At 37.3% G+C, this 232,220-nt stretch overlaps 3 protein-coding genes and 1 pseudogene across 6 annotated transcripts; 1 reads left to right on the top strand and 3 right to left on the bottom strand.

Moving 5' to 3' along the window:
- Positions 1 to 3,297: 3,297 nt before the first annotated feature.
- Klb (klotho beta) lies at positions 3,298 to 35,698 on the bottom strand. Its single transcript, XM_046450724.2, has 5 exons — positions 34,843 to 35,698; positions 15,248 to 15,755; positions 12,968 to 13,236; positions 5,883 to 7,026; positions 3,298 to 5,098 (listed from the first exon to the last, which is right to left on the bottom strand). Exons 1-5 carry the CDS (start codon positions 35,665 to 35,667, stop codon positions 4,710 to 4,712), a joined length of 3,135 nt encoding a protein of 1,044 aa, XP_046306680.1. The 5' UTR covers positions 35,668 to 35,698; the 3' UTR covers positions 3,298 to 4,709.
- Positions 35,699 to 53,211: 17,513 nt separating this feature from the next.
- On the top strand, positions 53,212 to 163,915 carry Rfc1 (replication factor C subunit 1). 4 transcript variants are annotated; one of them, XR_009227133.1, is made up of 26 exons: positions 64,997 to 65,080; positions 69,293 to 69,421; positions 73,479 to 73,554; positions 76,055 to 76,177; positions 91,245 to 91,477; positions 92,164 to 92,241; positions 92,945 to 93,022; positions 94,367 to 94,454; positions 96,327 to 96,592; positions 99,053 to 99,160; positions 102,258 to 102,437; positions 104,829 to 104,933; positions 106,937 to 107,342; positions 108,861 to 108,970; positions 111,003 to 111,117; positions 112,598 to 112,695; positions 112,881 to 113,018; positions 113,131 to 113,226; positions 113,703 to 113,801; positions 115,395 to 115,549; positions 115,662 to 115,779; positions 117,938 to 118,083; positions 121,393 to 121,606; positions 122,932 to 123,123; positions 124,340 to 124,485; positions 163,781 to 163,915. XR_009227133.1 is itself a non-coding variant. In XM_046450607.2 (25 exons), exons 1-25 carry the CDS (start codon positions 53,446 to 53,448, stop codon positions 124,421 to 124,423), a joined length of 3,438 nt encoding a protein of 1,145 aa, XP_046306563.1. In that variant the 5' UTR covers positions 53,212 to 53,445; the 3' UTR covers positions 124,424 to 125,625. The 4 variants fall into 4 exon arrangements, 2 of the variants coding, with proteins under 2 accessions (XP_046306563.1, XP_058436669.1); XR_009227131.1 differs by lacking the exon at positions 163,781 to 163,915 and adding an exon at positions 139,508 to 140,490; XM_046450607.2 differs by lacking the exons at positions 64,997 to 65,080; positions 163,781 to 163,915 and adding an exon at positions 53,212 to 53,448 and having other exon boundaries at positions 124,340 to 125,625.
- LOC124109900 (hsc70-interacting protein-like) lies at positions 63,231 to 64,318 on the bottom strand (annotated as a pseudogene).
- Wdr19 (WD repeat domain 19) lies at positions 126,579 to 200,140 on the bottom strand. Its single transcript, XM_046450441.1, has 37 exons — positions 200,049 to 200,140; positions 197,434 to 197,525; positions 197,076 to 197,141; positions 194,564 to 194,689; positions 191,063 to 191,178; positions 187,912 to 188,027; positions 184,875 to 184,955; positions 183,509 to 183,621; positions 183,056 to 183,229; positions 179,832 to 179,902; positions 179,213 to 179,385; positions 179,007 to 179,121; positions 176,910 to 177,016; positions 175,907 to 176,029; positions 169,925 to 170,074; positions 166,826 to 166,973; positions 166,493 to 166,697; positions 163,766 to 163,925; positions 163,460 to 163,570; positions 160,783 to 160,892; positions 156,253 to 156,310; positions 154,592 to 154,732; positions 154,428 to 154,510; positions 153,703 to 153,786; positions 152,329 to 152,475; positions 151,875 to 151,999; positions 149,675 to 149,787; positions 148,111 to 148,179; positions 144,486 to 144,563; positions 142,644 to 142,740; positions 140,692 to 140,816; positions 137,916 to 137,997; positions 136,328 to 136,478; positions 134,606 to 134,729; positions 133,671 to 133,747; positions 132,923 to 133,047; positions 126,579 to 126,862 (listed from the first exon to the last, which is right to left on the bottom strand). Exons 1-36 carry the CDS (start codon positions 200,052 to 200,054, stop codon positions 132,939 to 132,941), a joined length of 4,026 nt encoding a protein of 1,341 aa, XP_046306397.1. The 5' UTR covers positions 200,055 to 200,140; the 3' UTR covers positions 126,579 to 126,862; positions 132,923 to 132,938.
- Between the last annotated feature and the right edge of the window lie 32,080 nt (positions 200,141 to 232,220).

Genomic DNA, 232,220 nt, shown 5'->3' with positions numbered 1-232,220 from the left:
CGAAATATGGCTGACCATATTACTGTTGTGCGCCAAGATTTCAATAATTTTGTCCTCTGCCTCAAGCCAGTATTTTGATTTTTTTGTTTTGTTTTGAGACAGGGTCTCATGAAGTTATTGAAGCTGGCCTCAAATTTGCAACCTTGCCTCAGTTGTTGAGATAGGCATGAGCCACCACACCTGTCTTCTTAGCCATCTACTAGTGTGTCCGAGACCTTTATTTTTACATACCAGAGTTCTTAACCACTGAGCCACACCCCCAGCACTTTTTATTTTTCTATATCTTCATTCCCTGTCAGAGTTTTTAAGTATTATGTAATAATATTTTACTAGACTTACATTTATTTATTTATTATAGCACCTTTTTTCCCCCTAATTTTTTTAATGGTGCATTATACTTGTGTGCATTGGTCAGTGTTAGTCCCTGGCCATACCAGACTTCCTTAAACCCAACATGGTGATCCCTTTAATCCCCTCTTAATCTGTTAAATTCCAACATCCCAAACTTTCAGAAAATTAATATCAAACCTTGAGTTCTTTTTACACACCATACATCCAACCCTGATATATACATATATTCACTACTTGGTATGTTCAGAGTCTATCAGAACTATTTAAATGAAGAGACTCAGTTGGAACCTCTCAATCTTAGACTTTTTTCGAGTGTACTGATGGTGTATGATTTCATGGAGGTAGTGTTAAGCTTGATTATAGAGTTAGGTTTTATAAGAAAAGGATGAAGTGTTAAGTCAAACATTTGAGGTAGGGTTACAGGCATTGAATGTTGGTTTCTGAGTGAAGTAACATAAATTGACAACTATTGAAGCTAAAAGGGCTTTGTTATACTATTACAGTATTTGAAAATGGTAGAAAATGAAACAACCTTGACTTTCACTTGGATTATTGGTTATTGGTTCTTCACACTCCCTCTGGTAGTGGGTCTTGTACTGAGGATTGAACCACATCTGCAGCCCTGTTTTGTATATTAGAGATAGGGTCTCACTGAGTTGCTCAGTGCATCCATCACCGTTGCTGAGACTGGCTTTGAACTTGCAATCCTTCCGAGCTACAGGGAAGGATGTTCTTTTTGAAACAGTATTGTTTTAAAGGGTTTTTTTTTTTTTTTTTTTTGGTACTGGGGTGTTTGAGCAATGAGCCACATCCCCACTCCTTTTTATTTTTAGACAGGGTTTGCTAAGTTGTTTAGGTTCTCAATAAGTTGCTAAAGCTGGGTTTGAACTTGTGATCTTGCCTTGGCCTCCTGAGCTACCTGGATTGCAGGTGTACACCACCACTCCTGAATTAAGCCTGTAAGTTTTTAAAACTTGCCTGCTTTCACACTTAGTTGAGTTTTTATACTTTTTATTACTATTTTTTGCAGTGCTGGAGATTGAACACTCCTTTGAGCATGCTAGACAAACATTCTGCCACTTAGCTGTATCCTCAAACCTTCAGTTCACTTTGTTGATTTTCAATGTCAAGCAAGTTTCCCTTTAAAAAGGGTTTTACAGCTGAAGTGTGGCAGTCCCCTTCAATGGCATAGTAAAACCTACCTTGATCACCCTATTTAAAAACATGGCATTAACTCATCCAGTCATCTTGCTCCTGTTGCACTTGATTCTGTCCGTAGCATTTATGAACATTTACAGTTTACCTTATTGAGTATTGATTGTATGCTTTCTTCTGTTAGAACACAACTCTTAGGGGGATGCAATCTTCTGCACTGCTTCATTTCATTGTTTGCTGAGTGGAAACTATTGGTGAAATTTTGAGGGGTGAGGGAGAAATTTCAAAGTGGCAGTATTATAGTAAGCTAGAGACATTAGGAATGAAATAGCAATATGTGGGTAGTTGCTGCTGTGCAAATAGATTCTTCCAGGATTGAACTGATGCTAGGTATGACCTGGTAACTTGGAGAGTAATTTCCACAAAACTAGGGTGTGGTGACAGTCAAACTCAACTTTTAGGCCAGGTGTTTACATCTTACTAATGGATACACATTCCCAGAGGTAACTTACCCAGTTGGGGCAGAGTAAATCAAAATCCACTCACCAGAATGTTAGCTAAATATATAGTAAGCATAAACCCAGTGAGGTGTTTTTGAGGTATAGGGACTTGGACCCCATCCTACTGTGTGGCAGGCAAGTGCTCTTTGAGATACGATCTAAGTTGCCCAGGGTGACCTTGAGTTTGCAATTCTTTGGCCTCAGCCTCTTGAGTTATCAGTGTGCCTCACTGTACCCAACTTAAATTGATTTTTTTTTAATAAACCTGACTATTTTAGTAAGCTTAGTAGATCATGAGCCATATTAAATATTTTTTTTAGTTGTAGATGGGCATAATATCTTTATTTTTATGTGGTGCTGGGGATAGAACCCAGGGTCTCAAGCATGCGAGGCAAGCGCTCTACCACTGAGCTACAACCCCAGCCCCATATTAAATATTTAACTAGGGTTTTTCATATGACAATGACTTAAATACTCCCAAAGTGGCAGTAAGGTAAGACTTAGGCTTTAAGCTAAGGAACTTGGCTATTTGGGGGAGTTTATGGCAAAGTAATTTGAAAAGGGAAACCATGTTTTTAAGAATATGTAATGTAAACATTGAAAAATAGGCCAGATGTGGTGTACATGCATGCCTGTAATCTCAACTATTAGGAAGGTTGAGGTAGAATCTGAAGTTAAAGGCCAACCTTGACAATTTAGTGAAACTCTGTCTCAAAATATAAGAAGGACTGGGGAAAAGAAAGTCTAATAAACTCAGAAATCATAAATAACAAGATACTTGAATCAGGGCACAAAATATTTGAAGACTAGAAAACAAAACCTGAAAATCTTTGTTATTCTGACCACATGTTTTTTTCAACACCTTGATGTTAAAAAGAGGTTGATGAGTTGATAATGAATTGTTCAATTGGCACCAAAGATTTTCACTGTGACTCTTGGGTCAGGGTGAGCCTATGTGGCATAAAAGGGGAGAAGCCAAGGGGGTTTTTTTTTTGAGGGGGTGGTGGCGATGGTGGTGATGGTGGTATGAGGCATGGAACCTAGGGCCTCAAGCTTGGAGCTTGCTAAGCAAGTGCTCTATCACTTAGCTGTAGCCCATCCTAAGTGATTCTTCTAAATGTCTTAACTTTTCTACATAGTCAACATGTTAGAACAATTGACCAATTATAATTATGCATAGTATTAGGCACAGTAAGATCTCAAAGGGAAAAAAAAATCTTGCAAAACATGCTTAAGACTAAGAAGGCTAGGAGAATGGGTATAATGGGAGAAAGAAGAGACAAAAGCAGTATTTTACCATTTGTATTTGACCAGCCACATAGCAAATTTATTGCCTATTCCTTCAGCATTTGCATGATCAATTTTCTCTTTACACCATCTTTGAAATAAATTGCTCTTCATGATCAGTTAGAATTCCAATTGTGTATATTTGACTTCTGACCACGCATTTTTTCAATACCTTGATGTTAAAAGAGGTTGATGGGTTGATAATGAATTCTGGATACAATGAAAACTACCTTTAATTTAGGATAATTTCCTAATCTAAAAAATTATAAGCATAAATTGGTGTACATTCAGGTTCATTAAAAAAAATACTCAGTTCAGATTTAAGAATTTACTTAATTCTAGCCTTACAAAGTGGTAAATAAAACAAAATAATTTTAACACATTTAGACTAGTAATACTCAACTCATCCAGAGTCACATTGCTAGGTCCAGAAAGGGCCACACTTTGTACTTTGCTGTATGCATGTAAAAAGCAGTGAAACTCTTTAGGGGGAAGAGCGGGTCTTATGGAATAATAATATGGTACTTTGCTATTGATAACCAATAAGTAAAATTTACATCTTTTTAGCTTTACTAAGTCTACCAAATCTTGTTTATCACTTCATGAAAATTGGGGAGAAGAAATGCTCAATTTATTTAAAGGTGAAATTTCTGTACTAGTCAGGTTGAGTGACTTCCTGTCTTCACAGACAGTTGGGTCCAGCTTTTAATCTTTATCCTGTGATCTTGCCATGATATCAGTTATGGAAGTTGAATTTTTCTAAAATTCACAAATCTAATAAGAGAGCTCACAAATTTAGATGTTTTAGAAATGCTTGATAATGTTTTTGAGAAAAACCTGTCTCACAAATTTAGATGTTTTTTAAATACTTGACAGGTTTTTTGAGAAAACAGATTGATGCACTTCAGAGTCTGCCATAACTGGCTATAGACAAGCACTGCTTACCTTGTTGAGATTTACTTTTCATTTGAGAACCACCCTGACTTAAAGGACAAAGCACCTTGTTAGAAGTGACAGAATGTCACCAACTATCCAGTTTAAAGAATAGTTTTAAATCTCTGCTATGGAGTCTGACAAACTTTCACTTTTTAAAAATAATTCTTTTAACCATGAGAAGATATTGATATTTAGAGAAGCTAGAGAATAATGATGGAAATGCTTCCTGAAGCAATTTAACAGGTAATCCTCATAGTTTACAGTCATTGAAGTCTTATTCTTCAGCTCCAAGAACTGAATTTGTTGATGTCAACACCTAAGGGAAAGCTCATTTAAACCTCACTGCAGAGACATCGATTGTCATCACCTTGATTACTGCTGTATCTCAAACTGTCTTCTTTCTTACACTATGCAGGAATACTGTAAGTTCCCAGTATATAGAACTGGAGTGAATTTTTTAAGCTGTGAAGACAGATCACTTTAGCTAAGGACTCTCTTGTGGCCTTGCTTTAATGGTATGTTTTGTAAGCTCTTTGCTTTCCAAAATTGTCTTCTCTTTCGCTGATGTAAAATAGTGATTGATAATAGTAGAACCAGGGTGGAGAAGAAGCAACAACCAAAGAATATCAGTGGTTTCTTCTGCAGGAGAAATGAGCAGGCAATGCACTCTGCTTTTTCTTGAGTCTGATTACACCTAGGACTACTGTTCTCTAAAGGGAAGCCACTGCTGCTGATCAGGTGATTGTAAAATTGTATGGAGGATTTAGCTCTGAAATCAGATGTGAAGAATCCGAATCTAGGTTTAGATTTTTCTTCAGTAAGTTTGAATGCATAATAGCCTTTGATTTTGACTTTATCAATAAGGTATGCTGAAAAATACCAGAAATGGAAATCATTAATTACAATGAAGTATCTTTGAATAAGAATTTAGTTTTCATTGAAACAAGCTAAACTTATATCCATAAAATAAAATGTCTTGATTCTCACTCATTAAAGGCTTTTATTAAACTTTTTTTACAATCTATGAAAATAATTAAGTTTTGAAAGATTTGAAGTAAAACTGATATATAAATCATCCAGAAATATTTTAAAAAGCAAATTTAAGAAGCAGAGCCATGAACACAATAGTTCTTATCACATTTATTCTAAGAATCACAAGCAGAAAAATCTTGCCTGTCTGTCCTCATTCTGAATCTCAGATATGCTCTTGGTGCTGCCCAGTAACCACACTGGGTTTTCCTAAGCATTCATTCTTTTCTTACTTTCTTGCTCCTATAATTCTATAAAGTCTTACTGTCCTAATCCTACAATTCTATTTTTTTGGGGGGTGGAGGATACTGGGGATTGAACTCAGGGGCACTCAACCACTGAGCCACATCCCCAGCCCTATTTTGTATTTTATTTAGAGACAGGGTCTCACTGGGTTGCTTAGCACCTTGCTGTTGCTGAGGCTGGCTTTGAACTCGCGATCCTCCTGCCTCAGCCTCCCAAATCCTGGGATTACAGGCGTGCGCCACAGTGCCCAGCTCTAATCCTACAATTCTAAACAAAGCCAACAAGGTCATTAATGAGCCTTCTCCCCTTGTTCTTTTGTTCCTGTCAGTTAACATGAACCTCACACCTTACTGTATCTAAGCTGGCCCCGAACCTCACCTTTCAGAGCCTCCTGAACGTACTTCTCCAAGTAGTACTTTCGGAGTTGATCATTTTCCAAAGACTGGTCGTCGATGCCATTAGCAGTGATGTAGATATCTACGTCTCCGTAGTTCTTCCGGATCCACCTGAGCAGCTTGCGCTCTCCCCAGGGCAGCACCGCCAGGCGAGTCGGGGAGCTCAGGCAGGTGATGTCTTGCAGGAACTGCACGTCCCTGTCCGAGTCGTAGCGGCTGCCGTTCTGCTGCTCGTGCATCACGTATCTAGTGGTGAAGTGGTTTAAGGCATAGAAGTCGGCGGCGCCCTTGACCAGCCTGCGCTCGTCCTCGGTGAAGTGAGGAAGCGCAGAGCTGGAGAGCCCTTGCCGATTCTTGGAGGCTATGTACTCCCTCATCGCGGTGGGGTAGTCCCCGGTCTTGAACAGAGGATCTGCGAACCAGGCAATCTCGAACTGGAGGAAGCGCTCCGCTGCCTTCCAGTGAGAGTCGACATAGGGGTTGGCTGGTTCCGCCCAGTCGGAATGCAAGGACAGCGACACCGTGCCACGCTGGGACAGCCTGTACTGCTGGTCATAGAGGTGCCAGACCAGGGCATGTGCGATCAGCAGATTGTGGGCTGCCCTGTAGGTGTCGTTACTAGTGCGGTTGTAGATGTCACTCAGCCGGTTAGGCTCGTTGATGGTGATCCAGAGCTTCACCAAGTCTCCCAGCTCCTGGAAGCACAGCCCTGCGTAGTCCTGGAAGGCCGTGGCTGTCGACGGGTTCAGCCAGCCCCCGCTGTGTAATAGGGGCGTGGGGAGGCCTAGATGGGAGTGGGTGGGGTGATACAACGTGACCATTGGGGAGATGTTGAGCTTCAGCCCCTCGCTGATCACACACCTGTAGTACCTCAGAACTTGTTGGTTGACCTCAGACAGGTTGCCAGTGGGAAGGACTGAGGCCCAGTCCAGAGCAAACCGGTAGTGGGTGACTTTCATTCTGGTCAACATCTCAAGTTGTTTTTTGATGCTGACAAAATCTGTGCATTGAGCGGGCCGCGTTTTCAGCTTTACTCCTTCCACTCGGTGCAACAGTCTGTTGCCAGTGGCATTCCACAAGTACAGGTGAGGGTCAGTAAACTGTGGGGAGGAAGCCATCGACTCGGGCTGTGGGAAAAGAAGCACATTCAAATAAAGCACATGCTGGCTAACTGAGGCTCTCAGCAATACACCCTTTAAGAGGAAGAAGGGCCTGATCTTATGGGGCCTCTCAGGACAAGAGAGAAAATACATTATGCATATGTCCTTCATAATGACCTCTGTGTTCCGGCTGTTCTCCTGGTGATGCAGAGAAAAGGCCTGATGAATTGATTATCTTCCCTTCCAGCCCTTGGCATCTCCAGGGAAACCAGGAAACATAGGGAAGGAACCATACCCAGGGTATGGCTTGGAAACAAATTGAGAAAAGACTGAGAAGCCATTTTCCAGCTCATTTCACCTAAAAATCCAGGTTATACAGTGGGGTCTCATGTGATTCTCTTCAAATGCATCAGGAAATTGGCTTGCTATCCTCAGTTAAAAGCAATTATGAAAGATGGATTCTAAACCCTGTCACAAATTGAAAACAAAGGTGTAAAGGAGTTCTCAGACCGCACTTGGATTTAGAGGGGACTGGTTGACAACAGCTCCAGTTCCTAAAAGAGACGGCAGGATGGGGGTAGGCAATGACTCCTTTCATTGGCTGAATGCACCTCTCAACTTTTTCTATTTGAAAAGTCCAAGTGATATTACCTTTGCTTCAGGTGTATCTCCCCCTACTCACGTGCCTGTCAAAATACAACTGTATCTCCCCCACCTGTAAATCTGTCAGAACACAGATTTATTCATCTAAAAGAAGAGGATTGAATTCTTTCTCTATGCAAAGAACTTGGATTATGAATGGAAAGAATACCCATAAAATAAAATACCCATAAAACTCCCCGGGTTGCTTCTTGGATCTGGTAGTGTCTCATTACAGTCTGTCCTAGTCTGTGCCTTTGAAACTTAGGCTTGGCAATTATATAGTGATGGAGCTGTCTCACCTGCCTCCCAGGTGTGCGGTGAGGAGTTGATGCCCTGCAAAAGGGCTCTGTCGACCCTAAAGCACTGTATAAATGTAAGGTAGTCATGACTTGGGTTTTGTTTTCCCTGGATGCAATAATTGTCTTGTAGACCTTTGAGTCTAAACTAAAACAAAGGACTTAAAAAAGGGATTTCTAAATTTAAGACTAAAAAGGGCAAATAAATGTTCTGTACTTATGTTAAAGTACTTTTTCTTTTCATGACTGAGTTTAAATGCACCAAGGAAAATGATAATTAGCCTTTGGTAAATATTTTCCCTCTAATTGTTTTCTCATGTGTCATCTTTCATAGTATAATTACAAAACCATATTACTGCCCACTTGCCATCTGCCAACCAGTTATCCAGAACATTAAACTAGAGAACATTGATCATGTGAGCATGAAGTTTAATCTGGATATAATTAATTATTTGAATGAAATCTTTCTAGCCTATATGGTCAGTTTCAGTGTGTAGAAAAGCTGACGACATTATGATATTAAAAAGGTATTCACAAAGACAAAGCCTATATGGTCAGTTTCAGTGTGTAGAAAAGCTGACGACATTATGATATTAAAAAGGTATTCACAAAGACAATCCTGCCATGTGGCAAGGCAAGATCAAATAAATATCTGTTACTTTTTTGTTTGTTTGTGGTACTGGGAATTGAACCCATGGATGCTTTACAACTGACCTATATTCCCAGTCCTTTTATTGTTTTATTTGGAGACAAGAGCTTGCTAAATTGCCTAAGCTAACCTTAAAGAGTCCTGCCTCAGACTCTCAAATCACTGGGATTACAGATGTACACCATTGCGACTGGTGGTTTTACTTTAAAAAGTAAAGTATCTTCAGAAAGTATTAGTTTTAGGCAGCAAGTGGGTTTGATTAGCCTGCAAAGAAATCTAGTTAAATATGATGAACCCTTAACCCAGCCCCAATTCCCAGATTTTGTTTTTAAAGTTGTGTTCCCCACTAAAAGGATCCTGGGCTCCTTGGAGAATTTTTTTCCAGGTCTGGGAGAGAAAAAGAATGAGGTGATGCTGGGGCATCTAGTGCTGGAAAACAAGGAAGTACTTAAAAACTGGAAGGTAAATGTCAAAAGATATATGAGCAGCTTGAAGGGGTCCTGGTGTGACAAGTTGTGCATAAAAATAAATAATGTTATAAAGATAATAATGAATTACAAAAAGTTGAACTTCAGAGAACCCAGCTAATAAGTGTAGAAGGAACAGTCTAATTCAAATTTCTCCATTTTGCTATCTATGAGAGGCAAGTTTCATGAATGAATTTTAAAATAGTTGTTTGAATTATTGTTCAGGAACAGGATATTCATATATTCTCTGGGTATCATCATCAGATCACTTTTTTTGGTGGGGTACCAGGAATTAAACCCAGGGGCACTTAACCACTGAACCACAACCCCTGACCCCCTTAATTTTTTTTTTTTTTTAAATTTCAAGATAGGGTCTCGAAATTTAGGGCCTTGCTAAGTTACTGAGGCTAGCTTTGAACTCACAATCCTCCTGCCTCAGCCTCCCAGGCCACTGGGATTACAGGAATGGGCCACTGCACCTGGCTTCATCTAATCACTTCTTAATTAAAAATAAAGGTACCATTTAATTAAGAGATCTGACAAGTGCCACCTTAACCAAGAAATCTGGTGACACTACTTCAACTGCATTGATATTTTCCATAATAAAACAAATTGACATCAGGTACCTCCTGATGGGATGCACTGATAGTGTACAATATCATCTATTTATCATTTTTCCAAAACTGGTAAATTCAGTCTAATAAAGAAATAATCAGAGAACTCCAAAGCATGAGACATTCTATAGTCAATTGGTCTGAATTTGTCAGAATTGCCAATACCATCAACTTTGAAGGAATTGTTCTGAATTAAAGAAGGCTAAAGATGAAAGATGTGGGCTCGGGATGTGGCTCAAGCGGTAGCGCGCTCGCCTGGCATGCGTGCGGCCCAGGTTCGATCCTCAGTACCACATACAAACAAAGATGTTGTGTCCGCTGATAACTAAAAAATAAATATTAAAAAAAATTCTCTCTCTCTCTCTCTTTAAAAAAAATAAAATAAAAAAATAAAGATGAAAGACGTGTGACCTTTCTTTGCATTCTTGATCCAAAAATAATTTTAAATCTATAAAGGACATTTTTGGAATATTTACAAAATTTGAATATAGATTGTATATAAGATGGATTGAATCAATGTTAAATGTTCTGGGCCTCTTGATGATGGAGTGATACAGGAGAATGTCCTTGTTTTGGGAGATACATGCCGAAATATTTTGGGGTGGAGCGTAATGATGTCTGCAATTTATCCATGGTTCATAGAAGAGAGGGGCTGAGATAAAGTAGATGTGACAATGTTAGACGGCCATGGTGGTGCACAACTATAATCTCAGAGGCTCAGGAGGCAGAAGCAGGAGGATCACAAGTTCAAGGCCCACCTCAGAAACTTAGTAAGGCCCTAAGCAACTTAACAAGACCCTATCTTAAAAAATAAAACAGGCTGGGGATGAGCACCTGGGTTCAATCCCTGGTACCAAAAAAAAAAAAAAAAAAAAGTGACAACATGAATAATTGGTCAGTCTTGAGGAAGAGAATATGTGTTTTTGTTGTACAAGTGTCAAATTTTTCAAAATAAAATGGTGAAGGAACAAAGGATACTAGAGACTAGAGGAAAGTAAGATGGGAATGTGTGGGGTTAGGTATAGTAATATTTTTGAACTGTTAATTTCATTTTGTTAGTCTTTCTGAAGACGATATCCAATTTTCTGCCCACATAGCATCTAGTCATATATCCTTTGGCTGATTTTTCAAAAACCAACATAATTTTCTTTGGCAAATCATTCATCCCCATTCTTAGTCCAAGTTGATGAACAGAAGCTGACTTTCCTGGGCTCTGAGGGGTGAGTACTCAGGATCAGTTCTTTCTCCTAAAACTAGGAGTAGGGCAGATATCACAGTGTCAATCACTGGGAAGCTGCTGGGTCTTCAGCTAAAGCAGGAACTTGAAGGTTGGATCTCCCATACAGGTGGGAGAAGTAGCTCTTATATCCCCTCAGGTCTTTACCTGCCGGGTCTGGAGTTGTGAAAAATATCAACCTACTGAAGTCATAGGGAAAAGATGGTCATAGGAAGGAAGAAGTAGGAACTGGATAAATAGGTGGTTTAAGAGGGGACACAAGCAGAAGATGAATCACTGTTTGTGTTACTTTTAGTAGCCACAGGGGTTGAGATTCATAGCCTGTGAATCTCAAAAATTACATATTTTTTTTGCACCAGGAAGTGAACCCGGGGATGTTTAACAACTGAGTCACATCCCTAGCCCTTTCTATTTTCTGTTTTGAAGCAGAGGCTCACGAAGTTACTTAAGGCCTCACTAAATTGCTGAGACTGGCCTGGAATTTATTATCCTCCTGTTTCAGCCTTCTAAATTCCTGGGATCACAGGTGTGCGCCACTATGCCTGTCAATAACCTGTGAACTTTGGTCACTTGTGGTTTGGACCCTTTTGTCTGGTCCCATTCCTGTACAACTCATTGTCTTTTCATACACTTCTAGAGTACAGGAAATTGTATGTTATTGTGAAGTTCTATAGCATAGTGTTCAGGAGACAGACCTGGGTAACCTGCGGACAAGTTATGTAACTTCCCTAAACCTCAGCTTTCTGGTCTGTAAAATGAGATTTTTAAGATTAAATAGAATGTGCATGCATGTAATAGTTACATGCTTGGCAAAAAGTATGGGCTTTAAAAATAGTTATTAGGAAAAATTAAAAAAAAATAAAAGTAGTTCTTAGGGATGGGGCTGTAGCTCAGTGGCAGAGCGCTTGCCTAGCATGTGTGAGGCACTGAGTTCAATCCTCAGCACCACCTAAAAATATAAAAAAATAAAATAAAGGCTTGCTGTCCATCTACAACTATAATAAATTTTTTTAAAAAAATAAAAATAGTTATTTGGGAAAGAGCATTGTGTATCTGAAGGCTTCCAGACTGTCTGATAATAGTTCTGCCACTACTTGTGTTGCCTTGGGAAAATTGATAGGTCTCACTTTCCTGGCCTGTAAAATAAAGAATTTGGAATGGAAAGTCTCTACACCCATACCTGGCTCTAAAAGGTGATCTCATTCACTCTCCTGATTCTAAGAGATGAGGACTTGCCACGTGCCTGGTGCTGCCCTACTAAAGCATACAGCAGACATCAACTAATTAAACATCTCTGCCCGGGCTGGGGATGTGGCTCAAGCGGTAGCGTGCTCGCCTGGCATGCGTGCGGCCCGGGTTCGATCCTCAGCACCACATACAAAGATGTTGTGTCTGCCGAAAACTAAAAAATAAAAAAAAAAAATTAAAAAAAAAAAATCTCTGCCCTCACGCACCTTGCATGGTAGAGGAGAAGACAAGTGATAAATAAGAAAAATGTATAAGGTTCATAGTAAGTTAGATGGTGAAGAGTTCTGTATAGAAATACAGAGCAGGGAAGAGATGTAATAGGGTGGATTTAGGGTTTTTGATTGCAGGGAAGTCTGATTGAGAAGGAGACATTTGAGCAAACATTGGAAAGAGGTGAATAATGAGATGTCGGGGGTGCTCCACGGGGTTATGGAGATCTCAGAAGGCAAATTACCCAGATCTACTATTTGCTTAAATAAAGGACTGCTAATGATTTGCTTTTGGCCAAACAAAAATATATAAAATTGTTTTTTCTCACAGAGAAATGGTCTTAAGTTCTGTCTGAACTATACACTTCCAGAGGGCAGCCTCTTGGTCACTTGGACTCCCTCACCAAGTAAACCTTCTGGCCCATGAAAATGTCTCAGCACTCATCTCCTTCTTCCTCTTTCTTCAACTCTGCTCCATTACCTCTAAATAACCATGGTATTTGACATTGCCTAATACCTATCTTCCTAGCTATCATTGAGTAAATGAAATAAAACATGGTGTCCTATCTTCTCCAGTTTATGGTTGATTTGGAGGTAGCCACTTACCTTAAGAACAGATTCAGTGATACCCCAGGAGAAGTCACAGGGAAACTGACCCTGCATATCTGGCGTGGACTCTTTCAAAATAAAACCATTTTCTTGTATGATCTGTTTATAGTAATGTGCTGAGGACTTGGGTTTTCTTTCTTTCTGTTTACTATTAAAATCCACATAAAATAATCCTCGCCGGGTGTTATAAGCATCATGCCACTCAAAACCATCCAAGAGAGACCAGGCAGTATAACCAAACACTTGAATATCATCAATCCTTATTGCTGCACAAAGAAAAAAAAAGCAGAGACATTCAGAAAGGTAAACACTCCAATTTACAATTTCACTAACAACATGGCAGGGGACAGTGTATTGTGAAACCAACCTTTCCCTTGATTTGCGGGCCAGTTATATCAAATAGAAAATGCATGTTCCTTCCTGAAACATGGCAGCTATTTTAATCTAGAATGGTACCCCTATTCACATCACCCCTCATAACTGAATGGCACAAAGGATCAAATGAAAAATATTACTGAGATTTAGTGTGGAGATCTGTGATGGGGGGCATGATAATTTCTACAACCCTCTGGGACTAATGCAGATGTCTGCTAGTGACCAAGAGTTTCTCTCACTTCAAATTTGGTTTTGTTCCCATTTGTGGACAGAGAAACTGTTCTCCAGGGACTGAAAAGTCAATTCTTAGAAGTAGCATAAGTCTGTGTAGATATAAGGAGGCAAAAGAGACAAAGTGATGTAAGAGAATGAGCTCTGACTGGGCCCAAGGGCAGGGTGCCCAGGGCCTTGCCCTGCTGTGTTCCTGGGAGGGTGTTATTGGGCAAGTTTCTTGGCCTCAGTTTCCTTATTTGCAAACAGAATATATTGGAAAGGATGATCTCTAAGGGCCTTTCTAGCTTTAAAACTCTGAATTAATAAATTGCAGGAATGGGTAAAAATAAATTGTGAATATCAACATAAGCAACAAAAACAACAAATTCCCATATTAGCCCTGATTTTCCCTCCCCCCCTCTTTGCTTCTTTCTTTCTACTTTCTGACAGTACCTGGGGATTGAACCCAGGGCTTCCCACATGCTAGGCAAGTGCTCTACCACTGAATTACATCCCCAGCCCACTCTGAATCATTTTCCTTAAAAGCTTTCATTTCTATTTTAGAAATGCCTCAGTTTCGCATTTTGGGGGTTTATCACTGACATTCTTTCCCTAAAAGGTGGAAAATCCATGGCAAAAGATTCCAAGAGGTAGAGTGGACACCTCTTCTGCCCAAGTGCGGAGAACTTGACCCAGGACCTGTGGGCAGTATCCTCTGCTCTGAGGTCCCTCTTGTGCATGTGGCTTGTGACTGGGTATAGCTCTTCCATGCTGTTCCTTCTTGCAATCTGGAACAGCAGAATTGGGGCAGTCTTGCTCTCCCTGAGGACCCTCCCTGAAGAAGCTGGGGTTTTCTTGTAGACTAGTGACTTCTAAAAAGAGCTACAGAGTTTTAGCAAGATCCACAGAGAATTCCTTTATTGGATGAAAGGAGCCCAATTCTGTAGGGAATAAAACCATCATAACCTGAGCTTGACTTTGGTTCCATTGTTTCAGTCACCTGAAGATGTCCTGCTTGAGTAATGGAAAAGGAATGAGGAGATATGTTGAGGTCAGAGGAAATCACTAGGATTAATAGAAATTTCTCAGTTTTGTCTTCAGACCTTTTATCATCCAGTCACATAATAAAAGAGTAAATGGATCATAATTTCAAGAAGTATCTTAGAATAAAGTACAACCTAATAGGGAACTTTAAACTTATCTCTTTTAGCATTGTATCATTTATAAAGAATAAAACATCATATTCCCAACAATTAAAGGTCAACATGTAGTCTGAAATTATTTTGACCTTAAACTTTTATTTAAGAAAGGACATAAAGTTGGGCATGGTGGTGCATGCCTGTAATCCTAGTGACTCAGGAGGCTGAGGCAGGAGGATCGAGAGTTCAAAGTCAGCCTCTGCAAAAGTGAGGTGTTAAGCAACTCAGTGAGACCCTTTCTCTAAATAAAATACAAAATAGGACTGGTATGTGGCTAAGTGGTCGAGTGCCCTTGAGTTCAATCCCTGATTTCCACCACCCCAGCACCCCGAAAAAAAAGAAAGGGCATGGGAATAATACTTAAAAGTTCTATCAACATTGTACAATATGAAATAAACCCACAACAACAATGATTACACATTCAAAGGGGACTTTAAATATCCTATAAGGATTCAACATTTTTAAAAATTTGAGCTAATGTGCAACCCACCTTGAAGAACCTGGTTGAGGAATTTCTTCATCATGTAGATGGCTGTGGTGTCTTCTGTCTTCACATAACTGTCCGTGAACCAACCGTTCTCCGTAATCAAGATTCGGGGGTTTCCATATTCCAGTTTAATCCAGTTCAGCACTTTTCTTAAATTGAGTGACAAATTTTGCCCCATTTTATCTATGGTGTTTGGGGGCTTGAAATTATTGGGTCCAAAGGAAAAGGCAAAGAAGTCAGCCGTGCCCCTTACCTCCTCCTTCTCTGCTTCTGAGAAAAGGGGTAGAATGGAGAGCGACTTCTTCATGGTATCTGGATAGTCGCCATTCCCATGAATAGGGGTGGCAAACCATCCGAGCACAGAAACCATGGATTCTTGGCACATGCTCACATCCATTGTGTTTTCTGACCTGTTTGGCTCAATCCAATGGGATCCCAATGTGATCGAAACATAGCCTTTCTGATGTGGGCGGAAATTTCTGTTGTAGTTATGCCAAACTTTTGAATGAGCCTAATAAGAAGAAAATATCATTGACCTTTATTGTCCTTACAAGGGTTGTAAAACGACTGATGATACAAGGTAAAATGGCTAATAGTAAAGCTCACCACCTAAGAAAATAGTTGTGAGGGCTGAATGAGTTTAACATATGTGAATGGCGTTAGAACAGTGTCTGGTACAGAGTAAACACTCTACAGGTCTCTGGTATTATTTCCATTATTATAAAAGGATGGCAAGGTATTGCAGAAAACCAATAGAAAGAGTGTGGGCTCTGGCAGCACACCTGGGCTTGAAGTTCATGCATACTGTGAGGCATGAAGCAAGTCACTTAACCTTTCTGAAATCTCTTACAGCCCAACTGTAGAATGAGACTGATAATATAGCATGAGATTAATAATACTAATATCCTTTGTAAGGTTGATGTCAGATTTAGAACTAATGCATGTATAAAATATGTGGCATAGGGCTGGGGTTGTGGCTCAGTGGTAGAGCACTTGCCTAGCACGTGTGAGGCCCTGGGTTCAATCCTTAGCACCACATAAAAATAAATAAAATTAAGGTATAAAAAAAATTTGTGGCATAGAATACAGCATATAGAAATACCACCAAAAGATGGATCTTATTATTACTGGTCCTCCTAGAGTTTACATTTCCAGGTGAGCTCTCTTGTAATAGAGCCTATTGATCAGTTTCAAGTCTATTTAATAGATACTAACTGGCACTTACTGAATGTGTGGCGTGCCCTGCCTTAAGAAGCTGAAATATGACATGGGAACTTGTTCTCAGGAAACTACTCATTGGGAAAATAAGACTGAAATATGATGAAGAGAAACATATAAAAATATATAAAATAAAACATTAAAAGAAAATTTAACCAAAAGCTAGAAGATATAGTTCAGCAAAGAGCCATGAGCTATGGCTGAAGGAGGAACAAATGTTAAGGACTCAAATTAAGGATTCCTGGCCCATTAAATGCCCAAAGCCACTTCTCTGTACTGGTCAACCATGGAATTGTCCTTTCTCTATACCATAATTACTGCTCTTCCCCTCAGAATTTGACTTGTTTGCCTCTTTTTTTTCAAATCTTTTTTTTTTTAGTTGTAGGTGGACACAGTTCCTTTATTTCCTTTATTTTATTGATTTATATGTGGTGCTGAGGCTGGAACCCAGGGCCTCATGTGTGCTAGGTGAGCGAGCACTGCACCTCTGAGCCGCAACTTCAGCCCCACTTTCTTGTCTCCTGATGTCTCTCCCCACATCTCTCAATTTCTTATCTATTTGACAAATGCAAACTCTTGTTTATTTATTTATTGTGGTACTGGGAATTGAATGCAGGGTCTCATACATGATAGGCAAGAAGAAGCTTTACACTGGGCTCTATCTCCAGCCCTTTTTATTTTATTTGGAGACATGGTCTCACTAAGTTGCCCAGGCTGGCCAGGAGCCAGTGTTCCTCCTGCCTCAGCCTACCAAGTAGCTGGGATTGCAGGTGTGCACTACAATACCTAGCCAAACCCTTATTATTTTTAACCTATGATGCCCTTTTAGTTTTGTTCCTTAGCTTTTCTTTTTCTCAAAGGTGATGTTTATATCAGGACAAACCATTTGAAACTGCCTTTTTGTAGGTCAAAAATAATAAATATGAGCAATGAATTCAAACTGGTTAGATCTTATGAGCTTGAAAATGTTCTATAAATCCTGTTAGGGTGGGGAAAGTTTGTGTTGATGTAAGGGGTGAGGATTCCAAAACTGGTGCCATCCTCCTTAATGCAAGGAAAGCTAATTTAAATCATTCCTTGGAAGATTTTCTACAGGTGTAGATGCCTTGAGGCATCTCTGATCTTACTAGATTTTCACTGGGAGATCCTGGAAACACCTAGAAATTTTTTCTTTTCTTTCTTTTTCTTTTTCTTTCTTTCTTTTTAAAAATTCTTTTAGTTGTATTCAATGCCTTTGTTTTTATTTATTTATTTTTATATGTGCTGAGGATCGAACCCAGGGCCTCAGCGCACTAGGCGAGCACCCTACCACTGAGTCACAACCACAGCCCTGGAAATCTTTAAGAACATTTTCTCTCAGAATAATTTAGACTCTAGCCTCTTGTCTTCCTCTGACCTGAGGTCAGAGCTTCTGGAAGGAATCACAGAGGAGCAGGGAACACGTGGCATACAGCCTTACATGGTCTTAGCCACTCTGTGGAATTTTCTGGGGCTAGAAACACTGAGGAAAATCTTGAAAAGTGTTTTCTTTCTTTTAAAATAGTTTTTAGTGGTGGATGGACACAATACCTTTATTTTATTTTTATGTGGTGCTGAGGATCGAACCCAGGGCTTCGCACATGCTAGGCGAGCGCTTTACTGCTGAGCTACAACCCCAGCCCCTTCTTTCTTTCTTTCTTTCCTTTTTATTTTGTTTCAAAATAAAAAGCGCATTACTAGGATTCAGGTGGGGGCAGGGGTGTTCTTTGCTTTATTCTCATTGTTCATTTCATCTCTCCGTAGCTTGAGTGCTTTCATCCATAGAGAACACAGTGACCAGCAGCTCTCTTCAGGGCTGTCATGTGCCTCTGATATGTACCCAGAAAAGCACCACACATGTGTAAACTAGCTGCCTTGCAAATAAGATACTACGGGATGCTAAAGAGAGGGTGAGGTACAATCAGCATCAATGTATTAACCTAGTCCTAATTGGAATCAGCACGCCTAATAGGGAAAAACAGGGCAGAAGAATTTATTCAAAAGAGATGTAATAGTTACCTACTTCAGAAATTATACGAAAGATGACCTAGGCTGTGATAAAAATCTTGGTTCCATAAGAATTTAAACGAAACACAGAGCAGCATAGAGAGCAACAGGCATATTATACCTCAGCAAGGCCTTTCCCACCTGTTTTCTGGATACCCATATGCATGTATTATCATACCCCAAGGTGACCTTCATGTTCCACTGTGTCTCTTTCACCATTGCTGCTATTTGCATAGGCTATCAAGGTATCTGAGGTTATCTTTACTCAGGGTTGAAGACAGCCTCTCCGTTCTCCGTCGAGAATGGGGGAGGTTCTCTCTGTGGTATATATGGTTATACCTTGGTCCTTTTGCCAAGTCACAAGGTAAAAATGTTTTGCTCCGAGATAGTGAATTTGACACAAATCTTGATGAAACAGGGATATCTACAGGTGTTATTTGAATTACACTCATAAAGGAGTTCTGTTGGAAAGACTAAAATAGGATTCGTAGAATGCAAACTGGGCCCAGCACCCTTGCACAGCGGCATGGACAGTTCCCCAAGGTTACCCACTATCTTGCACAAGGCCATCTACCTTTGGAATGATGAGTTAAGGGAGCTTCAGCCTTTGTTCTTTAGATTCCCTAGCTTAACAGGGAAGTGAGCTGTTTTTTCCTTTTGAGCCAGGTCTCAGGGGCCCATGTCATTGAGACAGTGAGGCGGGGTGGGAGGCTAATATCTCTTCTGGTTCCCTCCTCCAGTCTAACATGCCTGCTGCCTTTGATACCCCTGGAAGTACAGACTCAGATAAATTCTGTGGAAGATAGGAAACAAATAAGATAGCAGGCACAACTTAAGAAAGAGATGAGGAGAGGGTTAGAGGTCAGGAGAACATGAGGGGCATTGGTGGAAAGGATGGAGTGAGGACAAATGCACAAACTCAGCACATCATACATGGGCATTAAAGGAACTCTCAATCCTTTGCCAAAAGTTAAATTTTCCATATCTTTGCATGATTTTAGTCACGTTTCTTCATGTGAACTGTAAACTAGTCTGTTATTAAAAAGCTACTTACTAAAAGTATTAAATAAAATCTGTTAAAGAAAATTTATTTAAAAGCTCCAAAATCATAACAATGTTTTCATATTTCTGTGTTCCTGTTCAGCCTTTCCAAATACATTTCCCAGTTAAAATCACTTTAAACATTTCCCATTATTTTAGTTTCATAATTATCTTAATAGTATCACAATTCAACAGTTTGATAAAATATGATTTACTTGGGCATCTCTCTTTTAATAGAAATTAATTATTTTTTTTATGGTGCTGAGGATTTGAACCCAGAGCCTTGTGCATGCTAGGCAAGTACTCTACCAGAAGAACTGTATCCTCAGCCCAAAATTAACTTGTTTTTATTCATTCTTTTCTCCTGTGATAAATAATATGGTAATAACTAATTTTGTGCATATAGCTTTTAATTTATTTGAATTATTTCCTTTTGGTTATCCTAGGAATGGACTTTTTTTTTTTTTTTTGTCCTGGGGATTGAACACAGTGGAAGTTACCACTAAGCTATGTTGAGACAGGATCTTGCTAAACTGCTGAAGCTGGCCCAGAACTTGCAATCCTCCTGCCCCAGCTCCTGAGTCACTGGAATTATAGGCATGTGCCACCATGCGTAGCTGGACTATTTATTTATTTATTTATTACAAATACCTATTTTTCAGTTGTAGTTGGACACAATACCTTTATCTTATTTATTTATTTATTTATTTATTTATTTATTTATTATGTGGTGCTGAGGATCGAACTCAGGACCTTGCACGCAATAAGCGAGTGTGCTACTGCTGAGCCATAATCCCAGCCCAGGATTATTTAGTTTTTAAATTGTATTAAATTCCCAAATTGCTTTCCATACTTTTTTTTTCCCATTGGTTTCAGTGTTCTTTGACCATCTGTTGCAAAACACTGATAGCTTTATTTGTGAATAAATGGCCTTTGAGAATGACATAAAGGTGTTACTCACCTACATGGTCCTATAGGGGAAATGAATGACACTGGTCTGGCAAGTGGGAGACCTGAGCTCTAGTGCTGGTTCTGCTACTTATAAGCTTTATGATCTCAAACAAATCATTTCCCTCTCAGAGATCCCCGTTTCCTCCTTCATTATACGGAGCTAAAAATAAATACTCTAAAGAACTATTGTGAAGATCTAATGAGACCATAGAGGTGAAGACCCTATGAAAGTGTAAACGTGAAGTACTTTGAAATAGAAAGTTGAAAATAATTCAACTTGCTATGAAAAATCACAATGGAAATGTGATGGGGCATGAAGAGTCTCCTGCAGGTTACTCCTAAGCCCTTACCTTTCCCATTTTTGCGAGTAGACGTTTGTCCTTGTTTATCATTCGTAGTGGTTTGAGTTTCATTCGTTGTCCTTTTGGACTGGGATTAATCTCAATTTGATTCTGTTTTCATCTATTCAGCACTTCTTTATATGTGTGTGTGTGTGTGTGTGTGTGTGTCAAGTTTTATGCTAATTACAAATGTTCCTCTTCCAGATTATTTAACATTAATTTATCCTGAATTCCACACATATTTATTGACTGGTTAATGAAGGCAAACTTTAGTGTTCATTGCTAAAAACATATGTGACTATTATTGCCTTAAAGTACATCATTATGTAGCCATTATTTAGTTAAATTTTTTGACAATCTTAACTTCTCTTGGAAAATATATTTTACTTTCATTAATTTTAGGAGACAATTCAGTATTAACAAAAGTTACCACCTTTGGGCTAGGGATGTGGCTCAGTGACAGAGTGTTTGCCTAGAGTGCCTGAGGCCCTGGGTTTAGTCCCCAGCATCATAAATAAATAAATACAATTATTGCTACCTTTCATAAGAAGAATATTGTACCCATTCTATTCACCCCACCTCCTGCCCAAGCTCTGGTGATTGAACTCAGACACATTCTATAAGTAAGTTATATTCCCAGCACTCATTGCCTCTTTTTTTTGAGACAGGATCTCACTAGGTTGCCCAGGCTGCCCTCCAATTTGCAATCCTTCCTCAACCTACTGAGTAGCTGAGATTACAGGCTTGTGCCACAGTGCCAAGCCTGAAATAATATTTTAAGTAACATAAATGTTATTACACAGCTATAATAACATTTATGTTAGCTTCAGTAAAATTGAAGCTAAAATGGCCTGAGTTGCTGACTTGAAGCCTTTCCTCAGAATTTAAGAACAAAGAGTTAAAGACAGTCAATATAGAAGCCACCCTGGAAATTATAAATAATGTATTATTATAATAATAAAAAATAAGACCTACCATTTTCAGGGCCTGCAGCAAAGGCAGATTTATCATGACTAATGAAGCTAAGCTTCAGGGCCTTTCACTGACCCAGGTCCTTGGTGATATTCTATGTGGATTGGAAAACCAGGCTACAATTGGACGCATTTCTAGGTAAGAATTTCTGGTATTCCTGCAAGGACCTTAGGAAAAAAAGATATCTGACTTTTCAAGTCTGAAGTAATTTTTTTGAGATATTTTTCTCATTTATAAGTGTCAGGCCCACAAAACTTGGATCCACACCTGGCCTAGGACCTTTATTTTTTGTTAGTTAGTTTGTTTTGCAGTACTAGGGATTGAACCCAGGGATGCTCTACCACTACACTATCTTCAGTCCCTTTTAGTTTATGCTCAGGCTGGCCTCGAACTTGTGATCCTCCTGTCTTACCCTTCCCAGTTGCTGAATTACAGAACATGGGTCACCTAACTAAAATCTTAAGTATGGCAACTATCTATTTTATTCACAGTTGTACACAGGCATAGAATACTTGTTGAATGAATGCTCCTGGTGAATCAGCTATGACCTGTTGTTGATAATACAGCTTCTGCAAGAAAGGTCTTACACGTCCCATTTTAGAGAATAAACTGAGACTGAACAGTGATGGTGTCAGGACTTGAACCCAGGGCTCTAATCACTTTTCCCCACCCTCCTGCTTTCCGTATGTCTGCCAGTTCTAAATTTTGAAGCTGTTGGGGAAGGGCTATTTGACATGAACCACAACACATTGTTATAAATTTTTATTTTTTAAAATGTATTTGGCTATTAAAAGAACTAAATAGTCCCAGAAAGAAACTACAACACCCCACTCTTGCATGCTGAGAAGAAAATATATTTATATATTACTGGAAATCAAGACAATCATAAAGGTCATGGAGGACCTGCCAGCAAATTTGGGGTGTTTAGAAAACCATGTGGTTATCCAAGTGCCCAGCACAGCGTGTAACATGCCTCTTTCCTAGAATCAGCAAGGCTAACTGAATTCCTTTGGGATCACCCCTACATTGACTGCCTTTCCCTGAGGACGGTGATGTTTATACCACTGTAATTAGACTGGAAGGACAGAGATGCTCTGCCTACATAGCATTTTGGACAGTGCCAATTTCAAATAAGAGTGGAATGGTTCTTAAAGTCTTAAAGACTTTGATGATCAAATTGAATAATGATTGCATTAAGAGCCATCAAGTTTGCTGCTTCTTCTGCTTCTTCTGCTTCCTTTTTTTTTTTTTTTTTTTTTTTTTTTTGCGGAGGTGGAGATTTGGCAGAGGGTCTTAAGAACTCATAGCTTCAATGATGCCTTTCTCCTGCTTCACTCTGCTTCACTAGCTGGGGCATCCCCTCACTGTCTAATGGGGAGCTCATCAGCATTTTCTTCTGGTTCATTCTTTTCCTTTCAGAAAATTATATACAATCAGCAAAAAACAAGTTTGTTTGCAGTGCTGTGGATTAAACCCAGGAGGGCTTCTCATATGCTAAGCAAGCCCTCTACCACTCAATTATATCCCAGATCCTATCTGGCTATTGTTTCAGAGTAACCTGTTTTCAGTTTTTGTCCATTTGCTTAAATTCAAGCCTACAAATATTTATTCAATAAACATAAGGTACTGCAGTAGACATTTAGAAAAAAAGATTAATAAGACAGGCTTTGTCTTCAGATGGGCTGTTACATCTAATAGGATAAAGACCCACAGAAATAATAGAATAAAAGCAATATACTTCTACATTTTGATTAGCCAGAAATGATAACTAAAGTGAAATGATCAAATTTTATTTAAAAAATGACAATATGTATGTGTTTATGTAATCATAGACAAAAATTTGAACAGGTTATTAGCAGTGGGGTATGCAGTTAAAGAGTAAGGAAAACAGGGGACCTTTCATTTTTAGTGAAAAATGATATATCTTAATATCTTTCTGTATTATTTGTTTTCTAATAAAAATGCATTATTTTTATAATTTAGAAAAGTTGAGAGAAGTGATTGAAACAGTTTGTCAGTGAATATTTCTTCTTTTGATACTGGGTATTGAACCCAGAGATGCTCTACCACTGAGCTACACCCCCAGCCCCTTAGCGCCCCCACCCCTTTTTTATTTTGAGACAGTTTTTTTGCTAAGTTACCCAAACAGGTCTCAAACTTGCAATTCTCCTCTCTTAGCCTCTCTAGTTGCTGGGATTTCAAGCATGTGCCACTATGCCTGGCTCTGTCAGTAAATTCAGTTGCTTTTTATGCTCATACTCTTCGGTTCCCCCAAATTCTCAAAATCTCAAAGAAAAAAAAATAGGAACATAAAAATAAAATTCAGTTATTCCATTTTTGTATTAAGAATATATTTTAGGGGCTGGGGTTGTGGCTCAAGCTGTAGAGAGCTCGCCTAGCACGTGCAAGGCCCTGGATTCAATCCTTAGCACCATATAAAAATAAATAAACAAAATAAAGGTATTGTGTCCAACTATAACTAAAAAATAAATATTAAAAAAAAGAATATATTTCAGGGCCTGGGGATATAGCTCAGTTGGTAGAGTGCTTGCCTTGCATGCACAAGGCCCTGGGTTTGATTCCCAGCACCGCCCCCCCCCCCCAAAAAAAAAAGAACATATTTTACCCCATAATAATTTGTTGATGTTCAAAATAAGATAGAAGGAGGCCATTATCTTGAAAGAAGAATCAATAACAGTAACCCCTTGCCCTTTATTTAAGACTTAGTCACATAATCTCTGAACAAGATAAGACACTAGAAAACCAAGCAGCAAAGTCTCTTAACTACTAAAAGATACCAGCTTTCATCAATCTCTGAGTTTTTCCAAAACATCTTTTAAGTAACATCAATAGCTCACCCAAAGACTACTTTACTTACTTCTGTGATTCACTCTACAATAAGTTAGAGGGTTCTGGTCTATTTTCAACATCTCTGCTGCTTTATAGTAACAGAATTGTTGTTAATGTTCAGCTATTGTAATACTATCTTTTTCTGTTGACATAGAATATTTTTATAGACTATTTTCTAATGTTGAGTTTTCTCAACCAGACTTTATATTTGCAATTAAATGACTTATTTCATGTTACAAAGTAATGTCAGTTTTCCCTCAATTCATTGCTTCATTGTATCCAGATCATTTCCATTACTTACTATATTTTTTTGATCTTCTGTTGGGCCTAATTTTCCATGTATGAGAGTATTTATATCAAATCAAGCTGTTTAAATAGAATTAAAATATTATTCTAAAAGCATTTATAATTACATTTATTTAAACTCTTGTTAATCATTCACTAAAGTATAACTTTTTCTACTTAATGGTTAGAAAAGTAAATATTGCTCTCTTGAAGGCTTTCTAATACCAATTTTGGCCTGCAAATTGTTTTTTTACATGACTTATAACTAAAAAAAAAGATAATTAGATTGTAGAAACTGTTTTGGGCAATTCTCCATGCACAGTTTTTTTTACTTATTCAAATTTGATTAAAATTGTCTATATGAGTACTAATTTTAACTTGTCTGGTCGTATTTGTTGTATTTTGTTAGAGACATCTTGGGTCCTAATGGAGATGGTTGGGATTATAATATAGGAATTCTGCATTAGTTAATTAAATGAAATGTGTTAACTCATTTATTTAAACTCTAAATGATATTGTTGAGGGCACACTTATGTGATTTAATATCACTTTATGGGATGCTGAAGTTTCAAGCAAATAAAAATTAAAATCACATGAACAGGCTGGAGGTATAACTCTATGGTAGAGTGCGTTTCTAGCGTGGGAGGTCCTGGGTTCTGTCCCCAGCACCTCACACACGTACAATTAGGATGGAATGTCAAAAGCTATCTGTAATAATTGTCTCAATCCTTCCTTTTAAGAACCAAGATCATATGGTGTTCTTTCATCTTCTCTCCTCTTTTTTCTCCTTTTGATATAGGAAGGGAAAGTAGTGGAAGATAGAAAGTAAATAAAGTTTTTTGTTTTTGTTTTTTGTCTTCATTTTTCTGTCATTGGCTAGTTTTTTTTTTTCTTTTAGCTATAAAACTTAGAAAAAGTTAATTTTGTTATGTTATTCTCTTTCTGTTTTTCTTTTGGTACCAGGGATTGAACCTAGGTGCTCTTTACCACTGAGTCACATCCCCAGCCCCATATAAATAAATAAACATTATATATTATAATTTTATTTATTTTCTTTAGAAACAGGGTTTCACTGAGTTGCTTAGAGACTGGCTTTGAACCTGAGATCCTTCTGTCTCAGCCTCCTGCCTCAGCCTCCCGTGCCACTGGGATTATAGGTGGGTGCCTGTAATGTGTGCCTGTGATGTAATAATGCCTGGTATATTATTCTCTTTCAACCCAACTCTAACAAGGGAGTTTTTAAAAATCCTTCTTTTTTCTTCTTTAATACTGGGGATTGAACTCAGGGCACACTATCACTTGGCTATACTCCCAGTCCGTACATACATATATTTGGATATAAGTCTTGCTAAGTTGTAAAGGCTGAACTCAAATATGCAATCTTGACTCAGTGTTCAGAGTAGCTGGTATTATAGGCATGCAGTACCATGCCCTGGTAAAAATTCCTTGTTTTTGTTTTATTGAACCTAGGAGCACTTATCCACTTAACCACATCCCCAGCCCTTTTAAATTATTTTTTAAAAATTTGAGACAGAGTTTTACTAAGTTAGCTAGGGCCTTGCCATTAAGGTTGGTTTGAAATTGCAATCCTCCTGCCTCAACCTCTGAGTTGCTGGGATTATAGGCATGTGCTACCATGCCTGGCCCTGGGGTCTTCTTAAATATCAATTTAAGAAAGCAGCTGCAGGCTGGGGATGTGGCTCAAGCGGTAGCGCGCTCGCCTGGCACGCGTGCGGCCCAGGTTCGATCCTCAGCACCACATACCAACAAAGATGTTGTGTCTGCCGAGTACTAAAAATAAATAAATAAATAAATATTTAAAAAAAAAGAAAGCAGTTGCAAAGCTGGAGTTGTGGCTCAGTGGTAGAGCATTTGTTTAGCAAGTGTGAGGCATTGCATTTGATTCTCAGCACCACATTAAAAAAAATAAAGATATTTTGACAATCTACAACTAAAAATATTTTTTAGAAAAGAAAGTTGCATTAACATGTTGACAAAGAAGGCTTGGCTAGTAATCATACAAATACAGAACCTTTAAGAGAACTATGTAAAGATGGTTGTTTTATTTTTCATTATCTTTAAATATAAAACGATATTTTTACTTTTTTTTTTTTTTGGTACCAGGGATTGAACCCAGGGATGTTTAACCACTGAACACATCTCCAGCCCATTTTTTTTTTTTTTTTTTTTTTTACATTTTATTTAGAGACAGACTCTCTCTAAATTGCTGAAGTCTGGCTTTAAATTCGAGATCCTTCTGCCCACAGCCTCCTGAGTGGCTGGGATTTCAGGTGTGTGCCATTGGTCCCGGCTTTACTTTTTACTTTTTTTATGGAAATTGTCATAATACACGAAAATAGAAAGAACATAATGAAACCTCATAAATACACCATACAGCTTTAACAGTTATCCAAATTCTGCTCATTGTTCCAAGATTGTTTTCAACGTAAATATTCTCACAGGTTGGAGATATAGCTCAGTGGTAGAGTGCTTGCCTAGAATGTGCAAAGCCCTGAGTTTAATCCCTAACACACAATTTTTTTTTTTTTAGAAACAAATGCACATAATTGATTTGTGTGTGTTGAAAAGACTATATGTTTATGCCTCTGCATGTGTACACATATGGAATTCATTTCTGGCCCATTGCAGGTTTAAATCCTTTCTGGGACAAGGTAGATCTCCCCTCAAATTGAAAACAATCAATTTATATAACAAATACCTGATGCATGTCCAGCATTGTGTGTTTGAGGAATGCCAAGAAATGTTAAAAGAGAGTTCCTCAGGAAGGTGGGAAAACAGGGAGGAAATACAATCTTATTTTTCTGGTGATGGGGATTAAACCCAGGGCCTCAAGCGTGCTAAGCATGCTTGAGCTGAGCTTCACCCCCTTCCAAAGAATACCAATCTAATCCGTGGTGCAGGAACAGCTTGGTGAGGCCTTGACCTAAGGTAGGGTTTCCCAATATTGTTTTTTGTCTTAAGAGCTTCCTTGAACATATTAAGCAATCTCTTGAATCCCTGAGGAATGTTGAAAATAATTTCATCATTTGCGTGTGGTATACAAAAAAGCATTGACATATATTGTTTATAGCCTATTTTATTGAAGACTGTATAGTTTATTTTCAAGTTTAAAGTATTAATTATGAATAGTTAAAGTGCTAGTAATACATAAACATATATTGGCATTTTCTTAGTTAAAAATAATGCTCATTATTTAAATTCTCCTACTTATGTAAGAAAAAGCATTTTATGACATTTTTAAATGACATACTGTGTTTGGATTTGGTACTAAGTGTACACTAAAGTGCTGAGTAAAACTTACACAATTCAGTGTTTTTGTTTGTTTGTTTTTTGGTGGGGTAAGGGATTGAACCAAGGGCCTTGTGCATACAGAGCAAGCACTCTACCAACTGAGCTATATCCCCAGCCTTCAGTGGTGTTTTCTTTTCTTTCTTTTTTTAATCTATTTTTTAATTATAGGTGGACACAATATCTTTATTATATTTTATTTTTTATGTGGTGCCAAGGATCAAACCCAGTGCCTCATACATACTAGACGAGCGCTCTATCTCTGAGCCACAACCCCAGCCCCACCCTCAGTGGTGTTTTCTAAGCCTATTACACCTACTGTTTTTTATATAGTAGATGACATTAGGTGGAGCAAAGTTGAGGAATTAGTATTTAAATGTTATGTATTATTTGGGGGTATTAAAAATATTGGTCCTCCATTTATTGTAGGATATAAATTTTTCCTTCAGAATATTTTTTTCTTTGAGGTACTAGAAACTGAACTCTATCACTGAGCTACATTCCCAGCTCTTTTTATTTTACTTTGAGATGATCTTACTAAATTACCCAGGAAGGTCTTGAATCTGTGATCCTCCTGCCTTAGCCTCCCGAGTCTCTGGTATTATAGGTGTCCAAACTTTTTTTTTTTTTTTTTTTTTTTGGTACCAGGGATTGAACCCAGGAGGACTTAACTACTGAGCCACATATCCAGCCCTTTTTTAAAATATTTTATTTAGAGACAGGGTCTTGCTAAATTGCTGAGGCTGGCTTTGAACTCTTGATCCTCCTGTCTCAGCCTCTTTAGCTGCTGGGATTACAAGTATGCACCACCATACCCAGTCAAAAATAGAATTTAAGGGATGGGGATATAGTTCACTGTACAGTGCTTGCCTAGCATGTGTGAGGCCCTGGGTTCAATCCCCAGCACCAAACACTTAGGAAAAAAAAAAAGACTAAAAGAAAATTTTAAATAAAAGCATTTTAGTAAATAAAATAGTACATGTGATATTTGAATATGTGAACAAACGAAAAACCAGAAAAAGGTTCAACATTAAGTGATACCCCCCAAAAACAAAAACCAAAAAAACAACAACAACAACAAAAACCCAGAAACTTTGTAAAACATTGTATGGCATCGAAAATGAGTAAAAATTTATTATATAGCATTTTATTTAAATTCTTGAAATTTGTTTAAAAGAATAGAACAAGATTTTTTTAAAGTTAGTATAATGTTTTGTTCATAAATAACTAACAGGCTGGCATAGTGGTGCACTCCTGTAATCCCAGCAATTTGTAAGGCTGAGACAGGAGGATAGAAAGTTCAAAGCCAGCCTCAGCAACTTAGCGAAGCCTTAAGCAACTCAGGGAGACTCCTAAATAAAATACAGAAAGAAAGAAAGAAAGAAAGAAAGAAAGAAAGAAAGAAAGAAAGGAAAGAAAGGGCTGTGGCTCAGTGGTTAGTTGCCCCTGGGTTCAATCTCCCATATAAATAAATAAATAAACAAACAAACAAATAAATAAATAAATGTATGTTAATGTGAAAGATGATGAGGCAGGAGGATCGCGAGTTCAAACCCAGCTTCAGCAACTTAGCGAGGCCCTAAGCAACTCAGTGAGACTCTGTCTCTAATAAAATATAAAAAAGGCCTGGGGATGTGGTTTGGTGGTTAAGAGCCCCTGGGTTCAATCCCTGGTGCCCGCCCCCCCCCAAAAAAAAAAGAAGAAGAAATGGTTTGAGGCAGCTCTCTCAAGTATTTCACAAATAATACCAAGCCAGTAGGGGTAGTAAACCCAGTAGGTGAAAAACCTGGAAGCAGGAATGTGAATGGGAGGAATGGGAGAGTGGGGATGGGGATGAGGTAGGTAGAGGCCAGGGCTGCTGCTAAACATCCTACAACGCAAGGGACAGTCCACTACAATGAAGAATTATCAGGTCCAAATGTCAACAGTGCTGAGGCTGAGAAACTCTTGCACTGTATCTATCTATGAAAGATGACATGTTAGCTGGATGTTCTGGTGTAGGCCTACAGTCCCAGATGCTGAGGCAGCTGAGGCAGGAGGATCACTTGAGCCCATGAGTTTGAGAGACCAGCCTAGACAACTTGGCAAGACACAATCTCAAAAAAGAAAAAAAGAAAAAGATTAAATTCATGAAATGTTCAAACTGTCATGGAGGCTGACAGTATTTAGTAGAGTAATGAACTGAATGACTTATTGTCTCATGAACAAATTCATTTATCCAAACTTCTGTGAATGATTACTCAGAAGCTCTCAAGTATTCCATTTTAAGAGGAAAATCTACAAATTTAAATTACTATATGAATTTATTGATTTAAAAATAGAATGGAAGCAGACATCATTACTGTCATTACTAATGTGAACCCTTGGGGCTTTGCTGAGAGCCAAGAGCCTGGTCCTAATGGGCCAAATCTGTTTATGGAATTGAAAAACCTGAACTTAAGAGAGAGAAATCCTTCCTCTACAAAGGAAAAACTGACATCAAACCACAAGAAGAACTGGATGTAAGAGATGGAGATAAAGCCCACTCTGAGGGTATCCTGGTTACTGAGTCTATTCATCCCTGTAGTCTGGTAACTGAGTCAGGAAATTACCCTTTTTTGCTAAAGCCAACTTGAATTAGATCTGTCACCTGCAACCAACAGTGTCTAATACATCACTTGATTAATGTAGGCATATTAATATATTCTTAATATACTTTAAGAATTAGCAATAATGTGATGAAATATGAAGATTGAACTTGACATTTTTTTTAATTACAAAGTTTAAGGTAGAAATCCTAAGTCATGCATTCAACCAACATCTATACCCTAATGTATATTAAATATCCTGTGTTAGGTGCTGGGAACATAAAGACAAAATAAAACCAAAACCCCCAAATAACCAAAAAAACAAAACAAAACAAAACAAAACAAAACAACAACACCATGTTTCCCCTTTCAAGGAACTCTCACTTGAGTTGGGAGGACAGAAGGGTTCCATGTGGACAGAAAGGTTCCATGTGGTGTGAATGCTACACAGAAGCAAGGACATCTTGTGGGAGTACACAGGAGGGGTGCTTAACTCTGATGGGTAGGGAATAGCCTAGAGGTGGTAACTGTCTAATAAAATGAGTCTTTTTTTATGGTATGGGGGATTGAACCCAGGGTTATGTGCATGTGAGGCAAGCACTCTACCAACTGAGCTATACCCCCAGCCCTAAAGTGAGTCTTAAAGGCCACCAGGTGGGTGAAGCAGGGACTAAGAAGGGCAGTTTAGCCAGAGAGAGCATGCTCCAAGAGGCTGGGTGCAAAGGAACAGTAAGGTAAATTTGGTATCTTGGCAGCAGGGAATTAGGATGAAATGTGAGGTGCAAGGGGTGGCATTGGCAGTGGGATGAGACAGTGGCCAGAAAGGAGACTGAAGGGGAGGCTGGGGGTTGTGTCTTGACGGCCTTGGTGAAAAATTGAGACTTTACCCTGGAATCTTTGGGGAGCCACTAATGAATTTCATGCAGGTCGTCAACATTGTGTGTATTAGAAACAGCACTCTCTAAGGGGGGATAATAATAGTTATCTGGCAAGGTGGCCACAGAGATTATAGGTATTTAAAGTGGTGATTACTGTGCTCAAAGATAGTCAAGTCAAAACATGCACCCTCATTCTGTTCTGGACAGTGTTAAAACCTCAAGAGCAGAGCATCCATTAGTAGGTGGGATTATTGAAAATTTTTACCAGAGGTTTAGACTTGCTCCAAGATAATCACCAGATCTGTAATAATGTGACATCTAAATTCCAAGTCAGTCTTGGACCTGACAGACCATTCAGGTTCCCTCCAAATCAGGACATTTTTTTTTTTTAAAGAGAGAGTGAGAGAGATAGAGGTAGAGAGAGAGAGAATTTTTTAATATTTATTTTTTAGTATTTGGCGGACACAACATCTTTGTTTGTATGTGGTGCTGAGGATCGAACCCGGGCTGCACGCATGCCAGGTGAGCGCGCCACCGCTTGAGCCACATCCCAGCCCCCAAATCAGGACATTTTAAATGAAGATGGAGTCTTCAATATCATTCTACAACTAAAGGGTCTCCAATAGTCACTCTGAAGTTTTTTCATTAGCTGAGAATGGGGGAATAAAGTAGTCTATAACTAACTACCTATGAATTGAGTTTTACTTGAGGCTTATTTAACTCAATGTTTTTGGACTAAAAACAAATGCTAAAGAATGCTTCTTCTGGGTCAAAAGAGGAAAAGTTAAGGAAAAATTACTTCATTGCAACGTAAAATATCAAATGAATCTATTCTATGTTAAAGCAAGGACAGAGAGGGGACAAGTGGGGACAAGTGGCACCCAGGCTGCCAAACCATTGCAAGATTTCTTTCTGGAATGATAGGTCACTGGGTTATGTGGAGAATTTCACTTTGTGACCGATTTCAAGGGACCACTTACAACATTTACTTAGTCTAGTTATTTAGAAATTTTAAGGAGATAAAAGAAATTATTTGGGAAGCAATTATTTAAAAATGAATCCTTCAGTTTAAAAATAATGAAATTTATGTCCCTATCAGAAAATACTAATTTTGCATTGAAGGCAGAGCTTATCTAAAATTAGATGAAAATGGAAAGCATATGGAAAATACAGTATTTTATTAGTTAAGGGTGAAAGTAATATCCATTTGTAAGTTAATGCTTTTTTCCTCTTTATTTTTACCAGATTGTCAGTTTTTAAGGCTTTAATCACTAGAACATGTTTTTTCATGAAAATCATAATTATTAACACTTTTCCAGGTAACTGAAACTTATCAACAATTTAAAATATTTTTTCTTATACGAAGTTTAAATAAACCTATGCCTGGTATGTGTTTATATAGGAAACTTTAAAAAGAATATAGTTTCCTTGGGTTGGGATTGTTAGAGGGGAAGAAAGGGGCTAACACTTTTATTTTATATCTTTTGGTACAATCTAATATTTTTAAGTTTACATGAGCATGAATTGTCTTAATAATTAAAAGAGCCAGGGTTGAAGTTGTAGCTCAGTGGTAGAGCACTTGCCTAGCATGTGTAAGGCACCGGGTTCGATTCTCAATACTGGACATAAATAAAATAAAGGTTCATTGACAACTAAAAATGATTTAAAAAATAATTAAAAGAGTTCGATTAAAAATGTTTTAAAACATGTGTATCTTAGTTATTAAATAGCTATATAAATTTTCTCCTATTTAATTTCTTACATTTTGAAGTCACAGTATACCCACACATTAATAATATGTTCTATATCAATTCTATTAAAATATATGCAAATGACCTTGAAATGATCATACAATCCATTTCCTACAAGGGCTGATGTAATCAAAACCATAGCATTATTGTCTATATATATATATATATATATATATATATATATCCAGAAGATCCAATAAAAGAAAGTTTAGCCTGAAGTAGTTTTATGTTCCTGAATAATTTTTTAAAAAATTTCTACATGTTTAACATTTGCTCCTTCAAAGTACATCCCCTAGCACAGTATAAAATCCAATTAATAATTTATTTTCCCATTTTTAAAATGTAAAAGGGATTGAATAATTTATTTTTTCAAGTAAACTCTTTGACTCAAAAGTTAAATCTAATTCTATATGTTAGTCTCCAAGTGAGGCTAAAACTCTTGAAAATTTCTGAAAGATTACTTTAAAAAAGACTTTTAATAAGGATGATGTTTTAATTATGTCATCAATTATGAACCTCATCTTCACAAGAGCTGCATTTTTTTCCCTGTAACCTTGGGCAAATTATTTAATCTACCTAAGCTTAAGTTTCCTCACCTTTAAAATGGGAACAATTATAGGACCTAGTTCATAAGGTTGTTATGAGGATCAAACATGTCAATGCATGTAAAGTACTTAATGTAGTCTGTAGGACATAACAATCAATATCTATTAGCTCTTATTTTGTTATATTTTACTATTGTTTTAATAAGTTTAACATTTCCCAAGATAAGCTCTAGCTTTTGAAATACACCACTTTAACATACTTGGTAGAACACATTCTTCCCAGTTTTTATATTAGCAGTTTAATTTTAACTTCCAGTACAATTAATCTCATCTTTTCTGTCATACAACACAAAACTAAGTGTGAAGTACATTTATTTCAGTTTCTGTATTTAGTACTATTCATTAGCTAACATTTATGTATCTCACTATAGCTAAGTACCACTAAGAATAGCAATGCTAACAACAAATGCCTGTTTGAAAGGGTCATCCTTTAACATAATTCTGAAATGAATGACATGTCAGAAAATGGTTCCAACAATTAAATGTGCAAAATACTGGTTTCCCACAGAAAGAAAGTAAACTCACATTCTCACATTCTAATGCATAATTGTAAATTTTAAAACAGTCTCAGTTTCCTCTTGGAAGAGACTAATTAGATTAATGCATTAATAATAGCTTAGGCAAATAAAACACACCCCATTTTAAAATAAAATTTGAAGATAGAACTTGTGAATGAGCCTAAAAGTACTTGAGCTGATTTCAATCAAGAGGATCATTTAAATAGAGATAAATTTCCTAGTGTTTCTTTTTAACTTCTGCTGCCTATATATTCTGAAGATATAACAAGAAGTCAGCTGTACAGTACCTTGATCAGGTTGTGTCCCACTGTGTAGACAGCTGCTAAATTTCCCTTCTCTCCAGGAGCATGCAGACCTGTGTTATATCCATGCCAAGCAACTAGATATGGGTTGTGAATTGTAATCCAGTATTTGACACGGTCCCCAAACGTCTGGAAACAGTATGTGGCATAGTCATTGAAGATATCAACCATAGATTCATTCTTCCATCCCCCATATTTTTCTTGCAACGCCAAAGGCAAATCCCAATGGTACAAAGTCACTACAGGTTTAATGTTTCTAAGTACTAGAGCGTCCAGAAGAGTATTATAATATTGCAGACCTTTTGCGTTGGCAACTGCTGCTATTCCATCGGGGAAAAGCCTCGGCCAGGAAATTGAAAACTGATAAAAAGAAACTCCTATAAAATCCAGAGCCGATAAGTCTTTTTCCAGAAAAATGTAACTGTCACTGGAACCATTCGTGCTGTTGACATTTTTAAGGTGTGTATGGATGAAATGATCCCATACAGAGGGTCCTTTTCCATCCTTCTTCCAACTCCCTTCCACTTGAAATGCTCCAGTCCCAACACCCCAAAAAAAGTTTTTAGGGAAAGTGTCATAGAGAAACAGCTGACTTGCATTTACAGGACTAAAATTAGGATTTTTAGACCATATAGCTCTTCCGTCTCCAGAGAGGCCAGTAACAGCTTGTAGCAGAATAAATGCTGACAGGATGACAGATCTTTGCAGCGCACCGTTGGACATTGTTTTCCTATAGCGTATGTGTCTTTCATCGGCTCTGAAGAAAATCCATTCATTCCCTGGAGACCCTGCTGCACAGCCTGGCTTCATTTGCCACTAACTGTTGGTCTGTCTTATCAACGCGTTAGCAAAAGCCTGTGATTGTAAAGCTCTGTCAATGATTAGCTTGAACTGTGAGACTCAGGATGGGTCCTGGAGAGCCACGTAACTTGAGGGAGGTGGCCCTATTGCAGTCACCCACATGTTTCGTCCTCTCATGTTATGGGAAAAATTAGACGAAAATGCATGGGTGACAACAGTTTGGATGTGTAACTCAAACATATGTGAACAGTGAATAAAGAATGGCATTTTCTGTGTAGCCTTTCACATTGACGCAAATCTTTTGAACATTATTGAATAAGTATATACCTTGGCTATTTTTAGAGTTTTTGAATGGTAATTTTATTATTTCATATTTCAGGAAAAACCATCTTATATACAAGTCAATAGCATTTCTGTATACCAATAATAAATAAGACATAAGACATTATACTTCCATAAAAATCATAAACACAACTAAGAATAATCTGAATAAATATTACCAACTGTATTAACAGATTTGAAAGAAGATTTGAATGGAGAAATATAGCACTTTCTAGATGAAACATGAATACTTTCCAATTTAATTTACAAATTTAGTGTACTTTTCACCAAAATCCCTTAATTTCAAATTTAGTTCAGTTAGATTATTGAGAAAGGTTACTTGAAGAATAAATAGGTAGAATTACAAAAAGTAAAGAAGAAAACCTGAAAGAGAAATAGTGAGGTCATAACTGCTTTCAGACCACAACAATTTAAACAGCATGATTCTGGAACAAGAATAAACAGAAAGAAGTATTGTACAGAGGGCTGGGGCTGTAGTTCAGTCCTCTCCTGTTATGGGAAAAGTTAGACGAAAATGCATGGGTGACAACTGTTTGGACGTGTAACTCAAACACAGTACTTGTCTCACACACATGAGGCACTGCGTTTGATTCTCAGCACCATATAAAAATAAATAAATAAAAATAAAGATATTGCGCCCATCTACAACTACAAAAATATTGTTAAAAATTGTCCAGAATTTCTAGCTTTCAAATAACCTTTAAAATTTTTTAATGTTTTAAATATTTTAATGTTTTAAATATTTGAAATATTATGTATTAATGAGGCATAGTGGTTAATAGTTCAAGCCAGGCCACCTAGTTTAAATATCGAAACTTTCTGTACTGCAATTTCCTCTTATGTAATAATAATAATAATAATAACTCATGGATTATTATGAAGTTTAAATGAATTAATACATCTAAGGCACTTAGAGAATGACACATACTAAGTGCTCAATAAATATATTCTATCTGAAAGGGAAAATTTCAGAGAAGTGATGCTCAGATTTAGCATAGAAGACACTTCTTTTCTGGCTCATTTTGAACTTTGTTCCTTATAAGACTACACACAGTATAAGAAATAACTTTAATAAGTTGTACACATCCAACTCACTGATATCCCTGTACATTGGTGTGTGCGCTCTGTGTACAATTGGTTTCTTCCTTTATCCAGCTCATGTCTATTTTTTAACACCCAGTTACCTCTTCCGGAAAGCTTTTCTGACTCCGAAATGCAATTAGATTTAGGTGAATCTCCTCTATGTTTCCATGGCAGCCTATGTTTTTTTCTATTATGGCATTTATCACCCAATAAATCACACAGTATACCACACAGTACATTTATCTGTGTCCTCTGTTGGACTACAGACTTCCTCCCCCTCCCTTTTTCTTTAAAAATCAAAACAGGAGCAGAGTGTGGTGGCATGTGTCTGTGGTCCCAGCTATTCCAGAGGCTGAGGCGGGAGGATCAAGTCCAGCCTGGGCAATGCAGGAAGAACCTCACCTCAAAAGCAAAACCTGGGCTGGGATTGTGGCTCAGTGGTAGAGCGCTCACCTAGCCCTGGGTTCGATCCTCGGCACCACATAAAAATAATAAATGAATGGAATAAAGATATTGTGTCCAACTACAACTAAAAAAATAAATATTAAAAAAAAAAAGCAAAACCCAAGGGGCTGGGGCTGTAGCTCAGTGATAGAGCATTTGCTCCTCACATGTGAGGCACTGGGTTCAATCCTCAGCACCACATAAAATAAATAAATAAATAAATAAGATTTCACTCTTCCCTCCAAAATACTTAAAAAAAGAAGAAGAAGAAAAAGAAAGAAAGAGTGAAAGAAACAAAATGGATCATAATTGTTTTGTTTCCTATTAAATATTTGGGACTTACCACTGTACTTGACATACAGTAATCACCAAAGTATACATTGAATAAATGAATATATCATAGTATATACTACCTGTACCTGTCTATCATTGCATTTATCACCTAATACTGGAGTTGTTTGTCTCCTCCACTAGACTGTAAGATTTACTTTTAATTTTTTTTTTCAGTACTGGGGTTTGAATCCAAGGGTATGCTGAGCCCTTTTTATCCTATTTTATTATTATTACTTTTTTGCAGTCCTGGGGATTGACCCAGTGCCTCCTGTATGTTAGGCAAACACTTTGCCACTGAGCTACATCCCCAACTCCCCTTTTGTTTTTTTTATTTTTGAGGCAGGGTCTCACTAAATTGCCAAGGTTGACTTCGTTCTTGTGATCCTCCTGCCTCAACCTCTCAAGTTGCTGGGATTACAGGTGTGCACCCCTGCACTTAGCTTTTTTTTCTTTAATGTATATATATTTTTAGTTGTAGTTGGACACAATACCTTTATTTATTAATTTATTTTTATGTGGTGCTGAGGATCAAACCCAGCGCCTTGCACACTGTGCTAGGCAAACGCTCTACTGCTGAGACATAAAACCAGCCCCTGCACCTAGCTTTTATCTAAATTCCTATCATTGCTTATCAGAATAAATGCTTATAATTGCCTGTTGAATAAATGGAGTCAGTACAATTACCATTCATGAAAATAAAAAATGTAATAATTTATTTATTTTTTAGAGAGAGAGAGAATTTTAATATTTATTTTTTAGTTTTGGGCGGATACAACATCTTTGTTTGTATGTGGTGCTGAGGATCGAACCCGGGCCGCACGCATGCCAGGCGAGCGTGCTACCGCTTGAGCCACATCCCCAGCCCTAAATGTAATAATTTAGACCCTCACATATATTTAATTAAAAACTATATAGCCACAAAAATTAGTAACAAATTAGTAAATTAGTAGTTAAATTTTGAATTATGTATATTTTGCCAAAAGAACAAAACAGAAGTAAACATTAAATTATATATACAGTTTATATACAACTATACAATGATATTTACAGAAAAATAATATGTAGGGCTGGGGATATGGCTCAAGTAGTAGTGCACTTGCCTGGCATGTGTGAGGCACTGGGTTCGATCCTCAGCACCACATAAAAATAAAATAAAGATATTGTGTCCACCTAAAAGCTAAAAAATAAATAAATAAATATTAAAAAAATAATATGTAAATCATGTAACTATAATTAAAATATACAACAAAATTTAAATTTAAAACCAGAAATTACAAATAAGAAACTGGGAAAATATTAAGGTAAATCTAGAAGGAAAATGGCCAAAGGGAGGGAAATTGTCACCAGAGGAGGGTCCAAGTCAGTCCCCAAGAGGGGGATCTCAGCTCTGGATGACAAGGTCCTTGGCATATGTGTCAGAAAAGAATTTTAGCACATGTCACATATTGAGGCACAGACAGATTATTTAGGAAAGCAAGGAAGCACTCAAAGGGGAAGAGAGAGTGTGGGCTGCTTTTGAGAGTGAGAAGCAACCTTTTGGTCTGGGTTATTAATATTTATAGAGAGACAGAAGCTAGGGGCTGGACTAGGGGTGAAATCAGGTTGGGGTTATACAATTTCCCGCCAGTTTTCCTTGTGCTTGTGTATTGCCCTTGAATCATGCTACTTTCTGCAGGTGGGGATGTGGACACCAGGACACAGCTGAGTTGCTCCCAAGTTGCTTGTTTTGTATTCTAATGGTTTATGGGCACTTATCTTTTAAGACTCAGTATATCTTCTTTCCTCTGTATCTTGCAAATTCCTACAGCAAAATGGTCATAATTTCTGCAAATCAAGAAGAAAAAATAAATATCTAACAAATAGTCATATAACATGGATCCAATCACACAAAAATGAATGTAACTATATAATTAATGAAAAAATATTTAAGTCATGGGTAATTAAAAGTACATATAAGGCTGGGGATGTGGCTCAGTGGTAGAGTGCTTGCGTAGCATGTGCGAGGTCCTGGGTTCGGTCTCCAGCACTGTAGAAAACAAACAAAAATTAGAAAGAGAAAAATATCAGGACAATAAATTGAATAATCAGTATTACTATAATGATATAATAAGAGCAGGAGCCAACAAGGAATTTTTTAAAAATACCCATTTTATTTCCATATTGTGTTTGGATGACAAACTATGGGTTATAGTAATTTCCCTCCTTTTGTATATTTAATTTTACTTTTTACACCCCCCCCTTTTTGGTACTGGGAATTGAACCCTGGGGTGCTTTACTACTGAGTTATATCCCAGTCCTTTTTATTTTTAATTTTTTACTTTTAATAAGAAAATAAACATAAAAAGCAACAAGTCAATATTAGATATACAAGTTTCTTGATGAGAAAGTAGATACTTTCTCACTAAGATTAGGAGTAAGGCAAGGATTTCTATTATTATCACTACTATTCAACATTATACTGGAAATCCTGGCTGAGGCAATATGACAGGAAAAGGAAATAAAACATACAGATTGGGGTGTTCGCAGTTGCCCCTGCGTGGCCTCTATCTTGCCAAGCTCCTGCCGAAGAAAAAGTGGAGTTAAGTAAGAAGGCCTTTCTACCATGGCTTGTACAAAGCCGAATGCCAGCAAACACGGTTGCTAAAGCACTCAGGAAACAACTGGCTGCAAAAGCCGCTTGCAAGAGTGCCCCCTCTACTGGAGGGGTGAAGAACCCTCATTGTTACAGGCCTGGTACTGTGGCACTCCGTGAAATTAGACGGTATTAGAAGTCCATTGAACTTCTGATGCGCAAACTTCCCTTCCAACATCTGGTGCTAGAAATTACTCAGGACTTCAAAACAGAGATGCACTTCCAGAGCGCAGCTATTGGTGCTTTGCAGGAGGCAAGTTAGGCCTATCTGGTTGGCCTTTTTGAAGACACCAGCCTGTGTGCTATCTATGCCAAACGTGTAACAATTATGCCCAAAAACATCCAACTAGCAGGCTGCATACATGGAAAACGTGCTTAAGAATTCACTATCATGTGAAACATTTCATTCTCAAAAAAAAATTTTTTTTTCTTTTTTCCTGTTATTGGTAGTTTTGACGGTTACGTATTTTTTTTTCCAAAAGGTATGTAAGTATATGATTGTGAGTTGAAAACTAGGGTACAGAAATCAGGTATTGGCCATTTTCCCATTTTCATTTGTGTGTGAATTTTTAATATAAATGCAGGCACATAGAGCATTAATGCAAGTCAAAGTGTTTCAGTGAATGAGTTTCAGCAGCTCAATTTCATAACAATTATAAATGAAACTGTTAAATTTTTCTGGATAATGTTAGCATTTGGATTTTTGCAAAAAAGTATGTTTCTTATTGAGGGCAACTAAATTGTGTTTGTAGCATTTTTTTTTTTTTTTGCAATATTAGGGATTGAACCCAGGGCCTTGTGCGTGAAAGGCAGGCACTCTACCTACTGAGCTATATCCCCAGCACCTGTTTGTAGCATTTTTATCATACAGTGGATTCCATCCACTCACTATACTTTCCTGGGTTGTCCTACATGCTTTTTAAATGTTTGTCTTCTGTGCTATTCCTGTAAGTTTGCTACTAAAATACATTAAACTACAACACACACACACACACACACACACAAAACAAACAAACATATAGACTAAGAGGCAAAAGTAAAATTGTTCACAACTGATAATAATTGTCTATGAAAAAGTCTCCCCAAATCAAAAAGTTGTGGCATCAATAAGCAACTATAACAAGGTTTCGAGATACAAGGTTTATATACAAAAGTCAATTGCTTTCTTATATATGAATAATGAATAATTAAACTTTGAGATTAAAAAGACAATGCCTGTTACGTTAATCTATTATCATTTCCCTATCATTGTTCAGCTATGAATGTATCTTAGTAAAAATAAAACAAGAAATATCTAGGTATAAATCCAACAAAATATGAACAAGATCTCTATGAGAAAAACTACAAAATTCTGATGAAAGACATTAAAAAAAATCTAAGTAAATGGAGAGATATTCCAGGTACATGAATAGGAAAAATAAACATTATAAAGATTTTTTTCTGTAACATGATCTGCAGATTCAATATAATTGTAATAAAAATTTCAGTTATTAATCATCAGCATCCATCTTTGAAACTTTTTTTCTTATCCCAAACTGACATTTTATACAATCTGTCCTTAAATTCTTGGGCTTAAGCCATTTTCCTGCCTCAGCCTCCTAAATAGCTGGGACTAGAGGTGCATGCAACTGCACCTGCTCATTCCTTTTTATGACTAAATAAAATTCCATTGTAGTTATGCACTGCATTTTATTTATCCATTCATTCACTAATGAATATTTGGATTGCTTTTACCTGTTGACTGTAATGAATAATGCTGTCATTGACATGAGTGTACAAATATTTGTTTGAGTCCTTGCTTTCAATTTCTTGGAGATGTTGTTGAGTGATAGAGTGCTTGCCTTGCATGCTTAGGTCCTGGGTTCCATCCTGGTGCTACAAAGGGAGAAAAAACACTGATCTCAAATCTTGGGTTATATACTTGGGTTATATAGACCATGGGTTAATTCTGTTTAATGTTTTGAGAAACTGCCTTATGTTTTCCATGTTCTCATATCAGAGCCACCTCTTGAATTAAAAAAAAAAAAATATATATATATATATATATATATAGTCGCTGCCTCCAGAGACTGAATCAGTAGATTTGACACCTGATGTACTTCTTGTTTGGAATTCATATTTTAAAAAATATACAAAGTAAAAAGTTATTAAGAGGTAACTTTAAGAGTGAAAATAAAACAATGTGAAACAAAAAGTTGAAGTCCCCCTTGTGAACATTTGGTGTATATCCTTAAACACACACACACACACACACACACACAATTTATTTCTGTTTATTTTTTGGGAGGGGTACCAGGGATTGAACTCAGGGGCACTTGACCACTGAGCCACATCCGCATCCCTTTTTTGTATTTTATTTAGAGACAGGGTCTCACTGAGTTGCTTAGTGTCTCACTTTTGCTAGGGCTAGCTTTGAACTGGAGATCCTCAGCTCCTAAGCCACTGAGACTACAGGCATGCACCACCGTGTGGAACTCACAGTTTATTTTTTAAAAACATAAAACACCTTACACAGTGTTCCACAACATGCCTTTTTCTTTTAATAATTTATTTTGAAGAATTTGCATATTGATAAAATAGGTCTAATTTCATCTTTTTCAAAAGATGCATAATATATTTATCATTTCTTTGTATTGAGACCATTCAAAATTTTTTCTTCTACTTATTTGAAAATCTATGACAAATTATTGTTAATTATGTTAATTGTTATAGTTACCCTACTGTACTATATAATACTAAAATTTAGCACAGACACATCTATTTTATTTAACCATTGAGTTTCCATTTTCTTCTATTACAATTTAGCAATTAGCATTGTTGAACTTATTATTTTGCCCATATGAGAGGTATGAGAGACTGATGAGATTAGAATTTCTGGATTAAAGTGTGTGTGCATTTTCTATGTTCATGGATATTTCCTGTCTGCCCTGCAAAGAGGCAGTATCAATTTAAGTTCCTACCATTAGTGCAGGAAAGGTAGTTCCCCTACATTTCTTGATATTGGGTTTTATGAGTTCTTCTAATTTTTGTCAACATGGTGAGGGAAAGATGGCATTTCATTTTTATATTCATATGGATTTTCTCTGTTAAGTGAGTTTGGATTTCTTTTCATACTTTTATTTCTTCTTCTGTGAGTTGCCTTATAATCTCTGTTATCTATTTTGTTCTTTTTGATGACTTTTTCTAATGAATTAGAAGGAGTTTTCTACCAATCATCTATCTATCTACATTAAACCTCTTGTTTGATACATAAGATTCAGAGAGGTTATACAGATTATTTCTTTTATGCCTTTAGTGAGAACAGAAGCATTGGAGAGTTTTCAGCAGAAAGAGTGACATGATTTAATTCACATTTTAAAAGTATCATTCTGGATGCCATTGTCAAGGTACATTGTGGGGAACAAAAGCAAAATCGGGGTGATGAATAGAGAGAAAATAACTGGATAACAGGTGGTGGTAGCTTGGACCAATATGGTAGCAGAGGAGATGGTAAAAATTGTTGGATTATGTTTTTTTCTTTATTTAAATTAAATTTTAATTGACACATAGTAATTATATATATTTATGGAATACAAGTATAAAAACATATATTTTGATACATGTATACAATGTGTAAGGATCAAATCAGGGAATTAGTATAATTCTCACCTCAAACATTTGTCATTTCTTTGTATTGAGACCACTCAAAATTCTTTCTTCTAGCTATTTTAAAATATATGACAAATTATTGTTAATTATGGTTACCCTACTGTACTATATAATACTAAAACTTATGTCTCCTAACTATATTTTTGTACACAATAACCAAACTTTCTCTCTCCCATTTCCCCATCTTTCCCAGCATCTTGTTACCACTACTGTACTCTCTACTTCTGTGACTTATTTATCTTCCATGTGTAAGTGAAAACATGCAGTACTTGTTTTCTGTTCCTGGTTTATTTCACTTACGATAATTTAATTTAGAAACAGGGTCTCACTGAGTTGCTTAGTACCTCACTGGTGCTGAGGCTGGCTTTGAAATCTCCATCCTCCTGAATCAGCCTCTCAAACTGCTGGGATTACAGGTGTGCACTCCTGCACCTGGCCCATTGGCAGATCTTGCCTGTAATAATTATTACTGTGGTGATTTCCTAATAATGATTTTTTATTTTCTTCCTCATTTCTACATATAACAATTGAAATCATTCTGTGAAGAAAAGCATTCTTCGGCTGGGGATATAGCTTAATTGGTAGAGTGCTTGCCTCACATATATAAGGCCCTGGGTTCAATCCCCAACACCACCACACCAAAAAAAAAAAAAAAAAAAAAAAAGACCATCCTCTTCATTGCTTTTTACTTATTCTATTATTTATTTCATCACGAATTCACATTGATTTCACATTGATTTTATTTTATGGGTTTTGGTACAAACACATCTACACACACAAACACACACACATACAATAATTATCATTAGTTATTTTGTTTTTCAAATTGTTCTAGTTTTGTTTATAAGGGCTCCTCTAGTTAGGTTACTGTGTCCTTTTCACATACCCCCATCCCTTTTTTGATCACTTCTTTATTTTCTAGCACTACAAGATGTTCCAGCTGCACTTGTATTTTTCCTTTTCAAGCCATGGAATCAACTGCTTCTTCAGGTTCCTTTTATTGGACAATGGTATTTAGAAACCAGTGTCTGTATTTTAGGTGTGTGCTCATTGCTAATGGGATATCATTGCTCCTAGAATCTTGAGGTGGACAGAGGTAAGGAACATATGTATTAATCCATGCATGCAACACATCTATATTTAGTTCCATATCTATTTTTGAGATGTGGTTTGCAATATTGCCCTGGCTGCCCTCAAACTCCTGGAATCAAGGGCTACTCTTGCCTCAGCCTCTGGAGTATTTGGAATTAGTCTCTGTTGATAATATTTAAAAATTTTTATGAGAGCATTAAAGAGGTGACATAGGCTGGGCATGGTGGCACACACCTGTATTCATTGGCTCAGGAGGCTGAGGCAGGAGGATTGAGAGCTCAAAGCCAGCCTTAGGATTTTAGTGAGGCCCTAAGCAAATTAGGGAAATGCTGTCTGAAAATAAAAAATTTTAAAAAAGGGCTAGAGATATGTCTCAGTGGTTAAATGCCCCGGCGTTCAATCCATATTAAAAAAAAAAAAAGTGACATAGTAAGGAATTATGAGATCAAAACTGAAATAAATATGGAAACTCAGAGAAGTCAATGAGCATGGAAATAAAGTACACAGATTTAAAAATAGTAATGTCTATATCTTTGTGAAGTAGATAGCAATGACATAGTTAGCATTTGACAGAGAAATTGTTTTAGTGTATTATATTTAGAGTTAAGAATAGGTTGGGGGGCTGGGGATGTGGCTCAAGTGGTAGCACGCTCGCCTGGCATGTGTGCGGCCTGGGTTCGAACCTCAGCACCACATACAGACAAAGATGTTGTGTTTGCCGAAAACTAAAAAATAAATATTAAAAAATTCTCTCTCTCTCTCTCTAAAAAAAAAGAATAGGTTGGGAATATAGCTCAGTAACAGAGTGCTTACTTAGCATGTGCAAGACCCTGGGTTTTATCCCCATCCTACCACCCCACAAGTATATTGCTTTCTTGTTTGATGATTTCTATTTATAATTACCTCTCCACCTATAATTTTGTTTTTGAAGCTTGAGACTCCAATGGAAATATTAATAGCAATAAACATAAACCTATAAAGTAGGAAGTGTATATGTGGGGAAACTACAACAACGTCTAAATAAAAGATATGTCTAAAAAACATTTCTTTAAATTGAAAACTGTGAATTCACTTCTTCATTTTAGACAATTTTAATAACTATTCTTGGTACTTAAAACATATTAGTAGAAGAAAGAAAATAGGTGAAATGCAAATGTAATAGTGAGTTTCAACATATAGTATTTCTAAAATTTGCAAATTACACTTTGAAGCTAAAAAAACATTAAAAAATGTGTAGGGAATCCCAGGTACTACTGATTTTATACTGTATTTACTTTATCAATTACAATACTTACCATCATTCCAGAACTAATGATAAATAAAGGCATCAAATCAGGTCTAATACTTAAAAAATGTAGAGCCCAAAGCAATTCACCTCATTTATCCTAAACAAAATTAGCTTTTCTCATAGCCACCAGTAGTTTAAATGGATATTAAAAGTATTATTTATATGTTCTTTGTCTTAGTGAACCAGACTTATATCTGAGTGAGATTTTTGTCATGTATTTCATGGAAGATGTGAATCTATTAGAATTCCCTTTGCCATGCTTTTATTTCAATCTGTATTCATTTGCAAAAAAAAAAAATCAAACTTCTGATGTACATTACTCTATATAAACAGTTATAATCATATTTATTTCTATTTAAACCTCATGTCAAGGGCTGGGGATGTGGCTCAAGCGGTAGCGCGCTCGGCTGGTGTGCGTGCGGCCCGGGTTGGATCCTCAGCACCACATACAAACAAAGATGTTGTGTCCGCCGAAAACTAAAAAATAAATATTAAATAAATAAATAAACTTCATGTCAAGAAAGATGACCTGTGAGATTTTCATTAAAGTTCAAAAATTATTTTTAATGTAAACATTGCTGAAATATGAATATTCTGGCCATAATTTATCATAAAATTTCAGATTCTTTTTTTTTTTGAGAAGATAGGGCTCACTATGTTGTACAGAGTGGTCTTAAACTCCTGGGCTCCATGGATCTTCCTGTCTCAGTCTCCCTACTGCTGGGACTATATCTTGCACCACTGTACCCAGTTGAATTTCAGGTTTTAAGGGTCTAAGGGTAAAGAATATCAAGGTCTGTGGTCATTCTTGCTATGGTAAGTTCTCAGAAAAGTGATGTTAGTTTCTTTTATTTTCTGTGCCTCACATTTTTTTTTAAACAACAAGGATTGTAAAATTATTCTGACCTGTAGAACTTGGAGAAAAAGATTATCCTAATCATCAAACCTACCATCACTACAAAGTACTTTCAAAGTATTTGGAATTCAAAGACTATTGATCTCTCCATATGCACCCTTAAAATTGCCAGTGAATATCATAGGAAATGAGTCCACCATTTCAGATGCATTATATATGTAATCAAACGTGTAGATCAATAGTAAAGTTATATGTCTTTTTAAAATGTATTCTTTTAAATGTAAATGTTCTTAAGTGAAGACACTTGGTAGAAATTTTCTGTTATTTGTAGGATATAAAAATCATCCAGCAAGTTTATATAAACCTAGATTACTCAAACATAATGATATTAAAAAGATTAATAGGGCATCATCAAAGAATTAAGATAACTGACAGTGCCCAATTTCCTAAATTAGAATATGTACACTTTAATGGTGACAGATTATGACTTAATGATTATGTTCCTAAATGAATTACAAGGTCAACATCACTGGTGTGGATCTGCAGCTACCAGAAAGAAAGGACAAGCTGCCTAATGGACTGTTTTCTATAAGGAAAATGTTCCAATAAGTCCGGACAAAGCAGGACATGCTAATGTTTATCCAGGGGGCAGAAGGTCACTTTTGTTGTTGCACAGTGAAAATTCAATTGATTTCTGTTGATTTTTAAAAGTCTAGTGAAAGACAATGTGACTATTGTGCTTCTGAAAATGATTTAAAAGTAACTCTAAGAAAGGAGTTAATCCTACCACTTAGATAAGTTAACTGAGACAAAGGTGTTGACATGGAGAATTTATTTTGACCATTGCACTTGTTTTCCACTTCCTCACAATAGTAGTTAGACCATAAAAGAGGACCAAAATCCAGATCATGCACTTTCTTTTTATTTTTGGTACCAGGGGTTGAATTTAGGGGCACTCGACCACTGAGCCACATCCCCAGCCATTATTTGTATTTTATTTAGTGACAGGGTCTCACTGAGTTGCTTAGGGCCTCGCTGTTACTGAGGCTGGTTTATGAACTCAGATCTTCCTGCCTCAGCCTCCGGAGCCACTGGGATTACAGGCGGGCTCCAGCGTACTGGGCATACACTTTCTTAGTTGAACAAATTTTTTTGTCATTTCAGGAGGACAGTGATTTCTCTCTCTGTGTATGTTAAGAAAAGAGAGTCAATTATTACAAGAACAGTTCAACTATTCAAAAGTTTAGAAGCATACAAATAAAGACGCTGATGTCCATATTCTAACCTTTGGGACAAAGCTTTTCATGGATGTAAGCAATATTTCCACCAGGGATATATTTCTAAAAGGGTGGGGGAGGAATAGATCTGTCACAAAATTGGCTGTGTTGATAAAGTTAAAATTTTTCCTGAAGCCCTTTCTTTGGAGGATTAAGACAAGGCCAGTGAGTACTATGTAATCAGATCTAATATATAATTTCTCCCTTAAAGTGTCTTTTCTGTGTTAGGTCTAAAATCATTATTAAAAGAAAAAACATTTCAAGAAATGGTTTAAGTTTTGGGATAGAGGGCCTTAATTTTAGAAACTTCAGTGCTAATCCAATTGCTGTAGTATCTTTTAGCAAATTGACTCTACAAATGAATAATCCATCCTATTTATTCATTAGCTTGTTTGAGAAATATTTATACTAATAAGAGCTTAACAGATGACTAAAGAACACAAGGAAAACATTTTGGTCAAAACACTTAAGAAAACATGCAAAGAATCTTTAGCTAATGTTTAACATTAGCAATAAGTGACTTTTCTGTGCCTCTCTGGAAAACCATATAAAAATCAGCAGCCCTGGCCTGTTGTATTTTTTGTGAATCTTCAATTTCCTGGAGATGCATAATTGAAGTCTTTCTGTTAATACTAAGACATGAAAGCAGTTATGATCTATTATAGTTTTATTTTCATTGCCAGTGAAAAGTCACGTAGAAATGCAAGGTGCACCCAGGTTGATCTTTGGTTAGTCTTTTGCTTGGAACAAATTCAAACTAGACACTATTATGAAACAGTGCCAAATAAAGGTTAAAATCCAGATGCCACTATTTATGTAGAAACAAACTTAATAAGAGACTCAGCTGCTCCTTTATTGACAAGTGAAAAAAAAAATTTTAGAAATATTTTTAGCACTCTTAAAGATTTCTTTGCCATGGGAAATAAGTGGGTATCATATTTTACCATAAAACACATAGTAATCATTTTTTTTTTCTTTTTGGGTATAAAATACAAAGTATCAGAATGACTCAATCATAGTAATTTCTTGGTTTAAAATGTTGTAAAACTGCCAGCTCTGGAAGCTGTGGCAGGAGGATTGCGAGTGCAAAGCTAGCTTCAGCAACTTAGCATGGCCCTAACAACCTGGCTGAGACCTTGTTTCAACATAATATATAAAAAAGGGCTGAGGATGTAGCTCAGTAGTTAACCCCTTCCCCACTTTAGTCTCTGATGGGCGCGCGTGTGCGCGCGCACACACACACACACACAAGCAAATCTTGTAAAATATTCTCATTACATTTAGAATAAAATTAAACTTCCTTGCTGGGGTATATGGCTCATGGGAATCTCTCCGTTCCCTTCAGCCCAACCTAATCTCTTATTCCCACTTAACTGGTCCCTAGTCATAAAACTTGTTGTTCCTTGAATATTTTAACTTATTCCCATATCAGGGGCTTTATATTTGCTGTTGCCTTCTTAATACTTATGTCTCAGATCAGTATCTCCTTAGGGGCTTTTGATCACTTATTTACAATACTTTCACATTCTTCTCCCCACTTTTCCTCTATCTCATTATGCTGCTTTATTTTCTTTACAGTACATAGCCTTATCTGAAAGCATATCATTATTTTGTCTCCATATTTTAATCTTTTCTTTTAAAAACATAAATTTTAGGGAAGTTGAGGTTGTCTTATTGACTCAGGTATCCAGTTTGCACATAAAAAGTGCTCACACTTAGTAGATGCTCAAAAAATATTTGTTGAATGAATGCACCAATAAGAATTACTGCAGTGAAAAAAAAACATTCATTTGTCCATGAGTGCTTTTTTAAAAATTGCATTTTGGGTCTTTAAAAATATTTCTAAAAATAATTTCTATTCCAGTTATCCAGTACTTTATCAACAAATCACCCTAATGCTGAAGACCTTAAAAGAGTAATCATTTTATCACCTGTGAGACAGGAAATTTGAATGAGCCTTGACTAGGGGATTTTTCTGCTCTATGAGCTGCTGACTGGGGTTACTCAGCAGAATTCCAGCAGTTGTTGGCATGGTGAGTCCAAGATGGCTTCCTTCACAGGTGTAGTACCTGGTGGAAATGGCTTGAGGTTGGGCTCAGCTGCACCCTTCCTACTTTACTTGGCAGCTCAGGGCTCCAAGAGGGCAAGGTAAGAACTCTACATTTTCTTAAGGCTTAGTTCTGGAACTGGTTAAGGTCATTTCCACTTTGTTCTTTGGTTAAATCAATCATAGGCCAGTTCTGGTTCAAAAGAGAAGTATAATTTTTAATCTGACACAGTTCTGAGGGTATTTTCAAGGAAACATTCCTAGGAAAATGATCTAACAAATTTACAAAGTATCTTTCAGAAGTGACAATGAACATTTGTAAATTGGATTAGATCTAGAAATTATAGGCAAAAAATTTATGTGTTGTATATGCTATGTATATTTTTCTAGCAAGTTGGTTCATAGATTTTTTTTAATTGATTTCTCAAAGGATCTAATGACATTGGCCTCCTCCTTAATCAAGTTTTTCCCTAAGCAACATTGTGCAGGAGATGTCTATTTCAGGAACTTTCTCTTTTTATAACACCTAGCATCATGTAACAATGATGGTAATAATTGCTGACTTAAAAAACAATTATTACCTACTTTTGTTTCAGAAACAGTTCTGTAACACTTTACAAAGTGGTTCTATTACCTTATTTTACGGATGACGAACTCAGGCACAATAACTTGTCTATGATCACATAACTAGCATATAGTGAGGCTGAGAACCTAGCATACTAGCATAGGAGGGACTCAAGCAGTGAGACTTTGTTCATTGGTGACAGTTGACCTGTTTATAAATTGGGAATAGTAGAAGCTATAGGGGAAAAATGAACTAATTGAGGCTGGTCCACAGCTGCAAACTTGGCACATTTTAAAATAGGTGCTTAATATATACTAGCTCTTCTATTCCAGGGGAATTTGCTAACTTTCATTGCAGAGACATTGGTGTCATAAAGTGCAAGACCCAACAAGGGGTGGGTTGAAAAAGATTTGAAAACCTGGGGCCTAAGCAGAGATATTGCTCACCCCACTAAACACTCTGATGGTCTCCCTTTTTCTCTCAAAATTGTATGTAAATGTTGCATTCTGTTCCACAACTCAATACTTATCTGTGAATATAAAACTGGCTTCTGTCAAAGCTCTCCCATCATGACTCTTTTTTTTTTTTTCCCATCATAAGTTTAATTAGTTTTAAAGATTGCCATCCCATGCATTATAAGTGCTGGCACTATTAAACAGTGATGCCACTCTTTTTTTTTTTTAGTTACTTTATTTATTTTTGCATTACAATTCTTCATTCAGTGATGCCACTCTTGATGTGTACCCGATGCTATATAAAACAATAACAACCATTTATACAAATATGTAAACAAACTCACTTTCTATTCTTTTCCCCCATGAAACCAATATAGCTATTCCATTTTTCTCCATATCCTTTCATCTTAGTTAATACTTTATTGGGCTTATAATTCTTTTGTTTATTGTGTCTCGTTTTTCTGTTTCAAAATATATACAAAAATTTAATTTTACCTTTGGCCATAAGGCTCTATAATTGGCTCTTCTATGGGGATGCACCTTGGTGTGCCCTGGCTTCATACACACCACTGCTCTTGGTGGGATTCAGCAGAGCAGGAGCAGTGCAGGTTTGGAATTAAAGGAAATTCCAAATTAGGTGTAGATTTTTTCCTCTGGTAGCTTTGGAACAAATTTAGACCCATTAACATGTTTGAGTTTCTTATTTTTCATTTATAAAATGGGGTGAGTTGTGGTGACCAGATGATTTCACAAAATGCTTTTTGAAGTATACAATATTAAAGTTGTCTTTTAGCCTGGTGGTCTTCAAACTGTGGGTGTTCTCTTATTAATAGGCAAACAAACAAAAACTCCAATTCAGTGGACCAAACATTAAAATAATAACAACAACAAAATATCAGATGTTGCTTGCTTCGGAGTAAGTTCCCCCACCCCAAACCCTGGTACTGGGGATTGAACCCAGGGCTGCTCAACCACTGAATTCCAGCCTCAGTTCTTTTAATTCGAGACGGTCTGAATTGGCGAATTTCTGTCATTTGGCTCAGGATTAGAAGTGTGGCTACTGCCCTCAGGCTAAGGCAGATATTTACACACCCAAGGTGTTTCTTTATTTTTTGGTTCTGGGGATTAAACCTCGAGGGGCTTCACCACCGAGCCTAGTTCCCAGCCCTTTTTGAGGCTGGGTCTCACTAAGTTGCTTAGGGCCTCGCTGTGATGTAAATTGCTGAGGCCGGCCCGAACTTGTGATCCTCCAGCCTCAGGCTCGGGAGTGCTGGGACTGGAGGCGTGGGCCGCCCGGCCGGCCCACTGTTTCTTTCTACCGGTGATAGTACAAACTTTTGGAAGACTGTAGAGCAGCGCACCTTCCAGAGGTGTCACTGGGAGGAACCTGGGTACTCGGGACTGAGAGCAAATCCATCCTGTATCGCCCATCTGGGCGCCTCGGCCAAGAAATCGCGGACGGGAACCCACGCGCTGACCACGACCCGATGACCCTTCTCCAGGGCAGGCCCGGCCAGCCCCGGGAGCCACCTGGACGGCGTCGCACCTCCCGCGTCGGGGCGGGGTCAAGAGGAAGCGCGCGCTCTTGACGTCATTGCCGGGCGCCGGTGCCTCCGCTTCTGCCACTTCGCGGGAGAAGTTGTTGGCGCCAATGGATCCCGAGTCCCGATAACGGATTCCCCAGCCCGCCGGCCTTCCAGCCTGCTCCTTAGTCCTGGGGCTGCGATGGTGAGCCCCGGGGGGAGGCCGTGCAGCTCGGGGGCCTGGGAGCCTTTGCAGGCCGGGGGCGGATGGAGTGCTCCTGGGTGCGGCGTGGGGGAGGACGGCGGTGGGTGCTCGGCGGGGGAGCCCAGGCACCCGCGGGGCCGCACTCCCTGCTCTGGCTGCAGACTTCCCTGGGAATGCGGGCTGCGGCGCTCTCCGTCGCCCGATGCGCGGGGATTTGGGTGCTACGCGGCACTTTCACTCTTTTTTCAACTCTGGGGGAAGGGAAGAAGGAAGAGTGGTGATGATTTGGGGACGGAGCGTTAAAGTTAATTTCCTGTTTACTGTTGCTCCAAAACTCCGTTTAAGTGCTTCCTGGAGCGCTGATTTCAAGATGTGGGTCAGGAGGAAGAATGCAACAAACTTTCCTTTCTTAAGAGTAAATTGCCTGAGGCCTTCAAGTTTCATGATGAGCAGCTCCCCGCAACTCTCTTCTCAGTCTTTTTGAGTCTCAATGGCTATAAGGGGAAGACGGTTCATTTTGTTTGAATGTTCATAGGAGTTAAACGGATAGCACAGTTTACCAGGAAAAAAACAAAAACGCAAAGAGTAGAAACAAATGTACTGTATTTGACAGCTGTCATCCCTTATCACCTGATGTTAAAACAGTGATCTTAAACCCCCCCAAACTTAAGTGCATAATTCTGTATAAAGCATTTCAAACGAATTGAGAGTACAATAGCAGCCGGCAAGAGACATTCATCATGGTATGGCAGTGTATACAAATATGTGCTTGAAATATTTCTAAAGGGTAAATTAAGCTGTTCTATTAAGACAGAAGATACTTACCAATCATATGTAATTTTTAAAGTCATTCTTAACCTTGTCAGAATGCCAGGATTCTGAGGAAAAAAGTTTCATGCCAAATTGGGAAACTTTGCAGCCCTTTGTGTTTTTTCTCAAAAAAGGATATAATAATGATGATAATAGCCACCCTGAACCAACCATCATCTTCAGGTCAATATGTGAGCTGTTTTGCTTTTAAATACTTTTTTTTTTTTAAAAAAATATTTTTTTAGACATTGATGAACCATTATTTTATTCATTTATTTATATGTGGTGCTGAGAATTGAACCCAGTGCTTCGCAAATGCTAGGCAAGTACTCTACCACTGAGCCACAATCCCAGCCCTTAAATACTTTCTTTTCATATTGACCCATAGCAGTTCAGTTTTACAGATGGTAAAGAGACTTTTTAAACAATTTGTCATACAACTATGGTTGAACTAGAATTAGAACCTAGGTGTTTCTGGCTACTGCATTTTACTACCTCCCTAAAATGATTATCATTACACTTTGGATTTGGGGAATCATGGTAGGGTGGAAAATTGATGAGATTTGAAGTCTTGAAGGTGAAAATGAGATGTTGTTTTAGTTTAGTAGTTTATAGTTATATGGTCTTGAGCCAGTTAAGTGGCTTAACTTTAGTCTCTATTTCTTTATCTGTTTAAAAAAAAAAAGGTGTGGGGGGGATAATAGCTATCCCTCCAATTTTTTTTAGGATTAAACAAGATAATATATATATATATATATATCTTCCATTTTGGAGCATGGTATGTAGTAGGTAATATACAACTGCTTAATTTCCAATAACTTGTTTCTTTCAGAAGGGACTCTGAAAAAAATACATAAGATTTTAAGGGAAATTGTAGATGCTTCTGATGTCAATTACAATGAACCAACAGCTTGTATGGTTAATTTCTGATCATTTAGGTACTTTTAAATTTGGTTCTTTCTTTCTTTAGAACTTCTGTTCTTGATGCAGTTGAAAAACAAACCTTTTTGTAGAAAAGAAATGATCAAGTTGGTCAATTTTACTGTTTGCTAATGGGAAAAGGTTCTAGAAAGTAGTAAGAATTTTGTATTTTGGCTTTTGACTTAGCTCTCCAGCCTCTAGTACAAAAAAGTCTAGCAAAACCCTAGGCTAAAATTCTATTCCACAATTTTTTTTTTTTATGCATCTGTGTACAAGTTATATTATAGGACAGTAGTTCTTAAATTCTATTTGAGTCAGTTCCCTTTGGTAAATGTGAATGGCATGCAACTTTTCTGCCCAGAGAAATACACATAGGCCTGTAACATATCATCTTAGCTTATTCACAGACAAAAGGTAATCTGGGAGCTCCATTTCCCCCCCAGATATTTTCCAATCAGAAGTTACTAATAAAGGAATAAAATACTGTGTCCACATAATGGAATACTGTTCAGCCACTAGAAAAATAAGAAAATTATATACCCTGATATAAAATAATCTCCAAGATATAAATTCCTCTGGAAAGAAACACAAGGAATTAACTGGTAAGATTAATTGTTGTCAGAGATGGGAAGTATGTGTCTGAAAGATATATGTTTTGAACCATGTGAATATAAAAGGAATAGAAATGAAGTCTCAAAGGAATAAGAAATGAGTCATGTAAACAATTTGAATTGCTATGAGAGTTAATAGTTTGCTCAAAATGTGAATAAAACCCAAGAGATGCTACTTTTAAGAAATCAGCATATAGGTTGACATGGCAACACACACCTGTAATCCCAGTGACTCAGGAGGCTGAGGCAGGAGGGTTGTAAATTGGAGGCCAGACTCAGGCAGGCAGTTTAATGAGACTTTCAAAATAAAAGTTTAAAAAAAGGGCTGGAGATGTAGCTCAGTGGTAGAGTGACCCTGGATTCAATTCTCCAGTACTGGGTGGGCGGAGTGGGGAATCAGCATATGTCATTAATTGGTTGGCATAATTAAAAATATACATAAGGTTGAATTAAACACATCAAACTTAAGGGGCAGCATTTTTGAAGGACTGTCAGGTCACTTTAAATACATTGTAATCTCAGCTGCTTTGTCATTGTTTGCTGTGTGAAATTCTTGCTTCCCTGGACAGTGTTGTGATCCCATTGTAATGTAATTTTGTCATATATCCTAGTACTTGGTCTATGAGGCCCCTACCTGTCCCTCTGATTTTACGTCTCAGTTTTGGGTGGTATGAAGTATAGAGGTCAAAGTTTATTCTTGGGCATGTGGATATTTAGTTGTTCTGGCACCATCTTTTGAAAGGGCTATTCATTTCCCATTGAATTATCTTGGCACAGTTGGCAAAAATCAGTTGACTCTAAATGTGATTTAGATTTGTTGGATTCTTAAATTCTATTTCTTTGGTCTCTGTCTATTCTAATGTTGCAGTGCACTATCTTTCTTAATGTGGCTTTTTGATAATTTTTGAAATCTTTTGGAAGTAAGAGTCCTCCAACTTTTTTTTTTTTCCTCCAAGATTGTTTTGGCTATTCCAGTCTCTTAAATTTCCATATGCATTTTAGAATAAGCAGAGTAGCTAGGATTTCGATAAGAAATGTGTTGAAACTGTAGATCAATTTGGGGAATATTGCCATCTTAAATATATTGTCTTCTGATCTATGAACATGTAATGTCTTCCTATTTGTTTAGATCTTTGATTTTTTTCAAATAACATTTTGAATTTTACACTTTTTCTTTTTTGTTTTTGGCAGTGGGGTGGTGGGTACTGGGGATTGAACCCAGGGGTGCTTTACTACTGAGCTATATCCCCAGCCTTTTTGATTTTCTTATTTCGAGACAGGGTCTTGATAAGTTGCTTAGGGCCTTGCCTAATTACTGAACCTGGCCTCAAACTTGCAGTCTTTTTGCCTCAGCCTCCCAGGTTGCTGGAATATAGGTGTTTGCCACTATGCCTGGCTTACACTTCTTTTTGTTAAATATATTCCTATAATTTATTATTTTTGGTGATATTTTAAATGAATTTTTTTTTTCCTTTTTAGAGATTTGGCCTCATATTGAGGGCCTCATAGGTACTAGGCAAGTGCTGTACCACCAAGCTATACTCCCAGCCTTTGGAGTTGTTCATTTCAGTTTTGGATTGTTCATTTGCAAGAGTATAGAAATATGGTTGAGGGCTGGTGATATGGCTCAAGTGGTAGCGCGCTCGCCTGGCATCTGTGAGGCACTGGGTTCCATCCTCAGCACCGCATAAAAATAAAATAAAGATATTGTGTCCACCTAAAGCTAAAAAAAAAAAAAAATTAAAAAAAAATAAATATGGTTGGGGCTGGGGATGTGGCTCAAGCGGTAGTGTGCTTGCCTGGCATGCGTGCAGCCCGGGTTCGATCCTCAGAACCACATACAAACAAAGATGTTGTGTCTGCCGAAAACTAAAAAATAAATAAATAAATAAATATGGTTGAATTTTGTATATTGATCTTGTATTCTTGTTGAACTCATTTATTCTGATAGTTTTATAAAGGATTTCTTATGATTTTCTATGTGAGTGTGTTGGTTAGCTTTCCATCACTGTGACAAAATACCTGAGATAAACAACTTCCAAGGAGGAAACATTTATTTTGGTTCATGATTTTAGAGGCTTCAGTCCACAGTTGGCTGGCTCCATTGCTTTTGGGCCCATGGCAGGGCAGAACATCATGGTGCCTGGGGTACATGGTGGAACAAAGCTGCTTACCTCCTGACCACAGGAAACAAGGAAAGGGGAGAAATTGGAGTCCCAGTATCCTTTAAGGGCATATCCCCAAAGACTTACCATTCTCCCATTAGGCCCCCCTCCTAGAATTTCCACTACCTCCCAGTAGTGCCACAGACTGGCAACCAAGCCTTTAACTCAGGAAATTCTGGGGGACACTCTGGATATAAACTTGAGAAACTTAAGATGAAAAACAGTCCTCTTTGCAGAAAATAAATGGCGAAGGACTGGGGCTGTAGCCCAGTGGCAGAGCACTTGCCTAGCATGTATGAGACACTGGGTTTGATCATCAGCACCACATAAAAATAAACAAATAAAATAAAGCATGCTGTCCATCTACAACTACAAAAAAAAAAAAGAAAAAGAAATGATCAAGTTGGTCAGTTTTACTGTTAATGGGAAAAGGTTCTAAAAAGTAGTAGGAATTTTGCATCCTCCGGTATTTAGTTAAGCCCTCCAATGTCCATTACAAAAATATCTAGTGGGGCTGGGGTTGTAGCTCAGTGGTAGAGCACTTGCTTAGCATGTGTGAGGCCTTGGGTTTGATTCTCAGCACCACATATAAATAAAGATAAAAGTCCATTGCCAACTAAAAACAAATTAAAAAATATATCTAGCAAAAACCTAGACTAAAATTCCATTCCATAATTTTCTTTTGAAACAGCTGTGCACAAGTTATATTATAGGATGGTAGTTTGTAACTTCTCTTTGGCTCACAGTTCCCTTTGATAAATGTGAATTGTATGCAAATTTTTGCCCAGAGAAATGTACATAGTTCCATAACTCATTGATTAGCTGATCCACAGGCAAATATTATTTTTTGTGTGTGGTACCGGGGATCAAACCTAGCACCTCAAGTGTGCTATGCAAGTGCTCTTCCACTGAGCCATGCCCCGAACCCCAATGTGTAAGACTTATTTTTTTAGTCTGTGAAAAGAGAGTCTTGTCCAATCTAGGTATCTTTTATTTTGTTTTCTTGCCTATTTGTGTTTGTGTGTGTTTTGCTGTACTAGGGATTAAACCCAGGTCTCACACATGCTTGGCAAGGGCTGTACCATTGAGCCATACCTCCAGCCCTTAATTTATTTTGAGATAGTGTCTCATTAAATTGACCAGGCTAATCTAACCTTGTGATCCTTTTGCCTCAGCCTCCCATGTAGCTGGGATTATAGGTGAGCAACACCATACCTGGCATTTGCCAAATTCTTTTCTTTACTAGAACTGCCACAATGTTAAATACAAATGGTCTTAGGGGGATCTTAGGGGGAAAGCTTTCTTCGAGCTTACTTTTTGCTTCCAAAGATCTTAATAAAATTTAAAATACTTTAAAATTGTTAAACTATCTCAAATTTTATTTGCTATGCTGTCACCAGCTACTTCAGTGTATATTTTATTCAGAAATATAGTTTTGCATTTTAGTGATTAGTTCAAGATAAGAGATTTTTATATTTAGAGATTTGGTAATGTATGTTCATAATCAATTTCTGCTGTTTCTGCTTGTGAATCTGGTTGGCTATTTAAAAATATTAAACAGAAATATTTATATTTCATCAATACTGTCAAAATAGAGAAGTGAGACCAACATACAGTATTTTGGAAATCACTCTGCAGAGCACTGTGATACTTATTTTGCATAAAATACTATACTCTAGAAGATAAATGACCACAGTGACATAATTTGTTTCTGTTCACATTTTCATAAGCAAGTATTACTTGCATGTTGGTTGAGCCCATTAGCAGTAATTAGAGTTCCTTTGGTTACACCTCAAAGTAAATATATATCAGCTTTTGTACTCTGACATTCTAAAGCTTAAAGGTCATTGTGGTACTACTCATTTCTGTGGGTTTAGGAGGGTTTGTTGCAAAAACATTTTTTTAATCTCTATTTTTTTTAGTTGTCAATAGACCTCTATTTTTTTATTTATATGTGGTGCTGAGAATCGAACCCAGGTCCTCACAACATGCTAGGCAAGTGGTCTACCACTGAGCCACAACCCCAGCCCTCTATTAATAGTTTTGAAATCAACCAACCAAGGAGGAAACATCTTGATATGGGTTGAAGACATACTAAATGCCTTATTTATTTGTGTGTGTGTGTGTGTGTGTGTGTTTGAGTTTGACAAAGTCAGATATTTTGTTTTAGCCTATGTATATTCAGATTGTATTTGGGCTGCCTGATATGCAATACTTCTCTCTAATAGTGTTGTAGATTGTTAGTTATACCTTAAATGAGAAAAATGCAAGTAGCCTTTGCTTATATTTAAGTACATCTTAAATTTCAAACCTTTTTTTGGGAGAGGGGCGTTACTGGAGATTAAACTCAGGGGCACTCGACAACTGAGACACATCCCCAGCCCTATTTTATATTTTATTTAGAGACAGGATCTCACTGAGTTGCTTAGTGCCTGGCTATTGCTGAGGTTGGCTTTGGACTCAAGATCCTCGTGCCTCAACCTCTTGAGCTGCTGAGATTACGGATGCACCACAGCGCCTGGCCTTTTATTAGAGAATGTCTTGGTGTTCTCAATTTTCTCACCTTTTTTTTTTTTTTTTTTAGTTGTAGATGGACACAATACATAAGGGTTTGTTAAATAAGTAAATAAATGAATTTCTGAATCAGGGCAGTGGCAATAGGAATGGAAGGGAGAATACAGCAGTATTTGGGAGCAAGATTAGGTTAGAGGAGTAGGTGGAGAGTCAGAATGAGGAGGAAAGACAATGCGCTTGTACCTTCTTGGGTGAACAGAAGTACAGTGTGTGGAGATGGGAGATCAAAGGACAGAAGCAAATGCCAGAAGAAGATGGTCATTATGAGTTGGAGGCCCCTTTGCGCATTTGGACAGAAGTGTATGGAGCTCAAAGGAGGTTTGGAGTGGAGGGCAAGATTGGAAGGTGTGTATTTTAAGTTGTATGGAGGTTAAGTGGGTACCTGTTAGCTCACACAATATGAGTGTGGGTTCAAAGTTGTTAACTTGGATTTCGTGATAGGATTTGGGAAAATCCCCAGAACTGCATTCCATATTTAACAAAACAAAACAAAACAAAACTAAAAAAAACCTCACAAATGTATGATATGTCAAGGCCATTGTACTGTGTAACTAATTAAAACAAATAAAAAACCCCCTCAGAGCTGGGTATGGAACCCAGGGAATCCCACATACAAGGCAAGTGATGGACCTCTAAGCTATACCCCTAACCCTCCATACAGAGTTTTCTGTGCATGTTTGTTTTTGTGTATTTTTGGGGAATGTATTCATACCTTTCACCAGATTTATGAAAGTGCAAACACTGCTGGTATTGTTAGTGAAAAAACCATTCATTTTTTTTTTCCTTGACGTGTGCTTTGGCATATTTTAACAAGTGGGTACCTCTGTCAGTGGCTTACAAGCTCTGCAAGGGGATGGACCACAAGGATAGGGAACTATTGTATAGAGTGGTACATGATGCATTTTCTGAAATGTTTGATGAGTGAATAAGTACAGATAAACTTTGTATCTCCAATAAAAAAAAAACTAGAAGGTAAAACTTGTTGGTATGAAGACATTTTCTCTAGTCCTTTCTACATGACTTTATATGTAAGCTATCAAAACATTTCATTACAACGAATAAGGTAACCTAGAGAACTACATTGTTGTGCTATATTATGTTGTAGGTCTCTTTTGGGTTTGATCTGAATTGTGCTCATTCAAGTAGTTAATATTTGTTTTTTTGGATCAGAACTCAATTCTAAAAAGTTGACTTATACAATGTTAGCCCTGGTGGAAATGTTAAACTTATGAAATAAACCATTAGATCAGGCACAGCCGTCTCAAATGCTTCAGTTATCCTAGTTATGCAAGTTTGAAAGGGGACCTTAGTTTTTAAACCTGAATTATATAATTATTTCAAATTCTGTTGAATTTTGCCAGTGTTGGTTTATATTTTTGGGTCAGATACCTGAAAACTTTTGCTCTATATTATTTAATTGAGAGAGTAGTCTTAAGTTTCTATGATATTGAATGTGACTTCAGTCTTTCCTGTCCTCTTGCACACACCTAAAAATGGAAGTGAATGTTTTCATTGTCATGGAAGGAGCCTACCAGATGGTCAGTAGATTCTAGGCTGTGTTGGGAGAATGGTTTCTAGTCCCCATTTCTCTTCCTGTACTGTGCTTTATGGCATCTGTTTTTTATTTCCTATGCTCAGCTTTGTTTTCTAAAGCCAGAAAGATGAGAGCAGAAAGTAGAATTAAGTTCCATGAGAACAAATTTTTGCTTGTTATGTTTATACCAAGCCCTAAGAATAGTTAGTTCTTGGACTCAATAAGGTTTTTTTTTTTTTCTTTTGGTACTGGGGATTGAAACAAGGGTTGCTTAACCACTGAGCTACTTCCCAGCCTTTTTTTTTTTTTTTTTTCTTGGTATTTTGAGACAGGGTCTCTCTAAGTTACTTAGGGCCTTGCTAAGTTGCTGAGGCTGCCCTTGAACTTAGAAGCCTCCTGCCTCAGCCTCCCATGTCCACTGGGATTCAGTAGTATTTCTTATTGAATGAATAGATGAGTAGTGAATAAAGGAAACTGACTCAGGACCTTGCAAGTCTTCCTGTTTAGAACCTGTTAATGTTCAAAGGTTTCTCAAATAACGCTTCTGTTTCTCATGGTGTCTTCCTCAGGGAAGTTCTTGAGGCAGGTGCCACACTTTGATGTATCAGTAACATCAATTTTGTATGTAGTGATATTTCTGATTTTTTAAAAAAGTAACTTGTTTGGCTAAAACAAATTTTGAAGAAGAGGAAGTACCCTATTAAAATGAAAGTGTTTTTTTTTTTTTTTTCCTTAGCCACAGTATTGTTTTAAGACAGGAGAGTAACATAAAGATCAAATATAGAAAGTTAACTTTAATAATTCAGCTCACAAATAATGCACAGTTTTAACTTCTTAAAATTAATACCGAAATATGAACTCCAATTAAAGATTTTTTTGATACAAATTTATTTTTAAATTTAGGAATTGATGCACCCTTTTACTTTGTTTTAAATACAACGTTTAAAAAGTATTTGTAATTTCTAGTAGGAAAACATGACCTGAGTGAGTACCCCCTGGCAAACCACTATTGAAAGCTTCAGCTGCCTTTGGTGCAGAGCTGTGGGATTAGCTTCACAACACTCAGCTGTCCTGAGGTGAGACATCAGAGGTTCACTGTTCTGTTACTGTGGCATCCATTAGGTGATCTAGATTGCTTTTCCTTCAGGAAGGGCTGTCAGGAGGGCATTATGCTTTACCTCCAAATTTGGCTCACAGTTTACTGCTGAATGGGTTGCTCAGGTATTTTGACATGTTTGCCAGATTCTGGGCCACATTCTGGAAGTCCTCCATAACACCAGGCTTCTGCATAGCTGCAAGAACCTTTGTGTCACTAAGAATTTCACTGAACCCAGGCATTCCTCCCATTCCAGGCATTCCTGCAGGAAAATTACCGGGCATTCCTCCAGGAAAGCAACCTGGAAAAGAGCCATTCTGAGCTTTTGATTGTCAGCTGGCTTCTTTGTGCTCTTCTCAAGCCTTCTTAACCCTTTCTAGGCTTTCACTGATCTCTCATCTTCCTGCTTTTACTTGTACTTTCTCTGTGTTCTGCAAGTTTCCAGGCCCTCCCTTGAACTTCTTTCAGCATTCGCTCTAGCATTCTAATTGAGACACAGGCAAGGCAAGATCATAGGCTGCTACTTCCCAGTGTCCCAGAAGAATATGTACTTTCCCTTGCCTCTTGGAAGACTGAGCTGAATCAGGATGTATTGGAATGGCTCTGTCACAGTTCCAGATGGCAGCATTTGGCTGTTCTAATTTGAAAATGCTGGCTCTCTTAGTATACAGAATGGCCACCAGGAGATTTGGCATGATGGCATCAGTGAACAGGTCAATGGCTATGCTTAGTCCACCATCATTTAGGGCTGCAGTGGCAGCCCCTTTCTCCTCTCTTGCCTGGCCTCTCATCACCTCCGTTATTGCTACATTTCCATCTCCCATTTCTTGAGGTTGTTTGTGTCTGGTTCAGTTGCACCTTCGCTGTAAATTTTTAGATTACTTCCCTCAATAATTTGCCTGCCTCTTTTTCTTTGCCTTCTTTCTACTTTTTCTTCCTCCATATTTTCTTCTGATTTAGATTTATGAGTAGCAGGTGACCCTGTAACTGCCACACCCTCCCCATTTCCTCAGGAAGTGTACTTTGTATTTCCTCTGCATGCAGAATGCTTCTGTCCTGCCCACACATTTTTCAGGAAGACCTGAAACTCACTCACTCGGTGAGGATTGAACCCAGTGCTCTGTACTGTATTTAGGTCTTTATGTACTAATGTACCCATTTGTCATCAGTACTGGATGTGCATGGTTGGAGGTGGGAGGCAGAGGGCCTCCGCTGCCGCTGCCCAGGCTGCAGCCCCATATTTCAAAACAAATCTAAGCCACACACAGTTAATCCCAGTGATTCTGGTGACTGAGGCAGGAGGATCACATTCAAGGTTAGCCTCTCCAATTTAGAGAGACACTGTCTCAAAAAAAAAAAAAAGGTCGAGGGGGATGTAGCTTGGTGGTAGAGTGCTTGCCTAGCATGTGTGAGACTCTGGGTTCAGTCCTCAGTACTGCAAAAACAAAAAGAAATTACCACAATTTCATTTTACATAATCCAGAGCCTTTTTTTCTGATCCCAGGTTTGAAGGTGAGTGGTTTTAGGAATAACCATTTATGTAGTCATTGAAAATTAATCAAACATCTATTTAATCTGGTGTACTGACCCTGTACTTGAGATATGGTAGTAAGATAGACAAGCTTGCTGTATGGAACTAACAAATGTCTTTAAACTTAACTTTCTATGAGCATCAGTTGTTAAGCCTCAGTTCAGGTGTTGCTTCTTCAGTCCTGTATTAAGTGCTCCCCGTGCTTTCATAGCCTTGTGGTTAGCTTTTTATTTTTATGTGGTGCTGAGGATTGAACCCAGTGCTCTGTACTGTATTAAGCCTTTATGTACTAATGTACCCATTTGTCTTCCAGGAAGCTTCATGAAGGCATTTTTTCTCATAAAGGAGCACTCAACTTTGCATCCTAAGTCCCTGGCACAGAGCCTACCTGTAAGCTTAAAAGGATCAAGTGTATCAAAAATAGTAGGAGGAGGCTGGGGTTGTGGCTCAGTGGTAGAGTGCACTGGGTTCAATCCTCACCGAGTGTGTGAGGCACTGGGTTTGATTCTCAGCACCACATAAAATAAATTAAAAAAAAAAAAGTCCATTGACAGCTAAAAAATATTTTTAAAAAATGGTAGGAGGGGAAAGTGCACGTAGCTAATTGGTGCCTACATCTGCATTTGCATAGTCCCTTGAGTTATAGGAACACTCTGAGGAGGCAGCCATGGTCAAGTTGAAAACTAGGATAGAGATTTGGAGTGAGAGGACCAGTTTCCATTCCGGAGGTTTTTGGTGTGCCACTGCTAATCCTCATAGGGGTCCGTGAGGCAGGTGGCATCATGAGGAGACGAAAAAGGACAGAGAAATGAAGTAACTCATGCCACGAGTCTCATAGTAAGTGGAAAACTTGTTTGTCGGACTTAATTATTCATTCCATTCATTTATAAAGTGGGAATGTATTTTAATTTTATTTGCACTATTCACCACACAGAATTATCAAAAGACATAAATCTGTGTCCAGTTGCTGTAAGTCAAATATGAAAACTAAGCATTTTACTTAGTTTTTCTGTTAAAATTTGTTATTTAACTTTTATGTGATCTTTGCCTGAATCTTTTGCCTGGCTTGAATTGACCTGTTTGTTCAAAGAAAGAATAGTTAATAACTGCTCTTTTTTGGTTTCTGCTCCCCAGAAATGGTCAAAGAAAAACTATATTCTGGGACAAGTGGTATGTGCACATTTAAAGTTTTACTTCCGGGCTGGGGATGTGGCTCAAGCGGTAGCGTGCTCGCCTGGCATGCGTGCGGCCCGGGTTCGATCCTTAGCACCACATACAAACAAAGATGTTGTGTCCGCCGAAAACTAAAATAAATAAAAAAAAATAAAATAAAATAAAGTTTTACTTCCCTAGTAGCTGGGGCTACAGGCATGCTACATCCTGGCTACATTTAAGATTTTGATAAGTGGTGCTGGGGTTGTAGCCCAGTGGTAGAGTACTTGCCTAGCACATGTGAGGCACTGGGTTCAATCCTAAACACAACATAAAAATAAATAAAACAAAAATATTGTGTCTGTCTGTAACTAAAAATATTAAAAAAAAAAAGATTTTGATAAGTATTGCTGAATTATCTTCCAGGAAGGTTATGCCAGTTTTTACTTCTCTCAGCGTTGTGAGCATCTGTTTCCCCACATCCTTGATGAATTTCAGCATTATCAGTCTTTTAAAGCTTAGAGGAAACCAATCAAATTTTAATTTATCTGTTTATTATTTGTGAAGTTGAGCGTCTTCTGTGTGTTGGTTGTTTGCATTTCATTTTTAACTTGTCTATTACTAGCTTTTATTGTTACATTGGCTTATCTTCTGTTGATTTGTAGGAACTCATTTATGTATTACATATATTTACAAATGTTGTAGACAGTTTTTGGTTGCCTCTATTTTAACTTTTTGGCATCTTTTTTGATTTTTATCTAGTCAGACCTTATGATGTTTATAGCTTTGGTTTTCTGCTTAGAAGGCTTTCCCCTTGCCAAGATTATAAAAGTAAATTTTAAAATTTGTTCCCTTTTCTTCCTTTTTACTCAAATATTCTGGCAGGCAAAGGAAGTGTTGAGAGCCATTCTTTGATAATATGATTAGATACTAGGATTTATCTGCATTGCATGAAATCTTTGAAGATGTAGAGTATTAGAAAGGAAATGTTAATTGGAAGGGTAAGGTAAAGTCACACTATATAAATTAATTAGCCTAATTGCTGACCTTTGCTTCTTGCATGTTTGTGTTCTACAGCTGCTCACACTGGAAAGAGTCCTAAGAAGTTGTTTATGACAATTCTTTTCTAAAAGTTTAGGTTTTTAGTACATATTGAGTGAGATCAGGATGCATTTATTTCTTTTATGCTTCAGAGTATAGGGATGTGGGGGGAGGGAGTGGGTAGAATTAGGGAAAAGGTAAGGAAAGAATGGAAAGAATTAGGAAGGAAAGGGTGTGACAGTGTTAAGAATGGCAGTAGAGATAAAATCAGAGTGTTCAGAGTTACTGATAGTTTTATTCTCTGAATTATATTTTGTTTTCTTTGGAGTTTTAAGCATTTGTGGCCCAAAACCGGGTTGTACATGGATGTTAAAAAGACCTACTATTCAAAACTTAGTACACTGATGGTTCAAGTTTTGGTATTTCCATGATGCAACTCTTTGTGTGTTTAAATAATCATCACTATTTTAGTGAAGAATCACTGTGTAATTTCAAAAAGTGAAACTGATGTGAAACCCATTTCCTTCAGAAGCTATAAAGTAGTCAGCCTTAATCTTGATTCTTTGCAAGTTATAAGGAAGGCTGTCTTTTTTAAAAATATTTTTTAGTTGTTGATAGATCTTTACTTTTATTTATTTTTACGTGGTGCTGAGAATCGAACCCAGTGCCTCACATGTACCAGGCAAGTGAGCTGCCACTGAGCCCCAGCCCCAAGGCTCTTTTTCTATTCTTTGCTTTAGTACCTCACAAGATGTTTCAGTGTTAGAGATGAGGTATCCATTCTATAAGCAGTGTTTTTGGTTTTTTTTTTAAGATTCAGACTTAATTAATGGATTTATAACTTTTCTATATTAGGAGATTTACAAAAGAGGGTTTAAAATCAGGGAAGTCTTTAATCTTTCTCTCATCTCTTATGTTAACATGCCTCTGTGCCTCATTTGTCTGCTTTGTTTATTGGCTTAGACCAAAGCTGTTTGTGTCTTGAAAAAAACACTTTGAGGTTTTTGATATCATATGAGTATGACAGTTATTGCTTAGATCCAGCAAATAATTGCCATCTTTTCTTATAAAAGTACTTTTGTAGTCATTTCTCTCAAAGAATAAAGAGAGAAGTTGGAGGGATAAAAAAGTTAAAAATTATGAACATGAAGGATAGGAAAATGGTACAGCTGTTTTTTTTTTTTTCTTCATTTTTTTGTAGTTGTAGATTGACAGAATGCCTTTATTTTATTTGTTTATTTTTATGTGGTGTTAAGGATTGAACCCAGTGCCTTACACATGCTGGGCAAGCGCTCTACCACTGAGCCTCAGCCCCAGCCCCTACAGCTGGTTCTTGAACTTAGTTCTTTGGAATTTAAGATTTCGAATTCTTATTATTTTGTGATCCTTACACCCTTGCCTGTAAACATATTTATAAATGGAGATGTTTCGGTGTTGTGAAGGGATAGTAGTTCAGCAATGAAGCTTTTTGCTGAGTCACATTGTGTTAGATTCATAATTAATTCTCATAAAGCACAGCTTGATTAGTTCCACTTTGTGTATGAGAAAACAGACAAGTTAAAGCAACTTGTTCAAGGTCACACAGATAGAAAACTCTAGATCATAGAGTCCCACCAAGTTTTTTTTTATTCTCATGTCTATTTCCTCTATACAATTGTTTCTTCAAGACCAGATTCTAGAAAGTTAGGGAAAATGCATGCAAAGTAAGAGAAAAGTTAGTAATTTTAATTATAAATTGTAAAGTTGCATTGGATTGGTGTGAATTCTAAAGATGAATATGGAGTAGAGTAAGAAGAACATATTGTAATGAGCACCCCAAGTTTTTCTTCGGAAATTTGGGAAAATCATATAAAGAAAAAAGTAACTTCAAGCTTTCCTAGCAACTAAGAGAGATTAGGGTTGAAAGAGTTATACTTCTCTTAAACTGAAGAATACATTCCATGGATAAAGATCATATTCTTCAACTTTTTGTTTTCTCCCCAGCTATGCTGGGTTATGTTGTACATACATGATCAATAAATACCTGAGACTTTGCACATGCTAGGCAAGTACTCTACCACTGAGCCATATCCCAGCCTGGCAAATTTTTTTTTTTTTAAACTTTATTTTATTTGTTTATTTTTATGTGGTGCTTAGGATTGAACCCAGGGCCTCACATGTGCTAGGCGAGCGCTCTACCACTGAGCCACAACCTCAGCCCCTCCTCCTCCCCGCAAATTGTTTTTAATGCAGGTAATCTTATCAGGTAGCTTTTCTACATTAAAATGATGTCACTGCATGCATGGAACTATCTTGGTATGGAGAAATTACTTAGGGTAAACCAGTGTGTGAGTAAAGCTGTGCCATTTATTGTTGAACTTAGAATATTATATGATTACTATTTATTTATGAGTCTTTATTTTCTCTTAGGATATTCGGAAATTCTTTGGAGTTATACCAAGTGGAAAAAAACTTGTAAGTGAAACAGTAAAGAAGAATGAGAAAACAAAGTCTGTTGAAGAAACTTTAAAAGGAAAGAAAGGAATAAAGGAAATCAAGGTCAGTTTTCCAAATGTAATTTTTTATTGTATGAAATGTTAAATAAACTGAGTTCCTAAACTTGATATACTGGGAGCCATGAGTAAATTAGATTTAATAGACAGATCATTTGGTCTGTGTAACATTTCATCTATGGTCATCTGAAATTGTGCCCTCATATGCAAAGTACATTCATTCCATCTCAGTAGCCACAAACAGTCTAAATTCATTCCAGCATTGTCTTAAAGTCCAAAGTCTCATCTAAATGTCATCTAAATCAGATATAGGTGAGATCTGAAGTATGATTCATCCTCTCTAACTGTGAATCTTTGAAACCAGATATCATGGTGAAACAGGCATAAGCTAGACCTTCCCATTCCAAAAGGGAGTCATCAGAAGGAAGAAAGGGATAGTGGGTGGTGTCAAGCAAGTCTAAAATATAGCAGGGCACATTAGATTTTTAAGGCTCAAGGATAATTTTTTTTGGTTTATGCCCTATCTTCCAGACCTACTAGGTGGTAGTTCTGTCTCCATAGCCCTAGGCAGCAGTCTTGCCTGTGTGGCTCTCCAGGACCTCTCACCTTCAAGGCTACAGATGGAGGATGTCTGGTCTGTTGAAACCAAGCGGCTTCAGGTTTCACACTGTTGAAACTGAAGAGGCAATTCTGATGACCTCTGAATTGCCTTTGCTGTTATTCTTCCTTTTTTCCCTGAAGAATATAACTATTATTCTGTCCTATAGAATCTAAGAAGTCCCACATCCTTCCTTTGTTCTGTCTCCATCCCCTTCAGTTCAAACTGGTAGTGTTTGTGCTTATGGAATCCCATAATCTCTTTAGTGCTAATTCAGATGTTTTGGGCATTCTCTTCAGAACATGCTTTCTCATTTTTTGCAGTATAAACAGGCTGAGAATTTTTCAAGTTTTAAGTTCTGGTTCCTTTTTGCTTAACAATCCCTTTTCAATTCATCTCTCTCTCCTCCATTTTACTATAAGCAATCAGCAGGACTCAAGCTACACCATCAACGTTTTGCTCTGAAATCTTCTCAGCTAAATATCTAATTTTCTTCTTTAGAAGTTCTGTCTTTCAAAATACAAGAACACAATTCAGCCAAGTTCTTTACTCTAGTTTTCAATAATTTCTTACTCTTTCCTTCCTTTTTTTTGTGTTGGGTATCAGATCTAAGGCCCTTGTGCATGCTAGGGAAACACTACCACTGAGCTAGATCCCAAGCCCTACATTCTTATTTTTATGAACATTCTGTTCATGATAATATACATATTCTCTGAGATGAAAGAAGTTTTTACTATAGCACTCATTTAACTCCTCTTTTTTTATGAGCCTTTACTGGAATTGACTTTAATGTCCATATTTCTGTTAACAGTTGTGGCAATCTAGGTTTCTTCTAGCTTGTATCTCAAAACCCTAGTAGCTCTTACCCATTACTCAGTTCTAAAGATGCTTCCATATTTTATGTATCTTATATTTATTTTATACTTTTATTTATTATATATATTTTATATATATATTTATTTGTATTTATAGCAGTATTCCATTTCTCAGTACTAAAATTTGTATTGGGGTCTCCAGAGAAACAGAACCAATAGGATATATATATATATCTCCTATGTATATATATGTGTTTGTGTGTACATATACGTATAAAGAAATTTATTACAAAGAATGGGTTCATGTGATTACAGAGGCTAAAAAGTTGCAGTTGGCAAGTTGGAGACTTGGAGAGCTAATGGTGTAGTTCTAGTCTCAAGTTTGAAGGCCTGAGAAACAGGAGAGCTAATAGTGTGGTTCTGGTCTGAAGCCTGACAAACTTAAGACCCAGGAAGGGTGACGTTCCAGTTATAGTCCAAAGGCAGGAAAAAACTGTTGTCCTAGCTGCGAGCAGTCTGGCATAAAGAATTCTTATTTAGCCTTTTGTTATTTTTAGGCCTCCACCTACTTGGTTGAAGTTCATCTACATGAGGGGCAGTGTTATGGTTTAGGTATGAAGTGTCCCCCAAAAGTTCATGGTGTGAGACAATGTAAGAATTTTCAGATATGAAATGATTAAGTATAAGAGGTCTGATCTAATCTGTGGTTAATCCACTGATGGATTAACTAGGCAATAACTGCAGGCAGGCAGAGTGTGGCTGGAAGAAGTAGGTCACTGGGTGTGTAACTCTCCCTGGTGAGCAGAGCTAACTCTTGTTTCCTGGTTCCCATGTCCTGAGCTACTTTCTTCTACCATGACCTTGTGCCATGATGTTCTGCATCACTTGTGACCAGAGCTATGGAATCAGCCAACCATAGATTGAGTCTCTGAAACTGGGAGCCAAAATATCTTTTCCTCCTTCAAATTGTTCTTGTCAGGTATTTTGGTCACAGTGATGAAAAGCCGACTGAACAGAGGGTATCTGCTTAACTTGGCCTATTATTGATTTATTCTATTTATTAAGCTCATCCAAAAGCACCCTCGCAGAAACACTTTGTTTCTGGCATACCTTGTGGTCCACTCAAGTTTGTATATAATCAGTCATTATAGGTCATATTTGTTTCTTTCTTTGTATGTCTAGTTATTTTGGATTTGTCATGGAGATTGTGAATGATATGGTGTAGGAACTTTGGATTCTGTTATATTATTCCAAAGAATGTTGATTCTTTTGGTTTATTAGGCAGTTGACTTGACTGAATTTAAGCTCTAAATTCTTGCCTCCCCTGTGACAGGCAGCTGCAGAAATCTTTATTCAATTCGTTTAACTTTAGCTAAGTGATTGGAGGTGTTCCAGAAAGGATAGGAGAAAACCAGAAATTGGGGCAAAGTTTATAATAGGCAGAATTTGGAATTCCTTTTCTGTAGTTCTTTCCTTTGGGAGAAAAACATCTTTGACTTTTGAATTATTGTAGTTGCTATTAACTCTGTTCTCTGATTTAATGATATAGATTGAATTATAATGGTTCATTTGTTCCATTTTCCAGCAAACTAGTTGATTTTATGTTTTTGAAGTTTCATTATGAATAGAAATAGCATATATTTTTACCTTTTAATTGTTTACAGGTTTTTTTTTTTTTTTTTGCTGCCTGCTTTCTTGATGCTTTTTTGGAAAATTTTAATGTTAGAAATGTGATGTTTAATTACAAAATATGAATAATGCCTTTTGCCTTGGTTTTATTTTTCCAACAGGCATTGGATAGTAGTGGGTTTCTAGTTTAGATTTTATTTCTAGTTTAGATTTTATTTTAGTTTAGGTTTCATTTTTTTAGGAAGTAATGCCTTATATAATGTTAAGATAATTTTCTGTTACTATAATAAAATAGCTAGGATAGTCAACTTACAAAGAGAAAAGGTTTATTTTGCTCACAGTTTTGGAGGTTCTAGTCCATGTTTGATTTATCCCATTGCTTTAGTATGGTGGTGAGGTAGTACATCATGGTGTGAGCATGTAACAGAGCAAAGTTATTCACTTCATGGCCAAGGGGCAAAAGAGAAAGAGAAAGGGTTCAGTGTTTCACAATCCCCTTTTGGGGACAGCTCCACCCCACCCCATCTGCCTCATAACTTAAAAAGTTTCACTGCCTCCCAATAGTGCTATACTACCCTGGCAACCAAGCCTTTAGCACATGGGTCTTTGGGGGGCACTCAAGATTCAAACTGTAGCACCTTGTCTTTTAATATCTGACATTCTTTTATTCTTTGTTACGCATTTTTGTTATTGAAAGAGGGGCCCAATAATAATATAGCTTTTTCTGTAATTCTTTACATCCTGATATAGTTATTGTGTGGCTTTTTCTTTAGTCTAGTAAGAGCATTATTAACATTTTGGGCTAGAAACGCTGTTGTGGAAGACTGTTCTGTGAATGGTAGGATGTTCAGTAGCATCTCTGGTTTACTTATTAGATGTCCCATAACCCTCCTCCCCCTCAGTTGTGATAAATAATAATGTCTCCCAACATTGACATATGTCTCCTTGGGAACAAAATTGCTCTTGAGAACCATTAAGCCCAAGACTAATCAGGGGGGAAAAATAAAGGGATGTTATATGATAGGCTTCTTTGTGTTCTAATTATATTATGATGTTTTTAGGTAAATAGCTCTTGTAAAGAGGATGCCTCCAAACAGAAGCAACCAAACAAGAAAAAGAGGATTATCTATGATTCAGGTAATAGTTCTTCTAAGGACCTTTAAAGTTTAAAAATTATTTTGTATTTCTTAGAACAGTGTTTTACAAACTGATGTTCTGAGGCACTTAGTTCTCTATGATGTTTATAAGTACTGTGAGAATAGGGCTGTACGTGCAAGTAAATTTTTTTTGGGGGGTACCTGGTATTGAACCCAGGGGTACTTTACCATTGAGCTATATCCCCAGTTCTTTTTATTTTTTATTTTGAGACAGGGTCTCGTTAAGTTGCTGGGCTGACAATGAATTTGCAATCCTGCTTCAGCCTTCTGAGTTGCTGGGATTACAGGTGTGTGCCACTGTGTCTGGCTATTAAATCAATTTTTAGGGGCTGGGGATATAGCTCAGTTGGTAGAGTGCTTGCCTCATATGCACAAGGCTCTGGGTTCAATCCTTAGCACTATTCCCCCCCCCCCAAAAAATTTTTTTTAATTAAGTAATTTTTTTTTTTTTTTGAGATGGAGGTCTTGCTATGTTGCCCAGCTGGTTTTGAACCTCCTGCCTCACTCCCAAGTGCTGGGATTATAGGCAGGTAACACTGTGCCCCTCTAAAACAATTTTATTCGATTGCAGAATTTATCAGAACATGAATGTTATATCTAATATGCATCTATTCATACATGTGTGTATATATGTGTGTATATGTGTATATGTATGGTTGTGTTCTGTGGTGCTAGAATCAATTCCAGGATGTCATATATCCCCAGCCCTGAACCTAAATATATTAATGTATTATGGTTGTTTAGATGGGGATAGAACATGTAGCATGTCTCATATTTACTTTGATTATGGTGCATTCATTCATTCATTCATTCATTCATTCGCAGTACTGAGGATCAAACTCAGGACTTCATACATACTATCCAAGCACTATATCAGCTCTACTAGCTATATTCCCAGCCCATATTTTAAAAAATAATTATTTTTTCTTTGGGCTGGAGGTTCTTGAAAGTTGAATTTAAAAAGAGTGTCTTAAAATATTTTTATTTTTATTTATTTATTAATATTTATTTTTTAGTTTTAGGCGAACACAATATCTTTATTTTGTTTCTATGTGGTGCTGAGAATCGAACCCAGTGCCTCACGCATGCTAGGTGAGCACGCTACCACTTGAGCCACATCCCCAGCCCTTAGAATATTGTTTTTAAAACAGAGGTCTAAAGTTTATTTTTTGTGTTTGATTAAAAGATGTAATCATTTTTGCTTGCATTTAAAAAGGCCTTGAACTTGTGATACTAAGTCTCCTAGTAGCTTTATTTATCTTTTGAAATGGGATCTCACTGTGTTGCTCACTTTGCTCTCAAACTCCTGGGCTCAAATAATCAACCTGTCTCAGTCTCTTTGAGTAGCTGGGATTCCAGGTATGTGTCACTACACCCAGACTTTTTATCATGATTTTGACAGTGATAGAAATTGTATTGCCTCAGTTCTAAAAGTATTTAGTATTTATTATATGTCTTTTACTGCTCTGTTTTTTTTTGGTTTATGTGTATGTATGTGCGAACACGCTCTGGGGATTGAACCCAGGGCCTTGATGCTTGCAAGGCAAGCACTCTACCAACTGAGCTATATCCCCATCCCATATTGCTCTGTGTTGTAAGGAATTTATAGAAGTGTGTGTCTATTCTCTAGGAGTTTCCTTTGTTTGGAAAACTATTGCAATATAATTGTTTGATATAATTTAAGACAGTATGAGTCAGGACTTATAAATGCATGGTGCAGAGGAAGAGGAAGGACAGCTAGTTTATGAAACATTATGCTAAGTGCTCACACTTTGTCCTGATTTATAATATTTAAGTGTTCTGGGCAATTAGGCTGTGGTGGGCAGAATAATGGTCCCCAAAGATACCTAGAGCCTAATTCCTAGAACCTGTGAATATGTTAGGTTAAGTGACAGAAGGAAATAAAAGTTACAGAGGCTAATCGGATGACCTTCAAATAGGAAGATAATCCTGGATTGAGGTGGGCTTTGTGTGCACAAGAAGTAGGAAGGCAGAAGAAGAAATTTAGAGAGAGATTATGGAGGAAGTTCAGAGAATCAGAGATGGCAGAATGAGAAGGACTCTACTTGATATTGCTGGATCTGATGATGGAAGAAGTGGCTATGAGCCAAGAAATGTTGGCAGCCACTAGCAGCTGGAAAAGTCGGGGAAAGTGATTCCTTCCTGAGTGATCCAGCAAGGAACAGCCCTGTTGACACCTTGATTTTTTTTTTTTTTTTTTTTTTGACCAGTGAGATCCATTTCAGACTTGTAACCTCCAGAACCACGAAGATGATAAATTTATGTTGTTTTAAGTTATAAATTTTGTGGTGATTTGTAAGAGGAAACTAATATACAGGCTTATTGCTGGCTAAAACTAACGGGTGACAATTTACAAGAGAGATGTGCTCTGAAAAGGGCCTTGAGGAGTTGATTCACAATAACTACTTAAGAATGTTATAATACTTCTTTTCAAAGTTTTATTTTCTGTTCACCTACAGATTCAGAATCAGAGGAGACAGTGCAGGTAAAAAATGCCAAAAAGCAATCAGAAAAATTGCCATTGTCTTCTAAACCTAGTAAAATTTTGCGGAAGGATCCTGTTACATACATTTCAGAAACAGGTAAGGGTACTAAATACGTTCAGTTATTTGGAGCCATGCAGTGTTAGGCTCTTGAACTTTTCATTTATGTTAAATTGTATCTCCTTCATTTTGAATTGAATTTCCAGTGCCTTTTTTGTTTTGTTGAATCATATTTATTAGGGGAATGGTCATCTTTGGCATTTTCTGTGGGCTAAAGGGCCAATTAAAGGGGAATTTAAAAAAAATGCTTTATATTGAATCATATTTTGAAGATTTATCTTGAATTATATATTGAATTATTAATGGGTTATTTTAGAACTACTTTTTTATGTAAGTTTTTTTTTTTGATCTTGCATGCTAAAGTCATAATAATATGGTGATTACACAGATATGTGGGCTTTCACCCAGGAGCAATTCATCACTGAGCTACATCCCCATCCCTTTTTATTTTGAGGCAGAGTCTCACTAAGTTGCTTAGGGTCTAGCTAAATTGCTGAGGCTGGCCTTGAACTTGCAATCCTCTTGAGTCTTCTGAGCAGCTGGGATTGTTGGCATGCGCCACTATATCCTGTTCTGTTTTTTTTTTTTTTGTTTTTGTTTTTGTACCACTGAGCTACATCCCCAGAGTTTTTTTTATTATTTTATTATTTTTTTAGTTGTAGTTGGACACAATTAATTATATTTGGTGCTGAGGATGGAACCCAGGGCCTTGCACATACTAGGCAAATGCTCTACCACTGAGCTGCAACCCCAGCCCCACATTTTTTATTTTATTTATTTATTTATATATTTTTTTAATATTTATTTTTTAGATGTAGATGGACACAACACAATGCCTTTATTTTTATGTGGTGCTGAGGATCGAACCCAGGTCCCGCCTGTGCTAGGGGAGCGCTTGACCACTGAGCCACAGTCCCAGCCCCAACGTTTTTTATTTTTTAATTTGAGACTAGGTCTCACTGTTTCCAAGGCTGATTTTGAACTTAAAATCCTACTGAGTAACTGAGGTTTCAGGAATGTACCACTGTGTCTAGCCTTATTTATAATTTAGCACAGATGTGATTTGAATTCTCTTTCTCTGGTGACACTAAAGATTTTATCATTATTAAAAAAACAATGGGAGCTGAGGTTGTGGCTCAGCGGTAGAGCGCTTGCCTAGTGCATGTGTTCGATCCTTAGCACCACATAAAAATAAATAAATAAATAAACAAAGGTATTGTGTCCAACTACAACCATATATATATTTATAAAGGATGGTTTTTGTACTTAAATTTATTTGATCAGTTGTAAGAGTGATCAAAGAACAAAAGACATTTATAAATAATTGTGTACTAATCTTAAAGTTTCATGAAAAGTTGTTTATTTGTATGAGAATCTCTGAATTATATTTTCATGGTGGGGGGAGGCTTCAGATAAGTTAGTGGTAAAGTCATTTTGATTTAGTATTTTTAACTCCTAGAGGAGACCCTAACCAGAATAACATGGCATGATCTATATGTAAGAGCCAAGCCCAGTACCTGACACATTTACTGCTAGGCAGTCAAAAGGAAAAAAAAAACAAAAACAAAACCCTAAAAAAAAGCATACACGTGAACATTATATGAGGCATTTATTGATGAAATTGTTCAAATTGATCAAAGGCAGAATGTAAATGATGTGAACATATTTTTGAAACATTTTTAGCAAACTGATGTATTTCTTTGTTATGACAGAGGCACATTGGAACTTCTAACCTTCTCCTGTTGCTAAATTTGCTCAGACACATTGTATAAATGAGGTCTATTTTTTTAAGGCCCCCCTCCCCTTCTGATCTGGCCACCTTTGTGAAGTTTTGAGTGTGTGGGTGGGATAATGAAAACAAATGGCAGTAGGTTTGTTATGTAACTGAAGGTGGTGTGATCAGGCTTTGCAGTAGCACCCTGAAACAGCAGTGTGTAAACTGCCATGGCCTTCAACTGTGGATCAGACTAGTGTTATCTTGTGATTTTAAGTACACAAAAGGGGTCAGACAGTTTAAGGGTTGATCAGAGATTTTCTTTAACACAGGACTGTTTTTCAGTAGAGGAATTTTTGAATGTGTATACTGAAGAGATGTCTAGCATTTTATCTGAACTTTTTATGACCATTAGGTAATGTTTGTATCATTTTGTAAGTAAGCATTATCTGCTTGTTGTAGGGCAAAGTTTTGGGGTACATTGTACCCATCTAATGTGATGCTTATTATGCAGCTTTCTATTTTTTCCTTAGAACTGAAATATAGGAAAGAAACTAGCTCTATTCTTGCCTGCCTTTATCTTCTTGTACTTTTTTGGGGGGGACGGGGTGGAGGTTACTGGGGATTGAACTCAGGGGCACTCACCCATTGAGCTACGTCCCCAGCCCTACTTTTTTGTAATTTTTTTAGAGATAGGTCTCACTGAGTTGCCTAACATGTCTCTGCCATTGCTGAGGTTGGCTTTGAAGTTTTGATCTTCCAGTGTCAGCCTCTTGAGCTGCTGGGATTATAGGCCTGCGCCATTGCCACCTTGCCTGGCTTGTACTTTTTGTTCTTTGAAATGATAAGTGAATGAGATTGAGACTATTAAAAAGTCCACAGTAAATTAGCATAATACGATCAGACATACAATAAGGGTTTCAGAAAAGAAAAGTACAGTTCTTGAGCCTAACAAATTACCTGAAAATCCATGATCTTAAAACAATTCTTTATTTTTTCTTTAAGCTAGAACTAATTTTCAATACTAGATGTTAAACATATTCGTTTTACATTACTAGTTAAAGTTAAATGAAATGTTTGTGGTAATAAGAGCTTAAAAATACAAATTCTAGGGGCTGGGGATATGGCTCAAGTGGTAGCGCGCTCGCCTGGCATGCCTGTGGCCTGGGTTCGATCCTCAGCACCACATACAAACAAAGATGTTGTGTCCGCTGAAAATAAACATAAAATATTAAAAAAAAAAAAAAAAGCGAGACCTAACCAACTCAGTTAGGCCCTATTAAAAAAAAATACAAATTCTAATCTAAAATAACATGATTTATTTAGAGTTTGAAGCATCTTATAAAAAGGTATTATATAACATAATTTGGTTATAAAAATCTGTTAGTTCCAAAATATAGTTTTTGTTTACTATTCCATACTGTATCTTTTATTTTATGCTCATCTTTTTTATTCTCATTTAAAAAACTCAACCTTTGATGTTTTTCTTGTAGTATAGCATAGCCTTGGTTAAATATTTTTTTTTTCTTTTTTCTTTTTTGGTACTGAGGATTTAACCCAGGGGCTGTGTACCACTGAGCCACATTCCTGGCCCTTTTTATTTTTTATTTTGAGATAGGTCTCACTAAGTTGCTTAGGGTATCACTAAATTGCTGAGACAGACCTTGAATTTGTGATCCTCCTGTCTTAGCCTCCCAAGCTGCCGGTATTCCAGGGTGCATCACTGTGTTGGGCTACCTTGCTTAAATCTTTACCTATTTTATCTTGTCTTTGTTTCTAGATATGTAAAAGGGGGATGTTACTAGTACCTACATCAGTGAGTGGCGTTATATCAATTGATTAATACCTGAAAAGTTCTTAAAAATTGGGACTGACACATAGTAAATTCTGAATATGTTTTGACTCTATTCATAAACCTATGTCTACGTTTAAAGGCAGATTCTGCTTTTGTTTAGGTACTTAGTGCTTTCTGTTGATTATGCGATTATGTTTTAGAACTTTGGAAATGGTCTTTGACTCACTTTTGTTATAGATGTGCACTGTTCAATATGGCACCTACTAGTTACATGTGACTCTTGATCACTTGAAATGTGATTACTCTCAAATGTGTGTGTTGTGAGAGTAAAATACAGACATCGCACAGCAAAGGAAATAATCAGCAAAACGAAAAGCCAACTTAACTGATTGGAAAAAATGTTTGCAAGCCGCATATCTAAATAAGTGTTAAATATCTAAAATTTATAAAGAACTCATACATCTCAGTAGTAGAACAGCAAATAACCCAATTAAAAAAATGAGCAAAGGACCTTACTAGACATTTCTCCAAAGAATACTAAGAATGGTCAACTGATTATGAAGGTACTCAACAACATTAATCATTAAGGAAATGCAAAACCACTGTGAGATATCATTTCCTACCTGTTAACGTAGCTATTATCTAAAAGTTAAGAGATTAAAAAATGTAAGGAGTGTGTAGAAAAGGGAATACATTTACATTATTGGTAGGAATATAGATTGGTACAATTTTTATGGAAAACAGTTTGGGAATTGCTAAAGAAATTAAAAATATTACTACCAGTTAGCTCAGCAATCATTCTTCTGGACATATATCCAAAGGGAACGAAATCATCACCTTGTAAAGATATCTGCACTCCCACATTTGTTAAAGCATTATGCATGATAACCAAGACATGGAAACAAACAGATAAAGAAATTGTATATATGTATACAATGGAATATTCAGCCTTCTTTGCAAGAAGGTGATATGGGCATATGCCACTTGGAGGACATGTTAAGTGAAATAAACCATGTGCATAAAGAAAAATATTGCATGATTTCCCAGAGTGAATAAAACAGCAATTACCAAGAGGGTAGAGGGGGAAAACGGGGAGATACAGGTCAGAAGTTACAAAGTAGCAGATGTGTACTATGAACAAAGTCTAGAAATCTGATGCATAAAAGAGAACTCAGCTAATCAAATTGTATTTGGGATTACTGCTGAACGAGTAGATTTTTGTTGCTCTTACCACAAAAACAGACCAAAAAAAAAAAATGGCTAACTATGTGAGATGATAGATATGTTAATTTGCTTCACTGTAAAATCCATTTTACTGACTGTATGAATCACATAATTTTTGTATGCCTTAACTATACACAATAAAATTTATTTAAAAAAAGATTTCAAAGACTTCCTACAAAAAGGTAAACTATCTTACTGGCTTTTTAGTATTCATCCCATGTTGAAATGATAACAATTTGGATATATTTGATTAAGTAAAGTAAACCATTGGTAAAATTAACTTTACTTTTTGCTTTTTAAATGTGGCTATGAGACTATTTAAAATCACATATATGGCTTACATTTTATTTCTTTTACATAATTTTCTAAACAGTGCAAAACAGATTTAGGAATAATGTAGATTTCAAATATTTTTGTTTATATTATTATATAGCCTTTTAGACCATATTATTATACAGGCATTTAGGTTTACCATTAACTTGATGACAAATATTTTTGATCATCTCTTTGATTAAATCTGTCTCCTAGGATTTATTGATTTTTTTAAAGACTAATTTAATTACATTAATTTTCCATGTTATAGGAAAAGGAAAAAATTGCTTGTAAATCTTTTCATAGCTAACCATTGACTAGTAAAATGTTCTTCTGGGTTGGTAAAAACCCAAATACTTGTTGTACTGGGTAAATGTATTTACTTTCAGCTGTTTAATGAAGTGAGAGGCCTTGAGTTTTGTTTGGTAAAGATGACCTTTCAATATGCAGTTTCATTGGGCCACTGTTTGATCCAAAAAGGTGGGGGTTTTCCTCACTCAAGAATTGTTTATGACTGCTAATTTTATTGAGCTCATAATCCCAGAGGCAGTTAGTGTTCTTTATGTTATAATTATTCGGTGGGTGTTAAGTGAGGAAAAAAAAATTGGTGTTGTTTTGTTCTCTGGGTTACTGTGTAACACCAGTGACCTGCGATTTGGAAAAACAGAGCAGAAAATATTACTGGAGGTTCCTATAGTATTTTTTTGCTAATTTTCAGACATAGTTTTATGTATGAACAAATGGGTATAAATTCTGTGTATGATAGGGAGCCTTTTAGACATGTTTTCAGAGAAACCTAGATGTTTTGAGGCAGAAAGATTCCTTGGAGAAGAAACCAAGAACTGTATATTGTTTGATTATTGCTAAAGATTAATATTAATTTATACATTAAGATTCTGTATAAAAGAAACTGAGCTGAGAATTTTTGAGGATGGATGAAGTATTTAGTTTAACATGGTTTTAAATCAAATGAGTATATGTTCCATTTCCCTCATGTAACTCCTTTGCTTTACATAGCTATATTAAACACACTTGTACTTGTATGTATATATGCATATTTAGCTTGCTTTTTCATAATTTAATGTCTTAGTCTGCCCTTCCTCCCTTCCTCTTCTCCCTTTTCCTGTTCCTCCTGCCCCCTTCCTCAGTCTACCTCTTTCAATTTTAAAAGATCTCTGTCTCATTCTTTTAAACTTCTGCATAGAATTTGATAGTATGAGTTCAATTTTTCTTTCTCTTCCTTTTTTGGATATTGTATTGTTGATGTGAGCCTGTTTGTGCTTCATTACTTTATGAATTGGCAGTTCACAAAGAATATGACCACTTTAAAAGGAGTAGTGTTTCTTGAAGCTATGTAGCATTTTTAAGAGTGTAGCTTATCTACCTGTATTATGAGTAATAGCACAGGGTTTATTTTCATAAAGCTATGCTCTGGGCACAGTGTTTTTATTAGGGTCCTTCTGCCCCAACCATTTTCCTTTTCCTTTCAACTCCTATTTATCTTATAGGTCAAAACACTCCTGAAAAATTAAAAAAACAAAACAAAGCCATGGGCTGCTATTAAGTTAGCTTTTTCTTTTCCAGTTTTCAGTTTCTCCTTAATTTTTTTCTAGAATCAACTAACTGTATTACATTTTTATCTTCTTAGTTTCTGGGCTGATTTCAGGTTTTGTATCCTTATTGTGTTATCTGTTTTTTTAATTAAATTTCAATACTTAAATTTAAAAAAAAAATTTAAATATATTGCATATATTTTCAATTCTAAATAATAATGACAAATAATAATTATTTGTCAGTTACAAAGTGATGTTTGGATATATATACACACATAAATATATACATTGTGGAATGATCAATACATTTATTTAATAATATAATAATACATTTATTTAATAATATTAAATTATTACTAATTTATTTATTAAATAGTAATAAAATGTATACACTTTTAAATTTTAATAAAATGTATACACTGATGTATACACTGTATGCATAATTGTATTCTGGATTAAAGTACACTATTAAAGTCTATGGTGGAGCTGGGGCTGTGGCTCGGTGGTGGACTGCTCACCTAGCAAGTGCAAGGCCCTGTGTTCGATCCTCAGCACCACATAAAAATAAGTAAAATAAAGATATTGTATCCAACTACAAATAAAAAGTAAATATTTTTTAAAAAGTCTATTGGGGAGATAATACTTTTACATAATAGTTATGGGGGGAAAATTAACAGTGATAGAAATATCTTGGAAGGATTTTCAGGCATGAATGAGGTAACTTAAATTTTGGAAGTTCAGGAAATATTTCCTGGAGGAGAGGGAATTTGAGAAGTGTGAAAAGTTTTGGTAAGATTTGACATGGAAATTTAGTATTGTGTATGTATACTAGAAGGAATAATACATAGTTTATAAATTAGTAGTTCTATTTTATAGTTTTTTCCATTATACGTTTTGAGAGTCTAATTTAAAATTTTAGTTCATAAACTTTCACAGATTTATATCAGATTAGATTGTTACTTGTATTTTAACTACAGTTATCTTTTACATAGGAACCTATTATTTTATTTGAAGTTCGTGTCTCCAGACTAAAAGACAGGGGGAATTTTAAATACTATGTATGTCGATCTATAACTTTTTTCAAATCCTTTTTAATGCCTTCGTGGAATAAAATAGAATTTATTGTATAGCCCATTTTTCATATTTTTCTAATTTTATCTTTGAAACTACCTAATATTAAGGCTGATTGAGAAAACATGTTCTTAGAGAAGCAATTTTTAATCTAAGGTTGCACAAGTTTCACGGTGGAAGAATCTAGTAGATCTTTGAATGTCCCTCATCTACTTACATTTTTTCTGTAATCTGATTTCACATCTTCTGCATATATTGTTGTTGTTGTTCTGTGTGATGCTGGAGATTGAATCCAGGGTTTTGAGCGTGTTAGGTAAGCTTTCTACTACTGAGCTATGACCCAAAACCACCTCTATATATTTGATAGATTTATCTTTTAATTTCTTTCTTAATCATTGGCAAAATTATTAAGCTTGTTTTAAGGGACAGAATTTTTTTTTTTTTTTTTTTGTACTGTAGGTTAAACCCAGGGGTGCTTTACCACTGAGCCACATCCCCTGTCCTTGTATTTTTTATTTTGGGACAGGATCTTGCTAAGTTCTTAGGACCTTGCTAAGTTGCAATCCTCTTGTCTCAGCCTCCCCAGTTGCTGGGATTACAGGCATGTGCCACAGTGTCTGGCTGTCTTTATCAAATTAACATGCAGGTGATTTATACTTTGCTTTAATACTGAGCCCAGCACTATTCCCTTCCTCCTCTTGTGTGTGGGGAGTTGCATTGCAGAATCACTGCCTTAACTCTGGCCAGTAAGGGTTCCTTCTGTTGTTTGTTTCGAAGACTTTGAATTGTAAGACGTTTTGGGTCATGTACTTTGGCCAGATGTTCAGGTGTGCTCCCTCTTTTTACTTTTTCAGTGAGATCCAGTGGGCTTGATACCTGTGTGGTGGATAACGTCATATTTCAAGCTCTTACAATTTTTCTGTTATTATTCCTTAACTACCTTACAAGACTCCACAAATTATAAAAAGTATTTAAAAAGTATAATGGATTCCATTTGATTCTAAGAGGATTCATTGGTAATGAATCATGAGATCTGGTTTCTTGATTAAAGATGAACAGTCTCAGAAGTTTTATTACAGTGATATGTATAGAATGTTTCACCACATAAACAGACAAAGAAGTTATGTATAGTTTCTCTTCTACTTAATTAATGAATACTTACTGGTGGCTTGACAAATGTATGAACCTTTCTCTAGCTCCAAAACCAAAAGGACAATTTAGGGTTTTAACTCAAAGAAGTATTGAAAAGGAACTTCATAGAAACAGGCTTTAAATGTCTAGGTCCTCTTTTTAGTTTTTGAGTTGTTGCTGAGTAAATTATTGTTAATTTCTATAATGAGATCTCTCCATTAATTTGGTTTTGATGTGTTCCAGACCAAAGGAAAGAAAGTCAGAATTAGGATATTCAGAGATCCATTTGGAAAGGTCATATTCTCAGCAGTATGAATTCCAGATGAGATTTTTTTTCTTTTTGGTTTGTAAATAGATTTTCATATGGACCTGCACATTATTCTCTTTTTCTTTTATTTGTTATCTGTCTAAATAAATGAATGTATCTAATTCAGAGTGGCAAAGCAATCTTCTCTTCCAGGCAGTTCCTCTGCTGTGTGTTGGATAATGCTAGTTTACTTGGTTGTTGTTACCACATTTGAGTTTATGTTGTCTTTAATGAAAATAAATGGTGTTTTCATAAGGAAACAGATATCCTGGAGGGAAGTTTTAAGTGTTCAGTTGCCCATGATTTTCACCTAGTTCTCAGAAATTTGACTTAGATCTATTTATCATTATTTTATTATAAGTTTCTGGGAGATGAGAACATAGTTTGCCTTTGGCTTCTGACAAAGCAGAAACAAATTTAGGTTTGTTAGCAAATGGTAAATGTGAAAAAAGAGGAGTGTTTCATCTCTACACAATGTATTGGATTGTCAAATATTGATTTTATGTGAGGATGGTCACAGCAACACCTGTTAAATGACTGTGTCTCTGCAAGCAGCTGGTTGCATCTTTGGCCTCTTCTGCCTTTTTTCTCCATAATATATTTGTGTAACCCTGGAATACTGAGGTCTAAGGAGCTTTACAACAACCTTTTCAACAGTCATCGTGTGTGTAGACAGTAGGACTGCTCTTTCTTCAGATTTTCTGGTTTCATCAAAGCCACATGACAGGATCCTTCAGATATTAGTGACAGAGCGTACTCTAGTTGTGAAACCCTTATATTTGTCACAAATATCACTTTTCTTAGGATCATGAATTTCCTTTTGTTGTTAATCACTCCCACAACTGTAAGGAGTGTGGGAAAGAACACAAATCAGGAGACATTGAAGAAGTGTCAAAGCAAGAGAGTTGTCCTTGAGAATTGTCTCTTCTTTTCTCTTTTATAACTTCATTCCCCAGAATTCCTCCTACTTTCCAAGGGGTCTGGAGAGCTATTTATTTTGTGGGACTTGTATGTAATTTTTGCTTAATATAGTGAAAATATACTTGAAATTTCACTTCCATGATTTTTTCTTGGAGATCCATGTGTGATTTACTTTCTTATTGAAAAATTATGAAAATGTTTATAAAACTGTGTCTGTGTTAGGAATAGTACATTTTTTGGGACCTGTAGCTTGAAGACATTTGTTAAGTTTAAACCCATGTATTCAGAGAGTAGCTCTTTGCTTTTCAATCTTGTAAAGGTTACTAGCAGGGGAGGCTCATGAAGAAGCCCTCCTTTTAAACTGGTGTAAGACCTAGAATGTTAGGACTAATGTAAAAGAACTGATGCATTCTGCTTTTTTTTTTTTTTTAAAAAAACTGTTGTCATCAGTTTTTTGAACCTTGAAATTTTGGCTTGATCTTTAACAGCTGCATGAATCCATTGACTGGTTAGACCACAATTTATTTAAACCTTTCCCCAGTTTTGATTATTTTGATTGCCTACACTGTTCACGTTCCTAATAGTGTGCCTGGGGATCAAACCCAGGGCTTGTGCATGCTAGGCAAGTGCTCTACCCTTGGGCTACATTCGCATCCCTGATGAATATATTTGTAATATATATTTTTCCACACTTCTAATATCTCCAAGAATACTACACTAAAGGATATGAATTAATTTAAGGTTAAAGATATGTTCTTCCAAGTTACTTTCTAGAAGTCATACTAATTTACTAATTACATACTAATTTACATACTAATTTAATAACCAAAGTTTATATGGTTATTCAGAGTCACAAAATTATAGAGAAGTTTTTTTCCCCCCCTCCCAGTGCCGGGAGTTTGAAGCCAGGGCTCACTCATGTTAGGTGAGCACTTTAACCACTAGGTTACATCCTCAGCCCTGACATGGATATCTTTTTTAAAAATATTTTTAAAATTGTGGATGGACACAATACCTTTATTTTGTTTTATTTTCATGTGGTACTGAGTATAAACGAAGTTCCTCACCATATGCAAGGCAAGCACTCTACCACTGAGCCACAACCCCAGCCCCATGGATATCTTTATATCAATAAATATGGATCTACATTAAGATATTTTATTGCTGCATAGAATTCCATCACATGGTTGAACTTTTGAATAGATATTTAGGCTATTTGTTTTCCAATATTATAAACAATACTCATTCCTCTCTCAATCTCTACTGCCATTATTATGGTGAGGCCATTTTGCTTGCCTATCTTATATTAGTCCCCTAATTTCTTCATCTTTTCTTGCCCATAGTCTGTTCCCATAGTAGTTGACCTTACCCACTCAATTCTGGTGTTTTCTGTCATACTACTTATGAGCAAGTTGAAGTGTAGTTGAAATGGAATGTTAGTGTTTTGGGTTTTATTTTTTTGGTGGTACTGGAGATTGAACTCAGGAGCACTCTACCACTGGGCTATATCCCCAGCCTTTCTAAAAATTTTATTTTGAGACAGGGTCTTGCTAAATTGCTGAGGCTGGTTTAGAACATGCGATCCTACTGCCTCAGTCTCCCAAATAGCTGGGATTATAGGTGTGTGCCACTGTGCCCAGCTGTTCTTGGCGTATTTAATGTGGGTGTAAAGCTAGAATAGCCACTGTCATTTCATAGACAATTTAATTTTTGTTTCTTCTCCATTAAGGGACTCCCTCCTGCCTCCCCCCTCCCTCCTGTGGTTGTTGAACTTAAAGCAAATAAATATGAGCTGAGGATGTGGCTCAGTGGTAGAGTGCTTGCCTAGCATGCATGAAGCATATAAACATAATTAAACTTAAGATAAGATTAGAAGTCTTATCTTACATACACTGGTTATGCTTTTAATTTTGCAGGTATTGCTTAAGGTGATGTTTTGATTTTCTGTACTTGGAAGGTTCTAGTCTGCCTTCCCCTGCTCTTTTCCCCTTTTATTTTTCCTCCCACTCCCCTCCTTTTTCCTCCTGCCCTTTTTTTCTTCCTTTCTTTATTAAAGCCAGGATATAAGCGATGCTCTTCTTGGTTTAAATTTTTAAGGCTATTTTGCATATTTTTTTGGCTTGCTAAGTAGGATATAGTCACATACCGCATAACAGAATGTTTCAATGATAAAGAGCATATACAACAGGGGCCCCATAGATTATAATGGAGCTGAAAAATTCTTATTACCTGGTGACATTGCACCTGATTTAAGGTCATGGTGTACTGTGTTGTCCATGTTTGTGGTGATGGCGCTGTAAAGAAACCTAAAGCACTGCAAAGTCATACAGAACTATAGCACATACAATATGTATAGTACAGAATATACTTTAATAAATACCTGTGTTGCTGGTTTATATATTTAGTATATTTTTATTGTTTAGAATGTACTCGTTCCACTTTCAAAAATTAAAGTTTACTATCACATGTTTCAATAGCAGCATCCTGTTTAGCATGTCTTTTACTGTATCATTTTATCTTATGTTTTATTTAATCTTGTATGTTTTATTCATCATGGCTATACCATATATATGTACCATATGACTACGTGTGTAGTAGGCTGTATAATGTAGGTTTGTATAAGGATACCCTATGATGTTTGCACAACCAGTGCAATCAACTAATGATGCTTTTCCCAGAAAATATTTCTGTTATTAAGTGACATGTGACTGTAGAGAGTAATACGTTGTTTTGTGCTACTGATTGGTTATGCTCTAGCTTAACTGAGTGAAGGTGTGCATGTAAAATAGCTCTCAATCATAAAATATTTGAATTTTTATAATAATTCATTGTTATTTTAGAGAAAACGAAAGGTATTTTAGATTATATTCTCGGTGGTTATCAGACTTACTATGGGTGATTCACGAGGCTATTTACTTAAGTGGAATGGTGATAATATTGCCCAGCTTTTCTAAACCTCTGTGAATCAGACCCCTTTCCTTTACCTGGCAAATAGGCAGAGAATGAGAGAATAGATGAATGAGTGACTAACTTGTCTGCTGACTCTTGTTAACATGGTTGAACTGAAATTTAAGTATATCAAGCCCTGGATGTGCTTTAGAAAGGTTTATGGATAAATTTTTAAGCTCAAAGGTAGTTTGACTTCACTAAAGTTAAGCAAGTGTGCTTTAATTAGAATTGTTCTGTTTCAGGTAAGTTAAAAAAAATAAAAATAAACTAGCTTGGAGTAAACAAGATGGGGAATTTGTTAGGAGGCCTTTAACCTGTTTCGCGGAGTGCAGGAATAAACCCGACTGATCATGGGCCCCACTTGATCAGGTGCCCACGGCTGGCCTCGTTGGTCATAGCCAAGAATGTGAAGCCATCTAATAAACATATCTGTGCTCATTGGAGGCCCTTGAAGGGTTGGATGAGCCGTCAGTTAGTAGAGAAAATGAGCCTATAGTGAATGGTATGGGCATCCTCAGAGATCCCTTCTCTTGCTTTAAATAGTGGATTACTTGCTATATTTGTAACCAGGAACCTCTAAGTTACATGTTGTAAAGTTTATAATTTCAATTTAATATATTTATAGAAAGTAAGGCTAAATCTCCTCCCCTCTTGCCTTTTAACATAGCATTGATTACTTTTATTTTTTGGTGGGAACCAATTAGGAATAGCCCAACTCCTGGATCATATGGCCTTAACAAATATTGGTAGTCAAATGAGTGAGTCCTTGAGAGGAAGTAAGACCCACTCATGTGGTTTTGCATACTGAGTTTATAAAGGAAACCTTCCTGTTCCCTCGACCTAATCTTCATGGTCATCTTTTAGATTTTTTAAAAAAATTTCTTTTGTTAATAGACCAAATTGAAAAGCCTTTTCTTTTGTGAGTCACTGAACCAAATAAAAATTTGTTGAGGCCCCTTTGAAGTACATTTTTAGGGTTTCTAGCTATCTAAGCCTTATGAATATATAGAAATTCTTTTGTTGTGCTAGGGATGGAACCCATGGCCTTGTACATGCTAAGCAAGTGCTTGATCACTGAGCTATATACCCAGTCCTAAAAAGACATTTAAGACCAATTTTTAATGGGAATTTTTTAAAAAATATAAAATATAGCAAAATTTTAAAGTCTTAAATGAATGGTTAGATATTGATAAGATAGTACACCTTTAATATATAGCTAGAATTTGACAATTCCTTACCATGTCTGCAAACCCACTGTACACAGCATCTTGTCTGGAGCTACCATAGCTTCCTAAGTTATCTCCTTGCTTTCCTTTCAACCTTGTACAGTGTCTTCTCCAAAGGATGTGACTTAAGTTGGAATTCTCTGCTTAGAGTTGATTCTCATTTTATAGTAAAATCTGAAATTCTTTGTGTGACCTAGAAAGTCCTGCAGGATTTGACTTCTCTCTCTTTCACCTGGATTCTTGCAGCACATACCCTCTTATTGTGCTGCGGCCACATTGACCTCAAAGCACACTTACTTTAAGCTTTTGCACTTGTAGTTTTCGTTGTCTGAGCCTTCTTGCTGGTCGTATCTGTATTTTAGGGTTCTGTGAAAGTTCACTTATCAGAGAGACTTTCCCCGATTACTCTCTAAAAGAGCATCCTTCATCACTTTTCTTTTTTTTTAATTTAAAATGTTTTTCATTGGTGGGGAGTGAACCCAGGGCTTCACATGTGCTAGATAAGTACTCTACCATTGATCTACACCCCACTTCTGTTTCTTCTTCATAGCACATATAACTCAACAGTACATATTTGTTATCTGTTTTCGCTTGTAGACTTGAAGTTGCATGAGCGCAGGTTTTTTTTTTTTTTTTTTTTTTTTTTTAATTCTCTCTTGTATCATCAGTACCTGGCATATAATGGGTGCTCAGTAAATATTTGTGTAGTTGGGTTGGTGTATTACAGGCCTGGCAGTGGTAAATGCAGGGGGGTGACTGTTGAGTTCAGGAGATGGAAAGGAAAAAGAATTACTAGCATCCCAAAGCTTTTTTGTACTTTTTCTAAAGCTGGTAGAAGTAGTTGCCTTATATAATTTAGAAATTGATATTTATCAAAAAATATTTGGTTATATTCCATGTAAGATGAAGATGACGACTTTATGTGTAAGAAAGCAGCCTCTAAATCAAAAGAAAATGGAAGATCTACAAATAGTTATCTTGGAACATCAAACATGAAAAAGAATGAAGAAAACACTAAGACCAAGAATAAGCCTTTATCACCAATAAAACTTACACCAACCTCAGTGCTTGATTATTTTGGAACTGGAAGTGTCCAAAGATCGGATAAGAAGATGGTAGCAAGCAAAAGAAAACAAGTGAGTGTTCCACATGCAAGAAAGAATTTTCAGATGATAGCCATGTACTGATGTTAATAAGAGGAGAAATTAGGATGTTATAAATGGGTCAGCATGTTTTATTAATGAAGACAATTTTCCTGTGATTAGGATAAAATGTGTTGCCCTCATTTTAGAGGACAAAGAAATAAGATACTACGTAATTTTTCTTTATACTTCAAAACAGGAAAAAGGTATGAAGACTATTAGAAAAAGTTATAGTTCTTAGAATTTAAATTGTTTTCTCATAATACAAACTCATTTTACTTGTGACTTCAACCAGACAAAATTAGATAATAGATTTGTTCCCAAATGAAGTCATAAATACATCCCTTATGAATATGCTATATTTGACCTTCTCTACTGGAGTTAGATTCATCTTTTTCTGGCTGTATAGAAATTATAGCTTAGTCAAAGCAGCCTCCTGAGTTAAATTAACCTGCCCAGTAGTGTGTGTTTGTTGATTTCATATTAGTGCTTCCATGGGACAATGTGATCATTCTTATGTTGATTTGCCAGTAAAGTTGACATTTTGGCTGGTGTGGGTTACAACTATTACTGATATACTTATCTCATTGGTGTGTTTAATCAGCTATTATAGTCAAGAAAAAACACCTTATTTTTAACTTGTTTTATGCTGATACTGTTTAATTTTCTTTGAAATACAGCCTTCACAGAATACAAATGATTCCATATTAAACGATGAAGTCATCGCCAAGCAATTGCAACTTGATGAAGATGCAGAGGTATTGGCATTTTACTTAGGTATCATTAATAACTTGATGTTTTGATGTGCTGTAGCTAGGCAAGCAGTCAAGATAGTTCTAGTTTAGTTTTGAATTGAGCTTTATTGGAGATTATGTGTAAAGTAAGTTAAAATCTAACATATAAAACTCTAAATATCTATAAACTCTAAATATCTATGAGACCAAGGGATAATTTTACTTTAAGATTTACCCTTAGAATTTTTTTTTTTTTTGGCTGGAGAAGTACTGGGGATTGAATTCAAGGGCACTTGACCACTGAGCCACATCCCCAGCCCTTTTTTGTGTTTTATTTAGAGATAGGGTCTCATTGAGTTCTTTAGTGCCTTGTTTTTGCTGAGGCTGGCTTTGAATTCACGATCCTCCTGCCTCAGCCTCCCAAGTCACTGGGATTAAAGGCATATGCCCGGCTCTTAAGAGTTCTTTAGTGGGAAGCTCCTTTAATATATTTAAAATAACTTAATTTGCTCATATCTCCTGTTTTTACTATGAGCAATCTCATCCATTCCTGTGTTTGTAATTATTATTTATATGCTGATGACCCCTAAATCTGTCTCCAGTACAGAGTTCTCTTTTGACCTCCAAACACTTAGCACAGAGTAAATGCCTAATAAATGTTGAATGAATATAAGTGTTTCAAATACAAAAGAACACAAACATCTCAGTATGTTGATTGTTTTTACAGCTGGAGAGGCAATTGCATGAAGATGAAGAGTTCGCCAGAACATTAGCCATGTTGGATGAGGAACCCAAGACCAAAAAGGTGCATTATAATGGGCTGTTTGCATTCTGAATATACACTATAGATCAGTGTTTTGTATATTCTAGGCTCTGGAGATATAGCCATGAGTGACTTTTCCAGAAAGAAGTTAAATTTTTATAATTTATAAAAATGTTTTTGGAGAAATTCATTGGAAAATTTGTTTTTCCTAAAAGAAGAGTGCAAGAACACAAAAATCCAGAATCTTTACAGGGGGCTTTTATGTATTTGTTCAGGGAATAATGCTGATAGGACATAAATTTAGTAACTTTAATTTTAATCACTGTCTTTTCAGCAAGCATAATTTTGCTGTTTTTAAGCTGACTTTAAGATCTATATTAGGGCAATCTTAAAAAATAATCAGTATATTTTTGGCATCAAAAACTTTTTTTTTTTTTTTAAGTAAGAATCAGTGCTGTTGTCGTTGTTGACCTCAAACTCACAATCCCCCTGCCTTAACCTCTTCAGTGGCTGGGACTATTCATGATGTTTTCTTTCTTTCTTTTAAAAGCACTGGATCTTTAATAAATTAGCTTTATTTCTAATCAATCACATTTTGGTTTTATTTCTGATGAATCAGTATAATTGTCAGTACCAATATCTGACTGTTTGCCAGGCACAGAGGGCACACCTGTAATCTCAGTGGCTTGGGAGACTGAGGCAGAGGGACTGCAAGTTCAAAGCTAGCTTCAGCAACTTAGTGTGAGGTCTTAAGTAACTTATTTGAGACTCTGTTCCAAAATAAAAAAATAAAATAAAAGGACTGAGGGTGTGGCTCAGTGATTAAGTGATCCTGGGCTCAATCCCTGGTACAAAAAGAAAGAAAGGAAAGCCTTATACATAAAGGTATTCAAATTATAACAAATACTATATTATCCCATTTATAAAATGAAATTTTGAGGGAGCAGTGGAGATATTGGATATTTTTCTCTTTTGAGAAAGTGCTTTTTAATTTTTCTTTAAGCTTTAGTGTGTTTTCATTTTATTTTGGTTTACATTTTAGTTTTGAACTGCATAATACAGTTTGAGAGTTGAAATAAAAGAAGCAAACATAGGCTTCCATTTCCAGTTTGGCAGGTTGTTATGTAATGTAATAATGTTTTATAGATGTATTTTTACAATCTTTCATCTGTTTCCTTATCTTCATTTTATCTGTAAAATGAGGTTAGAAAACATGCTTCATTTGCTGTAGAAATGTTGTAATTAAGTAAATGACAGTTTACTGTAGTGTTTTCCTAGTTTGGAAGGTGACCCTTGAATTTAAAAGTAAAACTTTAATTCACAATGAATTTTGTGGTAATAATGTTCCTATATTTGTCACACTTGACACTTTTTAAATCTGTTTAGGCCCAAAAGAACACTGAAGAGGGAGAAACGTTTTCATCTGCCCAAGCCAATTTAAGTAAACCAGAAAAACATAAATATTCTCATAAAGGTAATACTAGTAGAAGAAAGTAAGAATGCTTATCTTTGTAGAAGAGAATTCTTAGAATTCTCTTAAACATTTTGATAATTGTATTAGGTAGACATTATTTCATGAAACTATTACAGATGCTCCTGGACTTATGGTGGGGTTACATCCCAATTAACTTAGAGTTGAAAATATCATAACTTGAAAATGCATTTAATACACCCCTTTTCCAAAAGTATAGCTCAGCAACACAGTACACTGTATTTTATAGCTGCTTCCTCTTGAGGAAGTATCTTATTGCATATTTCTAACTCAGGGAAAGCTCAAAATTCAAAATTTCAGGTACATTTTCTACTGAACGCATATTGCTTTTGCACAGAGTAAAGCTGAAAAATCAATTGAACCATCATAGGTCAGGGATCATCTGTATTTTGAGAGCTCTTTGGATACTAGCTGGTGGAGTATGCCTATCTGCTCTAAGACTGTTATGATAAATATGTTATGGCTCTTGGCTTCCTGTTAATTTCCAATATATTACATGTGGACTTCAGTATATGAAGACAACTAAATGCTTTGAGCTTTTCATGTTATAGTTTTAGAGTTGACTTACAATTGTCCAGGTCATCTGAAGGTCTTCTACTGATTGTTTTGGGGTTTATTCTTTAATGGCCTTGATATCAAACCAACTGCTAGTGTAATCATCTTTCTTTATTAGTGGAGGATTGGTTTCAGGACCCCTGAGGATACCAAAATCGTTGGATGCTGAAGTTCCTTATATATAATAGAATAGAATTTGCATATAACTTATGCACAGCCTCCTGTATACTTTAAATAATCTCTAGATTACTTAAAATACTTAACACAAGGGGAATGCTACATAATTATACAGTGTTTAGAGAATAATTACAAGAAAATATCTGTACACATTCTGTACAATTTTTTTTTAAAAATGCTTTTCTTAGTGTATTATAGTTATACATAATAGTTGGGTTCATTTTGATATAATCATACATTGCATGTAATTTAATTTGCTCCATTTCAGTCCCTTGGGCCACCTCTTGCCTCCTCCTTTCCCCCATTTCCCTCCTCTATTCTATTGGTCTTCCTCTTATTTATTAATGTATTTATTTTTAATTGGTGTTTCATAGATATTCATAAAGGTGGAATTCACTGTGGTATATTTATACATGCATATATCATAATATTGACACAATTTTTAAACGTTTTAAAATATGTCTAGTCCATCTGTGTTATTGACACAGTTTTTTAAAAAATATATTAATTTATTTATTTCTATGTAGTGCTGAGGATTGAACCCAGTGTCTCATGCATCCAAAGCAAGCGCTCTACCACTGAGCTACAATCACTTGACACAGTTTTAAAAAATATTTTTGATTCATGATTGGTTGAATGTATGAATGTGGGACCCCCAGATGTGGAGGACTTACTGCATAGATGATCTTAATCCTATGAGTAAATCTATTTATGAAGTATCTTTTGGTCTTCACACCTCCGAATTTTGAGCTTGCCAACCATAGAATTTTTATGTGGCATATTCTAGTCAGTAAGTTTCTCTGTGTAAATTTCAGAGCACATTTGTGGTGTGATGTTGTTTACAATATTATAGCCAGAAATGAGTAGTTTGTATTTAAAATGACAGACAAATCTCTTAATTTGAACTGGTTTTTTAAAGAAGCAATATGTAAATGTTTAATTTTTAAAAATAGATATGCCATATAAGCTAAGAAATGAAAATATTAATGTTTTGAAATCACTGTGTTATACTATGTACTACTAAGATCATTCAGTTGAAAAGAAAAAAACAAATAAACAAATGGAGTGTTGATATTGGGTGTTGTTTTCCAAAAAGAATAATCATAATCTTTTCTTAAACAGAACAATTTTCAAATGCAAGAAAGAGCTATAGTCCTAATAAGCCAACTAAGTGTGAAAACTCAAAAGAATCTCAGCAACATTCCAAGTCATCAGGAGAATCCTCTTCTCCAAAGGCCAGTTCTAAGTTGGCACTTATGAAAGCAAAAGAAGAGAGTTCCTATAAAGAAACAGAGCCTGTGGCCTCAAATAGAAAAGACAGTGCCAATGAGTTGAAAGGAGAGAAGAAAACTCCTAAGAAAACCAAAGGTTCTCCAGCTAAAAAAGAGGTATGAACTTTCTGAACAGTATGTATCTCGGCTAGCTGGACTCAGTGGTGCGCGCCTGTAATCCCAGCAATTTGGGAAGATGTAGCAGGAGGATCACAAGTTCGAGGGCAGCCTCAGCAATTTAGTGAGACCCTAATCAACTTAGCGAGACCCTCTCTCAAAATAAAAAAAAAAAGGTCTGAGTAATATAGCTCAGTGATAAAGTGCCTCTGGGTTAAATCCCCAGTACCAAAAAAAGTTTATTTTGGGGCTTTGTGGTTATCTGAGTTTGATTGCTTTCAGATTTTATTTTCAACTTCCAATCATTACAGATCTTTTAAGATACTATTTAAGGGCGGTGGTGAGTGTAACTCAGTGGTAGAGTGGGTGTGTAGCATGTGCCAGGCCCTGAGTTTGATCCCCGGAAGGTACTATTTTATTTTAAACTATTACATAATTATAGTTAAGTTAGCCAGTATTTATTGTTAATATGTATCAGGTATTTTGCTAATATGTTATATATGGTATCTCATAATATTTACAATAACCCTGTGAAATATTTTCTTTTATTATTCAAGTTGTAAAGGTGAGGAAATGGCTGAAAGAATTTAAGTAACTTTTATAAGATTAACCACATAGTTAAGTGGCAGAGAACTCAAGACAAAAATAGCAGTGCAACATAGTGGCTCCAAACATAGGCTCTGGAGCAAGTTTCCAATCCCAGCCCTACCACTGAGCAGAATTGTGACCTTGATCTGGTTGATTCCCCTCTCTATACTTCGAGATAATAAGAGTACCTAATGACTCAATCTGTAAAACCACTTAGACCGTGCCTGGGATATAGTAAGTGCTGTGTAAGTTGTAGCTAGTATAATTATAAGAATTTTTGTTTGTATTTGTCCTGAAGTTATTCCTTTTTTGTTCTCATATGATAGTGTTGAAGTACTGAAATCATTTCCAAAGGAAAAATGGTAAAATAATGAATGCTTTTCAAAAGTTTTTTTTATATATATATATATGGGAAGCTAATGTTCTTTTTTGAATCTCCAATTTGGAACACTTTAGATTCATAATGAGAAACCATTGTTCCTTCATGCTAGGCACTTATCATTAAAAGCAGAATACTGTCTATTTTAACTGCTCATCATCATTGCTTTTTAGTGCAAAACCATGAAATGGTGATGATTTTGAAATGCTTTTGTTTGTGGGTAGTGCTCATAAATACGCTTAAAGGAGCAATTAACTTTTTGGTCTCAGATTTTTCTTCACTAAATACTTATCTGGTAGATGAATGTTTTTCTTCAGGCACACTAAACATGTTTAGTTTACAGAGGATGTGTATTTTTATGAAATAAAAGGAAATTTTTAATGATATTATTACTTTTTTTTAAACTGTTACTCTTTATGAAAGTTTTCAAAGTTAGAAAGAACTCAGAACTTTTACTTAGTAGTTTTGAGAACATCAATGTTTAGTAAATTCAGTTGATCTCAAATAAATCTAACTTTGTAAATGGGTATGCTTCAAAGTTATTTTATAAGTTGTTTATATTTCAGATTTTTTCCCTAATGAATTATTGTTATAAATGAATAACATTCCCATGATGGTATGCATTGGACTCCCTTGTGAAACTTGTTAAAAATATGGTTTCCAGGGCATGTGGTGTGGGCAGCTATAGTTTAATAACCAATGTGTGGAGCCATTGTTAAAAAGTAGGGTTAGATTCTATATTGGCTTATTTAACTCATAACCAAATGAGCTTAACTATTTTATTAGTTATATCACTTATTTATATAGAAATGTTTTTTCTATTCTCAAAGGGATTTTGGATTGCTTATAAGTTAAAAATAATATAAAATAGGAAGTAGAAAAATCAATAAAGACCATCTAGTAGTGGTTCTTAAATCAGAACCTAGGACCCTCCCCTCCCCTCAGGTATACCTATCCTAGCCATTCCCCAGGATATTCTGAGCTATAATAAAATGGTAAGAGCTCTTGAGAGAGCTAGATAGGAGAGGTTAAACACAGAAGGGATAATGGTGGCACACAGAATTTTAGTGTTCTTTGAATTATCTAGGAATAAACAAGGCCGTAGGTAAACACGATATCTTCTTGGGTTAACAGATTTAATTGTAAAGGAATTTATCTTTCTGTAAATAATCATGGATTTAACATGGAATAGAATTTAAAATCCACATGAATTTCTAAAATAAAATAGTTTCCATTTCCTTACTTAGAACTGGCAACTTGGCTTATGCCCTGGATCTGCCCTGAGGTATGTGCCTTTAGAGAGAGTAGACTGTTTTGAGAAGGACCGATGCAAGGGTTTGTAAGTCAGGCATCCTGGAGTACTTACATAACTCAAATTGTTATTTTCAGGATAAAACACAGAAGTGTCTTTAATGTTTATTTCTAGGTATGTATTTTTAATTTTACATGAATTTTGCATGACTTTATTCAATTTCCTTTTCTGCTCCTCAAAGTCTGTAAGTCCAGAAGATTCTGAAAAGAAACGAACTAATTATCAAGCTTATCGAAGCTACTTAAATCGAGAAGGTCCCAAAGCTCTGGGCTCCAAAGAAATACCAAAGGTAAAAGTATTGAGCGAGTATGCCACCTCTGCCTTGTGGGTCCATGTGTGCATTCAGTATGCTTACAGTAGCAGAGTAATAATGAAAAATTAAAAATAGAAAACTAAGCCACAACTTTATGAATGAGTGATGTTTTTTCATATTATGAATCTCTGCCTGATACTTAAATTCCTTTAAATAACAAGTAGCCTGAGAAGGGCTAGGCTCTGAGAATACACTGGTGAGAAGACAAATGCCTTTGCCTTCATGCACTTATAGTTTAAGGGGAAAGATTAAATAGATTATTACTTATTTGTAATTATATGGCCATGATGGAAAAATCCAGGGTTCTCTTAATATAATAGAAGAAGTAGGACCTGGGTAGGACATGAAGAATACATGGCATTTATACATGGGGGCTTTAAGAATGAAGGGGATTCACAGGTGTCATGGGGTTGTGATGGCATGGTGATCTGGTCAGAGGGGCCAGCATGTGTGATGTGCTTGAAGGCAGAAGGATCTTGCATGGCATGTTTGAACAAGCAAAAGAAAACTGATACCGTTATAGCAAAGTGACCAAGGAATGAGAGGGACTATATCTTGTGGGGCACCATGTTTCAGGCTTCTGTGTAAGAAAAAGGTTGTAAGTGGGGACTGACTTGACCAGATTGCATATGTTAAATAGCACTGTGGCTGCTGAGTCTGGGGTGCTATGGCAAGGCAGGAATAGAAAGGGGAAGATCAGTTAGGAGCTGTGGTAGGAAATGATAGGCCTGTCTGAGGGAGCAGTGAAGGTAGACCTGAAGTGGTTTCAAGGGAAGAGGTAAATCTGCAGGACTTTGTGGTAATTGGAAGAGGGAACTGAGGAAGAGTGAGCATAAGGATGGTCTCCTGGTTATGAGCAACTAGGTGAACACTGGTGCTACTGGAGCAGAGCCAGTTTAGAAAGATGTGGATGAGTTCATTGCTGGTCATGCTGTTTTCAGTGTCTGTGCAGAGATGCTGAGTAGGCAAATATGTATGTAGCAATGGAGCTTAGAAGTCAAGACTGGATGTAAACTTGGGCATTATTCGTTTAGGTAATATTTGAAGGGATTAATATTATCTGAGAGTTGAACTGAACGGGAGGAGTAGGGGGCCTTGTCCCCAGTATCTTTGGGAAGTAGAGGGGGGTGAAAATCAAAAGGAGACAAAAAAGAAATAACCACTAACATAAGAGAGAAGTCTTTCAAGGGTGGTATTACAGAAGCAAAGGCAAGAGAGTACTTTTAAAATGATAAGGGTGGCTATTAAGTCTGTCATGTTAAGATTCTAAGAAAAATGAGATGGGAATTTGTCATTTCACCTAGTGACATGAATAGTGGTCCTTGGTGACCCTAGCTAGAGCAGCTTCATTGGATTGATTGAGGCAGTGCCTGATGAAAGTGGGCTAAGGAGTGAGTGTGGGAGACAAAATGGAGATAGCACATGTAGCTTTGTATACATAACGACAAATGGAGATTAGTAGTTCCCCTAATAAAGAGGGGCAGAGGATGGTACAGCTGTGGGGTGGCAAGGGGAAAGGGGTAAACCTGGAGGGGCTTGTGGATTGTACAGGAAGCTATAGAAAGATGTTAGTCTAGTGCCCAGGCATGTCACTGAAAGACTAAATAAGCCACTAATTGAGAGGACTTTTGGAAAACTGGTGTCCTTAGGTGACAGTGGGTTTCAGTGATGGAAAGACTGTGGAGGGAATGTTGGAAAAGAGATTGAGAAGAGGTTTGCTGCTCCTGGAGTAAGGCCTACAGAGGAGTCCTAGAATGGAAGGGCTGGGTAAGGAGGCTGGAAGTGCTGAGGTTGATAAGCAAAGAGACATTCAGAATCATTGTGGGGGATTGCTTAGGAAATAGCAGATGATTGGGGTTTGAGTTATAGGGGCTTCCATGTGGTCTGTTCCAGGGTTATTTTGAATCTGTCAAGAAGGAAGTACCTGTAGTATTGCATTGGCTCATTTCAATCCTAGAACTGTGGGCCTTGAAGGGACCTTGAGATTTTATTAGTCAAACTTTTTCTTTCTAGCCAAATTCATAGCTAATTTTTTTTTGTCTTTTAAAAAATAATTTTCACCTAGATGGGAAGGATTGATCTTGTGGTAGGGTAGTCTTTGAATTTTGTGTAGTTGCTTTTCAAGCCTGTTTTAAGTTTGTGTTGATCTCAGTTCTTTACTCAAAGAGTAATAGTAGCCTGGCATGTTGGCACATGCCTGTAATACCCATGGCTTGGGATGCTGAGGCAGGAGGATCACAAGTTCAGAGCCAGCCTCAGCAACTTAGCAAGGCTCTAAACAATTTAGTGAGACCTTGTCTTGAAATACAAAATAAAAAAAGGGGGTGGGGATGTGGCTCAGTGATTATGCACCCCTGGGTTCAATCCATGGTTAATAACAAAAAGATAAAACAGTAATAGTAATTTGGCGTGTCATGTGTGATTTTCATTTTGCTTGGTTGTATAATTTCATTAATATATTGTTAAAATAAAAGTCTATAACATATATAGACTTATATAGTTGCAAATATGATTATGTCTTCTCCATCCAGCTTCCTTTGGCCAAAATGCCTTAGATTATCAGTTATCTTTCCAATCAAGGAATAATATGATCTTGCCTTTAAGCTCCTGCCAATTGTTGGATTTACTGTCCTAGCATAGTCAGCAGAGAGAAGGGGAGGTTCCAACCTCATAAGATTTTCATAATTAACTTTCCCTTTTTAATAATAGCAAGAGTTTCTGTGGGTGGATTGCATTTGGTTGTTTGAAGTTATGCAAGTTGATTAACTAATTGAAATATAAAAGAACAAAATGGAAAATTGCATGAATGGGTAATTTTAATGAGTTTTGCTAAGAGAATTGTTTTTCTTGGAGCTCATTTAAAAAAAATTGAAAAACGTTAGCTACATAAGAATTTCTGAGGATTTAGTTTCAGGTTCTGCTTATTTGCTGTAAATTTCCAGCCAATTTTTCATGCCAAGGTTACTTATGATGTCAAATGAGAAAAATCAGCTTGCTGAATTTTTGATGCCAAATATTTCTTTGGAAAGCTACCATGTAATTTCTTCTCTGTGTGAACATTTTTGGTTTTTAGGGAGCTGAAAATTGCTTGGAAGGCCTTATATTTGTGATCACAGGAGTGCTGGAGTCCATTGAACGAGATGAAGCCAAATCTTTAATTGAACGTTATGGGGGAAAAGTAACAGGAAATGTCAGCAAGAAAACCAACTACCTTGTCATGGGTCGTGATAGTGGACAGTCCAAGAGTGATAAGGTGGGTCCTGCTGTGCCCCCCCGCAGTGTGGGAGCCTACTTCCTTGGCATGCTCTTGGTGTGACTGTGCGTACTAAGTAATGCCTTTATATAGAGAGTTAAATGAGGGAAAATATAGGAAAAGTAATTTCATTTGTTATTTCTTCTCTGTATAGGTGCTGTTGGCTTTGACTCCAGGCTCTTGGTTTTCCAATTGAAGGCATAGTTCCTGTTTATTTGATTTCCTTAGTGTCTTCTAGTTAATAATAATTTTTTTTTTTTTTTTTAAGATAGAGAAACAAATGCAGTTTTCTTTTTTCTCTAGCTCTAAGTTTTCCTGTATATGTCGTGATATACTCCATCCTAATTTTTTTTTTTTTTTTTTTTACTGGAATCTCTAAGGGAAGATTGAGGTCTGTTAGGTTGGATTGTGTTTAGCTCCAAGTAAAAGAGTATCCAACTCAACTTGTGATTCAGACAAACTGCTGCTTATTTTCCTCACCTGACAATAATCTCAGAGGTCAGCAGTTGGCTCAGTAGCTGGGCAATGTAGCCAGGGTAGTGCCACCTTCCATTGCCATCTTCCTTTAGTCCTCATGCCTGTCGCCTTATGATTGCAAGGTAGCTGCATTCAAAGCAGGACAAAGGACACAGGGGCAAGATGTCATAATAGCTGTGAGTGGCCTGACAGGCATCTTCCCAGAAACATCTCCTGTAGAGTTCCACCCAAGCGTCATTGGCAAGAGCTGGCACATGGACATTCAGAGCTCTAATGGAGGTTGGGGAGGAGCAGGAATTCTCTGATTGCCTTAGACCAGACATACTCCATCACTTGGAGATGGACACATTGCAGTTGTGCTAGCAGGGAAGAAGGTGGTGGAAGATGAGTATGAGTCAAACATAGGAGAGGGTGTGAAGAACTGGACCTAGATCCTGGTGGCTTTGCCCTTTTCTGGGAGGAAAGATAAAGCAGTTCACAAAAGTAGTAATGTTAGCTGGGTGTGATGGCCCACACCTGTAAACCCAACAATTTGGGAGGCTGAGGCAGGAGGATTCCAAGTTCTAAACCAGCCTTAGCAATTTAGTGAGAACCTGTCTCCCCCCACAAAAAAAAAAAAATAATAATAATGTGATACTTCAGCTGTTAGCATATCACTCTTAAGGAGTTTATCTATCATTTTCTACCCCCACCCCCCTTCTTTCTTTTTGGCACTGGGGATGGAATCCAGGGATGCTTAACCACTGAACCACATCCCCAGCTCTCTTTTTTTTTTAAAACTTTGTTTATTTAATTTATTTACGTGGTACTGAGAATCGAACCCAGTGCCTTACACATGCTAGGTAAGCGTTCTACCACTGAGCCACAATCCCAGTGCCCCCAGCTCTTTTTAAATGTTTTATTAGAGAGTTGCTAAGTACCTCACTAAATTCCTGAGATTGGCTTTGAACTCATGATCCTCCTGCTTCAGCCTCCAGGAGCTGCTGGGATTACAGCCATGAGCTACCATGCTTGGTATTTTCTTTCTTTCTTTTTAATAGTGCTTTTTCAGTGAATGTTTTTGCTTTTTAAAAATTCCATTGTTGCTGGGTATAGTGGCACATACCTGTAATCTCAATGGCACAGGAGGCTGAGGCAGGAGGATTACAAGTTTGAGGTCAGCCTCAACAATTTAGCATGACCTTAAGCAACTTAATGAGACCCTGCCTCAAAATAAAAATTAAAAAAGAATTGGGGATGTAACTCAGTACTCTTGGTTTAACCCCTAGTACCACCCCCTGAAAAAAAAATTTAATGTTACCTAATTTACAAATAGGCCCTGAAATCTCCCCCCCCCCCTTATAAAAATGAATGGTTAGGGTGCAGTTTTGATGATTCTCATTTTTTTTTAAAAATTTTATTCTAATTTGTTATATATGACAGCAGAATGTATTACAATTCATATTACACATATTACAATAGAGCACAATTTTTCATCTCTGGTTGTATACAGAGTATATTCACACCATTCATGGCTTCATACGTGTACTTAGGATAATGATGTCCATCTCATTCCACTGTCTTTTCTACCCCCTTGCCCCTTCCCTTCCCCTCCCACCCCTCTGTCCTATCTAGAGTTCGTTTAATCCTCCTATGCTCCTCCTCCCAACTCCACTATGAATCAGCCTCCTTATATCAGAGAAAACATTTGGCATTTGTTTTTTTGGGATTGGCTAACTTCACTTAGCAGTGATGATTTTCTTTTCTTTCTTTCTTTTTTTTCTTCTAATTTTTTTTTAGTTGTCAATGGACCTTTATTTTATTTATTGATCCATGTTGCTTAGAATCAAACCCAATGCCTCATACATGCTAGGCAAGCGCTCTGCCACTGAGCCACAACCCCAGCCCCTGATGATTCTCATTTTTAATCAACAGGCAGCAGCCTTGGGGACAAAAATTATTGATGAAGATGGACTGTTGAATTTGATTCGAACTATGCCAGGCAAGAAGTCTAAATATGAAATAGCAGTTGAAGCTGAGGTTTGTATAAATGAACTTGATTTATTTAAGTCAGAACGTAGAAACATTTCCTATTTCATGCAGACATATCTTATATGGATACAGGTTCATTGGCTAGAAGATTAACTGTTCTTTTACCACAAATGAACTTAACCTTATTTCCTTTTGATTTGGAGGACTCTCTTCAGGATGTCTTCCACGGTGTATTTCCTTGGCTTTCTCAAAATAATATGTAGAGAAAGAGAGGCAGAGAGAGGGCAGTGTATTACACGTATCGACTTGTTAAACTTTCCTCGTATCTCATATTCTTGTGTTGACTTTACAGCAGAAATTACTGCTTAGCAGTTCTTTAAAGGATATGTTCTGGGCATTAGCATGATTAGTGCTTAGTTTGAACTATTAGGGCTTTTTCTGTTGAGACACAAACTCAGCTTGTCTTGGTTTCAGCAAAAAAACAAAAAATGTAGTCAGTTAAGCTAAACTAAGAGCCGAGTGGGTCTTGAGTAGGAACTCAGGGTCCAGTGCTTTCAGAACCCTTTGATTTTCTGTCTCTGCTTCTTTTAGTGTTACCCTCATTCATTCCAGCATTATATAGCTGCTTTTCTCAAAGCAGGACATAGGAGTTCTAGCATCCTGAGATTAACAACTCTAGCACTGTCACCAATGTGGCAAGATGATCCACCCAGTTTATGACAGTTAGAAAAATCTGAGGGGATGATTTGTATTGTGTAACTGTAGTAAAGTTGTTAAAAACAGGAAGTTAACATTGTTTTGGAGAATCTTTCAGTTTTGGTTTCTTTGATGTTTTCCGTTAATTAGATTGAGTTTAATTGTTTTGGCAGGAGTTTCCCAGGAGTGGTATGATATGTACATGATTCCTAGTGCATGACATGTATATAATGCAGGCATGACTTGTTCAGTTAGTTGGTTGACATGGTGCCTGCCTGGTTCTGCACTAGTAGAAAAACTGTTTTCCCCTTTGTAATTGATAACTATCTGAGGTAGATACTTGAAGATGATGCTAAGTGTTCTATTTCTCCTTAAATATTTGTCCATGAGTTTTAGCAGGCATTGATGAAGACATTTAACTATTTTAGAAATTATGATATTATGTACATACCATAATTCACCCTTTTAAAGTGTGTAAGTCAAGTGTTTTTAGTATAGTCACACAAGTGTGCAAACTTCACCACTGCCTATTCCAGAACATTGTCATTACTCCAAAATGAGATCTGAAACTCAGTTGCAGTCACTCATCATACCCACCACTGCAGTTACTAATCTACTTTCTGTCTCTGTGGACTTGCCTATTCTGGACATTTCATGTAAACGGAATCATACAACATGTTGACCTTTTACTTAGCATAATGGTTTCAACGTTCACCTATGTTGTAGCATATATTAGTACTTTACTCCTTTTTATGGGTGAATAATGTTCTACTGTATGGATATGGATTACATTTGTTTATTTGGTTATCAGTTGATGGAAATTTAGTTGTTTCCATTTTTTGGCTATATTATATATGTCATTTAATATAATGTTGCTGTAAACATTTAAGTACAAATTTTTGTGGAGCATTAGCTTTTAACTAGTCAGGAAACTTCAAAAACAAAAAATCTTTTAAATCATTACTCTTTTTTCAAAGTGAAATTGGGTGGAGTTCTTATTACTTAACAGCATGTTCTTACTTTTAGTATGTTTGTTAATTTTTAAAAAAACATTTTTAGTTGTAGATGGGCACGGCACCTTTATTTTATTTACATATTTTTATGTGGTGCTGAGGATTGAATCCAGTGCCTTACACGTGCTAGGCAAGCACTCTACCACTGAGTCACGTTTGAAAGTTTGAAAAGTGGTGATTTCCACAAACCACAGGGTCCATCATTAAAAGACCAACCCAGATTGAGTAACTCAATAATCGAGTAACCTGGGTATCTCAGGTTGCTCTTGAGTACATTTTGCAGCATTGAAATTTTCTGTGTCTCATCAGGTTTCTTTTTCTCTAATTTTTCTGCTTTTTAAGATGAAGAAAGAAAAATCCAAATTGGAGAGAACACCCCAAAAAAATAATCAAGGAAAAAGAAAAAGTAGTCCAACCAAGAAGGAGTCAGAATCTAAAAGGAAGAAGCTAACTCCTAAAAGGGACAGTTCTGTAAAGGCAATAAGAAAGGAGACACAGGAAACAAACGTGCCTCGGAAAGGCCTGGACTTTAAGGAGCAGGTGGCCCAGGACACACAGGGTGACAGTAAGGCTAGGGATTTGGCTGACAGCGGTGAAAGCAAAGTGGAAAATTTGCTCTGGGTAGATAAATACAAGCCAACTTCACTCAAGACTATAATTGGACAGCAAGGTGACCAGAGTTGTGCCAATAAACTGCTACGCTGGCTCCGAAACTGGCACAAGAGTTCTCCTGAAGAGAAGAAACATGGTGATTTCACAACTTCACTCATTTTGTGTGTCTGTCAGCATATAATTGCTCAGTTGCACACATATGCAAAAGGTTAATGGTTGGTTCATTCATCTGTCAGCAAGCTATTGAGTCTTGCTCTAAGCCTAGGTGCTCTACTAGACCCTTGTGGTGCTGTTGTGAACAAAGCCCCTCAGGAGCTCACAGGTGGTAGGGGAGACATATGAACCAGCCATTAAAATGCATTGTGCCAAGTACTGTTAGAGGGGTAAGTACAGGGTGCTTCTGGGGTGGAAGTGTGGGGTCAGGGATGAAGATGTGTGCTCCCATCCTACAGGAATGGATGGCTATGCTAAGGCTTGGAATCCAAGTAGGAGATAGCCAGGTAAAGGGATGGGTGGATTTGGGGTGGGAAAGAGAGAAGAGTGCCCAGAGCCGTATGGTGAAAAGTGTGAATAAGTGGCTGAGGCATGCACACAAAGTAGGCAACCTAAAATCCCAGCAGTGTGTGATTTGCTTTTGGTAAGCTTGATAGACATGTACTTCAGTAGTTTCTATCCTTGTTTACCATGTAATTGTCATGAAAAATGAAAAGTCAAAATATATGTTTAATGTCTAAAGTATTTTTGGAACTGAAGTTTCAGATCATGATATTGGTAGTGTTTTCTTAAGTTTCAGCCATAGCCCTAGAAGACAGTTCATGAAAAATAAGAAAACAAACTTTAGGAGCAGTATAGCAAATCCCCAAAGTGGTAACTGACTGAGTCATTAATGTCTGCATGGCTGCCTGACATTGCAAGCAATGCCAGTTTACTTTATTCATAACCGTTAAATAATGTAATTCTAATGACATAGTTTAAGATTTAGTTAAATTTTTATTTTCTCTTCCTGAAACTGTATAAAACCTACCTTAAAAGGGGAACAAGTATTTTGTATGCCTGGAGAAGACTTTAAGACTACAAATGAACTGTAATCTCTTTTTCTATGTCCATGGATAGCAGGTGCAATCATTTCTCTGTTATTGAGTGTCCATTGGGTCTCTATATGTTCCAGCACCCATATAGTAAGGGTAGGAAGGAAATTCTAGCTTTGAGCTGTGCAAGATAGTTGTAGACTTAGCATCTTTAACTTGTTATTTCTCCTTGTGCTCCTATAACTGATTCTGGTTGTTAGCATTTATTGAGGCAGACCCGAGTCTGTGCTTAGCACTTTGATCCTCATACCACAGTATCAGCTACTTCACTGTTATTAATCTTGATTTTACAAAGCAGAAGATAGACATGGAGGGGTTCAGTCTTGACTCAAGTTCTCCCAGCTGGAGATGGGTGGAGTCAGGCCTGTGCTTTTGTAGAAAAGGAAACTCATAAAACTATTGTTTCATGTCAGAGTTTGAAAGCAAATTAGTTTTGTTCTACAAATTTAGAACTAACCTGGATGAATGCTTTCTGTGGATAGTTCACACATAACCTATTCCTGCCATTCCTGGAATCTCTGTTGGGTGACCCAGGTAACACTCTGAAACTTTTTTTTCTCTGGCAGCAAAGTTTGGTAAATTTGCCGGTAAAGACGATGGCTCTAGTTTTAAAGCAGCATTGCTCTCAGGCCCTCCTGGTGTTGGCAAAACCACCACAGCTTCTCTGGTGTGTCAGGTGGGTACACTGTCACTGTGGTTGGAAATAACCTCCTGTATCAGACAAATGCTAGTGTATAAGATGTGTGTATAAACATGCGGTGTGTATTTTTCTAAAATCCAACTTTTAAAATCTGTTTTGGTTCTGGTGATATTTGTTATTTTCATCCTTTTTGAGATAAATACACTAGTGCCCCTTATCTGTGGGTGATACGTCCCAAACCCCCAGATGGATGCCTAAAGCCACACAGATGGTACCATATTCTACATATACTGTTTTTCCCTATATGCCCTACAGCTTGCCACATAATACCATTGCCATGCAATCTGTCCTCCAAGTTTTATACCATGTTACCTTCTTTGCATCACTACTGTTGTTCTTTGGGCCATTATTAAGTAAAATAAGGGTTATTTGAACACAAGCACTGCCATACTGTTATACTTGATCTAATAAACAGGGCAGTTGCTAAGTGACTAATGGGCAGATAGTGTATACAGAATGGATATTCTGGACAAAGGGCTGACTCACGTCCTGGCAGGATAGAGCAAGACAGCCTGAGCATTCAACATGCTACTCAGAATGGATGCAATTTAAAACTTAAGAATTGTTTATTTCTGGAATTTTCCATTTCATATTTTCAGATTATGGTTGATTAACTGAAATCTCAAAAAGTAAAAAACTGTGGATAAGGGGGGAACTAATAAGTAAAATTTACCTTTGAGCCAGTCATTGTGCTGTTATTAAAGCACTTGGGTACATTATCTTAGATACAGGTTGAACATTCCTAATATGCAAATCTGAAATTGAAAATGCTCTGAAACTCCAAAACTTTTTGAGCATTGCTGAGACACCCAAAAAGTTACAGATTTTGGAAAATTTGTGGATTCCAGGTTCTCAGGTTAAGCATGTTCATCCAGTAAAATGTATGTTAATATTCCCAAATCTGAAAAACCCTGAAACCTGAAACAATTCTGGTCCCAAGCGTTTCAGACAAGGGGTACTCAACCTGTAATGTAAATAGCTGTTACAGACCCTGAAAGATACAAATAACTCATATACTTTTGTGACTATTCTGTGTATTCAGAATATGTCCTCTTATTAACCTCATGTGACAGGTAAAACACATGGGGGCACAATCTAAACCTGGGTGGTCTGACTCGGGTTCCTGCTCTTTATCACCACGTGATTCTGCCTAATTTCTTGTGTCTATTACTGCTAACTCTCTAGACAGTGAGAGGCACTAGACTAGAATATATCAGAGTTCTTGTGTTATCAGAGTAATAAGGGATTATAAATTTATTGCTGGGTTCCCAGTCCTTTGCCACATAAGCTGGTAACTTATTTTGGTCTTTGTTGTATGGATCAGAACATAAAATTTAAATATAAGTGCTTATATATTTTTCACTGTATTTTTTAAAAAAAGCAAAGCAATTTTTTTTCCCTGATATCTACATTTATGAGCACTATTTTTTCTCCCTTGGTATCATTCCTTTTTTGTTTATAATGAAGAATAAGGCATTTTTAAAGCTAATCAGTTTTGGAAAATGAATCAGAATAACTTGGATTTTCCTGATTAAAGAGGAAAATTGTATTTTGGGATAGTTTGGCAAAGAATGACTTAATTTCTAATTTTATAATTTATCCTAGGCAAGAATTACTTTTTGGTATTTTATAATAGATTAATTCTTTATCTGGTATTGAATTCTTGGGATTTTTATATTTAAAATTTTAGGGCTCTAAGAAGCAAACTTTATAAAATTGTTTGTTTAAATATATTCTTCCAGATTAGTGATTTAGTAGCTGAGGCCTTAAGATAGAACTTTCATGTGTTTATATATATAGGTGTGCTGTCTATATGTGATATTTTAAAAAATGACTAATATTTTGAGACATAGTTAAAATCATTGTCTTTTGTGATTATACTTTGTATTTTTACCCATGGTTCTTTATGTGATTTTTGCTTTCTTTTCTTAATGAACTTTTCCCTTTTGTTTGTGGGAAAGAAATTAATTTGCATTGTGATAGTAATGATGTCTGATATTTGGATTAGGAATTGGGATATAGCTACGTGGAACTAAATGCAAGTGACACTCGGAGTAAGAACAGTTTGAAGGCACTTGTTGCTGAATCACTGAATAACACCAGCATCAAAGGCTTTTATTCAAGTATGTGGCTTTTTGAACTGTTATTGTTATATAAGAAAAATAAGTTGATTTTACTGTTTTGTAACCAGTATTGCTGTGCAGCAGGCACCCTGCTGAATCTTGGGGCTAACAAGAAAGTAAGAAAGTCCTCTAGCATAACCCTTATAGCATAATGGTTACCCTGCTTTAGGCTTTGAGGTTTCTGAGACTATGGTAAAATTTTTGCATTTTCATATGATTTTAGGAGATTCACAGGAAAATAAATATAATTCCATGTGATGAATGAGGTAATAAGGCCTGCAGATGAGGAATGATTGTGTTTGGGGTTCTGGCTAAGCTAGCAAGCTGGGAAAGGATGGTATTTATTAGAAAGGCCTGAAGAAAGAGAGATCTATTTGGAGGTAGAAAATGTCATCTCAGGCAAAAATAGTAGAAGAGAAGAAAAAACACAGTGTGGAAGTGTTCACTGTGTTTTAGGCTGTGGCTGGTGGTTCTGAACAGCCAGAGTTCACGGGGAGAATTAAGATGCCAAATTAAGGACTCAACTAACTGTTGAGAGCCGGAGGTGTACTGCTGCTCACCTGCATTCTTGGTGTTTTCAGTGGCAGAAAATCTTTCTTTAATGAAGTTGCTCAGGAAATGTCACTCATGGCTGGTGGGAGAGTTGCCTGGCTGTGTTTCTCAGAGTTTAATTATACACACCTCTAACCAGAAAGTCTAGTTCCTGGTATTCAGTTATTACTATACTGGTTTATGGACTGTTAAATGACGTGTGTGCACACACATGAGGATATTAAGTGTAACTTATAGTAAAAGCTTGGGAGTATGTTAATATTTCATTGGTAGATAGTGAGTAAGTAAATTATGATGCCTTTGTTAAAATGGAATATTAAATAGTCTTGAGAAAAATGAAGTGTTCTAGTTGCGTGCGGTGACACACACCTGTATTCCCAGCTACTTGAGAGGCTGAGGCAGGAGGATCACAGGTTTGAAGCTAGCCACAGCAGTTTAGTGAAACCCCAAGCAACTATCTCAAAATAAAAAGGGTTGGGGATGTATTTCAGAGGTAAAGCCTCCCTGGGTTAATCCCCAGTGTCAACAAAGGAATTGTTCTGTATCTATAGACAAGGGAAAGCATCACCAAAAATATATTAAATGTACATTATTAACATGTATAGAATTTCTCTTAAAGGGTATTTAAGAAAAGTTGTGCTGCAATTGTGTACAATGAATCAAAATGCATTCTGTTGTCTTATATACCTAATTAGAATAAATAAATAAAATTTAAAAGACCCTAAAAAAGGCGGGAGTTGGGGGGGGATTCAAGAGACTATTGTTTGCCTCTGGGAAGGGAAACCCTACAGAAGGGGTGAAAGAATTTCCTTTTACTGCTTACTCTTAAAGCTTTTGAAGTTTAAAATGCGTTATATAATTATTTGTAAAGTAGCAGTTTTTGAACTTTGTTTTTCGTTTTTGTCCCATTCTATTGCGTCTCACCCAGGCTCTGGTGGAGCAGCCCCTTCCATAAGCATGAAACACGCGCTCATCATGGATGAAGTAGACGGCATGGCAGGCAGTGAAGACCGGGGCGGAGTGCAGGTAATGGAAGCATATACTTTTTCAGTTTTACTGCTGATTTTTAGATTTTTAGAAAATATTTATTATGCATTGATATTTATAATAATTAAAGCATATCGTTAGGGAGGTTTTTAAAACCTAAAATATATTGTGTGACATTTTTGTTGTTTAAATAATTATTTTTGTCTTGCAAATTTGTTTTTTAGGAATTAATTGGCCTGATAAAACATACTAAAATACCCATTATTTGTATGTGTAATGATAGAAATCATCCCAAGATTCGCTCTTTGGTTCATTATTGTTTTGATCTTCGTTTTCAAAGACCTCGGGTTGAACAGATAAAGGTATTAAGGTTCTTTTTTTTTTTTTTTTTTTAACCAAACTGTCTTGTTTATTTAAGCTAGATTATGAGTTATAAAAAATTATTAAAGATCCTTCCCTCCTTTTGATTTCCAGGGTGCTATGATGTCCATTGCATTTAAAGAGGGTTTAAAGATTCCCCCTCCTGCTATGAATGAAATAATTTTAGGAGCCAATCAAGATATCAGACAGGTAAATTAAATATATCTTATGGCAGTTGTTGATTCTTTTTCATTAATGCCTTCATTCTTTTTTGATTTGTTCTCTTTTTGATGTACATGAGAGTATTTTGACATATTGTACATGCATGGAGTATAACTTATTAGGATGCCATTCTTGGGGTCGTACATGATTTGGAGTTACCCTGGTCATGTATTCATAAATAAGGACAGGAAAGTTAAGTCCAGTTAATTCTGCTGTCTTCCCTAATCCTCCCCCTTCCTTCCGTTCCCCTTTGTCTAATTCAATGGACTTCTGTTCTTCCCCTCCCCACCCTCCCTTATTGTGGGCCAGTATCCACATATCAGAGAGAACATTTGGCCTTTGGTTGTTTGGGACTGACTGATCTCACTTAGCATGATATTCTGTAGTTCCATCCATCTGTCCTGCTGGGAGGGGAAGCAGCGGTCTTTTCCCATCTTTCATTGTCTAATTTATGATTCTTTCAGGTTTTGCACAATCTGAGTATGTGGTGTGCACGAAGCAAGGCGCTAACCTACGACCAGGCCAAGGCCGACTCTCATAGGGCCAAGAAGGATATCAAACTGGTAAAATACCTATCCATTTTGTAGTTTCTTCCCAAGCGCAGCACTTTTTGTTCATAGGTACTAGCTTAATAGAAGTGGTATTGAGTTATTGTGCAACCCATGGATATTTATAATAAGACACTGTGGCTAGAAGTATTTCTAATTCAAGTTCATTTTTTCCTCAAGGATCGTTAATGTTATGATAAATTTTAAGAAAGGGATAAGTTTTAACTTATACTCATGCTTCAACAGTTACAAAATAGCTTTCCTAGAGTCCCTTATGTATGGCGTTAATTTTTTTTTTGTACTAGGGATTGAACTTGGGTGCCCTACCACTGAGCTATATTCCCAGTCCCTTTTTCTCCCTTTTTTTTTTAAATCAATAGATTATAGTTCTACTTACTGATGGAATTTGTTGTTACATATTTGTACATGCACACAATATAACAATATAAATTTTAATTTGGCCAGATTCTCACTAAGTTTTTATTTTTAGGCAGATTATTACTGAGTTGCTAAGGCTGGCCTTGAGCTTATGATTGTCCTGCCTAAGGCTCCCATATTGATGGGATTACCAATGTGACCCACCTGGTAGCTTTCATGTTTTGAATGGTTTTGTACTATTTGGAATAATTTGTTTCAAATGGTTTAATTTAATCTCTATGAAACCAGAGGTCTGTATCAATTTCCTCTGTGCTTCATTTAACTAGTCAGAATTTATTATTATGTTAGAGCGTTGATTAAGTAATTTTTTTTCTTTCCACAATTTAAGTAATGGATTTAAAAAGAAATTAATATATTTTATTTTTTGATATAGTTTTAGGTTCACTGCAAAATTGAGTGGAAGGTGCAGATTTCTCCTATACCTGTACCACTCCCTCCCCAGTAGGCACAACCTTTCCCTCTGCTAGCCTCCCCTCCTGCCAGCCTTCCCTCCAGAGTGGCCCATTTGTAAATTGTAAAATTGGTGTACATTCTATGGTTTTTTGGTATGTGTCCACTATTGATGTGTCATGTAGGGTAGGTTCTCTGTCCAAAAAAATCCTGTTTCTTTATCCCTTTTCCCCACTTAAGCCCTGACAACCACTAAACTTTTTCCTGTCTTTGTAGTGTTGCCTTCTCCAGAATGTAATATAATTGGAATTACATAGTATGTAGACTTTTGAGGTTGACTTATTTCAGACAATAATATGCATATAAGGTTCCCTTTATGTCTTTTAATGACTTGATAGCTCTTTCTATTTTTTACTTGTTGAGTAATATTCCATTATGTGGATTACCATAGTTTGTTTATCCAGATGCTGAAGACATCTTGGTTGCTTCTAATTTTTGGCAATTATGAATAAAACAACTATAAAAATCTGTGTGCAGGTTTCTGTGTAGATGAAGTTTTTAGTTCATTTGGGTAGATAACCAAGGAGTATGACTGCTGATGGTAAAAGTTAGTTTAGTTTTGTAAGAATCAGACTATCTTTGAAAGTGTTTGTGACAATCCCACCAGCAACCAGTGAGAGTGCCTGTATCATTGTTGCTCTGTATCATTGCCAAACATTCGTTGTGTTCAGTGTTTTAGATTTTGAACATTCTAACAGGTGTGTCCTTTCTTCTTTTCAGGGCCCATTTGATGTTGCCCGGAAAGTGTTTGCAGTTGGAGAGGAGACTGCTCATATGTCACTTATGGACAAATCAGATCTCTTTTTTCATGACTATTCAATAGCACCCCTCTTTGTCCAGGAGAACTATGTGCATGTGAAGCCTGTAGCTGCAGGGTGAGCTTTCTGACTTCTGAGGGGTAGGACAGAGCTGCGAAGGCCACAGATTTGGGAGGGAGTGTCCTGGGGTGTAGATAGTGGTGTAATCCAGACTGGTTCTTTCCTGTAGGGGTGACATGAAAAAGCACTTGATGCTTTTGAGCCGAGCAGCAGACAGCATTTGTGATGGGGACTTAGTGGACAGTCAGATTCGGAGTAAGCAAAACTGGAGTCTTCTGCCCACACAGGTAGGTGTAGGGCTCTCCTTCAAGAGTGGACTTTGAAATTACATAGTATATAGACTTTTGAGGTTGACTTATTTCAGATAATAATATGCATATAAGGATTTTGCTTTAGCCAAAGAGAACAAAATAGTTTTGGGCTCCTACATTATTTAAGATACCAGGTGAATAATATGGCTTTTCTGGAAAAACTGTGATCTGTTATAGATGAAAACACTGTGATCACTATTGTCTGTTTACTAATCTGTCTTTATTTTTCAGTGTTTTTAAAAAATGTTTTTATCTAAATGTATGCTCGGAAAGAGGGAGGCTAGATATTGGTTATAACCAAAGATGTGAATAAAAAAATTTGTTTGCCCTGTTCTACCTTAAGAATTTATTTATTTTTTGTTATTTGTGGTCCTCCTAGAGGGTCACTAAGTAGCTCCTCCTCAAAGGAATGAGTCAGGTCAGGTCAGCAGTCATCTCTGATGCAGGAATTCCAATTTCCTTCTTTTTTGCTAACAAGGCAGCTTTATGTTGGGTACTGTATTTTAGTTGATATCTTTTTAAAAAAATATTTATTTTTTAGTTATAGGTGTATACAATACAATATGCTTTATTTTTATGTGGTGCTGAGGATCGAACCCAGGGCCTCACTCATGCTAGGCAAGCACTCTCCCTCTGAGCCACAACCCCAGCCCATAAGTTGATATCTTTAAGGGAAAGCAGAATTTGGCAGACATTTTTATTTAAGAGAGTTTTGTTTTTAGCATTAGTGGCCTGAGTGGTAAGCATGGGACTTTCAGAAGGCCTATTTTCTTTTAATTCTTCCCACACGTTGCTTGGAAATAGAAAACAAAGATTTTTTCTGGAGACACAGAATCTTTTATGTTTTAAAAGTGTCTACCCCCGCCTTAATAATTGTACCTTTGAGAATTTCTCTTAAATAATTTTAAACACAGAGAAATCTTTTTTTTTTTTTTTTAATACCTTTATTTTATTTTTATGTGTTGCTGAGGATTGAACACAGGGCCTCCTGCATGTGAGGTGAGTGCTGTACCACTGAGCTACAACCCCAGCCCAGGGAAATCTTAATGTATAAAAATATTCCCTAACTTTTTAGTTCTGATAGCAGAAACTTTGAGAAAATCTCCATGTCCAGTAATAAGAGGATTACTTTTGGTAATCCCTTGATGAAAAATTTTATACCCTTTATTATTTGTAGAGATTATCTAATATGAAAAAACATGAGAATATTACTAGAATGAAGCAGGATACAATGTTTATGTGGAGTATAATTCCAACCTTTAAAAAAGCAAAACCCTGACTCTAAAAGGTGTGTCAAGTTCCCTTTTTAATTTTGTCAAGTGCCACTCTAATCAATTCTCTAATTATTAGACTTTCCATATATTAATCTACCTGTGCTGTCAATTGCTTATGTAAAGATAATCCCATTCCACTTCAGCTAGTTCTGTGCTGTGCCATTGGCATCCATGAGGTAACGGGTACGTTGAGGTCATCTGGCTGAGGATACAAGCTTTCTCTGAGCTGTCACATGTTATGGAACAAGGTGTTGATTGCAATTCATTGTTTTCTCTAGAAGTTTCCTTCACCTACAGATCAGAGACAGGGAAAGGGCCTGGCAGCCCTGTAATTAGGTACACTGCTTCATTTTCTGTAGACTATGTTTTAGTCCATTTTCAGTTACTAGTAATGCAATACTACAGGCTGTGTAAGTTTTAAAGAGGAGAGGTCTAGTTAGCTCACATTTATGAAGGTTTAGGGGCCAGTATCTGGTGAGGCCTTCTTCCTGGTCGAGTCCCAAGGTGGCACAGGGCATCATGTGGCATGAGATGGAGAACATGCATGTCTCTGTGTGTGTGTGTGTGTGTGTGTGTGTGAGTGATCTCTCTTCCCTCACCAGCATTCAGTCATGGGGCTTCACCTTAATGACTCTAGTCCAGATCACTTTCCAGGGCCTCACCTCTAAGCAGTATACTTGCATTAAGTTTCTACCCTCTTAAAACCTCACAGTGGGGACTTAAAAACTAAGTCATGAAGGCTTGGTGGACACACTCAAATCCTATCTAAATCATAGCAGCCTTCTGGGAAGCCAACAACTGCTACCGAAGTGACATTGCACTGAATTCAATTCTGGACTGCAATTGATTTTTCCCCCCAGGCCATTTATGCCAGTGTTCTTCCTGGAGAGTTGATGAGGGGGTACATGACCCAGTTTCCCACCTTTCCGAGCTGGCTGGGCAAGCACTCATCCACCGGCAAACATGATCGTATTGTTCAGGAACTAGCATTGCATATGAGTCTCAGGTAAGCAGAATTACTCCATTTCTGACATTTTATGGTGAGGGTATTAGCCTTTATCCAGTAAGATAGCATGAGTGTAAAGATTTGAGCTTTAGTTTTGATTTTATTACTAACATTTAAAATGATCATGGATAAGTTCTTTATATTTTGTGGGCCCATACAAGATTTGCTTTACCACTTAGGAGGACATTTTGGACAATAAAGACAGATGGTAGATGTGTCATAACTTCAAAATACATTTTGAAAACTATATACATCTGAGGTAGTACTGCTGATATTGTGACTATGCCTGTTACTAGTAGGAATAGTGTCTCAGCTTCAGAATAATTAATTGGAAAAAATTGAACTATTCAGAGAAATGAACTAGTTTTTGCCTATTTTAGAAGTGACCGGACCTCATTTGAGATAGAAAACACAGTTTAGCATGTAACAGAAGGAGGCCACTCAGAATCTAAAAAAATGTGCACATAACAGATGTTAAGTAGACTTCAGGATTTATTTATCACCAGGGTTTTCAAGGTCCTGCATCACTCTGCCCTAGGGATGTCCTTTCTTGAGGCTCCCACCCTACTCCATATGGATTTAGAGCCTTTGACCTCTATGTTGTTTTGTGGCTGTTCCCTTCCCCACTCAGATGAACATTTGTCGGGGTAGGAATTGAGCTTACTCATCCAGCTCATAAGTGTTTCCTAGTGAATCACACATGGGACACTATCATCAAGGACATTTATGGTTAGGTTAAGACCTTCCCACTTAACCTTTTAATCCTGATCAAATCACTGAACCCTTAGAGGCCTCAGTTTCTTTCCATATTTTCAAAATGGAAGAGTGAGTTTTTTTTTATTCTTAACCTTTTTTGGGGTCCTAAGTGCCTTTGAGAATCTGAAAGCTTTGACCTTTATTCCCCCCACCCTCTCCCCAGAAAAATGCACAGATGCTCAAATAATACAATCATAGGGGAAGTACAGATTCCTGAAGTTAAGAATCCCTGATTTTAGGTACATAGATGTCATCTCTATACTTTTCTGGATTTAACATTCTCTGATTCTACTAGAAGATGACAATTCAACAGCTCAGGAGAGTTATTTTGAAAATGTTTCATGGTCTTGGGTTTTGTGGCTTAGGGACTCACTGTGCTTCTCTTCAGGCACTAGTGTCCTTAATTATAAAAGACTAAATCTACAGGAAATGGGTGAAATTGAAATTTGCCTGAGCAATAAGACAGTCACAAGGGCAAGTTTCTAGGTTTCTGACTGAGGAAGACCTCTACTACCTCTTGGGGTTCAGATATTATGTGAAGGCAGGAATAGGACCCTAATTTTTAAACAGTCATTTCTAATTCTATTTTGCGCTAGTCAGCTCTTTCATCACTGTAACAAATACCTGAGAAAATCAACTTAAGAGAGGAAAGATTTATTTAGGCATATGATTTCAAAGATTCCAGTACATGGTTGGCTGGCTCCAGGGCAGAAGCTGTTCACCTCATGGCTGTCGGGAAGGAGAGAGCATGTGAGAGAGAGACCAGGGAGATAAAACATTCCAGCTGGGCCCCATCTAGTAACATGTGGGTTCTGATACTAATGGTGTTAGAGGGCTTTTGTTCAAAGAACGCATACAGAGGCATCTAAGTTGAAAGGATTTAAGATGGTGACATTTGAAATACTGTTTTGTTCATGTATTTTCTGTTTTAAAGTAATGAAGCAGGTCTGGGGTTGTAGCTCAGTCATAGAGCGCTTGCCTCACCTCAGCACCACATAAAAATAAATAAATAAAGGTATTAATAGTGTGTCCATCTACAACTGAAAAAAAAAAGTGACAGCATTTGAGAGAAAAAGGAAAAGTCATTTCCTGATGATATCCCAGTTCTCAGCAAATCAGAATTGATTCCTTATCTTTCACTGGAGGGTGTGGATAACTTTTGGATTCTGCAGGATATTCTCTTCAGTTTTCTGAGGTTTGGGGAAAATCTCAGAAATACCGCTGTAGAACTGAAGATTTCAGAGTGTGTAAAGGAGGCATTCATGTATCATTTCAAATGCAATAATCAGAACAGAAGGTGTTAGGCACCCTCATGTGGAAAGTGGCTCTGAGGAAGTGATACACATAACAGTAAAATGTATTTTGATATATACATACATGGAGTATATATGTGGTTCACATATGAACATAGGAAAGTTATTTATGATTCACCCTATTGTCTTTCCTATTCTCATCTCCTCTCCCTTCCTTTCATTCCCCTTTGTCTAATCCACTAAACTTCTGTTCTTCCTCCCCCTTCTTATTGTAAGTTAGCACATGCATATCAGAGAACATTTGGCCTTTGTTTTTTATTTTATTAGTAGGTGATGGACCTTTATTTATTTATGTGTGGTGCTGAGGTCAAACTCAGTGCCTCACACGTGCTAGGCATGCGCTCTACCACTGAGCCACAACCCCAACTCTCTCTGCCTTTGTTTTTTGGGATTGGCTTGTTTCACTTAGCATGATAATCTCCAGATCATCCATTTACTTGCAAAAGTCATAATAAGTCATTCTTTTTTTATGGCTGAGTAATATTCCATCGTGTATATATACCACATTTTCTTTATCCATCTGTTGAAGGACATCTGGGTTGGTTCCATAGCTTAGCTATTGTGAATTGAGCTGCTATAAACATTGATGTGGCTATGCCACTGTAGTATGCTAATTTTGTCCTTTGTGTAATATATTTTGTCCTTTGGTTATATACTGAGGAATGGGGTAACTGGGTCAAATGGTGGTTCCATTCCAAGTTTTCTGAGGAATCTCCAGACTGCTTTCCAAAGTGGTTGACCAATTTGCAGTCCCACCAGCAATGTATGAGTGTACCTCTTTTCCCTACATTCTTGCCAACATTTATTTTTAGTTGTATTCTTAATAATTGTCATCTGACTAGAGTGAGATAGAATCTCAGATCTCACCACCTTTTACTGATACTTTTAGTATTTTGGAAGTTGAATGAGTAATCTCTGTGGCTATAATAAATATGTGCACAGAAAAACAGTGTTGTTTCCTGGATCTTAAGAGTAGGATAGAAATAGAACGTATGTTTGGTTTGTAGTCACTGCTCCAAGTGAGGAGAAACTGCCTTTGAGCACAGTGATATATGTCCATTTCCCTGGTGTGGAGCCCTGGGCCTTTCCTGCCAGTTGTTAAATAAATAGTAGGCATTCCCCCAGACAGTAGTAAACTTGGATGAAGCTCCACCTGATTGCCTCTTTTGATATGCACAATATGACTTGAATTGGTGATAGTTTGCCATCAACCACAATTGTGTCTTTTATTTGGTTTTAGAACTTACTCTAGCAAAAGGACTGTGAACATGGATTATCTGTCACACATAAGAGATGCACTTGTACAACCCTTGACTTCACAAGGGGTGGAAGGAATACAGGATGTTGTTGCACTTATGGACACATATTATCTGATGAAAGAAGACTTTGAGAATATCATGGAAATTAGCAGCTGGGGTGGCAAACCTAGTCCCTTTTCCAAGCTGGACCCCAAGGTAAATCATACAACCTCCTGGTTCTTCATCACTTTGTGATGACCAGGTTTGTCCTAGAAGTACTTCAGTGGTGTTTTTAGTGCTTTTTAAAAGACTTACTGTATATTCTCTTAAAATTTATTCTCTTTTATGGCCTATGCTTTCTAAAGATAGTATTTGTTTACCATAGTTAGAAAAAGACTTTTGGATTTAACTTTGCAATTTGTATTTTTATCTTAGCTTCATGCTGAACAGAAAAAAAGTCAAATCTGAGGAGCAAACATGAACATACTCCTAATAAGAGTGGAGGGAAGAAGTAAAAGTGAGGTGGTAGTAACGGGTCATAAAAAGAAGAGTGGCCAGGTGCAGTGGTGCACACCAGTAATCCCAGCGACTCAGGAGGCTGAGGCAGAAGCAAGTTCAAAGCCAGGCTCAGCAACTTAGCGAGGCCCTATGCAATTTATGAATATCCTGTCTCAAAATAAAAAGGACCGGGGATGTGGCTCAGTAGTAGAGTATCCCTGGGTTCAGTCCCTAGTACCCCAAAATAAAAAGAAGGTGGGTTTCCTGGTTGAGGATTGAATAATTTTTCCTTTTTCTTAGTCTCCCTAATTTGTGGATTCTGTATTTATTCTGGTTGGATAGTCTGCTATGTATAAACATAGCCCCTTCTTTTCTTTTTTTTTGGTACTGGGGAGTGAACCCAGGGGCACTTTAACCACTGAACCATATCCCTAGCTCTTTTTTTTTGTATCAGGAGGATGAAAAAGCTCAAGTGATATAACATGAATATGTAATATCTAGTTCTCTCTCTTGTTTATTTGATGCTGTTTTAGAAAACACACACTCTGTGGTTTGTTTTCTCTAGAATTTTGATCCAATTATTACTAAATTCATGGATTTATTCTGGAATTGTTTAGAAGCTTGAAGTTAAGGCTTTTTAAGTTACCAGTATTTGTAGTATTCTGCTGAAGGAAACTTCAGTGTTTTGTAGTAAAGGCCAACTTGAACCTTACAATGAGCCTTTTTTGATTTACTGATTCATAGACTAACTTTGCTTGATACTTAGTAGAAATGTGGAGAGTGTTCAATAGTTCAAATATGACTTAAAGTAATTTTTTGCCTAAAGTTCCCGATACTGATTAGGGCTCTATTAAGAATGTCATGAAAAATGTGGACCGTCTTCATGGAAAAATACATATATTTCCATCTACACACTCACATGAATATTTTGCCGATAATTTCCAGGGGCTTCCAATACCTCTGCAAGCATTTAGGCTTATGGAGTTTAAGGAATTGTTTGGCAATTAGATTTTTAATAGTCTCCCTCTGCTCCTTTTATGCAGGTGAAAGCAGCTTTCACAAGAGCTTACAATAAGGAAGCCCACCTCACCCCATATTCACTTCAGGTAATAAAGACATCTAGACCCAGCACGAGCTCAGCACTAGATTCTGAATACAATGAAGAATTACATGAAGATGACTCTCAGTCTGAGGAGAAAGACCAAGATGCTATAGAGACTGACGCTATGATCAAGGTAGTATTTGAGTAACAGATGGGAGAACTTCAAAAAAGATGTTCTTTTCTTTGTGTCACTTGCCTTGTAAATAATAGAGCCTATAGCAAGTGGCAGAGTAAGCTGAAAATGCTTCCAATGTTTTGTTTGTTGTGGCTTAGAGTGGTGAAGGGATAGATTTTATTTTTATAAATAGCTCCTTGTCATAGTGGAAGAGCCAAATGCTAAGAAAATAGGCCATTTATATGGATGGTCATATATTTTCTAAGGAAAAGTTGGATTTTTATGTATTTGGCCATTGGTATATGCTTTCTTATCTGTACACACACATTTTTGCCGCAGATGGAAACACATTTTTAACAAACGCATTTTGCCCTTCTGTTATGTGTTTTGCTGTAGTCATTGAATTGCCTGTAGAACTTTCTCAGAGCTAACTTGATCTTTCCTTGTCATTGGCTAGCAAAGAGTACAATTAGTCATGGTATCAGCTCAGTATTGACAGCTGACCAAGGCAAAGGAATCTAGTCTGTGTCCTCCTCTGTCCTTTGGTGTGTGTATGCTCCTTGCCTCTTATTTTTGTGTTGTATATGCAAAGTAGGAATAGTGATCTTTTCCATGGATCTTGTTCTGCCTTATTTAGACATAAGATGTAGTCTTCCTTTCTCCTCTTCCGCCTTTACAAAATGAGTGTGTTTAGATCTCAAGTCTGAAACTAAAAAGGAAATTCTTCATATAAGCGTTACCGTATTTGGCTGGTATGGTGGTGCATGCCTGTAATCCCAGTGACCTGGGAGGCGAGGCAGGAGGTTTATAAGTTCAAAGCCAGCCTCAGCAACTTAGTGAGGTGCTTTCACAAGGAAAAAAAAAAGGCTGGGGATGTGGCTCAGTGGTTAAGTGCCTCTGGGTTCAAATCTCTGGTACCAAAAACAAAAAACTAACAAAAAAACTTATCTGTAAATTAACTTTTGCTTATTTTGCTTTCCATGGGGAATGTATCTTAGTTTTAGATGGATAGCTTCAGTTTTTACTGCTGTCTTTGAAAAGTTTAACTAGCCTAGTTGTTGCTTAGAGGCAAGCTCATCAGAGGCAGCAGTAGTTCAAGATCTAGATGTTTGCAGCCTCTCTTCTTTTTAAATTCAGCTGCAGATAAAGATGAGATTTATTGTAGAGAGAAGCTTGTTTCATTTACTCATGAACACAGCTACTAACTATTTTGTGCATCTTTTCCCTCCAACAGAAAAAGACAAAATCTCCAAAGCCTTCAAAACCAGAAAAAGATAAGGAGTCCAAAAAAGGAAAAGGAAAAAGTTTGAAGAAATGAAACCATTTTTTCACCAACAGCCACTTTTTATCTACCCTCCTGACCAGTCCAGCTGGTCTAGAGTAAGCCTCGTTTTTTCCAGGGGAGCCATGTTTAGCATAATGGGATGACATGGTGGTCCCATTCCAAAGGCAGCACAGCTGGGATGTAACCGGTAGGCTCGTGCACACCTCTCATAGAGGTCTGTAGGACTATGTGGGTGCTCCACTGTCCCCTGCCAATCTAATTAGATTGTTGTACTTCAGATGACTGTGTATAATTAGAACCAGAAACTGCATGTGGGCTTTCGTGCCAGATTTTCATTAACAATGATAAATCTGAGAGCAGGGGTACGAAGGTGTCTTTTGTAGGTTTAAGAATTTATCCTAATGGCCTTTATAGGACCAATGCTGATTTTTTTTAAAGGTAGTTCTTATTATGTGGTGAAATTTTGTAAATAAATCAATACAAAACATTCACCACCTAGAACTGGGTATTCTTTGTACATTGTCAAGCATCTTACAGAGTATAAATTAGGAATAAAAATGTTCCACATGATACATGTACAAATTTTTCTCAAGATTGTCATCTTGTACAGCAAAATAGTATGTTGGTGTATTACTTTCCTTATTAGTTTGCAAATGAGTGGATTAAAGGCTCATTATATTCCGTACTAACCAGTTGTGTGAAACATGACTGGCAGTTGAAGAGCCAGAGCTGGAATTTCCAGCTTCCCTCCCTCCAGTGCTGACCACAGTCATGCACCTCTCTCATGGAGAGGCCCTCTTTGTTGCTAGTAGAGGGTAGGGCCATAGGATTGCCAGGCGTGCCCGCCCTTGTGCATCTCATTAGGTTCAAACCAGTAGGGCTCAGGCAGGGTTTCTTAGGCTTACTTTGGCTGTAGATGGGGTTCTGTCCTGTGATGGATCTGTTGGAACTTCAGGCTGTACCTAGAGATATGCTTGCCAGTGGCTCTGAAGGTTATGGATCTAACCTGGAATTTAGTTTTCTAGCTATTTTTTTGATCTTGTCAGAAATGCTCAGAGGTGTGTGCTGCCTCTGTGAGGTATATGCTAAAAGGAATATAAAATAAGGATAGTGGTAACTTGCCTTCAAGGACTGATAATCTTGTTTGGGAGATTGGACAAAGTTCTGGAGACTTTTGAAGTATCTTTCATGGAGATTAATTCATTATGAAAATAAAATTTTGCCTTAAGCCTTTACCCACTGAGCCATGCTCTTCTTTGTTAAAGCCAGACTTGAAACTTTTCAGTTTCAGTGAAAGTTATTTCTCTAGTAGGGTGAAGATGGTCTTCTCATGCATATTCTTCTTGCACTTCTATTCTTTTTGAATAGCAAGTCATGTCTGCCCAGTTATTTTGTACACTCTGGAAAGGGCCCCTTTGGAGCCAGAACAAATAGTGTACTTTACTGTTCATTATGAATGTTCTAAACATGTGTACAAGAACATCTATTTTAGAAATTATCAATGTGCTATTTAATATATGAGGATGACAGTATAGGTCTAAACCTTCTTTGCTGTCCTCATAAGTGGGGGATTATGTGTGGGTTTTATGTTAGTAAATTGTATTGAATCACTTTGGCCAAAGGCCTCTGGCTTGTCCTGCTGGCCATTAGGAGGGAAGGACAGGTGATAAAGCTGGAAGCATCATACAGGCAGGCTGCTTAGATGCTATAAAACATTATTGGCCCTGTGGGCCCTCGCCTCAGCTTAGGAGTGCCATAAATGTAAAACTGTGTGATTTATTCAGAGGTGACTCATTTCTGTTAGCTGTTTAGACTTTGGTGACATTGGCTAGGATGGCAAGGAAGCATATACTGAAGTTGCAGGAAAAGTATGGTCCCTTGCAGCCTATTTGTGTGGTGTACATGATACGAGGAAGGAACTGTCACACCGCCTTGGGAAAGATTCCAAGTAATGGGTGTTTTTAGGAGAAGTCAAACAATTTGTGACAAATTCCGTAGTGTGCAGAATGACAAAAATTTTACTGTTTTGATTCTGGGACTGATTCTGCTAAAAGCCTTGATTTGTATGAACATATTTCAAGATTTTTTACACTTAATATATATGTACTATCGAAACTTCACAATGTGCTTGAAAGCTACCTTCATCATCTCTTTTTCTGTCTTTAACTCCAAGAAAACAGTACAAATATCTAGTCAATAATTTTATTTTAAAGGAGATATTCAAAATATAAAAGTAATCAAAAACTAAGTATTTACAATTACGTTATAGGTTACTATTAAAATGTAAACTTTGAAGAGGAAATATACAAAGTATAATAAACAACACTATTATATGTCACTTTTGCCAAGTGCTGACCTGGAGAGGTCACCTCTGTTTCTTTTTTGTGTATCTATGAAGAATCATCTCTTAAGTCCATTGGGGTGGAAACAGTCTCCTGTGGAAAAATTACTATCTTCTCAGGAACACTGTATCTAGAAAAGACAAACACATGCCTTCAGAAGGGTTTCAGGTAATTACTAGCATTTAATAATCAAGCCACATTCTGCTTATTTCTGAACTATGGAACAAGAACACTACATTCAAGCTAGAAATTTCCAGTCTATAATCAGTATTGAGTTTCAATGCTGGCCTTGTGACTGACTAATGTGTGGCAAGCTTCTAAGCCTTTATTGTAAATTGAGAATGATGCTGATGACAGCCATACTGGGAAGAATGAGAAAATACAGAGTGAATCCTCAGCAAACTACAGAGAACATATATACTGTTCTTTTCTTCCTGAAATTAAACAGTTAAAGATTGCTTATCTAAAGGAACCAGTGAACAATGGCTTCAACCAATATTCATTGTTTAAAAGACAACAGTGACATTTTAAAAAGACAGTGCATGATCATAACTCACTGAAGACACTCACTGCCAGGAGCTGTGACTTAGCATGGTTTAAGGACTCAAAAGTTTTTATAAAGTATATTCAGTTTTAATGTAGGGACAGTGTTTGGAGAGATTCTGTGGAGGTTTATTAAAAACAGAAGTATGAGAGATGTAAATCAGCCGTCCTGTTGGTAACAATTATAAACCTGAGACAAAATATAATAAACAACTATTCAAAGGCCCTGGAGAACCACCAGAAACAGGCAGAACTTGGAAAGGTCAACTCTTGAATGCTGCTGGCTAAGTATCATATTTGCATGGCTTTTCACCTGAGGGTAAGTACACAAGGCATGGAATGGCTAGTACAAATTAGCTTGGAGTCAGAGAATAGATTCTGTGGATGCCAGAGCTACTGGAATCTGAGGGTCATATTCAAAAAATGGGGTTGCCTCAAAATCTGTAAACTCTACACAAATCCTTAAGTTTTATAGGTTTAAAATAGGTTCTCAAAAAGCTAGTGAAAAGCAATAGCTCAAGATCTGAAATAATTAAGTGGAGAGTTTAGCTGCTGGACGGAGTTTGGAATTTGAATTTAACTGCTGGTTAGAATAATAATCATCATTTTCTAAGAGCAAATAAAGAATCACAGAGTTCTAAAAAATATCTGTAATGTCCAACATACAGTATTACTGAATGGTGAGAAAAACACAACATGTGACAGGTAACTAGAAGAAAATAGAAGACAATCCTGAGGTTATACAGATGTTGAAATAACAGACTTTAAAACAGTTATTTTATATGTTCAAAGGCATTTATCATAAGGAATGACAGGTGTGGGAGTTCATAAAAATGGAAACTAAGAACAATCTAGAACTGAAAGTACAAAATTTGAAGTGCTTTTACCAATACAGTCAGTGAACTTGGATATAGATCGAAACAAATTGATAAGGTAGTCAAATACAGGTACAAGTGGAGTCCTAGAAAAAAAAGATAGAAAGGGATAGAAAAACTATTTGAAGAAATAATGGCCCAGGATTTCCAAATTGATGAAAAAATAAACATAACAGATCCAAGAAGCCTAGAAAATCTCAAGGTGAATAAAAACAAACACACTGGGCTGGGGTTGTGGCTCAGTGGTGGAGCACTCACTTAGCATGCGTGAGGCACTGGGTTTGATCCTTGGCACCACATAAAAGTAAACAGATAAAATAAAGGTATTAAAAAAAAGATATTGTGTTCAACTACAACTAAAAAAATTAAAAAAAAACAACACACCTAGTCAAATAGTCAAATTCTAAAAACAGAGAAGGTATTGAATGCAGCCACAGAGGAAAATGGTATACATAGGGAACAACGATGGACAAGTATCTTTTAAGTACTGTAAGAAATAAACAACAACAAAACCCCCCAAACCAGAATTCCTTATCAAGTGAAAATATCCTTCAAAATTGAAGGAAAGTAAAGACCGAGAAATAATCACTAACAAACCTGAACTTGAAAGAAGTGCTATAGGAAATTCTTTAGGCTGAAAGCAAATAATACCGTGTGGAAATCTAGATTCAGAAATGCAAGAATATCATGGAAGTGGAAAATAGGTCGGCAAGTATAAGGTTATATCCATACTTTTTCTTGTAATTTCTAAGATATGATAAAGGAAAATAATATCATGAGGTTTATAAGTGTGTATGTATCTCTCTCTATATATGTATATTTGTGACATAGGCTACTGACCAAGTAACAAGTTTTGCAAAGGTATATAGATAAAAAGGTCAACAGAGGAATCAAGTGAAATACTTAAAAAAAAAAAAAAAATTGGATTATGTGAATAGAAGGCAAGACAAAAATAATGAAACAGTATACCTGAATTCAACATAACACTTGAAAAAGAAATTAGAACAAAAAATTACAGACCAGTATCCTTCATAAACTTAGACACAATATTCTCAGTATAAGCAAAATAATCCAGAAGTACATAAAAAGGGAAATATATCATGATCAAGTGAATATTATCCCCTAAGTAAAAGTTGATTTTAACACTCAAAATCAATATAATTTATATTAATGGAATAAAGGGGGATAAACTTATCATCTTAGTTAATACAGAAAATTCATTTGACAAAATTCAAAACAGCCAACTAGGAATAAAAGGAAACTTTTTAAATTAAGATAGAAGACCTCTCTTTAAAATTTTTTTTTCAGTTGTCAATGGACCTTTATTTTTTATTTATTTATATGTAGTGCTGAGAATTGAACCCAGTGCCTCACACATGCTAGGCAAATGCTTTACCACTGAGCTACGACCCCAGCCCCATAGAAGGCCTCTCTTAAAAACCTTACAACTAATCACAATGGTGAAATACTGAAGGCTTTCTCCCAATACCCGCAATAAGACAAAGATGTTGATTTTACTACTTTCATACAACATTGTACTAGAGATCCTAGCTAATGCAATATGGGAAGAGAGAGAAATAAAAGTCATAAATATTAGAAAGGAAGAAAATTTTTTTTGTCTGTTGACATGCTTATTTACATAGACAATCTGAAGGACTATACACTATGACATAAAACATAAATTTAGAAAAAGCTGGGCATGGTGGCACACATGCCTGTAATCACACTATTTGGGAGGCTAATGCAGGGGTATTGCTAAATCAAGGCCAGCCTGGCCAATTTAGGTAAGACCTTGTTTCCAAATAAAAGGGCTGGGGTACAGTGGTAGAGGGCCCCAGGTTCAATCCCTAGTACTAGGGTAGGAGGCAGGCTGCAAGATGCAAGGTCAGGATACAAAAATCCACTGCATTTTTCCATACCAATGGAAAATAAAAAATTCCATATCAAAGTCCTTGTGAATAAATTTAATGAAAGACTCCTGTACCTAAAGTTACATTGTCAAAAGGAATTTCAAGATTTTGAAATAAATGTACATTAAAGATGTCAGTTCTCAAAATGGTCTACAGAATCAATGTAGTTTTGGCAGGCAGAATTCTAGAGTGACCCCCGAGATTCCCACCCTCAGTGTACACATCCTATCTTGGCTCTTAAGTGCGGGGAAGGTCTTGTGATTGTGGAAATAACAATGTTTGTCTATATTACATGAGGGATTCTGTAGGTGCAGTTAAGGTCCCCAGTCAGTTGACTGAATTAATCAATAGGACTTTAACTTAGGTGGCCTGACCTAATTAGGTAAGCCCTTTTAAGAGGGTTTAGACTTTCCCTGAAGGGAAGTTGTACATTGGAGAGATGTCCTTTGCTGGGCTTTGAAGCATAATTTCATGTGTCAGGAAACTACCTCTAAGTGCTTAGGGCTTCAGTTCTCCAATCATGTACAACAGAATTCTGCTAGTGGTGAACCTGGAAGAGGACTTGAAGCCCATGAGTTCCAGCCAACACTATGACTATAGTCTTGTGAGACCCTGAGCAGAAGGCCCAGCTAAAGCTATGCTTAGACACTGACTCACTGATAATAAGTGTATGTTGTTTTAGGATGCTGTATAGCAGCAACAACTAAAGGAAATCCTAATTTTAATTTGATAAGATGATTAAGATATTATAAAGATAAAAAGACCAAGAGTGGACAAAATAATCTTGGGAAAAAACAATAAAAGTTGGAGCATCCACAGTACTTCAAGACTTTAATATACCACTATAAACCTAAAATAATTGAAACAATGTAGTGTTAAAATTATGAACAAGTCCATCAGTCTAAAAACAGCCACAATTAAAACCTAACTGATTTTCAGTAAAAGCATCCAAGTAGTTCAATGAGGAAAGGAAAGACCTGCTAACAGATGGTATTAGAAGACTGAATCTGTGTCTACTTGGTGTGTGTGTTGGGGGGTGGGACAGCCCCTCCTCATTATAGACAAACATCCTCTCAAGATGAGTCACAGATCTAGAGTTTCTATAAGAAAACAGGAAAATGTGTTCCTAACTTCAATGAGCAATTAAAAATAAGGGTAGGACACAGAATAACTATGAAATTAAAGAACTGATAAACAAATTCATTAATATCTGCTATCCAAATGCCCATTCAGAAGCAGAAAGCCAGAGTGGGAGGAAATATTTTCAAACATGTTTGATGAACAATTTGTGACTAGAATAAATAATTTTGACAGTTCAAAAAGATAACAACCTCTATGATTATAGATGTCAATTTGTTTCACTATAGTAAAAAGTTAAAAGACAGATAACCCAGTGCTAGTGAAGATAGAAGAGTCTTCTCAATGAATATATGGGACAACTGGATTATCTACACGGAAAAGGAGGAGGATCCATACCACTTAATGGGTCAAAGATGACCTCAATGTAAGAGTAATGGTTATGAATTCCTAAAAGGAAACATAAGTGTAAATTTCATGACCTTGGATTAAATAATAGTTTTTTAGATATGACAGCAGTCAAAGAAAGAAATAAATTGGAATTCACAAAATAAACTTGTGACTCAGATATTAAAGAAGTGAAAACAAACAAACCATCCCAGGAGTAAAGTATTTGCAAATCATATCTGATAAAATGTATTTAGAATATATTCTAAAAGAACTTATAACTCAACAGCAAAATAAATGGGCGAAGGACCTGTATATCTTCAAAGAAATAAACAGGAAAAGAGATTCCACAACACTTGCCATTAAGGAAATGCAAATCAAGATCTTTACACCCAGCAGGATGATTGCAATCAAAGGGCAGATGGTAACAGGTATGAGTGAGCATGTGGAGAAACTATTCCCATCGCTGATGGGAATGGAAGATGGTGCATCCCCTGTGAAGAGTCTGGAGTATTGGAGAACAGCAGAAAGGTCAATGGGCTGCAGCATAGTGAGCAAGAGGAATAATCTGAGATGAGACAGGAGGAGGCTGGGGCCGGCTCACCACCTGTAGGCTCTTCTAAAGCCACTGATGGGTTTAGGAAGGGAACTAGATGCTGGAGGTGGACTGATGGGGGTGGGGTAAGGGTGTGATGAATCAAGGTCACCTCTCCAGTTCACATCCTGACCAGCTGAGTGGAGGGAGCTGCCACTGGCAGAGGTAGGGAAAGGTAGGGAAGACCTGGAGAGAACAGGTTGTGGTCAGAGACCTGGAGTTTCCTCCTAAGGTTAAGTTTGAGATTCTGTGTCAATTACAATAAAAGAATATTTTCTTTTAGTAAAAGAATCTCATAATTTTTAGTAGGGCTTTTGGCTTCCAATCTAGAGACTACATTTTCCTTCCTCCTTCTGCACTATGTAGCCATGTGAGTAAATCCTTGTCAATGGAGAACAGCACAAGTATGTGTAGCTTCCACTTGACAAAACTGAGACTTGGAAAGAAAAACAAATGGGATTTTTTTCAAATCTCTGGAAGCCAAAACTTTTTAGAGCATATTCTCCTGAATTATATCAGTAATATCCACTTTCATTAGGTGGCTCTAGTTTTAATGAACTGATCAGAAAGAATTCTATGTGACTTGATACAGCGAGTTCTAGTTGCTTTCCGTGATTCTCCTTGGCCAAATAACTTTTGTCACTGGCGACTACATTGCCTGCATTTTAGCATTAAAAAAATACATCAAAGGTTTCTTGTCCAATTATTCAGATCTAAAAATACATGATACACAAAAAGAAGTGAACGCCATTACCAAGTACCGGCTGTGTGTGCTCTGGAACATGAGAGAATGGTGTCTTTACCTGCATGTGCTGCCCACTATTCCATCTCTGTTCGCAGGTACTTGGTACAGTCTGAAATGTTCTTCAGCTGAGCAGAATCTAATCTTTCTGAACACATAGGACATGTGCTTTCATGGTTTAACATGCTGTTTTGGGGAGGGAAATTCAGAGTAAGATAGTTGTACAATATTCCTTTACCTTTGAGCAATTCTAGTGTAAAAAGCAGCTATTTTCTATCTTTACCTCATAACTCATGCAATTTAAGAATTAGAAATATTTATCAGGTGTGGTGGTGCACACCTGTAATCCCAGTGGCTTGGGAGGCTGAGGCAGGAGGATCATGAGTTCAAGGCCAGTCTCGCAAAAGCAAGGTGCTAAGCAACTCAGTAGGTGAAGTTTGAGATACTGTGTCGATCAATAATAATAAAAGATTATTCTTTTTCCTGAGCCACATCCCATCCCTAGTCCTTTTTATTTTTTATTTTGGAACAGATTCTCGATAAGGTGCTGAGGCTGGCTTTCAACTTGCAATCCTCCTGCCTCAGCCTCTACCTCAGTTTTCTGAGTCACTGGGATTACAGGTGGGCACCACCATGCCTATTGAAAGATCCTCTTAAAGATAATGGTCCATAGGTCATAGAAGTTTCTTTCAGGAAGACAATTTGGGTCTTTAGGAACATGAAACATAAGGAGACTTCAGAATAAAGAAGTGAAAAACAAAAGGCCTGTTTTTGTATAAAATTGTGACTGTGAAAGGATGCACACTTACGTCTTAAATTCTGAATATAGTGCAGGAAAGTCACAGTGTGGACACACTGTCCAGTCATTTTTCAACATGTGCCGGCCCTGGAAACAGTACATTTAAGAGTAAAATTCATCTTTGTTTTAAAAATCCCAGTATTAAATTATAACAATTACAATTAAAGCCAGGTCTCTAAATTATGAAATTATTGCTATTTCCTATAATTGCCTAGAAAGAGATGGTATCAGAAGTACTAAAGCTAAATTTTGCTTACCAGATTCATGTTTAAAGACAGAATAATCTTCATTTTTTTTTTTACATCATTACCTGAATTTATTTTCCTTTAAAACAGAGTTTACATTAGTCCAGTGATGAACAAATAATTTTTTGACAGTTGGTTGTAATAAAAACTACCAGTGGGCTGGGGATGAGGCTCAGTGGTTGAGCGCTTGCCTAGTACGTGTGAAGCAATGGGTTCAACCCTCAGCACCACATAAAATAAATAAATAAAATAAAGGCTAAAAAAACCCACAATTAAAACAACAACAACAACAACTCTAAACTACCGTTTATGAAATGCTGCAGCATGTCAGATGTTGTTGTAAGACCTTGTTAGGACATGTTATCTTTTCAGTCTAGTCGATCTCAGTAGGAAAGTCTTATTACAGATGCGTGTAGCAAGGTACAGGAAATGGCACCATGTTGTAGTCTAATAAGTGTCAAGAAAAACTCTGAGCCCACAGCTGCTGATCCTCATCTGCCCAGCTGCCCTGCAGTGCCTTCTGGCCAGTGCCCTAGCTTACATATGCTTTGAACATAACTTCCAACTTTGCTGACCATGAAATTGTATGCTAAGTGTGGCAGGAAATTGGAAGAATAGGATTATTTCAGAAATGAAGAAAATGCAGAAGTATATCAAGTATTCAAATGAAAAGGGAAACTATTATCATAAAGAAACTTACTGTTGCAATGCAATAGGGGATGTTGTTTTTACATCCAGGACAGAGGAGTTCACACTCTGGGAGAAGAAATTCACAGTATGGACACGGGGTCGTGGCCTCTTCTGTCTCAGATGTATCAGGTCTCCTGTGGAGGAACCATCACATGTCATTTACAAACACATTTCATAGAAGATGGATAGCAAAAAGCACACTTGGAAAGGACTGTGTAACTACCAGCTTCTTCATAGGCAGACTCAGAGATTGGAGATGCTTCTCAGCTCCCTGCCACTCTTGATCCCGCTGTAGGGAAGAGAGAGAACCCAGGATTGCCCAGGTTCAGGAGTTAAAGAGTTCACAGCACTTAAATGGCGGAAAACACAGGGAGGACTTGCTGTGTCTCTGTAGCAGTGAGCGTGATATTTTCCCTCTTTTCCTTTTTGTGTAGCTGAAGGGTTTTTTTAATGGCTTTCCAGCACTGTTCCAACAGAACTTGGTGACAATGGGAGAGTTCTAATTTTGTGCTGTCTAATACTATGGCCACGAGTCATATACTTGATATATGTGAGGAACTAAGTTTCAAAGTTTATTTCCATTTTAACTAATCTAAATTTAAAGAGCCATATGTGGCTAGTGGGTGCCATTTTAGACCACACAGCTGTGGACCACTCACTCATGTGTGGAGAATGACAATCGTCTCCTCAAAGCCAGAGCCTTGGCCAGCCTGCTCTACCTGTCCTCATCTTGCAGTTCTCCCCTTCCACGCTGGAAAGCGTACTGGGTCAGACTGATTTGGTGTGAAGCCATTAAACTTGTTAGCTTTTAAAAAAGGGTGTGTTCAGGTAGGCCCACCCAGTTTAAAAGTTCTTTGCCATGAGGATGGTCCCAGGGCCATCTGAAACTGAAGTGTTACCTGCTTCCATTTTCCTTGGCTGAGGCCTGGGTCACGTTTCCGATACAGCTGGGTCCCTGGTCATAACTGGGACTAATCGGTATCCTAAGTGTCATCACTACTCTGGACAAGTTGTTTAGAACTGCTGCATGATTGCAACTAATCTTTCCTTTTGTAGACGGTATTGCTACTTTTTCCTAGATTTCTGACCAGGCCACTAGCCTGCTTTCTGAAGCGAGGACATGCCTTATGTGCCTTTGGAAATGCACAGGATTTGGACTCGACTGGCAAAGGGCTGTTACAGAGTTTCTCACACTGAGAATGTCCACTAGTTTATTTATTCCCCTGGCAGATGCTCCTTGCTAGTAGCCATTCATTCTCTCCTTCCTTGGTAAGAGAACTTGTTTCCACTCAGCAATATGCTGTGTGGCAGAGCTAGCTAAAGAGGTGAACTGGGAGTCCTGAGGACGATGCCTTCCTGAATTGCCAGGCAAAAGCCCTTCCTTTAATTCTCTTACTTCTTCCCTCCTTGAATGGGAATGTGATGTCTGTAGGTGTGGCAGCTATCTTGCAACCAAGAGGAAGAAACTTCCGTCTTGCAGATAGCACAGCTGGATCTGTGCTTGGTGGTATCAGGACACAGTGGCACCAGCCCTAGACCATGAAGCCTTGTGCAAGAGTCACATAAATCCTGATTTGTTTCAAGACATTGTTGGGTTTTCTGTGCTTTGTAGCTGAATATAATCCCTTACCTGCTGTCTACTTTCTTATTGAGCCTGCGCATTAGCAGCTCCATTTTGAAAAATACCTCTGGGCAATGGGATTAGAGAGTAGAAATGGCTGTCTCTGCCTACCTGACCATTGCCTCGATCTTCTTTTTGTACTTGGCATCTATTTTGTTGCGGTACTCAGGCCTCATCAGCATAGCTGCAAAACTGAAAGCAGAGTTCTTCAGGCCTGCCCTGTGACACTCGATCACAGTAGACGTCAGGATGGGCACAATGTCTGCAATACAAATGCAACAGAGAAAGCACATGGCTCCTGTTCTCAGGGCACAGGCGTGACTCCATCCCTGGTTGCTAGAAAAACAGGATCACATTCACCCAAGCTTAGCTTTTTCTGCAAAGACCCACATGTGATATGTTTAATATGGAAAGGACACCACCGTGTAGTCAGGCTAACTGATGTCTTTCCCTTGATTAACTTGTTGCTCTGGGACACTGGGACCAACAACCCTTGAGGTGACACTGGGGTGAGGCTCCTTCCACACCTGAGATTTTTTTGCATCTGACAAGATTGCTGATAAATGGGTCTGGGAAGTTAATAACTTTATGCACTAATCTTTCTGCAGGCACCTAATTCTTCCTTTAGGACAGATAATCAGAATTACTGACTCAAAGAACATGACCTTTTAAAAATGACACACTACTAGTAGACAAACTGCTTCCTAGAAAGGCTACATCAGCTTCATTCCCACCAACATGCATGAGAGGGCTTGTTCTGTCCTACCCTTTGTCAAATGGTATTAAGTCCTTTTCTGTAACAAAAATACATTTAGAGAACGGGTTGGTGAGATTGTGACCCATAGGCCAGATCTGGCCCTCTGACTTTAGTATAACCCATGAAGTAAGAATGGTTTCTACATTTTAAATGGCTGAAAAGAGATCAAAAGAATAATATTTTGTGGCATGTTAAAATTTTATGAGGTTCCAAGATTTCTGTGTCTAAAAAATAGTTCTGTTGGAACCCAGCCCTGCTCACTCATATATGTATTGTTCATGCAAAAATGTCAGAGTTGAATAGTTGTGAGGGACAAAGGGCCCACAAAACCTGAAACATTTAACATGTGATCCTTTATGGGAAAAAAATAGGTAGATATCTGTCCTATTATGGTACAAAGTCTTATCCATTTAAGAATATTGTCATGTCATATCTTTTAGAATAACAGAACCTTTTTCAGAGACCATGTCCTACTGTGGTTGAGAACACAGAATCAAACTTTTTAACTGACAATGTGATCTTGGGCAGATGGATGTTATTTTTCACGTTCTTTGCCCCAGTTTGCTTATCTATAACATGTGGAGAATGATCCCCATGTGTGCAGAAGAGTAGCCACGTGTTCATGCTGGAGACTTTATCCTTAGACTAGACCTGCTTGAATGGTTGGCCCTTGACTTGTGTCTGGGAAATTGGATTTAGTGAGAGATCCCACCATTTCCAGAACTGATGAGTGGCTCCGTGTGCCTAAAAATCTTTGTACAAACAATGTGGTTTATGTGGATATTTGCTTCTTAGGAGGCTGGAAATTTTGGTACATGCCAGGCAGGGGTTACCTGTATACATAGTATATAAAACACTGGCTGGCAGCTGAGTCTGTGAGTATAGATCTCAAACTGCACTAGGGTGGACGGGTGGATAGTGAGCTCTTCACACAGTACTTACGTGATGGAAATTTGCTAATGTTGTTGGCCACCCGAATGAGCATTCGTGCCCCTTTCATGTGATCTCCATTTTTAACATGAATCTGAAATAAATGATACATTTTATTTTTACAGGCAGTCCCAAATCATGCTTTGTTCCCCTAAACAACAACAACATTATTATTATTATTATTGGTACTGGGGATTAAACTCAGGAGCCTCATCCCACTGAGCCACATCCCCAGCCCTGTTTATATTTTATTTAGAGACAGGGTCTTGCTGAGTTGCTTAGGGCCTCGCTAAGTTGCTGAGATTGGCTTTGAATTCACAATCCTCCTGCTTCGGTCTCCCGAGCCACTGGGATTACAGGAATGTGATGCGCCACCTCACCTGGCTCAAATAACTTCTTAATTGTGGGCCAAGATAGGGCCATCACGAGGTCCTTGCAGCCTTTCCTGGATGATACCACTGGCAATTTCTTCCTTACTGCCTCTCCTTCAAACGGCTGCTGCCTACCACGGTGGCCTTAGGTCTCACCTCTTCTATGCTCTGCATTTTACTCTGCCCTAGACCCTTGACATGAGTTCACATCCCTGGTCCATCTCTTACTGGACATTATTAATACCAACTTTGCCAAGTTGGTGTGAGGGGAAGGAAGGGAGGGAAGGAAGAAGGAATCTGTTAAAGGTAGAGGGTGTTGCTCATGGCGGGGGAAAGGGCAATGGCAGATGGAAGGTCTGAGGTGGAGGGGTGTGGGTAAGTTGAGGTAAAGCTGCAGAATTGGCAAAAGCCTGGCCAAAAAGCCATTGCAGTCACCCAGTGTGAGGTGAGGGGGCCCTTAGAGGTGGGAGAGTGGGGATGGAGAGAAGTATAGTAGTCCCCTTCACCCACGGCTTTGCTTTCTACAGTCTTAGTTACTTGTAATCTACCTTGGTCCAAAAATATGCACATTTGTCTACTCTTGAGTGACCACATTCACATAGTTAGAATATATTGCTATAAATGTTCTATTTTATTAGCTATTGTTGATCTCTTATCTGAAGCAGGGGAAGCCCTTCCTGCTTATTCTCCACCACCTTCCACTGACTCTGGGCCTCAACACTGCCCAGCCGAGCCACCGACACCTGAATGTCCTAGGCTGTCATTAAGCCACGCTCCCTATCCCAGCTCTGAGGAGAAAGCTGCACCAAAGCCAAGTCCACATTTCTCTTTAAATGTGTGTGGATGAATCTTTCTTCAGTCCTTTGTGTCAAAGATACTTGTGACATTTGTGCATCAATGTATTCTTCCTTGAGGGGGTTTGATAGTTTGGTTTAGATACTACAAGCAGTCAAAGACCTAGAAAGCCTTGGACATGCTTGGTGAGAGATTAGAGCTGAGGGGAAGAGTCACAAGGGTGCTCTCCAGCGAGAAGGGAGGAGAATGTCTGGATGGAATGGAAGGGATGGGTCAGCCCTGGGGGCCAGAGAAGAAAAGGACTCAAGCAGCATTCCATGGCGTATGGTGGTGGACAGCCTGGAGGAGGAATCCCTCCCTAGTTTTTGCACCTCAGCTCCAACTGTTTCTAGTCTCCCTCAACACCTAAGGTTCCATTTTGCTTATCTGTGCTCCCAGGACACTGGCGTCACCTCTCTCGTTGGCAGCTGAGGAAAACCTCCCTGTTTGCAGCCACTTTCTCTAGGAAAGAAGGATCCTGCTGCTCTGAAGGGAAGTGGACTCCCCGGGGGCTGCGTGTTGGAGTTCTAAATGCCTTTTCCTATCAATCAGCGCTGAGGACCCAGGTGTCTAATATGGTAGCCATTAGTCACATGTGGCATTTAAACTTTAAAATCACATGAAGCTAAAAATTGAGTTTAGCAGTTACACAAGTGCTCCACAGACAGGCTGTCAGCTTTTGTACTGGACAGCACAGGTATGGAACATTCTATCACCACAGGAAATTCTACTGGACAGTGCTGACATAGTAATCAGGGTTTAAATCGGTTTAAATTCAAGGTTACATGAGGTTCTGTGGACTGGCCAGAGAACCAATTTATTACTAATATGCAAGGTACTTTGACCTAAGTGAAAATTTGGGAAAATACAAGTTAGATTCTGTCTGTACCTTTACAGAGATATGAGTGTACATATGGACATACCCATGCAAACATACAACAGTGATTTATATGAATAAATACTTGAGATTTGCATGATCTATTTTGTTTCTATTGAAAATTGCTGATTAAAACCAATGTACAACTGGAAATAAATATGATCTAACTTGGTAAAACATTTGAAAATGTATGTACATGCATTTGAAGAAGCACAGAGGATATGTACAACATAATGTTAACACTTATATCTGAGTGACAGACTTCAAGCCTGAATGATTGTTTTCACCAAACTTTCTATAGTCTCAAAAATTTTTAATGCATATTATTTTTCTATGTAGCTGAAAATGAAACAATATTAAAAGCAGTGAAATTTTGTAAACTCTACTAATTTAGAATTAATAAACTAACAATTACTGGATAAATAAAAATGTTTTAAGTAAATTTGTTTTGTGGGCACAGCTAATATACCTATATGCTTCCAAATAAATACAATATAGAAAGACGCACACAGCAAAGCCTGCTCCTTTCTTCCCTCCCGTCTGCTGGGGCTTGGGTCCTCTCACGCCCTGCCACTTTAGCAAGCCAGTTCTACCAGTCTCTTCAGTATGTCTCTCATTATTCTGCAGTGAACAGCTAGGCATTCTTTCATTTCACACATAAGGCAGCGTATTGTAGCATTATTCTGGGTCATTCCAAGGGCCTCACCTTCACCAGTATATAACTGTGCAGGATCATGAGGTTGGTGGCCATCTCAGAGGGAATTTTGATCTTCTGGGATTTAAGTTCTGCGTACATGCTGAAGAGAACATCATGTGCATTCCGATAGTTTCCTTGAAAAAAGGCAGTAAAATGACATTACTGTAAAGGATGTCATCTGAGGACTTTTGTGGGCCCTCATTTTATAAGTGAAATTGCTAATCTTGTTTTTAGTAATATTTTAACCTTTTCTTCTACACAGTAACCTAGTACTGTTTCCTGTTCCATGTTACTAACATCCAGCCAGTCCCTCAGGAGAAGATGCCCTCCCAGATGATTCACTCTTCCTCAGGGCAACCACCTGACCCCAAAGTCCGCTGGGTCATTGAGTTCTGAGGCCTTCAGATTCCGTCCGGCTCCCTTCCTCGTGCCTGCCCTGAGTGCCTCTCATTTTCTTCCGGGCAGTAGTGTGCTAACCAGTGTTTCTCCTGAGCTTCATTCAGATGTCAGTGTCTTTCCAAAACTTCATGCCTACCCAGAAGCCTAACACCTCCAGGTCACACCCTTGCAAAAACCCTCCAGTGTAAATTCCCGAGCAGAGGACCTGAGCCCGGCAGATCTGCCCCCCACACCCAGGGTCATTGCCTTCTCCTGCTGCTGCCCACCTGGGGATGTGATAGCCTGGCTGCCCCTCTCCCAGCACATCCCCTTACTCCTCATCTCTCTCCTTTCCAACTCAGCTGGAGCCCTTGTTGCCACCCTCATTACCATCCTCCAATTGTCACCACCCTAGCCTTTGGGATGCCCTGGACCGCCTCTCCTAGTGTCTTTTCTATGATATTTCTCTTTTCTAGTCTAGCACTTGTCAGCCTGAATAACAACTCAGAATTCACTTTTTTTCTCCCATTGAATTGTGAACCCTCGAGGGCAGAACTGTGGCCCAGTTCTGTATCCCGAGCTCCTAGCACACATCTGACAGGTGTGAAGTTAACATAAGGTGAATAAAGTACTCTCTTAGTTTATTGCATATTTCCTAGAATTGTGTTCCATATATATAATATCTAAGATATATATATATATATATCTAATATCTAATATCTAAGAGAACTGGCTTGCAAAAACTAGTGAAGAATTGTGACTTATTCAATAACTATTTACAAAGCATATAAGGGAACCATAGAACATTCTGGAGTTTCCATAAGTAGTCCTGTAGATCACAAAGAACCAGGTGCATAGTAATACAGTATGATTATCTTCTACCATCTGATATCTCTTACACGGTTAAGGTCAAACACATGGAACTGAAAGGAAATGCCATTGTAGGAGGGGGCTGTGGGCTGGGAAGGTCAGAGGAGTCGTCCAGAGTCAGGAACTGTAAGATTGCAAAGGACGGCTGAACGAGTACCCCACAGGAGAAGGGTCAGTCCAGTTACTCTATGTCCCTCTGTGACAGCTATTATTTTATTTCTCTGAAACCTAGAAATGGCTACTTCCTACTTTCTTTCTTTTCTTTTTGGTGCCGGGGAATGAACTCAGGGCACTCAACCTCTGAGCCACATCCCCAGCCCTATTATGTATTTTATTTAGAGACAGGGTCTCACTGAGTTACTTAGCACCTTGCTAAATTGCTGAGGTTGGCTTTGAACTTGCAATTCTCTTTCGTCAGCCTCCTGAGCTGCTGGGATTACAGGCATGCACCACCGTGCCTGGCTATTTCCTTATTCTTTCGGATTCAAAGCAAGTCTAAATTAGAATCTGCCTACTTTTTTTTTCTGTCAGAAAAGGGCTTGGGGCTTGATTCTACCATCTATTTGGGTAGAAAAAGAACTGTTAGGGACTGGGGCTGGAGAGGCAGCTCAGTGCTAGAGTACTGGCCTAATATGTGTGAGGCCTGGGTTCAAATCCCAGCACTATAAAAAGCCCAAACCAAAACAAACAAAATGTACATGTGAGGCACTTACCAGCAGACTGCTCTTCTCTGGCAATTATTATGGCGGTCCGGGCAGCCTCTCGGTACTGTTTTAGAGCCATGTACAAGCGGAACAGGTATTTGGCGTCCTATCATACAAACCGTTAGAGAAACATCACTTTCTTCATTAGCTAAGGGGAAAAACACCTATGATTCTACACTTACAATCACATTCATCTGCCAGTAACTGAGAATTGATGCTGTTTTTAAAAACCCAATAAAGGAAAAAATAAAAAATAATTAGAAAAAAAAAAACGCAATAAAGGAATTTGTTCAGAGGTTAATATGTACCCAGTAGCCCTTTAAGTACTTAAGAAATATTAATTCTGTTAAGTCCTTTGGCCTACCCTAGGAGAAATGGTTATTATTCTAATTTCATAGATGAGAAATTGACACAATAGGAGACAGCCAGAGCCAGGGTTTGGACCATCATGGTCTGGATTCCAAGTCTCTGTTCCCAACCCTGCTTCACAGAGGATCTTTCATATATTTGGAGGGAAATGCATTCTTACACAATATACCAGTTTTCCAAGATTGAAAAAAAAATTTAAAACTCATATAAATTCTCTGTTTTATAAAAATTTTCTTTGGCCTTTGATCACTTTATTCCTATCCTAGTTTGAGACTTTTTCTTTTCTTCTTCTTCTTTTTTTTTTTTTGGTACCAGGGATTGAACCCAGGGGTGTTTAACCACTGAGCCATATCCCCAGCCTGCTTAGTTTTTATTTTAAGTCAGATATCACTAAGTTGCTTTGGGCCTCCCTATGTTGCTGAGGCTGGCTTTGAACTCATGATCCTCCTGCCTCAGCCTCACAGGCTGCTGGGATTACAGGCCTGTGCTTGAGAGCCTTTCATCATGTATTTGATGCTGCTTTCCAGGTTATTGGAATAAGTGGACATAGTGGGAGGTGGTTTGGATCAGACCAAGGACCTGTGTCCTTTGGCAAGTCAATTTAGCTTCTCTGGGTCTCAGTGGCTTAATCTGTAAAATAAAGGAAATGGACTCAGGCATCTACTTGCTCTCCAGCTGTGAGATGTACAGCCCTCTTTAAATCAGTGACTTGAGTGGTCAAGCAGCATTCCTTGACCATAAAAGCAAGAGGGAGAACCGGTTCCTGGCATTCTGAAAGGCTAGCAAGTCTGTTCTCACCAGGACAGGGAGAAGACCAGTTTCTGCAGGAACTCTCAGGGAGTATTTTGAAAAGATAATCTGTGCAATTAATTTCTACTTTAAAGTGAGTTGTTTTTATGCTTAATATGATTTTTGTTAATGTCCATAATTTAAAAAATTTGAACAAAGCACACTGATTTTTAGGGACCAGTGAAACAGCGATTGTTTTCATAATTCCCAGCTAAACTAAACTAAAACAAAAGTCAAGGTGCTGGGGACTGTTTTCTGGAGGGATGCAGCTATTTCCCAGGTGGACCGCTAACTTGAAAGAGTAAATATACATGCTGGGCGCGGTGGCTCACGCCTGTAATCCCAGCGGCTCGGGAGGCTGAAGCAGGAGGATTGCAAGTTCAAAGCCAGCCTCAGTAATGGCGAAGCACTAAGCAACTCAGTGAAACCCTGTCTCTAAATAAATATAAAATAGATCTGGGGATGTGGCTCAGTGGCTGAGCGCCCCTGGGTTCAATCCCTAATACCCACCCACCCACCCACCAAAAAAGAGTGAACATCCATAACATCCTTCAACACTTGGGTCTGTCTAGATGAGCTGCAGCTAATTTCAGAGACAAATTTTCAAGCCCGTGTTCCAAAGCCTTGATAGCTGATAGGTGAAAGCTGGGCCGAATGAAGACATGAGCACCCACAGAGCAGAGCCTCCCCTACCTTGGGCAGGCCGTCACTCTCCCCCATCAGGTGGTCGATCAGCTGACTGGTCAGCAGTTCATCTTTGGCTTGGCCAACCTGTTTCGTAAAGGAAAAAAACCCCAGCAAATCAGCACCTTAAACCTAGCAGGAGGGGAGAAAGACAATCATTTGCTGTGGATGTGGAATAAAAGAATACATGGAAGTATCTGTAGTAAAGTGCTGGAAACATAGACTCAGAGTCTTTAGTTGCCAATAAAAATCCATTCTTAGAAACTGTAACTTTACTCAGCTGATGTTTCTTTGTACAGAGAATATGCTTCTTAGGTTTCAATAAAAAAAATCTTAAGATCAGTGTAGCAACATCTGGCAAAAAGCATCGCATCTTGAGCACAAGACCTGGGCCTTTCACGGGTGCATCTCCCTAATCAAAACAATCTGAAATCTAAAACTTTTTGAGGGCCAACATGATGCCCAAAAGAGTTTTGGATTTTGGAGCACTTCAGATTTTAGTATGCTAATTAATCTATGCCGGCATTCCAAAATCCAAAAGACTGAAATCTAAAACACTTCTAGTTCTAAGCATTTTGGATAAGGGATAGTCAGCTTGCACAACATCACCCTACTGAGTGCCTGGCCCTTGCAGCGGCTCCCTGAGGACACCCCTGCAGGCGGGGCTCGGTGTCAAGGAGCAGCCACAGAGCCCAGAGGGGGTAGGCAGCTGGGAAACTTGGATGAGGTTCTGGTGGGGACCTTGGCTTACAGATCTCTTAGAAATCATCTCCACAAAGTTGAGAGTGAAATCACTGAAGTGGGGGGTATCGATCAGGAAAACAGTGTGCCATACTGGAAGGTATGATGATATATAATGGAGGGAGATCTCTTTTCCTTGTGTACATAAATGGAGGAAAGCCCACGTGGGGCTACAGTGCGAAAGAGGCCATCCACGAGTCAAGAAGGGAGCCCTCACACAGGAATAGGAAACTAGCCCCTTGATCTTGGGCTTCCCAGGCTCTAGAACTGTGGGGAATGGATTCGTTATTTAAGCACTCAGCCTACGGCAACCCAACTGGACTTAAGACATGAGCCTACTGATAACGATGAAATAGAAAGTACACGTACCATCTAAGAAGTCATTTTTCAAAATATGTCAGATCTATGTCTGATCAAGTATCTAAATTTAACTACTACTTAATAGGAAATACAGGGAAATTATGCCACAAAGATGTATCAGTTAAATCTAAATGTCAGAAATTCCTCAGGAAAAATGACCCATTTTCTTAACAACTGAATGGCAGGGGCCAGGAGGTGGGGTTAGGAGATAGAGCAAAAGAGCAGAGTGGGGAGGGAGATTAAAAGAGGCATAGGGTACATCTACCAAACGTAACACAAGGACTTTGTTGGAGACAGATGTGAACTAACCTGCTGTAAAAAAGCATTTATGTGAGAGTTGGGAAATTTGACCCCTAACTGGGCATTTGACATTATCAAGAAATCATTGTTGGAGCAATTGGGATCCTGATATAGTGCTGGTGAGAACATGAAGTGGTGCAGCTGCTTTGGGAAACAGCTGTGCAGTTCATCAAAAATGTTAAACAGTTTGCATGTGGCCAAGCAATTCCACTCCTATGTAATATATCCAAAAGAAAACACGTTCACACAAAAAATTGCACACAAGTGTTGACATAAGTATTATCCATAAAAGCTCAAAAGTGGAAGCAATCCAAATGTCCAACTGATAAACATATAAACAAAATGTGATACAGTCATACCATGGAATTTCATTAAGCCATAAGAAGGTATGGAGTCCTGATACATACGACAACCTGGATGAGTGTTAGACATTAAGCTAAATGGAAGACTACACCAAGGACCATATGTTGCATGCATGATTCCATTTGTAGGAAATGTCTAGAACAGGCAAATCCATAGAAATTTAAAATGGATTATAACATAGACTACATATAATAAGTAAGATAGTGTGGTAGTGGTGAAAAGATAACTAAAATAACAGAAGAAACTTACGAATCAAAAATCAAAAATAAAATCAATTATACATATTGGTCATTTCATCTATGACAAACACTCCATGGTAATTCAGTGGAGAAAGAATGACATTTTGATAAGTGGCACTAGGTCAATTGGATAACCATATGCAAAAGAAAGATTTTTGACCCCATCTCATGCCATACCCAAAAATGAATTCGGTAGGCATAGACCTAAATGAGAAAGCTAAAATGATCAGACTTGTACATAAAAGCACAGGGGAGATACCTTCATGACCATAGAATGGACAAAATTTCTTAAATAAACAAGCATTAACTACAAAAGATTCCCAATTGGACTTTATCAAGACATAAGAATTTTTGTTCATCAAGACACCATTAGAAAATAAAGATAAGCCACATCTTGAATGATTTATATTTGTGTGTGTGTGTGTGTGTGTGTAGTGAAAAGACTGATATGCAGGATATGTAATAAAATCCTACAAATCAGTAAGGATGAGTAGATACAATTCAAAATTGGAAAAAAGACAGAAGAATACTTCACAAGAGAGGATATTCAAATGGTCAATAAATATGAAAAGGTGTTCTATATCATAAGTCATTAGAAAAATGAATGAAAGCCATAATGAGATATCACTACACATCTATCCGAAGAGCTAAACTGAAATAGACCAATAAGTGTTGGTAAAGGAGTGACTAAAACATCTCACTAGAATGTAAATTGGTATGACCACCTTGAAAAAAAACTGCTTGGCAGTATCCACTATTGCTAAAAACATGTATACCCTATAACTGATAGTTTTCCTGGAGGCATACCTAATAAAACTGAGTGTTATGTCCACCAAAAGGTATGAACTGCTTAAGGCAGCAGCTTTATTTATAATAAGCCCAAGCTAGAGATAACCCAAATGCCCACTAACAGTGTAAGGGATAAATAAATTGTGACATAGTTATATAGTAGCCTACTACACAGCAGTGAATAAGAATGGCCCATTGCTACCTGCAACAGGAGACACATTCCCCTACATAACACTGATTCAAAGAAACTCAACACAAAAGGATACACATGCCTGTCTCCATTTGTATGAAGTTCATCACAGGTAAAACTATAAGGACAGGAGTCAGGATTGTTGCCCTGGGTGAGGGTGCTGACTGGGAGGTGACATGAGGGCGCCTTTTGTAGTAGAACTGAAGATCTGTGAGGATCACCCAGGTTGACATGTAGGAAAATATTGATCAAGTTGTACACACAGGCTCTGTGAACGTCACTGTTATGCAAACTGCAACTAAAGAAAACCCACAGGGTCTTTCTTTTTGTGATGCTGGGGAGCAAACTCAGGGCCTCAGACCCACTAGGCAAGCACTCTACCACTGAGCTACCTGACCAGCCCAGGTTCTTATCTTTTAGACAAAGATTTTTATCCAGAATGGAAGTGATGTGATGACGGTGATCTACTTTAAAATAATCCAAAGAAAGAAGGTGGAGCATGAATAAAATAGTACTGTCCATGTGTGGGCAGCTGTCGGGTGTGGGAGTTTGTTACACTGTTTGGTCTCCTTCTGCATATATTTGGAAATTTCTTCAAAGAGTTTTTAAAAACACTGGCATTCTTGAAGGTTTCATTGTAGAGTTTACTTACAGTTTCTATTGCCATTTCTATTGCCATATTATCTTCTGAGCTAGGGCATTTCAGGAAATGTTTCAGTGCCTAAAATGGGAAACGTACAGCTATTAAACGTTTTTAGACTGAGCTCACAATAGGAAAAACAACATTTCCACATACAAATTAATTAGTTTGTGAAAAAAATCTTCATCTCACCAGGGGCCTGCACAGCGCTGGATCTTAAATATAAAAATTTAAAAGAAATGGAAGGATCCAGTTAACCCTCTGAAGAATCTTATTCTGACTTTTGATGAAATGCAAATGCAAACTATGCCCTCTTGTAGGAGGAAGATCTAGTGACTTTCATTCATTCTTTCAACAAATATTTATTGATCACTTGTAACTGTATGTGGGGCTGTGGGAGATCGGTGTATAGCAGGAATGCTCTGGTGTGTGCGGTCCCGCTTCTTATGTTAGGCACCATCTAACTGGGGAGAGATCTGTGTGATGTGATAATAAAAGGAACCAATTATTTTAAGTCCCAATTGCCCAATTCCAGAACATCAGACCCATAAAGAAATTAAAAAGCTTAAAAGACAGGTGTGGCCAGTTGGTATTTTAAGTGCTCTGAGAAGCTAAGATGGTTTTGCGTGGGGACAGTCCAAAGGTGGCAGAGGTGGGAGAGGCCTGCAGGATGGTTGGGTGTGTGGTTGTTGGTGAAGGGACAGAGAGGAGCCAGAGGGAGAAGGGGGTTGGTAAAGGGCTGGCTGTGAGAACCTAGTGTGGTGCTTCCATGAAACAGCTGGAGCCAGATTGGGAGGCTCAGGCTGGCTGGTCAAATTCTGGAAATTCCTTTTGAGTGCCAGCTGAGGAGGTGGGCCTTTTTCTAAGAGGCAGAAACAGTAAACTGTGGCCTGTAGGCGAAATTCACACACGTGTTTTCTCTGGCCTGTGAGGTATTCTGCAAATATCTGGACCCAGATTTTAAGACTGGCAGACCCAGACTTCTGTTTCTCTTGAAGCATCATATGATCTGGTATACTGCTGGACTCAGACTCCTGAATGGCCCTGATGTGCTGGAGGTGGGCAGCGGCTGTCCCCTTCAGATAAGCTACGTGCCAGCCAGCCTTGACAGTCAACACTCAGCTTCACCCCCGAGCTGAACTCATGGTGTCTCTTGTTTGGACAGTTTCCCAGCCTGAGGCAAAGCAAGGTTTGGGGAGTAATGAAATGAAGGATGAGTTTCAGGCAGAGAAACTAAAAATAGGGAAAGTAGGAAACTATCAGAATAATCAGAAGAAAGATCATCTGGGCTCTGGGTTGATGGCAGTTAGAATGAAAGGGACAGATGTGAGAGATTTTAGGAAGAGGGTGACAGTTTGTGGAGAGAGACGATTTCAAGGTTGAGTGGTGCAGCTCAGTGGGTGGTAGAGCATGTGCTCAGTGTGCACAAGGCCCTGGGTACAAACCCCTGGGCCAAGGACAACCAAAAAGGTGGACAGATCCCAAATCTGGGTGTTTGGAAGCATATTAGCATTTTAAAACATCTCCCATAATCATTCCTGTGGAGTCCAGGAATGTGTTCTTGGCAAATACTAACTCGGGAATACTGGCCACATAGCAAGAAGAATTTTCCAGCCTGAAAATGTCTCTTTTCTCCTTCAAAGTACAAGGCGATGCTTTGGTAGTCTTCGTTAGTCGTGTCTTCGGAACCTACAACATAAGTTGGTTGAGTAAAATACGTGAGCAGAACTTGTTTACCTTTTATTGCTATGAAAAAAAAATTCTAAGAAGTGGTCTAAAAACTGGAGACTAAACCCCTTAGTGTCTGTTTTCATCAGAAGACATTCATCATCATCACCCTGGATATTAACTCTGCTCCATCTTTGTTTCACTCTAAACAGGACTTGGGAGAGAAAATGATGAATCCAGGTTATGATTCATTATTAGCCTTTGAGCTTTTTGTCATTCTTTGAGTCTTGAAATCTCAATTCCTAAGACAACAGGAACCACGATGACTATGACCACAATCTGCCTAGAGTTTCAGAGGCCGAGTCAACCCAACACAGACGTGACCCACCTCCCTTTCCCAGCACGGACTGGTTTGAACAACAGTCTGTGTGTGCCAGACAGCAGGGAAAGAGGGTATCCAAAATGGCCAATGAGGGTAGTTACCATTATTACTGTTCTTCTCTTACTGTTTTCTTTTGGTTTAGGGCTTTTAAATTTATTAAGCACAGAGGAAGAAGGGCTCCACAGCTCCACAGGTTCCAACTCATTACATACACTTACCCAGGGCAGCTCAGTGGGTAACAATAGCCCTACAAGTCCAGCCCAAGGCAGATACAGAGTTTCCAAGAGAAAGGTTGGACACTGAACCCTATGGGAGGATTCTCTCTCTCTCTCTCTCTCTCTCCCCATCTCTATCTATCTACATCTCTCTCTCTCTATCTATGAAAACTTAGATGATTTAGTGCAATGGTCACTTATAATGTTAGGACAAACATCCGTCAAGTGAAACACTGGCAGGTCTAAAGTTGCTTTTATCTCTACTTCTTTGTTCTCTTTAGCTTTTTATTTCCACCAATTATCTTAATGACTTCCCAACAAATGTTCTCTTAAAGATGGAGACAGAAAATTTTTCATGAGTTTTAACAATTTAGGGTCATTTTGTGAATTTTAAAAAAGAAAAAAACACAAAAAGACAAATATTTTCTGATTCCATTTTCATGAGGTACCACGAATAGTCAAATTCACAAAGTAGAAAGCGGTTACCAGGAGGGGAATGTGGGGGGGAGTACAATGGGTACAGAGTTTTAGAATGCGATGATGAAGTAGCTCCATAAATGGGTGGTAGTGACAGTTGCACTACAATGTGAATGTACTTAATGCTGGAAATCGAACCCAGGGCCTCACACCTGCAAGTGTGAAGGAAGACAGTGACAGTGACAGGGTGTGGAGAGAAACGATTTCAAGATTTCAAGGTTGAGCACTGTGGTGCAGCTCAGTGGGTGGTAAAGCATGTGCTCAGTGCTCACAAGGCAAGTGCCACTGAGCCACATCCCCAGCCCCAGAACCGAGCTTTTTAAATGGAAATTTTAGGTAAGGTCTATTTTACCACAATGAAAAAAGGCTAAAGAAAGACAACACAAATAAATTATATGGTTCATGATATAAAGGTCTAAAAATTATTTCAGTAATTTCTAAGAACAGTGGCAAGCATGCCAAAAAATATTACTTTTCATCAAAATAATCATATACACTCATATATCTTTCTTTCTTTCTTTTAAAGACAGGATTTCACTAAGTTGTTGAGGCTGTCCTTAAACTTGCAGTCCTCCTGCTTTAGTCTCCTGAGTAGTTGGGACTACAGGCCTTCAGTGCCTAGCTTTAGTAATCATATATTCTTTTTTCTTTTCTTTTCTTTTTTTTTACCATTGAGCCACATCCCCAGCCTTTTTTCATCTTTTGAGACAGGGTCGCACTCAGTTGCTTAGGGCCTCGATAAGTTGCTGAGGTTGGATTTGAACTTGAAATCCTCCTATCTTAGCCTCCTGAGCCTCTGGGATTATAGGAGTAGACCACCACACCTTGCAATAATCACATAGTCTTATAACTCAATCTCACCTTGAAGTTGTAGGAATCTTGAAATCTAGCAATAACATTCACGTGTGTGTCTACGTGGTACACATTTACGACAGTGTGGTTAGGCCTACACCATTCTGATAATTAGATGGTAAGAGTCAAAGTGTTTCTATGATAAAAGCTTTTAGAGAACATAGAGAAACAATGATATTTACCAATAATGTCTGCATAAATTTCCATTTTGTTGTGTTGCTGGGCCAGGGTGAAAGCTTCATTGTTACATTTGGACATGACAAGAAACTGGATGGCAGACCCATAGTCACCCAGCTGTAGAAAAAACCTAGAATAAAGTACTTCAATTAGCTTGACCCTCATATAAAATAAGTCTGTGCTTTACAAAATAAAATCGTTTTTAATCAGGAGAAATCACTTAAAAATAAAACTTTATTACATAAACTGCAGTCCTCATTATATGCTTATGATACTAGACAATCAAATGCTCATGCTGACCATTCACAAACAACCTTTGGATTTAAATACCTAGAGCTGATTTAAAAAATCAAAAAGAATAAATATTCTTTTCAAATTTAAGTATTTGACGAGTGGAGGCAGGGTCCTTCTTTTACAGTTAGTTTTTGGAAGTCCAAAAGTGTGAATGTGCTATGTTACCTGGCTACCATCTTGGCCCCGTCCAGAGACTGGGTCTCTCTGACGATGCTGACGGCCTTCTCCGGGTTGTTGAGGTGATCCAGATAGATGCGGATCACACTGTTCCACTGCTTGGCGTTCTCATAAGCCAGGACAGCTTCTTTGTATCTGTAAGAAATACTTGGTTGAGATAAACTTTCCCAACACTGTCAGTTTAGGAGGGAAATAACAATAAGTGTTTGGGTCACTTTCCTACTGTGTTGCAATCGTTGCTTGTTTTCCTTAAACATCCTTTTATTTCATCAGAAAAAAACAGCAGGAACTCTCCCACTAAAATATGTTCTTTGTAAGGGTTTGATAAACAGTAAAAGGCCAATATTGAATTGTATTTTCTCACTTGAATCAAAGTTATATAATTTCTTTATATGTTACTTTTTTTTCCTTTTTGAGTGAGAATATTATAATAGCAATAGAGGATTTTTTTATAAAACATAGATAACATAATAATTTTTCACAATTATATATGCCTAACAATGATATAAAGTCTTTGTGTGTTGACCTCTAGATGGCGCTCAGGACTTCTTTTCGGCTTGAACTAATTCTCCAACTCTTTCCATCTCAACAAGACTGTTAGTGTATCTCTCCATTTCCTAAGTTACTTTTCAAAAAGTGAAGGGTATCACTAACACTTAAAAGTCTCTTAGTTTAAACTTCCAAAGTGAAATCTACACTTCCATCAGTCATGTAAAGTAAGTGCATTTTCACAGTATGGTTATTAGTTTAGAATACATTTTCCAAATATGGTGGCATAGTTTTATTACTGTTCATGGGGTGAAACTTTTTCATGTTTACACACATGCGATTTCATAACTGTATTTCCTCCGAGACTTGCCTTCTTGTCTTGAGCCTCTTTTCCAATATTAGTGTTTTTGAGTTTCTTGTACTATTTTAAGCTGGAGAAGATCTTGGCGCATTTAATATTCATTATTCATTTCTAGCTTTTCATACTGTTTTATGGTTTAAACAGCACAGCCAGTCTTGTGTGTGGAATTCATGGTTCTTTACTTTTCTTTCCTTCTATATCTCTAAGTTATCCTCCTTAATAAAATGATGATCACTTAATTCCATTTTCATGCCTCATTAGGCCAAATTTCCACTTCCTCCATTTACCTTCAAATACAAAGATATCCCAGTCTATATCTGAATACATAAAAAAAGGCATGAGGTATGAGATGTAGAAAGATGTTGAAGACTGTCGTTTCAGACCAGCAAAGGTTATATATAAAGGATGTTTTCTATCTTTCTCTGCTTTGTCTTTCTTAGAGCATTGTAAATGTTAATGATGAATTTATCAAACTTCTTTAAGTTTGTATAAATTTAAGAAATTGTACAAACCTTCCGTCTGCTTCTTTAGCTTTGGCATACTGTAAGTGGATCTTAGGAGAAGAAACATGAGGCAGAAGCTCGCCAACCTTTGCCCTAGAGAAGTAGACACAAGGAATGATGTCAGCACTGTGCTCCCTCAAGTAGCAGCATACAAACAAATGCTAGATTTTAGGATTCAAAAAACAATTATCTGCTGGGCACAATGGCATATGCCTGTAATACCAGTGATTTGGGAGGCTGTGCAGGAGGCTGTGGCCTCGAAAAGTTTGAGGCCAGTCTGGGCTAACAAAAATGGCTGGGGATATAGTGCAGTGGAAGAGCACCCCTGCCCCTGGGCTCAATTCTTGGTGCCAAAAACAAAAACGAAAAAACAGTTATGATCTTTCAAAAATCTTGGCTGCAAAAGGAAAAAGTAAACTTAATTGCTTTGCCTCCTGATAGTCCCTATGTGGGAAGATAAAGGTTAGTTAATTAACTCTCTTGGGTTTTGTTTGTTTTTTTCCTTGTAATTTATCTGATTAGGGACATTCTCATACAAAAATCAGCAAAATGTGCTGTTCTTTGGGCAAAGGCTATTCATGTAAACTTAAATCTAAGTGGTAAAAACAAGATGGCAGGTGCAGTTGGGGTATGAACAGAATGTCAGGTAGGAAGACTGACAAGGAGACAAGTAGGGAAACCCCAACACATTAATTTCCAAACCTGCCTGGAAACGAACCATCACCAGCTCTTACCAGTTCTTACAGCGGATGTAAACAGAGGCTGCTTTGTCATAGTACTGGCCTTTTTCATACAGTTGAGCTGCTTCTGAAAATTGCTAAAATAATACAGGATCATTAAGGTACTAAATTTGTTACGTGTAAGAACCACATGAACATTTGTGCAGAGAAAGGACTACCTTCATATTTTCCAATATGGCTCCACAGTCTCTTTTAAGAACCCTGCTGGGGTGCTTGAGGGCTTGGTTAACCCCTCTGCGTATGTCTCCCATTCTTATGGACATCTGGGCCACTCCGGCCAGGCACACTTCATCGTGCTCCTGAAATGATGGAGCAAAGACTAACGAGTCAGATCCTATTTCATCTGAAGCAGATGTACAGTAGAACATTCTGTGAGGATGGGAATCTGTGTCTGCCCTGTCCAACATGGTAGCCAATAGTTACAAGTGCCTACTGGGCATTTGAAATATGGCTATGGCGAGTGTGAAAGAGGAACTGAATTTTCAATTTGTAGATTAGATAATTAATTTGAACAGTTACATGTAGCTAGTGGTTAATGTATTTGATAGAGCACATAAAGAATAAAGTAAAAAAATATAAAAAACCCAAGAGATAAATTAGTAAAGGATATGATCAAGTAATTAATAAAAAATATAACTGGCCAATAAATAAATAAAAACATGCTCAACTTCACTCAAATACACAAAAAATAAAATTATATGTATATGTGCTTATCAAATTGACTAAATGGTTCACTGATGTTGAGAATATGTTCATACATGAACAATATATGCATGAATTACTATAATTTCTTTTTGAGAGCAATTTAGCAATATCAAAAATTAAAAGCACATTTTATAGCCTAGAAATTTCACTTGTAAGAATATATCCTTCAGAAATACCATTTTTGGTAGCTAAAAAAATATGTACAGGGTGGGACAGTCATTGTAGTGTTTGCAGTATTTTTTAAAATAGGGAAAGAAAACCCTATTTAACATGGAGTAGATGAAATATTATGGTATATTCAAGAAAAGGAACATAAACTCTCTTAAAGGATAAACAGATTCATATATATTGACTTGGAAAGATCGGGAGCAAGCAAAATGCTACGTTACAGAGTGGACAACAGCTACCCTTTGCTGTTGAGGGAGTGATTTTATGTTTAGCAGAAACCCTGTATGACATACATATTTCTGAGCTCCATAAGATTCAGGATGTCAACATATGGAATCATTACAGAGTGTGGACGGAGGAGTGAATATTGGACTCTCACTTCTCACATTAACATCCTTGGGTGATTTTTAAAAATTGAGTATGATGAACTTGCATTCCTTTTGTAATAACTTAGATATAAATAGAAAAAAAAAAGATTCAATCTTTATAAGACCAACTAAATTAAAAAACACTAATTTTATTCCAAAATTGAGCTTCTTGAGTTGGTATCTACTCTGTGCAAAGCATTTTGCCTGTTCAGAGACTTTCCACGTCAATACATATGAATCTGTTTTAGTCCTCTAATGTTACATTGTTAGGATGTACTCTAATTTTTTCCATTCATTTTCTTATTGAATTATATTGGCCTATAAATGGGAAAGTTATATGCCACTTTTTAACTTCCAGTCTTAATTAGAAGCTTATATTTAGGCTGTAGTAGAAAATATTTCTTTTTAGATGGGTAAAAATATCGCCATCTTTAGTTTTTAAGAGTTTAAAAAGTGTTTAAAATAATTTAACTATGTTTTTGCAAATGTGCTAATGAACAGAAAAACAAGTCACCTACTAGATATTGAATAAGTACAATGTAAATAAGAGCAGGATAAAGATCTTTATTTGAGATTACCTTATTTTCACCTGTTATTCCTTTTTCATAATGACCCAAAGCATTTACATAATCACCCCTGAAAGAAAAATCAGAGTGAATTCAATTCATATTTATGTATCTTATTTAAATGTACAAAACTTAAAAGATAATCTCTGAGTTGCTTAAGTTCATGAAAGATGTGATAAACAACATAGATGCAAGCATTCTTTCAGAGCGCAGCCCATCATTATTTTGTCACTTTAAAAAATTAAAATGGATCACGCTGCACTATAAGGGACTTGCTAGGCATTTGTGGGAGGTACAGCAAATTTTATGAGCTACCTTTGGTTAATTATTTCCTTTAGGGCATGAAATGACAAATCATGTGACCGTAAAAACTAATGCTTTCTTCCAAAGACCCAATATTCATAAGAAGAATATGTATTGAGAGAATCTGGGTTACCATCAGTTTATTAAAGATAGACATGGAAGAACACCCTGGGTATTACAATATTGAGGGCGCTGGTTCTTACTTTAATAAAATGTATCATTCTTGATATAATTGTGTTAATCAGTTTTCCTTCATTATGACAAAATAGCTGAGAATAAGAAACCTGAGGAAAAGTTGATTTTGGCTCACAGTTCAGAGCAGTTCATGGTCCCTTGGACCCTTTACTTCGGGCCTGTGGTGAGGCAGAGTGTCATGGCAGGGGTGTGCAGCGGAGCTAAGCCTCTCACCTCACGGCAGCCAGGAAGCAAGTGAGGAGGACCTTGGGGCCCCAATATCCCCTTCGAGGGCACACTCCAGTGACCTCTCACTAGGCCTCACCTCCTAAGAGTTCCACCACCTCTCAACAGCACTACAGGCTGGTGACCAAGCCTTTACCACATGGCCTTTGGGGGACGTTTACGATCCTAACCATATCAATAATTAATATAGGCTCTGTTCCCATGACGAATACTAACATAGATCTGCATATCTAGAAGACAAATTTATTATATCAATTAATTTTCATTATTTAGGACGATGATTTGCTTAAGACCTTTTTGCTGAGACCCGTCTTCCTCTGAGAAACCATCTCTTTTTGTATACTCATCTCTGAAAATGGCATCGTTTGGGATCTATCTTAGCGCCACTTTATCAGATTAGGCAAGTTATTCAACCTGTCTAGGCCTCACTCAGTTTCCTCAACTATTGATACACAAGGGATGATTGAGAACTTTCTATTGGTCAGCCCAGGGCTTTGCAATATTCCTGAATAGAAATTTCTAATTTGGGTCCAACTATATCAACCCACCTAGGGACAAGAGAAATGACAGTTCCTTTTCGGGGAGCCTGCTCAATTAGTAGATGCTAAATTGAGATTCTGGAACTCTGATTTATGTTATATTAGTTACCTTGCTTTATTATTTTATTCTCACATGGATCTAGCTCATTAGTCTAATCTCACACTGGAGAGCTAAATCTCTTCCAGACTGAATAAATTTGGCCTTGCTCTGACCTAATCAATGTCTTGGATATAATAATGAAATAGACTGGGAACTGAGCACAGGCCTTGGGCTGTAGGCCTCAAAATCAGTAGTTGATACCTCATGATAGGACACACTTAGGAAAGTCATGATTTTATTTTATTTTATTTTTTTGGTACTGGGGATTGAACACATGGTTATTTAACCACTGAGTCACATCCTCAGCCTTTTTTAACGCTTTATTTTGAGACAGGATCTTTCTAAGTCCTTAGAGCCTTGCTAGATTGCTGAGGCTAGCCTTAAACTTGCTATCCTCCTGCCTCAGCCTCTCAAGTTGCTGGGATTCTAGGCATGCACCTTCATGCCACGGGGCAAGTCACTATTAACACAAGAGAAACTATTCTGATGGTTGGGGGCTGGAATGTATGAGACCAGGGTCAAAAGGTCTGCATATAAATTAGCAGTGAAGCCTTTGAGAATGTTAGATCCAGGGTCAACTGTCAAGCAGAAAGGATTAAAGCAACTGCCACGACCACCACTCAAAACAAGGAAGCTTAGGCTTTCAATTGACCTTAGCTCGTTTGAGTTTGCTCCAAGAGCATCAATTTCCTGAGGCTTCTGGAAACTTTCTGTTTGTTTTCTGTCAGGAAATGGTAGATCATTTTTTTTCTCTTCAGTGCAGAAGTTTTATACTCTAAGATACACTCTTAGGATGGAGATGGAGGGCCAAGGCACTTAGGGCCTTGTCTCTGATTCTAAGATTCTAATACAACTTGGTATATGGATTTTTGTGGGGCAGGGTGGTGCTGGGGATTGAACCCAGGGCCTTATACTTGATAAAGCACAGACTCTATCACTGAGCTACACCCCCAACCCCTGGAATAACTTAAGGACAGAAATGAGGCAAATTTAAATCAAGACTGACTCTGAAGAAATAACGCCTCCAAAAAGCTTTTTATTGGAGAAAAGAAAATTTAAAATTAGTTATCCTGAACAAAAATGAATACTTTTTGATAAAATAATTTCTACAACCAAAATTTGGAGGTCAATAGTCTCACAATCCAAAATCTGTATGAAAATAAAAGTGTAACTACATAACACTTTTGTAATAGTCAAATGTTAAAACATATTTTCTTTCTTTGTCAAAGACCAGTATTTTTCTACATTCTAATATTTTTGAAATTTGAATGTATCTTATAATATATGTCAGGAGAAATTACCCTGTTGTGATACTGTCATTGCACATACACATGCATGTGTGAACTGTGTGAACTTATATTTGCAAATACGTTATTCATTTATAGTCTTTGTAGCTATTTGTGTTGGTAGAAATAACCACAACTGAATGTTAACTTAAAACTAGATGCTGAGTGCCTCTACATGTACAGTTTTATACAGCACTGAAATAAAAATGTAGTGTCTATTGATTAAGAGTATGACAACTGGGCATGGTAGTACATACCTATCATCCCAACAACTCGGGAGGCTGAGGCAGGAGTTTCCTAAATTTGAGAACAGCTTCAGCAATTTAGCAAGACCATGTCTCAGAACAAAAAGGACTGGGGATGTTGCTCAATGGTAAAGCACCCCTGGGTTCAATCCCCAGTACCAAACAAACAAACAAAATTTAGGGCAAATAAGATGGGCTAACTATTAAGAGAATAAGAAAATTCTAAATTTCCCAGCATAGATCATGGAATTTCCAAAGGTAGGAGAGATTTGCAAAGCCTACTGATGTACCAAAAAGGTTTACTACTCAAGCACCGAGCATCACTCTGTGAAAAGCTTTTCTCTTGACTTTCAATACTATTTTTCATCCATATGCAATTCAATTTTAAAAAGAAAAATCTATAATTTTAAGCTAATAGAGATGCAGACTGCTATGGCACATGTTCATATATATTGAAACTTAATTGCCAATGTGATGGTATTGGGAGGTGATAAAGTCATCAGGACAAAGGTAGAAGGGAGAACTCTCTTTGATCTTGGACTTCCTGGCCTCCAGAACTGTGAGAAATAAATTTCCGTTCTTCATAAGTTACCCAGTCTCAGGTATCCTGTTATAGCTACACAAATGGACTAAGACATAGACTAAAATTCAGCATTTTTCATTCTGCCTTGAAATTACATTGCAAATCCTCAAAGTGTTAAAGGAGGTCAGGCTCCTGCACACAGGTTATGAAACAGTGTTATCACTCTCCATGCTGAAAAGGCTTAGACCCAAACTTAGATTTTGATGCTGAAAATCAAAGTGGATAAATGTATGGATAGGATATCATTAGTCAGCTAAAACTTTTTTTTTTTTTTTTTTGGTACCAGGGATTGAACCTTCAGTGTGTAATCTAAGCAACATCCCCAGCCCTGTTTTTTTTTTTTTTTTTTTTTTTAATCTTAGGACAGGGTCTCGCTAAGTTGCTAGGGCCTTGCTAAATTGCTGAGGCTGTTTTTGAACTTGCGATCCTCCTGCTTCATCCACTGGAGCCACTAGGATTACAACTGTGTGCCACCATGCACAGCTAAATGTTTTTTGAATATATGGTAAGCATCATTTTTTTCTCTCTAAAAAGCAATTATTAAGTCAAGGGAGAACCTTATAATTAAAGGCAGTTTAAAATGAAAATATGTAGAGGCTGGGGCTGTAGCTGATAAGTGCTTGCTTTGCATGTGTGAGGCATAGGGTTCGATCTTCAACACCACATAAAAATAAAGATGTTGTGCCCACCGAAAACTAAAAAATAAATATTAAAAAAATTCTCTCTCTTAAAAAAAATAAAAATAAAAAATTAAAAAATAAATAAAGATATGTGTGTCCATCTACAACTAAAAAATATTTAAAAAATGAAAATATGTAGCAATTAGCTACCTATGAAAACATAATGATGGCTAGGTGCAGTGGCACATGCCTATAATCCCAATGGCTTGGGAAGTTGAGGCAGGAAGATAGCAAGTTCGAAGCCAGCTTTAGCAATTTAGTGAGATCCTAAGCAAATTAGTAAGACCCTGTCTCAAAAAAAGAGAAAGGGCTGGGGATGTGGCTCAATGATTAAGTATCCCTGGTGCCCTCACCCCCATAAAAAAAACGTAACAAGGAGGACTTACGTGAATTCAAGCTGAATAGCATATTCTTTTGATATAAATGGTATTTGCTCTGGGGCCAAACGTTTTGCCAGTTGGAGAGCACTGTCCCAATGCTGTAAATCCCTTCTCATCTGTTAGGAAGAGACCTTGATTTCAAAAGAGCAAACTATTTTGCAAAGTTATAATATAGTGCCAGTTTTAATAAAAGTAATTTCAAAAAAAAGTTTTTTTTTTTTTTTTTTTTTTTAACAGTGAAACTTGGCATTTACAAGGATAACTAGTATTTTCTGCAGTCTCAATGGTGGTAACAGAGCCCTAAATTTAGCTATTACAGTGGTTTGTGGCCCTCCCCATACTCAATCCTACCTAAAAAAACCTTATTCCTTAGTATTTGGTTTTTCTCAGTAGGGGTAAATTAAAATTAATATTATATATATATATATATATATAAAATTATAATGCACTAGTTGAAAAATGATAATAGAAGGGAGATCAGTACATGGATTGGGGAGGGAGGAGGGGATAGAAATGGAAGGTACTGAGGAATGAGATTGATCAAATTATGCTATACATGTGTTTGAGTATGGCATAATGAATCCCACTATTATGTATGATCATAATGTACCAATAAAAATTAATGCAGTCAATTAAATTTAATTTTTCATCTTTGAGGGGCAATGACAAAAAAGTTGGGAAACACTTTACTATAGGAATTAATGTTATTTTATTAGATAATTTCAAGCTACATGGCAACAGAAATAACAGAAAACGTAAGTAAAATGTAAATTTTCTTCCTTCCTGGTTCCTTTTATCTTTTACCAGTGTCTGTGGTTCCTATGGTCAGTTACACAATTCCAAATACAAACTTATCATTACAGAATCTTTTAAAAAAGTTTGTTCCTCGCCCTATGTACACTTTATGAAGAATTAAGAATAGCTAACATTTTTCAAGTGTTATTCTTTGCCAGACACTGGTCTAGGGCATTAGCTTATTTTACTTTTCACTTCTACCCTTTCACAATCAACTTGTCATTTTAGAGATCCAGACTCTGAGTCAAAGAGAGACTAGTTTTGACACAGGCTACACGGCCAGTTCGTGACAGAGCCAGTAATAGGGCTCTGCCCCTGCCCTCTCCACTGGCTAACTTACCACTCAGAATGAAGTTAAAGAATAACAGACTGCAATTACCCCTCATTCTGAAGCCATCCCTCAAATCCTTTACAAAGCTAGGGGCACAGGTGTCCACAGGTAAATGCAAAAGAGCCAAGATGACGGCACTGCCTTTACTCACTGTAGTCACATTCTTACTTAAGTCAGTACCCATCCAAGCTTTGAAAATTTCTCAGGGTGTCCCCAGTTATCTCAAATAATAGGGTAATATAACCTTAGTTTTTTTTTTTTTTCTTAAAATGAATGAATTTAGTTTACTTATAATGAAAATTTGCTGTAAAAATAAAAATGAAACATCAATGTAAAGTGCAAATAAAAATTTAGGGCTGAGGATGTGGCTCAGTGGTAGAGTGCCTGCCAAGCATGTAGGAAGCCCTAGGATGGATCCCAGCATTGCATAAAAGAAAATGAAAATTTGCTGTAGAACAATATGAAAAAGAAAAGCTGTGAAATTAGTAACAAATATATTTTCAAAACTACCCCTTTTATATAGTTGTAGAAATGCTGCTTTGGGCTGGAAGAACATTAATAATTACAATAACTACTATTTTGTGTCTACTGATCCGTCACTGTGCTAAAAGATCTAATTCCCTTTGAAGATATTTTACAAGTATCCTGCGGGCTGGATATAGTTATCCTTACTCTAAAGAAGAGGGACCTGGGGCTGAAAAGGTTGAATAATTCATCCAAGGTCATACAGAGCTGGGATTTGAGCCCAGAAGTGTTCTTCTCTCGAGTCTGTGCTCTTGATCACTTTTCTATATTGTTATGTCTTCTTCCACTCTGCCCTTGAACTTGGTCCTTCATTCTATTCCAATTCCTCTCCTACAACTCTTGATACATAGGAGAATTTCATAAACAGATAAAAGATAAATGTGCCTTAGTTCTCCCAGGCAGAAAATAGAGAAAATAACAGTACCATCTTATAGGATTTTTGTGAGAGTTAAATGAGCTAATAAATGTCAAGTGCTTAGAAAACTGCCTGGCACCTGTGAGCATTCAAGAAATGGCAGCTATTTTTCTTTGCAAATATTTTTGTAAGTTATACAATCTGTTTTCTTGGGGCACATTTAGACTTTAAATTATTTAGTAATGTTATAATACCATGCCTTTTATGCTGCTCCCAAATGAAGAATGAAAATATTTTCAAGCTAATGGTACTTTGGGATTTTTTTTTTGGTGTGTGTGTGTGTGTGCTGGGGCTTGAACCCACAGGTGCTTTACCTCTTAGTCACATCCTCCAGCCCTTTTTGTTTTTTGAGACAGGGTCTCACTAAGTTGCTTAGGGCCTTGCTAAATTGCTTGAGGCTGGCCTCCAACTTGTGATATTCCTGTCTCAGCCTCCCGAGTTGCTGGGATTACAGGCATGCACCACTGTGCCTGGCTACTCAGGGATTCTTAAAAGCTTAAATGTTTACATTTTAGGAGGGGGAAGGCATATGGTGTCTGGAACTAAGAAGTTTTAACCAGAAAGAAGGGGAGACCTCCTTCTCTGCACATTCTTTCCCTCCTTATTTAAAGCCATACCTCTAGGGCAGCCACAGGACAGCTGGATGCAAGGTACAGGTCCTGAGCCAGGTTGAAGTCATTCATAAACATGGCAAGATGTCCTGCCAAAAGATTGTAGTCCTCTATTCCCTGCAAAGAAAAGCAGTTTTGATAAGAAGAAATACAGAGGTTTAACTCCATTTTTAAAAAGACTGTGCTCAGTAGGAAGTGGCAATGTTCTATTTGCTTGTTTATGAGTTAGGTAACATTAACTTAAGGAAATAAAATATTTGAAGAAATAACATTTAAATCTTAATCTGATAATTCTCATAAAATGCTGTATACCTTTATTTCTTCTAGGGACATCACTATGCCGACGTTTCCAATTGCCCGATAAACCCGGATTGCAAACTCCACTTCCATGTGATGCAGGCAAGCTTTGGCCAAATCATTCCAGGCAGCATGATCATTCAGAATCTTGCATATGTCCCAAGCATCAGAAAACCTGGGATTTGAGTATACACACTTAATTGGAGAGCGCCACTGCCACCTATTTGGCAATTTACAGATTACATATCATCTATTATCATGTGCTAAATAAACTTTGCAAAACATTTTTTTAACCTATAATTGTCACTTGTTAATGAAAAAATATATAAACTTTCTTTTTTTGTATGACAAATGTTTTCCCTTGCCTTTTTAAAAATTAATTTGAATCAACTCTCTGTAACCAGCCCTTCTGCCTCAATTAACTAAACTAATTCTTTTTTTTTTTTTTTGTACTTTTATTTCACACATAGATGAAAATTGTTTTTGTTTACACTTAAACCTAATAAAGTCCTATAAATTTAGAAGGGGAAAACGGGTCAGTAAACTGGCCAAAAGGATAAGCCCAATCTGCTTTTAGCTTTTGGTGTAAAGTCTGAGTGAAACAGGGTGACTTGGCAGTCTGCTCCTGTCTGGAATCTCTCTGGATGCTTCTGTGCTCCAAGAGTCAGCTGAGCAGCTGTGACTGAGACCCTGTGGCCCTTAAGCCTGAAATATTTACGATTTGGCCCATAGCAGAAAACGTTTGCTGATCTCTGGCTTAAAACATGAACACACATGCCAACTCAATTTCATAGAATCTTCCGCAGTGAAAACCTCACACGCACCCACCTACTCAGCCATCCACCTGCCCGCCTGTCCATTTTTCTGTCCAGCACACATTTATTGAGCACCTCTGTGCTATGTGCCAGGAACTGTGCTTAGAACCAAGATACAAGGTCAAACACACAGTCACTGCCCTTAGGGCAGCTATGACCCGGGAAGGAGAAAGAGACAGGCAAGTGAACAAATGAGCCCCACATGGTGCGACAGAGGGAACCAAGTGCTCTGGGTATGTGACTCTTTGTGCTGTTTGCACACATTCTATTATACCACCCCGACAACCTCACCCACTACAAATTGTTACTTCTCCTTTACTGATGAAGAAGTGAGCTTAGGCGCCTTAGGAGACTGGCTCAAGTCTCACAGCGGTGGTAAGTAGTGAAGTGTTCTGAAGCACTAGAGGCACTTCATCCTGGCCCTGAGGCACATGCCACAAAACCCCCAGCTGGGACTTCATGGTGGTGGGGAGTCAGGGAAGGCTTCCTGGAGGAGATGGCTGCCTGGTGGCTAAAGAATGACGAGTTTTGTCCTCCAGAGATGGGGGAAGGGCATTCCAGGAAGAAGCATGAAAAATAATTAATTTAAGCTGCCAGTGGAACAGAGAGGGAGCTGAGTGGGGCCAGTTGAAGCAGTTGTGGCTCGGATTAAATCAAGAGCTGAGTGTGCCATACTGGGATCCCTGAGGAATTTGGATTTTTTTTCCTAAAGACAATTGTAAGTCAACTGAATTTTTTTTTTTTTTTTTTTTTAATTTTACAGTTTAGTCAAGAGTCAGTCAGTCTCTCTCTTTCTCTCTCTCTCTTTTCATGCTTGGATTTGAACATGGGACCTTTGTGCATGTTAGGCAAGTGCTCTACCACTGAGCTACACAGCCATGCCCACTGAAAGATCTTGAACAGAGGAACGAGAGGATCCGATTCATATTTTTAAAACTGTGTGAAGGGGCTGGGGTGGTGGCTCAGTGGTAGAGCGCTTGCCTAGCATGCGTGAGGCACTGGGTTCGATTCTCAGCACCACATACAAATAAATAAAATAAAGGTCCATCAACAACTAAAAAAAGAAAAAAGAGAAGAAAACTGTATGAAAACAGGACAGATCTTCATGAGGCTATCTGGAAAGAGACCAGTTAGCAAGTGGTCATATTGTACATCGTTCCAAGTCAGTATCTGCATGAAGACATAGGAGAACGAGAGGAGAAGATGATCTTGAAGTCGAGGTGCTCGTGTGTGTGTGTGTGTGTGTGTGTGTGTGTGTGTGTGTATTGGACAAGTTGATCAAGACAGGGATGGGGGAAGAAGGACAGCTCGGTGTTAGGCAGGCAAGTCTGAGGAGCTTGTGGAGATCTGAAAGCAGTTGTAAACACAGGTTTAAGATGAAGACAGATTTTGACGTCAGCCTCACATGGACTGTATCGATGCTTTGGAAGTAAGAGATGATTTGCTCAGGAGAAACAGAGTGAGAAGACAATAAAGGAGCTCATGGGGATGCTAAAAACAGCACCACTTCAGAGATGGTTAGAAGAAACAGAACCACCAAAGAATTCACGGTGGTCCCAAGACATAAAAGAAAACAGCAGGAAAAGGAAATCTTGAAGCAAGGCAAAGTCAGACTTCGTTATGATAAAGTCGATATTGTCAAAATAATTCAGTTTATTAGAATTTCATAACACCTGGGCTACATAGATCCTTAGAAACTTTTTTATTCTGAAGGGTTTTTCTTGTAAACAATACTTTTAGCTATAACATCCGATAGTGGTACTTCCTTGGAATTTATATATATTTTTCTATTCATTATTTTATCTGAGCCTCATAACAGCCTTGTGAAGTAAGCCAGTAGTGTTATACATATCTACAGAATTGGGTTTGACCTTGAAAAATCACAAAAGCACGTGAGAAGCTCCAAGCCAAGTGTCTGCAACCCTACCTTTTGAGCATTAAAGTCTGGGCCAACATTTGTCTCAGTTCGTTAGGCGACTTGTCTTTTAAACTGTGGAGGAAGCCGTGGGTGCTGAGGAAGATGCTGTTGATTTTTCCACTCTCTGTCTGGCAGGTCAGCTCACCATTGTACAACAGCAGAGGTTTATGAGAGAAGGGAACTTTGGTGCTACCAGCCAAAATAACCTTGGATCCTATATCATAAAGCAGACCTCTTAATGACAAAAGTGAATACTTAGCACAAACATCAGAAAGGAAGGTTTTGATTTCTTTGCAATGGAAATTGATTTACCAATGAACGTACAAAAAAGTGATTCAGTACCTTGTATGGTGTCCTTATGAAAGACATAAGTGTATACTTTATCGTCATCATAAGCAATAAATAAGCCTTTATCCATCGGCCAGTTTTCCCAAAGAACACCTTTAATGGTTGGTGAGAAATCTGGAATCTCATAGGTAGCATCATTAACCTACAAAATAGGGTTTATAGAGTCACCCACGTCTGTGTTTAGATCATTATCATTTGCCTTGGCAGGAGCCTATCTACAGCCTTAACTGGCAGAGCTTCCCAACCCCCAACTAGACCCAAAGTTACTCCAACCACAGCAGGAAGGGAAGTTCCTCTTCCTAGTCCTATACCACAGCAGACTTGGAAAAACCCCAGCTATTTGGCAAATCAAGGGTTTGATCTAAACTATGGGGAATTTATAGGAAACTACAAGTCTAAAAACAATGGCTTCAGGTTAAGAATAACATGTAGAAGCTGCTCAAATGCAGAAGTTTACACCACAAACACACCTGTTTCCAGACGTGTGTGTGTGTGTGTGTATGTGCACGTGTGTGTTGTTGGTGACAGAACCCAGGGCCTCACCATGCTAGGCTATAACCCCAGGAACTTTTAAATAATAATGGGTAGTAAATAACACAGGTGTTAAGAAACAGAAGTTATTCATGCATGATTTGAAATTTACAAAAATTATACTGGGGATGCTTTATTTCAAAAATCTATAAATATAATACTATAATGACATAAACATTTAAAATCCACATAATTTCTGTGAAATTAAGCAGATAGGGTTACATACATCTTAAATGGAGAACCGTGTGTTCTTCCTAGTCCATCTTCTCTCAAAATGAGAATGATATTTATGATTCTTCCAAATAATAACTGATACTACAGAGCTGTGTTATATGATATGATAGCTGCTATTATAATATCTGTAATGGGCCCATTTAAAATCAGAAGCTCCAAATTGTTTTTCTTATCCATTTCCTACTAATCTGTGCAAGCATTTCCTGCCCCCAGCTTTCTACAGTCCATCATCTCATGCTGAGAATGGGAGATGAAACCACCCCCAAAGCCCTGGTGAAAATCAGAAAACTGGAACTACAATCTAACTCCGGCTAGCACAGCCTGGCTGAATCTATGTATGCATATTTCCTGGCTTTTTGTTCCTACCAATTGTGACATTTCTGTAGCACGAGGAAAGTAGATTAACTGTCTTCCTAGTTTGGGACAAACTGCAATTAATTCATTTTTCCTTTTTATATAGCTTTCTCTTTTCACTGATGTGGGCAGGCAACTAAACCCAGTTAGTCAGAACTCAAGTAGCCTCTAACCTGGGCCTAGATAACATATCCATCTAAAGCTATTGAGCACTCAAATGTGCCTAAACCAATCAACACATACTAGATCTCAAAGCAAAAAAGAAATGTAAAGCATCTCATTAATAATTTTATGTTTAGCTACATATTGAAATGATAATGTTAGGTTATATTAAATACATGAAAATTAAATTCATGTTTTGATCCCCTGCTTTGCAAAAAAAAAATTCCATTTAATTCTTTTTATCTTTTTAAAAAATCTGGCTAGTAGAAAATTAAAAATTCTCTATGTGGTTCACATTAAATTCCAATTTGACAGTACTACTAAAAGGTACTATATTATCTACTCATAATTATATACCTATATGTGTAAACTCATTTAATTGTAACATTATTCTCTCCAAGACAGGTACTGTAATTAGCCCCGCTTTTCAAATGAGGAAACTCAGGCACAGAATAATCAGCCCAAAGTTACACAGCTAATTAGTTGAAGAGCCAGGGTTTGAACCCCAGCCTGCTCCAGAGTCTATGCTTCTAACCTCTAGGTTATACTGAGGCTCAGTTTATATGGATGAGCACAGCAGATGGAGGATACAGGATTTTTTTTTTTTTTTTAAGTGTAGCCATTTGTGTAGCACCTATTATATACAAAAACCTACACACATCATCCCATTTAGTTGTCATCCAATGACCCCACAGAGTGTTAGAACCATCTCCATCTAGAAATACAGGGAAACTGGGAATCCAATTACTCAGCTCTTTCACATAAATGATCAAGGAAAAGAGAACTATGAAAGGAGAACGATAAATGGCATCCACTTATTTATGGTTGTTCTTACTCTCCACCGGTTCCCTAGCAGTCATCGCCAGGCACTGACCTGACCTCCTGATAGACACCCCACTGGTCCTGCCACCTCCAGATACCCTGTCAAAGCAGTGGGTGAACCCATGGGGACGGCGTGGGGGGAGGCAGCTCTGATTGGCACCTGGTAACCAGGGGAACCTGTGCCAGTTAAGTGGAGGGAACAGGATGTTCTCTTCATGTTTATATTATTCTTCCTCCTCTGTTATGGGACGGGAGGGGAATGAGTTGAGTGGGAAGTCCACAATGGGAATCTGGCATAAATAATCCAGGCTTCTTGTTATATTTTTCAAAGAAAGGAAAAGAAAAGGAAAGGAAAAGGAGAAGAGAAGAGAGGAGAGGAAAGGAAGAAAGGAAGGAGGGAGGGAGGAGGAATGAAATCTTCATACCAAGGAAGGTACGGTAGGGACGGAAAGCGCCTTCACTGGGCAGACACTAGGCAGAACAGACACCCGGGAGCCACATTAAGTTGAGTCCAGGAGCCGCTGCGGGGTGTGAGCCGGGACCCAGCATTCGGGAGACCATTAAGGGTGAGTCAAAAATAAATGAAAAGCCCCAGTATGGTAATGATCATAAAGCACATTTCCTCTTTCTAAATCTATTTTCAAAAACGTGAAGGATGTCCAAAAATAGGAGTAACTGACTTTTTGGATAGGTCCATCCATTTTTAAGAATCAACTAAGATGGGCAGAAAGGACAGGGTATAGCCTCTGCCTTCTGAGGCTTCCTGCACATCTAGAGAGAAAACTCATGTGCAGGAAGGTAGACTGTAATGATAATACCGTGCAGTAACAAGGTTAAAAGTTGAATGAAATGTAACAACGCGATAGGTGATAGCAAGTTGCATACTCTTTGATACTGTGTAGGAAAATTTTACATGAGCTCTACTTTAATAACACCTTTTTCTTATATTACATTTATTTAAACAAACATTTAAAAAATTTCTAGACTTACTGGGCAGTAAACAAATCCATCACTTTTTTCATCAATGAAAATTAATTTGGTCCCATTTGGGTCAGGAAAAATCTTTTTCACACCAACAGGATGTCGATAATCATTAACATATTGCCAGTCTTCAATATAAAAATATTGAATGACGCCAGTCTAAAAAAAAAAAAATCCAGTTATGGAAATATAAGGGGTGGTCAAGGAAATACTGACTTTCCATGTTCAAGTTAAATACACTTCCTAATTTTTAGAGCATTATTATTATTATTATTATTATTATTATTATTATTATTATTATTATTTTGTACCAGGGATTGAACTCAGGGGCACTCAATTACTGGGCCACATCCCCAGGCCTATTTTGTATTTTATTTAGAGATAGGGTCTTACTGAGTTGCTTAACACCTCGCTTTTTGCTAAGGCTGGCTTTGAACTCGGCAATTCTCCTGTCTCAGCCTCCCTAGCTGCTGGGACTACAAGTGTGTACCACCATGCCCGGCCTGCATCATTATTTTTGATGAAGGAGAGGCCTAACAATATTTAGTATGTATGCAGTGTACAGATCCCTAAAAATAAATGCAATGAGAATATACAAGTGACTCAATATTCTATTAATTCATATGCTTTTAATGACATGAAATAATTAATTCATAGTATTTCTTACTTGCTGAAATACCCTTGTTGCTGAAGAGAAACTTTCAGATTGTGTTTTCTCAAATATTTTTTCTGTTAATTAGTAAACTAGAAAATTAGTTTTAAGATAAAAACAAAACAAAAACCTTACCTGATACAATCAACTGTATTTCTATATATTAGCAATGAACTTGCACATCTCAAAATTGAAAACACAATAAAGGCTGAACATCCCTAATCTGAAAATCTGAAATTGAAATTTTCTGTGTGCCAACATGACACTCAGAAGTTTTCAGACATTGGAGTACTTAAGATTTCAGATTTTCAGGTTAGGGATGCTCAACTAGTGATATCTATGTAAATATCCCCAGTGAAACAAAACAAAACAAAACAAAACCCGAAACATTTCTTTCTGGTCTCAAACATTTTGGATAAGGGATAATCTACATTTATATATCTGGGTGTAAATGTAACAAAACATACATAGGATTTTCATGCTGAAAATTACAAAACACTAAATACAAAACGCTATATTCATAATGTATTAGAAGACCACCATAGTAGAAATGTTAATTTTCCTAACTATATACATTTAACATCATTCTAATAAAAATCTCAACAAAATTTCTTTGAAGATACAAATCATTCTAAAATTTATACGGAATGGCAAAGCAACTAGATGAGCTGAACCAAGTTAGAAAATGAAGAATAAAGTGGGAATTAGTTTGCCCAATTTCAAAGATTTTTTAAAAATGTACAGTTGTGATAATCAAGACTATGTGGTATAGGTGGAGGGACGCCACACAGGTCAATGGAATGGAGCAGAGGACCCAGAAAATAGACATGGATGTGCTCAACTGATTCTTATTCCTGTTTAAAAGGTGCTTACACTCATTTTTTTTTCTTTAGTAGCTTTATGAAAATGTAATTCACATACCATGAAATTCACCCTCTCAAAGTGTACAACTCTTGGCATGTTTACAGAGTTGTACAATACTTTAATCAACTTAAAACAATTCATCACCCAAAAAAGAAACCCCACTTCGAAGTCAATCTAGAAGCTCTTCAGTGGGTGAAAGGTTGAACATACTGGTGCAACCATACCTCGGAACACTACTTGGCAATAAAAAAGGCAAATGCTGCTACATACAACCTGGCTGAATCTCCTGAGAAGCACATGGAGTGAAAAATAACCAATCTGAAAAGGATAGATATTATATGATTTCTATGGAAATGGTAAAATTATAGAAATAGAGAACAGATTATTTGTTACCAGGGGTTAAGGAGGGGTGGGGTTAGGAGGAAAGTGAGTGTGGTCTAAAGCAGTAACAGAAGGGATCCCTGTGGTGACAGAATTGTTCTGACTGTACGGATCTCAACATGGTTGTGACACTGGACTATAATTGTACACTGGGGAACCTAGGTGAAGGGTACATAGGATCATAGGATCTCTTATTTCTGACAACTGCATTTAATTTTGCAAGGATCTCAAAAGAAAAAGTTTAATTGAAATAAAAATACATGATAACATCTTGGACTTCACTTAGGCCAAGACGGAGTGAGACACTGGATTTTCTTTTCTATCCAAAACAACCACTTGTATTTTTTTTTATACATATATAAACAAAGTGCATGAAACAACCATTCTCAAGATGCTGAAATTAGGCAACAAAGGACATTGATCTCTGAGAGAGGGGCAAAAGGCAAGTCCTATGACAACTCCAGCTATTGCTTTCAGAGAGATTTCAAATCATGGCAAGGGGGTTGGGGCTGCAGGTGGAGCATGCAGTTGTGGAGATGGAGGTGAGAGCACAGGGAGAAGAAAATAGTGGCTAGAGTTGACGGGATAGAGTCCAAGAAAGGACGAAGCTGCAAAGAGAAAGAGAAGTTGGAGATCTCTAGAGAGGGGTCCATCTTGACTCAGGTGGTACTGAGGCCAGGAAAGAACCATCCAAAAGAAACAAAGTGGTCCACACTCTAAAAACTTAAAATCCACAGGGGCCTTGGGTAGAGTACTCAGGAAAGCCATGCTGCAGGAATGGGAAATAATTGGCTGTAACTGAGCACTATTTCATACCTGCCAAAAACAAATGATAAGGGCTGGGGTTGTAGCTCAGTGGTAGAGTGCTTGCCTAGCATGTGTGAGGCACTGAACTGGGTTCGATTTTCAGCCCACATACAAATAAATAAAATAAAGGTCCGTTGACAACTAAAAATCTATTTTAAAAAATGATAAAAGCAAGACTCAAATGAGTCAAACTCTTTTAAAATAAATGAACCGTGCCCCACATCAAAGTTCAAGAATATTTAGGGGAATACAAATATATCCAGAACCCCAAAAGGTAAAATTACCAGACATACAGAAAAATATGACCCATAATGAGAATGATCAATCAGAACTGACCCAAAATGGACCCAGATATTAGAATTAGTGGATAAGATCATTAAAGATGATTATAACTGTAAAGCATGTGTTTCAAAGCTAATTGGAGACATGGAAGACATTTTAAAAACCCAAATAGATCTTTTATGGATGAAAATCACCATGTTTAAAATTTAAAACAATTGGATGAGATTAATGGCAGCTCAGACATGATAAAACAAAGGTTAGTGATTTTGAAAATACAGCAGTAGAAACTACTGCAAATGAAAAAGAAGAAAGAGAATTTAAAAATGTAAAGAGTTTTATCTGTGAGACACTTTTAGCACCGCAATATACAGGTAGGTAGAATCCCTGCAATTAGAGAGTGGCAGCACAAATTTAAAGATATTATAGCTAAAAGGGTCCAAATTTGATTAAAACTGTAAACTCTCAGATTCAAGAAGGTCAACAATTTCAAGCTCAGGAAAAAGGAAGAAAACGACATCACGACACATTACAATCAAATTGCTCAAAAGCAGTGATTAAGATGAAATAGTAAAAGCAGAGCAAAAAAACACTGCACACAGAGGAACAAGATCAAGATGACAGATTTCTTGTTGGAAAAAATGCAAGTGAGAAGACAGCGAGGCAGAAACAGTACCGAAAGAAAGAAGTGGTCAGCCTAGAATTCTACACCCAGAGAAGACATCTTAAAAAAATAAATAAATAAAGGTGAAACAAGGACGTTTCTCAGACCAAAAGCTAAAAGAATTCATGGATAGGAAACCATTATGAAGCATATTGATAAAGTTAAACCTTCAGGCAGAAGAAAAAGATACCAGGTGGAAACATGGATTCACACAATGGAATGAAGAGCACCAAAAATGTCAACCACATGAATAAATATTTAAGCTACTTCTTTCTTAAATCTCTTTAAAGGATAGCTGATTGTTTAAACAAAACTAATAACAAAGCACTAAGGGGTTTATGATAACTGTTAAAGCAAGACGGTGGCAGTGGCACTGAGGTTGGAGGGGAGCATTACGTGGTACACCATCACTCGAATACAGGCATAGACCAAACCCCAGATAACAAAGGTTATAATTAATAAGTCACCAGATGAGATAAAATAATAAAATACACAGTCTGAAGGAAGGTGAAGGAGGAAGAAAACGGCAACGGAAAGCAGATGGGACAAGTAGAAAATGTCAGGATAACAGACTGAAACCTAAACAGGTAGGTAATTCATTATACTTAAAAGACTAAACTCCCCAGCTAAAAGGCAGAGAGACTGTCTGACTGTGGGATCCAACTATATGCTACTTATAAGAAAATAGTTTACATATGAAGATACAAAAAAGTTAAAAATGGAAAAAGATACAGCAGGATAACATTCTGGAAGGCTGAAATGGCTGTGTTACTATCAGGAAAAATAGATATCAGAGCAAAACTATTACCAGAGATTTTAAAAGGTCATTTCAAAATGATAAAGTGGCTAATCTGTCAAGAAAATAAAACAATCCAGAATGGTTAGATACCTAACAAGAGAGCTTCAATATACATAAAACGCTTAGAGAACAGAAAACACAAAGAGATAAATAGGCAGATTCACAATTGTAGCTCTCAATAATTGACTGAATAAAGAAATATAAAATCAGAAAGGATACAGAAGTCTTGAATGTTATCAACCAACTTCGTCTCTAGAATAGCATATATATTCCTTCCAGTTACAAAAGGAATATTTACCAAGTGGATCACTTTCTGTACCATAAAATAAGTCTCACAAATTTAAAATAATTTGTCAGACAAATTATATTCCTTAACCATAATAGAATGAAATCAGAATTCAGTAACAGAAAGATGTCTGGAAAAAATCTCAGTTGTCTGCAAATTTATCAATGCAGTATTTAAAAACCCATGAATAAAATAAAAAATCAAAAGGGAGATTCTAAAGATTTTGAACTGAATAAAAACAAAAAATACAATATACCAAAATTTGGGGGATGCTGCTAAAGTAGGACATACGGGAAATTTCCTCCCACTGAAGGGCTTATGTTAGAAAAGAAGAATGATCTCAAGTAAATGAAATCATCTCCTGTCCTAAAAACTAAAAAAAGAACAGATTAATACCCAAATCAGTAGGATAAATAATGGAGCAGAAATCAATGAAAGAGGAAACAGGAAAACAATAGAGAAAAACCAAAAAAAAAAAAAAAAAAAAAAAAAAACAAACACACCAAAAAAGCTATTTATTTGAAAAGATCAACACAATTGATAAACCTCTGGGTAGACCAATCAGGGGAAAAAAAACACAAATTACGACATCAGAAATGAGACGAGTGATATTGCTACAGATCTACAACTATTAAAAGAATAATAAGGAATAGTATAATTTTATGCCATAACTTAGATGGACGCATTCCTTCAAAGGCACAAAGTATCCAAGTTCACTAATGAATAAAAACAGATAACCTGAATAGCTTGCTTTCTACTGACACCATTGAATTTGTAGTTTAAAATGGTCTTGTAAAGAAAAGTCCAGGCCCAGGGGGGAGAGCTCCACCATAACACCGTGGCTACTTTGCAACATTCACACAGGCACAGAGGTGAGGCTCAAATCTAGTTGGACAGGGACATGACAGAGCAGGCAGCCTGGAGAAGAGCTGTCCCAAGTCATTTCTCATTCACCTCTCTGTCTTGTGGGAAGTTGTCATGAATCAGCTTTTCACCTGCTTTTAGTGATGGCACCATGCCAAGTCTGTCCTTTCAATTTCATAAATTAAGAAATTGCTTAAAAATCACAAGACGCTTATACTAGCAGATCATACCATCTATATTCTGCATAAGTGTATGATTAATCACAGATAACTTCATTCCTCATATTGAATTCAATACTGAAAAATATATAGAAAAACAATAGTAGGAAAAAGTCTAAGTCACAAAGTAAAAATTAGAAATCCTCTATGCTCTATATTAAAAAAGACAATACATACATCTGTCCCATAGATGAGGAAATCACCAGTTAAGGCATGACATAAAATACGGCATTTATCATCCACTGCTGGGAAGAGTCGAGTCTCACGTTCTTCTTGAGCATTGGAGATTTCACTTTCTATCTAAAATGTAAAGATTGTTTGCATAAATGTGCAAAGTGTCCTTTTTCTCAAGTTCAACTACACATTTGGAATCTCAAGACTACCTTGGGCCTGCTTACTCAGAAATATACCTGACAGCAACCACAGCTGGCCTGCAGGGCAGCATTAGGTGTTCCCACCAATCTCTTTGGCTCCCCAGATGAGAAGAGTCAAGATATTTATGTGTGCTGGGCATGGTGGTGCATGCCTGTAATCCCAGCAGCTCGGGAGGCTAAGACAGGAAGACTGTGAGTTCAAGGCCAGCCTCAGCAATTTAGTGAAGCCCTAAGCAACTCAGTGAGTCCCCGTCTCTAAATAAAATATTTAAAAAAGGGATGGGGATGTGGTTCTGTAGGTAACTACCCCTGGGTTCAATCCTCGGTACCAAAAAAAAAAAAAAAAAAAAGAATGAAAAGTTATTTATGTGGCAGATGCCCTGATTTAGAAGTCCTGTCATAGCAGGTGCCAATATTTGTTGAATGAGTCAATGGACATAATTTCGAGGATCCTCACATGTAACATGCACAAATCTAAGAGTCATTGCCTTGCAGAAAGCCCAGAGGTTTATGGTTCATTTGTGGTTCCTTCTAGATGCAATTTACCAACTGGATTATTTTTACTATAAGCAATGTGGTAAAGAGCACTGTTGCTATTTATCAAGGTTCTAGAGAACAGGGCTAAAATGTCACTTGAACATCTCATACAGAAGGGGAAGAGTTTTGTTCACCCTTACCCATATCTGGCTTTCTAGCTAGGCTTTATATACTTGCTGCCTGACCAAGGTTCTTGATAATGAGACATGAGGTTATTCATTATTACTACTTAAACTAGCAGATTTCCAAGATATCAGAATTATACTTACCAAATGTAACTGGACTTTGCCTTCAAAAAGTGCAGAAGCATAGTCAGAATGAAGACAGATGCTAGCTACTGTTCCAAGATATTCTACGTCTTTTAATTTTTTTACACCTGTAGCAATGTAAAAAATTAACATACTGAAATTAGGCAAAACTACCTCATACAAGTATTTGCAAATAATTTTTAAATGTGTGTCTTTGTAAAAATCTTCTGAACTTAAATCTTATTTCAGCTATTGTAAAGAAAATCATAGTAGCCAAATAAATTTGCTTTCGGGAATTCCATAATGGTTCATATGAAACAAGAGAAAATAAGTGAATTAAACCTTAAGTGACAAGAAGCTTAATGGGGTTTTCTATTCTACAGGTTACTTCTCAGGTCTTTTCCTGAAGGTTATCTCTTCTAGAGTAGGGGAAAAAAGTGGAGAGGAAGAGGGAGGGAAAGCTTTCTTCACATGATATTAGACATTACTCAAAGAATAAAAGGGGAGAGGGACCCATAGTTTGTTAAGCTATCAGGTATAGGTGTGCCTAACAAAGCCACTGTGTAAAGTGAGAACCAAGAATCAAGAAATGTGATGGATTCAAACTAAAAAGTTTTTTCTCAGCAAAAGAAATAATCTGTGAGGAGAACAGGGAGCCTACATCCTGGGAGCAAATTTTACCCCTCACACAGCAGATAGAGCACTACTCTCTAGGGTATATAAAGAACTTCACAAGCTAAGCACCAAAAAAACCCAAATAATCCAATCAATAAATGGGCCAAGGACATGAACAGACCCGTCTCAGAAGAGGACATACAATCAATCAACAAATATATAAAAAAATGCTCATAATCTCTAGCAATCAGAGAAATGCAAATCAAAACTACTCTAAGATTTTATCTCACTCCAGTAAGAATGGCAGCTATTATGAAGACAAACAACAATAAGTGTTGGCGAGGATGTGGGGGAAAAAAGTTCATTCATACATTGCTGGTGGGACAGCCAATTTGGGAAGCAGTATGGAGATTCCATGGAAATCTAGGAATGGAATCACCATTTGACCCAGCTATTCCTCTTCTCGGACTATACCCAAAGGACCTAAAAACAGCATACTACAGGGACACAGTCACATCAATGTTCATAGCAGTACAATTCACAATAGCTAAACTGTGGAGCCAACCTAGATGTCCTTCAGTGGATGAATGGATTAAAAAATGTGGCATTTATACACAATGGAATATTACTCAGCACTAAAAAAGAACAAGTCATGGCATTTGTAGGTAAATGGATGGCATTAGAGAAGATTATGCTAAGTGAAGTTAGCCAACCCCCCAAAAACAAATGCCAAATGTTTTCTCTGATATAAGGGGGGGGGGGTGAATCAAAGTGGGGTAGGGAGGGAGAGCATGGGAGGCAGATTATTTCTAGATAGGGAAGAAGGGTGGGAGGGAAAGGGAGGGGGGAGGGGAATAGCAAGGATGGTGAAAGGTGATGGTCATCATTATACAAAATACATGTATGAAGATTTGAATTTGGTGTCAACATACCTTATATATAAACAGAGATGATAAATTGTGGTATATATGTGTATTAAGAATTGTAATGAAAAAAAAAAGAGAGTACATGTAGTGTATAATGGCATAATTTGGTGTGAACATACTTTATATACAGAGTTACGAAAAATTGTGCTGTAAATGGGTAATAAAGAGTGTAATGCATTCCACTATTGTCATGTATGCAAAAAAAAAAAAAAAAAAAATCTGCCTCATGATCCCTTAAACATAGAGTAGCCTCATTTTCCAGATGAGTGAACCAAAGCTCACGGGGTGGAGTAAGTAGGCTACAGTTCACTTAGCTTACAGAAGCAGAAGGGGAATTGAACCCAGCTCCTCTCTAATTCCAGTCTACCCACTATACCATGCTATTTTCACTCCAAAGGTAAAGAAGAAAATCTTTCTAAAAATCACACAAAATTTTTAGAGGATTCACAAAGCCATTCAAATTAAGAAAGAGATGTTTGGACAAAAATGAGTGAAAGACTTGGTCTTAAGAGAAACTTTCAGTGTTATACAGAAATTATATGCTAGATAACAATGCAACAAATGGATGTCGACTTGCCGTTCTCTCCAAGAACATAAAACCAGGCTCGATTGTTCATTCCCACGGCCAGATGATAGAGACCTACTGCTATAAAGTTGGGTTCCACATCAACTGAGACTGTGATTGGTGTCTCCTATAACAGAGAGAAGTAAGAGCGGTAAATCAGCTGTTAAAACTGTTTTGATTTATTAATAAATAAAATAAAAATAACACCATTTTCATACTCCTTCAACAAGGTTGGCTACGGTGACCTCAAGGAGGGAGGTGAGATACGCAATCCTTGTGCTGCAGGCAGCCCCCAGTATGGGAAGCTTGGTCAGGAAAACGTGGAGTGAGCCCCTTTGGGTAGACAGTGCCAGCAACTGGCCATCATCTGTCCAGGACAAGGTACCCAACCCTGAAAAAATTCACAACACAAACAATTAAAAAAAAAACAATTTACAGTTGCAGGCAAGCAAGCACATATTTTTACTTAAGCTACCAGAGGCTTAAAAAAAACTTCAAATATTTTTTTTCAAATATAGTATTTATTTAAAATAGGGAATTCACCATGGATGAGCATAAGAATATGAGTGCAAACTCATCCAATATGGCTCAAATGGAAAATATATATTAATTTTCCAATTCACTTTAAATCTCTGGTTTTAAGTGTGCTAATATTCTGTTAGTCAAGTAGAATGATTTAACATAATTACTAAAATAAGGAGACTATTTTAGGGAACTCTAATGAAAGGTGTTAATTTTATTCCTCCTACAATGAATGCATATTACACAATAACAAACACAGAATTACTCTCTATAATTGAAATGAGAAGATGTCAACTGCTTCAGGAAAATCAATACCTTTATTTTCATCATCCAGGTTGACTATAGCATACATGTCTTTTAATTCTGCCAAGTCATGAATTTTAATGCTGGAAAAAAAGAGGATATTTTAAATATATATGAACTCTATGTAAAATTGTTTTAGTTCACAAAAAAATTATAAACTGTGGAATAGATCAGAGGTCTCCCAAATAGGACATATAGGATAATCTAGTGGGTTAAGGTAAGATAATATTAAAATTTTCTTCTGGTTAGGTTTGTTTGCATATTTGAGCATGTGTGGGCACAGGAAGGGGAGCAGTATCCCACTTAATTCTCTGATCTATATAGCTACTACAAAGGGAAGTTAATATTGTTCTGATGAAGTTTGAATAGGAGAACCTTCTTCTGAGCAGTTTTTAAAAATATTTATTTATTTGTTTGTTCTAATTAGTTATATATGACAGCAGAATGCATTTTGATTGATAGCACCCAAATGGAACACAATTTTTTCATTTTTCTGGTTGTACACAAAGTGGAGTCACCCCATTCGTGTCTTCATACGTGTACCTAGGTGAGCAGTTTAATTATTGTAAGATGACACAAGTGCTCTTTATAACAGGTCACCTTTCTCCCCTGCCCAGAACTGGTTCATATAAAAAGTGGGGAGGTACAACAGAAAGTGCATTAGATTTGGAATCACAAGGCCTAGGTTGAAAGCGCTGAAAAAAATGGGGACATAATATCACTTCCTCAGCTGACTGGGAAGAATAAATAGGTCCATGAAAATGAAAGTCGTATAGTACAATACTGGAGCCCAATAAGCATCAAATTTCTTTCCTCCGTGTCTCCCTCTTCCTCCTCCCTCCTAGTGTTTTCCCCTTACATTTCCCCCCTGTTCTTTTCATTAGTTAATCTTTTTATTTTGAGAAAATTATAGACCCACGTGCAGTTTTCAGAAGTGATCCCAAGAGAGTCCGAAAACCCCTCCCCCCAGTGATGACATCTTGGAAAATTATAGCATAATATCACAATAAGGTTACTGACACTGACATACTCCGCAAACCTTATTTAGATGTCCCCAGTTCTACTGGTACCCAGTAGAACTGGTGTGTGTGTGTGTGTGTGTGTGTGTTAGTTCTATGTAATATTCTAATGTGAGAAACCTGAGGTCCACAACCACAATGAGGATACAGATAGTCCATGACTACAGGACCCTTTATGTTGCCTCCTTCCTCCCCAGCCCCATCTTTCTTTTGCTGGGGTTTCTTGTTTGCATTGGTGCATTATAGTAGTACATAATGGTGGGATCTGTTGTTACATATTCATATTGCTGAGAGTTCTTTTGATTAGCATTGGAAGGTTTTAACTTTTTTCATCCTTTTACTTTTTTTCTTAGTTATATTTGAAGTGAGTTTCTTACAGGCAGCATATAATATGGTCATTTAAAAATCCATTCTAACGGCCTATAAATGATATAACTGTATCGTTTATATTTAATGTAGTCTAGGTAGGTTTGAATGTAGATCTATGGCATTTGTCTTGTTTGTCTCCTCTATCTTTTGTTCCTGTTCTCCTTTTCTTTTCTTCATTTATATTTGAATTTTTTTTAGTATTCCATTTTAATTTATCTATCATGCTTTTTAGAAAAATTAGTTCTAATCAGTTATACATGACAGTAGAAAGGTCTTTGATTCATTGTACACAAATGGAACAGAATTTTTTGCTTCTCTAATTGTACATGAAGAAGAGTCACACCATTCGTGAAATCACACATGTACCTGGGATAATGATGTCCGTTTCATTCCACCATCTTTCTTACCCTCTTGCCTCCCTTCCCCACTTCTCTTTGCCCCATCCAATTTTAGATTATTAGCCCTTTGAGAGTATTTCAGTAATAGCTGCCTCTGTACTTTCTTGGCATTGTTGTCCTCTGATTGCCCTTTCCCAAGTGAGTGGAACTTTTTTTGATTCTTCAGATGCCAGGTAATTTGGGGGTTATATTATGTTTTGAGAATCTGTATCTAACCTAATTCCTTTGGAGAGGGTTAATATTTTTGTTCTAGTAGGCAATCAACCCATTTGGTTATTCTAGTAGGCAATAACTGAGGGTTATGACTTCAATGACAGCTCTATTTTCTAAGCTTCTGCAGTAGAATTTATATGTGTCCATGCACGGCCCACTCAGTGGCTAGTATTGGATCTCAGTTCAATGCTCAAAGTCTTTGGTAAATGTTTAGAATAAGATTTACAGGGGCTGGGGTTGTAGCTCAGTGATGGAGTGCTTGCCTAGCATGTGTGAGGCACTGGACTGGGTTAGATCCTCAGCACCACATAAAAAAATAATAATAATAAAATAAAGTTAAAAAAACGATTTACACATACAAGCTGAGGGGTAAACCTAGGAGTTCATAAACATCTGTTTCAGATTGCTTTCCTGAGTCCCTCCCTCTTTGTTTTCTGGTTCCTTGGGATTCCCTTTTTGGTCCTCTGGGAACCCTGGGGGTCTAGATACCCTGTACTCTGTTGTAGTCCCTACAACTGCACCAGCATCTGTGGGCAGAAAGAAAAATAAGCAACAGGGATTTGTTCCGCTTCCTTGGGACCACAGGTCCTCTAACAGATGAAGGAGGGTACCCTCCGTCAAAGCTTGAGGTGCCTGTGGGTCCTTGGTGCTAATGCTCTTGCAGGCTACTTGGTGGCCAGGGCAGGAGAGAAAAACAAGAATGAAAACTCAAAAATCAGGACATTTCCCCAGTTGCCTCTGATCATTAGGTCTTTCCTTTCCTTCAATGTTTTACAGCTCTCTGTGCTCTGATGCCTGCTTCTAGGATTTGGGCTACCTTGAGTCCCGCCTGAGAGAGAGTGGAGGAGAAAGGAGGCCTCATTGTTGGTTCAGTGGTACTTTGAATTCTGACCTGCTAATATTTACATTTCAGAGACCTTAAATAGCTGCTCCATCATTCTCTCCAGGTTTTATAGCTGTGTACGGTAGGAGAGACAGGGTGCAAAGTGCTGACCTGATTACCTGAGATTGCCTATACTATTTTTTAGATTGATTTTCTAGAATATTCCATATTATATTTTTGCCCTGGGTGTTAAAGGCAGCAGAGGATGAAAGAGTTTTAGAAATCTGCAATTATAAACACATTCTCAGAGTCCAAGAAAGTATGAATGTCAGATTTATCAGTTACCAAAGTCTTATTGATTTTCTTGAGTATTCTCTATATAAACTTTCCTAGCGATATGAGAATATGACTTACCAGTTATCTCCACATGTGGCAGCTTTGTTAAGAGTCTGTGATATTGCAATACTGGTTAGATTATCTTTATGGTTGCGAGTCTGAAATACCTCATGCCCAATTTCTTGGAAGTATGTAGAAATGGCCACGAAAATGCCACGTGAAAAACCAATCATGATGTAGCCATCACCAAACCTGCAGCAACAAAGGCAAAAATATGGTAAAGAAAAAGAAATTTTTAAAAAAGGAGACTCATATATTACTGGTAATACGGGAAATCAGCAAATACCTTAAAGAATATAATTTATCAAGGGCCAACTAAATATCAGATAATATGCTAGGCAGTTTCACATACTTAATCACAGATTGTAACTCAGAAATGCTCTATACAGAATGTTACAGGCAAAACTTTATACATATAATTAGTATGGAAAAACAATGGATTTCTTTCTATAATGAGCTTTTGGTACATACCAACTATAGCAGACAATACTGCCATAGCGCTGCTGAAATTCTAGATCAATTGGGCAATCTGGATCATTTATATTAAAAATACACAAAGTTTTCTTGCCAATCACCGCACTTATCTGTCAGAAAAGATCAGGAGATTGTGAAATAAATTACTTAGTAGTTCTTCAAAAGACCAATAAGCAAATCCAAACAGCTGAACCTAATTTAGGAAAACAATAAACCAAATTTCCATGTGCTACATTAGCATGATAATGTGACTTAACAAAAAATACATCTAGTGAGGTATATTTTGGTAAGGGTCCTTGGCTTTACACATCTTTAACATATCATTTGAAATATTCTAAAATACCTTTGTGGAATAGCCTCTTTTTCTTTTTCTTTTGGTACCAGGGATTGAACCCAAGGGTGCTTAACCACTGAGTTTGTTTTGGGACAGGGTCTTGCTAAGATGCTGAGGCTGGCTTCAAACTCGCAAGTTGTTGGGATTATAAGTGTACACCACCACACCCAGCTGGAATAGACTCTTAAACTCTACACCTCTCCTTGGAACACTATGCAATGTGGGAGTATAAGTCTGACATAGTTTCACTGAACTTATTTCATATTCAGAGTTTAAAGAGTCTTCCATTCTAAGAGGCCAATCTGCTTTTGAGCCACTGGGGATTACAGATCCCCACACTTCTATGGATGATCTAGCCTGGCTTTTTATATCATTACTTCCATCACTTGTAGGTGAGCATGGCTAAACTAGCATTCCTCTGCTACTAACACAAGTTAACACTTAACATAATTCTCAGTGGAAGGTATATTTGTGTTGGGGAGAAAAAAGAGCATGTTTGTTTATTTGACTTCATCAAGAGTGACACTTTGATATATTCCCTGATTCTAAGATGTCAACAATAGTAGTCAATATCAACATAAAAATTGCTTTATAGGAAATAAAGACACATTACTTCATTAAATATATGCATGTTGATTATGCAAATCATCTGGATTTTGGAATATTAAAATGTAGAAAGGAAAATGTAACTAGGTATTAAGGAATGAAAAATTACAACTTTTGAGATCTGTTCACCCAATCGTAAAGAAAAAAAGTCACAGAGAAATCACTAATCTCCCCTGTTTTTGTTACCACATGAATGAACAGAGCAACAGCACCAACTGGAACAGGAAGTTATTCTCATTTTCTGTGATACCAGAGGTCAGCAGAGGCAAAAGCAATTTTCAGGCCTGCGAGACTGAGCCCTACTTTGGATTAATAAGTGACAAACATAATTTATTTTTCAAAACCTATCCAAGAAAAGGAAATAGCTATATTCTACAAAATTACCACAATGACTTGGGCATGGGTTTGATTTAGAATTCTTACTGTGTTTTCAGTAGCAGCACTTTGGTCGCTGGTCTTTATCGTGGCAAATTGCATGTGGCTTGGCTCTGATCTCACCGATGTCTATAAGGATAAAGATATCATCACTGTGAACAAACCCAATATTCAAATTCTTTCTAGAGGACTTGGGGCTTATGGATCTAACAAGGCCCTGGATCTAATTCCCAAAACCTCAAAATACAAAACAAAATACCACATGCACAAATTCTGAATGTTAACAAAACAGATATATTGCTTTTATTTCTGACTAATGTTGGATAAAAAAAATTCATACAAGTAATAATGGAGTGATATGCAGAATAACAAAGTTCTGAAGTAAACCAGATGAAGCAATACTTATACATACATCTCCTACCACGTGATGACTTAAGCAGTATGTCTAAATTTGGAAGGAGACTTCTTAGGGAGCAGAAATGTGAAACAGTTATCTTGTGTGAATAGTGGCTAAACCATAGTGAATTACTGGGATGCTCTGTGGAAAAAAATAAGCTCTTGCATTGGGTCAGTGGAGGAAAAAAATCCAATTATTTATTCGTGATGTCTGATATGGGTACATGGTGGGACAGAGGCATTGTAGCATTTGTATTCCATTCTATTTCTAAAGGGCATTCAAATAGAATGACCAGAATCATAAGGTTTATAAAATTATGTCATAGTAAACAACTTTTATGCTAGATTAATCTTCCTGAAGATCCATTTTAATCATGCTATGGTGATGCTCAGCATGATAGGACTTACTTCTGCCCAACTTTGAGCTTTCCAGATACAGAACCAACTTTCTTCTGTCTCACTTTCTCAGTCAAAACCCACACCTTCAGTTATACTAGGACAAACTATAAGTGTCCCTTCCTATCTCTGTTCATGTTGTTCTGCTCAGACGGAATGACAGATACTGCTAAATGCTTTGCATTATTCATTAAAAAAAGTTTTAGCAGTCCTCTGTGGACTAAATTTGCAGCTTCCCAGGCAAGAGTGATAGTGGCCATATAACTAGGTTCTAGTCATCATAATATGAATGGAAATAAAACAAGCACCTTCCAGATTAAGTCCTATACAGATTTCTTGCATGTCACTTCTCTTTCTCCCTTCTCTGTGACTGAAATACAGATATAATCCTGGTGCACCAGCTTTAACAGAGAACATGACATCCTACAAAATGGCAGATAACTAAGATGGAAGGAAACTGGGATTCTGCTCAACTTTGTGAGGCAGTGGTACCTAGATGGCCTGCCCATCTCTCTGCTATTACATGAGTAAGAGAAAGAGAGAGGGGGGGAAAAAACAAAAAAACACCCAAACGCCATATTCTTACAGTCTCTATAATTTGGGGTCTCTTTGTTAACATTTTAGCCTTCTGTCTTTTAAAGATTCACAATCCAACTTTCATTGATTTTCTCCATCTCCTAAATGCTATAGGACTTGCAAATTATATCACAAAATTTGACAACTCGTAATGTAAGGTCATGCATGTTTTAGATGATTAGGGACGTCTTCTTGAGGTGGGGCCCTATTGCCAGCAGCCTCTGGCTTCATGGTGGGAATGTGGAGAGGATGAGAAATCACATGGTGAGACAGGAAGCCAGAGAGCAACTCTGTTATAACCCTTCTCATGAGGGCTAACCAGGATCCCTTGAGGACTACATTAATTTCTTTCTGTCCTCTGAGACTCTGTTGCCTCCCATTATCTCCCAACATTGTCACACTGGGGACCAATCTTCCATCACATGACCCTTTGAGGGTCATTCAAACCACATTCAAATCACAGCATATTCCATGCAGAGATCCTTGGGGCAAAAAAATGAGGAAGACTTCCAGTGAAGAGGTACTAAGACCCCAAGTCTAGCAACCCATAAGGAATTGAACTCTATCAACAATCACATGAGTGAGGTTAGAAGCAGATCCCACCTCCCTGTAAGGCCTTCAGAGGAGACTGCAGCCCTGTCTGGCAACATGCTCACAGGCTTGTGAGAGACCTTGACATAGAGGCACCCAGAGAAGCTGTGTCTGGATTCCTCATCCACAAAAACTATGAAATAACAGATGTTTAAGCTACTTCATTTTGAACTAATTTATTATGTATAATAGTTGGCTAATCCAGAGTCATATTTTATACTGCTTCTCTCCATAGCAGTACTGTATACCTGACAGATAGTCCGGAAAAGGTGTTAGTCGATATTTCTCTAGCATTACTAAATTGTAAACAGTAGTCCAAAGCAAAATTTTCCTGTTGGTTATTTCTCCTATTGATTATGTACCTATTGGCAACCAAATTCTCTCATGGAGAGAGCCTCTAAAAATCTAATCAATCTTGGGAAATTTAAATGGTAGTAAAATTTTAATCTTGAAATTAAATGTAATCAGGATTACTTTGGAAGTAATTTAACATGTTTGGTAAAGATATGGACTTTAGAATCAGGCAAGTCTGATTAAGATCCACCAGTTATCACATTTATATTGTCAATACACATATATAAAATACGAGTTAGTTCACGAACATACTACTATAACCACAGCTGATAATCTATGCTAATACAACAGGGAAATATACACAGGAGGATATCTGAATTAGTATTCATACTAAAGAAAAATGTCCTAATATTACATGAAGAGAAAGTTTTTTGACACTTAAAACATAAAATTATTGCATATATAAACACAGAGACTTTAAAATTTTATAGATTAGTTTGATAAACAAACTATTTATTTTTTTATTTTTATTTTTTTGGTGGTGTTAGTGATTGAACCCAGGGCCTTGTTCATGTGAGGCAAGCACTCTACCAACTGAGCTACATCCCCAGCCCTGACAAACTATTTTTTTTTAATATTTATTTTTTAGTTGTAGTTGGACACAATACATTTATTTTATTTATTTATTTTTATGTGGTGCTGAGGATTGAACCTAGGACCTTGCGTGTGCTAGGTGAACACTCTACCGCTGAGTCATAACCCCAGCCCAATAGACAAACTATTTTGAGGAAAAATTTGAATATATCAGACCACAGAGACATTACTATATTACCTGTCTTATTGTGTCCCCCTCCTGGTTACTAACTGTAATTATTTTATCTTCACCACCTAAAGCAAGCAGATTTTCTGTACTCCAACATCCACATGTGATTCTTTTGGTATGTTTTCCTAAGGAAAAAAAAAAGATAATTTTTGTATAGCCACATGGAGTTCTCAAAATAAATAAATAAATAAATGAATCTGTGATGCCAGTCTGAAAATTTAGGTGATATACCATGGGATTCAATAACAAAGAATTTAGAATATCTTCAAAGCAGTTAGTGTCTGCACAACCTTATTTAAAACAGTTTATTACTAAGTTATAAATCAAGAAAAAGGTACATAAGGTTAATGCTCTTTCCAAATTTTATCTGGATTTAAGCACATAAAAAGATATTCTGATCCTTGACAAATTTTGTTTGTTTACAACTAATAAAGCCTGTAACAATAATGTCCTTAAGAGAAGTAAATCCCAAAGCAGTGATATCATCTTTACTTATAATCAGCTCCACAATTTACCATGGTCTGGTAAATCATGAAGTAGAAAGAACACTCATAGTTTTAATCACTCATGATACTTCACGGTAATGCTAAGGCAAAAATATGAATGAACCTGAGTTTCTTAGCTAGTAATAGTAGATAACCACTAAGGATCAGAAACTTTCTCTGAGCTTTCCAGTCAGCACAATAACTCTCTCTCTCTCTCTCTGAAATAATAAAAGAATAATGAAATGAAAAAAATATGTACATGCTTAGTATAGATAGATTTTTTTTTTTCTGAATATATTTGATTTGTGGCTGGGTGAGCCTGAGGATGTAGAACCCCCAAATATGGAGGGCCAACTGTATTCTATGGCAGGGCAAGAGCTTAGGCAGGGAGACCAAAGAAGAGGAGACTACAGAAATTCAGATGGAAAATACGAAGGCCCATGCCCTGATAGCAGCAGGAGAGGTAATGAGACAGGCAGGAATCTGGGGATATTTGGAGGTAGAAACCAGAGTTTCTGATAAACGAGACATGGAAAGTATGAGAAAGAAAAGGGTCAAGGGCAATGTAAAGTTTGGCCTCACAATTTGAAATGATAAAATGTCATCAGCAAGAAGAGGGACGCTGTGGGCCAAGAGGGTTTTGGAGATATTAAATCTGAAGCATGTACTTGACATCTCTTTGAAGATGTTGAGGAAGCAGCTGGATGTATGAGTGTGTGGTATGGAAGAGAGATAAATTAAGGAGTTTTCAGGATACAGGGAGTATTTCAAATCAGGAGACCAGAGCACCGACGTGAAGAGAACATTCAGAGAACAGACTGGAGAAACAGAGATTTTGCTGATTGCATACTGAGGGACTCTGGTATACAGGGGAGGGAAAAGGACTATGTGAGGAAGGTGGAAAGATGCCCAAGACAAACTCCTTTCCTTACGCAAGAAAGGGAGAAGAAGGTCTTCCCTCTTTCTTCCTATAAACCCAAAGGCCCTTTTGCTTCCAGTGCTCAGAACTCGGGTTAGCCTTACGATAAAAGCCAACCTCTGTCCCCACTTGTAGTGCTCAGGGCACTTTACATATTATCAACTCATTTAATTAACATTAACTCACAATTAACATACTATGTAACTGAGATGGGAACTGTGTTACAGGAAACTGGCATCATTTAATTAAACTCTTCTAACTTGGATTCATGCATATTTGAACCAGGCAAAGCAAGAACTGCTTGTATCTTGTCTAGTTCAAGAAAAGTAAGTGCAACTTGGAACAAGGTCATAGATCCTTAGTTACTGCAAAGTGCTGACATCTCATGCAACCATCAGCTGCTATTAGAAATGGGATGGCTGGGTTTTAGAAAGCAAGTTAGAAAAAAAAGCAGAGTCACAAGTCACAGTCACCTGTGAGAAAGGCAGGTTTAAGTTTAACTAAAGGACCCAAAATCTGTAATTAATCTGCATCTCTTAAGGTCCATTTTACATAGTTATTAAATAAGGAAGTAAGCAGCATCAATATTCATATTAAATTGAAGAGCAAAATAACGTACACATGTCAAATGCCTTATTAAAAAATAATCATGGGCAATTATTTTCTTATACCATGAGTGTCACAATTTCTGGGGCTTAAAAATTAGCTGATGAGATCTACCTTCAGATAAGTGGGAAATAAAAAATGCCTACTCAAGTCAAACAGATAATTTATATGATAAATTTGATTTTTGTAACTTCAAAAATTTTAGTTTAATCTTTCAAATAGGTCAATGACATTACTGTTTAGCTGTAGAATTAAAATTAATATTAAAGAGATACATAAAGGTGAAAATAATTTGAAAGGATTAACTGTCCTTAATGGAAAGGTACTCAAGTATTCTGTAGGTGCCACTACCTCTGGAGTTTAATACCTTTGTTAGCAGTAAGTTATAACTTTTTCTGGCCACCTGCATTAAGCCCAATAGTTCCACAAGTCAGCAGCATGATGTTAACTGAAAAGAACCAATACTGCATCTTCAAGGGTATTCAGAGGGCACAGGCCAGGTGACCAAAGGGTGGGGGATTCAAAGAGCCTGAAACTAGGTCAGACAAGAAACAAACACTTCCTAGCCACATACCTGAGGCAAACAGAACTCAGCCCAACACCTAAATTTATCTATTTTTTTTTTTAGTTATAGATGTATACAAACCTTTGTTTTATTTATTTTTTTATGTGGTGCAGAGGATTGAACCCAGTGCCTCACACTTACTAGACAAGTGCCACAATTCCAAACCCTCAACATCTAGATTTAATTGGTGTTTGGACAGAGTGAGGTGTCAGAATTAGGAATCTGAATATACTTCACTTAAACAATTACCAAATGTTTTGGTTCACCTACTACATGGACTAAAATTGTTACATTATAACATAACTAAAGTTCACCTTGAAAGATACAAGCTGGGTGAGAAAAGGACAAATGGAATCCATATCATTATTGTCTTGTTGCCCAAAGACATCAGCTGACCTTAACCCTGGGAAATTCTTAGTAAGCAGTGAAGAGGGATTTTCTTGTTTAACTAGCTGTGAGACTGAAGCAGGGAGGGCCTTCCTGTTACAAAATTTCCTTTGCAATATCAAGAGAATATGAGGCAAAAAAATTTACATTTAGGTAAAGCATCTCAAATATTCGGCAGTGTTTCCAGCTACAACCTACCAAGGACAGGAATCTTTCGAGATGTCTGATGATTATAAATTAGCAAATTTCCTTTAATAGTTCCAACAGCCAGGAAACTTCCAACTTTTGCCCAAAGAAGGAAAGACATTTGATCCCTGTAACATTAAGATACAAATTACTAAACAATTCACCATTATGACCTCTAAATAATCCTTTCAAAATGTACTTCATGAAATAATCTTAACTTCTGCTCAGAAGCTAAAGCATGAAATTATAACTTAATGCTTAAGGACAAAAATTAAGTGCTAAAGAAATTTTGGAGATGCTATAAGATGATCTTAGGATCAGACTCAAAATATAAATATATAATGAATATAGACTTCTAGTTGGTTATGATGTAACCTCAAATTTCATGGAATGACTCTTGATATTACTTCACTAATGATGGGTTTACCATTAATTGTTGTAAAAATCTTAATGGATGATGAAACTTTGTGCTTTCACAAAGTAGTAGTAAAATAACATGATATACTGAATTGGAAAAATCACTGGGAATTTGTGACTTTAAAAAAAGATATATCTTTTTGCTGTCTCTGTTACTATTAAGAATAGCTCAGAAGCAGGTAGAAAGCACTTTTACCTGCCACCAGTTATAATATGCAATCTAAGATTCATGGGTTGGACTTTTATATAATTCCCTGTGAAAGGTAATCAAGGACTCTTTGGGAAATAGCTCATTTCACATATTGAGAAAAGAAACCACAATGGGTCTAGATCAGCAGCTTTCAAACCTAGAACCAGCAGCATCACCTGGGAACTTATTAGAAATGCCAGATGTCAGATGACAACCTCGAACCACTCAGTGAAAAACTTGGGCATGGCTGGGGTGGTGGTAGTGTTACCTGGCTATATGTGTTTTAATAAGCCCTCTGATGCAGCTACATTTTGAACACCACTGACAGACCATGCTCCTGTTTTCAGGAAGAGCACTCCTCCCAAGAATGTTGAGGGTAGTAATTAAAAGAGTAAGCTTAAAGAGGACTTCTCAAGCTAAATTAGGAGAATTTGAGCATCAAAAATTATATACTTAAGCTGGGCAGGGTGCACACGCCTGTAATCCCAGCAGTTTGGGAGGCTGAGGCAGGAGGATCAAGAGTTCAAAGCCAGCCTCAGCAAAAGGGAGGTGCAAGCAACTCAGTGAGACCCTGTCTCTAAATAAAATACAAAATAGGGCTGGGGATGTGGCTCAGGGTTGAGTGCCCGTGAGTTCAATTTCCAGTACCGCCCCCCACCTCAAATTATATACTTAATTGATATAAGTTTGTAAAAGATCATAAAAGTATGATAAGAATAAGTATATGAAAAGTTAGTTTTAATAACATGTGAATATGACAAAATGTTTAGTTAAAAATTAATTTCAGTAAGTAAAGGGAGTGCTAATATACCAAACTGCTGGGTTCTTCTATTAACTATATATTTTATAAAAGACAAACATGAATTTTTCTCTACCTGTTTAAGCAGGTGTAGCAGCCATGTGACTGTCTCTCAGATCTCTGGCTGCAGAGTGTAACTGATCGAGGGCCCCAGCTGCTCAGCACTGGAATCTATCACCTCCATGAGTGGAGCTATGCTTTGCCATGGACTGTTTCTACATAATGACTGAACAAGACAGGGATACTCCAAGGCCCATTCCTGGAGATCCAGGACTCCTTAGCTTCAAAGATTCCCCCTAGGCCCAGCTGAACTGTCTCAGAACTATGCTACAGTCAAAGATGTCTCTATTCATCCTTCCTTCCCTCTCTTTCCCTAGGGCTAGATAGGCACTGGGGTTTCACCGCTCTTCTAATGTCTTCTCTCCCCACCCCCCAGGTCCTCTCATAGGTGTTCCCTTAGTAAATCTCTTATCCAGTTAATGACATCTTGGAATCTGTTTCTCAGATCACATGAATAAAAAGAATTGTGAGCGAGTTAAATAGTAACAGATAAGAGGGCATGTGTAATAAGAACAAGGTCTGATCAGCATCAGGAGTAATGTAACACTGGTCTATTCAACAGTCGATCAGAACCAACTGTCACACAACCACCCCCTATAAAGAGGGTAAACAGGGAGTTCTAAGAAAATCAAGGAACTGGATATCCTGAAACGAAGAGCTAACTGAACAGGCTCTATCCTTATTCTCTTAGGAGATAAGGTCTCTAGAGGGGCCTATAATTTATAAAGAGAAAAACATACATAAATTCCCAATAATATTAACAGATCATGCCAATGTAGAATACTCTTATGTTATCTATGGTCAAGAAAAACTTCAAACAGTAATCACTTGAGTGAGGCATGTAGCTTAGTGATACAGCATTTGGCTAGAATGTATACCCCAGTACTAGGGGGAAAAAAAAAAGACAGGTAATTCTAGAGAAATGCACAGACTACAAAACCCTGCAACTTCTATGGAAGGTGTGGGTTTAGAAGAATCTTACTGATGATATGACAACTGAAGATCAATCAAAAAACAGACTGAGCAGGATAACCAGTAGTCAGGGCTGGGTTGCCTTGGGAGAGGCAACCATGTGCCATGATCTAGCCAAGAATAGGTTGGTTGATGAACCAGATGTTTTATGTAGGGTTCTCTCTGGAAAGATGGCTGTATCTCAATTATCTAACTGATTACTGCTGTAGGCCAGGATCAGAGTAAATACTGGTTTAATCCTAAGAATATATAAAAATATAGACAGCAAGAGTGAAGAAATGATGTTAAAACAGTTTTTTTAGTTAAGTAGCATCATAGTAAGTTTTTAATAATCCTATTTGAATATGTTTTGTATACTGTTTAAGGTATTTGAAGTGCTCAAAAGAATAATTTCAGATCAAATTTGTAGATGGAATCTAAAATATTTAAGGGCATGTAAGTTGAAAAAAATTTACAAAATTTTGATATTCCAACTTAAGAGTTTCACCTTAACATACATACATACACAGGATTTGCCTTTACATAAAGATCAAAAAGTAGCAGCTATATATTTGTATATATAAAAGTTCTTTAGACATTAAATATTAATACCAAGAGCAAAAATCCTAAATTTTATCTTAATGACAATTACAATAACATCTACCATTTCTTCAGGTCTTAATTTCATGCCTGGCCATAACACACAGCTGGTTTAGGTTAGGATTATATAACAATAATAACAGAATGAAATGAGATTTTTCATTTATAAGAAAGTAACTCAAGTCATCTTTAAAATGAACTGCTGGCATCAAACTTACAGATAATCATGTTTATAAGTGAATATTAACAAAATAAAAATGTTGGTAAATGCTAATTACCCAGATTTGGTCAGTGCATGCTGTATGCTTGTGTTGAAATTTCATGCTATACTCCAATTATATGTTCAATTAATCGATGTTAGTCAAAAAAATAAAGTAAAACCAAAGAACTGAGATCACCACTTAAATAAATAAATAAAGAAAGAAGGAAAGAAAGAAAGAAAGAAAAATAAATAAAGAAAGAAAGAAAGAAAGGAAGGTAGGTAGGTTATCCTTACCTAATGCCACTGTCTAGTTGGCTGGTTTTATTTGTGTTGGCATCCCAGAGATAAATGCAGCTGGATTTCTCAGCAATCACTGCTAGGATATCTCCATCTTTATCCCAATCCATGGCAACACAGTTACTTTAAAAAAAGAGAGAGAGAGCAAAACATTTCTGTACATTTTTTCTTAAGTAGGGGGAAAGAAATTGAAAGACCTATTTGTGACTTTTGTTTACCACAAAACCATTCAATCTATTTTGAACAGGTCATAACTCCAAAATGAGAAATGTAACTCTCTATTGACTGTTTAGCTAATACTAACTTCAGATTTTTGTTGAAAAAAATTTTAAATTTTATTGTTAATACCATTTAATTTAATATAATTATACCTAATGAATTAACAGATTTTCTTGAATCCTATAAAGAACCTGGCCTTCTGGGAAAACATACTCATCAAACACCTCCATCAAATCATGCCTAGAATCAACAGGTAATTGTTACAATCAAGTTTTGAAAGTTTGTTTCAGATTTACAAAGAGATAAAGATACTGATAAGAAATAAAGTTATGTATACAGAAGTTGAAAATAAAGTAGATCAAGGTCATGCAGATGTAAGATCACAAACAATGTGAAGACTGAATTCTGAAGTGGTAAGAAATGTTATTTTCATTTTATATCTTGATAGAATAAGAATAGTGATTCACTTGAGGTCACAACAGAGTTATAAACTGTAAATGCTCTATTTAATATGATTCTTTAATATTATTCCAAAATGTTTGCTATAATTAAAAAAAAATTTTTTGTAGATGTAGATGGACAGCATGCCTTTATTTGTTTATTTTTACTTGGTGCTGAGGATCGAACCCAGTGCCTCACATGTGGTAGGCAAGTGCTCTGCCACTGAGCTACAGCCCCAGCCCATTTGCTATAATTTTAAAACTTTGAAATTCATTAAATTCTTAAGAAAATAGAACTTTTCCTCCCTAATGCTATTTTTCATGTTGAGGCTCTTTGCTCTTGGGTATTGGCTAAGCCATGTTTTGATTTACATTTAAGTTGGGGATTACTTCTTTAAAAAAAAATTTTTTTTTAGTTATAGGTGGACACAATATCTTTTACTTTATTTTTAATTATTTTATGTGGTGCTAAGGCTTGAATTCAATGTCTCAATTAGGCAAGTGCTCTACCACAGAGCCACAATCCCAACCCCTTAAAATTTTAATTTTCCATAACATCCTTAGAAATCTTGGAAGAATGGAAGAGGGAAGCTTTAACATTGTTGATAACATCACCTGCCCATTAAAGACTTAATGTATAATAGCAACTTATTTATCTGGAGATAATTTTGGTCAAATTCAACTATCATAAATACAGCAAAAGAATTCAGAAGAAATGATGCCATTGTGTAACCAAACCTGATGTTAGAGATTAGGCAATTAAATTCATGTGATTTACTCAAAAACGTTTTTCACGGAGTGCCTTATTTTAGACATAAAGACTGTGACTGCTCTGATCTCTTGTTTCCCAGATTGTAGAAATCAGAATCAACAACTGAGAGAATTGCGAATTCCAAAATGGTAGCCCACTATGTGAGTGCGGCAGAGCAGGAGGTGTGAAAGGCTGAGACCGAGAGAAATAAAACTACCTGGTTTGCAAAAAATGGTCAATAAACCACAGAAAACATGTGAATTTTAAAAGCATAGAAGCAAAAGGTCATTTTGGTGAAGGACTCTACACACACATACATAATCTTAACTACCAAGACTATCAGCAGAATAACTGATACAGGTAACGATTACAGTGAATCATTAAAAATGCCTAAATCGGGGCTGGGGTTGTGGCTCAGCAGTAGAGTGCTTGCCTTGAATGTATGAGGCCCTGGGTTCGATCCTCAGCACCACATAAAAATAATTAAATAAAATAAAGATATTGTGTTCAACTACAACTAAAAAATAAATATAAAAAAATGCCTAAATTATACTTATGATTTCCTGAAAATGGATAAAAGAATGTGGAAAGTAACTATTTTCCAACTTATTGGAGAGAAAATTACTAAAATAGATGCAGGTTGGGCATCTCTAATCTGAAAATCCTTATTTTGGACTCATTTATGATTCTGCATATCTCATTAACTACTATGTCATAAAGAAAATAAATTCTTTTGGGGCTCCAGTTGTGCAACCAGTTAGCATGCAGTAATTAGAAGAAAACAAATTGCTCTGTAAATGGAGAAGGCAAAAGATGAGGGTTATATATAGGATATATAATTTTATTTGATTATAGTTTTAAGAAAGTACTATGTTTTTTTTTTTTTTTCAGGTTTTTAAAATAATTTTTATTTTTTAAAAGTAAATTGTACATTACAGGAAAAACACACACACACACACACAAGCAAAGATATGTTTTTTAAAAAAATATTTTTAGCAAATTAAAAAAAAAAAAAAAAATATATATATATATATATATATATATATATATATATATATATATATATATATTTATTTTAGGCAACAAAGCTTGTACTTACCCAGGTAAGTTAATTTCACTTTTTTTTTGGCCATGGCGATCAAAGATTTTTACTGTATGATCAGCTCTGGAAACAATTAGAATATGAAGACATGATTTGATTATTTCTTTTATTTATCTAAGTATATAAAAAAATTAAGTTGCCACTCAAATGATTTCAGCATTCTTTCATGGTACTTTCATAATTTGTATCTAAAAAGTTATTGCCAGAGAAAAGGTTCTATGAACTGTGATGTTAACAGAGAGAAAATATTCATTTTCCCACCATACTACTGTCACACAAGAACTTCTACTGGTAGAACAGGTGGTTTGGTTATATGGGCATAATAGAATTACTTAAAACATTCACTGGTTCTTACCCTGTTGCTGCAAGATAGTTTCCTGATGATTTTTGCCAGGTAAACAGTATCGGTGAGCCAAGCCATGTCTTTTCTAGTAGAGAGAAAACACGCTAAAAAATAAACACAATTTTTATATTTTTAAAACATATACAATAAAGTGTCGGTCAGAAAATATGTCAAAATGTGATCATGAAAACACTAGGGTAAAGGTTGGTGAAATCTTATATTAGTGCTTATCCCTGCCTCTTCTCCCCCACAAAAGCAATAAAAACACAAAAGAAAACACCAAAACACAACCAAACACAAGTGGTTAATACAGTATGGGCCTCAAGGTATGAGAGAATATTTATTATAAAACTTTTTCCTTTTTTTTTCTTTTCTGAGATGAATTTTCCTAAGTTGTCCAGGCTGACCTTGAACTTGTGATTTTCCTGATGACAGGAGTGCACCACTGCACCAGGATAGCCTTTTAAAAAATGTTTTTGAATGTTAAATTTACAAAAATGTATAATTTAAATTTTATAGTTGATAGAGATCAAAATAACTTAAGTTTGAATTTAGTTGATTATCCATTGAACTCTTGGGAATTATATTTAACAAAATTGCTTTTTGAAAAAACAAATTATTTTTAAGATAGACATAAAAATGTCTATATTTTCTTTCTTTATTCTCTCACTACCTTTTGTTTACTTCATTATTAAGTGTTTAACTTGGCTATTGGGTGGACAGTATATCAAATGAAAAATTTTCATTTGTCTAATCTAGAAGTGGTGTGTCAAATATGGAAGCCACAAACCACAGGTAACTATTGAGGATTTGTAATATGGGTAATCCAAATTTACATGTGATATAAGTTTAAAATACACATCAGATTTCAAAGAGTATGAAAAAAGATTGCAAACTATCTTATTGATAATTTTTATATTGACTACATGCTGAAATAACATTTTGGATATACCAGGCAATATAAAAACATATTACTAAAATTAGTTTTATCCATTTCTTTGTCATTTTTCTTAAATATTTAGTTTTTAGTTGTAGTTGGACACAATACTTTTATTTTATACATATATTTTTATGTGGTGCTGAGGATCAAACCCAGAGTCTCGCACGTGCGCGAGGCGAGTGCTCTACCGCTGAGCCACAACCCCAGCCCTTCTTTCTAATTTTTAATGTGGCTACTAAAAATTTGAAGTTACATTGACTCACGTTATACTTACTATCAAACAGTGCTGATCTAGGAACATAAACTTGAGTGAAAAAATTACATTTTAATACTAAGTTACAGATTAAACAATGATGCCCTGTATCTAGGCGTACTATCACTACCACTACTACTACTGCAGGAAACACGAATCACTGCAACACAAAATTTTCAATCCTCTAAACACCAGTGAGCATTTCCTATGCCAAAGACAAGAGGAAATACATCTCTATTGAAAGCAGAAACCTGCTAAATCATTCAGGTTTGGTAGTGCATGGAGACTCATGAAGGGGAAAACAAGAGTATTTCTAAAGTCTTACTTTTGCAATTTGTGACTGCATTAGCTGGAAAACCCTTTATACTAGCGAGGAGTCCTTAAATTTGAGTTTTATTACCTTCATGGCAGACCTGCCTCTGGCTGTGATCTTACACATTATTTTTCTTCTGTGGAGCTCTATAGATACTCTAAGTACAATGCAGAGGAAAAAGTACTAGCTTCACAACCAAAAAAACAAGATTTAAATTTTGTTTCTCGCTTATTAACTGTGGGACTTTAAAGCAAGTCACTGAAATTACTTCAAGCATAGAATTCTCAACTGAAAATCGAGAATACTTCCTTACTTCTAATACTTCATAAATTGTGAAGTATTAGAAAGTATTAGCTTTAGAAATATGAGTTATGATCACCAATCTGTCAATTCCAATTTCCACGCTAATAGCCACAAAGAAGGGTTGGACATCTAAATTAATTTTAAATTGAGCCTTCCAGGTCTTTGACGGAGGAGGACGGGAGGTATTGCTGCAGTAAATCGGAAGGGTGAGGCAGCTGTAGCCAGTGATTGGGGAATGGGGATTATGAGAAGCCCAAGACTAGAAAACCTGCGTGCTGAGGATGATGCGCCCGAGACGTGCGCGTGCGGGTGCTGATTTCTAGGTGAATACAGTGCTCTCGCTACCAGGCAATCTGTAAATTGGACCAGTCACCGGCGATGCAATTTAAGACTATTCTTTCGGAGACTTTTCATTCTTTTTAGGTCGCTGGGCAGTTGCACGGCTTGCCAGGGGATTAGCCCCACGAAATGATGCAGATCATGAAACCCGATCGAGTCAACTTCACCGTGGCCCCCTCTTTCCGCCGTGAAGTTCGGGTGTCTTCAGACCCAGTCTGCTCATTACAAACCGTGGCGGGGTTCCCTCTTCCCGCACCTCTACTCGGTTCGCGGTTCCAGCAAAGAGAGGCCTCCCTCCCAGCCTTCTTCTCTGCTGTTTTCTTTTCTTTCCCCTGCTTCCTTCAATTTCGCCCCTGCCCTCCCCACAACTCCAGAGAAGGGAAGTGGGCACAGACCCTCTCCTCGCTGGGACGCTTAGAGGGTCTGATGAAGGGTCAGTGGTCGCGTCTTCCCACCCCCAGGCTTTGTAAGTTACTTACCTTCATCTCGAAGCTCCAGCAGCCGCGCGATTTAGAAAGTGCGCAGGCGCACCGGGTCTCCTTCAAGAGGGCTACCGCGTTCCCGTCACCCAGGAGACCGAGCGAGCAGCGACCAATCCGCGAGCTCCATATGAGGGCGGGGCCCGGAGGGGCGGGGACTCGAAGGAGCCCACCACTTCGGGAAAAGGTGGGAGACGTGGCTTGGGTCACATGACATGGGCGGAGTTAAGTCCCTATAAGTTGGGCGTCCCGGGGTCTTGCAGTGACTGCTCTTCCTGCCTGGGCTCTGATTGGATGAAATCCAGAGACTCGTCCCGGGGAGGCGGGCTCTGTGAGCCTTGGAATGCTGCTGCTTTTGAACCGCCAGTGGCTAAAAACCCGGTGTATGCAGAAGGGGAGCAGAGAAGTTAAAGCCGGATAGGGAAGGGTCGGGGAAGAAAGAAAAGAAAAAGAGAAACAAAATGTTGGCTAATAGGAAAGGATTGTCTCATGGGCCAAATATTCCTACACAGTCCATCCAAAAGACAGTCTCTTTCAGGAAATAGAAATAGAGGGGTTCTTTCAAACTTATTCAAGAGATCAGCATTACACCAATACGAAACCCAAACAAAACCATAATAAGAAACACACACACACGCACATGCACACTGGGGATTGAACCGAGAGATGTTTTATCAATGAGCTACATCCCCTGTCCTTTTATTTTTTGAGACAGGGTCTCACTAAGTTGCTGAGTATCTAAGTTGCTGAGGCTGACCTGGAACTCGCAGTTCTCCTGCCTCTGCCTCCTGAGTTGCTGGGATTACAGGTGTATATCACCATGCCTGATTCAGGCCAGTATTTCTTATGAACATAAATGCAAAATTCTCAATACTATATTAGCAAGTTGAATCCAACAATGTATAAAAAGTGTTATATGCCATAATTAAGTGGAATTTCTCAGGTATGCAAAACTGATTCCACAAAGGAGAGCAATTGATTTAAGCCATATTGATAGGTTAAAGAAAAATCATATGATCCAAATATCAGTAGATGCCAAAAAAGTGTTTGAGAACATCTAATATCTACTCATTAAAATTTTTAATAAACTAGGAATTGAAGGGAATTTCCCAACTTAATAAAGAAAGTTATCCATGCCCCCCACACCCCAGCTGTCAACATTGTGATGAGAAACCTGAAGCTTTCCTAAGGTCAGGAACAAGGCAATGATGTCTCCTCTTGCCCCCTATTTCAACATCATAATGGCATTGCTGGCTAATTCAATAAGAAAAGAAATAAAGGGTAGACGGGAAAAGAAGAAAAATACGTGTTTTTCTTTGCAGGTGATATGATTGTCTGTATAGATAATATGAAAGAATGGACAAAAAACAAACCAAAACAAAAACCCTAAAACTAAAAACATACCCTGAACTAATAAGCGATTATAGCAAGTTTTCAAAATACAATGTTAATCACTTTCCTATATATTAGCAATGAACAAATTGAATTTGAAATTAAAAACAATACTATTAGCACCTCTGAAATGAAATACATAGCTATAAATCTAACAAAATATGTGCAAGATCTATATGAAGAAAATGGATTGATGAAAGATATAAAAGAATAACTAAATAGAGAGTCCATGTTCATGAATAGGAAGACTCAGAATTGTTAGATGTCACTTTTCCCTAACATGATCTAGAGATTCAGTGCAATCTCAATCAAAAATCCTAGGGAGTTGTTTTGTGAATGAACTAATTCTAAAGATAATAGGGAGAGGCAAAAGGCTCAGAATAGTTAACTCTATGAAAGCAATATAATGGAGCAAAAATATTCTTTTCAACATATAGTGCTGAAACAACTGGATATCCACAAGCAAGCAAGATGAATCTAGACAGAGATCTGTCACAAATATTAACCCCAAATGGATCACAGGCCTAAATGTTAAATGCAAAACTATAAAACTCCTAGAAGATAATATGGGAGAGAATTTAGATGATCTTGGGTATAATTATGACTTTTTAGATATAACATCAAAGTCATGATCCAAGAAAGAAATAATAACATACTGGATTTCATTAAAATTAAAAAATAAACTCTGCTCAAAGACCATGTTAAAAGAATGGGGAAGACAAACCACAGACTGGGAGAAAATATTTGCAAAATACACGTTGATAAAGGATTGTTATAAAAAATGTTTAAAGAACTCTCAAAACCCAGCAATAAGAAAATAAACAACCTGATTTTAAAGTGTGTTAAAGACCTGAACAGACACCTCACTAAAGAAGACATCCAGGGCTAGGGGTGTGGCTCAAGTGGTAGCGCGCTTGCCTGGCATGTGTGCGGCCCGGGTTCAATCCTCAGCACCACATACAAACAAAGATGTTGTGTCCGCTGAGAACTAAAAACTAAAAACTAAATATTAAAATTCTCTCTCTCTCTCTCTCTCTCTTTAAAAAAAAGAAGAAGAAGAAGACATCCAGATGACAAAGACTAAAAAAATGTTGTCATTTGGAGCTGGATGCGGTGGTGCACACCTGTAATCCCAGCAGCTCAGGAGGCTGAAATGGGAGGATCATGAGTTCAAAGCCAGCCTCAGCAATGGTGAGACACTAGGCAACTCAATGAGACCCTGTCTCTAAATAAAATACAAAATAGGGCTGGGGATGTGGCTCAGTGGAGTGCTCCCAGTGCCAAAAAAAAAAAAAAAGGAAAATTCTGTCATTTGGGAATTGAAAATTAAAATAACCACTACAAATCCTATTAGAATGGCCAAAATCCAAAACATTGAAAATACCAAATGCTGATGAGGAAGTGAAGCCAGAGGAACACTCATTTGTTGTTGGTGGGAATGCAGGGTGATATGGCTACTTTGGAAGATAGTGTGTCAGTTTCTTACACAACTACACATATTCTTACCACACGATCCAGAAATCATGCTTCTTGGTATTTACCAAAATGAACTGAAAACTTATGTTCACAAAAAAACCTGCACATAGATGTTTATAGCAATTTTATTCACAATTGCTAAAACTTGGAAGAAATCAAGATGTTCTTCAATAGGTGAATGGGTAAATAATCTATAGTATATCCAGACAATGAAATTTATTCAGTGCTAAAAAGAAATGAGAGATTAAATAATGAAGATGTGGAGGGGTCTTAAAGGCAAATTGCTAAATGAAAGAAGCCAGTCTGACAAGGCTCTATATCATATGTCTCTAATTATATGACATTCTGGAAGAGATAAAGCTACAGGCATTATAGTTGGTGATTGCCAGATGTTAGTGGGGAGGGAAAGATAAATAGGCCAAGAACAGGATTTTTAAGACAGTGAAACTATTCTATACAATCCTGCTGTGGTGAATACACACCATTATACATTTGTCAAAACCCACAGAAGGTACAACACTCAGAGTAAATCCCAATACAAACTAAGAACTTTGGGTAATAAAAATATGTCAGTGTAGACTCATCAATGGTCCAATAGATCAATGATGATCTATGGTGATCCAATAGATCACCATAGTTAAAAAAGAATTTCAAGGGCATTCAAAACAATCCTGGAAAAGAACAACAAATTTGGAAAACTAACATTCTCACATTTCAAACTTAGTACAAGCTTTAGTAATTAAAACAATGTGGTACTGGCATTAAGATAGATACATGGGGGGGGGGATAGTAGAGGATAGGAAAGGCAGCAGAACACAACAGACACTAGTATGGCAATATGTAAATCAATGGATGTGTAACTGATGTGATTCTGCAAGCTGTATATGGGGTAAAAATGGGAGCTCATAACCCACTTGAATCAAAGTGTGAAATATGATATATCAAGAACTATGTAATGTTTTGAACAGCCAACAATAAAAAATTAAAAAAAAAAGATAGATACATGGATCAATGAATTTGAGAGAAACAAAACTGTACATCTGTGGCCAATTGATTTTCAATGGTTAAGATAATTAAACAGTAAAATAATTGTTTTTGGAATTCTTCCAACGAAGAATTCCAAAAAGTTGACACATTATTGTGCATAGTACATTTGTTTTCTTTTAACATGTAAGAAAATTTACCCATGGTCTGGGGTTGTGGCTCAGTGGTAGAGTGCTTGTCTCACATGTGTGAGGCACTGGGTTTGATCCTCATAACCACATAAAAATAAATAATTAGTGCTGGGGATATAGCTCAGTTGGTAGAATGCTTGTCCTGCATGCACAAAGCTCTGGGTTCAAGCACCACAATCAATCAATCAATCAAATAAAGGTATTGTGTCCATCCACTAAAAAAATTTTAAAAAAGCAAACTTACCCAATTAACATTTATAGATCTAACATTTGTAGTCTCTGCAGTTTGCTAATGACTCTGAAAGGCCACCAAGTATGGGAATTAGTAATTTTGCTGAACGTGGTATTTTTATCATAAATTTTGAGAATGGTGTGTGGCATCAAAGTCATTTACCTACTGAGCAAGCTTAGTTTTCTGTCTGGCATTTGCAACCCGCTTGGAATTTGTTTTATTCCATATGTTATCATATAAATTAATAAGTGAGTTAAATTTATTCCTTTGTGGCAAATAGTTCTCAAGTGGAGAAAAAAAACAACTTTATGCATCAGAGTGGACAGGTAATTAAATAGAAGGCCAGAAACCTGTACAAATGTTGACATATTCATGAGAGCATGTTCACTAAGGTCTCTAAAGTCAATAATGTCAAGAGTCTAGTGGACTGTATTTCTGAGTTTGGGATGAGGGGTTGTGGAATGTTGCAAGTGATAAGCAATTTTTAGACTATGACTATTGTCAATTTGAAAATGAAGTGGAATGACCACATTGACATTTGTATAGAACTGTTTTTCAGTCAGCAAGTATTTGTTTAACTTCTTGTATACCAGACACTCCCCCATGCCAGGTACAGAGATCAAAGGACACCTGGTCAGTCTTCAAGAAGCTACACTCTTGCATAGATAATAAACAGAAGGAAACAAATTTAAAACATTATAAATCAGGTAGGACTCAGGTTTCTGGCTTGTGCAGAAAAATGTTAATTTTAAAGATGGGCTATGTATAACTATAAAGCTCTACTAAAATAAAAAGAAAAAAGAAAGACAAGGAATAGTCACATGGGAATTTATTAGAGCACCATTTTGTCTAATCTTACTATGTTTGAAAGTTTCTATAATTAAAAAGTTATTTAAAATATAATGAGCCCTTCAATTCAACACTTGAGGTTCTTTGAGCCCTTGTCAAGTGCCATGCTCTAGAGTGACTTGAAACTCAATATAAAGGAAATGAATGGCAAGTACAGGAGGAAGGGTTGATATCAGTGGAATGAGGTATAAGGAGGGACTCGGGAAAAGCTTTAAAACATTGAGGACATTTGACATAGGCATTGAAGAATGAGGAAGGCTTGGATGACAGAGAAGAGGTTAGAATGGGCATTCCAGACAGATCAGTCTAAAAACAAAGGCATAGTGAAACAAACTCAGGTTTTGAGGATTGATACCTTTTCAAATATGCTGGCCTTGGGGGCTCAAGCTGGAGGGACCCTGAATGCCTGCAGGTCTAATTTACGGGCTCTATCAGAGTATTGGCAGTAAAAATGAAAAGATCAGAAAAAATTCAAGGTATTTTCTGTAGAAAATTTTACCTGGGATTGAAGTCGAATGCGATGCTGCCCACCATGCTATTGGATGTTTCTTTTTAGAATGCTGCAAGGCTTATAAAATAGCAATAACTGGATTTTTCTTTTCTGCTTATCTGAAAGCATTTGAAGGACAACTTTTCTAACTTGTGCATCTTTTGTTTAGATTCGTGGTTCAGCTTTGAGAAAGGTTTTCTTGGCTGTTTTCTTATTCCTTCCTCTTTCCTTTCTTCTTTATGTACATATGTGCACATACACTCCACAATCCTGTATTTTTTTAAAGAAAAGCTTACCATCTTATGACTTACTCATGTATGTAAAATTATAATTATCTTATGGGTTTAACTTTTAAGACAATTTTATGCATTTGAAGCTTAAAACATATTGCTCAACATATTTTATTAGATGTTTGGGGTAGTAAATATTGTTGGCATGTAGAAATATTTTTATAAGAGAATCTGTTTATGTAGCATTTTTAAAGAATCTCTGGCAACTTTGTTTTTGCATTTGATCCACATTTTTTTTCTCTTTCCACATTTTTTTTGTTGGTGCATTATAGTTACACATAATGATTGGTTGTTACATATTTATACAGGCACACAATATAACAATATAATTTGGCCAATATCCTTCCTCAACATGTAGCCTTTATTGTTATGTAGAGTTTCTCTGTTTTTCCTCCCTCCTTTACTCCCCTGACACTAGGAGGCCCTAATTTATGCTTTGTTTTAGAAAAAAAGTTAATGAACACATGAAGTTTCTAGGCTGGGCATGGTGGCGCACTCCTGTAATTCCAGCTACTCAGGACACTGAAGCAGGAGGATCACAAGTTTGAAGCCAGCCTGGGCCACTTAATGAGATCCTGTCCAAAATGAAGTTTTTAAAAAAGCCTGGGGGGTGCAGCTCAGTGTTACAGCGCTTGCCTAGCATCCACAGGGCCCTTGGTTCCATCTCCAGCACCACCAAAAAGACAAAAAGAAACAAAAAACCAGAACTGACTTTGTTTCTTTAAAAATTTCAAGGCTAAGCAACAAAAAAGGCAAAGGAGCTGTATCAAAACTTAAAAAATAAAAATAACTAAAGCAACACGAAAACGAAATGTAATATATAATCTTGGACTGGATCTTGCTGCAGGTGAAAAATGGTACCTATAAAGAACATTATAGGGATAATTGATGAAATTTAAACATAGACAACTGATTAGAAAATAGTTTTGGCTGGGCATGGTGGTGCACGCCTGTAATCTCAGTGGCTCAGGAGGTGAAGCCAGGAGTTCAAAGCCAGTCTCAGCAATTTAGTGAGCCGCTGAGCAACTCAGTGAGACCTTGTCTCAAAATACAAAAAAGGGCTGGGTATGTGGCTCAGTGGTTAAGTGCCCCTGGATTCACTCCCCACTACCAAATATATAAATAAAGAAAGAAAAGATAATAGTTTTGTATCAGTGTTACATTTCTTTATTCCCATAACTGTGTTGTAGTTATATAAGAAAATATCCAGGTTCTCAGGAAAATGCATATAGGTATTTAAGGTAAAGAGACAAAGTGTCTCTAAATTTATATAAACAGTTGGTGAATCTAAGTAAAACATAGATAAGAATTTCATATTTTATCAGAAAGTAACCTCCACAGGGCTGGGGTACAGCTCAGTGGTAGAGTACCTGTTTAGTTTGCGTGAGTCCCTGGGTTTGATGCCTAATACCCCAAAATAGTAAAGGAAAAAAAAACTTTTAAAAGTAACCATAAATAATCTTAGAAAAAAATTTATCATTTGGGGGGGTCATATTAATGTCTTAAGTTCTTATTTAAAATTGCTATGTTGAGTTTTATAAAATTCTCAGTAAAATAATTATTCTTTAAGCACATTACTTAGTAAATATTTTATTATTACAATTACTTTCCAAACAGCTATTTTATCACTAGTTATTATAAGCACTGGTGACTAAATACCAATTTCAGCTTTAGCTTCGCTCTGTTCTGCCTTCCCTAGAGATAAGATTTGTTGAGCTAGCTAGTCACAGACTTGTCCTCATTTTCTTCCAGAACTCAATTTACAATGAACCTCTGCTTCCTTGGACTCTCCCCCAGTCACCCCCAAAATATCCAAATCCTATAATAGGTTCTAAAACCCTCTTACTGAGATGCCCCAGGGTTAGCATTCTCTCTCCCTGGAATGAATGAAACCAATTTGTTCAATTACAGGTATGTGCTTAATTAACTACAGGGCTAATATGATGTGTAATAGGCCATTCATAGAGACATATTTCTTTCAATATATAAGTGATGTTGATTTACTTTGGCTTAAAAAAAAACTCATGGCTAATTTTTAGTAATATCATTTTGTAGTAAGGAATTTTGGGCCTTGCATTTAAAAAATCAAGTTCATGGTCTGGATTAATAATAGTTTGGGTGTGGATGGTAAATGATGAACAGTTTTTTTTTTTTTGGTGTGTGTGTGTGTGTTTATAGCAAAACATACACGTGTATGGTCATATATGTCTGGAAATAATATATATAGACTAGTTTGACATATTTTATAGTATATATATATATGATTTTATATATATATTCTAAACCATATATATATACAAATATATATATGTTTTTACATATACATATATAAAACTATATATATACTGAATTATGTCTTTAAAACATGCTATTTTTCACAATATTATATTTTTGGGACTCATCTATATTAATATATACATTTTACCTGTTAAATAGGATTTCATTGTATGACTATCACAATTTGTATAAACATTCTTGTGATGTACATTGTTTCTACCATTTTTTTTTTACTTTAAATTAAAAAATGCTTACAATGTACATTTTTATTTGCACAAGCAGCACATAAGAGTAGTTAGGAGCCAGGGCACCAGAGCTTGGTTAACTGGGTTTAAATCCTGATGCTATTACTATGCTTAGTAGCTGTGTCACTATAGGAAAATTACTTTAACTCTCTGCTTCTGTTAAGTGGCCTGTTTTCTTTCAGTCATGAAGACAATGAAGGAAGACAGATCTTTTAACTTTATGCTTTCAGAATCATTCTTAATGAGCTTGTCACCAATGAAAGGAGCAACAGGAACCTATGTAAATGCTTACTTATTAGATTAGGATCCATATTAGAGAATATAAATATCTCTATAGCAGGACAATCACAGGCTCTGTCTTGTGGAGCTCCTAACCACTCCTCTAGTTATTATCAAAAAAAAAAAAAAAAAAAAAGAAATACTATTTAACAGGTAAAATGTGTATCTTAATATAGATGAGTCCCAAAAATATAATATTGTGAAAAAAAAGTCAGTCATAGGCTCTGTGCTGTGGAGCTCAAATTGATGGTATTGAAAAGAACTTGTTGGAAAGACCAGTCACCGCCCACCCATCAAGGAGCATTTGAGAAAGATCTTCTAACAGAGAAACTATGTCTGGCATAACACAGCCACAACTGGAAAATCCCCATTTCACTTTCTGAAATACCCCAGAAAGTGATGGCTACACTCATGGTTTAAGAGGGACATGGAATAAGTAGATATAATCATGATCATATTTACTACCCCTAGAGCCTAGTACTGTTTCATGTTTATAATTTTAGTGGGTCAGAGTGCCCATTTGACACGTGCCATGGTTTGGATATAACTTGTCCCCCAAAAGCTCTAGTGTTAATGCAGAAATGTTTGGAAGTAAAGTGATTGAATTGTGAGAGCTGTTACCTAATCAGTCCATCCTAGTTTCAATGGACTAACTGGGTATGGGTGGTAATTGTAGGCAGGTGGGGTATGGCTGGGTTCACTGGGCATGTGTCCTGGAAGGGTGTATATTTCCTGCGGTCCCTTCACACCCTCTCTGCTTCCTGACCCCACTGAAAACTGAACAGCTTCCTCTCCTCACCTCTCCAACCCCCACCACCTGCTTCCATCGGGCCATTCTCCCATGATGCTCCACCTCATCTTGGGTCCAGAGCAATAGACTCCCTCAACCAGGGACTGAACTTCTGAAACTGTGAGCCCCAAATAACTTTTCCTCCTCTAATTTGTTCTGGTCAGGTATTTTGGTCATAACAATGACAGAGCACACTAACACAACATGTCAGAATGTAAAATTCCCACTCAAGCAGGTCTCCTCTTTGCCCCAATCTGGCAAAACCAAAATTGAATCCTTCCAATAGCATGTTTTGAGAAGGGGAATAATCATCAGAAAATTTCTTTTATCTTCTATGTTTAGTTTTTGATTTAATATAATTTTTGTTTGTTTGCCTTTTGGTACAGGGGATTGAACCCAGGGATGCTTCACAGCTGAGCCACATCCCCAGCTCCCACCCTTTTTATGTTTTATTTTGAGACAGAGTCTTGCTAAGTTGCTCAGGACCTTGCTAAGTTGCTGAGGCTGGCTTTGATCTCACGATCCTCCTGCCTTAGCCTTCTGAGTTGCTGGGATTACAGGCATGTGCCGCTGTGCCCTGCTCTAATTTGTAATTTTAAAGCATAAACTGGTAACCTGAAACTTTTTTTTCTTTTATCCTTTACACTCTCCATGGAACAAAGTTGTCTCTCTTATTAGAGCTAGGTTTCTGGAATTCATTTTACTTTGATGCTTAATCCAAAGTGAATATTTTTTTTTGTCCAAAGTATCTACACTTGAGGACTAAACATAAAGTTCAAAGTTCTTCCAAGCAGATCTAATATAATAACTGAACAGACATTGGAGATGAGGGCTATTGCTCTCCCAGCTCCCAACTGAACCCTAATTTTCATAGCAAGACCTTTTAAGATTAGAATAAAGAGGGGACTGGGGTAATGGCTCAGCGGTAGAGCACTCACTTAGCATGTGTGAGACCCTGGGTTCGATCCTCAGCACCACATAAAAATAAAAAAATAAAAAGGTATTGTGTCCAACTGCCACTAAAAACTAAATATTAAAAAAAGGATTATAATAAAGAAATATTCAGCTCTCTGAACTTTGGACTATTGTGTCATGGATCCAGAAGTTTCCCCTGCTTGTTTCAGTGCTGAGTTTGATTCTTTGTGCTGCTGCCCTTATCTTTTTGTAATTATATCAATTTATTGTTGTTATGGCTATTTTCTAGAGCCATTTATTTATATGAGCTCATTTGATATAGATAAAAATAAACCAATATCTTGTTAAATCACTCTTAGTTAAACAAATCCTAACTCATACAGAGGGAGCTGGATTAAGTGATTTTGGTTCCTTTCTATCCCTGATATATGATTAAGTGTTTTTGAGGAACATTCCTAGTGCCTGGTGCTGTGCTGTCTACATTTTCTTCCTTTCCTTATTCAAGATGGAAACCTGAGCCTCTTGGCTTTGCATGCCCAAAGCCCTGAGTGGTCAGTTCAGAGACTAGGGATATGGGGTGCATTCCTGTACTTTTCTCCCACTGTCTGATAATCAGTGGGTAGTTATTATCAATATCTAGGTTCTGTCCATTGTTGCTAAGTTTCAGAAAACAAATTTCCAATCCAAGTATTCTAATTCTAAAGTCCAGTCTGACACCCCAAGAGTCTGTTTTCCTTCCCATCACCGTGAGTACCATATCTGATGCCCCCCTAGCCTGTGGCATGGTCAAGGCCAGCATCACCACTCCCACTCAGATTCATGATCTGGGGAGATGCCAGTGTCTTGTCACCCCCCGTGCCCTGCCATATTCTGTCAGGAGCCGTCTAAGGGTTGTGTGTAGGTCACTGCTGATCAAACCCTAGTGGATAGAAACATCTGGTTTCTGGGAATGACCAGTGGTCAATTTTCCTGGTCAATTGCCCAGAGACATTGTGAATTTCTGTCCCACTCTGCCATGTCCCACACAGCACCTGAGGTGGGTGTGACCTGCCAAGATGCCAATCAACCTGCTGACTGCAAGACATCACGAGGGAAGACTCCTCCCTTGAAACCTCATCCCTGCCTTTGATGTACCCCCTTAAATCAACCACCAGAGCCATCTTTTCTTTGTCTAGTTCCGGCTCTAGTGTGGACTGGATCTATCAGAGGCTCTTCTTTTGTAAATATATTTCTGGCTCTTTTGTTCGTCACTAATTATTTTAGACTTTAAGTTTTCAGATGGCTTACACCCTCCTTGGCAGGAAGAAGAACCACCCCACTAGACACTGGCCATTGTCCCCGTTAATCTTGCATTTGAGAAATCTGTTTAGCACCTGATGCTAAACCCTTACAGGCTACCTGTGGTCTACATGTGCCACCATTGCTGGACAGTCCTAGAATGAGACATTAGGGTCATTTATTCATTCATTCATATTCCTTGTTTGTTTGGCAAATAATACCCACTATTTAACAGTTGAGGCGTCAAGATACAGGTAACCTTGATGAGGTCATCAAGATCCACTCTTAAACTGCTAGAATTCTTAAGTAGTTATGTTTATTATATTGGTGACTAAAATTACTGATATTGTTTAAGTTGCTCAGGGTCTCACTAAATTGCTGAGGCTGACTTTGAACTTGCAATTCTCCTTCTGCAGCCTCCTGAGCCACTGGGGGTATGTTACCTTTATTATGAAAAGGAAAATGGGAAGAAGCCACTGAAATTCAATGGACAGAATCTTTACTTCAGCAAATGTGGCCTCAACCCTGTGAAATTAAGCTAAAGATTTGAATAATCTAGATCTAATATCATTTCTTCCTCTTTTCCTTTCACATTCTCCCTGTAATAAAACACTAGACACCAGTATTTCCTGATGATCCAGTCTTTGTTGATACATGTTTTAGATTCTCTAACAAATGAATATATGTAGCTTTTTGTTTTTAACTGCAGAAAATCTCTTCAGATTTTGGCCAGTTATTTTTTTAAAAATATTTTTTAGTTGTTGATAGATCTTTATTTTGATTTATTTATACATGGTGCTGAGAATCGAACCCAGTGCCTCACACTTACCAGGCAAGTGTGTTACCACTCAGCCCCAGCCCCAGCCCCTATTTTTCTTTAATTTAAGAAGATTTTAATTATGTGAAAAAATTTAATTTGAAACTTGTTAGTAAAGATATTTTTATTTATGATGCTCTTTGGGAAATGCTTGAGTCTTTACTTACCAATATCACCTTTTGTAATTATAATTTGGGGAAAAGAAGGGAAATCCAGCTTCCCTTTCTAAAACTTTAGAGCCAGGTACACGATGAAGCCTGTCCGACTGGGAAAGGGTCTGGTGTCCACTTACGAGAGATAGTCAATGTAGTCACCAAAGAGTTAGTCAAGGTATTAATCAACCTGCATGTGCATGTGCATGGGTGCACCCCTGTCTAGCGCGGGCAACTGAACCAAAGTCACTCGTGTGAATTTGGGGTGACATAAAATACCACGCAGACATGGAATACCTTTTTATATGAGCTTCAGGACAGCTTCCCCAGCTCCAACAAGAGGGGCAAGAAAAAGTCATGAGAGGCTGACGAGAGAGAGGGGGGGTGCTGGAGCTGGCTTTTATTGGGGGACACTGTTTCTTAGACCATTCTATACGAAAAAGGGCAAGGGGTAGGATTACAAAGGAACAGGTGAGTGTCACTCAACCCCACTGGGTGATGCCTACTCCTGGAGCCACACCTCATTATCCTAGTAGGTAAAGCCCAAGTTATTGTGGGGCGCAATAATTGTTCAGTATCTCTTGCTTAGGACTTAAGGGCCTGTATTTCCAGAGCAGCTCCTAACACATGGGGTGGGAAGTAATTCTATATAACCCAGAGCTTTTATTTTTGTAAGTTAAATAAGTTAAAATTGCTTATTTTACCTATAAATAAATATCTGTGATAGCAATTCTCAGAGGGAATTGGAAAAGGATGACATCATGAAGAAGTATTGGCCAGAATCTGCTCTAGAAACTGGTAAGGACTGCATGGAGCTCAACAGAAAGATACTGAAACATTAATAACAGTTTGCTGCAAGTCGGGAAAAAAATGAGAAGAGAGAGAGAGAGAAAGGAGAATTTCCAAGATTGAAGAGAAAGCAGAATGGTGTAAAATTGGGGATGGAATAATGACATTTAAAACTAAATGCAAAACTGGAAAATTTAGGTAGAATTATCAATTTTAAAAATAAATGAATGTAAATGCAGAAAAATTTTTTGTTGTATACTATGATATACATAGCCTAATTCTCTCTTTAGATCAGAAGCCAGCTTGTCACAGTTTTCTGTAAAAACATTAGGATGTCTGTATAGCCTGGCCATAAGTTGATGTTGTAAAGCTGCTTGGAATGCCTGCCCGAGCCCTGAACTCACCCATGCCCGGTTTTCCCTGACCAGATAACAACCCTTTCCTAAACCTTAGTGATGCCTCATAAATCCTGGCCTTCCCTGGCCAGATAACGACCCTCTCTGAGGCTCTAATGACCTTCATAAATTCTGATGTCGGGGCAGGCAAAAATGGAAACTAGCATTTGTGTTATGCTTGTCAGAGTTTTGTTATCTGTAACTCCCCTTTGTGTAACTTTTTTGGGCTATAAAGCTAGGCTGCAAGAAAGCTGCAGTCTGTCTTGTTCCCACAGTTTTTGTTGGGAGAGGCAGCCCGGCCGGTCGAAATAATAAGCTTGCTTTAATTTGATCTTAATTGGAATCAGTGGTCTTTTCTTTCGTCGTGGTCTAACAACTACAATTCTAATGAATGCCCATATTGTTTGATCATCTTATATTTTTGCCTTCAACTTATTATTTAGGCTTGCATACGTTAAAGTGATAGCTATTTGAAAAAATAGTTGTGTCCCAATATTATACAAAAAGTCGAATAAACATAGCTATTATTAACAAAAGAAAGACAGTATGTTAAAAATATTATCTGATCAGAAGGTTTCCATTTTCCCCTCTGGTTTCTTACTTAATATTGGTGACTAAAATTATTGATATTGTTTAATAATTATTAATTGCTGTTATATTGATTATTTATTTATTGGTACCGGGGACCGAATTCAGGGGCACTTAACCACTGAGCCACATCCCCAGTCCTTTTTTGCATTTTATTTAGAGACAGGGTCTGCAGAGTTGCTTAGTGCCTCACTAAGCTGCTGAGACTGGCTTGGAACTCAAGATCCTCCTGCCTCAGCCTCCCAAGCCACTAGGATTACAGGTGTGTGCCACTGCCTGGCGATATGTTGATTGATTTTAAGCTTTAAATAAAATTGGGTATTCAACATCAGCCAGTATTTTTGCCCAGTTATGTGCCAATCAAGATTCTAGCTTCAGTTATATGGCTATGATTCAAGAACCAAGGAAACTGAGCAATTGAAATTCGTTCTGGTCTCATGACAGTTTAATAGTTCCTATTCTCTAGGGGGAAACTTTGCATTGCTAATTCTGAGGTCATATAGAATAGCTATAGTTTTCAGTCCTGGTTGCCATTAGAATTACTTGATGGTCACTTGAGGTGTGTTGGGCTTAACCCACATTTATTAGATATAAATAGAATTTCTAGAGTTGGAGGCTGGCAATGGCCACCAATTACCTCTTCTGTCTTCTCCTTTTCCTCCTGTTTCTCCCCCATCATCTTCATTCTCTTGTTCTTCTTGTTTTACACTTTTTGTGCTGTAGGTCCAGAGTCAAGAACCACTGACTTATCCTAGAGGATGCCAAACCCAAGGAAGCAGATAGGAAACATGTTTCATTTTAAAAGATTCATACTTTTCTTTAAAAGCCCATGCATGGGAATGTAAAACAGCTCTGTTTCTTGGAAACCAGTCTGGTGGGTTCTTTTAAAAACGCATAGAAGTAACATATTACCAAGCAATTCTATTCATGTATAGAGACTCCAAAGAATTGAGAACAGGTACTCATTTCAGAATACAATAGCAACACTCTTCACAATAGGCAAAAGGAAGCAACTCCAATGTCCATGGATGGACAAATTGTGTTATATATGTACAATGGAATATTGTTTAGCCACAAAAAGGACTGAAGTGAATACTTCATTCTTCATACATGTTATAACAGATGAATCTGGAAAACATGCTAAGTGAAAGAAGTCTGAAGTTCCGTTTATAGGAAATATTTGGAATAGGCAAATCTATAGAAATGGAAAGTAAAATGGCAATTTCTAGGAGCTGGGGTAGGGTGGGAGGGATGGGGAGTAACTGCTTACTGGGTGTGGGTGTTTCTTTGTGGTTGATGAAAATGTTTTGGAACCAGATGATGAGATAGAGGAGGTGGTTATACATTATTAGTACTGAATAATACTGAATTGTTCATTTTAAAATAGTTAACTTTATATTTTATGAATTTTGCCTCAATTAACCATAAACCTATGCACATTCATTTTTACATTTAGTCCGATTTTCTTGATTAACATTTCAGAAAATTTGATTAAAAATTATCATAAAACCATGATTGCATCTACTTATTTATGTGATCAAAGTTTTTTCTTTGTTTCATAAATAGCCTTAGGTAAAATTTCTGACTTACCTGTGTTCTGAATACACCTAATGAAGGATATGGAAAATGACAACCTCCAAAGACAGTAGTATGACCCAGGATGATGAAAGGAAGAAGAAGGCAAAACATTGATTCTTCCCCAATAAATCCTTTCCCAGTGACAAGATAATCCCTGGGAAGGAGGTGAACATAAATCCTAAAATGACATCCTTGGGAACAGGACAAATATTAATCCTTTCTCAGTAAATTCTTTCCCAGTGACAATAGACCCCCAAGGAAAAAAATAAGCACTGAATGCTGACCTCTGGACCCTCCATCCTTGCCCAGTAAAAACAAGTTTCAGGTTCTCACAATCTATTCCCTGAGTGCCCAAACCGACACGTTATGTCAATAATTAAGTCACCTCTCAATGTAACCTATGAAAACCAAGACCCCTTCTGTAACCAGGAGCCATTTTGTACCCAGAAAGTAAGTCCCTCTGATGCCTGACTCTGCTACTGAGTAAAAGCATTGCTGATCTATGAAGTCTGCTCCTGTCCTGGTTATTTATGATTTCACTGTGCTGCCAAAACCTGTTTTGGTTATTTTTGCTCACACCTAAGAACATACTTTATCTGAAAATTGATTTAAAAAAAACCTCTCTTGCCTTCACTAGAAAACACACAATGACCAAATGCTATGCCTTGTCCCAGTAATTTGTGTTAATAATTTTAAAACCTCTGACTCTGTCCTCTAAGGCTAAAAAGAATTAAAGATATTCCTCTCTTGAAAAGTGCAGAGGAGAAGCATGCCAAAGGGAGTAGAAAAAAATAAGAGCAGGGAAAAAAGTCAGTGTTGAAAGATAGGCAAACTGTCACGAGTATTTAGGAGAAATACTGGGAAATGATAGTGACCAAATTATATAGTTATATTGTGTGATGTATGCATATATAACAATGAATTAAACTTAATTTTTTCTTTTAAAAAAGAATATATAATGCTGCTTTTATGTTATTAAAAAATGCCAAATAATGAGATATATTTGGAACCTAGGACAAAGTTGTTACCATTTGAGGGACATCTTCTGAAAGAGTGAAAATAGTAAGTAAGTAGCAGAACAGATAAATGACAACATTCTGTCATAAACACACAGGCTCATAGGGACCAAGTGGTCAGAAGTCCCAAGACCTGTCCCTAGAGTTCAGTTATCCTAAGAGCCTTAGGAAGACAGCAGGTACGAACCACACCTGAGGCCCTAACACACCCAGGCTACCTAAGGTCTTTTAAGCCCTAAGGCTAGACCTAAATACAGAACACATTGTATAATCCTGGTTAATGTGTACAAAATACCTTACACATAGGAAGTGCTACCATGTTGCTATGGCGAACACAGGGAGTGCATGACCACACTAGCAGTCCCCTTCCTGCTCTCCTGCTGGTTTTGTATTTCTAAGAAACCATATTAAACTGAAAGATTTAATGTTTGTGCAATGGCTTTTTTTTTGGGGGGGGAGGGTTGCTTTTAATTTTAAAATAATTAGAGATGAATAGAGTGTTGCAAAGAAATGTACTTTCCCCCCAGCCTCCTACAACATTAACATCTTACTAGTAACATCTTATAACTGTAAGAAAATATCATAGCGGTAGGGATTGACACTGATATAATCCATACTGTTTATACAGATCTCACTAGTTACATATACATTTGCGCGTGCACATATGGGTAGCTTGATGCAATTTTATCACATACAAAACCTTGTGTGACCCCGACCCCAATCAAGGTCCTCTACTCTGTCATCATTCCTTTATACCCATATTTCCCCTCCCCACCATCTCTAACCTCTGGTGGTCACAGATCTGTTCTTCACCTCTATAATTATGTTATTTTTTGGAGGTTACATAAATAGAACCATATCATATATATCCTTTTGGGATTGGCTTTTTTCTTTTAACTCTGCATAATTTCCTTGAGGTTCATCCAGGTTGTTACATGTATCAAGACTTGGTCCCTTTTTATTGCTGGGTAGTATTCCCTGGTATGGATGTATCACAGTTTGTTTAATTGTTCACCAATTGCAGGACATTTAGGTCATTTCCAGTGTTGGTCCATAAAGCTGTTGTGAACATTCACGTACAAGTTCCTGTGTGAAAATAAGTCTTCATTTCTCTGGGACACTATGAGTAACACCAAGAGTGCCAAAATGGATCGTAATCCATTTTTAGGTTTGAAAGGAACAATCAAATCATTTTCTATGGTATACACAGGATTTTGAGAGAAGAAAATATTCCCTTTAAGAAATATTGAATTTCTCCGAGAAGCTGCCCATGTTTCCGTGAATAAATAAACATTTTAAGGAAAAGGGAGAAGGAAAGATTCTTTTCTTAAAATGTAGATTTGAGGGCTGGGACTGTGGTTCAGCAGTAACGCACACTTGCCTGTCATGTGTGAGGTATTGGGTTTGATTCTCAGGACCACATATAAATAAATAAAATAAAGATCTATCAACAACTAAGAAAAAAAATTTTAAATGTAGATTTGAAATACTGTATTCAGATATTTTGTTTCTCTAATTGCTCTGAAATGATCTTGATGTTGTCAGAAAGTAGCTACTTCTCTTTGACTTGTGAACTTAAGGTTTCTTAGAAAGAACAGTGGAGATGGTTGTTAGTGGTTCAAAATATTTTTAAAATAATACTTGAAAATAATATTTTATAACATACTTTGGCACAAAGAATCATTGAAATAATATTTTCAAAGACTTACAGGACAATAAATGTGGAATTTTTTTGCCCACAAAATTCTAAATAAGATGTAAATTGCTCTCATGATTGAGTCATGGGAGACTTCATGTAGGCAGATATGGCTGCTCCCAGTATCAACATGCTCTAAAGGCTAAGAAATGATGCCAAGGACAGAATATTTAATACAGGTCAGGGATAGAGACTTATTTAAGTGGAACAAGGTAGACGGTAGGCTAGGGAAATAGAATATTCAGCATAAATTAACCTCTTCTTGGTCTCTTGATTTTTTTTTTCAGGTTTTAACTTTAAAAAGTTCTGTGCATCTTCGCACCTCCTTTGACCCCAGCTCCTTTTAACATTTCCTCTGCCCTGGAAACCATAACTATATGAAAAATAAGCTTTCTCTTCGTTTGTCTCATCACTAGCAAGATATTTTAATGCAAACATCTCCTCAAACTCATAAAAATGGTAATTTCGCACATCTAACGCTTTTTTCCACGTGCTCACCTTGGCTTATCTCTTCCCCATGGAAGGGTATCAATTTTCTTCTAAGAATTTTCCCAAGGGAAAAAATGGAGACTAAATTTTTGTCTGCTTCATTTGCAATATCTCAAATATGGATCATTTTCATAAGCTCATATCTCCTGTTCCTGAGATGAAGATTTGAGGGGTAATATGCAGAGAAGCTGACATTGGCAAGTCCGAGACTAGATGTGCAGTTTTCAGTGGTTAACTCTTTTTTGGTGATTTTCAGCCACACTAATGTTCCTTGGGCATCTTGAGGAAGGCAAAGCATTAGTTCCATGGGCCAGGCATGTAGTTCAGTGGAGGAGAACTTGCTGAGCATGCATGAGGCCTTGCGTTCCATCCAAAGGGTTCAATACGTTAAAGTTGTGATGTTTCTTGTGCCTTCAGTGTGGTGAGGTTATTCAATCTTTTTTTTTATTGGTTGTTCAAAACATTACAAAACTCTTGACATATCATATTTCATACATTAGATTCAAGTGGGTTATGAACTCCCATTTTTATCCCAAATACAGATTGCAGAATCACATCCGTTACACATCCACATTTTTACATAATGCCATATTAGTGACTGTTGTATTCTGCTACCTTTCCTATCCTCTACTATCCTCCCTCCCCTCCCCTCCCATCTTCTCTCTCTACCCCATCTACTGTAATTCATTTCTCTCCTTGTCTTTTTTCCCATTCCCCTCATAACCTCTTATATGTAATTTTGTATAACAATGAGGGTCTCCTTCCATTTCCATGCAATTTCCCTTTTCTCTACCTTTCCCTCCCACCTCATGTCTCTGTTTAATGTTAATCTTTTCCTCCTGCTCTTCCTCCCTGCTCTGTTCTTAGTTGCTCTCATTATATCAAAGAAGACATTTGGCATTTGTTTTTTAGGGATTGGCTAGCTTCACTTAGCATAATCTGCTCTAGTGCCATCCATTTCCCTGCAAATTCCATGATTTTGTCATTTTTTAGTGCTGCGTAATACTCCATTGGGTATAAATGCCACATTTTTTTTTATCCATTCATCTATTGAAGGGCATCTGGGTTGGTTCCACAGTCTAGCTATTGTGAATTGTGCTGCTATGAACATTGATGTGGCAGTATCCCTGTAGTACGTTATTCAATCTTTCCTCAACTCTCATGCCTTTGCACATTTGAAAAATCCCAAGTTAGTTGGTTTTTAGGATGACCCTCCATTTTAATTTGTCTGATTTTTCCCATGATTAGATTCAGATGATGCATATTTGGCAGGAATATCATGAAAATGTTGCTGTGTTCTCATTCATCCTATCATGTGGATTAGATTTTTAAAAAATAGATACTATAGATACTTTTTAGAGATGACAGGAAATTTGAGCAAAAGGTTTTGAGAGTTTTTATAATGCCCCCCATGCTCACAAATCTCTCATTACCACATCCCTGGCCCCAGTGGTATATTTGTTACCATTGATGAATCTACATTGACAAGTTCATCAGAAGTCCGTCCATACTTTACATTAGAGTTTCCTCTTAGTGTGGTACATTCTGTGGGTTTGGACACATGTTAAAAACAAAACAAAAAAACCTATATCTACCTTTATAATATTATATTTTAATATTTTATATAATATATTCTGTATTATAATATGCAGAATAGTTTCACTGCCTTAAAAATCCCTTGTGTTCCACCTGTTTATCCCTCCCAACCCCCAACTCCTGGCATTCAAATATATTTTTATTTTTATTTTTTAAATTCTAACTTGTTATATAATAAGAGTAGAATGCATTACAATTCATATTACACATATAGAGCACATTTTTTCATATCTCTGGTTGTATACAAAGGATATTCACACCATTCGTGTCTTTATACGTGTACTTAGGAAATGATATCTTTTTTACTGTCTCTGTAGTTTAGACATAAGATTTTTATTTATTCACTTACAAAGTGATGAATTCACTTTGATCACTTGATTAAAGAGGTGTCTGTTAGTCTTCTCAATAATAGAGTTGCTCTTTGACCTTTGGAATAAAGAAATATTTGAAGGGGAGATGTATAAACATCTTGGTCCACAGAAAAACTTTTAATCTGTATGAATTCCTATTTTATTCAAATGGTTATAGTTTATTACTCTAATTTCTCTGCTGATATTGTAATGCAGGTTCATGGGACCCCAATAAACCTCCAGGAGCTGAATCCGATGCAATTACACAAGAGTCTTTATTGCAAGCTCAAGCCTGGACTCACAATCATTTCCAACACAGTGGTCCCAGGGAGTGAGTCCCCAGCCCTTTGTTCAGTGAGATTTTATAGGCTTTTTTGGGGGATAGTCTGTGTGTCACAACATCACACAGCAAATCATTTCACATCACGGGAAAGTCAAACAATAACTCTTAACATTGATTAGCACATTCACTGGTGGGAACAAGTTGGGTAGGGGTGATTGGTTAGTACAAGAGGGCTGGGACTGTGGTTTAGGCCACAATATTTAAAAAATAGTATTTGAAATATTATGATAATAATATTTTATAACATACTTTGGCACAAAGAATCATTAAAACAATATTTTCAAAGACTTACAGGACAATAAATGTCCTGATTGGTTTAGGCCACGAAGGGAGCACATGCTGAACTACATGGTTTCCCAACATGTTATCAACCACCGTAAACTAGTGAGGGGTCATCTGGCATCCCAGGAATTTTCCCTGTCTCATGCTGATTGGAGGTTGCTAGGGGGTGCTATGGGTCCTCACCTAGCCTGACTGAGTCAGGGACACCTGGCTCCGCAGATCTCTCTTGTTCTTTGTAGACAAACAACTCAGCAGGGTGGGTATGTGCCTAGGAGTGCTCTGTGGGTTTTTCCGAGGACAAGGGTCACGCCCCCTTCCTTGGACAGGCTTTGCTCTGAGGTAGAGGCTGGTTTCTCAAAAATGGTGTCACAGCAATTTCTCAATATTATCTCCAGTTTGGCCTGTGGAAGCCCCATCCAAGTGGATTCTGTGACCTTCTGACCTACCTTTATCATTCTTTGAGCTCAATTTCATTTTTTTTTTTTTGGTATAGTTGGTTGTTATGTGTTTGCTTTTCATTTTCCCTACTCCAGCTCTGAAATCAGCCATTTTGCCAAGATCTTTCATTCCTTTTGGTAGAAAATGATATTTAGAAGACAACACCTTAACATAAGGTGTGAGTATTGTGGTTACCAGGCTTTCACTAGATGGACCTAGGGATATCTGCTTGTCTATCATATATCTGTCTCTCTCTCTCTCTCTCCACACACACACACACACACACACACACACACACACACACATACACACACACTTATTTCTCTATTATCTATTTATCTATTTTGAAAGTCATGAGTTTATACTAATTCCAATTCAATACCACATTTTAGTTTTTTCCCTTTCATATCCACATCCACACACCCTTCTCGAACAGTAAAAGTCAGTTTTGCTTCTTGTTGAATTTTATATCCATGGAAGCATTAAAAAACATATAAGCATGTACTCTTTTTTGTGTGTGTGTGTGTGTGTTTTTATCGAGCATTATATCTTTGAGAGTCATCATGTTTTGGTACAAATTAGCAGTTGGTTCTTTTTTATGGATAAGTAGTAATTCATTTTGTATCAACATGCCACAGTTAAGATCCTGGTGTGGTGGCACAGGCCTATATTTCTTTGGGAGTTACTTGAGAGGCTGAGGCAGGAGGAATTAAAGTTCAAGGCCAGACTAGGCAACTTAGTAAGACACTGTCTCAAAATAAAATAGAAAGAGCTGGGGATGTAGATTAGTGGTGGAGTGTTTGCCTACTATGAATGAAGTCCTGGGTTTCAATCTCCAGTACTGGGGGTGGGGAAAGACCACAGTTTATTTATTCTTTTTCCTGTCGACAGACATTGGGTTTATTTCTACTTTAAACTGCTAAGAACATTTTTTTTTTGTACCAAGAATTGAACTCAGGGCACTTGACCACTGAGCAATATCCCCAGCCCTATTTTGTATTTTATTTAGAAACAGGGTCTCACTGAATTGCTTAGTGCCTCACTAAATTGCTGAGGCTGGCTTTGAACTCGCGATTCTCCTGTCTCAGCCTCCCAAGTCACTGGGATTACAGGCATGCGCCACTGAGCCAGGCTTGCTATGAACATTTTTGTTCATGTCTTTTGATGGGCACTTATTTCCACTGGGCATATATCTAGAGTAAAATTATCAGTAGGTTCTAGAAAGCATTTTTTTTAAACAAAGTGATTATGTTGATTTAATTTCCCACCCTAATGCGTAAGAGTTTTAATTGCTCTATTCTCACCAATACTTGGTATTACCAATCTTTTAAAATTTTTATCTATTTTAGTGTGATGTTTGGTGCTGTCACAGATTTAACTTGCATTTACCTACTGATTAATGATTTTGAGCTCCTTTTGCATATTTTTTATTGGCTATTTTGATATTCCTTTTTGTTAGTTGCTTTCAAGTCTCTGCCACTTTTAAATTGGGTTACTGCATGTAAATCATGAGGAGGGTGCTTTCTTATGCCCTGGGATTGGGCAGCAGCATTAGTTCACTCCCTCCCTGATGCAGTGAGGTGTCAACTTGGTTAGACATATCAAAGTGGGGCAGAAACTACTAGCACTCTCTGGAAATGTAAGGGAAATGATCAAACCCAGCATGTTTTTTTTTTTTCCACAGGTTTTGTGACTCTCAGAAGACTGCTTCATGTTTTAAAGGATAAAACAATTTTTCAGCATTTAAATTCTTTTTGCCTTGTTGACAGCATGCATGACTCATGATTTAACAGGGGAAAAAATCTAGCTGCTTTTCAGATGCTTTAAAAATAAGTAAGTTGTGAAACTCCACATCATGTACAGACACAAGAAGGGGATCCTAATTAGAATAAGTTTTACTCCATGTATTTATAATATGTCAAAATATACTCTACTGTCATGTATATCTAAAAAAGAATAAATAAAAAAGAAAAAGAAAGCTGAAGTTATTGTGTGTATGTGTGAGGATCAATAAAATTACAGTCTCATCAGAACTTAGATTCATCATTATTATTTTTTTTTCTGGAGAAATCACTCTCGTTACTTGTTCCCCATTGTCCTCAGTGCAGAGCCATGGTGTGCTGATCCTCCTACTCCCTGGTGGGCTGGAACCCAGGAGCGCTGGCTCAGGACCCCCAATTGTGCCTGTCACCTCCCAACTTTGCATTTAGTGATATCATGTTGATAGCTGGAAATTGGGCCTAGTGTTGGGGGGAGTATTTATACCATTAAAATTAGCAGATGGTAAAAATCCTAGATTATTTTTATCCCCACAGAGTCAGCCATCAAGCATTTACCAAGACAACAGTTTCTGCTTTGTAGAAACTGCCTATTGACAAAAATCAGTGGTCCCTTGTCAGTACCTTACTTTCATGTACCATGAAGTTATTGCTATTGAACTGACTTAGGTAATGGCATGAAGGTGCAGGGCCAGGGGTCGTTATCCTGATAGCAATATGTCTTAAAAGTAAAGAAAGCAGAGCAGTATGGGAAGATAGAGGAGAAACAGCGCTCACATGTGAAAGGAATGTGTTTCCCCCCAATTTGGTAATAGTTCTAAAATTGACAAGACATTATCAATAGCAGGTTGTGAAGCTGAAATTGTTGATAATAAATTATGATCAACCATGCTAGAAGAAAGTAAATTACCTTCCCGTTCTCTCTGTGGAAAATATTAGAAATCTGCTGCCATATGAAGAGGTGATCAATAAGTGAGCAACAGAAAATGTAGGAGAAAAGGATTATAAATTTGTTAGTCATTTAACAAAATGTATTGCATTTTTTAATTGTTATTTTCTAGGTCTTCAATAAATGTTTACTAACCTTAACTGAACTGATGTCTTTTTAAAAATAGCTTTATTTTATTTATTTATTTTTATGTGGTGCTGAGGATTGAACCCAGTGCCTCACAAGGGCTAGGCAAGGGCTCTACCACTGAGCTACAGCCTCAGTCCAACTGAACTAATTTATGAAAATGCTTGCTACCCATATAAGTTTAAGTTTGTGTAATAAATCTTAATATATTATTTGGGGTTCAATGATTGTTGAAGAGAGTCATATTTTAAAAATCTTAGTTATCATACTTCTTCCTCTGAATTCTCCTAAGGCCTCATAATCTGATTTATTACTCATCTTCTTGTAGGGCAATTATCTACGGCACATTTCTTTTTTACTAAAGTGTTTCCCTTCTTTACCTCTTTTTTATGAAAGGAAATCATTGCTGTAAAAAAAGACTACCTGAGACATTATTTTATGGTTAGTTTTCTGTGCCCTAGGCTATGAGCTCCTTAAGGTCTCTTAGGGTTAGGGACCATGTCTTTTATTACTTTAACTCTCAGAATATAGCAGCTGTGTGTGTGTGTGTGTGTGTGTGTGTGTGTGTGTGTTAAAATGAATTGAATCACTCTTCCTTTTTGTTCTATATTCTCAGACAATATCTTAACTCAGTTGTGCCTTGTATTACTGATAATCATATCTGCCAGTACTCAATTTATTGCTTCTCATCTCCGTATCCAACCTTTATCACCTGCTCCGTGAAAATGGATATGGGTCCTTTTCTCCTTCGCAGCTAGCACAATGTATGGTCAATAGATGGTGCTGGAGGAATTGCAGGAGGAAGGACAGAGGCAATTTGCCACAGGTCCACTACAAATTTACCTGGCTCATTTCCCAGGGTTGTGTTTGTAGTAAGAAACCCAGAGAACAAAGAGCAGGGTTACCTACTGCTGATTACAAAGGAGTAGATTTCCTGACTCAGTGGATTCTCACCTGGGTGGAGTTCCCTGTATTGTTCCTGTGAGACTTAAGATGCTAGGAGAATTGATCTGAACATGATACCTCTATTGCTTTCTGGGTCATAGGTGATAAAAATTCTTTGTCTCTAACCCATGGATGTCATCCATTAAATAATAACAGGTTAATTTATTAACTTAAGTAGAGGAAAATTTATTAACTTAAGTACCAGCCAATCCCTTGTGAGTCTACTTCTCTGTTTTAGTACAAAATTCTTTTTATTAAGACTCCACTCTTCAGATTACTATGTGTTTTTTGTTTCCTGATGATTAGTTACAGTAGCATAATTATCTCTCTCACTTAACTATACATTTTCCTTAGAATTTTGAAGCACTTGCCTCTCTCAAATTACATTAAACTTATGATAATAGATGTATGACTTACTACTAATGGTTCTTTCTGCCATTTCCATTCATTATTGCTTTACTTAACAGCTCTGCTCTTTGTTCTATTGATAGCAACAATCCTTCCATGAAACCAGGTCATTAAATATGTCTTCCTTTAAAAAGTGCCCTTCTTTTGTCCTTCCACCATAGAAAGGAACTCATTAAGTGCTCTATGTATGTGTGTGTGTGTGTGTGTGCGCGCGCGTGCATTCATTCACATACACAACAGGCAAAACTATATAGCCTGTCACCACTCACGAAAAGGAAATACTTAAAATGGAGTGCTGATGTGCTGACCTTGGCACTGAGTATACATCATCTTATATAATCAAGACAACTTAAACTCCCTCCATACAGCAGTAGCTCTGACTTTAGTTATTATTATTATTTTTTGACCTAGAGTGCTCAGGTATAATTTTGTACTTGGGTATTTTTCTTTAACTTTGGCCTTCAAAAAGGGACTCATTCAAATATGTACTTATTTGGGGAACCTTGCCTTGCTACAATGTAAAAATCTTAATTTTAAACATTTAAAAAAAATCTAGTTGTGGATGGACACAATACCTTTATTTTATTTTTTTATTTTTATGTAGTACTTGAGGATGGAACCATCCCTCACACTTGTGAGGCAAGTGTTCTTCCACTGAGCCACAGCTCAGCCCCAATTTTAATCATATTACTTATTCTAATAATATTTGTCACATACTTCACCTCGCTCCCTGGGATTCTACAGGCACAGATTATAAATATGCATGTAGATAATTATGAAAGTTTCCTTAGTGCCAATCTTAAAACACAATGTAACTAATGGGAAAAAAAGGACCACGTGGCAAATAGCATTAACTACATGTATCGGTAAACAACCCAGAACTGTGAATTGGCATACTTTTTAATAATTTGATGCAAACTAAAATGTCTTTTGGATAAGTCAAAGAAAAATGGACTTGAATAATTTTTATTACCAATAAGACAGACTAGTTGTTAAATGATGATTATTAAAATGTTAGTATTAATTAAATTATTATTTTATTATAGTCAAGGGACTTATCATCATTTGGCAATCATGATATACTGTGATTGTGATTCCTGGAAGTAAACTACATAGTTTATAGATTTTACAACATTTTCTAAAATGCTCAAACATTAAATAACGTAAGAGTAATGGCAATCAATGATGTGAGTGAGCAATATAGAAGACTAGATAGAATTAGAGGAAAAAGACATCTTCAACATATTTTAAGGAATGAAAGAATTACATAGTATAATGTAATTAATAGGTTTTAGCATGGTTGAAGGTACACTTAGAGAAATGTTTTATTGAAATTGTGTGGATATGGCCTGTACCTAATTTCTGGGGCATTTATATTCTGTTGAAATGAATTTCTGAAAGTAACTCTAGGTCTGTTCAGATTTCCTATTCCCCCCCCACCGCCCCCAGGTAATGCAAACACTGGCTGTGACTTTATGGGTGGCTGGCATGTGGTCAAATCTTGTCAGCCACTTTGAGGTGTGTGCTCACGGAGTGTGCCCAAGGTATATGTGTGTGTGTGTCTCCTGACGAGGAGTTAGGAGATGTTCCCTTGGTTTTCCTTACTCTGGAAGCTGAAGCACTTAGAGGTCTGAGCTTCACAGAGGTGAAGTCCTTCCACCTTGGGCATGTCCTAGGTTTTGACTTTTTATCCCTGTTCTGGGAAGCCAACAAACCAAAAGGGAAGCTTGTTTGGCAAATGCCCTCGCGCAACAGAGCTTCAGTGCTCTGGGCATTTTTCCAAGTGTCTGTCTCTTTTCGTTTAGATTTTTGTCCATATCATCCTGAACACTCTGTTATTCAATACTTATAAGAAATAATATTTTATTCAGAATTTTGGTTCAAGTAGGATGATTCATCTGAATAATTATTCAAACATCTTATCTGAAAACCAATTCCTGCTCAGAGTTATCCATGTTTCATTTTAGACTATTACAAATATCCTCCTAAGTATCTTTGATAAAAGTAAACTATTTGTTTTACAAATTACTATTATTTTTCAGCCTCACTGATTTGGTATAACTTGGGGAAAACACATCTAAATTAGCAGAAGCCTCTAAATCATATGATGTTTTAAAATAAATTCAGTTATATTTCTTGCACATGTTTAATGAAACTAATCAAGTTCCCAGCACTGGCCCTCAGGGTACTTAAGCACATAATAATGATTTGCAATCTCATAATTATGTGAACAAACCGTTCTCTCAGCAATATTACAAGAGATTTTCATATGTATTGACATTTTACTCAATATTTGGGTAGTGGGGAAATTAATTTCTCTGCATTACATAAAGAATAAGAAATAACCATGGTAATAAATAGTCTTTCTAAAGTTTGTAGTAAGTGATGGCTTAAGTCCTTTCCAGGCTCCAGTGTCCCTGTACCTGCTGCAAAGTGCTTGAGGATACTTGGAAGGTTTGCTGTTGGAATAACACAGAGGGCCTTAATTTGAAGAAGGTGGCAAGCCAGTGAGAGAGTCTGAGAGGAACATAAGCTGCCATGTTTGGGGCAGATGATGTCATGATTCTTAACCATGACTGCACATTAGAGTCACTCTAAGATGTCATGTCTGGAGTAGAGTCCAGGCATCTAGGTACTTCAGAACACATCCAGTAACTCTGGACACAATGGTTGAGAATCACTGAGGTAGGTAGTTCAAGCAATATGGTGAGAACTTGGGTAGCATTTGGGTCTGGCTGGGTCTGGTATCCAAAGCTGTCATTGCTGGTGGATCAGGCTCACAAGAAACAACCTACATTCTGCAGTACTGTAGCCTGGAAGGGATCTGATCAGTCATCTAGTACAGTCTCTGTAAGACTATTTTTTTTTTTTTACTGTGACTATTCCTTATTCTTTACATAACACAGAGAAGTTAATTTCCCCACAACCCAAATATTAAGTAAAATGCCAATACATTTGAAAATCTGTTGTATTATTGCTGGGAGGAAATAAAATTATTTTAAAAATATATTTTAGGGGCTAGGGATGTGGCTCAAGCGGTAGCGCGCTCGCCTGGCATGCGTGCGAACCGGGTTCGATCCTTAGCACCACATACAAAGATGTTGTGTCCACCAAAAACTAAAAAATAAACACTAAAATTCTCTCTCTCTCTCTCTTTAAAAAAAATGTATATATATATATTAGCTGCAAGTGATCTAAATGGCTGTTTCAATAAGGCCAAAGGGAAGAGCAGGTGGACCCAGTGAAGGCGAGCCTGCTGGCACACTGCATCTCCAGCAGTCATTATGACCGTCTCGCAGTGTCTCCATGTATTTTGGAGTCAATGTACAGACAGGAGGGATGATTGGCATCCTTAATTTGAAACGATAGGTTATAAAGTTTATTTTAAAAATCTGCAAAATAACGAATTGGCTGGCAGTTCTCACTATTCTTTTGTGTATGCTCAAATGTGCAGTCGTCCTGGGGTGCTCCTTCCTGGTGTCCCGCCTCCAGGCTCATTTTTTCCACCCCTTTCCAAACCTACCTCCACCCCTAACACCCAAACAAGGACACCTTGTGAGTTCTTTTTGTACTGTGTTTCAGAATCTGTGATATCATTTACCCACATTCCACCAAATTAGAAGTGACTCACCTCAAAGCAAGTCTACTTCCATATTTATGTTCAACAAATAATTAGTGAGTGTTTATTATGTGAAGGTCTATTGGCAGATAAAAGGCTAAAATGTACCCTGGTTTATACCCTTAAGGAACTCACATTCTTTCCTCCTTTGCTTTATCACCTACTCATGTATGGATCACAGTCTCCCTATTGTTTTGCTCAATGCCTCATTGATCAGGACATTTCTGAGATAAAGGAGCTGGCTGCTGAATTAACTCACTTCCCCAGTCCTTTTCTGCAGCTTTGCTACTGTTTCTGATAAAGAATCCAGAATCTGACAAATAAGTAGGTCAGCTTTTGCCAAACTTATTACCCAGCATTTTCTTCTTTGACATTCTCACACAGCACAGCTATTCCTGTCCATGCACGGACAGCTCTTTGAATGACAGCTTCTCCCTAACCTCACTGCTCCAGCTACCTACCACAAGACAAGGGCCTCTTCCTTCCACAAAATTTACTCCATATTTCTTGAACTGTTTGTCAAATAGTACAGATTTATAAAGTTGCATGATTTTAGAGAAAATCATCTTTAAAATTTAGTTAAGTTTTTAATCTCAAGTAGAATGCTTTTACTTTGGGTGGGTGGGGGGGTGCGGTACTGAGGATTGAATCCAGGGGTGTTTTACCACTGAGCTACATCCTCAGTCCTTTTTATTTTTTAATTTTCAGAAAGGTCTCACTAAATTGTCCGGGCAGACCTTGAACTTGGGGTCCTTGCCTCAGCCTCCCAAGTTGCTGGGATTACAGGTGAAGCCAGAAGTAAAGATAGATAGTCAGTATAGAAAGGTAAATTGGGTCAGTTAGGTCAAGGAGGCCAATTTGAGTCGAAGAATTTGGAGACTACCTTCTGAGGGAATGAAATACCTTCAGAGTCCTTCCTCCACCTTTATCAAGATACCCTGCCCCTACTCCAACCTGTTGCTAAGGTAACTTAACCCAGGAATTGTCCCTCCCTACTGGGAGTTATAAAAGTTGTTAATTACACCACCTTGGCTCCTTCAGCCCATCTGCTTCTCATCTTTTAGCCATCTTACCTGAGCATCGCCTGGGCCTAGTCACATAAGCAGGAAGGAGAGAGATAAGGGGAAGAGAGCAGAACAAAGGAGGCCCAGGACATATAAAAAAGGCAGAATACCCTCACTTCTGGGGATACCAGGATACCAGCTATGGCCTCCTTCTCCCTCCTGGGAGAAGTTTATGTTATCCCCTTTTAAATAAACCCTGTTTATACGCTTGCCTCAGCGTGCTCCTCTAATGTTATACTTCAACATGTGACGGAGCAGGACTTATCACCGGTAACCAGCAGTATCATAGGCATGCACCGTGGCACCCAATTGTTTTTATTATCTTAAAAAGTGGCAAGAGAACTTTACTGTGCAGAATTTATTCAGAAAAATACATATTAAACAATCTGACAAGTTTTTAAACCTGGTGTTGGGTGGATAACCTTAATACTTTATGTTGCCACTTACTGTCATAACTGAATGGTCACTGAATCATCATTTGCCTGCCCAACCTAATTTTACAAGCCTATTATTATATAAGTAATATTATTTCAACAATATAAAATTATTTTAAAATGCCTCAAATGTAATTATTATCCACAAAGCACTGTGAATAATCAAAAGGAACCAACTTCAGCCTGGGCATAGATCCAGGGCATTAAGTTTCTTTCCTGGGCCTGGGGATGCAGCTCAGTGGAAGAGCACTTGCCTAGCAAGCCAGGTGCTCTGGTTCAATCCCAGCATCATGGGGGAAAAAAGCAGTCTGACTCCCAAGCTTCCCTGGTTTTGCTGTTGAGATCCCTCCTCACTAGGCAGCCAGGGGAAACCCTTGCTCAGGCTGGATGTGAGGGTGACAGTAGGGTGTAGTCTTGATGCTAATGCCCAAATCAATCAGTACTGAATGTCTTTGGGATTCACAGGATGTCAGAGTAGTTCAGGCCCAGGAATGACACAAACAGCACTTTCATAGGCCTTAGGAGTGAGGACAGAGGCTATGTTGGAGGACTTGTTGCATTTTTATAAATCTACAGATGTTATCAAAGAGCCAGAAGAATGAAAACACCCAAAATAGGCTTTAATTCTTCAT

The sequence above is a fragment of the Marmota monax genome, unplaced genomic scaffold (assembly GCF_021218885.2).
Source record: "Marmota monax isolate L192 unplaced genomic scaffold, Marmota_monax_Labrador192_F-V1.1 WCK01_AAM20220418_F8-fsc00025, whole genome shotgun sequence".
NCBI lineage: Eukaryota > Metazoa > Chordata > Mammalia > Rodentia > Sciuridae > Marmota > Marmota monax.
The sequence above is the reverse complement of the archived record's forward strand: the minus strand, read 5'-3'. Positions and strand labels throughout refer to the sequence as shown.

Coding starts and splice junctions, on each gene's coding strand:
- Klb (XM_046450724.2), bottom strand. CDS start 35,667: ATGAAGCCAGGCTGTGCAGCAGGGTCTCCAGGGAATGAATGGATTTTC. Junction 7,027..12,967: donor TCACTGAATCTGTTCTTAAG/GTAAGTGGCTAC, acceptor CTTTTCCCACAG/CCCGAGTCGATGGCTTCCTC. Junction 5,099..5,882: donor CGTTCAGGAGGCTCTGAAAG/GTGAGGTTCGGG, acceptor GGTATTTTTCAG/CATACCTTATTGATAAAGTC.
- Rfc1 (XM_058580686.1), top strand. CDS start 65,012: ATGAAGGCATTTTTTCTCATAAAGGAGCACTCAACTTTGCATCCTAAG. Junction 99,161..102,257: donor GCTCCAAAGAAATACCAAAG/GTAAAAGTATTG, acceptor TTTGGTTTTTAG/GGAGCTGAAAATTGCTTGGA. Junction 113,227..113,702: donor CCAATCAAGATATCAGACAG/GTAAATTAAATA, acceptor TGATTCTTTCAG/GTTTTGCACAATCTGAGTAT.
- Wdr19 (XM_046450441.1), bottom strand. Junction 184,956..187,911: donor AGGGGGACACAATAAGACAG/GTAATATAGTAA, acceptor TTATCCTTATAG/ACATCGGTGAGATCAGAGCC. Junction 183,230..183,508: donor AGTATTGTCTGCTATAGTTG/GTATGTACCAAA, acceptor TTGTTGCTGCAG/GTTTGGTGATGGCTACATCA.